Here is a 221,918-nt window from a genome sequence, read left to right on the forward strand (position 1 = left end):
TAGAGGCACTTGGATAATTGGCCAGGATAAAAATTCACCCTGAAGTACTCAGAACAGTGCCAAAGAGGGTTCTGAGCACCTGTTTGCTCTTGGCTTCCTTCAAAGCCTGCTGGGGAGGAGTGATGTTAGTCAGAACCGAGAGAGCAAACTCTGCTTTAAGAAGGGTAGTGGGGAAGAAACCAGGAGCTGCAGAGCAGCTCCTCTCTGGATTCTGGAGTAAGGGAATGGCTGGTGGCTGCCTGAGGGCAACAAGGCTGTGTCACAAATTCAACCTGTTAGATCAAGCCAGGTTGTTCTGGTGGTATGGCAGGAAGGTGTGTGGATGGGGAGGATGATTTAGGTCAGGTTTTTGACATTTCAGTACTTGATGTCCTTGTAATCAATCTAGCATGATGCAGATTGTGGTAATGTGCACGGCACAAGTTCATTTTTCCAAATTACTCATTACTCTCAGAATATTGCCAAACTGGAGGGAGGAAGTTTCCAGGCTCCAAGGAGGTCAAGAACAGTGCAGTGGTGCTTTGCCTGGACTTTAGGACCACTTTATCCATACATTATATATATATTATGTGTACATACATGATTGAATTCACACTGAAGGGAGTGAGATTGCACCAAAGTGCCTGGTTCTGTTTCTGCTCCTGCTTTGTAGCCAGAAAGCAACTTTTGGATTTCTCCATGAATCAGTTGATGCAGAGTCCTCCCTGCTTTTTTCTCAGGGCCTCCTCATCTCCTGTCTGTGTCATAGCAGGTGACTGCTGCAGCACACAGCTGGCTGCCATGGGTGGGATCACGAGGGCTTTGCCTTGCTCTGATCCCTCCCCTGGCTGCCAGTCTTCTGACAGGAGCTTGCTAGAGTAGGAGTATCTTGGTCTCAGGGAGCTGGCATTTGCTTACTAGCAGCCAATTATTCCACAGTGACCTTCTCATGGCAAGCAAAGTGCCAAATCCACAACACACACAGAGAAAGTGTTTTGAAGTGACAATTACTTCAAGTTCAAACCTCTGTTTTGCTCATGAGTGCTTTCCTGGTGGATGTCTTTCCTTGAACCTGCCTTTTTAATTTGTGTCTCTGATGGATGGTGTCACAGCATTCCTTGGCTGTATCATCTGAATCCCACTAAATCCCTTGATCCCCCCTGTCTAGTTCCAGACTTGTTTATGGAACAGGGTCTGTGTAGGTATTAGTGTCTGAATTAGAAATGGAGGAGCAAAAATGCATCACAGTGTCAGACTGGCTTTTCAGCAGTACTTGGCATAGCTCAAAGAAATCATGTCCTCATGATTGCTCTGAGGATGTTCCAGCCTGGATCACTCTGGAGGCAGAATGGGGCTGAGCTGGGTAGCCTTAAATATGAAAATTCAAACCTCAGCTGTGGTGTTTTAGCCAGTTATCCACAGAGCCTTGGCTGTGGGAGATGACAGCACAGCCATTCCTTCAGTCTCTTGGCTTCTGCTGCCTGACAAGACAACAGTGAAAGCTTCCTCTTTTCCTGCACCCTTTCCTCTCTGTGTGTGTGAAGCCAGAGGGGAAATGCAGTGTTCTCTGATACATTGATGGTTATCAGGGCTGTTTTCTTCAATCCAGACTTCTCAGCCTCCCCCTGTGTAAGGAGCAGCAGTGACTGCTCAGCCTGTGCCTGGTGGAGATGAGTTCTTGGGAACCTGTGAGCTCCTGCCTTGTCTGCTGACACGGGGCTGATGCATCCCAGGCTTCTCCATCCAGACTGTGCCACAGCCCAGTTCAGACCTGCCAACACAATTACTGGGAGACAAACTGATGTGGGCAGAGGGAAAACCTCTTGTGATCTGGTGACAGCACATCCTGAAGTTGTGCTGCTGCTGGAGTGGTGGTCTCTGAAATGTCAGAGGTGCTGGTGTTGTGGTGTCTTAAGAGAGCTGTTGATTGATTTGGTTGAACCTCCTGATGCCCCAGAAAGGTCTGAAATGCTCTCCTGAGAGCAGAGATGCCAAGTTTATTCATTTTCTCATCAGAACTCCGCACTGTTGTGGTTCTGCTTCAATTATCCTGACCCTTGATGCCAGGTGTTAGTTTGAGTTTGCACTGCTCAAGAGAAGAGCCCAGCACTTCCCCATAGGCTCTCCATTCAGGTATCATCCATAACTCTCACTCTCAGGCATTCAGGTGGCTCCAGGGCCAAGGTTAAGCTCCTTGTGGATGCCAAAAGAGTCCATGGGCACCTTCCTGCTGAGCAAACCTCAGATCAGAGATGATCTCTGCAGAATCTTTCCTCCTTGTTTAAAAGAATGTTGTGACTATTTGGACTGAGAAATTCCTGCCCTCCCTTCTCCTGTGCATGTGATGCTTTCATGCAGCTCAGCCCAGCTTGGTGCATTTTGGATTTCTGGGTCAGAAGCAGAAAAAGCCCCAGATCACCACCAAAGGCCCCACACTTCTTCTGCACAAATCTTCTTTTCTTCCCAAACTGAAAGGGCTGCCTGAGCAGGGCTGCTGGGGGTTCCCTGGCTGTGGCAGGAGCTGGGGGATATTTTGGGCAGGGGCAGTGGAGGGCTGGGAGTGGAGCTGGCTTTGCTGGAGATGTATCTGCCCTGTGGAACCTGGGCAGGACCTTGCCATGTTACACAGCAGCTTTGTGACCGAGCAAAAATAAATGAGTGACTTATCCCACTGCCAAGGACTGTCAGTGGGAGGTCAGTGTTTGATATTTCCACACCCAAAAAAGCAGCCCCAGGCTAGAATTACAGTACAAAATGCCCATTCAGACCTCTCCAGCCTTCTGTTTTCATTGATTTCCATCCCCTGCTTGTACACACAGAGCCCCTTCCTTTCCAAAAGAAAACAGTATTGCTGATAAGGGACACTTATCTCAGCAAGTCATTACAAAACAAGTGAGCTTTTGTGTTTGCATCTGATTCCTGTTGCAATGTTAACAAACTCCTGGTACTGAGGCTTTATTTCCCCTCTGAAGATGGCCCTTGTGAGGTGCATCATATGTCTCATAAATACTTCCCGCAGATGTTTGTTCCTTTAAAATAAAGAGAAAAAACAACTCGGCCTCAAACTTCTTAAGGTTTCAGCCTTTCATTTGTTCTGTAAAGGATTTCTAGACAACAATCCTTGGCTATACTGCACATGGATATTTACCCTTCCCACACTCTCTGCTGAGATCTTGCTGGCCTTTGTTCCCTTCACAGAACCAGCCAGTGCTGCAGTTTTCTCTCCCCTCACAGTGGGTTCCCATTAAAACTGAACTCTTGCCCACAGCTGCAGTAGTTCAGCTTTAATGTGTTATTTCCAGTTGGAAATGTTGGGTTGCAGCACAGGCAGGTGTGCTGGTTCTGTGACCAGGGGCTCCTCCTGATGGAACCCCTGCCCAGGAAGGATTTGGATTTCTGTGAGTGCCCAGCTCCTTCCCAGGTAGTCTCTAAGGCAGAGAGTTTTAAGGAAGAAAAGTTTTTCCAGGGCAATTTCCAAACTTTATCACAGTAATCCTGTGGTTTTCCTTTCTCAGAGGATCAAACTGCCTTCCAGGTGCCAAGAAAACCCAAACCCACCTGGGGCAGTGCACTGTGAGAAAAGTGTCAGTGAGGACCAGGAAGGTGGGAGGGTGGGATTGGCTTTGCCATGGATTTCTGGGGGCACAGAACAAGGTGTGCTGGAGCTGAAGGGCAGCTTGGTTGAAGCACTGGGATATGAGAGGGTGGGAGGGAGCTCTCCCAGCCTGCAGTTGAAAACCACCCCATATCTCCCTCCTGCAGCCAAAATCTGATGCAATTCTGATTTGGATTATTTGTGCCAAACGAACTGGAGTGGGCTGTAGCTATCCCTGACAAATAATTTAAGAAGAGCAGCTTGGAAAATGTTCTCCTTCCAATAGGAATTTTTTATTTAGGGAAAACTCCAATCCAGAATATTTCAGCTCTTCTGTGACACTTTGTGCTCTCACTGTTTTCCAACAGACCTCTGTGCCTGCTCCCCAAAGCACTTCCCTGTGTTTGTGTCATGGGAGCCCCCAGCAGGGATATTGGGGGGATATTTTGTGCTGGGATTGCTGCCTGGAGAGGAGCACAGGGATTCTGAACAACTGATTCAACTTCCTGTGAGATATTTAATGTCTTGTGTTTTGGTTAGAATTTTCTGGTGTTCCTTTGGAAGGGAAGATCACACAACTCTTAATCAGAAATCTAATTTCCAACTGAAGATGTTCAAATGGAATTTCTTTCCTATTTTGTTTTCCTTTGCTTGCTGCGTTGTCATTTTCAAAGCCCAGTTTAAAACCAGCTACTTGTTTTAACAAGAGCAAGTCCTACTGAGATACCCAAAGCATTCCCCCCTTTCAGTCCTGTGTGAAGGTTAGGTCTGTGGTTCTTTTTCTGATACCTGGCCAGTAATGAGCCCTGCTCTCTGCTCAAGGGTTCAGCTGGGCACTTTGTGTCAAAGGAGAATTTCTGAAGCCATCAGTCAAAGCCTGGCCAAAGGAAATGATGCCACTGAGTCATTTTGAGGTGTAGGAGGTTTGGTGCCCAGCTGAGGGTCCCCTCCTTGAATTCTGCTGGCTCTAAGGCTGTCCAGGGAGGTCTGGGGTTGCTGTGTGCCCTGGGTGTGTCACACTGGGCTGGCAGCCCCACAGACCCCTTCACATCCAGGCTGTGTGACGCTCTGAAACATTTCCCATCCCTCTCATCCCAGCGCCTTTCCTGAGATCTGCTCACAAGCATGAATAATATTAAACATTTAAGTAGTCTTCAGAGGGATTACTTGCATGTCATGGCATGTAGGCTGTAGCTTTTCAAGAAGAGTTACGTATCTCTTGGCCTTGAATGGGAGATGGAAATTGAAAATGCAGTGAGGAGAGAAGTGGGGCTGTCCCAGGTGCCTGTTCTGCTCTCTGCCCATCCTTACCCAGCCCTTTGCTGCCTGGGACTGATCCTGCTGCCACTCACACTGATAATGCACCTGGGCAAAGCTGACTTTAAAACCAGAAATGCTGTGAGGTGTTGGATTCCTGTTGCCCTCTGGCAGTGTTTTACTCTGCATCCCGTTGTTGCCAACCCCTTTTTCAGCCAGGAGTCCTGCACACTGTGAGTGGGAGCAGGATTTGTTTGGGGGCACAGCTTCTTGAGGGAATGGTTGGATCTTGATGGATAAAGCAGAACGATGTGGGAAGGGTGAGGGGGTGTTTGTGGTTTGGGTTTTGGTGTTGCTTTTTTTTTTTAAAGCAAAAAAAAAAAAAAAAGTCTGTACTACTTTTGAAACATCTCCTTTACTAATTTTGACTAGTTTGGCAAAAGCATCTTTAACCCCCTTGCACACCCTGTATTCCATGAGCTGTAATGACTTTTTACTGTCCTGTAATCTAATAGAAAAACGGGCCAGCCTGTGCCCAAGGCAGGGAGCACAGGAGTGCAGAGCCCTCATCTCCCCAGCTTCATGTCCTCCCCTCTTGCATCTACTTTTTTCATCTCCAATGAATAGAAGGCTTCATCTTTTTAAACTCCAGCAGGACAAGGCACATGTGGCCTGACTCTACCACAAACTCCTCAGTAACACTCTCACTGTTTGGGGGAAGTAAATATGCGAATTTCAAAAGTCTTTCTGTGTGGAGAATCTGTTTGGATTTGTGCAGGAAGTGGGGAGCAGGCATATAGGTAGCAATATTAATGAAGTTTTTTATAAAGGCTTCATTCAAGGCTTTCAAAGAAAATATAACTCTTATGGGACCCATAGTTTATCTGCCAAGTCCAAGAATCTGGTTGGAATTTAAAATATATATTTAAAGGTTTCTGAGAAGTAGAGGATTAGAAAGAACAGGCCAGGAAGGGCACTTGGGAAATTACTGCTTGAAGAGGGGATTGGTCCTTGGGGTCTGAGCTCTGCAGTGGGGTGCACGAGGCAGCAGAGGACCAATCCTTCTCTTGGCTGGGCAGCAGTGGGAAAAGGGGGTGCCTGGGACAAATCCAACACTGCCCTGAGCTCCTGTCCATGGTGAAGTGGTGAAACACACCCAAAGTCCTCCACCTGCTTATGGGCTCACATCTTCTCACAAGCCCTTGAATTCAAACCTTTCCCTTTTCCCCCTTGTGGGAGATGCTGTGCTGGCTCATTTGCTGCCTTAGAAATGCAGGTTAATGGTTTGGGTTTGATCCTTCACTTCCTTGTCCCATGGTTGCTTGTTGTGGAAGAAAAGAGCTGGTACCAGCCAGGGGAAGTGGTTGGAGGGAGCACACCTAGGGAGGCAGGGATGGCAAGGCAGCCAGAGAGTATTTGTAACAGGCTTTTTCACCCCTAAAATCCCTGTGTGTGTAAATCCTTCCTCTGGGGAAAGGAGAATCAATCTGAGAAGCCTTTTGCTTATTTTTGGGACAAAGTGGGTGTCCCAATGGTGCCCAGCCTCCTCACCCAGGATTTACTGACATGTTTTGTGACCCAGGAGGATCACAGCTCAAGGGGTTTGTTCCTTCCCAGTCCTCTGGGACAGCAATCTGCTTCCTAATCTGCATCAGACACCCATCCCTGGTGCTCTAGCAGAGCTGAGGTTCATTTTCCTCAGGTGCCAAACAGGTGTAACACTTGTGTCTCCTTTCATTGTGTGCCTGTGGCTTTCTTGGACTCTCTACAAGCCCTGTTCAAGGGTTTGGGGTTTGTCTGTGTGTTCACATTACATGGAAAGAGGTTTATTTCTTCACTCTTTGGGGACAGATCTTGTTAGCTTGGACAAGAAGAAAGCAAGTGCAGGCCTGTAGGGGAAAGAAAAACAAACCCAAAACTTCTAGGCTTGTCTGTTCACCATCAAAGCACACACACATCCTGTAGCTGACATCCCTGTGGCAGCAGGATGGTCCCTGCCCAGAAGGCTTTAACAGATGATGTGCAAATCCCCTGTTTATGATGATTCTGCTCCTACCTGGCACTGCTCCCTCTCTATTGCCCCTGTGCTTTGCACTCCCCATGCAGGCAAAGTCCTGGCTTCAAAGTCAAGTGGCAGGAGCACAAAGCTGTGTGTTGACCCTAATCTTGTTTAGAAAAACCAGCAATGCTGATTTGGAGTGAAGGCAGTGCCTGTCCCTGGGTCAAAGACCCCGAGTGTAAATCTGTCCAGTCCCATGGCCCTGTCCCAGTGAGAGGGTAACAACCAGCACAGACTTTTCCTACATGTTTGAGGTTTTTTTATGATGGTGCCTTTTTAATTTAACACCCATGGACAGATTTTTCCAATTGCTTTCCAAGATGTGCTGTAGCACAGTTGAGCTGTTTGAGTTTCACTGAGGGGCTGCACCCTGCTCCCCCTGACTGCATCCTGCCAGGGATACATCTGATTTTCAGCCCTGTGTTGATGCTATCAAGCTCTAGTTGGTCTGTGTACTGGATCTGGCACTTCAGTTGCATCAATAGCAGTTTGATGTGGTGGAAAGGATCCTGTGAATGTTGCCTGCATTGAGCTCACAGTATTTCTTTCACATATTCTCTCTATTCTACCTATTCTGCCACCTTGTCACCTCTGCTGGGTCCTGGCCAGGTGTCACAGTTTAATGCAGTGGCTTTGTTGACATGTTACTGATAATCCTCTTTTCTTCTACCAGCTCAAGCCTCACTGTTAGCAGAACAAATCTGTATTTCTACTACTGAGGGATTTGCAGGAAAAGTCTGGCTCTGACAACAAAACTCTTGTGGGGGGGTTGAGTGAGACTTCCATGTCATATTTCCATATGATCACAAAACTCTGCTTCAGGGGCAGCAGGAATAATGCCTGGAGAGCAGGATCAGGCTTACACAAAGTGTTTGACAGGCTTTAAACATAAATAACAAAAAAGAGGCTCCTGTTCTGCTGGGTGTGGTGAGGAGGTCTTAGCACAATCTGAAGTCTGTCCCAAGTTCCCATCCTTCCTGACCTCCTTTTCACTGAAGAGCATCCTTACTCTTTAGGTCACTGCAAGAGCAAATATTGGTGTTTACAGAATAAAAATAACCCAAGGATTTTTGCTTCAGCATCAAGTGAACAGAAAAGACTTCCAAAGGAACAGAACTTGGGAATGAATAATAAAATGAGTGTGAGGAGGCTGCTCTCAGGAGCAAGTCGACAGGGAGAAGCCAGGATTATTTTCTTTAAGGGCTAAAATAAACTTTGAAAACACCCACCCCGTTGAAGAAGAGGGTTTATTTGGTGGCTCTGGTGGCTGAAATGCCCAGAAAAGGGTGGATATTTTGGCCTGTGGGACAAACAGTGGCTAACAGGAGCAGCAAGCTTGTGACTCTCTCCCCATATAAACTGGAGGTGATTCATGCCGGTTTTTATTTTAACAGCAGGGCCACCAAGCCAGCTGAAATCCATGGAATAAAAGGATCAGCTCAGGACAGCAGAGCTGCAGGTGGGTGCCAAGGGCTGTGGTGGCACCAGGAGCTGAGGCTGGTCCTGCCAGTGCCAGGGAAGGAAAGAACAGGCAACTGCTGCTGCCTTGGCAGGGAGGGAACACAAACAACACCAAACCCTGCGGCCCTTTGGGCTTTCATCACTTTTGTGTGTGTGTTCTCTTAAGTTTCCACAGGCCTAAAAACTGGAAAAAAACCTGGGGGCCCTTTTCTCCTACACATCCCCAAACCCGACTGCTTTTATTATTTGGCTGGGCAGAAAAGAGGCTGTTTCAGTAGGAAATGGTTGTTTTAATACAATCTGGAGAAGGAGGTGGCTTTTAGCCAAATTAATAACATAATGCAGCTAAAATGATGCTTTCCATGTCCTGCTTCCAGTGCTAACAGAAAAGCACAGTGCAGTGGGTTTGTGGAGCTGCTGGTCACTACTCAGAGTGTAACTTTACTCCCTGCTCTGCTCCATCCCTCCTACAGCCCTCACTCCCTCTCAGGGCTCAGCATGTCAGCCTGGAGTTATTGTTTCTCCATTGGCTTTAATTCTAGGAAAGGCAAGTGGATTTCTATTTGAAGGGGTAACCTGAGGCTTTGGAGCTGCTGGAAAATAGCAACGTTCCCCCTGGAAAACTGAGTGTGACCAAGAGTCTCTCAGGCAGAGAAAATAATTCCTGATTTCTTAAAAAGAATATTTTAAAGACTGTTTTTATTTTAGTGGGCACATCTGTGCTGCCAACTGTTGCTAACAATGCCCAGGCCATGTAGCATATGGAGCAAAGAGTTTTACCAAGGGCTCTGGCTGGCAGACAAATGAGCTCTGACAGCTGTGCTGATCCAAACTCCAACCAACTTTTGAGGGATCTTTTTTTCCTACTTTTTTACAAAACCAAAGCACACAAGAATTTGGAGATTAAATTAATATTAAAGACTGGAGCTTGAAGCCAGGATCTGCCCAACTTTTCTGCCTGGGCTCTGGCTGATTTTTTGCATGCAGCTAAATAAGATTTAAACTGCACTTTACTGGATTTTTTGTTTGCCTTTTTTTTTTTTTTCAATGTACATAAAGGAAGGTGTTTATGGCTGAAGGAAATGCTGTGAGAAGAGCACAATTTTGGTTGGCTTTCTGTCTGGTCTCCACAACAGGGAGACACTGTGAAGAACACAAACAAATCTTTATTTCTGGACTAACTACTCGAAGCCAGGAGCTTACAAGAAGCAGAGAATAATTTCATGCAAAATGCAGTTCTTTTCACACTCCTCATTGCCCCATTCACCTTTTTTCCCTCTTTCCTATTCCCTCTTCCTGTCCAGGCTATTGAAACCTGCAGGCTCATCCAAAATCCAAGGAAAGACACAAAGCTTTCCTTTGACTTAATGAGCTTCAGGTACTTAAAGCCTAAACTAACACAGCTTTGCTCCCAGCCCCTCTGTGGAAACAAACTGACAAAAATTCAAATGCTGATTTGGAAGCACTTTTGACCATTTGTATAATACTGTGAAATCCTCAGGATTTTGGTTTCATCCTTACTGCTGCAGAAAGTTCTTCAGTAATAGGAGATGGTGTCTAACCTGATTTCTTTGGGAAATCTGCCTTTTGTCTGGGTTTTCACAGGCTGGGATTGCAGCTGCTGCTGTTCCTGTTGCAGGTGGAGTCATCCCCAAACTTCTATGGTTGCCTTTCACTGGAGGGGGGATAAGAAAAAGTGTTTTTTCCTCTCTGCCAGAACATTGCCTGCTGGATTTGACCTCTCTGTTCTCTCCTGCTTCAGGCTTCCCCCTTCTGCTTTTGCAAATGCTTCCACAGTCTGACCTATTCCATAGAAGAGACAGTGAATGTCCCTGCTTAACCTAGTGGTGGTGGTGGGATTAATAACCAGTTTGCTTTTAAATGCATCTGTTTTGAGTCATTTGTGCATTAAGGAAATCATCACGAGTTGAACAAGAGGTGGAGACCCACATAAAATTTCAGATTCAGATCATGGCTGAGGACAGATGGGAATTTTCCTAACAACCCCTATAAATTTTCTTCTCAGATTCATGGCACAGAAGCAACCCTAAAGAAGGAGGAAAGTCCTAATGTTGTGTTATTTTGGTACACATTAAATAATTTAGGCACCACAGGAGGCAGCAGAAGTGCCCCACTGTGATTCTGCTCCCTGGCCTCCTCCTCCCAAACCCTCCAGGAGCACTGGAAGCACCAAATGGGAGTTGGGTTTGAAAATGAGATCTATGGCTTTTAGTTTTCCCTCTTCCTAAAGTCAGATTATCTGCCAAATAATATTGATCTCACTGAGTGCAGAGACTCAAGGCTGGAAATTGCTTTGGTTTAAAATCATTTTTCTAAATGATGCTCAAAGAGACTTTTTTTGGGTTTGTTTTTTTGCTTCTGCTCTATTAGTTTAGTGCATTAATTTGCTACTGAGGAGGTGGAGCCCAGAATATCCTGTTCCTTAGGAAGGAGGGCTGGGTAACACTGAGCCACTGTTCAGAGTACAGGCTTATTTACTTTAATTAGAAAGTGCACTTGTTAAGTACTCAATTAATTACGTAGAGCAGCACCTATTGAGAGCAGATGAAAGAGCCACTGTGTGAGGAGGGAGGGGAGACAGGGAAGGATGAAAAGGGAAAGATAAAACCAGTGCTGGAAAGTAAATGCTGTTAGAGGAGCCAGAGAGAGATCACAGGTAAGCTCTGTTGGGCCCTAAATTACAGTCCCTGTTCATGAACTGGCTTTGGCTGTGGTGGCTGGTGCAGATTTTGTGGGATTATTTGGAGTCAGTCTGCAGCTTTAAAGCAGATCATTGACTAGGACTTTAAGGTGATTTACTCCGAGATCCTGCTCAACTTATCACATTCTGGAGGCTGTAGGTCAGTCAGGAGTATCTCAACCCATAAAAAGAAGTGCAGCAGTTTCTTTTAGAAAGGAAATAGTTCATTTTGCTTTTAAAAATATTTGAATGTTTGCCGCTGTTTCATTTCCCTTTCTCTCCTTTTGCTTTTTCCTTTGCATTAATATATCCAGAATTTCAAAGCAAACAAGTTAAAGTCAGGGTTTAGAAAGAAAATTTTCATGTAATGATATTCCAGAAACACACTATTAATACCAGATGTTTAAATAAAGTCATCAATACATTTCCCAAAATCAAGGACACTTAAATGATACGTCATGCATCATTCTTTCCTCTGACTTCTGAAGGGTAATTCTGCAGGACACTTACATGAAGAGAGGTTTTGGGGTTTTTAAGCAGAATTCAAATTTCTTGCACGAGTTCCCAAGAGCTGGGGTTTAAAGCAGCAGGCCAACGTCATGAGACTTTTGATGAAGTCAGGCAGGGTTGCCAATTCTAAACTGAAACCCATCTCCCCATCTAGATGATCACTTGAACTTCAGCCCAAAACCAGGGGAAGAATTTAGTGATGTTGGGCTGAGCCTCGGGACTGACCCTTTGCCTGGCAGCCCAGGGCTTGCTGTGAAGGTTTGTGGTTGGTTCAAACAACGTGGCTCATCAAAAATCCATCCAGTGGTGGCTGAAATCAGAAGGTTCTGTGTTGCCAGGTGCACACTGGTGCTGTGGATGGACAGGAGGTTTGTTATGATCCTCTGTGCATATGAGACTTTTTAAAGCTCCTCCTGGAATCCATATGCAGGAATGTTTCAGAGGCTTCTGATGAAATTTTATGCTTTAGTGATGACTACACAGCAATTTCCAGGGAATTGTAATAACATAATAAGCCAGTCTTTTCAGAGTTGGAGGGAGTTTTTCCTCAGCATTTCTGAGGTTCACTGTAATTCCCTGTCTTTTCCATGTAGGAGTGCAAATGTGGTTCCACCATGGATAAAGGCAGAGCTCGTGGTGGGCACAGGAACACTGCACACTCTTGTAAGCCTTTCCCCAAAACAATATTCCCTCTTGGAATATTCCTAGCAAATACATTTGTGTAATGGTACAAGATTAGGTAATGGCAATCTTTGGAGCCTGACTCTGCTCAGGATTCATTTCACTCCCATTGCACTCTGCTGGGAGCAGGAGCCTGGTGAGAAGCAGAAGCTTTTGGCAGCAGAGCCAGAGAAATGATTACTGTGAAAATATGATCACATGAGGGGGAGGAATGGGACTTGTGTGTGTGTAAAATATGAGGTTATAGAAATCTTTGGAGATGCACTTTCTGTGCCTGAGTGTGAGAGGGGCTGCACCACTCCTGCTGCTGTTTCTTTTCCTTTTTGGCTCTGTGAACTTTAAACAAAATCTGAGGAGTCCCTGCTGTCTCTGCTGTGCTCAGTCCAGCTGCTTTTGTGCTCTTTGCTGTCTTAAGCTGTTGATGCCTCAGCCCCTAAGATGCTGCACTCCCCTTCAGTGACTCTGCTCCATCTGTCTGTCCTGGGAGCCTTTTCTTCCCCCCAATATATAATTTAACCTTAGATAATAATTGTGACTTGAAATGCAGCTCACTCATGTACAACTCTGTAAATCATCCTGAGAGGATTTGTATGACACAGGCAACTTCTGAACCATAATGAGTGAGGTTTCTGAGGGAGCACTGGCATTTGAATACAAACCTTTCATTAATTTTAATGAGGACCAGAAATCCACGTGTACATCTCCAAAATTGCTCAGTACTCAGTTGTTAATTGGTGAAGAATCCTGTCAGCCCTTAGATGCCCCAGTCCCCTGAGCTGATGTTGTTCTTCAGGGGAGTCAGAGCAAATATCAGAACATGGTTTGCTCCTTTGTGGAAGGGGAAGCTGCAATGTGGATTTATTGATGGCTTTGATGTCCTCACCAAACAGGGGAGATGCCAATGAATGTGAATTCTGGGTGCCTCAGGTATCAGCTTTGCCTTGGGAACTGACCCTTACTTGGAACCAAAGCTCCAGGGAAATGATCCTGCTGTGGATGCTGCAGGTCCAGACTCTGGTGTGTAGGTAATAAACAACCCCCACAGGTACTGCTTGTCCACCTGCACTGTGAAAAATCCCCCTGGAGATGTGCAATTCCAGAACTGGGCAAGGAGTTCTAGATGAATTATGTACATGCTAAAGGTTTTTCACTTCAGGTCAACCAAAGGTATTTGTGAACTGTGCCCAGCTCTAAGAGCTTTTCAGCTGGAGAAGGAAAAGCTGAAACAAACCCAGGGTGTTTTCTGCAGCCCTTAAATACTGAAGCATTACCTCTTCTCATTTCATGTTTTCTTCTGGAACAAACTTTGAAAACTGGTCAGAAAGTTTTGGTTCATGAAATACCTGGGTGTTTATGGTGGCCAGGGTGGTGTCTGTTCTCAGCACTGGAGTTGGCTACAGGAACAGCCTGGCTGTGCCCCAGACCTGGTGCAAACCACTGGCAATCCTCACCATTGGCATTTCCACTTTTCTGAAGGGGAAGCAGTTTATCCTGTAGGATGGTGGCATTGACTGATAGGGTCTTGAAACTGATTTCCCAAAACTTCTCCTTGCACCTTTTGCACCAAAGAACATGGTAAGGTTCTGCCAAGTCCTAAAGCAGCCAGAGCCATGTAAACATGTAAACATTGCCATGTTACATGCAGTAACTTTGGCAATGAGAGAGAAATAACTACATTTTAATATCTGTATTCAAGAGTGTTAACCTTTGTAGGTGACTCCTAAAAAAAATACTCATTTTTCAGTAATGGCTTAAAAGAAGCATGCTTGGTTACTATTGAATAAATTATAAAAACAGCCTAAAATTCCCTGATTTGCGTGTACTGAGGGATTCAAACACCAGGAGAATGTTTTGGGGGGTTTAGAGTGTTTCTGTATTTTTGGTGCTTTCATTGAAGTCCCAAAGCCAGACCCTTTGACTTGTGTAATTGTTCACAACTAAATTCAGCTTGGAATTCAAACATTGAATCTGCATGCTGTGGGGGGGGTCCAGAGACAAAATATCTATTCATCTTCTTAAAGATGAAGGAACTGCCATGCCTTCCCAAAAAGATAATGAGCAAATTGAGAGGCTGGGAGCCATCTCACATCCAGCTTTGCTCAGCTCTCGTGTACCAGGCTGGGTTAAGGAGAAACTAAAATGAGGTTGTGTAGATCCTGCTATAGATTGTAGGGAGAGAAGCCTCACAAAGGTTATCTTGTTCTTTCTGCTTATTTTGGAATGCCAGAGGCAGTGTCTGAAGATGTGCTGCTCCGAAGGCATTTTGATCAAAAGCTGGAAAATGAGCCCATTAAAGTATTGATTGAGGCTCAGCAGTGGAGTGACTGCTGCTGGGTTCAGGAATACAGAGTGGCTCTGCCCCTTTCTACTGTGAGACAGAGCAAGGCAGGTTAGAGGGGTAGGACTGGCCCTGTGCAGCAGAAATAGCAGAGGAGAGACAAACACCCCCCAGGTTTGAGCTGCCGAGCAGCGGAGGCGGAAAAATCCATCTTTAGTCGTGCCAAAATGCCAGAGAGCCTGAATGATGCTGCTGAGAGGTGGAAAGGCACAGCCCTCGTGTAGTCCTGCCACTGAGGGAGGGTGGACAGGCTCGTGCTCACCCCATGGTGCAGCCGGGTCACAGAATGAACTGTGCAGTGATTTGGGCTGGGGGGACCTGAAAACTCCCCCAGTTCCACCCCTGCCATGGCAGGGACACCTTCCCCTGTCCCAGGCTGCTCCAACCCCATCCAGCCTGGCCTTGGTCAGGATGTCCAACCCCCTGGATGTTCAGTTTTCCCTCTGGAGGGGAGATGAGATGAGCTTGAAGGTCCATTCTGACCCAAACCCTCCAGGGTTCTGGCTCCCTTGGCTGTGCTGAATTACTCACCAAGGCACAAGGGGGCACCCATGGCTAAAGCTTTGATTATCCAGGAGGACCTGGGAGCCTTCGTGTCCCTCTGGATGTCCCTCTGGATGTCCCCTTGCCCCCAGCAGGGTCTCTGTCCTGGTGGGGAGTGGATGCAGATGGGAGAAAAGGCAGAAAAGCAGGTCTTGGCAAAGTGAGAGCATTTCCAGTTCCCTTTCATAGGGACTGGAGGAGGAATCCTGAAACACTTCTCTGTGTCTGAAGATTTAACTGAAGTCTGCTAAAGTAATGAAATGTTAAGATAGGACCATGAAGTAATCCTTTGGAGCACTGTGCCTTTTCTTCTTTTTAAATTTTTTTTCTCCAGACAATTTTTTAATCCTTTCTAGTTCATGGCAAGTTTAGGACCAACTGCTAACAAGACACAGTCCCTTATAATTAAGGACAAGTTCATATTTTTGCAGTTTAAGGATGGAATTAGATTTCTGAGATAAGTGAGGCTTTCTAGTGATTTTCTTAAGATGCTTGTGGAGGAACCTAGAAGTCCACAGAGTTTTTACATCTCACAGCCTTGCTAGCAGTGGAAATTGGATGCCTGGAAACTCCCACACCTCTCCAGCTCTACCCCTCTGCCTTCTACTTGTATTCTCAGCTGGCCCACAAGAAGCAAAAGCAGAGGTTAATAATTCTTAAAAAAAAAAAAAAAACCAACTAAACAAAAAAAACCCAAACAAGCAAACCAGTCTAATTTCTGCGGAGTGAGCAGAAATTTGGAACAGGGAGGGAGGAATGTGCAAAGGGAAGGAGCTGGGGGTGAGCTCCATGTTCTCTCCACGATGAGTGGGGCTGTGGGGAAGGCAGGAGCTCCATCTCAGCCCTACAGAAGGTGCAGTGACTGCCTGCAGCTCCATGGCATCCCTGCTGAACCTAGAACCTCTGTGATGCTGGAATGGATTCTGGCTTTGTATTTTAGTGGTCTTGTTTTCTTCTTTGTTGGTGTTCTTCTAATATCCTGCTTGCTGTGAATAAGGTTTTCCCCAGGAGAGTGGGACAAAGATAGCAGCTGATAGCTCTGTCAGGCCCTTTCCAAAAATAAAAAGGCAGATTTGTGGGAACTTTTTCCCTTCAGCACATGGCTGATGTGTGCAAAGCCTGCCATGCTGATGTGAAAACAGGGAATAATCGCTGTGCTGTGAGCTTGAGTGGCCTGAAGAGGTTATAATCAGGGTTTCTTTTGCTCAAAAATGTGCTGTGCAGGACTTGCTCAGCTTGTCTGAGTCCTTGGTTGTTCCTAAGGGTGCTCCATCCATATGGAGGGGAAGGGAGGTGGGATGTGAAAGGTGTGGCTTATGTGAGGAGCTGGGGTTAGTGTCCCCTCAGGGCTCCTTTCCCTCCTTTTATCCAGAATTTCAGTCGTGGAGTTTTGAGTTTTCTTTGCACTTGTCCAGCCTGAGGTCCCAGCTGGGTGCTTGGAATTTCTATGAAGTGTGGTGGAATTATAGAAGGAGCTTGGATGAGATGAAACTTCTCTTGTTGTATGCATGTCTTAAGGAAATTAATAATTTCTGATATAAAAGCATGTTGAAAAAAATAAATAAATCTATTGCAATTCAAAGCATGTTGGGAAAAGATGTAAGTGATGTGAAAAAGGCTAACACAATGATGCAGCAGTGAGGAAGAGGCACCTGTTAAAGCAACCACAGGTACTGCAAGTCCAGGAAGAAGGTGCCAGGTCTATTTTGAGCCTCCCATATCCATTGTGAATGTCTCTTGAATCTTTTGGATCTCTGAACTCTGGTAAATCCCTGAGATGCTCCAACCAGAAGAATTGTGCAGATCCTGCAGCTGCCAGGCTCATCCCTGGGAAGTGTCAGGCTGGAGTGCAGGCAGTGGGAGCCCCTGATGGTCTGAGTGCCCCTGGCTCTGTCCTGGGGCAGTCCCAGAGTGGAAGGTGGGAGATGCTGTTCCTTCTGCCAGTGTTTGGGAAATTCAGACACCTGCAGCACACCCAGCATGGGAGATCCAGCAGGAGCAGCACAAGCTGGAGGCACAGACTGTGGAAAATTGAGCTGGATTTGCTGTTTGGTGTGAAAATCTTTCCTTTGTCCCCTGGCTAAGAGGAGGAGGAGAGGCAGGAGCAGGGATCTTCCCAACCCAGCCAAGGCATTTTCAAGGCAGTTGTTCCTGCCATGCCCCCTCCCCTCAATACCAGTCAAACCAGGGGAGCATCCAGTTGTTTTGGGGTAATTTGTAAGGAGGGAAGAGAGCATCACCTTGGCAACAATCTTGGAAATGACACTAACCTTGGCTGGTGCTTTTAAGCCTGTTTCATGTAAGAGAAAGAGGAGAACTCTCAAATTGTAAGATTGACAAACAGTGAGCATCATTTTATTTAATGTACAATCAGAAGGAAAAAGTAAGGGATAAACAGAGAAGATGGGCGACTTCTTAGTGTATCTAGTTATTAATTTTTAATGTAGGAAACCCTTTCCTATGAATAGGATAATTTCTGGATGCAGATGAGGAGTGCTTTTGGAAACAGGGCTTTTCTCTGGAATCACAAGTAGAGTTACAAAAGTGGAAGCACTTGACCCAGTCATTTTTGAAGTCTTTGGCATTTGTGTGTCTGTCTCCGCCTGTGTTTACAAACCGAGATTAAGAGTTTAATTTCCACTATGTTACTGAAAGCTGGGGTTTAAGAGCCTTACAACTAACCAAATACCCCAAATCCCTTTGCCAAGTGCAGGTCTGAGTTCAGCATGACTTCAGAGTGGGCTGCTGCTCTCCTTTCCCCTCCTGGCTTCCATCCCAGTGCAGAATGGGGGTCTGGTTATCCACTGCCTTGCACCTGATTTTTCTTTCTCATTTTCCTTAATATTTAAAAGCAAGTTGGGCAGGATTTGATGTGTTCCACCCCCTTAGTTTATTTAAAGCCCATCTTGCTCACGTTTCAGGCAAGCTTAGCAGAAACTCACCCCTTGGAAACAGGATCGTGACATGCCAGCCTGGGGGGTTTCAGCTGAGATTTGCTTGACTTTTCCCTGGATTCAGTGCCCCAGTTCCTCTGTGCCCCCTCCCTGATGTGAGGAGAGCGAAGGCCACTTGAAAGAGAAAGCTTTGATCCTTGCCTGATTTCCAAAGGGTCCCTCCCAAACTGTTTGCATTGGCTTCTCCTTGTTTCCTACCTTCCTGTGCTCCTTGTGAGCCCACTCTGAGAATGGCCTGTGCAAACACAAAAATAATAATATAAATCAATTTTTTTTAAGTGTCTTTTAATAGTTGAGCTGGAAGGATTAATGTCAAGTTCCTGTAGAGTCAGCACTGTAACAGCTCTGGTTACTGAGCAACAAGCCTTGAGCTGGTCAGGCACCTTTTCCTGGTCTGTCCTGGGCACTGCAAAAGGCTCATCCAAATCCATCCTTCATTCACATCACAGGGCAGCCTGTGGTACTCCAGAAACCTAAAAGCCTCCAGCAGCCTAACTTTGACAAATTATTCCCAAGATCCTAATGTAACTTGAAGCCTTAAATCATTTTGAAGAAGGTGTTCAAGGCAGTGAGCACAGCAAGGTTCTCAAATTTGACTTTTTCATTTTCATACAAATTATTGCCAACACTTTTTTTCCTCTGAATGAGAAAATGTTACTGTCATTCCAAGTTTTAGGAAACCTCTATTCTTGCACATGTCTAAGAATTAGTAACAGAGAACAGATCCTGCACCACTGCTCCCTGTTTGAGAAAATGCAAGGACTAAACCAAGCTGTTGATGCTCTGCATCACCACAGGCTGTTCCCAAACCTGCACCCTGCTGGCTTTGGCACTTTGGGACAGGTGACACTGTTAGGAATCTCCTTTTTCTTTTGTGTAGCTCCTTGAGGGCTCTCCAGTCCCACCTTGCAATGCTGAGACACACCTGCAGCCTTTAGAGACCTGTGCAGGAACCTGGGACTGTTCCTCCCCACCAGATTTAACATCTGGGGATCTTTTATTAGAACCTCTCTTAGGGCCTTACAGCTACAGGAGAGCTCAGCTCTTGGCACATCTGTGTTCAGACCACAGCAGGCTGGATTTGCCTTCCCAGATCCTTCTTCCTTGCTTTTCTCCTCTGCCTGATGCCTGAAAATCCTGCTGTGCCTCCTCAGACTGTGCTGGGAAATCTGAGCTGGCAGAACTGGTTGGTTGTGGTTCCTGCAGTCCATGTTCTGGGGGGTGTTGCCAGCAGCAGCTCTCCCTGCCATATTATTTACATTTGTGCTCAGTGTGCTCTTCCCTGGCTCCAAGAACAAAAGCCTGCTGGTATGGATGGGTGACAATGCATAGCTTTGTTATTAAAATTGGGACTTTTCCTGCTAGGACTTGTGCATTGGAAATAGCATCCAGTGATTAATCTCCTGCTGGCTTTGTTCTCTTTATGACCAAGGGATTGGCTCATGGAGGACTTCCTGCTTTTTTGGAGGGCCTTTGCAAGGTTGATTAATCTGTAGTAATAGTGGCTGGAGTGACCAGAGTTTCTATAGTGACCACATGGAGATAAGAAAGTAGTTGCAAGTGGTAGTCACTGAAGATGCTGGATGCCAAAATTGCCAACTGTTTTGAGACAGACCAGCCAAGCAAAAGAGATCTGTGGCTCCACAGTCAGCTTGGACCTGAACGTCCTCTTTGTTTGGCTGAACAAAACCCAGATAAACAAAACACTGAAGGCGATTAGCTTTGTTTGCTTGCCTTTGTCGCCTCTTCTTCCAAATCATTGTAAAATTAGGAATAATGCCAGTGAATTCTGTAGCTATTCAGTAGACAAAAGCTGGTGCACAGGAGAGGAGAAACAAATAAATATAATAGTGCTGTTTTCAATAACCAGCCTCCTCCATTATAGCTTTTGCTCCATTTACTTTCTCTCTTCCAGATTAAGGAGATTTATTTGATCACTCTTGTTAATGGGAGCACCAATTTGCTGGAACCATGGGACCTGGGTGTTGGCACCACACTTCTCCTGGAAGGTCTCTGCTCCCCATTCTCCTTTCTTCAGGAGTTTTCCATCAGCCTCGTGGCCGTGTCTGGGGCTGCAGATGCCACCTGAGACTCAGGGGATGGGATGGGCACGGGGCCATGCTGCTAAGTGACAAATTTCCTGGGTGTGCAGTTCAGAAAAGGGTTAATTCCAACCTTCCCCTTGTTACAAAAGCTTTTTGTCTGCCCTGTGGGGCCGGCTGGGGAGCTGCTCCCATCAAAGCTTGCCACAGGAGCACACCCTGCATGGAGCAGAGATGGAATCCTGCTGGCAGGGCAGTGCCACGAGGTGCAGGTACAGCCCTGCTGCCAGGGAAAAGGCAAAGGCAACATCTCTTGATGGGAAAAATACAGGTGGAGGGAATTCAAGCCTGCTGAAGTTCTTCCCTGCTAGCCATGACCCTGATGCAGCTCACAGCCCCAGCCTCGCTCTCCATCTTCCCTTGGACCTTTTGATCCCTGCATCCCCATGGGGAGGAGCAGGATTTGAGTGTGAAACAGGTCCCTGCAGCCAGCAGCTTGTTCCTACAGCTCCTAAAAGCCTCCCTGTGGGTTTTGGACGAGCCCCCTTGCTCTGGTGTGGATGGGGATGTGTGCTCTGCTGTTATTGGTAGTGCTGGAAGCTCTGCCCTGGCTGAGGGGAGCTGATGGTGTGTCCAGGTGGAACAACCTTGCCATCCCCTCCAGAACAGCCTGTCCTTTGTGGGGACAGCCACAGGGCCTTCCCCTGCTCAGGCAGTGGGAATGAAAGGGCAGTTTGGGCTGGGCTGTTGGAGGTGGCTCCGAGCTTTGTGTCCCCAGCTCTGGATCAGTCTGTGACAATGACCCTGGTCCTGGCTGCTGCCTCCCCTCGGGCTCCTCCTGCCTTGCCCAGGCTGTCTCAAGGTCCTGCTGTGGGTTTGAGGGGGCTCTGTGTGAGCAGAGCAGCAGCACAGCCCATTAATCCCTGGGGCCCTGCTCAGTGTGCTCAGCTCAGCCTTGTGAGCACATCCAGGGTCCCTCAGAGGCAGTGATGCTCAGGAGGCTCCCTGGGGTCACCCCAGAGATGCTTCACCTTTTCTGAGCCTTTTAGCATCTCTGTAGGCACACAGCCTCTGCACTGCCCACCAGCACCAGGCCTTTGGGGTCTGCCAGCAGTGAGCAGGCAGGGGATGGGGACAGCATCTGCCAATGCCAGGAGTGTCACATCACACCTCTCTGAAAAGCATTCCTTCATCCAGCACCTCTGCCACAGGTCCCCAGGAGGATGGGGTGCACCCATGTGGTCTGGGAGCAGCACAAATGCATTAAAAATGCAGGACACAGGGATTGAATCCCACAGCAGAGACAGGAGCTCCTTCAGCTCCTTTCCTGGAGGAAAGGGTAACTTGTGCAGCCCTGCTTTATGGGGAATCCCATTAATGCCCCAAAGGGGACCAGGGCATCTCTCTGAGCCCACTGCAGCAATCTGCTGTCCCTGGCTGAGCTGGTTTGATGCTGGATTTCTACCTTTGCTTTGTGTGGTTTGATGTTAGTTTTCTACCTTTGCTTTGTGTGGTTATTTCTGGCCAAGGGAAGATTAGGCCTTCAGTGGGTGTTTGGAATGTCTAAAACTATAATTAAGCCTTTGTGGTTCTCTTGCAAACTCTGGAATCTATAATTTTCAGCAGAGTCCCCTCCTAGCATCGCTACAGGGAAAGGGGGTCTTTGTTGGACTAAAAAATAGGAATAATTTTAAAAATCAAAGCTATAAAATAAAATGCTAATCAGTGGTATTTACAAATATTTAAATTTAATGCTATTTTCCCTTTAAAGAAGGAGGGAAATAGAAATCTTGGCATTTCTTGCTGTCTTTCAACTACTTTGGGGGAAGTTTTACCCAGAAGCTAGTTTGTTCCTGTTGTTTAATAATTGCATGTCAGGGGAAAAAAAAGTAAAAGCCAGCTCAGGATGAAGGGGTGAAGGATACAGAGAAACTTTATTTTCTGCACAAGGTCCTTTTGCTGAATATGTGCATAGGACAGGAGTTTTCCAAACCCTCCCCAGAGCAGTGGTGTCAAGGGGAGGGAGGGAGGGATGGATTCCTGGGCTCTCCTTGCTTTGCTTCTCCCTGGGATTGGGATGGGACCAGCTACAAATGGTCTGGTTTGACTTTCTGAAGTTGGGGTGATGGATGCAGCTGCCAGAGAACACTCCCATTCAGAACTGCCCCTCTCTGTGCACCCTGGGATGTGCAGATGCTCAGACACCTCTGCAGCTGGGAACTGGGAAAGCTGCTGGGGTGGGTGAGGAGCCCAGGATCACAGCAATCCCTGGGAAGGGCTTTTAGGATGGGATGATCAGAGGCAGGTTGGGGACATCAAGGTGAGGGTTTTTCTGTGCTGCTGACCTGTTCACCAGCTGATGGCTGTGTGGGATGTTCTGTGTTGTTTGAGGAAGGCAGAGCCTGGTACCCACAGCAGTTAATGACTGGGGTTGGCCTTTAAATAGTGAGGGCTCAGGTGTAAATACTGAACCCACTCCCTGCCTGGGGCACAGCCCCTGACAAGAATATTAACAGAGCATTGTTGCTTATTTAAGGCTTTTGAAGATGTAAAATGCTAAATAATCTCGTTTATCCCATTCTGCTGGTTCGTGCAAGTTTTGCAGTGAGGTTTGGGCTGGTTTGTGTGCTGAACATGGGGCTAGATGGAAAAAGAGTCAGAACTCTTCAGAGAAGAGCATCTCAAATACTCTGAGCTGTAGAATGAGATTCAAAGTTGCCCTTTTTGAGCTAAACAAGAAATAGCTCAATCTCATCTCCTAATGAAGAAAAGTCAGAGAACAGCAATCCAACAGGAGCAGGGCAGGTGTTCAGGCTGGCTGTGAAGGGAGGTTGCAATGATAAAGCAGAAACTTTGTTTACCTGGGGTGAGTTTGCCAGTGGAAAAGTTTGCTGATGACACAGAAATGAGAAGTCCCATGTGAAGAGGGATTTGACTGTTTTCTAAGAAACTGGAGAGTAAACAGCATTTTTTCCTTGGCTTTTGGAGTGTAAAACTTGACCCTGAGCTAACTCTGGTCGGTGAAAAGGCTCTTCAGTCCCACAGATTCTAGGAGAATGGGAAATGGGAATTAAAATTTCCAGATTTGATCTGTACAAAGACTCCTCTACAGTGATGCCACTGGGTGCTGCAGATAAGAACTTACTGCCTTGGCCACATTTCTGAAATATCACAGAATTGCAGAACATAAATTCATAGAATGGTCTGGGGTTGGACCTTTCAGGATCATCTCACTGCACCCCCTTTATTTTTGTGCTCCTCAGTGACAGGTCCCACTGTGAAGCTGCTCTCATGGGCTCTCTACAGTACAATTGCATTCAAATTACAATAATTTTTTTTTTAAATCCTAAACAGATCCTAAAATCTGAAACCAATAAGCAAACAAAGTCCCTTTCCATGAAATCCTGATTCAATCACTTCATTTTATTTCCCTCTTCTTGGGAAGGGCAGGATTTATTTCACCAGTGGGTGTATAAATATTGACTTATTAACTTGATTTTTCTTTTTTTTTTTTGGAACAGAGACACAGCCAGGTCTCTTATTAGTTCTTACCCAAACATCAGTAAATACAGCCTTTCTGCAGTGGGTCCTGTTTGGAGAGCTTTACCAAATACTATTGCTGTTGAAGTAGAGAGAGAGATAGTGTGCAGATGTGGAGAAGTGTGTTTGCAGGAAGAAAAAAAAAAAGCCTATTAGCTTTGAAGCAGATTTGTATACTCTGGGTTAACACACTGAGGATGTCAGAAGAGACCTTCTCTGTGGAAATGGGCCATGTTTCTGCTTTATGTGTTAACAATTTGAGTGAAGTATGTAGAAATCAAGCATTGTTCTGCTCTAAGTGGCACAGATTGCATTTCAGTCGGTGCAGATAAAGCACCAGGAACTGTCTGCTCTGCTCCAGGAGATGCATTTGAATTGCACCTTTAATCACCAGGGCTTTTTTTTTTTTTTTCCCACACAGCCCTTTACAGCCAGATAAAACCAAGCAGTCTCTAATGAACTGTGCATCTGGAGGATGGCAGGTTGTGCTGAACATAAAACTGGTTGGGAAATAGATTTACACTTGCTCCTGCGAGAGGGGCTGCTGCCAACTGCACAGTGAAATAAAAACAGTGCCTGATGTCTGCAGGTCCTGAGCCTCTTTACACATAGGATGATCCATATCACAAGCTTCACTTTAGAGACAAGAAAATAATGGCACAAAAGCGATGGTTTAAGTTGCTTCAAGTCACTGGAGCAGTGAAAGCCACACCTGAGCCCTGCTGGGATCTAGGTTAGTGTGTGAGCCTCAGCTCTGCTGCTCCAGGCAGGGCAGAGCCCCTGGCTCAGCCCAGCACCCAGCACAAACAGCCAGGGAAGGAAGGGACCCCTCTGCAGCCCTGCACTGCTGAGCCAGTGCTCACACAAACAGCTGGGCAGCACTGCACAGGGAAATGGTGCTGCAGCAGTGTGTGAGGCTTAGATCAGGTCCAGCAATTCCTTGTTATGGCTGGGTCATATCTTGAAATTACTCTGATTACACAAACCAAATTGCAGTTGCTTTTTGGTGTTGATACCTCAGGATGTAGCAGAGTACAGGCTTTTGATTAATATACATGTGTGTGTTTGTGCAAGGGTGCCTCATCCTTGTCACTGCTAAAGGACCTTTTCTGTTGTCATTAGTGAGCCTAGTGCAGGGTGGAGCCTAAGAAATTCTCATCTCAAATCTGTCTAGTCTCACCCTTCCTTCACTTTGCCCTGCACTTATCATTTCCCCTTCACCTCTTCCTGCAGGTATGATTTCCCTGTGCACAGTGAACTGCTCCCACAGGCCTGCCCAGAACAGGACACAGGGTTATTTTCCTACAGCAGTGGGAAAAAAGGATGTATCTTGCTTAGACAGTAGAAAAGCTACCTTTTGGATTTAAATACCATTACTGTACATTTTGTTATGACCAACATTTGCTTTGATGTTTTCTAAGCTCTTTTTCCTCTCCCTTCCCCACTGAAACTACTCAGACTCTGACTCAGGCTTAGTTTCTGTCTTGCACAAAACTTTTGTCCCGGGCATTTGTAGCACACCGCCTTCTCCTGAAGGCCAAGCTCTTGTACTGATTTCCATCTCCCTTTGAACTCTGCCTTGAGGCGGCCTGGGTGTGCACAGGAGCTCCAGCTGCCACCAGCACTGTGTTCTCACCCTCAGAGCAAGGAACATCCCTGCTCCAGAGGGGCCTGGAGTGACTCCACAGCCAGTACCTGCCAGTGTTTGCTGCCTGCAGCTCCCAAGCCTTGTCCAGGCTGTTCAGAACAGGTCAGGTTCATCTCTCCTGCATCAGTTGTGTGATGTGGGTGCAGGCTCTGGCACAAGCACTGAGCCACCCCTGCAGCAGTGTCACTGGGATGTCCACCCCTGCATTTCTGTCACTGGGATATCCACCCCTGCACTGGTGTCACTGGATATCCACACCTGCACTGGTGTCACTGGGGTATCCAGAACACTGGCAGGCCACACCAGGACTGGGCAGTGCTGCCTAAAAGTCATAGGGGTTATGCATTTGTGACCTGCACAGTTCAGACTGAAATATGACACACTGGTGTGTGCTCCCTGCCATGGTAAATTGCTGTCATAGCAGCAGCAACCACAGTGGCAGTTGTCCTTTTGTCCTTAATGTGCAGGAAATTATTTATCTCAGCAGGCTTTTCTGTGCTGGTGTGATTTCTGTGCTGAGGGGGAAGGCACTCTCAGGGTGGTTCTGTTTCATGAAGAAGAGATATGCTGTCCCTTTAGAGAGCTCAGGTTACCTGCACTCATCCAGGACAGCACTCAGCCATCTCCATGAACCCGTGGCATGAACAAGCTCCTTTGGCACACTGCTGGGAAAAGTGCTTGTGCTTGCTGATGCATTGCTGCATTTAACTAGCAAACCTCCAGCCAGGGAGAACTGCTCCTCCTGTGCACCAGCCCAAAGAGTATTTAATGGTGAATTATTTTTTCTCCTCCATGGTAAAAGGGGGAAATGGATCTTGGTATTCTTCTGTTCAGATGTAGGTTCACCACACTATGCCACAGGCAGCAGAAGAGCCTGGTCTGGTGTTTAGACTGGAGGACACAGCTCCAAACTGGCCAGTGGTGCTGATTCTCTTGTGTTTTCCACCAGCACCAGTGACTGAACAGATCCTAAACCAGAGAAAGAACAGATGGACAAACAGGGAAATAAAGGGATGTTCACAAAACCAGGCAGTCTTTGCCTGATACCTTAAAGGCAGTCAGGATTTAGGAACTGTAATATCTTCCTGTCAAAGCCTGGTGATGCATTACACTGTCAGGGCTGACCTGTCAGCCCAACGCTGCTGCCACAATCACTTCACATCCATCCTGCAAAACTGTAGCTCTCCAAATACCTACATGGAAGGGAAGGACAGAGCTGTAATCAGCAGGCAGCCTTTCCTGGGGAAGGGTGGGCTTGGACTTGTGTGGCTGCATTGTGTTCCCTTCCCTGGCGATGGAAAAGGCTCCTTTTAATGATTAACAGCCATCCCCACCTCTCGGCTGGCTGGGCAGCCCGATGTGATATGGGGCACTTGGAAAGCACAGAAAGATCAGTCTCTGCCAGACGTGGCATCCCCGCAGCACCGGCCGGCAGACAAAAGCCTTTAGTGTTCCCAAAAAGAATTTAAAACATTTTACATCAAAAGGCTGCAGAAGTTCAAACGTGTCACCGGCAGCCTGTGGCACAGGACAGGAGTGGCTTTGTCAGGAAGGCTGTGGAGAGAGGGGGAAATAACAATGAGCAGCAGTTCTGTTACATACATGATTTTCAAGCTTTCTGTACATCTCCTCTGTAATTAATACCTTCCACAGTGCACTGGGAACAAGAAGCACAACCCACAGCAGCTTTTGGATCATGAGTAGCTGTCAAACAGCAAACCCCAAAACAGGAATGCTGCATGTTCTGCTCCTCTGCAGAAAGCTCCTGATCTTGCAGTGATGGCTGAAGCCAGAGGGACCAAATGAGGAGCATCCATGGGCAGACCCCAGCTGGGCCACCTCTGCCTGCCTTGAGACCTTGGCTCTGCCATGGATGGTGAGACTTCTCAGCAGGCAAATGAAGCTCTTCAGAGGTTTCTGCTCATGGCCAGGTCCCTGCAATGTAGGGAAGACTTTAATCCAGGGCTTGAACTAGTGCCAGCAGAGCTCATGGATGTGAGAAGTGCTGGTACAGCCATGTTAAATGCAGGGTCTGAATAGAAAAGTCGTGTAGAGATTAGGAAATCCTGTACAGGGAATTACATACCTGAGAGAGCACTGCAGCCAAGCATGGGAAACAAGGGATAGGAATGGTGGCTTTGGCAGGAACATCTCCGTGCCACCCCAGCAGCCAGGGACCAGTCCCAGCCCCCAGGGGCTCTGGCTGCTGAGGCTGCTGATGTTTGCAGGTGCTGAGCCAGCAGCCCAGAGCTGGGGACGGGCACAGCCAGCCCTGCTGAGCCCTGCCTGGGGTGCCTGGCTGTGTGTGGGCTGGGCTGAGCCCCACTGCTGTGCCTGCTCCCAGGTGTGCACCCAGCCCTGCCACTGCCCTGCTCTGGGTGCTGTGGGGCTGCACAGCTGTGCCCTCCTGTTGGAGCCCACAATCCAGGGAGTTCTGAGCTTTCTGTGCTTTCAGCCACTGACCCCCAGGAGAACGCTGCTTTTGACCTGAGGCCTTGGAGAAGGCTCCCAAATTTGAGTGATGGAGTTAAAATCACGGGTGTGTAGTTAGAGTAGAAGTGTGTGATTTCATGTGGTGAAGGATTTGAAATTTAGGGTTTCTAGACTATAGTAATAGGTATGGGACAAGATGGAGGTTCTTGGGCATCACCCATCTTCCTTTTCTTGTTCTTTCTTCTTCATGATTTCAGGTAGTAATTTTTGGTTGGATAGTTAGTGCTGCACTGCAGGTCACTGGTGTTTGATTACTGGGTCAAAAGTATAAATAATGTAGTGTTAATTCTCTATTGCGCTGTTTAGCTTTAACAGACCTTGTACCTAACTAGGTTCAGCTCCATTTTGCTCGCTGTTGGCTGGTAGCTAGAAGTGTTGCAGAACTCTCTGTACTTTAGATAAGATTTAATAAACAACCAAGTCTGAATGAGAAATTGCCCTCTTCATGTTTTTAATCCTGACTGTGAGTGAAGGCAGAAGAAAATGAAGACAAGCCACTAACACTAAACCACAGCACCCTCCCACCATCCCTGGGACCATCACCCCTTCGTGGCAGGGCTGCTCCCCTTGTCCCACGGCTCCAGCAGCTCTTAGGGAGTCCAGGGCCCAGGTTTAGATCCTGCTCCCCAGGCTGGGTGTGGATCCTCAGCCCAGCAGGGAGTGAAAGGCTCTTTATCCCACCTTGCCTTCGTGTGTTTGTTTGGTCCCTCCCACAAGTTTTTCCGGTGCTGTGGTTTTCCCTTCTGCCTGGTTATGCCACAGTTTTTAAACCTGAATGGAGTATTTATCTAAATATATCCAAACACATCCCTGTAATTCCTTGTGACTTCTGGAGCAGTGAGTGATCCAGGATACTTTTTGGACTTGGGCAAAGGCATAAATGATTGAACTGTAATTCAGTGTTGTCGTCCAGGCCAAGCCAAGGTGGGCTGGTAGTGCAGGTTATTCTGGGATTCCTGTGCTGTGTGGAGCTGGGCACTGGGTGTCACTCAGGGCAGCTCTGACACCTCCTGCCACGGCTCCCAGGTGCCTCCACTCTCGATTTTCTAAGAGGAGCAGAGAGACAAAATTGTATTAATGAGAGCCTTGATGTTTAACTGAGCTGCAGCTCCTGAGGAGAGGTGGGTACTGGTTCTTCTGGAAAGTGGCTAAATAAGGGTGAATATTTAAGATGCTGTATTTATTCAGGCTATAATGACGTGCTGCTTTTTTTTAGAGTGTGTTCTGTTCCCTGTTCCCCATGTTGTGTGCTGGCATTTCCCCCTCCCCTGTACTTTTATTTTTTGTCTAATTAAACTATTCAATTCCAATTCCTTTTTATCTTTTTTTCCCTTTTTTCATTTCATTGCTGTGCCATTTTACTTCAGTTTATTTAGTGTTTTAAAATGGCTTCTATTTAAATTTGGAAGGGAAGAAAAATAAATCTGCTAAATATATTTCTATTCAGATCATATGTTGTGGCTTTTCTCTTTTTGAAGAATGAGGTCTAATTTTTGAACCTGAATTCACTTGGCACAAGTCTTGGCTTCAGCAATGTTGGGTTTCCTTTTGTTTTAAACTAATTCCCTTTTTCCTACTGCTGGGATACATTTATGTCTTCGTGCTAGCAAAGCTTTTAGGCATGTGTTTGGTTTGAGAATGTTCATCAGAGCAAGTTTGAGCAGAGGATTTGAGGATGAGGCTGAGTTTTATGGTGTTCCTTGGTGAGATGCTGTGGACCTGAAGCACCATCAGTCCTTTTCCAGCTACCCATGCACATCCACTTTGGATAAGTCATTGCAAAAAGATGCAGAACATCATTTTCCCTTCCCTTTTTGTCCCTCTCTCTGAAAATCCAGGCCTTATTCCTTTCTGGGTAGGGTGGGGTTTGGGGTTTTTTGAGGGAAAGGGAGTTTACTAAATACTTGCTGCATTCAGAAGAGAGAAAAGGTAGAAATGAGCAGGACAATCTAAGGTGTATTCAACAGCAGAGGGATTAACCCATGATTATTTGCAAAGTTGGGGTTTTTTTTAATTGATTAAAGCTTTATCTTAAACACTTCAGCATGGCTAGAATATGTTTCTCAGTGAGGAATGTGTGACTGAGAAACATGGAAAGAACAGCTGGGGTCAAAAATAGCTAAGGAAAATAAAGATTTTATGGTGTTTCTGACAAGCTGTGCCACTGCCTGTTGTCCCTAAAGTCACAGTCCTCAAAGCTGGAGTGTTTGGGTCATCTGAGTTCCTGGGCTTTCAGAGGGGATTGAGACACGTTTTTCTGTGACTAGGAATTTCTTACAAGTATCTGGATGTGTAACTTAGCCTGCACCCTTCTGAGAAGGTTTTCTGCAGGACAGAGGAACTGTGGGGCTGAGTTAACCCCAGCCCCAGCGCTGCTTGTTTCAAATTGTTTTGCTGTCGCTGCTTAAAACTTCATCTGATACAGCAAGAAAGGAAACAAAATATAGATACTTCAGAGCAAAGGTATGAATAAAATTTTCTGCCTATAGAAACTGGGAGATGCAAAACCACAGCCCCAGCAAGCAGCCACAACTAAGCCAAATATATGCATTAAGGGAGAGGAGCCCTTAGCATGCATGGTAGCAGAAGATGTCGTATAGGAGATCTGATTTATGGTGGAAACCTCAACTTTTGGCCACACTCTGAGGTCAGGTTTTTGAGCAAAGCTTACATTGCTGAGTCAGGCCAGTGGGTCCTTGAATTTTCCAGTCTGAACATGGTGTGACATCACTCCCCTCTACCCTCGAGTTCAGCTGCTTGGTGGGGTCCTGTTTGTGGCTGTGTATTTTCATGGGGAGTGTGCAAGTTTAGTGCCCCTGCCCACCTTTCCCCATCTTAGGTTGATGTGATAACAGCACACCTTTGTGGAGAGAGCCCCTGGGGGGGCTCAGCTTTGACAGCACATCTGTGCTGGGTGCTCAGCACCTCGCAGGACCTGCCCTGTGCCCTGCAGCCCTGTCCCTGTGCCCTGGGGGTCCTGTAGCCCCTGCAGCCCTGTCCCCTTGCCCTGGGGATCCTGTAGCCCCTGCAGCCCTGTCCCCTTGCTCTGCAGCCCTGCCCCTTGCCCTGGGGGTCCTGTAGCCCCTGCAGCCCTGTCCCCTTGCTCTGCAGCCCTGCCCCTGTGCCCTGGGGGTCCTGTAGCCCCTGCAGCCCTGTCCCTGTGCCCTGGGGGTCCTGTAGCCCCTGCAGCCCTGTCCCCTTGCCCTGGGGATCCTGTAGCTCTGCAGCCCTGTCCCCTTGCCCTGGGGATCCTGTCGCTCTGCAGCCCTGTCCCCTTGCCCTGGGGGTCCTGTAGCTCCTGCAGCCCTGTCCCCTTGCCCTGGGGATGCTGTAGCCCCTGCAGCCCTGTCCCCTTACCCTGGGGGTCCTGCAGCCCTGTCCCTTGCCCTGGGGGTCCCCTTGCCCTGGGGATCCTGTAACCCCTGCAGCCCTGTCCCTTGCCCTGCAGTGACCACACAGCCCCTGACCCTCCCCTCCCGTCCTGCTGGGGTGCCCGCGGTGCCCCCCTGGCCGCCGGCAGCGCTGATCCTGCCCCTCGGAGGCTGGATCTCTGCTCATTAGCTGCTGTTTGCTGAAACCGGATACCTGGGGCACCCCCGCCAGCCCGGAGTCCCCGGGCTGCAGCTATTTAAAAGGACAAGGGCAGCCTTAGAACTTCCACCTCTTGCACATCCATGTCCCTCCCAGCGCCCGCTCCCAGCGCCTCTCTCCTGGATCCCTGCAGCATCCATGAGCCCCGCGTGCAGCGCCGGGACGAGCCAGCCCCGGGGAAGGATTATCTGCTGAATTTGGGGGGACCCCGGAGAGCCCCGGCTGGCCCCGGGCCCCTCACCCCGGCAGCGTCTCCAGGGCTCGCTGCGCAGGAGACACCTTGAAGGGCAAGGAGGGAGGAAAGGGCTTTGTTTGAGTCTTCTTTTTTTTTTTTCCTCCTTTTTTTTTTCCCTCCTTTTTTTTTTTCCTTTTTTTATTGTTGCTTTTATTTTTTTTGAGAAGTAGCAATTGCCGTGAGCTGCTGGGACAAATGAATGCCCAGGGCCATGGGGTTGCACGGAGATGCTCGGGCTCTCCCCTCGCTGCAGAGTAAGTGCCCGAGGCAGAGGAGCAGGGGAGGGAGCAGGGCAGGGGCACCCAGGGGTGCAGGCAGGAGGTGGCAGTCACCTGCTGAGGGAATCCTTGGAGCTGCGGGGTTTGCTGTGCACAAGAGCGACCCGCCGGTCTCCCTGGGGCTCCAGGTTGGCTGGGTGGGACTTTGGATGAGGAGGGGAAGCAGGGATGAAGGTTTATCCACGTGTGGAAGTCCCCTCTGCTGGCAGAGCTGGGCGAGCAGAATTGGGATCCAGTTTGCTTTGATGGACCCTGGGCAGGGAAGCTCTGCCCTGTTCCTGCCCTCCGGGATGCAGATTCCATCCCGTGCTGCTGGGAGGAGGAGAGGGGCTCTGGAGTGCCCTGGGGTCGCAGAGCAGCGCAAGGAGGGGAACAGGGGCATGGGGAACTTTCCTCCTCCAAACCTCAGTCCCACCCCAGCTCCCAACTCCTCCAAGCGCTGATCCCAAGGGAAGAGCCAGGTCAGGTACTTTATAAGGTGAACCAAGGGTGGTTGGGGGCCCCTTGCCCTGGACAGGTGAGTGCAGGGAGCTGCAATTTCCATCAGCAGCCTCCCCAAAGAAGGGCCTGTGCTTCCCTCCCTGGAGCCTGGACAGGGTCTTCAATTCTTTCCCTGCAGTTCTTCTGGCCAAAAGAGTTTCTTTTTCTTTTTTGTTTCTTTTTTTTTCTTTTTTTCCCTCCCAATTAATTATTTATTTTGTATAATTTCTCGTAAATGCTTCTCTATTACAGAGGAGGGCAGCAGAGAGAGGCAGTAAGGACATCCTTAAATAATTTTCATTTCTCAAAATCTGCCTTTTCCTCTTCTCTCTAAGTCCAGAGGAGAGATCCTTGGGGGGTGGGAGGCACATCTGCATTGCAAATAAAAATAATAATTACAACCACCAATCAACCAGCAACAAAAAAAGTAACAGCTAAGAAAAAACACTTGAAATCACGGACTTTGGGAATCAGAGATCACAGAAATTGCACTATTTATAAGGAGAGGAAAAAAAAAAGACAAGAAGTACAGCGACCATGGGCCAGCCTGGCTTCCTAGAGTGTACTTTGTGTTCTCTCTCCTTTTTCCAAGGTAATTGCAGTCTGCCGAGAGGGAGTTAAATGGGATTAAAAGATCTGTGTAAGCAAAAGGACCCAGAAGAGAAGGAGGAAGGAGTGAGCCGTCCGGGCCAGGGGTGTCTGTGACACAGCTGAACCCCTTAGCGAGGCAGAGAGCCGAGCTCCTGGGAAGGATGTACCCACAAACCGCCTTATCCCCCGATTTCTGATGGATTGCCGCAAAAATTGCCCGAAAGAGACAATGCACTAAACGTGATGGAGCCGGAATCAGAGCCGGTCTCCAGACTCAGAGCTACAGCGGCAGGCAGGGGGTGAGTACAAACTCCGCTACTCCCGGCGCTGGGGAAGGGAATCCCGGGCGGGCCGGGGGTGCCGGGGAGCCGCGGGATCCCGGGATTTGGGAACGCGGTGCGGGAAGACATTCCTGCCTCTGCCAGGGGATGATGTGAAAACTCCCGGTCTGGAGAGGAGAATGGGCTGGGAGAGCAGGGAGGCGACGCTGCGGAGCGGGAGAGGGGGAAACGGGGCTGCGGTGTGCGAGGGGGGATCGAGGAGCAGCCCCCGGCCCCCCCAGCCCCACGCACCGGGAGAGGGGCTCCCATCCCGGCAGCCGGGTGCTGGGCAGCCCCCGGGGATGCGGGGATGGGCGATCCCTGCCCCTCGCAGCCTCCCCCTGGCCGGGCAGGGGTCCAGCCCCGCCGGGAGCGGGGATGCTCTCCCAGCCTGTCCCTCGGGTACCTGGGGGAGCCCGGAGGGTGAGGCACGGCCAGCGGGGTTCTCCTCGTGTGCCCGGCACACACAAAACGCTGCTGGCTCTGCGTCCGCGTGTGTGTGAAAAGATCCAGGCACACACCCTGCCCGTCCCCCTCCTCCCACAGCTGCGGCCAAATTTTACTATTTTCATTGTTAAATGCGTTGTTGGAGGTGGTTTTGCTGTTGTTGTTATTATTTTCCTGGGAACCCTCAAAGGGTTAATCCCGCTGGCTGCGTTGTCGGATGTACTGATGATTTACCGACACTCCCTTGGAAAGGCTGGGATTCTTCTGCCTGGCAGTTTGAAAAAGTTGTGTACAGGATCCCTCTGCTCGGCTGGGCTGGGAGATGGGGGAGAGAGGGCGATCGGGGCGAGGGGATCTGGGGGCAGCCCCTCCACCCCCGGGGCCCTGCTGCCTCCCCTTTCCCAGAGCCGGAGCTGGGGCAATGTGCAGCTCCCTTTGGAGGCTCAGCCTGTGTGTGGAGTCACACGGAGAGCCCAGAGCCCTTCCCAGGGGCTGCAGCTGCTCTCCTGGACAAGCTTTCTGTGTGTTTATATACTCACCAGGACTGATCTCAGTGTTTTAGGGTTCTTGCGGTGTGGGGGGTTTGTTTGGTTTTATTTTTTTTTTGCACAGATGTGGCTGTAGCGTGCCTGCAGACGCTGGTGACTGCAGCATCTCCCAGTTACACCTTTCTAGAGCTGGGCATGGTGTGGGAGAACCGCCTGGCACCGTGTGAGGGTGGCTGGTGTCAGAAGGGAGCAGCCCAAAGGGCAGCAGACAGATAAAGGTTCCTTTGAAAGCACAGCAGTGTCACAGCAAGGGGACGGCTCGGGTGCTGCAGACACTTGGCACAAGGCACAGGCACTGACAGAGCCCCAGCTGCTCAGCCTGGCCCAGCGATCACACTCAGAGCAGGGAGATCCTGCTCGGGTCCCAGCATTTGTCCTACCTGAGGATACATCAGACCCATGTGAGCACAGATTTGGGAAGGAGGGACCCAGGAGCAGGCAGTGTGGCTCCCAGCCTGCCGGAGATCCCTGCCTGGCTGTGCACCAGCGTGTGCCAGGCTACCACAGCCCTGCTGTGGGCTTTGAGCCTGGCAGTGCCCTGGGGAATCTCCCTTTGGTCTGTCCTGGTGCCTCGGAAGGAGCGCCTTTTGTTCCAGGGTCTGTCCCGGCCTGTCCCCTGCCATGTGCTGCTCCAGTCCCTCCTCAGCAGAGGTCGCTTCTTGCCCTTCGCATCATCTCCCGAAGGGATTTTTGGTGCTGGGGTTTGATGTGCTTGGCAGAGCATCCCAGCACCTCCATGGTCCGTGCGGCCCCTGCTCCTGGAGGGAGGGCTCTGAGCCCGGGGCTGGCACATCCTGGGCTCCCCTGGCCGCTCTCAGGGCGGGTGAGGGCTGTGCTGCCTGAAGATAGCTCATGATGGGAATGACCTGGTGCATTCCTGGGGTTCCCTCTTGTACCAGCGCTCCTGCAGCTTCTTCTGGAGCAGGGCTGGTGGTTGGGGAGCTGGTGGATGCACAGGAGAGATGTACACCCACTGTACGTGGGTGAGACTTGGAGACCTGGCTCCCCAGGCAAGGAGCAGCACTCACAGAGTTCTGCTCGAAGACTTGAGCTGCCAAAGTTTGTAAAACCAGAAGAACACAAAATTTTACAGGCTCTTCAAGCTTAATGTGCCCCTCTTGGTCATTTCTGCTGATGGATTTTTGGTGAGCTCAGGCCCCCCAGAACACAGGGCAGGGTTTGCCTTGCACTGCACGTGGAGCACAAGTCCAGGCTGCAGCACTGGTGCTGTTGCACTGTTTGTGCCATCCCAGCCCCAGTGCCACATGCTAGCCATGGAGGAGCCTCGATGCTCCTGGAGACCTCTGATGGGTGACAGCCTGCTGTCACAGCCCTGGGTGCTGGCTCAGGGCTGCTCTGGGCTGCCTGGCCCACCTGTGTACTGCGTGAGAAAGCTGCACACAGGGCACTACAGCATCCACCTGGCACCATCCAGGGGGGTCAGTCCCTGGGAAGGTCTGCAAGGGCTGGAGGGAGGCATGGATCCCTTCGAAGAGAAAAAGAGGATTGCTTGCAAGCTAGGCAGGTGGTCTGGGCACAGATTATGGCACTGTTGGACAAATTCAGCAACAGGGTAGCAAATGATGTGTGCTGGGTGCTTGGGAGTAGAGAGGAGGAAAGTGCACATGGAGATATGTCCCATGAGGGATAGACACAATCCAGGACCATCCTCTCCTGCTATTTCCATGTGCATCTCTGAGCGTGTGTTTTATTAAAATAAAGCTCCAGCTTCATCTCCTTTCTGCAATAGGTTACGGGCTTAAAATCTGCCCTGCTTGGTATCTCTGTTTATGGAGAGTCTGATACTGACTGAAGGTTGCCCAGGTTTGTGGTGAGATGGTTGGCAGAAATCTCTGCCCAGGGACAAACACAGGGTTTGTGGGGTTTTTTTCCCCTTTCCTTTCTTAGCCAGTTTGTTGGGGGCATAAGTAGAAAAGATGGGCACTTTTACTGAAGTGCAAATGAACACAATGGGGAATTCTATATGACTCTACCAAACCCCATTCACAAAATGAAGGAATGCAAAGGCGTTTGTTGGAAGGACAAAAAAGGAGTTAGATGACAGATCACGCTTAGCACTTCTGTTTGTCGAGGGCTCCAGTTACTGGAGAACACAAAGGCCAGGGCCAGCACTGAGTGTTGTCACTTCACACAGCAGCAAAGTCAATATCCCAGCCAGGCAGGGATGGGGAGCGAAGGGGAGGCTGAGGAATGGGTTCCCAGGAAAAATCCCCTCTGTGGAGAGCTGTGGGAGCTGCCTGGGAGGGTGTTTGGGTCATATCAGTCTGGCATCTCTCAGGTGAGGAGCAGGCTGGCACCAGCAGGGCTCAGCCCTGGGACAGATCTGTGCAGTGAACACAGGCTCGAGTTCCAGCCAGGAGGACAAGGACCAGCACTTTGGGACCCTTTGGTGATCCAGCCTAAAGTCCTGAGAGGATAAGGCCTGAGGTGTGTGCAGGAGCTCACCCTGGCTGTGCTGGTGCTTCATCCCCACCTCCTGTGCACTGCAGGTCAGGATGGACCTCCTGGACAAGTCCTAAGAGGAGCTAGAGGTGCCAGATGAACAAATATCAGGATCCAACTTTCCTGCTATGGAGTAGCAGTTCCAGTAGACCACGCTGGTCTAAGCCCTATCCAACCTGCCCTTGAGCACTTGAGGAAAAGGGATTTCATTTTCCTTACTTAATATTGATGTTTTCTATATCACTCTGTTGTCTTAGTATTTTTAAGTGACCTTAAGAATGGATTTCTCTGGGCCATATCTCTGCCTGCTCAATACTTTCCCTTAAAAATGTGGCTGCTGAATGGGGATTAAAAACTAATAGTATTTCAGTTGTTTCAGAAATTTTGCCCTTATCACGCTGGGGTTTGCAGCAGTGCCTGTGTACAGAATCTTTGCCTGGAGGTGTAAGTCAATACCTCGTTTATACTGCAGGAGAGGTCCAGCAAAGGACTGAGCAGGGTCAGTATGGGGACATCTGCATAGTTGTGTGTTTCCATTGCTCGTGCCAGAAATTGAGGGGGAGTGGAGAAATACCATCATTTCCAGATGCCCCAGAAGCTCCAGTGGAGGTTTCTGGTACAAAATAAGATTTCTACCCCAGAAAGCTGGGATGGAATTGATGCACAGTACAATGTAAAGCTTCATTTTATAGGTTGTGATTTGTTCCTATTTGTCAAAACTGCTTGGGTGTCTTACAGAATATCACCCCCAGTCATGTGCAAAGGATCTTAAGCCACACGTGCATTTATCCTTTTTAAGGTACACTGCAGATTTGCTTTTCTTGAAAAGCAATTTTCAGCCTCCAGCTGGCTTTGTGGTCTTTTCAACAGGAAGAAAATACACCTGAATGGAGAAAAGTGGTGGGGAATTGTTTTTCCACCTTGCAGTAATGTTTGCAATTTCAAAGCCATTTCCCCACTGTAAATGAGGGAGAAAACAAAATAAAAAATTAAATGCTGCCATGGGCCCTTGAAATATTTCCTTCAGCTTCAACCCGTCACCTAAACAAACAAGATGTCAAAATCATTCTTATTTTAAAGCAGGGCAAACCTTTTAATTAAAAAAAAAAAAAAAGTTGAAATTTCTCCGAACCAATTCCAGAAATAGTGGGAATTAGCTGATCACAATTATTTTACAGGTTGCCTCAGCTTTGTCACATTGGCACTTCCTTGAGGGTAATTTGTGACCAAGTTTACTCTGAAGGCTGTTGTGTTCCTGTTGTCCTAAATTCAGTGCAGGGCTTTATTCCAGCACTTGTCTGGTTAGAAGGGAATAAAGGTGTTTGTGCTTCTGTCCCTCTCAGTTTTACTTTTCCTTGGACTTCTGGCACTGGTCAGTTCCCAGGGACTGATGCACAGGAGTTTGCCAAAAGTAGGGAAGCAAAATTAAGTCATAGTCAGTAATCCAGTTTGCTATAAAGGGAGTTTGTGTCTGCACTGGAAAACCTTTAAGGCTCACATGAGCTTAGATCACGTGTGCTGTGGGGCACCTCTACACCCAGAGACTGCAGCAGAGGTTTGGGGTGGAAGGGACTATAAAAGTTCATCTCATCCCACCCCTGCCCATGGCAGGGACCCCTCCCACTGTCCCAGGCTGCTCCAGCCCCAATGTCCAACCTGGCCTTGGACACTTCAGGGATCCAGGGGCAGCCACAGCTGCCCTGTGCCAGCCCTGCCCACCCTGCCAGGGAACAATTCCTTCCTAATGTTGATTCTAAATCTGCCCACCTTCAGTTTAAAGCTTTCCTCTTTGTCCTGTCCCTCCATGCCCTTGTCCAAAGTCATTCTCCATCTCTCTTGGAGCCCCTTTAGGCACTGGAAGGTGCTCTAAGCTCTCTCTTGAGCATTCCCTTCTCCAGGCGAGCAGCCCAGGATCCTCATTGTGGTATTCACAGACCCTGTGAATAAAAGAAATAAACATCCTTACTGGATGTTCCTCTTAGTGGAAATCACTGCTCATGGGAGGAAGCTGAGATAAAGGCAAGGTGGGTTTGATAGCTCTATATAAGGAGAAAAATCTTCTTTACTCTTGCTACTCAAGCTGCTTTCAGTGCCGAGCTGTAACGGAAAAAGAGCCTGCATTAAAAATCCTGGGATAATTAACAGCCCCATCACTCACACGGCTGCCATTTGGAAGCTGCTTTTGCTTTTTCCATTAAGTTGGTAAATTTTGCCAAAGTGTTTCTCTTCAGTGTTTTGGCCGCGGCCCCGCTCTCAGCTCTTTCGGTGTTGGCCACACGAGGGGTGCAGGAGCAGGGCTGGGGCCAGCTGGATCCACACTGTGCTTTACAGCCCCACAGTGTCACAGGAATGCAATTACGTGCTGCATTTTCCCCCAAGACTTGTTCTCCTCATTGTGTCAATCAACAGGGAGTTTGGTTTGTGAAGGTACCCCTCAAAAAAATAAAAAGAAAACAATAAAAAGTGGATTTCAGTGTGCTGTGAGCAGCAGTGGTTGTACAAATCTGAACCTCACCACATCACAGGTCCTTAATGCCTGGCTCTGCTGCTGGTGGTGATCCCTTCCCTCTCCTCCTGTGCTGCCATCAGGCAGCCAAGCCCAGCTGATGATACCCAGTCAGGTCCTTGCTCCTTGCACATGGAATTGTGTGCACACGTTAAACTCTGCTGGAGATGAGCACAGAAATTCAGGTTGTCGTGTGAAGTGGATTTTAGCCTCTCTCACACCAAAAAAATGCTGCCAGAGGTGACCATGAGGAATCATCCCATTCTGCTCCCTTCCTATCCCTCCCTGAAGGGACAGCAGCTCTCCTGGACCTGGCAGTGTCTGCAGCCCAACAGTTGTGTCCCAAGGGTGAAGCTGTCAGGAAAGAACCAAGGCTCCCCAGCTGGGGATCTCTGGAGCATGGTGAGGGTTTCCTGGTTAGGACATGGCTGGTTGTAGGACATGGCAAAAGAACACCAGGTTTGGGCTATTCCTGGCTGGTCTTTCATAAACTAAAACTGTCCCAGAGCTCCTGAAATGTGCAGCCCAGTGTCAGGGTGATGGAAGCAGCAAAGGTGGACATGGATTGCTTCAGCTCATTTGTTTCCCAGTTGATGTGGGACTGCTCCAGTATTTTATCTCTCCAAGCCTTAAAATACTAGTTAGTTGCTGGATTCCTGGGTGGATTTTTACATTCAAGGCCAGGTTTCCCCACTGATGTAAATCACTATGGCTTTGTTTTAGCTGTGGGAAAGGGTCTCCTGCTTGTGGTAAGGATTGGCCCAGGGTAATACCTTGTCTCAGAGGATGCTTTCTTGGGCTAAGGCTGAGGCTCAGTGGCAGGAGAAGAGTGGGTTGATAGATGACTTGTGTCAGATGTGCAGAAATGAGCAAGCTGCACTTTGGCATGGCTTTGCACAGCCAGTGCTCACACTGGCTGGGCTGGAGTGACGAACACCCTGTGGATGTCCCACACTGCTGTCTCCTGGCTGAGGCTTTCTGTACTTTACATTTCTGTCTGTTCTTCCAGCAGCCTTTGCTGATGAAGCTGTTAAATATCCTCTCTAGAAGATGAGGGAATTCAGTCTTCAAACTTTCCAGTGACAGCTTTAAGTGAGCCTAACCAAGGAGTTTCCCATGTTCTTTAGTTGGCTACAAACCAACTGGAAGAAGCTGATGGGGGAGAGGAGGGTTTAGCTACCTGTCTGGTAAAGGGTTTTTTCCCCAAGCTGCTGTTTTCAGTGGCACTTGAAGGCTTAAAGCTGTGCTAACAGAGAGGTTTGTCAAATTCCCTCTCAGGCATGAAAGGGTCTGTGAGATCACAGGGTTGAGAGTCTGTGGATCTCCCACTTTCTAAACTTTCTTGCCATGGCAGGCTCGTGAGGAGGTTCTCAGTGGCTCAGCACAGGGTGCTGAGGGGTTAGAAGCTGCCCCATCTTTCATCTGGGTGTAAAATGAGAAACAGATCCATGTAGGATTTTGCATGCTCAGGATATTGTTGAGCACACAGTAAAGCATTAGGACTCAGGATTTGTTTGCTGAGGTGACAGGCACTGAGTGGCAGCCCCTGTCCCCACAGCCCTGCACGTGAACTCCTGGCAGGGCTTTAGCATGGATGAGTTCATGAGTTTAGCTGTGAATGATTTCTCCATTCTCTTGCATTTCTGGTGGTCTGTCCTAGGTGAGTGAGTGCCAAAGAGCAGCAGTAACAAAGGCACTGATGATCCAGCAGTGATGGCCCTGCCTCTCTGGGCTGGTCCTTGTTCAAGGCTCCTAACACCATAGGGAAACCTTTCCACTAAGTTCAGTGGGCTTTAGATGGCTTTGGAGCAGAAAATTAAGGTCTCAGCCTGAATCTACTTCCTGGAGTCATGGTGATGCTGCCACTGGCTTTGCTAGACTTGGGATCAAGGAGAAGACCTTTAACAATTGGATTGGTTTTGTTACTGCTATTGAAGAAATGCTTTATTTTTGTCTTCTCTTCCAATTTTAGGGGATTCTGCTTTCTCTGGACTGTATTGTGTTGTACCTGGTTCCTGGGATTAACACAGGGAAATTCTGAAGGTAAATTACACTTTTTATTTTCCTCTCCTTTTTCAATAAAAGTAAAAGCCAAGTGCTTTGGTTTTATATTTTATAACAATCAATATCTGAGCCCAGTGCACGGTTAGATGCATTTATTGCTGATGGTTGCAGTACAGATGATATAGATGGTGCAGTTAACTGGCAAAAGAACCAGGTTTGTACAGGTGATTATGTGTCCCACAGGGTTGTCAGTCTGTCTGGTGGAAATGGTGGGAATGAAGCACTTTGTGTCTAAAATGTCACTGGCATCTACCTGCACTTGCCAAGACTTAACTGCTTTTAGAAACTGCCCCTTGAGACAGGGGCTTTATGGAATTAAATATTTCTGACTGTCAGATTTTTCCTTGACTTTGATGCACCCCAGGCATGCCCCTGCCAGCACAGGAGATGTCACATACAGGAATAATGTGAATTCTAAAGGTAAAAGCAAATTTAAGGGAGGAAAATCCCACAGGGTTGGTTGATAGTGGAATGGCTGTTTCAACCCCTGTGCTCAATCCCTGTGCTGTAAGGGAATATTCTATAGGGGAGTGACACCTTCAGCCTGTCCTTACACCCTTCTCTGCCAGGGACAGGACAGGACTAGGCTGAGGTACAATTATCAGTGACACTATGAAAGGAGATGAAAAGCTTCAAAGTAAAAAAAGTTTTTAAAAAGAAAAAACCACCAAAAAAACAAACCAAACTAATTCATCTTTCACAGTTGATAGAGGGTGCTGAGCATCTCTGCAATACATGTAAAGGAGCCTTTTCCTCTTAAAATAGCAACTCCTTTCCCACATGGATGTTTTACATGGGTATTTGCTGGAAGTGAACAGCTTCCCCTGCCGTCAGCAGACAACACTAAGTGGACTAGCAGGCTCCAGGGCTCTCCTCTCAGTCTCTGAAACATGAAGGAAAAATAGAAAGTTGGTCAACATTCAGCTGTCAACCGGCCCATGGACCACTTTTTCTGGGGGGGGAATAGATCCCTGCCATCAGCAATTTTGAAAAATGTAATATTTTCCAAATTCTGCCTCCACACAAAGGAGGTGAACATCTGGCTGAATTACTTAGTCAAGCAGTTTTCAGAGCAAGTTTTATGTCAGCTCGTAAAGAGGCAGAACAAATACTGTGTCTTGGCATCTCACTTTTTAAGTAGATTATAATATCCTGTTTAGATTCACCTCTATCCATCATTTTATTCTATGGTAATTATGGGATGGGGCCATGTCTTTTGTTACCATCAATCTAAAGCAAACTCTTTAATTTCACTCTCATTGTGTAACCCCCTCTGAGATACATTGTCTGTGATAAAAGAATCTTTAAAATCTTGCCTGGTTTCCACACAATGAGAGAGAGCATTTCCTTCTGGGTACCAGGAGATAAAACCTTCCAAGGAAGTTAAGTCTGTGAAAAACATTGGTGACCTGAGGCTGTGTTATCACCCAGGATTTTCAAACATGAGGTTCAGAAGCAGAAAGAACTTGTTCAGAGGTTGGTGTGAGGATGAAATTAAGCCAATGCTGTGGGCTTTTGAAAACACTGTGGCTGTTACTCTAAGGATTAGGAGTCTTCCTGTATGCTGGAAAATCAGGGAACACAGAGGATGATCTTTCCAGAAGAGTTACAAATCCAAAAGATTGTGAGTTCATTTGCTGTGCGCTGACTAAGGGTCTGGGCAGTAACTTTTGGAACTGCTGCACTTATTCAACCCAGTTTTAGCTGTGGGCATCACATCTTGGCTGCTGGAATCTGGGAAGCTGCAAGCTATTCCTCTCCTGCCTTTTGGCTGCTGCTTCTTATACAGCTTTTTGTGTGGGGAAAGGGGGAGGGAAAGAAAGAGATGGGAAGAACAATAAAATATCTTTTCCCCTTTTTCAGAGATGAACATATGGTTGTTCAGGAATCTCTGTGTATCTCACTTCATGCACAGAGCCTGAAAGAAGAGTTTTTCCCAGTTGCTCAAATGTTGCTACAGGAATGTTGTTACTAGCTTTGAGGCACCTGGGATCAGGCAGCTCTAAGTGAATGTTCTTTTTAAATAATGTGTTTTGATGGAAAAATCCACAGAGGAAAAAGTTTGAAGGGGAAAAAATCCTCTGCTAAACTTGGAGCTGCTTCAGGAAATCAGAATTACCTTGCATTTTACATTAGTTGATGACATCCTGTATCCCAGGAGATGTGCCCCAACAGCCCAGGACAGCTGGATGGGATGGGATGGAGAGGAGATGGGCTGGGTGCACAGGAGCCCTGAGCTCTGTGCCTGGACCTGGTGCTGGAAAGTCCACATACGTGTCCTGCATGAGGACTTCAATCAGATTTTGTGTAGGCATCCAGAGCTTGGCTCCACCTTAGCGGGTTCTGAGGCACAAGAGTGTTTGGGTTGTGCTTTTTTTCCTTAAGCACTCCTGGATGCCGTTGCTAACGAGGCACTTGGATTGGGGATTGCAAACAGCAGCAGCATCCTCTGAGCAGGGAAACATCCTTAGGTCTTTGCAGAGCAGCCACCAAATAAATAACTCCTAGAGTGTGCAGCATCTCTAGCAGAGACAACCCCTGTCTGCCTCCGAGGGAGAACCTAAAAATACATGTAGAAATTGGAAGCTGCTTGCTTAAGTGGTGAATTTATTTCCTTAGGGATAAATCCCAATGCCTTTGAAGTCTGTGTCAAGGGTCCCACTTCACTTCACTAAAGCCAGGGTTTGGCCTTTGCTGTTTCATGGGCTCTGGAGATTATCCAGAATGAAGACACTGACACCATGATTCCTCTGTTCAGTGCAGAGAGGGAAGGCTCTGCTGAGAGACAGACCTCTTGGACAAGATGGAATAAAAACAGTGAGAGACCAAGGATTTCAGAGTACAGGAGAAATACTGTCATTAACACTTGAACATGCAGTGCAGTAAATCACCTCTCTGCACAGAGTGGCAACATTTCCATCCTTACATCTGACACACCTTCTCCAGGGTAGTGTCTGCTAGAAAATGAGTCAAACATCTTTAAAACGGAAGGTGGGAATAAAGCTAAACTCAGGCAAAGTAAATACTGATTGACTCATTCTTACACACAAAAATGGCTGAGGTTTTTGCCAAAGTCAAGGAACAGAGGTTTTCTCATCATTCTTCTCCCTTCTTGGCCAGCAGCATTACAGGTCTCAGACTGCTTGAGTCTACAACCCTTCTGGCCAACACCAAGTGGTTCTTTGAGTGCCAGTTCTCCAAATATTGTGTTCTGTACAGAATATTTAATAGTTAAGGGTGAAAGAAAAGGAGCTAGTTTTGGGTGTTTGTTTGGTTGGTTTTTTGTTTTGTTTTTTTTTTAATAATTTGGAGGACTAAGTTGATTTACTTTTAATCTAGGAAAGTTGCAATCCCATGGTGTTAGCCACGTTTGGCACCACCACCTTTCTGAGTGTTAAATTCTTGCCTGTACAGCCCTGACTGGCTTCCCCAAAGAGCTCTGAAGTGGTGGGAGAGTTCTCTGATCCAGGAGTGATGGGGCAGCAAGAGGGGAGGCAGTGCAGTTGTCCTAGCTCACTGTCAGCAGTGCTAGTGTCACAGGAGTCATGATCACAGGGTCATTTGGGTTGGGTTCACCAAATCCAGCTGTTAACCCAGGAGTGCCAAGCCCACCATTAACCCATTGGATGTCCCCAAGTGCCACATCTGATGCCTTTTGAGCACTTCCACGGATGGTGACTCCACCACTTCACTGGGTAGCTTGTTCCAGTGCTTCACCAGCCTTTTGGTGAAGAAGCCTTTCCTACTCTTCATTCTAACACCCCCTTCCCCTCACCCCCAGCACAACCTGAGGGCTTTTCCTCTCATGCTATTACTTGTTACCTGGGAGAAGAACCTGACCCCACCTGACTACAGCCTCCTGTCAGGGAGTTGTAGAGAGTGAGAAGTTCTCCCCTGAGCCTCCTTTTCCTCCAGGCTGAGCTCCTTTAGCTGCTCAGCCTAGGAGCTCAGGCTGCTTTAGGACCTTTTTCAGGTCTGGGCACATTTACCTTTGCAGCTTTGCTCACGTAGACCTCGGCATCTTCTCCAGTTAAATAATTCAGCTGAGGCTGCTGCCAGCTGGCCCCAGTTTGTGTTGCTGTTGCCTGCTAATCTGAGCTGTGAGTGACTCCTGATAGAGCTCGGGGGCAGAAAGCAGGGGATTCTGCTTGTCTGTCACTGCAAATTCCCCTGGAGTTGGGGGAGAATCTGGGCATCAATCCCTCTCCTGTCCTGAGCAAGGCACCTGGCTCCTAGGTGACATTGTACAGGAGGTAAATCTTACCTCCACTGCTCAGTGGCAACCATAACCAATTTCTGAGCTCTTCACAAACCAAGCCTGGTTCCAACCTATTAAAATAATTTAATGCTGTAAGATGATCTGCTGGGAAAAAAAGTACTGCTGTTGAGAACCTTGAGCAGTTCACTGAAATCTAGGTGCAATTTTTTCATGCTGGGAGGCACCTGCGCTTCCCTAAACTCTCCAAAGATCAAAAGCTGCTGCTTGCTAGCTTGGAGAGAGACAGATACAAGGCTTTTGCTCCCTTTGGAAGTTTTGTTACTTGCCCTCTGGGGATATAAAATTTTGCAATCCCAGCTCAGTCTGTTGTTCAAATTCCTTTCCAGCTGTGTGGTCAGTACTCAGAATTCAATCCCAGGAAGAGGGCTAGTGGTGCTCAGTGGGAAATTTCCTTGTAGTGAGGTCAGCTCCCTCCAGAAGATCTGAGCTGGTCCCTGGTGGTACAGGAGAGCTCAACAGATGCATCATGGAGCTGATGCATTTTGGCAATTAATGAAATATTGGCTGGTACTCACACAATATGGGAAGAGCTGTGAGTTCTCCATGCTGGTTATGGGAATGTGTATGTGAGAGGGTGGGATTAGATATGGGAGTTGGGGTTTCCTTTGTGCATGGGTTGGTTTGGCCTCCCTCCACACCCATCCAGCCCTTGGGTCACCCAGCACCTCACATAATCTCTGTGCTTCCCTTTCAGATGTGGATGTTCTTCAAAGGCTGGGCCTGTCAGGGAAAAGGCCATCGAGTGGCTGGTCCTCCTCACGTGCAGTTCCTCAAGGAGTCATTCCTTTCAAATCAGGAGTCATCTTCACGCAGCGAGCCCGAGTGGAGGCACCGCTCAGCGCCCTGCTCCCCGCAGGCTCCAGCTCTGACCTGCTCCTGGTGCTGAGCCTCTGCTCCCACCGCATCAACAACGCTTTTCTCTTTGCTGTCAGGAGCAAAAAGAAAAAACTGCAGCTGGGCGTCCAGTTTGTGCCCGGCAAGATCATCGTGTACGTGGGCCACAAGCGCTCTGTATATTTTGATTACAATGTCCACGATGGCCAGTGGCACAATATGGCCATCAACATTCGTGGCCAGACAGTCACTTTATTTACTTCTTGTGGGAAGCGCAGAGTACATGCGGATTTGCATTTTAAAAAGGACGAGGCATTGGACCCTCACGGATCTTTCCTCTTTGGGAAGATAAGCCAGCACTCCGTGCAGTTTGAAGGAGCCATCTGCCAGTTTGATATTTATCCTTCCGCCAAGGCAGCTCATCATTACTGTAAATACCTGAAAAAACAGTGCAGGCAAGCAGATACCTACCGGCCAAACTTGCCCCCGCTCATCCCCATCCTGCCCAGGGATCCCAGTGCCTCCCCCAGCACCCCGCAGCCCACGGAGCCCTCACTGTGGGGGCTGAAAAACCTGACCACTGCTGCCCCAACCGTGGAGTTTGGCAGGGTCACTGTGCCCCTCAAGACCAGGGGTTCAGGTGCAACAACCCTCACGTTGCTGTCAACCCCTCCATCGCGGCCGAGACCGACCCCCAAAGCCACCAAGGTCACGGTGGCCCCGACTGCTGTGTCAAGTACCAAGTCACAGGTACTCACCCCGTCCCCTCGGGGCACGGGGACAGCCCTCAGGGTGTCTCAGCCCACTCCCAGCACACGCAGGGACAAATCTCCCCTTCCCACCACCAAAAGGGCCCCACCAACAAGCCCGAGCCCGGTCACGGCCAGCAGGAAGGAGCCCAAGCAAGAGACCAAAAAGAAGAGCAACCAAAAACCAACAGCTGAGCCGCCTGAAGCGCCCAGCACTGTCCAGCCAGCAAGGAGGATGATGGATAACACAACCAGCAGTGTCCACCTGGTCACCCTGAGGCAGAGCCCGCCGGCCCCCAGCCGCGGGCCCGGCCCAAAGAAGCCGTCCCCCAGCAGGAGAGCGGATCCCAGCGCCATCCCTCCGCTGGACACCAGGCCCGGCTCCAGAGCCAGGCCCCATCACAACCTCACAACCGCTGCCACCCAGGCCTATCTGCTCTTTGAGCCCTTGGGACCCACTCTGTTTCCCTTTCTGCTGGGATATCCCGGAGTGAAAGGAGAGAGGGGACCTCAGGTATGTTCAGGCTCTTTGTGGTGGTAAATCCCAGTCACAGCTCGGCTCAAGGCTGGCAGGCCACAACCCCCAAGGGTTTCTGTGAAGCTTGTCTCAGTGTGGCAGCCAAGCACTATGGCATTCTTGATCATCTTTAGCATAAATCTCAGCTTGAACCTGAGGGTTCAGTGATGGTGGATGCCATGAAACATTTGTGGTTAAAGTGGGTGCTTCATGTTAGATTTTTAAAAAGAAAGGGGAGGAGATAAAAAGGAGAAATCCCATTTTTAATTTAAATTGCTGGCTAAAATTTCAATAGCCAAGTTGGGGCTATCTTCCACAGCCTTGGTTTATCTCTGGGCATCTTCCACAGAAAAACTATATACCTTAAAAACATGCCTCAAGTTAACTATTGCTTGGCACTAGTTATTAATTTTCTTTGTATCTGACATTCACAAATCTAGAAAAGTCCCCTGTTCCAGCAAAGGCAAGGGCAGAGATAGCTTCAGGATTTATTTTTTTTAAACAAAGTCTCATCTGTTTTTATGGTATAAGTTTTGCTTGGGTGTTTTGTTCTGGTTTTTATTTCTTATAGCCTGCACTTAACACATGCAAGAAGTTTCCTTTATAAATTTAACTACTGCATTCCACATAAAAAAGAACCCCTTTCAGGTTGTATGTGTTGGCCATTGTAAAAGCATACACACATTTTGTAATGCTAAAGGCACTCAGGCCCCACTAATTATCTGCTGGCTGTTCTTTTTTTTTGAATTTGAGAATGCAAACATGATCTTTAAACTGTCCAACTTTTAGGGGGGATTTGGTGTTCCAACCCAAACTGTCAATAGGAGAGAGGGGTTGTACATGTAAAATTAGTTTCTCCCAGACACAGCCTTTGGTTGCCAAGATCCAGCCTAGAGGGAATTTTTACAGCTTACTTCTTAAAATAGTGAAAGAAGAGTTTACAACGGAAATATTGAGGCTGGTGTAAGGAATGACCAGCGTTTGTCTCTGCAGAGCTGCTCCTTGGTGCAAGTAACACCTCAAGTGGAATGGTTGGGTCTCCCCGAGTCCTCAGTGGGAGCCTGGCAGTTTGTGTTTCCTCCTGTCCCATCTCCAAGCTGGGTGGTGATTTCTCTGCCTGTTCTTTGGGTGTGGAGTCACCCAGGGTGGTGTTTTGCTCCCAGGTTCCTGCCCTGGGAGAGGTGAAGGTGAGACCTGGGCAGGGGTTGAGTGTGGGCTACCATCCCTGAATGGGTCTTGGTACTTGGAGAAGTTTTGGTAAATCCCTGAGTAGGCAGAACAAGCTCCAGCAACGTGATCTTTGGGCAGGCTTCTGTATTTTGTGGAGAGTCATTTCAGGCATATTTCCAAGAGAAGAAATATGGCGGTTATGCATTTCCCTTAAAATATCACTTAGCTTTAAGGGGTGAGCCTGGCTGGGTGCCTGCTCCAAGCCCACCAAAATCCTGACCCCTGCCACCTTCTTGCTCTTCAAGTGTCATGAGGGTGACCAAGCTCCAAGGCCCTGCAATGTAAAGAGCTTATTATTGAACTGGAGTGGAAAATCTCTCTCAGGCTTGTGAATCATAGCAAAGAAATGGATTCAGGCTGTGGAGGGCTGAGGGAAGAGATGGCAGGATTTTTCCATCCTGTCTGAGAACAACTGGAGTCCTGAACCGAGGGAAAGGAGAACTTTCTGAGGCTCTGTCTGGCCTTATTCTCTTTGACTGCTGGAAACAAAATCAGGGCTTGGGGAGGAAAGGTTATGGCTTGGCTGGAGCTGGCTGCCACACGGTGCTCAGCAGCTCCTGTGACTCACTCGGAGATCTCTGTACCACGCTGCCTTGGATGTGTCTGACGTGGGAAGGGAAAGAGGAGAAAAGATCGGAATGGGGATGACATGTTGAGAAATTCATGCAGCACGTCCATGGCCAGATGAGCATGTTTCAGTGCAAGTGCTGATAAATGTTCTGTGCTGGAGTAATTACCTGGCGCCGTCCCCGTGCTGCCGGGCAGGCGTTTCTGATGAGGTCAGTGATATCCCAGCCTGGCCAGGGCAGCCTGTGGGCTGGGAATGTCATCTGCTGTCTGGCACACCCAGGCAAGGATAAGGTGATTAATTACTTTCCCCAGTTGCTGCCTGATACGAGGTCTCTTCAGGAAAATTGTCACACTGGGCAGGGAGGTGTGGGCTGGAACTGCCTTCTGCCTCCTCAGCAATGACTGGGGCCACCTTGGCTGTGATTTCTGGGCAGACTGGCAGGCACAGAACCCTTCCACCTAGAGAGAAAGGACTACTGTTCACCCTGATCATCCCAATGGCAGCCATGGTGCGAGGCAGTGGTGACTCAGGCTCTGTGGTGTCTGCAGTTGAGGCTTTGTGAATTCTACTAAAATAACCCATGGAATAATCTTAGCTGTGCAAAAAGGCGCCATCCAACAATAGAGGAAGGGTTTGATGGTTAGAGGAGCGTGAGCAAAGGAATGAAAGGATTTATTTAGGAGTAAAATTCAGCACCCGGCATGTATTAATCTGTCTTGGATGCTGTGCAAAAGGAAACGGAGATGCTGCATCCCACATGCAACTCATGGCAGAGCATTAATTCTCTTGGAGTGTTGGGTTTGCTGAGCAGCTAGAGGAGGGAGGGCAATATGTTCTTAAAAAAGAAAAACTTCTTGGGAACCATTAATAACCACAAGCATTTGGGAACTCAGCTCTATGGGTTTTTTTGGAGGGGAGAAATAACAAAAGGAACACCCAGATATCGTGCGAAGTCAGTAACGCGGCACTGACTCAGCAGCTGGCAAAAGTCCCTCTGAATCATCCCCTCTGCCCACAGCACCTCAGCCAGCCTTGCTCCAGAGCTCCAGGCCCTGCAGCATGACCCCAGCTCATGGCTGGAAGCAGCCTAAACGCCCCCTCACAAAAAGAGTGGATGCTGAAAAGCAATATCTGTTGTGAGCATGTAAAACTCCTGAGCTAAGGCTGTGTTGTGATGGTGTTTGAGCCCTCCAGTGGATGGGGTGTCATCTCTTGTCTAGACCAGCACCAGGTTTGGTGGGAGATTTTGGGGGGCTACTGTAGCCTCTCCCCTGGCCACCAGCACCCCCTGCCAGGTGAAGCTGTGCTAAACCCCTCGCCCTGGCGTGGCTGGGGTCTAGCACAGCGTACCCCAAGCCAGACCTTTCTCCTCCTACGTAAAGCTGCAATTCCGCAGCTTTTTGCTCCCTGCAGCCAAAGCCTCTTGACAAGTCTGGCAGTTATTTTTAGAGCAAGAAAGCCACCCCTTGTGCTGAATGTGCAGGCTGGGATCACTGAGAGGCTGGAGGAACAGGGGGGTGTTTCAAGGGCACCCCCAATACCCCAGTCAGAGGATGGGGGCTCACAGCCCTCAGCTCCATCCCCAGGGCCAGGAGCCCCAGGCTGGAGGCAGTGGTGGTGCCTGGCAGGCAGCTCCTCTCCCTCCCTCTTTGCCTGTCTCCCTCTCTGCAAGGCACATGTGTTTCCCCAGTCTAGACTGCTCCAGCTGCCATCCTCTGCACGAGCAGTTTGTCTTGGAGCCCGGCTCCTTCCCCAAAGAAGCAATCCCAGCCAATTCAATCAGTGGGCAGGGAAGAGGGGTGGCTGGAAACACTGATAAAATATATGAAGTGCCTATTTCCAGTTCTGCTTGCACCAGAAAAGGCTGTTTGAGCTGCCAGTCCATGATAAATTAAGGAACACACAACGTGTTTGAATATCTATTAATGAATGAGTCATATTAATAATAAAAAAGGGAGACTGCATGCTTTGTATAATGCATGGGGAAAGTTTTATCCTTGCTCTCATATAATTGGATCAAATTTTTTTGGTGATTTAACCAGAAATATCCCTGAAGGGAAATCTTGTAGGCAAATGACCAAGCATCAGAGAGCTCAATTTGTGTAAAATAAAGTTAATTTTTAAGAGAGAGAGTTGATAGTGTGTTTGAGATAAATGTGCTACACAGGATCTAGGATTGTACAAACATGCACGAGTATTTTAATACATTTTTAAAAATAGAAAGTGAGTAGTAGAGTAGGTGATCCCTCTATTCCTTCCCAGCCTTTCAGGCTGCCTTCCAAGGTCTGGGATTGCTCCAGTGTCCCAAGAACCCCCTGCAGAGCCTGCTCCTGAAAAGTCTCCATAGAAAAGTGGCTTTCCTCAAGCTGGAACACCCCTATTTTGTTGTGTATTGTGCTGCTGCTCTGTGAGGAACCCAGTTGTGGACAGGGACCTTTGTGGGATAGGTGTTGCACAGACCCAGAGCAAACATCTGTGCCTGGTGAGGAAATCGTGTTACAGGGCTGGCTCTCCACCAGCAGCTCTGCTCCTGCCAGAATTATGAGGGCTTTTTGTTTTCAGACTGGTTGAAACCTAGACATGTCCAAATTTTAACACGATAAGCCTGCCTTGGAGAAGAAAGTAACCAAAGTGTTGGGGTTTTTTTTCCCCTTTAAAATTCTAGCTTTGTTTGAGGCAGTTTTTGAAGCCGTGCAGTGCCTGGCAATGACAGGGAGGTGAGGAGAGGTTGGCAGGCTCTTGAAGATGAGTGTTTTTTCTCCTCCTCTTCTATTCTCCTGAGCAGAGAATTTTGAATTCCAGTGCTGGCCCTGTATCTGTTCAGTCCTTCCCTGCTGGTGATTCCCAGACCTACAAGGTTAAAGGGTAGATTTGTGGCAGTGGCCATTTTTCCTGTAGGAATATTTCTTTTCTTCTTGGAAGAAAAGAGTTCAGGTCCTTTATCTGCAGGGGGAATGTCACCCACTGCTCAGAAAATGGTGCCAACGTGGGGAGAAGCTTTTGGTGTCTTTCCTGAACTCCTTTTTAAGTTGACTTTTACCACAGGCATTAGCGCCTGAGAAAGAAGAATGTTTTCTCTTTTCAGTCCTAGCAGAGTTTTGCACTTTTGAAACAGACTTTTCTGGGACACTGGAGAACTATGGCTGGGCAGAAGCACATTGGGAAGACCCTGAAGTAAATATGTCCATCTGTCAGTGTGCCCTAGAATATGAGTTTAATGGTTTGCTGGGAAATCTCAGTTCTTTGCTGCCAGGCTGAGTACTTACCCCTGGAGAAACAATTACAGGAATCCTTTGCTATCTGACCAAGCTGATTCAGGAATCATTTCCCAATTTCCAGCATCAGTTCTTGTAGTCAGTGTGCTTTAATTCAAACCTTCCACAGCAGGTTTGGCCTTGCTGAGTTTGTAGCTCAGAAGGCACCTTGCTCCCTGCAGCACTGCTGTGGGCAGAGGAAGCAGTGCAAGGGGGGTCACACTGTGGGAGAGGCAGAGGTATAAATTAGCAGCAAGAGGAAATGGCAGGATTTCCCTTATCCTCAGGGTCTGATGTATTTTCCTTTCAGACAAGTTAGCTTAATTTTCCATTTGCAATTTGAATCTCAGAGAGCTAAGATTAAAAAAAAAGTCCCTTTTGCCCCAGAAAGTTTCCCAGCAGCAGCTTAGAATAAATCTCATAATCATTTGATGGGATCGGTCATCGTTGCTAATGCTACCGTGGGAAACTGAGAAGGGTTAAACTTTCTTGTGGCTGCCATGAGCTGCTCAGGAACTGTTCAGGCTGGTTAACAGCTCAGCTGTTTGGCTTGAGAAGAGAGAGAGTATCTGCTGCTGCCTTCTCCTTGATCTCTGATCTTGCTTTGTGTGATAACAGGGTGGGTGTTCTCTGCCATCAGTTTGCAGAAGGAGCAGGCAAGGAGCCAGAGACACAGGAGCTGCAGTGCCAGGAGCAGTAGCTCACCAGAGGAGCCTGAGCTGTGCCAAACCCTGCGATGGGAGGGCAGGGGCAGAGCCCTGATATCCTCATCCTGCTGCCAGCAGCAGGAAGTCTCCCTGCCCCTTGGAGCACTCCCCTCTGCTCCTGATGAAACTCCCCAGGGATGCCCTGAAGGGACAGTGGAGAGGTCCCTGCAGGCTCTGTGTGATCTGAGATGGAGTGAGGGTGTCTCTGTCTCTGGTGAGGGCAGGGGCTGTGTGGGCATCACCCCAGGCAGGCTCTGGGCACATCACTGATGGACATCTCCTGCTCTCCCAGGGGAGCCCTGTGCCTGATGTGGGGCTCCATCCATCATTTGTGAGTAGCTGGGCCCTGATCCAGGCCCATTCTCCTCTGGCTGCCTCTCTGGATGGACATTTTCCTTGAGTGCATTTCAGCATTGCTCTCCCCAGGCAAAGCCAGCTGTGGGATGTGGGGCTCTTGTGTGAGATCATGGGCTGGGGGATACAGGGGCAGAGGGGAAATGGGTCACTAGGAAGGCACAGTCCATCCCCATCCAACCCAGCTACCAAGGAAATGAGAAATGTGAGAAGTACAAAGTGCCCTCACAGTGTGACACTTCTCACCACTGCCTCTGTCCATCCACTGCCCCAGTCCTCTTCCACCTTGACTGGCTTCAAAGTTAAAAGTGGACACAGTCTCACCTTCTGCAGTTATTGGAATGGCTGGCACCTTTTAGCCAGTCATCCCACCATCACCTTATCCCTCTTACTCCTCAAGAAAGGAAAAAATAATTCTGAAGGGATGACAAATCAAAGCACAGTGGCAGGACTCCTGAACTGTGCACTGCTCTGTGCTTTTCCAGCTAGAAGCCTTTCTCTCAACTCTGTATTCCCACTCCAGTGCTGGTATTAACTCCCACCTTACTTTTGTGCTAGTTTCAGTTTGTTCTGAGCAGCCCACATTTTTGGAGAAGGTTTTTCTCAAGTGGCCAAGTACAATTGCAGCTGCTGTTAGCAGGAAGGTGGAAAAGGTCACGGTGTGCTCAGACAGTTGCATCTCCTCTGTTGCTTCTTCTAAAGGTGTAAATGGGGATGGGTTTTGGTGGAGGAGAGATTAAGGACTTGGATTAACCTGATAAACAGGCAGGGGGATATTTTTAATAAAAGCTGGGGTTCTGGAGCACAATTATACATGAAGTTTAAAAACCCCTACAATTACGTGTCTATTTGCACAGCTGTATAATTGCATTATGCACGGGGCCCTGAGCTGGCACAATGGCAGGTTAAAACTCTGGGATATTGCTAAAATGAGGGTCAGCTGTATCAATGAGGGTTGTTAATACAAAGAGCAGTAATACTGTGCTCTCCAGCAATAAGCAGCTGGCAGAGGGGTCACATGAAGTGTCTGTGGACACTGGACATGTCCAGTGCAGGCAGGGCTGGGCAGCAGCAGTGGTCACTTGGTGGCAGAAGTTCATCCCTGTGTGTCACAGTGAGGGACATCAGCTGTTCTGTGCTGTGTAGGCTCTTTTAAAACAAACCTTTTCTTATTATCTTTACTACAGGGGTAAAAAGTTACGATTTATTTCTTGCACTGATAAATTAATAGTGCAGAGGACACTGGGCTTTGCTTATGCCTTCCTTGACATTTTTTTTCCTACTGTGCCAAGTTTCACTCTTAAAATAGATCACTTTTATACAACTTAATATGTTGTTTACATGTGGGAGGGTTGGTAATATCAGAGGAGTATTTATCCATGGGTTACCTCTATGGTTCAGGCAAGTTTTCTCTTTCCAAAATCTTTTCCTGGCCATGAGATTGAGATGAATCATGCCCTTGATGACTCCTGGGAGCTGCTCTAGGGCTCATGAGGTTTTTCTCCTGCTCATGGGCAGTACCAGCCAGAGCAGCTCTGAGCAGCAGGGCCAGCCTGGCTTTGTGCAGGGAGGAGATCCCACAGGGGTGACCCAGTGGGGAGGGAGCAAGGCCAGAATGTGGCCATGGGGTCATCCTGCTCCATGCACTGCACCTTCATCCCTGTGGAATGCTGCTCTGGGACCTGCTGTCCCACCCTCCCTGCAGTCAGAGAGCTCAGGCTGCCTTCCAAACACCCTTCAGCTGGCTGCTCTGGATGTGTCTCCTCACTGAATGCAGTGGGAACTTGTCTTTTGTAGCAAGCTACCAGAATATAAATCCTCTGGGAGACGCTTTAATTAACAGTTATTCTTGTCAGACATGTTTGGCTTGGGGGAAGAGAAGTTTTGAGGAGTTATTAGGAGTTGCAGATGGCTCTCCAGAAATCTGAATTCTCCAGCCCATTGAGAAAAAAAGAATAAATAGATGAACAAATTCAAAAGAGTTCAAAACCTCATTGGTTAAGTATTTTTTTCCCAACCTGTTTCAGATCAGTGCACAGCTGGGCTCCTGATATCTCCACTTTGTTCCTACCCTCTTCCAGGAGCCCCCACTACTCTGACGTGTGTGACTCGACCTTTCCTTTGCTACAGAACTGTATTTAGGAATTTCCAACATTGACATCAGTTTATTACATTTTATAACCTGCTGCTGTAAAATATGAAGTGCTGGGGTTCCACATAATCACAGATCATGTTGTAACTCATGTAGGAGCCTACATTACCAAGAGCTGCACGTGTCCAGCTGATGGAGATGTGAACACACAGTGTGCTTCCCTTGCCAAGGAGCTAGCACAGAGCAGGAAAACCCAGAGCTGGGAGACAATTGTGTTACCCCTATGACACAGCACAGGTCCAGGAGAGGGGAAGAGCCAGGCACAGCTGTGATCCTGGGAGTGCAGGCTGCAGCACAAAGATGGGGATGCTGTGTCTCCACTCCATGGAAATGTGTGCTCCTGCAGATGTTTCTGTGCGTGGTATTTTATCCCTGTATAGTAATAGTTGAAGTTTTGGCTGTGGTGCTGTAATTGGCCCTTCTCCCCAGGTCTTCTCCAAGTGATTGTGTTATGGTTCTCTGACAATGAAGCACTGTCAGGAGCACCATCCTATTATAGAACCACCACTAATATCTGTTTCTGTTTTTCTAGGGCCCACCAGGTCTGCCAGGCTTACCAGGACCCCCTGGCAAGAGAGGCTCTCGAGTAAGTGCTTCAAAAACTTCCATCCATTTGTGTTTGAATCTGCTTGTCCTGCTGTTCCAAGGGCTGTTGCAGTTCTTGTGGCTGAGTAATGATTTGTTCAGGCCCCTCTCTGTTGAGATCTGGTCTCCTTCTCTCTCATTGCCTGTTGGAGGTTTTCAAGAGGCCACACTGGTGATTTGCAGCCTCCCTGAGCTAAGGTTTGGCATCTGCAAAGGCTGGGATGGGTGTTTCCAAATGGCTGTCAGAAGAATGAGATCTGTCTGTCTCATTTTGTTTCCAGTATCTGCTCCTTCTTGCAAACCCACTGCTGAATATTAGCTTTGGCTGGTTTTTGTACTCCACTCTCCCCAGCTTCACCAATTGTTTAGTTCAAGGTCCTTCATTAGTGGGACCACAGTCCAGGACCAAGGATAGTCACACAGAGATGAGGTTTTTTTGTTCCCCAGACTGAGACCTGTTCTCTGCTTGCTTTTCCAGCAGAATCCCTTATCTGTTGAGGAATTCACAATGGCTCTGTCAGAATTTCTTCCTCCCCAAATGAAATTCTGATGCAGATCTTTGAACACGGAGTGCTGTGCTGAGGAAACATCTGGAGCTGAGTGCTGCAGCTCTCTGTGAGAAAAGCCTGCTGCTGGCCCAGCTCTCCCAGGGCTGGGCAGTGTGCCTGCCCTGGACACGGTGCAGTGCTGGCACTGCTCTGCTGGCAGCACAGTGCTCTGCTGGGAGCACAGTGCTGTCCCACAGGGCACAGCCATGGAGCCCCTTCCTCAGCACTGCACTGCTGGGAGCCACAGTGTCCCAGGCTGGAAGAAGGGAATATTTGGATCTGTGATCCAGGCAGCATCCTGGCCTGGCAGCAGAGGGAGATTTCCTCACACATACTTGGCTAAAACTCAAGCCCCGTGTAATGTCTTTAAAGAACAAGCAAGAGGCTGAGAGCTGGGAGGCTCGGCATTCCCCCAGGACACTTGTTCCACTCCTGTGAGATCTCACAGTGACCAGCAAAAATAAACTCATCTCCTTTCTCCAGCAGTAAAATGCAGGTCTGCAGGACCCCTGGAGCCTGGGCCTGTGACACAGCCCTGGGAGCTGATTTGGGCTGTAAGTGAGCAGGGTCAGGCAGCACCAGGCTCGTGTTTATGGATGGGACAACCTGTTCCACGTTAGAGAAGATTTTTAGTGAAGCATCAGCCCTGATATTTCTGTCACAAGTGCCCAAGAAGCTCCAACATTAGTAGATTGCCCAGAGTTTGCATTTCTTGGTACTCCCATTGAAGCTGGAAGTTGGTTCCTACCCCAGCTCATTGCTTATGAAGGGTGTTGGGTTTTTTTGGTGTTACTTCTGGCAATCCTGTGGTTTGCAAGCTAAACTCCAGGTCTGGTGTCCCCATGCCTGCAGTATGAGTGACCAAATTTCGGCTCTACATCCCAATTTCACTCAAGTTTCTTCTGAAGGAAATAGCATCATGGAAGCTGTGTCATAATTGTCTGTTATTTCCCAGCTGTTTCATGCTCCATTCTATATTTAAGATAATCCTCTGAAAGACAATAAGCAACAGAGGGTTTCTGAGCTCAGTGCCTGCCAGAGGTGCTGAGAATTGGTCCAGGAAAGAGTTCCCAGTTAGGCAGTGCTCAGCACAGCTGAGCCTGGCTTGGCTCAGACCTCTACAAAGAGGCTGTGCTAATTTTGGGAGGGGGCAGAAGGGTCACTCTATGAATGTCTGGCCTGGAGCACTGGAGACAGGACTCCTCTGTGCCTGAATTGTTTTGACTTTGGGATGTGTTTCTCCTGGTAATTTTTTCTTGTATCTCTTTGGGGTTTAGGGATTTCATTGGAAAGTGGAGCTGCCAGGAACTAAGACGGGCTCAGGGGAATTCTTGCATCTTTTTCTTTTGTTCTGCTTGAAAAACTTAAAAATAAATGTGCAGCATTGCAAGGGTCATGTTCTGTCTCTCCTAACCTGATCCTCCAAAAAAGCAGCTGCAGAATTCTTGCACCAGCCCATGGATAAGCCATGAGGTGTCCCATCAGGCTACAGCCCAAGTTTGGAGCTGAAGAGGAGAGGGGAACATTGCAGGCAACTCTGCAGTGCTGGATGCAGAGGAAAGGAAGGATCTTTTTGTCACCAATTCAATTTATGGCCTAATGCATGAGATTAATTGCCCTTGTTGTAACTTGCATAATTTCTGTGTTATTAATGTTTATGTAGTTGCCTGGCACATTTGAAAATCCAGTAGCAGCATTTGATTTGTGACTTTTTGTAGCTGTGAAGTTGCTTCATGCTGATGTGTAGTGCAGAATTCCTACCCCATATTGGTCAGGGTGAAATGAAATCTCTGATTTGCCTTTGCCTTGAAAGTGAGACTGGTGGGTGAGAGCCTGCAAGAAAATCTGGCTGCTCCCATGGATCTCCTGATTTCCAGCAGATGAGTATCACCAGACCTGCCTGTCTAGTCTGAGGGTGGCTCTTCTGTGTAGGCAATGCCACCTGCTTTGCAAAAACACATCCCAGACTCGGTAACAACATGGAACAGGTTCTGATGGGGACATATCTCAGCATTCGAGAGCAATCCAAGGCAGGGTAGCAGAGTGGATAGTGTGGTAGTCTTGTTGAAAATTACAATTTCTCCATTTTTAAAAGCCAATCCCCATTTCAGGAGCATGTATCACTCCAGCAGCAGGGACCCACTGAGACAGATTCAGGCTATTCCTGTGCTCTGCTCTCTGCAGCTATGAAAGCAAATTTTCATTTTCGTAACAAGTGAAAACTGGGTGTTTCTTCTTCTCATTATTTCCTGAGGGACTCCAAGAGAAATGAGTTTAAAATTGCAATAGGAATGGCTAATAACCCTATCTCAGGAGCTCTCCATTCTGTAGAGATACTGCTGCAGTGCCGTGTGTGCTCTTCAGGAAGGGTTTCTCTGTCTATATCCAGCTAGGATGGTTTTCAGCTTTCATGTCTGCCTTAAAGAATTTCAGATGTAAGAAGAGGTCTGTCCACACTGTTAGTCCTTGGATAAATGTGCTGTGTGCCTGACCATGTGTCTGTGTAAGACCCAGGGCAATGGCAGTGTTAGCAGATTTATATGATGTGAAATGCCAGGCAGGTCACAGGAGGATTTTCCATGGTGATAAGGGTGAGTGGTGCCACTGGGGCTGCACTGGGTGACACCCCCATGAGTGCTGAGTGCTGAGCTTTTATTTCTGACCTTTGCATTTCTTCGAACATCAGGGTCTCCCAGGGAGGAGGAGGCTGGGGCTGGGATTTGCTCTCAGGGATGTGCCAACAAGCTCTACAAGGAGCTGTCAACAAAGGGCTCCCACTGGAGCAATCATTCCTTCACCACTGTAGCTTGTTCCTGCCTCACCACAGGCTCTGGGAGCGTCACCCAGAGCTGTCTGCATGAGGGGCTTTGGGCAGCACATCTGTCCAAAAACTTTGACTCATATCCACCACCAGTTGTGACCCATTCCAGTGGTGCAGTGACCAGCAAAGCTGACAGTGTGAGCAGGTCTGCAGAGAAGTGCTGTGAGGAGTGACACTTGGTATGAAACTCTGCCCTCCAGATGAGGCTGTGGAATTCCCAGTTGCCTGTTTTGCCTCTACATGAAGGAAACAGCAAGTCTCAGGTGCATGCCAGACAGGAGTCCAGTTCATGGCATGGTTTGGGTCGAAAGGGACCTTAAAAATCATCTTGTTCCAGCCTGACACCATGGGCAGGGACACCTTCCACTAGTCCAGGCTGCTCCAAGCCCTGTCCAACCTGGCCTTGGTTGTTTGCTCAGCCCCCAGGACAGCAAGAAAAGAGCAATAGTCAAACTTTCCAAAACACTTCAATAATTCAGGAAGCCAGGTCCCACTGGAAGTCACTCCTCCAACAGGTGAGCACACACAGGTACAAGAAGGATTTCATCCCTGTCCACACAACAGGAGAGGCAGAATCAGCAATAAAAAGCCTGATGTGCTGTAATTGCTCCTGGTTTATTTAAACTCTGAGACACCCAAATGGGTGGGTGAAGGGAATGCATATCCCTGATGCTTCAGGATGCCCTTGCCATCCTCCTGTGAACCACAGCAGCTTGAAAGACTGGGAGGTCCCAGGGTAACATGTCCCTGTTACATTTGGTCTGTGGTTGGAAAAAATCTCCCTTTCCTTCAAAATGCAGGGCTTCCCTCCTGAAACAAGCAGCTCAGTCAGCTGTGGAGATTCCCCAGTATCCTCATTCCATTAGGAAGATTTTCCAATTTCTGAAAAGTGTTTAAAGAAACAGTTTGCTTGGCTTCACTTCAAATATTTAGCTCTTTTTCAGCAAGCCAGAGGTCACAGTGGGATCTGTAGGTCAGAAGCATAAAAAGTTGCTTTACACAGTGAAACCCCAAGACATAATGAGTTTCAAATGAGTGGTCATTCCTCTGACTGGAGCTCTCTAGCATTTAGCAGGAGTTGGGAGGATTTTTTCCCCTTCCTTGTGAATGCTGGAGTGTTGGGGGCAGCTGTGCACAGTTACACTTTTGTTAATTTTTGTGGGCTGTGAACCACGAGGCATAAAAGCACTTCTGTGAGCAGGGTCCCATCTCCAGGCACCCCCAGCTGAACTGGGTGGCTCAGTGTCCTTCTCAAGCAGCAGCATTCACACAGGAGACATTCCAGGGAGATGGAAACCCCTCCTTGCTTGGAGAACACATTCAGGGATTGTTCTGGTCTCCGTGCCACCGAGTGGCCTCGGGCTGCTGCTGTCCCATGGTAAAATTTTCCATGGAGCTTCTGGTACAAGGCTTGGAAGCTTTCAGATGCAAGTCTGCCTGCTGCTAGATTGGGTTGTTTCAGCAGATATGGGAAGCCAGAGCAGGTGGGGAAATGAGCCCCTAAACAAATAGTGATATATGCAGTGGGATTTTTTCATGTAGTGGTCTCAGCATTGTCCTACCCTGTGTGTAGATAAGAGGAGCAAAGCTGATGCATTGATGATAAATATATTTAGGAGAATCCAAATTTCTAGGTGGGAGTGGTGAATTGAATTAATCCAATATAGCAATTAACTGTTGCTGACAGCTCCTGAGGCAGCTGCTCTCCTGCACCTCTTGTTACCCAGCCCATCTCACTGTACCACACAGCATTTTCCTCCTCTGCCAAGAATGTGGGTGGAATCCCAGATTCAGGGCTCACCATGTTGGAACACATCAAGATCAATTATTTTTTACAACTTTTAGGACTGCTGGCAGACTACACCCTTTTCTCCCCACAGCTGCCAGAGCAGTTTCAGATGTCTAACACAAGCCCCAGAACTGGTCACAGCAGTTTCCTCCATGCCAGACTGGACTTCCCAGTATCATTTCATCACCAGGATGTGGCCACTTCCACTAGGATTAGACCACATCAGTCTTTAGGGACAGGATGAGTCTCTGACTCAAAGGAATTTGCCTGGATTACACTGGACACACTCTGTCAAACTCATTGAACTCAGTTTTATCTCAAGAGTCTCTGTTTTCATAATCACACTTTTAATCACGAGAAACTGTGACTGGATTCTCTGTCCCTTCTGGTTAAGGCTTTTTAGGATTTTGTTGCTGTGCTTTGGTTTACCCTGGAAGAACCTGCAGCAGATTTTGCTAGGGGTGTGATTATCTCTTCCCCAGGAGCTCTGGATTGGCAGTTGAGCTTCCCTGGTTCCAGGTTTCCTCCTGGAAACCATCACTTCCATCTGGGAGTCCCAGCCCAGCGAGCAGCTCCCTGCAGGCTGACACTGCTGCACGCCTGCCCTGGGCTATGGTGGAGCCCAAATGACTGCACTGCTGTGGGCTCTGGGCCAAGCTGCCTCACTCCAAAGCTGAATTACAGCTGAATTCCCTCCTCAAATCCAGCAGCAGGCTGGATTTATGAACCCTGTTCAGAGCTACCTCGATTATTGCTTATGTGTAAAAGCTTTTTAGGAACTCATCTTTTATAGAGACTTTGCTGGCCTGATTTCTGTCACTTATTATTCATTTTCCTACGTATTTGAAACTTGAAAGGCTTGGGCTGAAGCATTTTTGCCACCACAGACTTGTTGAATTACCGTAAGCAGCACATTCAGCCTCTGTTTCAGAGGTGGGCAGGTGATTCCACAGTTTGCTGGGAAGATGAATTTATTTAAGACTTCTCAGTGTCCAGGTACTCTGGTTACAGCAGCTGTGTGGGTTTTCCAGTGAGAAGTTGATACTCAAGCATCTTAATTTTAATTGAAGCTCTTTTGGTTTCACTGGAAATTCACAGACAGGCTAAACAGGAAAATTTCAGGTGAAAATTTGGAAGGAAATTAAGAATGGGGCAATAAATGCATTTGGGTTCAGGCTGAAAATTTGGAGGAAATTTAAGAATGGGACATTAATGTGGGTATAAACTGCCATTTGAAAAGTTCAATCTCAATCTTTTCATTAAAACAGCCTCTTGCAGCAGAGCAGCATGTTGTGAAATAGCACTGAGCATTCAGCAACTGTCTGTACCACAAGATCCAATTAGAAAAGGCATTATTTTCTATTAAAATGCAGTAAAAATAAAACTGAATAGAGATTAGTGCACTGATGTTCTCTCAGAAGACAGCAAGGGCACTGAACTTGGCTGGCAGTGGCATGTTTAACTGATTTTCCTTGGAAATCAGACCCTGAAGATTTTGGCCCTAAAATGCTCACTGGAAATCCTACATCTTGCTGAGAAAAGTGCCTGAGTGGTTTTTTATCCCCTTGCCTGTTCTCCCCTAATTTGAGGGTACAGAGGGACCTCCTCATGGCAGTGTAGCACTCTCACACGTTCTTGGCAGAATGCTCAGAGTTGAATTTTCAGGTTGTTTCATCTCCCAGGAACGTGTTCAAGAGGACTTAGAATTGTTATTACTTCTGCCTGAAAGGTTAGCAGATCTTCTGTGCTGTGTACAATCCAGGCATAAACTATTCTTAGCTGCTTATTCCAGATAACTCCTTAAATAGTCTTCGGAAAATATGCAGGGTGCTTTTAAAATGTGATGTAAAAGGAGATACCGGTGTGTGTGATTTGAGGTAGATACTCTGACAGTGTCATTGGCTTGTGAGAACTAAGGAAAAATACAGATTTTACTTGTGAAATATGGATTTAAAGGCTTTACATGCACTTACTGCTATTGCCACTGTTTTGCTGTCTGATTATCCATTTTCTTTCCAACCTCTAAAGGCAAAAATCTGGTTGGCTTGTAGGGAAAATGAGTTTGCCCTGAAGAGCTGAACAATTTTCCTTTAGTAATTACTTCTCTGCAATTCTGAGCAAAATAAATAAATAAATAAAAGAAGTTGTTAACACCCCCGCACATTTCCGCTCCCCTCTGCTGCTTCCATCCCCTTCTGCTGGGGCTCCTCCCAGAGCCTGGACTCCCCTGACCTGTGGAATGTTTGGTTTACCCGAATTATCTCAGTGTCATGACATGTCCTGTGGTGACAGACACACATCCCCTTCCATAGAGGCTGGTGGGATCCCACAGCTGAGCTTCCCTCCGGGGGTGCCAGTGCCACCACCCTGCCAGGGCACCCAGGGCTCTGGGGCTGTGCCTTAAGCCTGGCACAGCACAGCCAGAGGCTTGTGGCTGCTCCAGGATTCATGCAGGTCCTCACCATCTCCTTCTGACTCTGTTTTGTGTTTGTTGTGTGTTTTAGGGTCCCCCAGGCCCCCATGGGAACCCTGGCTCACCTGGCCCCCCAGGACTGAAAGTAAGTATGGACTGCTGTGAGGAGCTTCCACCTTCCCAATGCCTTCCCCTGGGGGAAGGACAGCTTCCTTTTCTCCTGCTCTGCACAAAAAGGACCTGAAGCCATTTCTACCTCCCTCCTGCTCTCACAGGGGCTCTCCAGCAGCACAGAGGGACCTTGTTCTGTGCCTCCATCCTTGCTTCTCCTGAATTTCAGACTGCCAAATTAGGATCCTGCTGGAGCTATGCCTGTGCCAGGGCACAGACTGCTATGCCAGACAAGGACAGTGGAATCCTCCCACTCCAGAGCTCCACCAGCTCTGAATTTCTTTGCTTTCTCATTTCTTTCCTCTGGACTTTGCAGCCTGTTCCTCTCCCTCTGAGTCTGGACAGTGGCAGCAGTGACTGGTGGCACCCAGCCTGTCCCTCTGCTTTCCTCCTCCTGAAACTCCTTCTTCTCTCTTTCCCTCTGCAGAGTTTCTGGGAACTCTGGGCCCCATCAGTCCTCCCAAACTGACCTCATGGCTCCCTTCTGGCTGCCCTGACTGTCCCAGCAGGGCTCACACACCTCCTGCAATGTCCTGTGCTGCTCTGCACACACATTCCCCCGGCTGGCAGCTGGAACACAGCGAGCTGGGAGCCCCCCCCTGCAGCTGGACCCTCTCCCCTGGCCTGGGATCGAGCACAGATGTGGCTCTGGAGGGGTCCTAACACAGTGTGCTGCAAAACCCTTCCAAAAGGTGTTTTAATTCCCAGCTCATTCTGTGTGTAAGGCTTTGTGTTACCTAAAGACTGAAGTTCCTGGAAAACTGGTTTGGATTGCTGTGGTATGATTGTTTACAAAGGAATAGGTTTATATTTTATAACATCTGTGTTGGACTAAAGAACAATGGAGTTTGGAGAGGCAATACTTAGATTTTCAGTACCAGGGACACTGTAGGACATCTCAGCCAAACAGAGAAAGGTGTGAGCAATAGTTCTGTCTTTTCATGATCTCATCAGTAGGCAGAAATGTTATGAGCACTATTGATGCTCTGGGAAAAAGATTCTGGAAACTTGGCATGCTGCCTCTATGTGATTAAAAATTAGGCACTGGAGACATGCTGGTGAACAGCAGCTGGTTTAAATTCCACATACAGCCTGAAAAGTGAGCCTGTAAAAATTCTACATCTTAGTGTTCTGCATTTATTCTCCATCAATGACTTCCAGATCACACTTGTTGAGTTTTATAAGTCAAATCAAACTTCTTTTATCTAACTTCCAGCCCTGCAAATCCAGCCTGGTCCAAGCTGTAGAGTCAAACTATATTTCTGTGCTACAGGATTTTTTTAAAAACACTTATAGCCTAATGACTTGTCAGAAATCATCATTTGGCTGTAAGGGGATATTCAGCTGCTCACCTAATAGAAATTAAGTCTTGCTGTAAGCATTTTTCCTCCATCTCAATGCACAGTCTGGCAGCAGGAAGTCTCAGTGGATGGAGAGCTGCAAGTCTGCAGCAGAGATCTGGTGTCATCAGGCTCTGTGATATATTTTATTTTTGTCCAGCCACCATTTGCAGGATTGGGCTGTTCATGGTGCTTTGTCAAAAGAAGTATGAGGTTTGCAATGGGATGTGAGAGCTGGAGCTCAGCCCAGGCCATGGCCAAGGTTCAGCCTGGTGAGCCATGGTTCCATCACCTCTGCCTCAGAAATGCTCTTTGGAATGTGCGGATCAGATGCCAGAGTTTGGACTCCCCTCCTTCCCTTCAATTCCCTGATGTTACAGCAGTCCCAGAATATGGACTTTGCTCCAAAAAGTGGTCTTCACCCCCTTGTGTTTTAACAAACCTGAGACCTGATTTCTTCATTATAAGATCATCAAAGAATGGTTTGGGTTGGAACCCGAGTGCTCATCTCATTCCAGCCCCCTGCCATGGGCAGGGACATCCTGCACTAGACCAGGTCACTCAGAGCTCACCCAGCCTGGCCTTGGACCCTTCAGGGATGGGAATCTTCTTAACAGACCCAGCACATGGCAGAAATTATGGACTTGTGAAAGCTCAGCCTGGGCAACAGGGCAAAGCAGCTCCAAGTGGAACTTCTCTTTCTGAGAACCTTTAAATGGCTGCTGGGCTTGGTCTGGCTTAGACAGCAGTTAATCCCACAGAAAAAAACAAGCAATCAAAGAAAGGAAATTGAAGTTTCCCAGATAGATAGAGCTTGGAAACCATGACTAACACCAAGTCATTGTCACTTAAGAAGGGACCCTGGAGCACAGTATTTATCAGCTGGATGACCAGAGCCATGCAAGGTCAGGCAGCTCTGTGCAGGGGCTGTGGGGTGGCACTGCAGGCTCTGGGGGTTTTTATGTGTCTCCTGCCTGGCTGTAGGGCTTTAGTTGTGTTTCTGCATTTCACAGTCAACCCTGTGCAGAGCCCACTTTATTCTCACCACTGGAGCTGAGCACTTGTAATTCCTTGGACTTAGGAAGCTGATCTTTTGCACAGAGCTGTTTGTAGCTGTTGAGCCAAAATCCTGCTGATCTGCTTGGGCATGGTTCCACTGACTCCAGTGGCATTACACCTGCTTGTGCCACCTGGGAATTTAGCCTGTGGTGCTTAGCTCAGCAATTCATGGTGTGAAACTGCTTAAAGGAGGATCCTTGCCACTTTTTGCATTCTGCTCGTTGTCCTTGGCAGTTGTAAAATTGCTGTTGCATCTGGTTGGACTGATGATTGCAGATAACCTCTGCAATAGCCACAGGCTGGGCTGGGGTTGTGACTGGGGGACAGGAGGGGTGGTTTTGCTAATGACTGGGTGTAGCTCTCAGGATGCCCTGATAGAGTTTGGGATTGGGAAGATGGTCAGACAAGGTGTATTTCCAAAAGCCATTACAAGAGTTGGGTTTGCATCTCTCACCTGGAGGCTTTTGGCATCAGGTATTAGGATTTGCTGCTCTGGAAAAAATCTCTTCTTAAAGCACTTGAAAAATACTGAGTTTTCAGTTTAGTGATTGCTTTTTCTCTCCAAGGTAGCTCATCAGTTTGGCTCACTTTAAAATAGTATTAATGGGACTGCAAAACTGAGATGTTTAAATTGCACAGCTCTAGACTTCTCCCAGGTAGAAAAAAAACCAAAACAAAACAAAACAAAACAAAACAAAAACAAAAAAAAAAAACCTGAAGAAAACAATTTCTTCCTTTACAGGAGGAAAAATTGTTCTCAGTAAGTTAGGATGGGAGAGAAGCTTTGTGGGAAAGGTGCTGTGGCTTGGTGATGGACGAGACTTAGGTTAATTCCCCTGTTGTCACTGCTGTGTAAGGAGACTCAAGCAATTAATCCACAATTTCAGCCCTCACATCCAGCTGGTCCCACTGCTGATGGATCCTGGGGATATGTGATCCTGCTCCTGGCTGGGCTCTCCACCTGTGTGCAGTGCTGCACACAGAACCAGTGCAAAGCAGACACTTGGCTAGAGTGACCTGCAGCTTCCCAGGGGAAAACAAAAGTTCTTTTCCATGTCTCAAAGTCATTGGAGCACATGGGAAGATTTAGGGAAAGTGGTGGGTGTCTACCTGCTGCAGTAAATTAATTTTGCAGAGTAGAAATGAACACCCAGTGATCTCAAGGGCTGCTCTAATCTGTTCCCAGCAGTGGCAGCACCCACTGACTGTTCTGAAGCCCAAGGAGTGGGAGAATTGCCCTGATAACAGCTGCATGCAAAGCAAGATTATCTGCATGACTTCATTTGCTGTTTGGAAAGCCGGCAGCCTTCATTCAGAATTTGTGCAGATACATCTGCCTTGAATCAGCAGTGCTCCCTACAGTCCAGAGCCAAGCAGTCTCACTCCTGAGTCTCACAGCTTGTGGTGGATGCTGGAGAAGGAGAAGGGGGGGATTACACTCTGTGCAAGGTGGGAAGTACATGTGGAATGTACTCACAGTGAGGCTGTGTGGAAAAGCAGCTCAGCTGGCTGAGAAATGCCAGTTCATAACCAGTGCTGCTCCTTCCTGGGTCTCCCCTCCCTCCAAGCACTTCCCTTGACAGCCATCAGTTAACCCTCCCAGCTGTCCTGTGCTGATGTGGCACACAGAGGTTGTGGCTTGTTTATGATTCATGGGGTGTTAAATAGTGCCTGATCCTGGGATACCCATCTGGGCTGTTCCAGAAGAGATGTGTGCTAAGCTTTGCCTCTGCCCTACCCAAAGAACCTGGCACACTTCAATCTCTTCTAGATTTTCCTACTTGCATCTCTCCCCCTGTTCAGTGCTCACATTTCCTTTCCACCTCTTGAGAATTTAAAGTGGGATTTCCAAAGGAATCTGCTGGAATTAGATGATCAAAAGCTGCTGAGATTCCAGCCTGTGTTTGTCAGAAGATCACAGCCTCCAACTGTAATTTCCCTCATCACGGTTGTTAAGGAGGAAAATAAGGAATACTGCCACTTAAGGTCAAGTGTCGCTTTCTGCCAGCCTGGGAGCCTCACAATTGCTCTGCCTGTTGGGGGTGTCTAATTAGTACAACTTTCTCTGCAGCCTCATCTGTTCCTCACAGTTAAAAAAGCAACAGCATCCAGTGAGTTGTTGAGAAGGATGGTTCAGCCCCAGTAATAGGCTTGGTAATTATTTTTGTGATGGTAGCTGTAGACAAGGAAGGAATTGCAGCTGTCTGGTCTAATAAGTATCAAAAGCCCTGACATTGCTTTCTTCCAGTTATCCTTTCTTTAGCCAATTGAATACTGTCAACTACTATTTAAAACTCAACTCTTTAGCAGCAGCAATCACTCACCAAATTCACCCCCAGCAAAACATCTATTCCAGGCCACTTTAATACATTTGGGATGTCAGGGAAGACTGGGATAAAACAAAGTGTTTTTCTAATTTGGAGGCTTGGTGGAAGCAAAACCACGTCTGTGGGCTGGACCCTTGGATTATGTCACTAATGTAAGTTTTTCTTTTCAGGGTCAGAAAGGAGATCCTGGGCTGTCACCTGGAAAAGCTCGCAGTGGGCAGAAGGTGAGATGTCCCCGAGGCCATGGTGGGCTTTTAGAGCTGTGCACACACACAGGGGCTCTGTACTGCAGCCACAAGCATCCCAGCTGCTCAGGTGGACTTAGACTGGGAAATAAGGCTTAGATCTTGGATTCAGGACTAAAGAGAGGAAGCTCTCAGTGATCATCGTGCACTGAGGTGTAGTCTGAGTGTTTATCCAATTTATCCACAATCTGCAGCCCAGCTGAGGTCCCTGCTGCCCCTACTTCAGCCAAGTGTTTCAAGCAGCACATCTGAGGTACAGCCACGCTCTGGGCATGCAACTGCAGCAAGAGGCAACCCCAGTGCAAGGAACGAAAACCTTGGAGGCCAAGGAAAGGATGTTCTTGCTGAGGAGCTGAGGAACGGGGGTTTGCCCTGTGCTGCAGCCCCATCAGGGTCGAGGTTTCTTGGTGGAGACTTCTAAGACATGGACCTTGCTGAGGGGTTTCCACCAAGGGCTGCTCAAACCAACACAAAGTACCCAGTTGGGAAGGAAAGCTGCTTTCTGGGTTTAGCAGTTTTTGAGGATCAGAGTTCTGCTAATTCTTTTCAATAAGTTACAACTCCCATGAGGTAACAAGTCTTCACAGAATTCTGGAAATGGACAGTAGGCTCCACATCATCTACCTCAGTTAGCTCTTTCAGTGATGCCTGCACAATCCTTGGTAGCTCGTGTCCAGGGCAGCAGCCTGGCTCTCTTCCTCTCACCATAAGCCTTGCTATAAATGCACAGCTCATAGAAAGCACCAGCCATAAGGAGCTGGGGCCCTTCATTGGACACCAGATGCCTCCATAAAGCACAGTGAGACCAGACAACTGCAGGATGGAAGGTGATGCTAGAAACCATTCAGAAAGCTAAGTCTGAAATGATGCTTTTAACTTAACACCATGAGATGTCTTTTGAAATTTGTGGTACACTGTGTTGGAGTGGCATCACCTGGAAATCATCCACCTGCAGGGTCTGGAGCTATTTGCTTTAAGACAATGCTGGTGAAAAAAAGAGAGAATTCCAGATCACCTTGAGCTTGTGTTAACAAGGCTTCATTCCTGATAGCAGCAATAGGAATAAGGAGTTTCCAGCAGGAGTTTGGAGTGATGCCTAATTTTCAAGCTAGATACTGGAAATGTGTTGAATTTCAGTAAGAAGGCACTCCAGGGTTTGCTGCTCCTGATCAGAGGAGGCCAAGTGGGCTCAGCCAGCCGGGTTGGGTGTTGGAGAGGTCTCACAGCAATGCGCTCATCCGTTCTGTGATGGTTTGGGTTTGCCAGCTGGGATGTGATGCAATCCCTTTTCACAAGTACAGGCCACTGAACAAACCCTCCCACCAGCAGCCTGCAAAGGTTCAATCCATGTCAGAGGGGCAGGTTAAATAATTACACCACCAGCACCCCCGAACGGGAGCTGTGGGCCAAGCCAGGGCAGTAGCAGAGTGCAAGAGCAAATCACAGGATTTGGCAGGAGGTACCTGTTGTTCTTATTGCATTTAAAATCTAAAATTTCCTTGCCTTGGCGATTTCAATGCCTATTGAAAGGCGAATGAAGCATGTGACTGAATGAGATCATTGAGGGGAAAAAAAGCGCATTCATTCTGCTTGCAAAAAGCTGGACTCCAGCAGCAGCTGCCATTAATTAACTGGGGTTATTATTTATATGAGCCAGTTAATAGAGATGTTGTTTAAATCTACTCTTCTTATCCAGTCAGGTTTTGAAGAGTTGTGATTGGAACCAGAAATATCAATAGCTGGGGGCTGGTGTCAGTAAAATAATTGTGGTAACTGCAGTAGGCATAGGGAAAATGTTGCTGAAAACTAATTGAACTTGCTTGCTTCCTACAGGGAGACGTGGGCTTACCTGGTTTAACTGGGCTCCCTGGACCACCTGGTAGAAAGGTAAGAGTGTTCTTTTCCAGTGAATTAAATCAGTAATTTTATTTTTAAATTTTCTTCTTTAAGTCTGCCTGAAAGATGTAATTAAAATCCCCCCAAAGAGCCTTGTGCCCATTTAGCAGGTGTATAACCTAGGGAGATAGGCTGAAGCAACTGCCTAAAGACTATGTGAGAGTATGAAATGAAATTCTGAATACAGAATTCAGTTCCTTCTTTGTATTCTGCATCCCTCTGCACCCTGACACTGGGTGTTCCTCAGCAAACTCAGTTTAGGCCTGGTGCAGCCAGTGCATTGTCTAAAGGGATTTGCAACCAACAGCAGTACTCAAAGGATGGATTCAGAACAGTACTAGCATTCCAAGGAAACCACGACTGTCTATCCTGGTAAAGCACATTTCAAAAATGTGTCTGTGTGCCTTCCCTCTTTATTTTGCTTGGAGACTGTCAGCACTGGTCAGGTTTTACTTTATTTGCTTCCATATTGATGCTTCAACACCATTAACATCACAAACAGCACATTTATGCCTAGACAAGGGTTTGTAAGGATAGAACACAAGATCCATCCCTGCTTTCCTGAGGCAGCAGGGTGTGTGTCTCTATCCAAGCATTCAAGCCTGCACAGCAACACCTCAGCCTTCCATACCTAGAGCTGAGACCTTCCATATATCAAGGACATTTCAGCTGAGCTTCCAGCTCCAGGCTGTATTGGTAGGTTGGTTCCTTTTTCTGGAAGCTAGACCTGTTGCAGGGAGCTGTTTGAGTGGGGCTCAGTGGCCATGACTTCCCGTCCCAGCAAGCCAATATTGCCACAGCTAAACTGAACAGTTAAAATTAGCATCTTGTTTCAATCACTTCATCAGTCAATGGGCCATTGAGCATACTCTGTTCCTCAGGTCAATTAGCTGCACACAAACACCTCCTTGGGTATGTTTTAAGACTCCAAGGAGAGAAAGAAGGTGTGGAGGAGGCTGAAAGGAACCCTCCCTCTCCATGATTATTTGTTGTATGCTTTATATGGAACCAAATTGCCAAGAGGAGGGGCTGAGTTTATTTTTCTATTCCAAGGCTGGTCACGCTTGGGGTGCTGTGTGGAGTAGGAGCAATTGAGTGATTAATTATGGATCTTTTGCTGTCACAAACAAGTTCTAACTAATAGGGTGCAAAGAATACCATTTTCATGGTATAACAGCTCATAAAACAAAACCTTGTGGTTGCAATCAGCAAAATGCAATGTCAGGAATACAAGCACTCATAGTGGAAAAAGCAGAGAAGGAATAGGAGATTGAACAAACAATCCCAAGTCCAGCACATGGCCTTCACATCTGATCATAACTCCCACAGGACAGGGTAAATGCAGAGGTATGCTTCTGTTTCTTCAAGTAATGAGCAAGTTGGATGTTGAAATTTTTCCTTTGGTGCAGTTTAAAAACACCTCCCAGTAGCACTAGTCTGGCAGTGGGTTTGGTGTAACCTGGCTTTTATTAGCATCTTGCATTAAGAAAAAAATTACAGCTGTTGGAGAAATGTTTGGAAAAAAAATTTTTTTTCTTTTTTTAATCTGGGTTCCCTGCTGGCATTCCCCCAGTGCTAAAGTACACTGGTGCTTGGCTGAAGGTGGGCAACATGTCTTGGCTACTGGAAAACAGCAATGCCTTGGTGATGGCCATCCCTCCTTTCACTCCATGGAGGCTCTGCAAAAAGGGCTCTCAGGGCTTTGATCAGAGAACACCATGAAGAAAACTTCAAATAGGCTAAACATTTCACCAGAAGAAACAAAATGCTTTCCCCACTAAATTAAACCACTGTCTGAGCAGTGTGAGCTGGAGCTACAAGCAGCAGCGTGTGGTTTTGGATAGTGTGCCTCACTCCTCAGGGCCTGCCTTGGGAATGCTGACAGACTTGGATTGGGTTTGTAGGATTGGACTTGTAGGACTGGACAGGCTGATCTCAGAGCACCCCCAAAGCTGTTCTAGCTCCACACATCTGTGAGTACAGTAGTTTCACGAATACAAGCCGCACGGATTATAAGCCGCACCCCCGGTGCCTCGACAATGTTGCTGTCTTTGTCAATAGATAAGCCGCACCCCGAATATTAGCCGCACTTTCGTTCGTCGCGAGAATCCGTGCGCAGCTTTCACAAATTGGCCAATTAGTAACAGGATCGCGGCATAGCGGGCTTTACTGGCTCGGGGCGGGGCCAGGAAGGCTCGGCCCGCTCATGGTTGCCGACGGGGCCGGGTGGCCCAGCTCAGCGCCACGGCTCGGCGGGGCTGGCCGGCTGGTGCTGCCGCCGCCGCCGGGCTCGCTGGCCCCCCTCTCCCGTCAGCACCGCCCCGCTGCCGCGTTCGCTCGCCCGGCTGGCAGGGCTGCCGCCGCCAGGCTCGCCGCCCGCCCCGCTGCCGCTTTCGCTCGCCCCGCTGCCGCTTTCGCTCGCCCCGCGCCGCGCCCGCCCCGCCCCGCTTTCGCGAGCGGCGCTTTCGCGAGCGGCGCTTTGGCTCGCCGAGCGGCGCTTTCACGAGTGGCGCTTTGGCTCGCCGAGCGGCGCTTTCGCGAGCGGCGCTTTCGCTCGCCGAGCGGCGCTTTCGCGAGCGGCGCTTTGGCTCGCCGAGCGGCGCTTTCGCGAGCGGCGCTTTGGCTCGCCGAGCGCCGCTTTCGCTCGCCCCGCCGGCAGGGCTGCCGCCGCCGCCACCAGGCTCGCCGGCCGCCCCCTCCCGTCTGCACCGCCGCCGCGTTTCCTCGCCCTGGCCGGCACTGCAGGCCCCCGCACCGCCGGGCTCCCCCACGCTGCTGGCCCCGATTCTGCTGGGCTTCCCCCGCTGCCAGGCAGCCCCACCCGCCGGCCTTCCTGCTTCTGCCATGCTCCCCTGCACTGCTAGCCCCAGTTCTCCCGGGCTCCCCCGCCATGCTGGCTCAGGCTCTGCCGCCCTCCCTGCCCCGCCCTGCTGGCTCAGGCTCTGCCGCCCGCCCCCCACACTGCTGGCCCCGCCTCTGCCAGGCTTTCCCACCTCTGCCGGGGCCGGCCGGGCTCCAGCTTGGCTTGGGGCTGCCGCGGGCTCTCACTTCCGTGTTGGCAGCTTTTAGAATTTTGTTAATAGATTAGCCGCCCCGGAATATTAGCCGCACTTCCGGGTTTCCACCAAAATTTTGGTCAAATTGGTGCGGCTTGTATTCGTGAAATTACTGTACATGGAACTGCTCTAGAAGCAGCAGGTGTATTTCTCATCTCTCCACACAGAGCAAATGATGCTTTTGCAGGCCAGGAAGTGTGGCAGGACTTGGATGTTCCCTCTGGTGTCTGTGAGGTGTCTGTGGGCTTTGGCTTCTGGTTTGGGGCTGCAGAGCTGCCTTGGAGATCGATCTCAGCAGAGCAGCATCATTGCTCCAGAGGAGAAAGCAGCAGCAGTGAGAGAGGCAAAGCTTCATTAGAGTCAGAGAGCAAAGACACAGCTGGGAAGGGATCAGTGCTTCAAAACATCCTGTATGCAAGTCTCATTCCCTGGCCCCTTTATTCTTCACATTTCCTACCAAAGTGCAGCATGATCCCTTTAGCTAGGAGAGAGTGGATTATAAATATCATCACAGATGGGTAAATCCTTCACTGGAGTGCAATTTCCTTTCTAAATCACAGCCCTTTGTGTGGAGTGCCCTGTAATCGTCAGGAAGCGTTCAGATAAAAGAGCAAATGCAGTTGTTTTCATACCCTCTGCCCTGTCATTTTAGTGCTATTTGAAGAGGATTTTAGCAGGTAAATACTTTCACACTGCAGCCAGCTTTAACATACACAAGCTTTTCTGGTTTTCCCTCACTATAATTCACCTGAGGCAGAAATAACTGGGGTATATTGTGAAGAAATACGTGTTTGAAACTCTCCAGAGCCCAGAAGATGTAGTGAGGAGGATATTTAATAGAACATAACAGTAGCAGAGTGTCTACATATTCAACCTAAGTGTCATTCACTTACTTCTACAAAATTGGTGCAGAACTTAGTTCAGGACATGCTTTGAGCATCTCAAGGGACCATCATGCAACACCTACTCTGGGTGGACATTGCAGGCTCAAACACCCATCCTGCAGAAACCCAGCTGGAGCAGAATGGCTCAGAGCAGCCAAGCCAGACATGTATTTCTTATCAGTGGAAAAATAAGCTTGGTGCTCCAGTTGTCTGGAAACAAGGTAGCTCCTGCTCCAGACTGGAAGAACTGGGCAGAGGTCCCAGGTGAAAACCCCAAGGAAATCTAAATTCCAGGGAATGACTGGGGGTGCTGAACCCAGGGGTGTTTCTGTTGGCAGCTCTCACCTTCAGGCCAGACACCCAAGCAGGGTGGAGCAGCATCCCTCCTTTCTGCTGAGCCTCTGCCAAGGAGCCAGGGAGAGGATGAGCAGGAGAGGCTTTCATGGGGCAGATAATCCTGTGTGGTGCTGGTCCTGCTCCAGGAGCTGCTGAGGCACTTCCAGTGAGGAGTCTGTGACTGAAATGCTCTCACAGCATCTGCACAAAGGAGCCTGGAGGCAGTTCTAACCAGAATCTTTCAGGTCAGCCTTGTCAGGAGGTGCAGCTCTGTCCAGAGCCATGGAATATCAGCAAAGCCAAGCAGGAGAGAACTGGTGAGAAGGGAATCAACATCATTCCAGGCCAGACTGTCTGAAATAACAAGGCAGGAGGAGTGCAAAGGGGAGAGGGTAGTGGCCAGGATGGCTGGGAGCATTGCACACCCTGCCAGCAAAGGCTCAGGCTGCAGGTCTGGAATAGCCCGTGGGAAGAATAAAAAAGCTGTTAAGCAGAGGTGTGGACCTGGGAGCAGAAACAGTCCTGGGTTCGAGTGGTGAGTGGAGCCAAAGGCCAAGTGCTCAGCCCTGTGGCTGGGGATGGCTTCCAGGGCAGGGACAGTCCCTGTGGGGCTCACAGACAGATGAGGGGTGCTGGAGCCCCAGCCAGGGCAGGGGGAGCAGCAGGGACTGAGTTACAACTAGTTGTAACCCACCATCGAAGGCAATTTGTTATTTCTCTAGTATTTGTGCAAGGATTGTTCCATGGGTTGTTTTTCTCTCCCATTTGTTTCAAGTTAAATTTTCTGCTCTTTTATTTTTTTTTACTCTTGCTGCTAGCCCAGCTAAAGAGTGATCTTTGTAACTGGGTTTAATCTCTATCTGCTTCTCTTGATGGAAGTTTGTTTTAAACAGCTGAAGCAAGATAGTAAAGAAGAGGGAAAAAAATCTGAGATGTCCATCACATACAAAATTCACTCTGTTTGAAGGGAGCTCTAGGTAAATCTAGGAGAAAGCAAACTCCCTTAAAAGACACACAGTGCTCAGTCTGCAGGCAAACAGGCTGCCCTTGTCCTGCTCCAGTGTCTGCATCCCCCAAAAAATGAAATACTGACAAACTGAAGCAGGATTATGAAAGACCTGTGAGAATGATTTGAAGCCTGAAACACTTGCCAGTAAGCAAGGTGGATTAAGAAACTCATTCTAATTAATTCAGCAGAAAGAGCAGGTTGAGAGCCAGCTTGCTCACCATTTTTAGTAGATTCATTATGAAGGACTCTGGATCTTGTAATAATTAGATTAGAAAAGCTGGAAACTGGACAAGTTCAAAGTAGAAAAATTGACATTTCCTGTGACAATAAATGGTTGTTTTGTGTTTCCAGTGGCATTGCAAACTCCAAAGCAAAAGAGCTCTGACACACAAGTGGCTCACGCTGCTTTAGTCCCCAGTGTGCCCAAAGCCAACATTTCATTCTGTGGCTCTGTGGTTTCCTGAGGATTAAGGGCAGCCTTGCTCAAAGTGTGGATTACAAATAGATCTGAGCATGGAGACCACTCCAAATGTGTTCATAGAGTAATTCCTTCTGGAGTCTGTAGCACCCCAGACCAGAGCAGGGCACAGCAGCAGGTTTGGGAGTGCAAGCACAAAGCAGCTTGATAAAAGTTTCATGATTGTGTAAGGCTGCCTAAAATCCTGCTTCTCCTCAGAACTTTAATCCCACTTGCAAAGAGAAATAGAAACTAAACCCAGATTATTTCACTGTATTTTTGTTTCTTGGTATTCATCTCTCCCATCCTCTTTTGACAGGGATATAAAGGCTACCCTGGACCACCAGGTCACCCTGGAGACCAGGTGAGTTTTCCCAGTTCCCAGCAGGGGAGCTCTGAGGAGGGATGGATTTGCTGGCTGTGATGCTGGTTTGGCTCTGGTGCAGCCTCCTCCTCCCAGGGCAGCTCACACCAGGACCTGAGCACATACAGACCCAGCCTCGATGGCCTGGTGGGAGGAGACTGCCTTGGAGCTTCTAAATTTAATTTCTAATTTTTACTGCTCAGCCACACTGTTTACTTGGGGGAAGAAAAGCCAGCTCACCATCCTCCCCCCTTTATTTGTCTTTTTACATTAATTTCACCTGGACTTTACTAACCACACTGTGTTGAGTATATGTGATTCCCTTCCCACAGCCCATTCCTCCCCTCCCCTTTTCTCCCCCCTCTCTATTTACTTAAGTTTGATGTTTGCAATGCAGTAAAAAAAGAAAAAAAAGGCAATGAATAGCAGGCCCTGTTAGCAATGATGTTAAAGGATATTATACATGAATCCATTTAGTTTTGAAGAATTTTGGCAGTGCTTTCCCACCAGCAAAACGGTTCCATATGCCAGATATAGATGCAGCCTTACACCTTCTCTGAGTGTCCTTGTTCCAGATTCTCTGCTGCTTTCCCCCAAATGAGGGGAGGAGAAACAGCAGCACTTGCTCAGTGCATGGATTTTGTTGACTTGGCTTGGCTTCCCTGTGTTTCCCCCTCTTGTTAATTAACTTCATTATCTACCCTTAAGATTGTTTTCCTCTCCATAAATGTATATCAGGTTAATCCATTCCACAACGATTCAGCTAAAAACACTTCCCAAGTGGGACATTCTCCTGACTTTGTGTGCCTTTTCTTTTTTTCTCTCCAAAGGGTGAACGAGGACCAGCTGGAAGTCCAGGTGCCAAAGGTTATCCTGGCAGGCAGGTGCAGTAAATCTCATCGTGCTGTGCACAGAGTAGGGATTTGGGTGTGCAGGTAGTTAAAGACATGCCCCACTAAGGACAGTGCAGTTCTCTAGAAAATGTTGATATATTTGATCTCTGAGCATTTTCCTTCTTTCCTTCTCAAGATGTTGTAGCAATAGCACAGTCTTTCAACTCTGAAATGGTGTTAGAAATTATTTTGTGCCCATGGCAGATAAAATCTGGATTTCTACAGCAAATTATGACAGATTTTTATTCAGTATAATGACAGGGCAAAAGCAGAACAGCAGAGCAGAGAAAGACACATGCAAGCTGCTAACCCTTCTTTTCTGGGCATATTTTGCATCTAATGTTGGACAAGTTGGAAACCTGGGATGGAAAAAGGTGTATTTATTATTGGAGGAGGAGATTCAGATGAATTCTCACTAGTAAAATGCACTGGCATAAACCTATGTGTACACACACAGTGTTATGCATGAACTGTAAATATATGTATATAAATCATACTTGCAGCTGCAAGAAAGATGATAAAAGACAATCAAGCCATTGTTCTCATGCTGAAAAAAATTACACAAAGACAGCTTTAGGAATTGAGGAGCATTGTGTAATGGATCAAGACTGGACACTTTGTTGTCCTACTGAAGTAAGATGCTGAGTAGTGCAAAGGAAAGAGGAGAATTTGTAAGACCCTAAAAAATGGGATCTCTTGGAGGAAAGAACACCCAGCCCTATAACATTTTGTGGTGAAGTGAGTTTATCAGGATTTTCAAAAATAGACACATTTAATGTGGGATTCTGCCACATTTATCTGTAAGACAAGAGACCAGGCAGATGTCAAAGATCCCAAATGCTCTGTCCTGAGTCTTTCAGACTTATCATGAGTTTGGATGTGAATTTTTTATGCAGGTGTGTAGGTTATTGGATTAAATGTGAGCTAGACCTGCAGAACAGCTCTGCATCTCTCTGCCTCAGACTGTCAATAATGCATGACCCATTTTAAATTGAAAATTCAACTGATACCTTGCTTAGCACACTGGAGAGTGCAGATGGCAGAGCTGGATGGGAGCTTTATGCACCTGACTAAATGCTCCATTCATACTCTGAAAGGCTCTCAGAGCTGAGCATGCCAAAGAGTCTCCAAGGTGTGAATGTGTGTTAGATGACTAATAAGAAGAGGTCCAAGAGATTTTGGACATACAAGGTTAATGAATGCTGTTCAGCAATTCAGCCCATCAGATAAGCAGGATGAAATCTGTGCCTTGACATTCAAAGAACAGATCTGCCTTCTTAAAAACGTGGTTTGGGTCAGGAAAGTGACTTTTTTATTTTTTTAAGGCAGCTTTTTTCAGGCTATCTGAATGTTGTGTGTATCCTGCATCAGAGCTGTTTACTTTACTGAGATTTTACTACTTGTTACTCCTGTCAGCTGTGCTGGCTCTGCAGCCATGGAGAGAGTGCTTGGCTGGGGTTTGGTTTGTGCATCACAGGCAGGATTGTAACTTCACCCTGATGCCTGAAATCTTTGGCAATGATGCAGGAGCTAGGAAAGAGCACAACCCAACTTTTGCATCCCAGACTGAGCCTGCAGAGCTGCCAGCTGAAGAAAATATGGACTTAGGCCTCTTTTTTTTTATTTCCTCAGAAAATCTCATCAAAATTTGGAACAAGAAAAAAAATTGATCTGGAAACTTGCTAGAAGGCAATAAACACGAAAATTTATTTTGCATTTTTGCGCTTTTCTTTTTGGCAGTATTTTGAGTGAGCAGCATCAGGCACAGAATTAGAACAGCGAATGAATTTTCAATTATTTCCATAGCTGGTGCTGCAAAGGGTTAGAGATATCACAGTACCTGCATTGCTAAGTGATTTTCTGGGCTGTAGAAATTTCTCATTGCATCAGTGTTCCCTAAGCAGGTACTGGAATACATTTGCTATGCCTGTGTTTGCTTAGGCAGGAAGATGAATGGAGAGCTGTTGGGCACAGATCATCACTGTGCCTCACATCCCAAGTGTAACACAACCTCTGGGCACCCCACTGCACCAGCCCTTGTGGTCTTTATCATCAGAAATCTCTGCTTCAGCCCCAGGGAAGCCTCACTGTGTGCAGCAGTCTCAGGTTCTGCCCAATCCCAGCTCCCCAACAATGGCAGATCTGTTATTTGTATCATTTTGAATTTTTTTTCCCCGTTGTTGAAACTCCTTGGATGCTTAAAGCAAAACCTTAAAGCAGAACCATGCAGGGATGGTGCTTGGGGGGTTGGCACCACTCATTATTTGGAGTTAAAGCTTGTCCACATTTGTCTTTGTTTTTTCCCTTCTGTTCTAGGGTTTACCTGGCCCCATAGGGGAATCTGGCCCAAAAGGCACTCGGGTAAGCAACCTTTCATTTGCCTTTTCTCTGCTTGTTTTTATAAAAGGCTTCTCAAGAAACTTTAGGCTTGATTCTGCAATTCTGAAGCCAGTTGCTTTAATGTGTTGGGTTTGGGGGATTTGAACTGTGCACCACTTGTTTATTGAAGCACTGTTAAGTTTTTTAAATGAAACACGGAATGTACCATGATCAAAGTTCCCCAATAGTGCTGATGATCGAGTCAGACCCTTCAGAGCTCACATTGCAGGAGAGGAAGGAATGGCTTACAAATTCCTATCAAAGCCTGCAAGCCCCATGTCCCAAAGGCCTCTTTAGTTTCAATCAGTGTGGTTCAGTGGTCTTTGACCATGCTGAACATGGGCTCATTTGGGTACAGGCCTGCTTTGGGAGTGATTTATATCATTATGCACAACAGCAAACCAGCATCTTGAAGCCATGTGCAAATACAAACAATATCTCCGTCCTGTCTGGTTTTGCTCACCAAAAATAATTGCTGGGGTTTTATTCTCACTGCAAAGGATTCTTTTTTTATTACTACTTAAGGCTCTTGTTAATCACATTTTGTTCTTTTCCTGCAATTATAAATTCACAATGCGATTCTAAGCCAATAAATCCCCATTTCTCTAACATGTGATACTTTCTCTATATGCAGTAAATTCTAGCAGCTGGCTTTCATCACTAGGAAAACTGCAAGGAATAAACAAATGCTGACCCTGTAGCTAGCAGTATTCCTGAGCTGGGAAGGGAGAGGGCACGTTCAGTTCCTGCAGGAGAGAGGAAAATCTGAGGGCACAGCTTGCTCACCCCACTTCAGTAAGGGCTTAAGTTTTCCCTGGGGCATGTCTTTCCCTGCTCTAACCAGGACCTCGTGTAATTATTGGGTGGTAGATGTGCAGAATGTAGGATTTGGAAGTTATTAATTTTGCACCCCTGAGTGGTGAGGACTGAAATATTTATAAATACCCAAGGATTCTCAGTTCAACCACAGTCAATCAGAGTTGGGTGCTATGGTAAAATTTTGTGGTTTAAGGGAGCCAGCTCTGGACTCTTCTTCACCCTCCACCTCTACTTTTTCCTTCTCCAGGAGAAGTTTGGGAGTTATATAGTTTCTTTTAGGATTCAGGAGGCAAAGGCAGACGGGATCATTTTAATGTAGCATTATTTCCCAGCTAGGTGTTGTCCCTAAAGGAAACACAACCCACAGGGAGAGATGGACTGGTGAAAAAGCTCGGTGGGGTTGGCAGATAGAGATTTAGCAATGATGGAGAAAGAAAGATGAGAGAAAAGCAGTGTTAGCACTTGGCTCCTGTAACAGTGAGGTGCCACAGAGGGGGCTCCCTGCTGAAATTCACTTCCTCTGGATTCAGCATGTTTGGCACCAGGCAGGGCTTTGCAGGGGCCCAGCACACAAGGTAACTTTGTCCAGGCTGCTGAGCAAAGGGATTAAACACAAGGCTGCCATTGTGACAAGGGAAGGCAAACACTGCGTTTTATGCAGCTTGTCTTGTCTCAGCAGGACCCCAAGGCCATAGAGAAACCTGGAAACACAATGTTTCTGACAAAGTCTGAGTGGGTTCTATGTGCAATGTGTTGGTACAAAGGTGGTTTCCCTATAGTGTGGGTGTGCAAGATGAGCCTCACATCAATGCCCCGAGCCTGGAATATAGGTTCAGCCTCTGCCAGCCCATGCAGGGCCTTCAGTGCTTGGGGCGATGAAGGTTTGATGTCACCAGGTGTTGGTGGTGCAGGGACAGGCTTTGGGCAGAGCCAGGACTGACTGCAGGGTAGTGGCAGCCCTGGTGCCAGGAAAAGGGGGGATTTTCCTCAGTGTGTGACCACCAGGTGACAGAAGACAAAGAGGAAGGGCTGGATACGACAGCACAGCTGGAAATGAGTGTCAAAGGCAAAGAAAGAGATGAAAGCAGGTGTAGGTCTGTGGATCACCTTTGCTAACCTCAAACCAAGCTCCATTTCCCTCAGGTCTGCTTAGAGCCAGCCCAGGTAAGGATTCTTCTGGCTGTCCTCTTCCTGCCTGGAGTCCTCCTGATCCCTGGTGTGAGGGTATGTGCCCTTGGACTACATCGTGGAAGCCAGCACCATGCAGTCCATGGGCATATACACTTGCCTCAAGGTTTATTTCATCACGGCTGCCACTGATCACCGCTGGAGCTTGCTCTGCCCTTCAGGAAACACTGACTGGATGCTAATTGGGAACCTTATTTAACTGCTGGTTTCCTCTTTTCTTTAGGGGTATATTGGTCTCCCAGGATTATTTGGGCTACCAGGGGCTGATGGAGAACGAGTGAGTATTTTGTGAAGAAAACCTTGGTTTGTTGGCTGAATGCAGTTCTTCAGAGCCTGATGTAACCTCCTCTGTCCTTAGTTCCTGAGGAAGGAGGCAAGCATGCCTAATGCTTAACTACCCCTTCCTTAGTCTCTTCCTACCCTTGAGTGAAGACCTGTGTCCCTGTGTAATGCTGATCTTCAGCTGAGGAGAACTCAGGCTTCAGGCCTTGCTGTTGACTACAGAGGAGTTTTCGATGTTCTCCTTCACTTAAAAACCTGCCTTCCCTCTCCCCTTACCACTTCATCTTAGAGAGGTGGGGCAGGATGAGGAGAATGCACATGGAGATTCCCTGCTCCACAGGAATCACCTCCCTGTCTCAGCATTTTGTGAGTCTGACTGGAGATGTTTGGGAAGAGCCTGGCTCCTGGAAGGGACAATGGTGGGCCATCTGAAAATGGCTTTATTTCCAATTGCATTGAGTAGGGCAGTGAAGCATGGACTGTGAGTGGGCAGCTGTGCTGTGTCCTCCCTTTCTCCCATCCTTTTCATCATGCCTTCCCCCAGCCCAAGTTTCCAGGGCTTTGCAGGTCATCTCTTGCTTTTCCACTCTCCATCCCACATCCTCCCACCTGCCCGATCTCATCCCACCCAAGGACCCTTTCTCCCCAGTACAAGAGCTCCTAGAAAGGTGACTGGAAGATGAGCATGGCTCCAGCCTTCCCTCCCTCAAATGCTCAGGGAAGCAGCGAGGCCCAGGCCCATGTGGGAGTGTGCCTGCCTGGGAGGGGCCTGCCCTGCTCTGGCTGATTTAATGCTTGTATAACTAAATAAGAAACACAAACACAGCTCTGCAGCGAGTGCCTCGGCGGTGGCCCTCGCTCGGTTCCAGACCAGTAGCTTAATGACTGCTCCTGCTAAGCACAGCCCAGCCTGGGGATGCTGCCTGCGCGTGGCCTCGGGAGCCGTCGTTAATGGGCGAAGGTTAATTGTCTTCTGCTCTCCCAGCCGACTGCAAGTAGCTGACATTTTGATTCCCAAACAATGCCACAGTCATTAGCCTGTTTTGCATTCTCCTTTCTCTTCTCATTTTGCTTTGTATTGTTGGCTGTTTGATTTCTCAACCAGAACTTTTTTTTTTTTTTTTTCCTCTCTCTGTGTTTTTTCCTTGCAGGGGATCCCTGGAGTTCCTGGGAAGAGGGGCAAGATGGGTAGGCCGGTAAAGTTTTTCCTCGTCTATTATGCAGACCTTGTTGAATGAAACTGGAAACAAGACATTTTGCTTTTGGCTGGGTCCCTTCTTATCATCAAACAAACTTTTCCATGTCTGGCTTCTCAAACAGGAAGAAAACTAAAGAGAGAGATACTGCTCTCTTCCTTTCTTCCATGCTCTGCTCAATTCACAGGCATTAGTGCTCTTTTCCCATGCTCTCTTGGATCTTACACTTCTCAGATTTTCTTTTACATCTTCCCTCCTGTGCTGCCTCTGGCCAATCTCTTCCCTAGATGTGCTTTTTAATTCCCAGCCATGATTGCAGTGTCCCAGGTGTCTGTACTGGCTCTGTTCCACCTCCTGCTTTCTGCTCCCACCAGTTCCATCACGTTATCCTCTTCTTGCTGTGTCACTCTCCAACCCTTGTCCCATCCTGGTTTGTGTAATGCAAGTGTGTTTCTGTATAGAAACCGTTTAATCTCCTTGGTGGTGTAACAGATTGGGGAAGATGTGTTTGAGGAGCAAGGAGACCAGGTAAATGTGAGAACTCAGCCAGGAGAAGAGTGTTTGCAAGTAGGGCTGAAGACAACTGTGAGAGCTGTGTAGAAAAATAAGAGGGGCTATGCTGACTGCAGCAAAAAGCAAGAGCAAGTGGGAAAATTACTGAAATGAGCAGAGGAAAGAGGGCAAGGACAGAAAGGAAAGACTTTACCCCATTAACCTTCTTCCAAGCAGTTCTGTATGCCTCCTTTAGGAATCTGGATAAAGCTTTTTGCTCTGGAATCAGTAGAGAGCTTAGGCATGTTGGAGCTCTGTTGTGTCTCATTGCCTTTGCACCTTGTCCTTCATGTTAGCCTGAGTTTCCTCTGACCTCTGGACATCATTGCACTCACAGGCTTCTTGCAAAATGTCCACTCACCCACACGGAAAATTCCAGTGCTTTCCCCATGCCCCCTGTCCTGGAGCACGCCCAGCCAGGAGTCCCACTCCCACCTCGCTGGTATTCCCTCTGCAAAAGCCATGCAGGCACCTCAGCAGTGCAGTCCACCCTGCCTGTCCTTTGCCTGAGATGAAGAATTGTCAAACAGACTTTTTGGAGGGGTACTGGAAATCTCTACCAGATCTTTAGCAAGCTGCTGGTTGCACCAGAACCGCTGTGATGAATAAGTGCAGAGCCCGTGGTGTAACCATGACTCACTGGCCAGGGCAAAACAAACACAGCAGCTGTCGTTAGGTGCAGGGGCTCTGCTCTCTGCTCTCCCTGCACAGAGCATGCTGCAGGCTCAGAGCCTTCCAGCTCTTGCTTGGCCAGGATTTGTAATCTTCCAGGCAAGGGTTTCGGTCTGGCGGTCAGTGCTCCAAGCAAGGGGCTCCCCTGAGATCAGCAGGGAATCTCTCAGCCGTGGAGGCATTTAGGCTGGGTTCTAGGGAAGGGATTAAATGGCTATGCGTGAGCACCTTTGTTCTGCTTGGCTCCTTCAGAGAGTTTTGGCTCCATCCCTGTTTTATGATATCAAGTTTAATAGGAAATCTTGAATGGACTGGTGCTGACGATTTGAACTTCCAAGCGTGAACAGAAAGATTAAGTGACATCCACAGTTATTCAGGAAATCTCTGGGAGAAAGGGAAAGCAGGAACCAGCTGACCTGATTCTCTTCCCAACATTTATCTCCTGGCCAGTGCTGCCTCCCAGCTGCTTTGGGGTTTTTGTGAGCCTTCTGGGATTTCTCTGGTCTCTCCCATCCCTGCACCCTTAGATATGCTGGTGTGGCTGCAGCTCCTCTGCTATCTGTGTGCTGTCATTGCAGGGGGGAGCTCTTGGAAGCCCTTCTTAGCTGCCTTCAGAATGCTCTGGAGGGCAAGAAGGGAGCTGGTATCACACATATTTCTGTACCCAGCTTTGTTTGGGATGAGAGCTGGCAGTGGATCAGTGGGGGGCTGGGGGAGGTTGCATGTGACACCGTGGGCCTCTGAGAATGATGTAAGAGGGAATGATTAAAATAGAGGAACTGGACATGAGTCAGGTCTTGAAATCCTTCCAGGGAAGTTAGGTTTTGCAGAGCTGTGAGGGACATGGTGAGTCTGTCGTGGAAACAGCTGGCTCCACCTCCCTCTCTGCTCTCCCTGCCCCACACCAGTGATGCAGGACACCAGTGCATCCCAGCATATGGAGAGGAAAGGAGAGGGCTGGGGCAGCTCTGGGGGCAGAGTGCAGTGCACGAAGGAGGCCAAAATAACAGGAGTCTGTGTGTGTCTGGATCTGCCTGTTTTAGAGGTGGGCTGGGGGCTGGAGCTGATGCAGCTGCTTGCTTAAACCTTTGGTCTTGCCAGTGCAGTGGCTGAAAAAAAATTACTTTTTATGGTGTTTTGATGGTGTTCAGTTGAGCAGCTGGGGGGAAAAAAAATATAAAAACAAGACCCCATCAGGGGTGCTGGGAGAAGGAGTGAGAGAAGCTGTTGAGAGCGTGTCTTGCCATGCAGAGGCAATGTGTCAGTCCTGGTTCATCTTTAGGAAGGGGCTGTGCTGCCACTGTAGGAAATGACTCATGGTAAGAGTAGGAGATAGAGCTAGCTCGAGGAACACCAAGCTGTTCTTATGCTGAGGGAGATGGCTAGCCACAATCAGAAGTGCCTGCACTACAGATTGTATTAAACTTCAAATAGAGTGGAATATTTTCAGATGTTCTTAATCTCTGCTAGAGAAAAAGACTTAAAGGCAAAATTTCAGAAAATATATCCCAAGAGCTTTGAGCTCTTTTTTGGTTCATCTTTGGTTTTGATGTGTGCTTATATCTCTGTTTTTCACATAGAGTGTTAGAACTGCACCAGCTGTGCTATTTATGTCTATGACTTTTTGCTTACAATCTGTTTTGTTAGTAGTATTCTGTTAAAATATATAGAAAAGGAGGAGGAGAAATTTAATTCAAAGACATACTTCATAATTTTGAGGTTCATCTGAGGTCTATTCACAAGTCAGTTAAACACAACTGAGGTTTCCTTTCATTTTTCTAAGAACCTGGTGGTGCTGCTGGTGCCATGCTCAGAGCCTCACTGTGTCATACCATGCAAACACCTCGTGAAAGAAAAGCTCTGGCCCAAAGGGTCCACAGAACAGCACAGGACCATCCCCAGGGCTGGAAGGATTTGGTAACAGCAGCACAAGCAAGCCATTAACACCACAAGCAGGAATTTCTGCTTCCTTGCCCATCTCTGTGCTCATCGTTCTGGTTTCTCTCCATGACACACAGTGTCACACAAGGCTCTTCCAGCTCTGGGCAAAGCAGGGATAACACACTGTCTTTGGAGAGCTCTCCTTTGAGCTCAGCAGCTGAAATGCCAAGGATGACAGCTCATGTGTCAGGGAAAAGGTGCCATAAAACAGCACATGGATCTGAAGTAATAGGGATCAGCATGTGAGTGAGTGCAGTGGGGTCCCTCCCCTCTGTCACGCACAGTTGAGGGCCAGCAGTGACCTGGCAGCCACTGGCACCCACCTCAGGGTTTGCTGGGAGCACCAGTGCAGTGCCAGGCTGCTGGAGCTGGTCTCCACTTCCCAGGAGCTGAGCACAGGCAGGATCCCCTCTCCAGCTCTCAGTTTGTGGCACAGTGGCACCTTCTCACCTTCTCATGGGTGCTGTCTTCTTCTGTGGTGACTTAACCTTTATCAACTCCTGCCTCCAGTGAGCACCAAGTTGCAATACATTGTTTTTTTTCTTCATCTGATAAACTGTCAGAAGGTGATGTGATACCCCTGCCCTCCTCACCAGCATGAGCAGGCATCATATGAAAAGGCATCAATTGCTTCATGGGAGACTCTGCACAGCCAAAAGCAGGGCTGCCTCTGGCTCAGGAAGGTTTCATTTTGTAGCCTCCCCTAACCTTTTGATGGAGGGCTCAGATAATCCATCCTGAATGTCAGAGCATGGGGCTCTGCCAAGGTAAACAGGCTCAGCTGTTGTCCATGCAAACAGTGGGGAGACAAGCTCTGCCATGTGTCTGGAGAGGCTGGCATAACCACACATCACTGACAAAATAAATGCTGCTTCTCTCTGTAGGGACTAGATGATAAACATCTCCTCTCTTGCTCCAGTCTTTTCTCTGCTTTGGATGCAGCTGAGACCCTTCCTTGCATTTGGAGTGAGCCAAGAGTCTCCTGCACCACATGAGCTGAGATTTGGGAACTGGTAACAGCATTTCATAGTACTCTCAGATGTGGCCAGTGGAGAAATGTGTGGGCTGAAGACCTGTGTGTACAGGCAAATCCACAAGATGAGCTGCAGGAAGGAGCACAAATGGCCTGTAGGAGCTGATGGACAGGACTTGATAGTGCCAGTATCCCAGCACAGCACCAAAATGTTTGTGCCTTTTTCAGGAATTGATTAATTTAAAAACATAATATGCTTTTAATCATTCTGTTTGCATGAAAAGTCCAGTGGAGGTCCTGAAAACTAGCCATGAATAAAGCTCCTCTTTTAATTAGAGGATTTTAGTCCATGGATCAGATGTTTCCTGTTAGCCATTTAAGTAAATTCTTTGCTTTTTTTTTGCTTTGTTAACCTGAATTTTTAAAATAGATGTTTGAGCAATCAGCAACTTTTTTAATGCTGAAGTTGGACACTGAAGCTGGACTGCTGCTCTGGTCTCTCCACCCCTCTTGGTCTGGTTCACCACTGAAATGCAGGCGTGAGCCCAGAGCAAATGTCACCATCTCCTTTTGGCCTGAGCTGTGTTCCACATGTCTGGAGTTTCCCAGCTCTCTGTGCTGAGGTGCTTGCATGGTTACTTCTCACATGTTCCTATGTCCACGATTACACCATCCAAATAACCTGGCAAGGTGGACAATACCAGTGTGCATTTCATTTTTTTAAGATTGGACATAACAAAGTACTGAAAACACAGAGGAAAGGGTTTGGAAGGTGCCAAGAGCAATGACTTCCACTGAAAGAAAATAAATAATCCAAAGATACTTTCATTTTTTTTCCAAGAAAGCTCCTAAGTGACTTGTCCTTCATCATTCAGAAATGTCATGAGGAACTGAACCAAGGTCTTCCAGGCATCTTTACTCCTTCAGGGAAAAGCTCACTCACAAATCAAAGCTCAAAAATCATTCTCACTAGAAATTATAGGGAAAAAATAATGCAATTGTCACCTATGAGTCTGAAAGCATTTTGACCCCTAAAGCTGCTTGACTTTCTTGAACAGGAGGCTGCTGGGTTTGGAAATGTTGGTCTTAGATAAGAAGGAGTTGTGGCAGGCTCAGGCTCTCTGGGATTAGGCCAACGGGTCTGTGCAGTGGTAGCTTGGTTAGAGCTCTGCAGATCAGGAAAGATCCTGTACCAGTGGAAAAGAGCAGGAGTGTGGAGGGGCTGGCATTTCACTTCAGTGATGTTGGGCTGGAGGGGCTTCAGGAAGTTTTTCTTGTGTTGCTTCTGCTGTACTCCCACAGCTGGAGGGATAGCTACATTTAAAAATGCCCTGAAATCTTTGTCCCAAGAGATGACACAGAGCTGTGCAGTCTCCTGAGACAGGGGAGAGAGAAAAGCTCCCTTTCAGTGGCAGAGGAGCAGAGCTGCAGCAGCACCCCCACTCCATCCCCAGGCAGGACACCTCCCTCTGTGCAGGGTTGAAAAGTGCCCCGACCCAGGGAAGGCAGAGGTGCCAGGGGAAGGCAGAGGTCCCTGCTACAGCTGCTGGGAGGCACAGCAGGAGCACAGGCTCTGCCAGGCTCCCTTTAGGGTGACTCCTGCTGGGGCTGAGCCACCCCTGCCCACCTGTGGAGGGGCTCAGTCTGCTCTCCACACCAGGAATTCTCTCAGAGGTGTGAGCTGCCAACATAAGCTACACTTGTTTGTTTTATTCTCCTTCTTTTTTTTCCAGTGAAGGCTTTCTCTCACCCTCAGCCCTGCTTCTCCACCACCTTTTTTTTTTTCTTTTTCCTTACTTAAATTGTTTGACTTGCAAGTTCCATCCCTGGGGAGGCTCCTGGGCAGTGATTCACCTGGCTGGAGCCAACTGGCAAATAGAGTCTTTTGCAGACAAGACAGGAGGGCTGGTTGGTTTGAGCAGCTTCACCTTCAGCCAACAGGAAAATAAAATCCTATTTTTGGAGAACGATTCTGTTGGCATGAAGGCCTGCCAGGATTCTTCAGAGCAGCAGCTGCCAGACTGCCTCCCTTACTCCTTCAGGGAAAGCGCTTTAAACTGAATCAGATGTTGTGTACATACAACACACCCACCCACACGTGAGCACCTGAAAGGGCTTTGGGGCAGCAAAGGACACTCTGTGTGTCACCAGCCCCTGCTTCCTGGGGACAGCTGTCTCCAGGTACAAGGGATGAGGAGCAGTGGTGTCTGCCCCGAGCAGGAGCAGCGCTTTGGCTGACAGCAGCCAGCAGAAAGGGCAGGCTGCTCTGTTTGCTTTCAGCAGAGGAAAGGGGAGGTGGAGGGGGATGTAATCCCCTGGTGCAGGAGGAGCTGGTTCCAGTGTCTGTCTAGGTCTGGTTGTTCTCAGCAGGAGTCTCCTGGTGTATGAAAGGATGCCCTTTGCAGGCAGTGGGGATGAAAAGGAATTCAGGCGCTGTTGGAAGATAGCAAAGATAGGGACTTTGTTACTGCTTCAGCTGCAGACTTTTCAGTGTAACCTGGAATAAATCAGTTTGTGTCTCTCTGTGTCTCAGTTCACCGAGTGCAACGAGGACAAATTGTGCAGCTCCTGTAAAGCTCAGCTTGAGCTGGGGACAGGGGAGCTCAGAGCACCCAGGTCCTGTCAGTGCAAAGCATCTGCCTGTGTGCTCTCTCTCCAAGCAGCATCTTGCTTCTTTCATTGAACTTCTCCTCCAGACAATGTGAAATCCATTCAGCTGGACATTTTCCCCCACCTCCTCTCTGAATTTCCCAGCTGTGAGGTAGAGCCAAAAGTTTTGTCATACCTGACTGGAGGCTGTGGAGGAGCACCCCGCCGGCTCTTGGCCAGCACAACTTGTTAGTCGAGCATTTTCTTCCTAGTTCTGCTGCCATTTGCCATTCCCTTCCCTGTCCTGGTCCTTCTCTGGACATCCCATCCCTCCCACAGAGCAGGCAGGATGCATGGGTCTGTATTTTTCACTGGGGTGTTTTCCTTTGCTGTCCCAATTCTTAAGCATAATTTCCAGGGACTAGTTTTCCTGAAAAAAACACCCTTTAAAAATGTTGGATTTTCTGCACTAAAACCCCTTCTGCACTCACAGGAGACTCTGGACCTGCTGGATTCTTTAATCTCTTTCTAAAGTCTGCTGTAATGGGCTGCCAGTTGTGACCTGCCTGTGTGCCAGCACCATAAAATGAGCTTCCTGCCCCGTGTGTTCTCAGTCTGGGCTCCTCAGGCTCTTGGAGCAGTGCATGGGAGAGCAGAGGTGTCACTGCTTAGGGGAATGAAACCAGTGGTCTGCTTGTAACTTCTGGGCTACTTGTTTTAGTTGAATAGTGCTAGTTCTGTTCCTGGGGAACATCTCTGTCTCCTTTAGGCTCAAGCAGGAGAGGCACCAAAAAATAGCTTTTACAGACGTGTGAGATCCAATAAATTAGGACACTGTGGTCACTGGAACTGTTATTGTGGTTTAAACTGCTACTGCTTACCCCATGGAAACAAAGTGCTTTCTTTTTCATTAGGGGCTTAAAAGATTGATTGTTTCCTGCTGTGTAAGAGCTGTGCTGGGACAGCTTTCACAACCTGGTTTGGGTCTTTGCAGGCTGTATGGATGGTGAAATACCCTCTCCATGCACAGCCACCAGCCTTAGCCTTATTTAATGTGCAAAACCTGTGCTTGTGTGCTTAGCTCCACTTCTGGGCTAGGATGCCTGGGGTTAGTTGAATTGAAGCTGCTTTTTCCATTTGTCTCCTCCTCTGGGTTTGTTTTACAGCTTGGGCCAAAAAGTACCAGGGGACCACCCACCACCCCAGCTGGGTGAGCTGGGGCTGGGGGTTGTTTGTGCCAGCAATGCAGATGGTGTTAAGGACAAAAAAGGTGCTGGCAAGGATGGGGCTTTGGTGCTGAGTGTTTTCTGGGCCTGTTCTGCTTTTCTTCTCAGCTTCCTCCCACTCTGACCCTTTTCCATCCCATCTTGAGGACTGGCAGAACCCTGACCTCCATGGGCAGTCACAGTGCTGTGACAAGGTTTTATTGCTGAATCTCTTCCTTGCTGGGTGGTGTTGGCCAAGTGACCTCAAGTGCTCAGCTCCACCTTCCAAGCACAGCAATAATCTGGTTTTCTAGATATTTCTAGAAATCTAGATCTAGTGCTAGAAAATCTGTGTAAAAGTTAGACTTCTATTAACTCTATCACCAAGTGCCTCAAATTTCCTGTCTTTAAGCAGCAAGGTTAATGCTGGAAACTGAGGCATTAAAAAAAAGAGTGAAACACATGTGTGAAACATATGCATTTAAATAGTTCCTTATCTGGGCTTTTTTATTCTGGCACAGGAGCACATTGTTTATGTCACATTGCAACAGTTTTAAACCAAATTCAGACAGTGGTGTTTTAGTCTGGAGCAAGCATTCCCCTAGCTGATATTACTCTGCTGTAGCAATATTGTTTTCATTGTGCCATTCAAAGTAGTAAAATCTCCCCGTGTTGGTGAGAGCTGAGCTCCACAGCAGACAGCTCAGCAGCCACAGGGTTCAGTGGCATCCCTGGGTCACTCCATGCCCAGCTCTGCTCTCTGAGGAAGGAAGGATGCAGCTGGGGGAATGCAGAAGGCTGTGACTGAAATCTGCAGCAGTATAAGTACAGTATCAGTCTATGTACACTCATATTTTCCTTGGCAAACCACATGACTGTAAACAGCAAAATATTCTGCCAATCTTTTTCTTTTTTTTTTTTTTTTTTTTTTTTTTTGGTCTTGCCTGAGCAATGAGTTTTCCCTGCACATCTCTCTTCTGGATCTGATTGATTCAGCATGTAGCAGAGTTATTTTTCCCCTCTTTTTCATTAAAGAAAATTGTAGCCCCCCTGCCTTCTTGTTATATTTGACATCTTTGTCTCTAGATGGCAGAAGGCTGTTTCCAGTGGTTGCTTACCACAGCTTCTTGGCATGTGCACAGGCCTCAGGGATGTAGTGCCCAGCTGGAGAAAGGCAGACAACTTTCCTATTCGCAGTGATTCCCACAAAATAGAAATGTTGGATCCAAGCAAGAAATAGCTCATGTTGGTTCAGTCCTTTGTGCTGGAGGATATTGGTACAGAAGAGCTGAAATGCTGACTCTGAGGTCAGTGGAATAATTTTTGTTGACCTAAACAGGTCTCCCATCTCTCACCTTGGATTTTGCCAAGTAACTTTTTACCTTTTCTGTTCACCAGGAGTTGTAAGGCCTCAAAGGCCAAGGGAGGTTTTCTATGACAGTTTCCCAGTGTAGTTTTCCTGTTTTCTCTGCTGTGATCATTTCAGTTTTCATTGTTGCTGATGGGTTTCCAAATAAGCATTGTCACAATTGGCTGTTGCATCCCACTTCCCTCAGATTTGCCTTTCCCAGTGTTTGTAGTATGCAGGGAAACAGGCAGGAGAAGAGAGCATCCCCTCCCTGTCTGCTTCATCCCTGTCTCTTAAGCTCTCAGATATTCCAGAACGTGCCCATGTTGTCCTTTGTAATTCTGGTGAGCCAGAGAAGGGGATGAAGCACTTTTACTTTGACTCCAAATTCAAATTCTTCCTGCAGGAGATGGAGCATGGCAGGAGAGGGAAGAGAAAGCTGCTTTTGGATTTGGTTGTAGCAGGGGACTGGGGGGGCTTAGAGGAGCACAGGATCTGTCCAAGAGTGAGAGAGAACGTGTCACACCACCACGTTCTGGCTGTGGCTCAGTACCTCCACTCCCTTCTCTATAATTGTCTGAAGTCTTCCAGACTTGTGTGGGATATAATGAGATGAAGTCGCCTTTTGTGGTGACTTTTTCATGTAGTAAACATGGCCTTTCACAGCTCTGGGGTGGGGACTGTAATGAGTTTGGAAGCGTTTGCTCCTCTGGCAAGCTGAAAGGGAGTGAATTCACCAGGCATCTCTGATCAGCTCCATTAAGCATCTGCATGGGCTCCAAGAGGCTTTGTGCTGTCCAGCTATCCTGAGAGCTGAGAGGGAGTGCTGCTCAAATGGTCCTGTCTGTAGATAGCACTAAATAATTCAGATTGACAATCCATTTTTTAATACAGCCACTGCAGTGAGGTTTGTGGATCAGGGGTTTTGGCCTTGTGGAGCTGTGCTGGGGTGGCAGGAGTGGTTTGGATGAGGACAGGCAGGCTGGTTGTCCCACATGTCCCCGTGTTCTGCTGCTTTCCACAGTGCTGCATGGGGTGCAGGAGTGGTTTGTAACTGACTGTGTACACCAGGGAGCCTCAATAACTAACATTCCTGTTTGCCTCCTCTTCTCAGGGTTTTCCTGGTAATTTTGGAGAGCGGGGACCTCCAGGCATCGATGGCAACCCTGTAAGTTCATAACATTTTCCTTCCTTTTTTTCTTTTGCAGTAGACAGCACACTGCACTGCATCATGCTAGTTAGAGCTGAGTGAGGCTTTTAAGCTTGGTGGCAAATGCTGGCTGGTTTTGTCCCTCCTGAAAAACAAATGTATAGCCCTGCCCTGCTGAAAATTCCTGTGTTTGGTTCCTGTAACTGTTGGGTCATTTGCCATCAGTTTTCTGTCTCCATCTCTTGCCTTGCTTGCACCTCAGTCTTGACAAGTGCTGTCTTATCTGGAAGGTGTGATCAGGAGAAAATTAAGAGAAAAAGAGGAAACTGTTGCTCTGGCAGAGTAGGCAGTGTTAGACCATATTGCCCATACCACAGGGCACAGATTCCCTGCTCTGGGAAGTGCCTGTGGGACAGACTCCACAGCCCAAGGTGCTGTCTGCCCCATCCCTCAGCCAGCCCTGGGACTCTATGGGGAGTAAATCTCCATTCTCCTGAGTTCCTGGCCTCCCTTCAGTCTTCATCTGACCCCTGCTGGCTTTCTGAGAGTGGGATGTGTCTCTTGGGAATTGGGTCAGGATGGTCACAGAGGTCATTTAAGCAGCTGGGTGCTGATAAGGTTTAATTTGCTCTGCTCTTGTAGCACTAAGCTGTGGGGATGTGCTGTGCTTGCCACTGCTCACAGAACATCCTCGTGGTTTGCAACAGTTCTCAGATCTATTAATTATCCTAAATTATTTTCTGAATCACTTTGTTGGTTCTCCCTGAATTAGCATGTGAGCAGCACTGATTCATCCTTGAAATTCCTGCTGCCTTGGTTATTCACACATAATCACCATGCTGCTCTGGGGTTTGACGGGATGATTTGTGTGAAGTAACCCACTCCACATGTGCCTGCAAGTTCCCATTCGTCATATATGCAGCATAAAAGTTATTTTCACAACCGACTCCAATCACCAAGCCAAGCTCAGCTACAGCTCCAGCCTCTGTGGGAATTCAGCACAAGAATCATAAATGCAGTGAACCAAAAGAATGATGTTCCCAAGGAATGTTTCTGCAGGACTCTTCCCATCCTTCAGTCAACTTAGGCCATGGGTCAGAGTGGAAGCAGTAGTCCCAAAGTAGAAAACTTTCTGATTGTGCTGCTATTTCCAGCCAGCCCACCAGGAAGAGCAGGAGTTCTGGAGAACAGGAAGACTTTTTTTTTCCCCTAAATAACTTATTTTGTTTTCTTTTGAATATGCAAGCTGTCTAAGCCCCATTCAGAAGATGTTCTCAATGCCAGTCAGCTGAATGGCAGTTCCCAGAGCCTGGGAGAGCAGCAAATGTCCCGTTAATTCACCCAGAAGGATCGCTCCTCTTTCATCTTATCAACGGCTCTTAAATATTAATGTGCCTTGGCGATTGCAGAATGAAAACAGACTGTTTGGGCTGACTTAAAGGGAGGTTCACAGGGTCACGAGTGGAGTCACAGACGCAGAAAAATGCCAGAAAGTCTGTTTGTGGAGCACAAATATGCTAGGTTGGGTAGGTGGGGTGTGCAGCTGAGCCCCGGCTGCCACATCCTCTGTTTGATCCCTGGTTTGGTGGGGAAGGCTGAACCCGACTGCCTCTGATCTCCTTTCCATCCCCTCTGGGCACAGCACAGCCTCTTCCAACCCCAGGGGCTCTCTGCCCTCCTAGCAGCTCGCAGAGAACTGTTCCATCACATTCCAGATCCCACAGCCACTCCAGTCAGGCTTTTAATCACAGGAATTAGACGTGGGAAAGGGCTGTTGATTCATCTCCTTCTCTCTTATCCCAGTGCCCGGTTCATGCTCTGAAAAAAGGAGACTGGAGCCTGATTTCCCTCACAAGCCAGGGTCTGACAGCCAGGAAAGGCCACTTGTAAATCCTCCATTTCCTAGAGCAGGGAATGGCTCAAATTAACAACTAGTTCTGTCCCCATCTCTCAGGGGAGTCCACCCCCTCCTCTTCCAAGAGGAAATCCTCTTCTGTTAGCTGTGAGGTCATGCATTTCCACTTACACCCGTTCTCTTGAGGAATATCAATGTGACACAAGTCAGAAATGTGGGAAGTGCCTCTTGATCTGGTGGGACCAAGAGCTGACCGTGCACACAGCTCAGCCACCCTGGGAGCCTGCAGAGCTTCCTGGGAAACCCAGGCCACCGTGCAGCTCCTGTCTCAGCATTCCTGGGATACTCCCTCTCCTTCCTGAGCCAATAATGCCAGGCCTGGCTAAAAGCTGGAAGCCGACCTTCTAACAGTAGCTCTGAGGACACAGAAATCCCACCCATGAGGAACAATTGCTCCACAGATGTCCCAAGTATGCAGGAAAGGAACTGGCCATAAAAAAAAAGCAATTTTAGGCTGGTTGAGATTATGAAACGCTTTTTTGTGTGTGTGTGCTTGCCCAATAGTCCTTTACTCCACTTCCCATAAAATAAACACACGTAACCCTTTACCCAAGGAGCCCTGAGCACATTCAGTCACGTTGCGTCCCCTTCTCTTTCCTTCTTCCACTAGGCAAATCTTTCCATAAAAGGGGAGCTATATTGCACTGGAGGGGGCTCCACCAGATGTGCACCATAAACTGAGCAGGGCTGTCAAAGAAAGTAGCCAGAGTGATGCAGAGCAGGGGCAGGGCAGTCTGAGTTAAGGGGAAGTTCAGCATTTCCAATGCACTTGTTTTGAGAGGCTCAGTGGAGATGGAGGTGTGTAAGAGCAGGTCCCTGCCCTGACTGCTCACTGTTAGTGTGGCCACCAAGGGGACAGGCTGAGCACCCCATGGCTACTGAACTGCTCAGGGACCTGGATGGGTGAGCTGTGGGGGTCTGGCAGAGCTTCTCTGCTGTGCTTCACTTGAAGATGCCCCCAGTGCTTCTGCATGTCTATGGAGAGCTCTCACAGAGAAAGGTTGTGGTGAAGCTGAGAAGCCAAACCAGCTCCACGAGCCCTGTGAGCAGTCTGACCCTTGGAATGATGAGCTCCAAGGTGCCAAATTCACTCCAGGACCCATCTGTCAGCATCAGAACCTGCCATACCCTCTCCCCAAACTACCCAGGCTCATTTTCATCCAGATCTTCCTTTTCCTCAGAGTTTTATTCTTATTTAACCACTCCCAAAAACTCACCTTTCCCAGCACTAAAGCAGGAGATTTCCTTCCCACTTTAGCCCTGCTCTCCCCATGTCCCCTCCCTGCTCTGGTCCCTCTCCCTGCCAGTGGCTGGAGCTCACCTGGGGCAGGCTCCCACCTCTCCCCTGCACAGTGAAATGTTCCTTTCATGCAGCCTGCTCCTGGGAATAACTGCCCAACAACAAGCAGCCTGTGTCTTCCCAGGATGTGCTCACAAGTGCACTCCCAAAGATGGAAGCTGTGGATTGCTTTGGTGGGGAAAGGGGCTGGGGTGGAAAGGGGGGATGGAAGGAGGAGGGACAGACTCTTCCCTCAAGCCCCTGGAACACTAAGCTGCCTTTCACTCTCTGCTTGCCTATGAAGTGTCCGTAACCATGTGGGTTTATCTTTCCTTTTAGGGAGAATTGGGAGCCCCAGGTCCTCCTGGAGTCCTTGGACTCATTGTAAGTACAAAAACAAATGGAGATCTGGCTTGTTGGGATTTAACCCTTTCAACCTGCCTAACTACACACAGATTTTCTTCTTCCTGTGAGCAGGATGACTGTGTATGGGGGAGGTGTGACATCTGGGGAGACAGGGGGTTTCCTGGTGGATTGGGAGGTGGAAGCAAAAGGAAACAGATTAAAAGTTGTTAGAGTCTTTTTTAACTTGCCCTTTTGATAGCGTTTGCCAGGGCATTTCTTCAAAGGTGCAGCATTCATTCCACACCAGGATCTCTTAAAAAGCAAGTCCCTGTAAGCAGTGACCTCAGGGACACAGTTCTTGCTCATTGGAGAGTCTGAGGGCAGGAACAGTCTGTCCTCTGGGTAGACAGGAATTTCACATGCACTCTCACCATTCCATCACTAATCCAGGTAATTTTGTACTCAGCCACATTCCACCCTTCATTACATTTTTCCCCCTGCAGGAGATAAATGGCTGCAAAGATGGGTGGCAGCTCCTCCTCTGGCAGCTGTTCTGGGGGTTAGTGAATGTCCAGCTGTACACAGTGTGGTTTATTTTTAGATCTCAAGACTTATTTCAGGTTATTCTCTTCCATGCACAAAAATTGGTAGGCTCTGTTACTACTACAGCATTCTTTTGTAATGATTCCTCTCAGCTGTGATAATCCATGGAAACTTGACTTGCAAGGAATGGTTGTAAAACCTTCCATTTTTGCCTTTCCATAGCTTAAATTATTGGAATGTGTGTCAGCTTAGATCTTAGATCTAGGCCTTCATGTCACTAGACATTGCACAAACCCAGAAATCTTACATTTCTTGAAGGAACAGCAGGGAATATGGTGGAACACCCATCCTGGAGATGGAGGATTGGGGCAGCGGTGGATTGAGAGGAAGGTTTTCCATGGAACCAGGAATTGGGTCTGCTTCCCCCCATTAGTGGAGATGAAAGTAGCTACTTTAGCCATAGCAGCAGAAAGGTTGTGCTCCTGTCAAAAAGCTGGAAGATGAAGATTGTCATTTAAAACAGAACCATTGAAGGCATTCTCCAGATTGGATTCTATTCCTCCTTGCTTTTGGAAAGATTTATCTTTTCCTTGTTGCTGTTATCTCACAGATATTTTGTTTGTTACAAAGTGTAAGGTCAGAGATGGTAAATGTGATCATGATCCTTCTAGAGATGATGGAGCCAGCAGCTGCCTGTCCTCCCCTCCACACTGGCACAGCCAAATTTCAAACTGATATTCAGGTCAAACTGAGTCAGACCTTGTGTCCCAGGGTAGCATGCTTCTCCTGAATTCTGATGCTGAAGCATCTCTAGTGGGACAGACTGAGAGTGACCTCCTCCATCCTCCTGGGGAGAAGGGAGCACATCCATCCTGCCTTACCCTGCCCTGTCCTCCCTGTGGAGAACAGCTCCAGCTCCTTCCCCAGGGTGTGCACACAGGTCCCACACTGCAGGGCATGGAGAAGGTGACACATGGCCCCCATTCTGTCCCTTCCTGGCCACCTGTGGCCACCCTGGGGACCAGCCAGGCTCTGCCTCACACACCCTGCAGAGTTTGGTTCACAGTGTAAGAGAGGCTGAAGAGCAGAATTAGGTGTAAATAAAGCCTCTTGCTCTCCCAATTAACCATGTGGGCAGAGCTGTGAGTAAATGCATTTCTACAAGCAGCCTTTATGCTGGGAGCTATGAAAAGGGCTCTGTTGGGGTGGCTGCAGCCCAGCTCTCTGTGCGTGACTGCGGGCTCGGGGCTGTGCCTGGAGAATCGCTCCTTCAGGGAGCCTGCCCTGTTTATTTACACACTGAGGCCAGGCTGCTGCACCCTGTCACTGCCGCTCTTCATGGCAGAGAGCAGCCAGAGCCCATTCCAGCACCAGCACTGAAGGGTTTCTGTTGTACATCACACATGGGTGCCCACAGCAGCCAGAGCTCTGCTGTCCTGCACTGGACTAAGTCCCAGCACACAATGCCACGCTGACTTCTCACTGCAGCAGGAGGACACACCTCTGTCCCCACCTCCTGTCTGTCCTCTCTTTCATTTGAGTGCTGCCTTTATTTAGGGGCTGTCTGCACAAAGAGCTTTGACTTATGCCAGGATGCTGCTTCTATTGGTATCAGTAGTGCATTTCTTCAGGGATCCTGAGACTGGGTATCAGAGGAATTTCACAGCCCGTGCAGGGATCTGTTGGGTTTGCACCTAATGACTGTGGTAATTCTCTTTCTCTCACTAGGGTGACATGGGCCCTGTTGGACCGATTGGCTATCCAGGACCAAAAGGATTAAAGGTGAGGGAGTGTCTGAGCTCTCTGAGCTCTCATCCCTCCATAGCTGGGCTGAAGGTGATTCTGTTCCTCCTTTGGGCAGTGATGACTGTCCTGAGAGAGAGGATGGGCAGCAGTGCTGTGTGTGCAGGCACAGGAGTGTTGAACACAGCATCCCACTGGTGCTCTGCAGTGGTTGTGAGTCAGTGGAGAATTCCAGAAGTGTTTTCCCTGTGTGCCTGCAGCACATGTGGAGCAGTTTGACCTTGAGACTGTGCCAGGCCAGTGCTGTGGGTCTGAGCCACCAGCCCCATCAGCAAACAGCAATGTCACAGACCTCAGCAATTCTCCACAATGGCTCAACCTCACTCTGAACTTTCTTTTGTTTCAGGGGCTGATGGGAAACCCTGGAGAGCATGGACTGAAAGGTGATAAGGTGATCTGAATACTCCCTTATTGCACTGTGTTTTAATTTTGCATGTGAAACCCCCTCTCTAGTTTCTCTTTCTTGTTCAGCATCGTAGTGCTGGTTCCACCCTGGTCATCTCTACCCCATCCTCTCACTCTCCCTCGTTCATGACACTCTAGTTTTGACTCTTCTTTCTTTGATATCTGCCCAATCCCCTTTTCCATGCAGTAAAGATAAGTTATGCTCAGATCCTCTCTGGAGCTCCCATCTCCCACTGATGATGACAGTAACTGTACAATTATCTCGTGTTCCACTGTTTTTATGTTGTTTATGTGATGGGATGGGGAGGAGATGATCCAACACTGACAGTGAGTTTGCATTAATGCATTTGGGGGAAAGATGTGGTGTGAAAAAGCAGCCCTGTATCAAACAAACCAGGTGGATCCCCTGGAAAAACTGTTGTGTGTTGGATACCTCTGCTCCTGTTCAAGGAGCCTCACCTCACTTCAGCTTCCTACTGGGAGGAAATTGCCTTGTCCCAAACTGATATAAATCACTTTAGAAAAAGCAAAATGGAGAGGGGCCTTGATTGCAGTGATTTAGTGGTGCTGGCACAAAACCACACAGCTTCAGCTAAATCAGCATGAAGCTGTGTGTGTAAATGTCTCACTGTCACGAGAACCCTCCTCCTACAGATACTCGGCTGTAGGATTTATTTAGTCTGAAAGAGTGGGAGGTGCAGTTATTTATTGCTGGCTCTGATTGCTCAGGAGGGCAGTGGAAAATGACCATTAAGTGTATTCTCCTCCTCCTGTCGGATGTTTTATTCTCTTCTTAGATGTTTGCTTTTAGAGAATGATTTAGCAGCCCAAAACTGCACAGGGGGGAAGCTGTGTCAAACCCGTTGATTCAACTCTTTTTGTATTATAGCAGCTCTTTGCCAGGACTCCTGTGTCTGCAATTTCCATTTCTCCCTTGTGCTGCTTTTCCACTTCTGTTGAGAGCAATGACAAGGCAAGAGAAGGGCTTTTCCTTTAGGACAGACTTAAGATGTTGTAACTGGTTTCCGAAGTAAACCCCAGATCCTGGAGTCCACAGACTCCTCTGTCCAGTCCTTGGGAGAAATGATTAATATCTTAAAAATCAGCAAGATCTAAATCATTGTTTAGCAAAATTAACCTTCCTGAACAGTTCAGTCTCCATCACTTTATAGAAACTGCTCTGTCTATGCCCAGTATGTCCCCAGCCACTGCTGTCACAGTGACCAAATGGTTTGTGGCTCTCTCTGGAGTTATCCTTACAATATTCCCAAATGTGGAATTATCCATCCTCCCAACAATCCCACGCTCCTGAGGTACAGGAAACCTTTTCCTTCCCCCCTTCAGCTGTCTCCCCTTGCATGCTCCAGTCTGCAAGTCATCCTTCCTTCCTGGGGATGATTTGATGAAGATTTAATTGGATGTCTGCAAGCTCCTATTAATCCCATCTGTCTTGGTCACATCCAAAACATGTGGCCTTGTACAGGTTAGTCTTTTTGTAGCTGAGGAAAACTCCTTTCGGTCAGCAGCAGTCAGATGGATGCTGTAAAACCTGACAATAATGACAGGGTGGCTGGATGGTGTGTGTTGGCAGTGGGAATGTCACTGGAGCTGCACCTCAATCCACCTGGGAGAATGTCCTCACATCACATGGCCAGCTGTGAGCCAGAACAAGGGACAGCATCTCACTCCTCCAGCAAAAACCACATCATTTTATCTAGCAGCTAGTCAGGCAGGTCCAGGTCATCCTTCTGTTTCCATTCCTGTGTTTTCATGGAGGCAAGGAGAGGGGGAAGAGAGGGTTGTATCTGCTCCTACAGGGGGAAGTGGAATTACTGTGTGACTCTGAAATGAAAAGAAGACCACATGGGGTGATGAGTGCAGGGGAAAGGTGGAGGAAGCAGAGGAAATCCCAGCTACTTGTTCTCACAAAGGAGTTTTATGAATCAGGACATCTGTAACTTGTGGAGGACACGGCTCAGGCAAATACCTCTGGAGTTGTGCAGTGTTAGCTCCCTTTGCATTGCTAAGCAGGAAGTCTTGGGAACAGAGACTTCCAGTCGAGGCAAATCGAGGGGATTTTGCACAACAACCTCCTCTGCATCCCACAGACAGCAAACACATCCCCCAGCTGTGCATTTGGTCCCTTCCCCTGTAGCCCCTCTCTGTTTGTGTTGGGTTACAAAGGGCCTCGGGGTGTCGGAAGCTGCATTTCTTTTTATAGGTGAAACATGAAGCACAGGCAGCATCCCATGGGCAGAGGCTGTTTGTAATTTCAGACCCTACATTCCTTTTCCTGCCCCATGAACCAAGTCCTTGCAGGCCCATTTCGTCATCTCAGCATCGCAGTTTTTAATAACAAACATGCCTGACCTCTTTCCTCTGTAATTTTTCCCTCTCATTGAGGACACAGATCCCAAGTCCCAGTTCCAGGGCAGGTAAAAGGTGATGCCCCAGTGCTCAGTTGTGGTTTAAGAGATTAACAGCCATAGATGGACTGTTCATGCCGTGACATTTTGCTGTCCTGTCACATCTGTGAACATCTGGTGGGAGATCCAGCTCAGGTTAAGAGATGTGTTTTGTTTCCCCACTTTCTTCCCACCCTCTCTAATGCCCATTTCTCAGAGTTGTTTGAAAATGGGTTTCATTTTCATGCCCCACTTTTCCTAAAGGTTGGAAACAAAGGTTTATTCCTGCATTTTGCTACGTTCAGGAAACTTTTATTTTAGTAGTTATTACTTAGTGTCCAAGTATTTCTTCTGAAACAGTATTTCAATGGCCACTTCTACTGTCTGGATAGAAAATTGTTTAACAAAAAATATAATCTTTCTTTTTTGACCCTCAGAATTGGTGATGAAGGCAAACTCCAGAGCCAATCTGTCACTTCCAGAAAAGCTGTTTTTATGCTGCCTTCAGTCAGGAGCCAGATTTAAGCAGATTTCAGTGTTTTAAGCCTTGGACTGCATAAAATAAGTAGAAAATTGAGAGAAGATGAGAGAAATCTGTGAAGGAGCTGGGTCACACAGTAGTTTTTTTGCCATTTCTGTTGATACTTGGGGTTCTTCCGAACTGAAGCTCTGTAAAGAGCTGATTGTTTCCATTTCGCATTGCCAAAAAAAAAAAAAAAAAAAAAAAAAGGAAAATAGTTTAGATGAAACAAAATGTTGGTTATTTGACTCAAATTAAAATATTTTAGGTTAAAAACCAAATGAATAAAATCAATTTAAAAATTTTAAGAGCAACATTTTAATTTTGCTATGTACAAGATTTGTTTTGAAGATGGTTCAGTGAAATGTTCCGGGAACATTTGCCAAAACATTTAAGCAAATTTAGCATGAATCCATGAAATGTTTCCATCATTGAATCTGCATAGTTCTTAATTATTTTTCTTCTGAGAAATTGTCTTTGAAAAGTCTTACCAACCGAAGCCTGAACCATCCACAATTTCATTATCCCCTGCGTGTTACTGAAGTAGTTACAATTATTTCGGCTCTCTGATAGCTAGTGGGTGGTTTTTCTGGAGTGAAGTGGACTTTCTCTGACATCTCTCTGTGGACTTTGGCTCTGTTGCAGGACTCCATATGTCTTCCATGTGGACTGTGTTTAAACATATAGCTCTGGAGTGGCTCATTCCCTTGCTGGGAAGCCAAGTTCATGGGACACAGTTCCTCCAGCAGTTATTTTTGTTGGGTCTTGTCATTGTACCAAGTTATTGTAGTCATTCCTCCCTTGACTTCCCAAGTAGAATTTTCCTTTCTCTGCCCCATCATTGACTCATCCTTTATTTAAGTAAATTACTAAATACATGAATTTGGAAGGGGCATCAGGAGGAAATTTGGTCCAGAGCTGCTCACAGCACGGCCAAGAGCCAATGCAAGGTAGCCCACTGCTCCTTGGAAAAGCTTCAGGGATGCTTGGCTTCCACCCAGGAAGTCAGAATCTGTTGTGTTGGTCCAAGGAGGGGTCAGACAGCCAGCTTGGTGAGGAAATACTGCCAGTGATGGGCTCCCCATCCCCGTGAGCACCAGCTGACCCCTCCCAGGAATCCCACTCAGATATTGGCAGTGAGGTAGCACTAAAGCATTACCAGAAGTTGCTCTTGTTTTGTTATGAAAGAGGATTGATGTTTGATGTCAGGACTAGGATATGCTCACAGAAACCCTGAGGATTGTTTTCATTTCTATAGAGCCTTGTGAGAGAAAAGGTTCATTCATTGAAGACTGAACTCTTCTGTTCAGCTGAATTTAACACTTCACCACCACTACGGTCACTGTTAGCCAGAGGAATGTGCTCTCTCTTTTTGTAGATTCTCTAGATACACAATGCTTGGGAATTCCTGGCTTTTGCTCTCCTGCAGTTTCCTTTCTCACCTCAGAATCACGTTGGGAAATACCCACTTTGTTCAGGGTTGTTGCTATTCAGTGTGGTCTGCAGCTTGCCAACAGTTGAGCTCTGAGTGGAGCTGGTGCTGAGACTTTTGCTGTACAAAGCACCTGGGCATTTTGGCTGTTGCTGTTGCCTGTTTTAACTCTCTGATGATGTGTACCCAGGGTGATCAGGGAAGAGCAGGTGTTCCAGGAGATATTGGCTTCCAAGGAGACAAGGTAATTATTTTTCTTTCTCTGTCATTTTTTTCCCCTTACATAGCAGTGGCCACCAGTTTTCTCAGCTCATCCACTAGGAGCTGGAATTAGCTGCATCTTGCTGTCAGGTTCCCCTGCTTGGATGGTTCCCATTTGGGCTATGCTGTGCCTCTCTAAAATCCATGTCAGAATATGGATTTTGTAGTTACTCATCATAAAAGCAGTTCTGTAGGGGCTGTGTCTTCTAGCAGAGGTTGGAAGTGATGGGATTGATGGGGATGTGTGTGAATGTGTGTGGTCCAGCGGCTGCAGACTCAGGAGATTTTGTCTGCTCAGTGCAGCAACTTAAACCCTGACCCAGGGAAGCACTTAATGCTCTGTATAACTTCTGATCAAATGACTCCTCCCCTGTGACTTGATGTGATACTGGCTGTGGCTGACAAATGCTGCATGTAGCTCTGTGCTGGAGCCAGTGTGGCTCTGAGCCACAGCCAACTGCAGCAGCTCATGTTCTTTGGGGCTAAATTCAGGGCTGTCTTCAGAAACATCTCACTGACATGAGTGCAGCTGTCCCAGCTCCGTGCAGGGCTGAGTCCAGCCTTTAGGAGATGTTCCTCATTCTGCAGCAAAGCTGGAGCCTGGGGAATTGGAAATTTTTTGATGCCTCATTGTGTTCTGAAAAAATGTGTCTCTCTCAGGGCAGCCAGGGCTTGCCTGGGGTCCCTGGGGCACGAGGGAAGGCAGGACCCCTGGTAAGTAACCAAGCACCCTCTGCTTCCCAATCTCCCTTCCTAAAGGTTCTGTGCCCAGCTGGAAAGACAGCTTGGCAGGGGTGTGCTGTTCTGAACAGGAAACCTGGCAGCCAGGAGCCAGCTCACTTTTCCCCATGTTTTTCCGATTTCTGCAGGGCAAAGTCGGTGACAAAGGACCAGTTGGGTTTCCAGGACCACCTGGCCCTGAGGTATGTCCCACCCACCACCTCCTTCTCACATCCTTGCAGCCCAGGGCTTCACTTCTCTGCTGGGATATGAGGGCACATGAGTGGTGATGGGGTAGGAAGGATCAAGATGGATTCATGACCCATTCTACATCTCATGGTTTCTTGATTTCTCCCTCCCCTTTTTTGTCATAGATAAAATGAAGGAGATTTTTCCTCTTTTCCCGCTCATAAAAACATTTAAAGTAGAAAATCCTCTTACTTCCCTCACCAAAAAAACAGTCACAGTGATACCTTAGATGCAGGATGAGCTTCCCCCAGCACACCATCATTTTTCTCCTTCCTAAGCAACCAGACAAAGTCTGTAAGGTGTTAGAGAGCCCTTCCAGCACAACTGATGGTCTGTTCTCCCCTCACCAGTGTTCTGCTATTTCCCAGGGTCTGGAAGGGCTCTCATCTGAGTGCTGCCACTTAGCAATCGTTCCTCTTTGTTGCTATTGGAAATAAGCACGGATTCCTTTGTTTCCTCCTCCTGGGTGGGTGGTGGGTGGGAAGGAGCCCAGGCTGACAGCAGCTAATGAGGGTGTCAGCACCTTTCCTAATTCCTGCCTGCTTCCCTTTGTCACCCTTTGAGGCTGCAGCTCCTTTCTCCCAGCACAGAGGTTATGTGCTGACTCAAAGATTAATTAAAACCCAAATTGCCACTTTTAGCTGTGTGATGACAGGGAGGCCCTTGCTGCAATAAATCTTGTAAGAAGATGCACCTAAAGGGAGTTGCTGGGGAAGGCTGCTCTTCCATCAAACTGATGTTGTGTCCCATTCCCTCCTGAAGCCAATGGTGGGCCCCAGCATGGAACACATTTTGTCCCTTAGCCTTTAACTAAACCTCTCACAGAGGCTGACACTGCCTGCAGAATTCCAGCTAAGCACCTGACTGCTCCTCATTTTCTCCAGGGCTTCCCAGGTGACATTGGCCCACCAGGAGAAAATGGTCCTGAAGGTCTGAAGGTGAGTAGAGCAGAGACTGCAGCTCTGTGTGGGGCTGGAAGCAGCCAGGGAAAACAAAGTAGTGGGAAGGGGGGAAGAGAGAAACCCCAGGAGATTCCTAAAGATTGTCCTGGCCAGCATCTCAGCTTGGTCTGTTTGGCTTGAGGTCCCTCCAAGTGCAGAGTTTTCTTTTCTTCAGATTTTTTTTCTGTAAGAAAATTGACATTGGATAATGTCCCATGGCTGTGAAAGAGACTTTCTCATTTTAATTGCCCTTCTGAGCTTATATTTCTATTTTCTGAGCATCTTTTCCTTTGGCTCTTTCTCAGGGAAAGCCAGGAGCACGAGGTTTACCTGGACCAAGAGGACTGCCTGGACAAGAGGTGAGTGTCCTGAGATCAAAAGAGGTTTGATTTAAAGAACAATGCCAAATTCTGTAAATTAATGCATGGTGAAATGGTGTCTGTGGTTTAAAAAGTTCTGCTCTGTCTGAATCTGGAAGGAGATGCTTATACTGAGGGATCAGAGATCTGCAGAAGAGAAGCTTCCTCTAAGCTCTGTGATGTCCAAGTCCTGTGATCTCTGCTTCCAGTCACTGCTGGCATCTGCTGACCCTAAATTCTGCCTTGGCTTTGCTTTTAGAGCCTGTTCCCCCACCCCCAGATGGGTGTTAGAGCCCTTTTCCCTGCACATCCCCTTGCACAGACATGCCCTGGCCTGGCTTTTCCTTTCTGCTCCTTTTAAGTGTTTTCCTTTTCAACCATGAGACCTGCAGACTGCGCTCTCTCACACAGAGAAACATCCCTCTGTAAAAAGAGAGGGAAATGGGAATTGCTGCTCTGCAGAAATTCATTTGCCCAGCACCTCAGAGCTTTCAGCTTTCACTTCACCTCACAACCTGGAGCATCATTCCGCTTGCAGTCGTTAAGAAGGGAAAAATTGTCACTGTTCTGATTGTCCTGGAGCTGCAAATACATTAGGGAGCAGCAGAGAATGTCTGGGTTCCCTGTTTATCCTGTTGTAACTCCGGTGACATTGGTGTAATTTCCTCTCACTCAGGCCAGTGTAAGCTATTTGTCCAGAGTCACGAGACATTGTGTAAATAATACTGAGCACATGCATGGGCAGGAGCTCGTTTTAATAGCACTAATAATTCTTAAGTTTTTCTGGGAACTCTTCTGCTTGTTCTCTAAATGGGATTAATGCAAATTAGCTCATTTATTTGCAGTGAAATAAGGAAAAAAAAAATATTCCAGCCAAAATACAAAGGGAATCGAAGCCCTGCATTCCAGGTTCAGGCAGGCGTGACCAAGCTGCCTTCAATTTGCTCTAGTTAGTGAGTGTAAAAGTAATTCCAAAGACATGGACATGGAGTTTGGTGCAAGCTGTGCTGAAGGACTTTGAGTGTGCAGCAGAGCACAGCGCAGCACTGTGCTCCTACCACTGTGGTCACCCAGGGCGCTGGGTCAGGGCTCTGAATTGCATCCCACTGGAAATGTGGCTATTGTGGGTGGCTTGTGTGAACCCTTGGAGCTGGGTTCCTGACCCCCAGTCCCACCCTCAGCCTGTCTGTGCCCCTTCATTACCACGGCTGACCACCGAAACGAGAGCAGCCAGGCTGTGGCTGCCAAGGGCGCTTTTAATTTCTCTCTTGGCAGTTGGTTTTAGACACTTGAGATAATTTTTGTGAAGCTTAATTGAAGGTCTCTTAGAAACTGCAGATCTGATCCTATCACATTAGAAATTGGTGTGGAGCCAAGGGAAAGGAGCGAGTCCAATTGCTGTGTGAGATTTTGTGATAGCTCCATCCTGCAGCATGGGTAGTCCCAGCTGAAAGCAAAAGGGAAACATTCATACAGTTGCCAAATGGTTCTGTGGGAAATATTGGAACATGCTTTTTTGGGGGGAAGGGAGAGGAGAGGGGGGAAGAAAGAAAAAGGGAACTCTGTAGCATTCACATCCCTGCCAAAATCAAATGAAGCAGAGTTATGCAGCATGTCCAGGGTACCCTAGTGGCCAAATCCAGCCCGTCATAGACCAAATCAACTGGTGTTGCCTTGGTCAAATTTTGGATGGCTTTTACTGGCAGTCCTTGACTTGAGATACTTTTTTCCTGAGAAACCTCAGAAACTGCTCTAAGACAGAAAAAGGCTCAGCTGTTAAAATGTGACAGCTGAGCACACAGCCTGTGTTTAACTGCTGCTCATACTGCAGGCATTTCATTCTTGCTGCATGGTGAGTCCAAATTTTGTCACTACTTTGCCTTTTATTTTAATTTCTTTTCACCTCAGGGAGATGAAGGACCCTTAGGACCACCAGGAGTGCCTGGTCCAGAGGTAGGTTTCAGTCATTTATTCACTCTGTTATTGCCAGCTCTGATGACCTTGCAATGGAATTGTAGTTAAATTCTCATACAGCTCCAACGCTCCTGGTTTGGGAAGTTAATCTGCCCTGCTATGAATTATTGTCTTGTCCAGGGCTTGATTGATTGCTTGAGCCAGGATGGCTGAAAGTCCAGGAAGTGTCTTGCACAGGGTGTTGAGTTTATGACTTGCCTAAAGCCTCAAACCTTGAAAAACTCTCTAATGTTTAAACAGTTCATCCTCAAGATAAATGATATTGATTGGAAACCATCTCCATAACCAGCCCTTGTGTTTCTTCCTTGATTTATAGTAGTTTTCAAGGAGTAGAAGAAGAAGAAAGAAAATAGACTGGACAGTCAAAAGAGTCCTTTTGACCTTTGTGATGTATCACAGAAACACAGTTAGAAGAAGCAAAAAGAATATTGTCATGTCTGTGAGCTTGCCAGCTCAGGATTTTGTAATGGGTCTGTATCTAATTGTCACCACAGGATAGTAAAATATCCCAAAAAATGGTAATAGGTGGATCAGAAAATGAATGTTTCAACTTTATCTTTTATTTCACAACCAAGTGAACTGCACCTGTGACCAAAGCAGCTGCAAGCTTTGATGTTTATGGTTTTCCATGTATTTCAGGGTCGATCTGGTCGAAAGGGATTTCCAGGAACACCTGGTCCCAATGGTCCAAAGGTAAGAAAAGAATCTGCTCCTGATCAGGGAAGCAATGGGTAGAAGGGAAGAAAGAAAGAGGGAATTGTCTTTTTTCACTTTTACCACTGTCCCAAGTATTCATTCCAGAGAGAACAAGAGAACTGAGGGCTCCTCGTTTTCTCAGAATTTTGGGGTCTCAGCTTCTGCTTCTTTCTTCCAAAAGAATGATGTTGCATTTTTTAAGCCATTATAAACAAATTAGTTCCTCTTTTGATATTAACCAACTTCTTCTCCATCATCATCCCATTTTCCATTGCTTCTCCATGGTTTTGTTCTAAAACAATGCACATCATTCCTATCTTTGCTGCCTAATTATCAGCAGGAGCCATCCCAGGGCAATGCACTCCACAAACCCACACTCGAAAGAGAAAACCCAACAAAAACAACCTCTTCAAACAGTAAATAGCAAAAATGTGGTCTGGCAGCACATCTGGAGTATCTGCCTACTGAGAAAATACAGCTGCTGTCCTGGAGATACTGCTGGTGAGCCTGGCCTCTGGATGGCCCATCCAGGGGCACTCCGCATGCTACCACTGCTGCCCTTGAAGCTGGGCTTGAAATCCTTCTCCTTCTGCTTTCTCCTTCAGCCCTCATCATCTTCATGCTCTGAACTCCATCTTCCTGCACTGGGCTTTATCTCACTCAGGTTCTTGCTGTGTTTTTCATGTGGATGATCCATGTGACAGTAACATGTGCCTGTCTGAGGTTTTATGGCAATAAAATCAGAGTAGAGCATGGCCTGGGCATATTTGGGTTGTCTTTTCTTCTTATGCTTTGTAAAACTTTGAGATAAAGTAACCAGGACTAGGCTGGGTCTATGCCACAGAGCAATAGATATCTTATGTTTCAATGTGCTTCTCTGAAGGTTATTTTACTACAGCAGGAGCAGATTTTGGGGCATTTCACTCCAGAACAGCAAGTGTTTGCTCCATGTTTGTCTCAATAATGTTTCTTATTTTGGATTATTCTCCAAGTCACAGTTGGTTTTGTAAGACGTTTCTCACAGATTTTGCCCAATTCACACTTTGCAGCCCAAATAATGGGTGTACAAAGAGCCAGGTTGTGCCCAGGGTCTGGCTGGCAGTAACCCCTGTGCCTTTGTCTCCTTGTCCTGCAGGGTGAGCCAGGAAACCGTGGCCGACCAGGCAAAGTTGGTGAGCAGGTAAATTCCTTATTTTCCTTGTCTCCTTCATTATCTCCTCTGTATAACATGTTCTGGGTACCCAGAGTGCAGGCTGAGAGCAGTGGCCAGGGACTTCTGGCCCCCCAAAGCTGCCCACAGCCCTGGTGCTCCAGGCCTTGCCAATGCAGGTTTTAAGGATAGGATTCTCTGCTTTGGGTGCTATGTTGCTTTCACTTCCCCTAGATTTTCTGGGGAGTAGAGGAGAAACCAGACCCTGGGGAAGAGAGACACTGAGCTGCATTTAGTTGTAATTCCATAGAGAACATTCTGCTGGCATAACCCAGCACATGCATTATCCCTGTAGGCTTTGGGGGAACCACAGGCATCAAGGAAAAAGCAACAATTGTTCCCACATCTCTGTGATTGAAACCAACAAACTTGTCCACCAACAGCCCTGAAAGTGAAGCCACAGAGCCTCCAACATATTCTGTGTGTTCCTGCATGACCACACCGAGCTGGCTGTGGCTGCTGGCCCTGGCACTGTGGGTGCTGCTGCTCACCACTGCTGTCCTTCCAACACTTGCCCTGCTGAATGGTCAGCACACTTGGTTGATTTGGTTTGGTTTGGTTTGGTTTTGGTTTGGTTTGGTTTGGTTTGGTTTAGCTTGTCAGCCTCTCTGGCTCTTTTTTCCCCTGTATGCAACAGCCAGGGCTCACTTCTTCCAAGGATGTCTGTCCAAGCAAGTCTAAAAAAGTCAAGGTGGATTCTTTTCAGTACCAGCAGTCTGATACCAGCCTCAGTATATGTCAAAGATGGTTACTTCTATTTGGAAATTAGAGCCATTTCTGTGTTATGGTTGTTCATTTGCTCCATGAAGAGCAACTACTGAAGGAGCAAAGTTGTTCCCCACATCTGAGTTCTAATTTCAGCTTTATCAGATTCTGCACAATCTCAGGCAACACTTGCCAGTGCTTTGTGCCTCAGTTTCCCCTTCTTTGGAAGTGTTAGACAGCCCTGAGCAGAGCTTAGCTCAGTGCCTCCTGTTCTGAAGTGGCACCTGTGGATGCTGTTAAAAATGAACATTTAGAAGTGCTTTGAGATCCTTAAGCAGACCTTGTCCTTGAAGGGCAAAGCATCATTAGGATTATTATTCTTTAACTTCCCTCAGGACTGACCTTGAATGAGAACTGTAGGCACTGTTCATTGAAAGGAAAACACAGCTGGCCTCTGCTGACACTGAAACCAGCACAGTGGTAGGAAAGCTGCCTGTGTTATTCTTAGTCAATTAGTCTCTGTCTAGAAATATCACTCAGAAAATTTCCATTTCTGAACCAGTCAAGTCATTAGAACAAAAATGTCTCACCAGACTAATGAGAAATGAGCTCCTCTCCCATCACACCTCCCCTGAACGATGCTGGAGTGCTGGGGTTTCCTTCCTCCCTCCACTTAAACTTCAGCAGTCAGTGTTGGGCTGGGTTGGCTTTTTGCAGAGCCCTGGGAGGATGGGCCTGGGCCCTTGGCACTGAGGACACCATCACCTTCAACCCTCATCACCATCAACCTCTCCCTGTTTTCTCTTGTGGAGACCTTGATGTTTTCTGTTCCACAGTAAGGGTGGTCACACTTCTCAGTCCTGCTGCTCTGCCTGACAAATGGGTTCTCTCAGAGCAGAAAATCTCAGAATAACAGCACAAGAAGACATCACCCATCCATCTCATTGGTGATTTATTCCCTTTCTTAGGGACATCTGTTTAGGAAAGCATGGGAGTTTCTGTCAGGTTTCCAGTGATACTTGAGCTCTCATTGAAAAATGAGGTTTTAAGCCACAGGGCAGTCCCTGATGCGTTGTTTTTCCATTGCAAGGACACAGACTCGGGAAGATCATTCATGAGATGCTTGTTGTCTCCATGTGCTGGAAGGATTCCAGCTGCCGGGCGCCCCAGTACCCTGGAAATGTGTGGGTTAACCCTTCCTTGCCTGTAGATGGAGTCAGAAGGATATGAAGAGGAACATGGGGCCTCTGGCCAGGGAAACCACCAGCCTTGCTGTCCCAGAGCTGGGAATGCCCAGCAGGAAAATGTCACCAAAATGTGCATGGTGAAGGTCAGAGTGCCCTGTGGGAGAAGCAGCACCCTACAGCAGACAGGAAGGTGCTGCCATCCCAGGGATCCCTGCTTGGCACCAGAAAATCCCAGTGAAGGGTTGTGCCAGCTAAAAGAGGCTTCAATTGACTTGTGGGGATTGGGGAGGTGCTGTTGTAACAGGAGCAGCTGTTTGAGTCCCTTCCCTGTACGAGAAGTGACAGCCCTGCTCACTCACGGTCTGTGTCAGGGTCTGTGCTGGGAAGGGCAGCCAAGGCCCCTTGGAGGCCTCTCGTCCTTTAAGGCCAAAGGATGTTGTCCCAGTATCAGTATTCTAAGATAATTTATCAAAGGACACCAGCACCCTCTCCTTCCAAGGCAGAGGGGCTGTAATGTCAGGTTTGCAGGTGGGGAGGTCCTGACTGTTGTGGTCAAGGCCAAGAGGGTCACCAGGAAGGGAGCAGGGAATTGCACTGGTGCTCCCCACATGTCAGCACTGCTCCTTCCCAGCCCATTTACCTTCTCCTCCAGGGCGTGTCTGACCTGCACACATCTCGGTCAGGGATTTTCAGGCACTGTGGTGCTCACAGCCTCTGTGATGTGACACTGTTGTGACAGCACATCTCCACCTTCCCTCCCCTCCCTGCCCAGGGTGGTGGCAGCCCAAGGCAGAGCTGAGCTCGGCGCACAGGGGGTTAAACCACATGGCTGTTCTTTGCGGGTCAGAGCGTCCTCCTTTAAACTGCGATATTTACTGTTTTACTTTCCCTTTCTTTCATCTGAATGGGAGGATTGTACATTTACTCCCTCCCGTCCTTTGTGCCCGGTTTGTTTTGTTTTGAGTTCTGGCGAACCAGTAGAACAGAAAGGCCGTGATCGGTTCCCGCTGGGAGCGACTGGCGGTCCCGTCCCTGGGAGACCCTGCTCACGCTGGGCTTGTTCCTCCCAAATGGGCTATGATTTATGCAAGGCTTCATTGCTGACTTGCTCTCTGTTGATGGAGCCAAGAGGGGGGGCTTAATTATGACAGGGCTGGACAATAAATGGGGAAAGCAAGACAGGAGTTAGGAATTACAACCCACCAGTCCCCCCCTCCTTTCCTTCCCCCCTCCAAGCCCCCAGCAACTTTTTAACAATGTCCATCCCTTTTCCGCCATGCCCTTGGCTGGGGAATACAGCAGACTGAATCATGAGCGACATGCTGAACTCCCATCTAATATAAATGTTTTACATTCTTTCCTGTATAGTGTGGGCCTTTATCCGGGCAGCCAGCGCTGCTGGGACTTCACGTGCATCATTACACACACGGCCCAGAGCAGTGTTTGATGCAGGCCCTCTTTTCAACCCTGGGAACCTGAGAAAAATATGTTGTGCCACAGCTATTTTAGTGCAATGACCACAGTTCATGTCTGCTTTGATTAAATATTTGCCACTGGCAGCTCTTCTGGTTCTTAAAACCTAAATCTTTCTGTCTTAAAACCTAAATCTCCTTGCCTTTAGTGTCTATCCCATTTTGGCCAGTGAAGAACATCATTACCCAATCTCCCCCTGGTTTTTCTTTCACTCCTGATAATTTACTGAGATTTATTTGGTGTGGACACATCTATCTCGATTTTGTCTGCTTGCGGACACAGCAATGTTGGTTAATTGAGCCCAGAGCAGACAGTGCTGGCTGCAAACACTGCAGAGCTACTGTGCTGGAAGCTACAAGGTCCCTGCTCTGATCTCACATTCACACCATGGGACTCTCCTCTCACATGGGGAGCAGTGACATCTTCCCCTGTGCAATACCTCAGTGCACCAGCACAGGCAGAATTCTCCCTGGGTTTGGGCTGAAATGTTGGCTGTGCCCCCTTTCCATCCCAGAGCTGATCTGTGCAGCAGGGCCAGTGTTGGCCATGCCAGCGGGTTCCTGCACAAGCTGCCATAACAAGCAGCACATCATGGGGTGTCTCAGGATGGCTTTGGGGGCTCTTGGTGTGCTCAGATCCCTGCAAAGCACCAGCAGGCCAGCTTGGGAAGCGCCACCAGCACACCTGGCTTCAGGACCTGGATTCCTGAGAGGCTTTTTAGGGTGGAAGCTGATGCTGCCATGCACAGTGGATCTGAAGAATGGCCTTCAAGCCTGAGCTTGGATATACAGCACCCCTTGGAAAGGAGTTTGAAACAGTTTTGTTCTGAATGGGTCCGACGCTTGCTGTAGAGCAGGGATCCCTCTTCTGCAGGGACTGGCCTGAGGAACCAGAAATTTCTTAAAAGCGTATTCCCAGGAGAGAGACAAAGAGATCAGAGGTTTTCCAAGAAATTGGAAGTGAACAAGAGGTGTATTCTTTCTTGCTTAATTGTCTATTTTTCCCTATAGTTGCATTTTGTTGCTTTTCATTCTCTGCCATAACAGAGGCCTTGGGCTATTGGAAAAATTCAGAAACTGGATGCAGTTGAGTACCTGCACTTGTGTGTAATTGAGAGGACAATTGATCCAGCAACCTTCAGCAATGCCACCCAGTGGTAACTTTGCACAGGCAGATGTTGCAGAGTTTTCTGCTCTCCTGTTGATTCCTGCACTGGGCAATCTGTGCCAAGCCCAGCTCTGCTCTCATGGGTGTCTGCTCCGTGCAACCTGGCCATGGTGACACTCTTGTGCTCCAGGACTGCCTCAGCTTCAGACACAAAGGCCATTTCAGAGCAAAGACCACTTCAGAAAGGCTGGGTCACCCCTACAGGGTAGTGGAGCTTTTCTGTTTGTAGCGGTTATCCCATGGCTAGTTGGTATTTCCATCACAGCACAGAGATCAAGTGCCTGCAGTGGCAGAGGGGACAGTCCCTTGCCTCTCCAGAACCAGAAACCTCTGGAGCTGGTGGGGAGGTTGCTGTATCTTCATTCTCAGGAATCTTCTCTTGAGATTGCGTCTGTTTCCATCTTCCTAATTAAAAGCAGTTCTGTTTATCTCTTCGTTATCCCGAACGTTGTTAAACCCTGAGCTTAGACTGGAGCTTTGTTCCAAGATGGTTTCTGAGTAGTGTGTGAGATCCACTGCCCTGCTGGCCCCTCTGGCTGCAGGAACCTTTATTTCCTACTGGCATCCCACCAGCACGACACTATCCAGGGCAAAATTAGTCTGCACAAAGGGCTGAGGCAGCTTGGATTAACCCAAGGAAGTCTACCACTGAAGTCAGCCACTAAAATGATGGCAAGTTTCTGTCTCTGTGCAACCCAGGAGCTCCTGGGGAAGCTGTTTTGGGAAAAGCTCACAGAACAAAGCCACACTATGGACTCGGCCTTCCTTCCTTCACTCATCCACTGTGCTGTGTGTTGTGGTTCTTGCAGATCCTCGTGCTGCTGTTGCAGCTGGTGCCTAAAGCAGAACCAGCTGTGGAGTTAGACATTCCCATGGCCGGGAGCAACTCCATCCGCTCTGGTAGCCAGTAGGAATTACTGAGCATTATACGAGGGATGCTGTGCTATTGCAACCAGCAAGGTGGACCAAAGGAACTGTTTACTTTCTCAGCAAATAAAAACTGAAAATTAGTTGTGCTCTTCTCTTTCCTCAGGGTCTAATGGGTTTCATTGGTCCGGTGGGGGAGCCTGGAATAGCAGGAGAAAAGGTAGGATTGCTTGCTATGAAATGGTGGTTGTAATTTTGCAGGGTAGGGAGGCTGGGGTGGGAGAAGGGTTGTGGAGATTTGTCATGTGAGTGCAACACCCAGCTGGGAATGAAACACGTCCAGGGTGTCTGAGCTAGACTAGGATCAGGCCAAAATCATCCACTTCTCATTCAGGAATTAACATGTGCTCCCCTCCAGGGAGATGCTGTCAAATATTCTTTGAAAAATTAACTTTCCTCATTCGTTATGTGCCAGGGGTTTGTATTTAACAGTCAGCTCTGGTTTTTATGGGAATGAGGGATCTATCAGCCCTGTGTTGCTGGTCATGGGAGGAGTCCATGGGATTGAGGTTACAGGTTTCTGCAGAGGTGTGCTCTGGGTTGCCAGAGGGGTCACACAGGACCAGGGCAGAACCTGCATCAAGCAGGAGGTCTCAGAAATTTCTCAGGTGTACAAGAGTGTAGCCATCCATCTGAGCAAAGGCTGGTCCAAATATTTCCTTTTTTATCTGGTGAGGACCATCCCATCTGGCTGCCCCTGTTTGCTTTGGGCACGCTCAGGGCTGGTGCCCTCTTGTGTACAGTACAGCCACAAACCTCTTCCAAGGGAATAAAAAGGGCTTTATTTCACATAAAAACGTAAAAGGACATTAATTTGTTTTCTATTAGAGTGTAAACTTTTATTCAGAGGCAGTTCCCAAAGACAAATCATCTCTGTCACTCATTGTACCTCACTCGCACGCTGCTGGTTTTCGTTGGTGGTTTAATTATTCACAGTGCAGCCATAAAGATAGTGAAGAGCATAAAACGATGCATTCCACACATCAGTGCTCTCTTTCTCACTTTTATTGCTTCAAGCCCTGTCCTCTGGGTAATGATGTAAAGACTCTGTGACAGTTATACTGTGTTTGCTGCAGATCCATTTTATTGTCCCTTTGGAAAGGCCTTTCCATCCTGTGGGCCCCGGTGGGGCAGTAGCAGAATCAGTCTCAGTCCAAGCTGCCAAGGCCCACAAGAACTGAAAAGAATGACATGATGTGGGCTGTATTTTAGAGAACAAAACAGAGGGATAAAGAGTCTGTGATGTGTCCAGGGTGGTTACACAGAAAATTGGTGCCTAAATGAGCTGTCTCATTGGCAGCTGCAGCCCTGAATTGAATGAAGAATAAGGCATTTACCATGCAGGAAACATGGGAAGATCTTTTTCTCCATTCCATTAAGTTCACATCTGTCCCTGTGCCTTCCATGCCAAAGCCTTGACCACATGAGGTATCCTCAACTTGCAGATCAGCTCTGTAATGTGATGATGTTACATCAGTGTCAAGGCAAACCCAGGCTGTCCTTTGAAAATCTGCCCTTGGAGATCCTCAGCACAGCTGGGATTTCCATCAGGCTTCTCTACCAGGACAAACTTAGGGATGACAGAAATAGCTATCATCAAATCAAAACCTCAACCAGGCCTCCAGTTGGCATAGTATCCTACAGCTTACTACGCTCTTGTGAGCTAAATGAAGTGGGAAATATGCTTTCATTAGACATAGCTGAGTCAGCAATCTCCATCCTGAGAGCTGCAAAATTTAAGACTGAAGCCAGTAGAATCCCAAAATTATCAAAGAGAACAATACAGTTAATACACACTTAATAAAATCCATTCATTCAGGGAGAAAAAAAAAATCTGTGCATTGGTTTACAAGGGCCAACTGGTGACAACACAAACTCTGGGGTTTGTTTTTAATAAGCTCCTTAGAGCCCAGAAAATATTTCCCCTTACGCTTTTTGCTGTTGGAAGGTAGGTCAGATTTTGGGCGTAAACTAATTGGCAGCATTTGCTAAATCCTCCTTCCTCATCCCCCTGAGCATCCAAACCTAACACACCTAATTCCCAGTGCATCCCTGGGGCTGGAGGGAGACTACACACAATTGTGTGGGAATTGCCAGCTGCTGGTGTCCCACTGCTAAAGCCTGGGTGACCTTCATGTCACCCTCACATCAGCAGGTTGTGGTGGTGCTCCTGGGGGCTTCACCCTCTTGTCTCCTTCCTTTGGGTCAAGGATGTGTTCATGGAAAGGGAGATGGGCTGCATGTGGGGATAAGGAAGAGTTTTGTAATGAATAAGTGATGTTTTGGTACATTTTGGGACATTAAGTTTTTTATAGAAGGGATCCTTTCTTTCGGGTGGGCTGGGGAGTCACCCAGCTCTGAGCCCCTCATAAATCAGACCTCCAGGTCCTTGTTGCTGGCACTGTGGACTCAGTATGAGCCACAGGACAGGGAGTTCCCCCAAAGCACCCACAGCCTCCTCTGAAAGCACCAGGCAGCATCTCTGGTTTTTTCCAGCTTGATTCCCTGCTCTCAGCAGGGCCTTGTGACAACAGACTTCAAATGCATGGCTCTGAAAATGCCAGCACATGTAGGGATTGTGACACTGCAGAACAGGCATGTCGTGCCTTGGGTGGGAAGGGCTGGAGATTTCCTTGGGTTCAGTGCTAGCCCTGTTTGGAACTGAAGGTGATGTGCCTGTTTCCTTCATACCTTGGTGTTTTGATGGCAAGAGTGAAGTCCCCTCCCTTGGGATGTGGAGGATTAGTTAATTCCTGCAATCCTTCCACTCCTCTGAGATGGCTGGAAGGAGAGTAGCACTGGAAGCATTTCTGGTAGAAAGCTGATGGCATAGACATGAATTTGTGGATTTTTTTAGTTGTTTCATTGCTCTAGATCACACTTCCCTGTGCACCTGTCTCTCTCCTAGGGTGACCGTGGCCCAGTGGGACCCCCAGGCCCTCCAGGAGTCAAGGGGTCGATGGTAAGGAGTAAGTCTGCATCCTCTCACTCTTGCTGCTACCTCTCTGTCACTGTCCTAGCCAAACAGCACCTTCTCCTGTCTTCTAGTTCCATGACAACAGCTGCAGTTTCTTCCTGTGTCTGAAGGGATGGGAATGAGTTTTTGTCTGAGGGGATATTGAGGTGTAGCCTCTCCCCAGCAGTTGTGTCCAGCAGGTTCCCCTTCAGTGCAGCACTGGGTTCTGTGGCTCCATCAGCTGAGGACCTGCTGTGTCAAGGACTGCCTGTTCCCAAGCATCCTGGCTCTGGAACAGACCAACAGGGATCTGTCCAAGCTGCCCAGAGCAACTGGAAGTGCAGGGTGCTTGGGCAGCACAGTCACAGTGCCTTGCTGTGCTCTGCCTTTCAGGGATCTACATTTAGGAATTTAACAGTGGGGACCTCAGCTGGATCTTGTCTTGCTGTGACATTTATTTCCTGTCTACCATAGCACAAGACCCAAAGACATATTTTCATGTTAATTCAGCCCATTCTCTTCTGGGCTGTTCAAAAAATCTTGCTGCTGATATCACTGGCCAGGTTGGAGCTGGGCTAGTGACAGCCTGGCCATTTCCTTCTGCCCCTAAACAATTTTACCCTGACAAATATCAGATCTGCCTGCCCTTGCAAGCAGCTAACAGTGTAATTTTTCCTGTCTTCCCACTTGGAGGAAGATTGTGGACAGTCACAGCAGGCATGTTCTTCTTCCTTCCCTTTCAGGGGCACCCTGGGATGCCAGGAGCAGTGGGTTTTCCTGGGATCCCTGGACCAACAGTAAGTAAAGGCTATCATCACCTTGTAATACCACATCCTGGGCATTCATGGGCTAAGCCAAACAACTGTATTCCAGTTTATTTGAGTTTGATATGAACGAGAGAGGTGGGAAAAGGGACATGAATGGGAGCAACATGGAAAGAGACAAAATAAAGCACAATGCTTAATTCAAAATTTTGCTGCTCATTTCCCTAAGGAGGGATGTAAAAGTCACAACCCAGCCTCAGTGTTTTAGCAGGACACAAGCTCTCTAGTTCAGGGTGTTCTGGGCTGGGAATGGCTGGCAGTGTGGTGCTCACACCATGTGATACAGTGATGTGTCACAGTGATTTATCACGGTCACTTATCACACTGACCGCATCATGCAGCGTGACTGTCCTGCGTGGTCAAAGCTGTGGCATTGAGGAGCAGCAGAGCAGCTACCCCAGACAGACCCTCCATGTGGACAGGCTCATCTGGCACACTGCAGCTGTGGCTGGAGCATGCAATGGCCATGGAGGCAGATTTCAGCCTGGCTCCAGTTTCCCACAGATGTTCTTTAGATGCAGTTCGGGCTCTCCCAGCAGCACGAGTGTTGCTGGAGCCAACAAAAAGGGAGCCCTGGGTGGGTGCAGGGAATGGATTTTGCTCAGTGTGTGAACTCCCACAGTGCTGGTAACTGGGAGGAAGATCACAGCAGTGCAATGCCCAGGAAGGGGCGAAGGTGTGCCCTCCAAATCAGGGTCAGCTCTGCCACTGCCAGGAGCTCGAGGATGCTCTGGGGGCTCTGGCTGCAGGCAGCTGCTGCCTGGACACAGACTGTGCAGTAGCAAGTGAGTGGAGGTGAGGAAAAGAGAAAACCTGAGATCAATCATCCCCTCAGGGTGACCCATCTCTGCCTGGAGAGCAGCAGTGTAGCACCAGGTCCTTACAATAAAAGCAGCACAATGCCACCCACAGCCCCCAGCACTGAGCTGCTCTGTGGCCCCTCATGGCAGCACCTGCTGTTGGCAGAAGCCTAGGAGACAACTGGATATCTGTGATGTCCCATTTTTAGCACCTTCCCATCATGGTAGCTGCTGCATGACCTGGGGACAGCTGGGCTCCCTCCTGCTCCCTGCTCTGAGCACCCGTGGCTGAGGCAGTGTCTGCTCTGTGGCAGAGAGCTCCAGCCCTGAGCACCACTAAATGTGCCTTCAAGTGAAGCCAAATTTTGTCTGCCTTCACTGGGGTACAGCAACAGCATGAGCTGAGGCATCAGATCCAGGTGGAGATACCAAAACCTCTTAGCAAAGCTCTGGGAGCTGAGACCCTCCCCAGGTCCCTCTGCTTCCTTCAGTTCCCTCTTCTCCTGCAGGCAAATATCAAGTTCGTCCAAGCAAAATGTTTGCTCCACAACTGCATTTTAAAAAGTCATAATTCAATAAGCCAAACTTCCCCACAGAGCCAGTAAATCAAATAATCTCCTAATATCAAATCCCCACTCATTAACTCCAGCTGTTTTTCCACCAAACATTCCTTATTTGCCTTTCAAGCCAGACCTGAGGCATGCAGTTGTTATTTGTCCTAAACTGTTAAAATCTTTGAATGAGCCTTAGCAGTGATGGCTGATTAATTCAACAAAGAATGACTGAAAATGAGAAGCAAAGTCAATAGTAGGAAACTTTGCCCTTGGTTTCAGCTTCCTGGGCCTGTGAATTCCTTTTTCCTCTTCTTACTCACCATTATGGTGCATCTTCTCTGTTAATATACAGTTTTGAAAATAATGTGTATATATAGGAATATTAAAGATCTCTTATTTTCTAAACAGTTCATTGAAATTCCAGCAGGGTATCTAGCTGGAATCCCTCAACATTTGCCATTACAATGAATGTTTCTCTCCTTGTATTTTCAAAAGTATTTGGGATAGGCTGAGACTTCCAGAGGAGATTCCAAATACCAACTAAGGATTTCATTCCAGTACATGGTTATCATAAAAATCTCTATAAAACAGGCATCTGACACATCCACTGCCTGTGCCAGCCACCACTGTCCTCACAACCAAAACTGAGACCACAAATACAGCTACAGTAAACTGACTTTTCCATACAGAGTGAGAACAGCTCAGCAGTTGTATCCTGAACTTACATGCCATGCACAAAAGCAAAATCTTCATAAATGGCAGTTATAGGAGCAGTAGGAAGATCACAGTCCAGTTCTGTTCTGATCTGTGGTGGAGTTGGCAGGGCTGACAGTTGGTAAAAGTTATTAATATCTAAACAGCCAAATTTGATGTGGAATGTTTGAGAGAGCGAGGAGTGGATGTGTCATTTTGAGGTTTTCTTTTCTGACAGCAGCAAGGTACTAATTTTAAATACCAGGTTTAAAAGCTGTGATACAGAACTAAGTCCTGTAAATAGATATATCCTTTTTTTTTTTTACACTGATATTTTCTTTTTTACTCTGAAACTGGATTTCTGCATTTTCTGTATGTACATTAATGAATCATATGTGTACAAATCCAAATTAAAAGAAAACCTGAAATCTGTCTGTAATTGTAAGGAGAACAGGATCATCCAAAACACCAACAGTCCACATTAAATTAGTATCTAACTGCCAGTATCAATATTTATGCAGCATTAACAGGGCAACAGTTACTTAAAGTCAGTATTTGGCTGAAAAGATCAAATTTGGATACCCAAGATGAGGTGTCTGATTTTGTATTTGGACATCTAAAAAGCAGATCCTGGTTATTATTAATTTTGAACAGATGCTGAACAACAGCTGCTTTCAATAGATTCAGAGAGGATTCTGGATGTTCAGCCTCACATCACACCACTGACACAGATAACAGGCTGCAGGTCATTAAGCATACAAACCTCAGCCAGGATCTTTGGCCTAAATGTTCACAACCCAAAGACAATCCACAACTTTAAAAATAAAATAAAAATTTTAAAAAGGCCATTTATAGACAAGTAAGAATGGTGATGTTTTTAGCAAGTGTTTAATGAACCAATCTGCTGGTCAAGGGTGTGCATCTGACACCCCTGCAGATCACATAGGAATGCAGGGTCTTACCAAAGCTGCTGCCTTCCTCATTTTGTTTCCTTTTTCCCCTTCCAGGGTCCAGCAGGAGCCCGTGGTGCACCAGGGGTCCGAGGGATGAAAGGCCGCAGGGTAAGGCACTCCATGAGCTTCCATCCCTCTCCTGCTCCAGACACTGCAAAATAATCTGCTGGTTTAATCTGGGGCTGAGCAGAATTTGGGTAGCAGCTCCACAGACACATTTCTGCTGCACATAAAGGCTTGAAACAAATCTTAGCAGGGAAGTGAATGCAGAGGATGTGTAAGGGCAGAGGAGTGTCCAGAGTAGAGGTCATTCCAGTCTTTTCCAGCTAGCTGGCATGTCAAAACACAGTTTATGGATGCTTCTGGTGAGGATGATGAAGATTTAGTTGTCTGAAGGTATAGATGGGCTGTGGGAAAGGATGCAAGTATCAAACCAGAAAAGGTGCCTGCATTGCTATGGGAGAAAAAGTAGGTGAGATGTGAAGTGTTGTGGTATAGCCAGAGGCAGATGAAGGAGGAAATGTTATGTCATGACACAGGATTAGGAGACAAGGCTGACAGAAATAGAGCTGGGCTGTTCTATCCATGTGTTCCCCTCCAGTCTCACAGGATTGACACCTCCCAGCAGGGCTCCACAGGTGTGAGGAAGGTGGGCTTACCATTGTCAGCAAATCAAATTATGAGCACATCCTGTGCCTTTCTGAGGGCTTTTCCAGCCCTGATTTTATGTGTATGTACCCCAGCAGTACCACCTGTAAGCACAGGAGACTCCTCACCCTGCCTAGTGCTGGGTGAGGCTCTGCCTGGCACCACTGACAGTGCTGGGGGTTCACATTTCCCTCAACAAAGAGCTCACACACACACAGAGTCAGCCCCTGTGTGGCTCTCCCTGCTCTGTTTGGGTGACAGCCGACAGGGCAGTGACCTCCAGACCTGCCAAAGCTGCTTGTTTGGCTGCCTGTGACATCCAGCCCCCGTCCCACTGAGCTCTTCAGCCTTTCTTCTCCAAAGGGATATTTATTGCTGGAGCATTCCTGCTTTGGATTGCTTTTCCTTGTCCAGCTGCTTTACAAAGTATTAATAGTGAGCACACACGAGTTCTGCTGAAGGCCCCAACAACAACATATTTTGCATTTCTCCCTCCAAGGATCTGTTTCATTTTCAAGGACATACACTGAGGTAAACTCTACATTTTACCTACTCCCACTCTCTGCTTCTCCTGCAACTTCTGCTTGAGGGATTCAGAACAGCCAAGGATTTTGTTTCCCTATGCCACAGTCAATGCTTTCTTCAAATAGCTGGGACCAGCAAAAGAAAATGGAATAACCAACTAGAAAGCTTTGTAACCACAGATTTATGTACCCTGGAACTGCTCTAAACTTTCAAATCACAGAAGGATGCCAGTAACATCCAAGCTTGGCAGATATTTATCAGGGCTCGTCCTTTAACTTGTGACTGGGAAAAAGCTCCCACTCCCCTGTGCTCCTTGGTGGACAGGCTCATGGAATTCATTCCCCAGCTCCACTTGCAGAGGGGCCCCTGTGGACTGTGGTTCCTCTGTGCTGCACAGCAGGGATTAACTGGGCTGGCTGGGACATCCATGATCATGTTGGATGAGAAACTGGAGGTGTTCCTTCATGGTAGGCTCTGAATGGATGGTGGAGAATATCTCAAGGTAAAACTGCAGCACAGGGTTGAACAGGAAACACTTGCTGGATGGATCCAGGCTGGGAATGTCCAACAGGAGCAGGCTCCTGGTGAGGTGGGGCCTCTGAGGGCATCAGGGGCTTTTGCCAGTGCCTTTAATGTTTGCAGTGACAGAGAAGGAGCTGCCTCCTCCAGCTGCCAGCCAGGGATCCATCCCCATCCCTGCCACTGAACTCCTCCTTTCAGCAGGCATGCACAGGCAGCCCAATTGTCTGGCTCTTGGGTTGTCTGATTCCCTCACACAAACCTTCTGCAGCTCTTACATCCATACTGGCCTCGAGTCAGCCCACAAGCAAAGCTGGATTCAGCTCCCAAGAAAGGAGGTTGCCTGGGACATCAGGGACCTGCCCTTGGCTGTAGCTGGATCCAGACAGAGGGTTCAAACCCTCCAGAGAAACCCTGTGGAGCATCAGCTGCCACCAGCACTGTCCATCCTCAGAATGACATAACATAGAGACCTTCAGCTTCACTGGGTTTGCATTTCCTCTCCAGATGTTCAGCCCAGCAGACCCTGTGCCAGTCACTCCCTCTGGACGTGCCTCCACAGAGGAAGCCAGACTTCAAAGTGCATCCCAGCCCTGCAAACCAGGAATGCAGCAGTGGCTGCACCCTGACAGGCTGCAATGCCTGCAAAAAGTCACTTCAGGATGTGCAGAGCACTGATGTAGAAAGGAGGTGGTGCCTGGGGAAAAGGGAGCATTAAGGAGTTGGTCTTGCCCTAAGGACAGCAGTATTGGAGAGGGGTAAAACTCTGCCTAAAGCTCTACCAGCAAGGAGTGAACCTCTGCATCTGCTGCTGGTGCTCCTGCTCTCAGCTGCCATTGCTGGGCTGTGCTGTGTGCAGATCTGGTGTAGTCTGAGCACTGCAGTGATACAATCCATACAGAATTTGTGAGACACAGAGATGCACTTTCTGAGATCCCCAGCAAAAGGACAAACCTGGGCTTTGCTGGGAAATTCTACAGATTTCAGTGGATATGATGTAGGGAAGTCAGTATTGTAAGAACCAGCAGGTTTCCTGCCTGGAGGATTTCTACTTTGAATATCTCTCATTCACATTTTCCTTCTCTTCATACCCTCAGAAGATATTCCAGGCACATAGCATCCTATGTTTGCTTACTTGCTCCTTTGATTCCGGCTCTTGCTTTACTCAGGATGGGGAAATGATCCCCCAATTGTAATTTCAGACATTACCCTCTGTCTATCCTAGCTTACAGAAGGGGTAATTCAATTCAGAGTGGAAACATGAATGCAGCCCCTGCCAGATGTTTGTGGATTCCATGAGCTCTGTTTGTGAATGCTTCATTAAAGTTATTCTGCTTTTGAAGCAAACGTACATAGCAAATATGGTTTTGATTGTAAAGAACAATGGAGACTTTTTGGGGTCTGCATTTATGTTGTGATAGCTTTTATATTGTCAAGATATGTATATTTTAACAAGAAAAGCTTTTTTAAATTTGTAGCCTTCTTTTTAGTCCTGACAGGGCTATTGTTCCTTCACAAGTCTTTGTTTGTTCCACCAAACTGATACTGAACAATCTTCCTCAAATGTTATTTCCTTTCTCCTCTTCCCTAAGGAGAAGAAACTTGGAAATGTGAGCCCAGTCTCATTTCCCTTCATCTGCACTCAGTGTAGCACTTGGATGTGTGCTTAACATCCAGCTAGTGACAGCTAAGTACATACTTAAACTTAATTATTTAACCAAATCAAGGTTTAAATTTGGAGGCAGTTGGTCTATCAAGTCCCTTGCCCTATGTCACTTAAATCCTAAAGCACATTCCTGCAAATCAGCTCCTCAGAATTGGAAAATGTGTGGTCTCCTAAGGATGATGTCATCAAAAGGACTGGGAATCTCTATGAAAGGCTGAATATCAACCAGAGCCATGATTTTGTAACTCACATTCTAAAGCTGCACCTGAAATCCTGCTGAAAGTGCCTCACCTTGCCCTGTTCTCCTGGCCAAGGTGCCTGTCAGTATTTCTAGTTTTATCCTCTCACTGCTGGGTTCTGGCTCAGGTGATACAGAGGAGCTTTTCAAATCTCAAAGCACATTTCTCTTTTTCACTGTGCCATTCATTCACCCAGCTCCTGCATCAGCTGCTGCCCAGGTGAAGCCTGCAAACCCAAGATAAGGGGGGCACACCTGCACTCCAGGGCCTTTGCTGCTCCATGCCAGAGGGAAGGAATTGCTGCCTCTGCCACATGGACACGATGATTTCCAGCATCACCAACTGCTGGAATTTGTAAATGCCAGGGATTTGTAAAGTGGTGTTATCTAAGCAAACCTGAAAATATTTGCCTTTCAAGCTCAGCTGAGTTGTTGTTCATGGAGAAGTGGAGGGTATTGTTTTGCTTCCAGGGATCTTTCTAGTTGACTGAGAAAGCCTTAGAAGTGTTTGGGGAAAAGCTCATTCCAGATCCACGGCCAGGGATGTCTCCCTTTGGCTTCACTCAAGGCATCTGCTTGCTTTTGTGTTTGGCCAGACTGTGATAGTGAAGTATCAATATCTGGATAACTGGGTAAGGAAGGAGCTTTGGGTTTCTGGAACAGAGCTACTGGCTGCTCCTTCATGCTGCTGTTCAGAGGCTGCCACTGTGTGTCTGAGCCCTGAGTAGGTGTTTAACAGGAGGAAATGCAGCTCTGCTCTACAGAATCACCTTGGTGAGTACATAGCTCTGCAGGAACATTGTCTACTTCAGCAGCAGGATATATCCCCATTTCCTCACCTGGACTGGCAAAGCCTGAGCTGAGCTGCCCTGCCTTTGGGAGTATTCACACCCAGCCACTGTCACAGTCCCTTGTTTACTCTGGGGTTTCTGACAGCACTGCTTGGTGTTGCTCAGCACAGGGAAATGCTGTCCTGGCCTCCACTGACCAAAGGGCACTGAGGGTCCAGGGGGAGCCCAGGGGCTGTGCTCAGCCCTGTTGGCCAGGCCAAGCTGCCAGGTCTGCAGGGGGAAGGCACCTTGAGGAGCACTGAGGCTCCTGGCTTTGGGATGCTCCCTGAGAGCTGCCAGGACCTCACTCACTCATCTCTAACCAGTGTTGTCAGTGAAAGAGACTTTTTAAAATTTAACTAATTGGCTAAATGTAGTTTTTCCTGTCAGGGTGGATTAAGGAAAGCCTTTCTCCCAGGTTCCAGCCCAGAGAAGATGAAGCTTGCCACATGTATTTGAGAATAGAGGGTCACTTTCTCCTTCTCAGGTCAGATGCCAATGAGATGTGCTGTGATGGGATTAGGCAGTGACTGCTGTGAAGGGAGATTGCCCTGGCAGATCCTGCCATGCTGGTGACAGGGCTCTGCTGGAAGAGATGAGGATACTGAAAACACTTCCCCAGCCACAGCCATCCCTGAGGGCACCCAACAGCTCCACCTGGCTCAGGGCAGCCCCTGCACTGGCAAAGGGGCTGGACAGGGCAGGACAGGCTACAGGAGATGGGTCTGGAGGGGCCAGACTCATTCCAGTTTCCTTCCCATCTCTAACCCAGATCATCACTGTAATCTCCATGTCCCACTTGCTTCTGATCCCTGTTCCCTCTGCCAGGTCTGAGCTAAGGAATCCTTGCCCTCTGCACATCCTTCCCCTGCTCCACTAGCAGGTCACCACATCATCTCACATAGCGAAGATGTAATTGCACAAAATACCCAAGTGGCTGCTCAAAGAAAAGGGGAACAGTTTGTTTTCCAGGGAGGATGAGCATTTGGTTGTTGAGGGTGCTTTCCCAGGGTGCCAACATCACACCCATGCTGACACCTCCCTTCCCAGTGCAGGTCTGGGTCTTTGCTGGGTGTCCCAGTCACCCCAGGCAGCCTCCAAGATGCCTCCAGGCCCTGCTCTTCCATCACCCCAAGTAACAGGGCTGTCTGACTCGAGCTGTCAGTAGCCCTGCTTTTTTAAAGGACCTTCTGGTCTTTGTCATTGTGCTTTGAGGTTTATAGGGACATGGATTAATAAAACTTTTGGTCTTTACTGCTCTCTGATCTAGGGGCCAGCATGAGCCACAGCACTTGGGGTGTTGGGCTGGTGAGAGGTGCTGTGACATTTGTGCAGCACAGCCCCAGCTGTGAAACACCCCTTTGGTTGTGGGGATCCCATCTGGGGCACAGCCCCTGTCTGTCTGTCTGTCTGTCCTGGAGGCCAGGCTGAGCATTCTTCAGAGCTGTGCCATACTGGCAGTGCAATACAGGCTCTTGGTTATTCAGTCTCTGCTCCTCTCAGCAGCACAGGGCTTTGCCAAACTCAGTAGGAGTTTTTGCATTATTCTATATTGACAATGTTTGTCTGCTGTAATAATTTGGCTGGAGTTCCTATACATTTCTGCTGTACACTGCCTTTCTTTGTGAGTCTCTCTCTTTGCCTGTCATCCTGGAGTTGCTTTTCTAACACACTGGCTCCCTAGCCCTGTTATTACTTTTGGCACTGGGTTTGCATCCCGATTAAGCACATTGGCTCCTGTTTTCCCTTTCTGCATTGGCCAGCTCTCAGAATTCCTCTTACCACTACATTCTAGCACCACTCTGTGTTTTTATTTATTATTTATATTGCAGTAGTGCCTAAGAGTCCTAACTGAGCTCATGAACTGATTACAAACATGATGTCTGTTAATGGAGTCTCTTCATATGCCGTTTTTTAACTCTTTTATTTTCTTTGACTGTGGCTCTTTATTTTCTATCAGTGTGACACACTGGTCTCTGGGGGTCAGATGGTGCTGAGGGTTGTGTTTTCAGCTTTCCTGAACAAGCTTGATGATCTTTAAAGTCTCTTTCAACCCAAACCATTTTTTTCTGTGATTCTCTGATCATATCTTCACCCTCTTCCCAGGGCTCTCCTCACTTGGAACCCTTTAAAACAACAAGGATGCCCCTTCCTCAGTGATGCCTGAGCTGTACCATGAACTGCTTAACTTTTGCTACTCATACCTGCTCATTTGCAGCAGGGTTTGTGTCCCACACACCCAGGAGCAGGAGCCAGGTGTGGCACCACACCCTCCCCACCTCCAGATGTACCTGCCTGGTCCTTAACAGCAGCCAGATCTTTAAATATCACCTAGCTGTAGCTGAGGGCTTGGAGGCCACCTGCCAGCAAATACATCTTTCTCTTTAGGAAGAATTTGGGGCCCAAGATGTTGTGAAGGTACAGTGCAGGGGTTTGTGCACCTCTGTACCACCACTGTGACCCTGCAACAGTGTGGTGTGGCAAGGGTTAAGGGCTAAGGTGTTGGAAAAGAAAGGTTTCTAGGAAGGAAAAGGTTTAGTGTCAATAAGGCTGGAAGTGCAAGTTTGTGCATTGCAAAACTGTTGTCATGTAACTATTGTCTGAAAATAAGGCTGTTCCTGGCCTGCTTTTCTCCCCTGGCTTGGGTTAGTGGTTGGTAGTTGGTTTAACAGGAATAAAAAGTGCTGTGTGCTGGTAACAGTGAGAAATGGAGCAACAAAACACAGAAAGAATGTTTTTAGTCCTGGGCTCTGAGCTGCTGTGCCCAGCCCAAGCAGGTATAAGTTGGCTGAGCCAGGATTGATCTCATGGACTGTCCTGGTGGCCAAGGCTAAAGTGACAGCTGGATTTTCCAGTGAGCCATATCCTCTGTGTTCTTATTTGTGCCTCTCTTTTGCCTCCTTCCAGGGTGCCAGAGGCCCTGATGGACCCGTAGGCGAGCCAGGGTCGCGCGGTGTCAAGGTGAGTGCCAAGGCTGCTCTCAGCTGTGCTGTGAAATGCTCTGGGCAGGATCTGGGTCACATCCTCCTCCAGGAACAGGGATGTCCAATTGCTCCATGAGGATCAACCAGCAGGGATGAGTCTGTCTTGCAAGCAGAGTAAAATCTGTCCAGCATGGGGATCAGGGGCCTTGCCCACACTCCCAGCTGGCTGGGGAGTTCCTTGGGGCACAATCCCTGGTGTTTGGCCTCTCTAAAGCTGCAGGAAGGGAAATCTGATGCACAAAAATGCAAGAGCAGATGGGCTGGGGTGGAAGAGCATCACCAACAGTTTGTGCTCCTGCTGATGTGCCTTTGTCTTTTTGTTTTGCAGGGCCGGGCAGGGCAGCCGGGCAGGGCGGGCCCAGATGGGCTGCAGGTATGTCCTGTGTGAGAGCCCTGGGGACACCCACCCTGGGACACCCACCCTGGGGACACCCACCCTGGGGACATCCACCCTGGGACACCCACCCTGGGGACACCCACCCTGGGGACATCCACACTGGGACACCCACCCTGGGACACCCACACTGGGGATATCCACACTGGGACACCCACCCTGGGACATCCACCCTGGGGACACCCACCCTGGGGACATCCACCCTGGGGACATCCACCCTGGGGACATCCACCCTGGGGACATCCATACTGGGGACATCCACCCTGGGACATCCACCTTGGGGACACCCACCCTGGGGACATCCACACTGGGACACCCACCCTGGGACACCCACACTGGGACATCCACCCTGGGGACACCCACACTGGGGACACCCACCCTGGGACACCCACCCTGGGACACCCACCCTGGGGACACCCACACTGGGGACACCCACCCTGGGACACCCACCTGGCCTCAGAGCCCTGCAGGCCGCAGCACCTCAGGTGTGTCAGCTCCTCCCCAGCTGATAATTGCTGTAACTAATTGCTGTAACTAATTGCTGTAACTGTGTGTTCCCAGGGCAAGATGGGGGACACTGGGGAGACTGGAGCACGCGGCTTCCCAGTAAGTGTCCATCCCTTCTACTCTTTCTTTCATAACCTCAACTCCTTAAGTTTTGAGTCCTGGTCCAGGAGGGAGAATCTGGACCCTATCTCACACTTACAGGGCCACCTCTTCCCTCCTGTCACTGGAGCATTTTTGAGGTACACATTTCTTCCAAGAGGCTGGAGCTGACCCTGGTGTTTTTAATTTTTCTAGGGTATCCAAGGACCTTCTGGACCTCCAGGAGCAAAAGGGGCTCCAGGCGACCCGGCAAGTGTCTCATCACTCTCTCTCCATCTGTCTTTCCTTGCACACAGACACTTCATTTCTTTCTCTGTCTGTCTCTTCCCCACCATTTATCCCATTCCCAGCTTCTCTGTCCTTGCCAATTGCAGCATGGTCAGAGATGTGAAAGATTTGGCTAGAGTCCTAGGAGCCATAAGGAAAGACAAGGTCAGACCCCTGGAAAGCAAAAGGGAGCCATGGATCTGTGAGGGAGAGTGTAGGATACAGCCTGGGGTGGATTTTGGAAGGGAAAGTAGAAAAGAAGGGCAAGGTTGGGTCTGGGACAGGGTCAGATGTAACAGGAGGAGCTGCAGTGTAAGGTGGAGTGGGAGGGGGAGAGGAGGGAGGCTCATGGTGTCAGAACTGAGCCCACAGCTTTGGGAGAGTCACAGGGGAAAGTCAGACCTCGAGGAGGATCAGCAGTGCTGGACTCTAAAGGGACAGAGTAAACCAGACACTTTCAGATTGCCCACTGCAGTTGTTTTAGGTGGGAGCCAGGAAGATGAAGGGTGTTCTGAGCTCTTTGCCTGTTAAGGTGCCTCAGCACACCCACTGCTGGCCTCTCCATCCCACTAGCCAGATCTTGCACAGTGAGAGCTCCTCTGCCATGTGGGAGGGAACTGGTGTTTCATCTTACAGACCATGGAAGTGATGGCTCTTCAGAAATGAAAACAGTTGTATGAAAAAAAGCATTGTGTCTCTATTTTGCAGGGTCCCCAAGGACCACAGGGGCCACCCGGACCTTTGGGAGAAATGGGGCAAAAGGTAGGTGTGAACTTTGTTCCTGTTTGATTTCCCCTTCCATCAGGAGTGGCAGGACTGAGGGAGGAATAACCATGCAGGGGAGCATCTCCACACCTTGCAGTGTGGAACAATCAGAAAGGACTTCTCTGAAGTCTGAAAGCTTCCAAAACAAACAGTGAAATCAGAACTTTGAGCACCCTTTTCATCAGAGGCCACAGACACCCAGCTGCTGGAAGTACAGACCCATCTTCTCAAGAGAAAAGGTGACCATGGCAGGGACCAACATTTTGCACCAGAGTGCAGGGTCAGGGAACAAATCCAAGCACAATTCAGACTGATACTGGTCTTCCCTTCTCCCTGGTGCTAAACAAACACAGGTTTGCCAGCCCAGGTGGCCATGGCAGCCCCAGCAGAGGCTGCTGCAGCCAGTGCAGGAAGCCCAGAGCTGCCTCTGCTGCTGACAGTGCTGCTGGGCTCTGGTTGCCATGAAGCAGTGACACAAACACACCAAAACCCAGCAGTAGCTGCCAAAGTGTGCCCCAGTGGAGTGCAGGGGATGCCTCCATGGTTTCCCCCAACTCCTCTGCATTTTTGGCTTTATTTTACTCCTCTTAAAATAATACAGTCTTGGCTCTTTCTGTCACATGTGCCAGTGCTCCTTGCCCAGCTCCTTTCTGTAGGTCCTGAGCTGTAACACAGACATGAAGGTGGCTTTGAATGCAGTCTATGCAAAGTGTGTGAGTCATTAAAGTTTCCATTCTCATGGCTGCTGGACTGGATGGAGAGAGCTCTCAGCATGGTAAACCACACTGGGGAGCTGGAAAGCTGCTACTGAGCCACTCTGGATGCTGCCAACCAAGAAAGTACAGACCTTCATTCAAATCTGTAACTCCTCCAGGAGCCTCTCTCTGCACTGGCACCTCTAGAGAAACCAAAGCAGGATTTTTGCTTTCGTTGGAGCTTGAATTTTCTCATTGCGTGACATGACCGTTTGTTCACAAACCCAACACACACCCTGCTCCCTCCTCTGCTTGAATCCAGTTCAGCAAGCCAGGATTTATTCCCTGGGTAGCTCCCTTGACTATGTGCTCTTTTTTCCTTTATTCCCAACTGTAAAAAGAAGGGAGATTGTTGTCTGGAATGCAAATATCATAAGTAAATAAACCACTCAAATCCTTTAAAGAGAAGCTTTACTGTCCCATCTTTGGGCTTGTTTTACACACTCTCATTCCATGCTTCCCAGAGGTAGGAGCAAATGTACAAAGATTAAAGCTCCCAATAGATCTTGGTACTAAAGATAGTGAGAGACTGTGACCCCTCTTTCAGGGGCTGCACATAGAGCTGAACTGAGTGAGAACAGTTTGCAAGGTCATTCTCACATCTTCCATCTTTCTATCTTCATTCCTATCTTTTTCCAGGTCAAGCACTCATTTTTGGCTCTTTGAGGGATGCCAAACCCCTCTACTAGAGTCTGTGCTCACACAAGAGTGAGAAACTTTCAGCCAGTCCAGCCTGGGCTGTGGAGTTCTGGTCTGAGCCCAGGCATTGGCCTTTGGGTATTTGCTGGCCCAGTATGGCCAGAGACAGCTGGCTGGTGGATGTCAAGGCTAACCTGGCCAAAATTCATGCTGAGCTGCCCTCAGCTCCCTTTAGCAGCACCATCATGCCCCTGCCTCTCTGGGAATGGGAGCAAAGGCTCAGCTGGAAGCTATGGGGCAGCTTGACCCTCATCAGAAGGAGCCTGTTGGTGCAGAGGATGTGCTCACACCAGTGGGAATGGAGAAATGGGGCTGCAGGGAGCAAGAGCAGTGCCAAACATTTCTGTTACCCACTGTACCAGCCCAGCCTGCTGGACCCTTGCAAAGAGCTCCCAAATCTAATTCTGGACTTTTCCCTTCTATCCCAGCTGGTTCCAGTGCTGCTCCCTGGTGGGGTTTCTGACCTTAGGAAGCAGAGGGATTGGAAGGAGGCAGAGAAAGGTGCTTGGCAGAGGAGGCTGGGGAGAGGGAGGTGTGAGAGTTGAGCAGAGCCCTCCCAAAATCCAGGCACGAGGGGCCTCTTTGATGCTGTGGACCCTGAGCCAGCTCCAGGGAGGTAATTGCATTGCAACCAGGGCTTGGCTGTCCCAGGAGAGCTCTGCTAAAGGAGTTATGTCTTTGATCTTGCTTTCTGCTTCATTACAATGGGTTTTTTCACTATCTTGTTGTGGTTTTTTTCCCAGGGACCGCCAGGCTCAATGGGACAACCTGGTCTTGCAGGTGAACCTGGCATGAAGGTAAAAAAATCCCTGAGTGCAATTTCTCTGTCAGACTGGGGAGATAAATGACAACTTGTGTTCCTGAAGGACTGACATTGCAGGTTTACCCTCCAGCAGCCAAAGCAGACAGTGCATTCGATATAAGATAAAGTTTAAAAAACCTAAAACTGGGTTAATTTTAGCCATTTTTGCAAATTCCTGAGCCCCATGCTGAGGGAGAGGCTGTCAGTGCTGAGGAGAAGCCTCATCCCAGGGATCTTGTGCCTCAAGAGCTGTCAAGGGCCTTGGAAATGAAGCTCAACTCTTTGCAGATCCAAAATCTCAATGGAGAGAGGAGTCCTTGAGACTCAGAGATCCAGGCAGCTTCTACCTTGAAACCAGAAGAGTCTTAGGAAGGTCTCAGATTTAAAAATACCCTCAGACAAGGTCCTGCCACAGTTTCCAAGCCTCAGCTCTCTGGGGACTGAGCTGCTCTGATGGTTAAGGGGGAAGGGTGCCCTGCTCCAGATCATGAATGCACCTTCTTGTCCACATAAAAGCCATCTCTTTGTTTGACAAAAATCCCAGTGCTGAGCAGCTCAGAGGGGGCTTTATTCAATCCTAACCCCCTTGGTTTGAAGATTTGCTCCTGTGAGCAGAGCTTTTGAACAAACTCTATGTGGGGATTAAATGCAATTTCCTCTGTGCTGCTCTTCACTCCCACCCCCCACGCCATCCTTTGCCATGTTTTCCTTGGCAAATCTTCTGACACTTCACTGGAGCTACCGTGTCTTTGGCATCCTGAGTCTGCATGAGTGTTTCAGCTCCAGTGCTCCTGGCTGGCCCTCCTTGGAGCAGGACATGATGATTTGCACAGACACCCTACCTGCTGGCCTTGCTGGGAAGTTGTGCAGTGAGAGTCCCATCCTGCATTTCTCCAAACTGGAAGGAGCTGGACTAAGCCTGGTCTGTGCAGAGCAGTTTGCTGTGGGATGAGGTTTATGGATCTCTCAAACCTTTTTCCCTTGGATGCTCTGCATTTCCTGAGCTCTCTTCCATGCAAAGCAGATTGTTGGGTGGGCACCCATGGGAGAGAGCTGCCCTGTGGCCATCCTACCCCAGTGCCACATTGGCAAGATCCATTTGCTTGCCAGCTCCACTGCCTTCTGTTCATTTAACTGCTCTCAAAGGTTCAGGTTCTTCTGGAACTGGAGCTAAAAGGGTGTTGGGTTTTTTTTTCTCCCTCACTCTGGTTGTGTCTACCAACACACCACATTGCACCCAGCCTGCTGCTTGTCTGAGAGTGCCTTCAGGAACTGCAGCTGCAGGCAGCTCAGAGCCCTCTGTGACCCCTGTCCTGCTGAGCATCCCTGCAGCAGAGCCTGTGAGATGTGTCCTTCTTTGCTGCCCCTGTGCTGGGCCTTTGAACCCCCCTGAAAACTCAGCTGAAGGCATTTGTGCAGGAGAAGGAAAGAAATAATCAGAATTAGGAGTGCAGTGGGAAGTACCTGATGCTCCCTCACTTGAGTGAACAGCTCATCTCTCTGTATGTGCTTCCTTCCTCTAGGGTGATCCTGGCCAGCTAGGAATCCCTGGAGAGCAAGGTCTCGTTGGCCAAAGAGTGAGTATGGCCACCTTCTGGTGGAGCTTCTGTGCCTCATCAACTCCCCAGAGGTTCTGTCCCTGCTCTCCCCCAGCCTGGACATGCTGACCCTGTTCTCTGCATCCCACGACCCTCCCAGCCTGTTCCTCCTGCTGCTGGTCCAGCCCCAGCTCCCCAGTCTCTCTGAGCCTCTCAGATGGGACAGGGAGTGTGAAAGGGGCAGTGTGGGAACAGCTGTGGGAACAGACCCCTCCTGTTTGCCAGAGGCTGTGTCCGTGCAGCGCCGGGACGCTGGAGCAGGAGCAGCTCCAGGAACACTGGGCACACTGTGCAGGCGTGGGAGGGGATGAATGCTGGATTGAGGCTGGCAGGGGCTGTGTCCCTTCCCAGGACTGAGGTCAGTTGTTGGAGCAGGATGAGGAAGCCCCGGGTTAAATGAATTCAGACTGAGCTCCTTTTCCTGCAGACAGCATGGAGGAGAAACTGGCTCAGAATAGAGCAAGAGGCTGAGCTGCTGCTCTTGCTCCAAGACGAGCTTGTTCAGCTTAGGGTATGAGATAGGACACATGTTAGAGGGCAGGGCTGGGCTCCCATCAGTGAGCCAGCTGCAGAAAGCTCAGGGAAAAGCACATTTAGGCACAGCCTCATGGTGATTGCTTCTGTCCACAGGGAGAACCCGGGCTGGAAGGGGACAGCGGGCAGCTCGGGCCAGATGGGATCAAGGTAATCCTCACCCCCATGGAGTTCCAGTCTCACACATCTCTGTGTCCCTGTGATTCCCAGAGCTGGGAAGAGGCCAAGGGGATTTTGGGTCCTCTGTGGAATAAGCCTCTGCCCTGCAATCTCTAAGGATTTTTTTCTGCAAGCACACATAACAAACCACTCCTGTTTCACTCCTCTACCCACGTTTTTTGGCATCTGCTCAGATCTCCAAAAAGGTCAAGTTCTTCAAAATCTGGTTTCCAACAATTTGTCTGTTTTATTTGAGCCTTTACAGATCAAATTTCCAGCTAATCAGGAATTCCTGGGCCTGGCAAGGGAAATCAAGAATTGTCCATCACTCTCTCCTGCACCACTGACCAGAACAATGTTAGAGAGTAAAGAAACCAGATCCCCTTCCCTTGGCAGAGCCCCAGGATCTCACTCAGGGTTCACTCTGTATCTCACTGCTGTGAGTTTGCTACCTTGCCTTTGGCACAGGGCTCTGGTTCCTGTCCCTGCACAGCCAGCCTTTCCAAACAGGCCAACAATTTTGTTCCATGGAAAGAAAGAGCAGCCCATCCCACAACAATGCAGTTTATTGCTTCTTTCTAGTTAAACTATTTGCCATGTGTCTTTACTTCTGCTTATCTCTGAATGTTGGACCAAAAATCTCTTCCTTTAGGACAATCAAGGCTTCTGTATTCTCTTGCACTGCTGGCATGGCCAGGAGCTGTTGAACCAAACCAGCTCTTTCCACCCCAGATGTGTCTCTGGACACTTCACCAGATGTGTCTGTGCTCTTTAACCAGATGAGATCTTGTTGAGCTCTCCCAACACAGGTGCAAGAGGAAAATGGCTCAGTTCAAGGCTGCTTGGCTGCAAGGTTGCTCTCAGTATAAAACTGGCCTTTCTCATTGTCTCCTTATAATTTTGAGTGGTAGTACTGAATAATACAAAATATTTACAATATATATCTTGATAAAAGAAAAGCAGCTATAAATGTACTTCTTACACTTGTATGGTGGTATTTCTGGCCTGTGTTTCAGTTGGTTGATCTTGCCAAATACTAAAATTTTATTATCTGCCAGATTTTTTCACAAATTTCATCATCTGTTTTCACATGGAAAGCTTTAAGTGGGTATTTGGAATAAATTCTTCACTGCAAAGGGTGGCCAGGCATTAGAGCAGGAAGTGGTGGAGTCACTCTCCCTAGAAGTGGCACCTGGGGACACGGGTTAGTGGTGGGCTTGTCAGTGCTGGGTTGAAGTTTGGATTCATTCGTCTCAAACTTCCTTTCCAACCCAAATGATTCTTTAATTCTATGATTCTGTAATTGTCAGAGCAGTGATTTGACAGGATACCCAGTGCTCAGGCCATAGATGCTTTACAGGGCACAGTGACACAGTTTCACAGAGTGTTTATTGGAGCCCTGGGCTGATTTCTGTTTGGCAGCAGGAGCTGAGCAGCCACTCCAGACAAACCCATCCTATTAAAAGCCTTTCAGCATCTCAAGCTCAGGGCTTCTGGATGAGGCAAGGGGGACTTTCAAATCTTGTCTGCCTGCCTCATTCACGTGGGAGGTTCAGGCCTTAATGCAGGAGAAGCAAAGAGGTTCAGGTTACTCTGTGTAATGGGGGAGTTCTTTCTCCTTCAGCCAAGAGATTGTAAAGAAAAGAAACCTGGGTTTGCTCCTTTTTTTAAATGTCAAGTGTATTATGACTCATCCTCATTCATCCTTTTTCTTGCAGGCTCTCTTCCTCTCAGACTCCTGAAATATTAATTATGTGGTGGGGTTTTCCCTTGCAAGAGCTTTGTACAGTGACCCATGTGTTTGTGTGGGTATGAAAACCTCCCACCCTCCTCTCTTCCACAGGGAGACAAAGGAGAGCAAGGCCCAGAAGGAGAGAAAGGAGAGAAAGGCAGTGAAGGACTGAAGGGAAAGGAAGGAGCTCCTGGATATCCCGGCATCCCAGGTGTCCGAGTGAGTCTGTGAACCAGCCCTTGGTGGCCCCTGGGCTCCCTGTGGTGATGACTTTGTGAACCAGGACACTGCTCAGGGCAGGGGGTCACCTGAGATGGAACTTGTCATAAACATTATGCTAAAGTGGGTTATTTCCATGAAAAACGTTTTCATGAAAAGCTCTGTCCAGGAGGTGGTTTGGTCTTTCAGCTGGGATTCACCCTGGAGGATGTGAGTCTGGTCTGCCACAGGCTTTGAGAAATGGAGCCTCCCTCCCACACATCTGTAAGGTGGGGTTAGGGGGGAGGCCCAGAGGACTGAGAGGGGCTGGTTGCTCCCTGGTTGCCACAGCTGGCTTGGAGCTTGGAATTGGCCACCTTGTGCCTTCTCTGATGGTTCCTTGCTTGCTCCTGGTCTTCCTTTCTAAGATTTCCCCATTAAATATAGAAAACAACTAGGAGAAATCAGCAGGCTGACTCCTGGATCCTCAGTGAATATCCTGGGTATGTCTGGTTCACTTGGAGGTCTGATCTTGGTACTGTGGAAAGACAAAGTTTGATTCTGGCTCTGAGATGAGAGGAAGCAGGGCAGTGTCAGGTGGAAGAAGGCTCTGCCCAGTGCCCCAGGGCTGCTCTGCAAATCAGGCCTTTCTGCTTGAAATGTGGAGTTTATCAGGTTGATGACATGGTTTATTATTTATTATTATTGTGATTGTTGTCTTGGATCAGAGTTATCAAGGCTCATTCACTGGGATGCCCTGCTCCCCTGTGGCATTTGTTTTACCCCTCCTGCAGCTCCACACTTCTGTGGAAAAACAACAGGAAAACCAAATTTAAAGGCAGCTCTGGAGTCCCAGCCTGGGCTGGGTGGGAAGCAGCAGGGCTGCAGGTACCACTGAGCCTGGGTGGATGCTCCACGGTGAAACATCGATTTTCCTTTTGGTGGTGTTGTGGCTGGCTAAAAGGAGGGCAGGGAGAAGGGTGTGAGAGGATGGAAGCAGCAAAAGAGATGGATTTGTGTTATTTTTGGGCTGAGGTTGGGATTTGAGCACTGACTCGACTAGAAAGTGGAAACACTGGCTTAATACTGTAGTGCAGCACCATAAACGTGCAGAAAAAGCCTCTAGTCCTGCCCCAAATAAGGCCACCCTTGGCCACAGGCCCCTGTACCCAACAGGGAGCCCTTTCAGGATTGGGATCATACCACAGGCAAGGGTGGTCCCCAACACCCCAGCTCCTTCCCAGCTGCAGGCTGGCACAGCTGGGCAGTCGCCCTCCTTCTGGCTGCTTCACATGTTTATATTGTGTATGTTTTAAGAACCAATAAAAATACTAAAATCATGCAAAAGCCATATTAAGTTAGAAAGTATAAAATACAGATTCTCTCAGACTTTGTCACTGCTGTTTGCCAGCATGTCCCTGGGAACATGATGCTGTTTTCTGGTTTATTTTTTTTTTAAAAAGGAGTCAGTAGAGCCAAGATTCCTGCCCATAATCACTCCCTTTTGGTTGTTTTTTCTTACTGCAGAGTGCTATATTTCCATCTACTATTTTATTATACTTCTTTGTATTTCCTAATGCCTAAACTCAGGCAGACTTTCAGACCTGCGTAGGCTCCAGATAGTGCTGCCTCCCCTGCCAGACACTGTTACCTAATCCACAGGCTGGTGTTCCTGTGCTCACTGAGGTCATTTAAATATGGAAGTCCTCTGACAGAAGCACAAATAATTTTCCTCTTCCCATTACTAAGAATTTCACCCTACATTCCCATGGAGAGTATAAATATCAGTGGGATCTTCCTTAGATTTCTGTCAAGATAAGGATTACAGCTCGGAAGTGCAAACTGCTACAAGTTACTGCAAGCCCCTCCTTTCCAGCTGAGGGTCAGAAGCTGGAATATCCAGCCAAGCCATCCTCTGGAGGATATGCTGCAAAAGCCACCACAGACATAGCCCACCACAAACTGCATGATGCACAGAAGTCTTTAAGGCTACTGGACTAAGACAACAAAAAACCTTGTCCTGGGGAAGGTGAAGGTTGTTCAACCAAGGGCAGATGTCAAGGTGACAAACTCCTGTCCAGGATTTGTATGGAAATTGATTGGGGAAGGTGTTGATGGCACTGGAATTGCAGGGAGAGGGAGCATGTTGGGTTTGGGTGCTGCAGATACTGAGGGGTTCCACACCACCCTGCTGTGAATGACTTTACTACTTCTGATGTGACAGAGTTATGCTGTCCAATAATCACTTTAGATGGTTTTAAGAACTTCATTTTTAGCTATTGCATCTCCATTTGGCCTCTCCTGGCATGACACCCCTAAATCCTTACATCTGTGCTTCACCACATTCCTGCCTGGATCCACTGATGTTTTCCTGGGCTTTTCCTCAGCCCCAGTATTTGTTGGGATATCCTGCTCAGCTGCAAAGGGGACAGGGAAGATTTTGATGCTTCTGTGCCCTTAGCAGGAAAGGTGCACACACAAGGATCTGTGCAGTTACCTGTGCCAACAAACTGAGCTCCATTTGGGGGTGTGAAGCTCATCTTCTGCTTCTGGAAGTTAGTTTGAGGAAGCTGATGCCCATCTGTGATTGTGGACACAGACAAGGTTCTCCTAAACCTTGGCTTGTCCCTGTGTTACTCCAGAGGGGGACTCACAGGGACATGCCCTCCATGGACAGCAACAACCTCTGGAGAAAACCCCTTTTCATCACAAAGTTCTGCAGCCACACCACGTCCTGAAGGTTTGTCCTTAATGCCAAGGAAATGTTTAGTCTTAATCTTTATTTTGCTTATGTCTACAGGAATGTGACACTTCCCTATCAAGTGTCCTTGTGACAGATGTAGGAAATGAGGTGCCAGATTGCTCTGAAATGATCTCACTTCACTGCTGGTACATTTTCAGCCTGTTTTGTATATCCTGGCGTGGAGCAGAGGCTGGTGCTGGCAGAGCAGGTACAGGAGCTGGAGAATTTGGCACAACAGCTCACACCTAACGTGGCAGCAGGCCAGCATGAAGGATGGTAGGAGATAAAAGGATCTGCCGTCCTGGAGCTCCCTGGAGATGGCAGACAGAGAGATGTACCCCAGAGCAACTCTGAAAGCTGGAGGAGGCACAGAGGGTCTGTGCTGCCCTTTTGGGTCCTGCAGAAGAGAGCACTCACCTGGTGATCAGTGGGATCAGCAGAGCACATGTGGCTTTCAGAGCAAGACTTCATTTTCCAGAGAGTCATCCCGATGCTGAGAGCACATGACTGCCTCAGCACAACCAAACTTCCCTCTGTGCTCAGGAAACGTTTTTCAGAGATCTTCAGCTTTCACTTGGCTCAGCCATTTCCAGCATTAACATATCTGAAAACCGATTTCCACTGTGGTTTTGAATCTCAAACAAAAAGCAGCAGGGAGGCCCCAGTCAAGTCTCCAGGGGTAGTTTGTACGTGTTTCAACGCCAGTGGATTTCAGCAAACAAACCTGGCAGCTGAGATGGTCCATGAGCTTCACAGCTGTGGCTGGCAGGGCTCAAGGCAGCTGGAGCTGAGATAAATGAGTATCCTCTATCTTTTGGTCACTTTGTCCAAGTTCACACTGCTCCGTTCAGCCCCAGTTCCTGCCCAGTGGAGGAATGGGCCAGTTGTCCCCCTGGCCATAAGAAAGAAATGAGAGCACCAGTGCAAGATCCAGTTGGAATTCCCAGAGATGTGTACCTTTCCTGAGCTTATTATTCCACATATTATCTTCTGTCTTCTAACACAAATGCATTGCCTTCACTTGACTTTGACTCTCTTCTGAACGTGGCCATTTGCCCTCTGGTTTGAACAACAAAAGGCTGAAAATCCCTTCCCCTTGCAGAGCACCAGGAACTGTTTGGGCATTCAGACAGACTGGCTGGAAATGCAGACTTTTTGTATGGGCAAGGCAGAACGAGGATATTCCCCACACACTGGAAAGTGCAACAGCCTGGTGAACTCTGGCAAGGCGTCCACCAGCAGTGCAAGTCATGGTGTGGTTTGCCAAAATAAAAAGATGATTCATCTGCTCATCTGTAAGGCTGTCAGGGAATAGAGCCACAGAGCCTGAAATGCCCAGAGAACATCCCTGGAGAGTAACCTGCATTCACAAAGGATCTGAGTGCCCATCAGAGCTGCTCGTTGCATCAGAGGATGGTAAAAGTCAGAGGCTGGAGTCACTGGTGTGCCACCAACAACCTGGCCACAGGCAAGTGGGAGAGAGAGTAACCTTCCCCCAAAAAGTGCTTCCTTCTGCTGCTGTGATAGAAAATGTGGCATTTCAGCCCTTCCCTGAGAGGATGATCCAGAGTGGCTGAGGAAGGCCCAGGCTGAGGAGGGAGGTGATGGGTTTCCAGCTGCGCTCTGTGGCTCTGCACTGTGGTTTTTGTAATGTGCTGGTTGCCATACAGGGCAGACATCTGATAGCAAGAGGTTTACAGTTCCAGGAAAGCAATTGGAGAGCCTGGAAGTACTGAAATACAACATGCTCTGAAACAAGAAATTCCCTGATTGTTCAGCAAAACTGGGAGTCGAGTTCTTTCCACTTTAATTTTAACCTGAAATCCTATCTGCAGTGTCATTCGAGCCATGTCAGGACTCAGAAAGCTTTGAGCCAGACACTCCAATGGTCTAAATTGCCATAAACAATTACATCAGAGAAGATCTTGCTGCATTTGCCGGCCCTGCTGTGGCATGCAGATGTGCACCATCAGCCCAGAAGAGCTTGAAGGGGGCTGTAAATCCTTTTGCTCTGCTGCAACAAGATCCAAGTCCTTTCATTTGCTCTTCAGGAGGGGAGAGTGACAGAGCTGGGCTGGGCTGCAGAGCTGAGAAGGTTTTTTGAGGGAACTCACAAGATCAAGCCATGAAGTACAGAGCATGGAGTGAACTCGTGGCTCTTGGCTCCGGTGCTGTGGTCGCTCCCAGAGCAGGAACAACCCCACACACAGCTCTGGATGGTGTCCTGAGGATCCTTCCCATCACAGTTTTGTCCCTCCCTCATCTACAGGCTACAATCCTGAAGTGGAAGGAGGGCTTGCTGGCCAGGATGGACTTTCTGCTCCGAGCAGTGCCATGCTGAGATGGGGCTGCTGTCTGGGCTCTGCAGTGCCAGGGCAGAGCAGGAGCTTCTTCTCATCCGACACATTGCTCTTGTACAAAGTTGTCCAAACATCACTTACAGCAGAATTTGTCCCAGAGTGGTTTTTGCTCTTTGTTCTTTTCTGTTTCCTGCCACTGGAAACATGATTCAAAGGTTTTCTGCAACAAAGCGCCTGGCTCTGCTGTCGCTGAATCCAGCCATTCTCTGCATATACATGAGCTCAGCCACAGCTGGCAGCACCACATCCATGGCATTCAGCTCCCTGAAAATCTGAGGCTGCCGAAGGACAATCCTGGAGTCACCACTGGTTTTAATCTCTGCTCTCCATGCAGAAGTTTATGGGGTTTTTTGATAATGTACTGAGCTGTTGTTTCCTGGAAAAACTGGGTTTTGTGTCCTGGACCATGGGCTGTCTGTGGAGTAATTAGTTGAAAGAAATTTCTTAAACTCCCCCAGCTAGAGGGTGTGGGGTCACCCTCTGAGTGAGCAGAGGAAGGAATGAGAACACCAGGCTCAGTGTGCAGGGGAGGGCAGTGTGTCAGTGGTACCAGCGAGATCCTCACATCCTGTATCGTAGGGAATGGGTAGTGTTACTCCAAATCCTGCCCTTGAATTTTGTGTTAGGAGTAGATGCACAAGGTAGCAAAGTGGTTTTCTCAGGGTCATGCAGGAGGTCAGTGGGTGGCAGAGGTGGCCCAGGAGATCACAACAGGCCATACCCCTGTCCTTTTCAGTAGCTGCTACATCAGCAGGGCCAGTTCCCATACTGGAGCCCAGTTTCCAGAGCTGAAGGTGTTTGCACTTGGCCGTGGTGTGTCACAGCCTTGGAGTACCATTACACCCAGGAAAGCCATGAGCAAGTATTTGTCCTGCATCAAAAATCAAAAGTTGCTCAGAAATGCAGGCAAATATGCTGAAAACCTCTGCTTTGAAGAGTATGAGACCAAGAGTGAGGGCCGTGCCTCTGTGCAGCTGCAGGCCTGGGTCTCTCTGCTTCCCCTTCCAGAACCAGGGTGCTCATCCCTGGGCACCTCTGCCCACAGCTGCAATCAGCTTCTCCTCTTGCTGTGACAATCAGTGCTGCTGGCCCCAGGCTCAGCCTTTCCTGGGCATCCCACTTCATGAAGAGGCACATGCTGGATTTTGTTGTTGGGGTGACACTGTGTGGGACTTTCCCCACTTTTTTTGCTATTCTGCTCTCTGTCACTCAGTCCACCAAATCCATTGAAACCTTTGGAGTGGCCCAGGGTTGCCTGTGAGCCCTGTGCATCCTACAGGGAATCACAGAGCTTTCCCAGCCCCAGGGAACTGCTGCCTGCAGCAACTGAGGCTGCTCTCCAGCAGCTGAGGGGCTGCTTGGCCCTCGTAGGCTCTGCTGCTGGGGAAGGCAGGCTGATCCCAGCTGGTCTTCGTTTAGAGTTAATAGGAGTCAAAATGAGCCAGAATTTGAAATAAATCCCATTGACTTGGCACGGTTTCTTTCCTGACTCAGACGAAGGAGACGCACTTTTCAGGCAGTTGCTCCAAGATTCCCCTCCTTATTGCAAGAGAGGATTTCATTCCCCTCCTCTTCCACAGCCCCAGGGCATCTGTGTCCTTCAAAAGGAAGATATTAACCCTTAGTGTTTGGGGGAGTGTCAGTCAGAGCTGTGCTGCCCAGGTGCTCTCTCTGTTCTTTTCTTTCCCATTGTCAGATTCCAACACTAATTTTTGGAGCGTTTTGGTTTCATTGTGTCTGAAAGTTTCTCAGCTCAGTGGGGATGAGGCCCTGCACTTCTCCTACACTTCCCACTCATCCATCAAGCGTTTTAGTGGCACCTTTGTCTCCCGTGCTTTCTTGGAGATGAGGAAGTAGAGGCAAAGAGAGTGGGGGAAAATGGATTTTTCCCAGAAACAACAAATTAGTGGCAGTTCAGAGCTACCAAACTGAACCAGAGCGGCTCAGAGCACACAGCACAGCTCTGTACATGACTCTTTGCTGCCTTACACTGTGGCTGCTTAGGAAAATCAAGTTAAATGGACTTCCTCCTCCACAAAACCAAAAACAGCAAGTTTCAGAGCAACAGCTGCATGCAGATAAGAGTTTGCTCTTAAGCAGAGAGTTCAGAATACACAATTTTGGGTTGGATTCCCATTGTAAGCTGAGGAACTGAGCTGAAAGGAAAGTCACAGCAATTCTGGCTGTAGTCTTGCCATCCAAGACCTTTTTATAGGATTTCCCCAATTTGCTCTTTCTTTGAGCGCAGCCAGCCAGCTCTACCTGCACTCCCTCTCGGGTTTCCACAAGCAGGCCCAGAGCCCATTACTTCCCAGTGCTCCCAGTGAAACCCTCTGAACCTCACAGCACAATCAGGTCTTTCTTCTCGAGAACAGTTGAGTCTTTCTTCTTTCCCCATACTCATTCAGGAGCTGCTGCCCTGTCTCCTCCCCTTCCAGACTACTGCTAGGCAGAGTGATTATGAAATGTGTTTCTTATAAATCCAAAACATTTATGTCTTCAAATGCCCGGCCTAAATAATCCCACTAATTTCCTGAGTGCTTGTGAACTGTCCTCCATGGGGGGAGGCTTCTCTCGATCAAAGTTTATTAAGTGGAGGTTCTCATATGGAGACATTGCTGAGCAGTAGGAAATTATATGGGGCTTTTTCATTTCCCTTTAAATGAGCTCACTGGCTGGACAATATGGGCATGGTCATCCTATGGTTCATGCTTCCTACCTTTATTGTTGCTTTAGGTTTCCTGCCCTTTTTACATCCAGTGCCTCAAACTATCACTTTTTTTTTCCTCTGCCACCATGTCACTTTTTTTTCCTTTGCTCAGTAGCTGCATTCTGGTGGTTCTGTCTCTTCCTGCCTCATTTTTTTTGGGAGGGAGGAGTGACCTCAGACCTTCACTCAATGACATACACCAAAAAAAAAATAGTTTGAAAATATGCTCCTGCTCCACAGCAGTCCTGAGCAATCCTGAAGCAGCCTGAGGCAAGCTTTGGGAAGCTCTCCCACCAGTTCTGTGCCCTCGAGACCTTCCTTCCTGTGCTGTGCTGCAAGCAAGGCAGGAACATATTTGCCCTCTGGAATGCCAAGAGCCAGAGCAGGATGGTGAGTCACATCTCTGTTCCCACTTCCCCGACCCATTGCCTGCAGCAAGAGCATCACTGGCTGTGGGGAAGTTTGGGTCAGGATTTTAACTCTGTTTGTTGTTTGGCTCTGTTCAGGACATATCTCTCTGCAGTTCATTCAACTTCCTTGTTTTGTTTTTCTGGATGTTGTTGTCAGAACATAGATTTCAACTGTTGATGTCTGGTGAATTTAAAGCTGAGCTGCTCATCTATTTGCTCCTGTTAGATGTTGCTGTTGTGCTGGGCAATAGATCTGACTTTTCTGTCAAGGCCATCAGCAGCTGGAAGTCTCTTTTTCTTTTTCTTTAAAAATTAACCAATTTGCATTGGAAAATAAACCATTCTTCTTTCCCTCAGGGGAATATCTAAGGCTATACTAAAAAAATCCTTGTAAATCTGTGTCCTTACTGAAAATGACAATGAAATTTTAAACATGCTAGACCTAAGACTATAATTTTTATTTTTTTTTTTGCTTTCCTTGGATATTTTGGCATAGCTGAAGGCATGTGACTTAATAAAACCACTGTTTTCCACTGTCCCTGGTCACAAATACCATCATCATCTGGAGGTACTGATATGCTTCTCTAGTGAAGAATGCAGCATATAAAGAGAAATCACCGTTTAAAAATAGTCCCACTGACAGAGGAAGCTTGGAAAGAAGATATATTTTCTCAGCAAACCATTAACCCAAGGCATACAACAAAATGTGTACAAACCCCACGAACAAAAGCGTGGAGTGTTCAGTGCCTTGGCACAGTGACCCAACTGATGTGAGTCCAGCAAAGGAAACTTGGATTTAATTATTTTGATATACAGGCTTTTGTACATCTTCTGCCCTCACTCCTGTCTCTGCTAAAGAGGGAAGAAATCTTAGGAACCTTAGGAACTTTACACTGCAGTAAAAGAGGTACCAAAAGGTGCTACATTCCCAATGTACTTTGAGAGAGCCTGGATGAAGATATGACCTCATTAAATTTTATTTTTATCTTTTTTTTTTTCCTTCCTGTTCTGGCCCTGATTTTTTTCATCCCTGGACAGATGAGTCAGAAGAATGGAGAGAGAAGGGATGGGACTATTTCTGAAGGCTACCAAAGTTGTTGCTGGGCTTTTTCTTCTCTGTGCAATGTGTGGAGTGTGGCAGTGCAGTGATTTCTGGGAACTGTGCAAACCCCTGCATATGTGCCCTGGGAACATCTGGGATTGCAACAGCAACCACATCTGGATCATCACAAGTAGAGATATCGCATATCTGGGAACCCCAGACAAGTGTTGAACTGCCTCTAAATTCATCTGGGCAGAATTCCTGCGCAGTTGGAGAAAGCATATCCAGGAAAATCAGACACATGGTAGGCTTCCCACTCACCAGCAGAGCTTGCTGGCCAAAGTCCTAGAAAGCGTGCTGGGAGAGCACAGAAATATCCCTGACTGATAGAGCTCATTCCTCTCGAGGAGGTGACTCAGTGAGTCACAATCTGAGCCACGTCTCTGCCCGTGGTGTCGCCAGCGTGCTCTGACCCATTTTTTTATACCAGCCAAGCTTTTAACCAGTGGATGAGAGTCAAGAACAGCAAGGGAGGCTTGGAACAATGTCTCTATGGCTTGCTGTGAGTGACAGCTCATCTCACTGTCACTGACAGGAGCTGGTGATGCTGCCAATGTTTTTTTTTTCTCTTCAGCAATGGAGAAAGAGCTGCACCCCAGCTGGAGGACCCAGGAGAGCTTTCTGGAGCAGATGAACATCCCTGCTCCATGAGGCCGATGCGTCATAAGGGGAAAATGGAGCAAGGAGTTTATTGGAACCCGTATCTGTGCTCACATCCACCACCCAGGGAAAAGACAAGCTGAAGGAACCCTGAGAAAGTTTGAGAAGCTGTTTGTACGTGGCACAGTCTCACTGTGGATTGAGCTCATTTTTGGGAGCAGGACTTGGACTGTCAAAGTTTGGTTTGGTTTTTGTTGTTCACCCTCTCCCAGATGACTCTAGCCCCTCTATTTGTGCTCCATGATGGCGAGTGCAAGCAGGACCTTGAATGCTGGCAGATTTTAGGAGCAGTGTGCAAATTTTGTTTCTCAGATGGGAAAATATAAAGCCTAAACTTGTCTTCTCGAAAAGCAAAGACATTTTCCAATGCAGGGTAGAATCAAGTTTCAGTCATGAAGCTTTCATGGGAGATGTATCCTGGTGGAGGGGACCAGGCTGTACTTCAGACTCTTCTGAAGTATCTGTGAGACCCTCGTGACCTCCCCATGAACAGGGTCCACCTGCCCTGCACAATGACAAAGTGTGTCTCATCAATGTACTGGTATCTGCATTTTTACAGACAATATAACACATTCTCAGCCTGGGGATAGAACCTTTGCATGGAAATCTTTGTTTCATGACCTGCCACAACACTGCAGTTCCAGGAGCATATCTAAGTATGCAAAACAACTCTGCTGGAGAAGAACAAGGGCTTGGCCATCACTGGGTTAGGAACAGATCTAGCTTAAAATGGGCTTTCTCCCATCTGCAGGAAGCATCTACTGCTTGTGCTTCCAAAAGTCCAGGGAGACTGATGGAAAAACACTATGCAACTGATTAAAAACCCCAGTTGTCTCTTTATTCAGTCACATCTTGTTTTGACAGTAAAGTTTTGTGAGTGATTCCACTATTCCCTCTCCAAATTTTAAAACCATAATGTGCCAGGGCACTGCTGCAGAGTTATTGTGCTTCAGGTGCTGAGTACCAGGTCCCACAATGAGCTGCTGTAGAGCTGGGAGGGTTTGGCCATTTCTGATGCTTTCACTAGTGAGAACTCCTCTGTACTCCTGTCAAAAGTGTAAATCATGTGGGTGATGCTGGAGGCTTGGCACCCATCATCTACTGCGGCTGCTCAGCATCTGTGGGAAAGTAGTTCCAAAAGTGATCTCTTGGAAAGTGGCTGCAAAAAAATAGCACACAAAAAAAGCCCTGAGCAGTATGGAAGAGACACAGAACAAGGCTCATGTGCTCCTCAGCAGGGACCTGTCCTTTGTGAAGCCTAATGGTGTTGGCAAAGTGAGCTCCTGAAATGTTTGACTTAGGTAAAATGGAGCTGTTCCCTCTGGGGAAGTGAACTGGCACAATCCTTTAGGGTTGGAATAAATCTAAATTCCTCCTCTGTGTTCAGAGCAGGCACATCTGAGGCCCATGTTTCAGATCAGAGTGAAAAGCCCCAGATATGCCTCACTTTATAAGTTGCTGTTATTCAGCTGAGACTGCAGCACCAACCATGGTGAAAATTGTACCTTCATAGCTGGGAGGCAGGGGAGCAGAGGGAGAGGTGTGGTGCTGGTGTGGAGATGCTGTTGAAAAGTTTGTCACAATTGCCAAGAAAGCATGAGTTATTTTGCTCAGTTATACTTTCTGCTTCTTTCTGTCAAATTCAAAATATTCTGTCTCCCTTGCAGCCAGCAGGGTCAAACACTGGAAAAAATGAGTTCCCTGAGGTCCCTAAGGAGAGGCTGCTGTATTTAGCTGCTCATCACAGCACATTTCTGTGGTGTGGGTGTGAGGAGGGGCAGCAGGTTCTGCACCCACACTGGGTTCTGACAGCAGTTCAGCATTCCTGTCTCTGCTTGCCATGGCTCCCACCTCAAGTTTTGCATCCCACTGCATTTCTAGAATCCTCATCAGTAGATTGGGGGTTCTGTGTGTGTGCCAGTAATAATACAAATAGAGGGAGGGGGTTTTCACTGTGAGCAGGAAGTTGTGCATGGTAGGTGGATAGAGAATGAAACCATTGCCTGTTTTCACAAGGTAAAAAGAAGGAGAGGTGGTGTGGAATCAATGATTCTATTTGGTAGGGTCCTGAAACTATATAAAAAGTGTTGATACCTAATTTAGTGCCAAAGCTGATGAAGGATACAGCTGTTGGGAGAGCAGTGGTGCAGAGATGGCAGCTCAGGTGTGAACCAGAGGAAACCTTTTGTGGGAATCAGGGTAAATGTGTTTGGGTAGGTGCACTTCTGGAGATCCTTCTTATGTACCCTTGGAGACAGAGGCACACATCTGATGGCAGTTTTCCATGACCCACCTGTCTTCAAGATGTGATTTTAAAGTCATCATCATCAAAATTATCACAGTATCACCTTTCAGCTGTGTTGCCCAATAGCCACCTGAGCACAAAGGTCTTTCCACCTTTAAGCAATGAGTTTTCCTCCATGTGTGGGAGCAGCTAAAGACCAAACTCAGCCGTGCCCCAGCTGTAGCACCTGTGGCTTTGGTCTGACCTGCACAACCTCCTGGGCTCCTTGTTCCCCATGGCTGGGTGAGGATGCTCTCAGGTTTGTGTGTGCTGGGGAAATGGCTTGGGAGTGGCTGGTTGAGATGTGACTTCTTTGCTTTCCCATTCCAACATCCTCTTTTTTTCCCCTCTTCTAGGGACCAGAAGGGAAACCAGGAAAACAGGGGGAAAAAGGCAAGCCTGGCCAGAAGGTAGGAGCATCTCTCTGATAACATCACAGCCTGTGTGTCTCTCTTTCCTTACCTATCTCTGATGTTTTCCTGCAGAAGTTTTGTCCCACACTGATGTCAGTGCCTTTGCTCTGCAGGGCAGCAAAGGCTACCAGGGGCAGCTCGGCGAGATGGGATCCCCAGGGAGGCAGGGGCCGAAGGGGAACCAGGGCCCCAAAGGATCCCGAGGTACCCTGGGACCGATGGTGAGAAGAGCTCTGCAAATGCTTGAACTCAACACAGAGAAACCTGGCTGGCAGTGGTGGGCACGGGCCTGAATGGAGCAGAGAGCCCAGCACAGGCTCCAGGGCACTGAGGGAAATGCTGTCAGATGGGGTTAATTGGTCAAAACATCTCAATCTGTGTTCTGAGCAGCACAGGAGAGAGTCCATGGGGTGGTTGGGGTGGTGCCCCGTGAGCCCAGCTCACGTTGCATCGAGGCAGTTCTTCACAACTCCCCAGATAGGCTGAAATTGCTGAAATATTGGGGATTTTTCCTCAGCTGAGTGAGCTGATAAGCTATTTTTTGCAAAGATCTTCCCCTCTGAGACTGCACACTCATGGCAAGAGCTGCTTCCAAGTCGAGCTGTGTTGTTATAAGGAACTCTGCCTTGGATTCCTGCCCTGTTTCTACACCCACTCTTGATCTACTTATCTAAAACACTTGGAGCAAGAAGAAATACAGCATGGGAAAGGGTTTGAGCTGGGTACTGAAGGTGAGGCTTCCAGAGAGAACAGCCATAGTATGGCAGAGAGGGCAGAAATTTAATTTGCTTTAGGCACAAGAGACAAATGCAGTGATATGTAAAAGTACCTCTTATGCATTGCAAGCTGGTTAGGAAACTTCTTGCACTCTATTTGATAGAACTTAGTGCAACATCAGGAGTTATTTATGAACTAGGAATAGTGGTGATATTTCAGAACAGCAGCAAAAAGTGATGGAGTGGTGGTTCTGCTGATAGTGTTTTCCTGCACTAAAATTTACGGCCTCACCATATATCCTCCCTTAATAGTCTTTGGCAAAACCTCCATGGATTATTTCACAAGGAGGCAAAGCAATATCTGAGCAACAGTCTGTTGGAGTGGACATGTCTCTGTTTTGTGGAAAGGGCTTTATTCCATGCTAAATGGGATTATATGGAAATTTTGTGGCTCACTTTAATCTGATGATCTGATTTAAACCCCTTTGTTCACTCTGCTAAATATGTGATTCTGATCTGTGGCAGTCTGGTGGACTTCCTAGCACACGCTAATTTGGATATAGAGATGTGCAGGGGGGCAGAGGAAGAGCACACAAATGCAGCCATTTCTGATAGCAAAGCTGAGTGAGGTGGGGAATCCATTGCTGCAGGCTGGCAAAGGCACAGAATGGCTCCTGGCACCCCTCTCCATGTGTAAGAGGTTAAAGCCAAGCAAAAGCCACCAGGTTTGCAGCAGAGCTCACTGGTGGCCAGGGGAAGGACTGGCCACAGTCCCATGTGGAGCCAAGCTTTGCTGTCACAGCCCAGTGCATCCTCCTCTGGTGCTGACACCACGGGCTGCTCTCAGTCCCTCTGTCTGTGTCTCTCCAGGGAGCTCCAGGAAGGATGGGGGCTCAAGGGGACCCAGGCCTAAAGGGTTACCAGGTAAGGGTTTTATTTTCATCTCCCAGCTTATCTGTTCTTAAAACTGCCACTCCAGGATGCAAATTGTTCTTAAACCATTATCTAGTTCTGATCCCGAGTTCAGTTCTTTGTCAAGACTCCATTTTCACCACCTGCATTTGGTTCATCCCTGCCCATGTGTCCCTCCAAAGCTGGCATGCACCACCCAGGGCTGTGAGATGTGGCAGGGAACCAGGCAGGACTTTCAGTCCCCCAGCCCTTTCCTGGCTCCTCACATGCTGTCTGCTCTCCACAGGGACATGCAGGACCACCAGGGCCCATCGGACCACCAGGGCCAAAGGGGGAAAAGGTGAGTTCAGGAGTCTCATGTCCCCTTGAAGAGATGATTGTGCCACTGCTCATGATTGTCTCCCATGCATCTGCACTCTCCTCACCCTGTGGCAGAAGCAAAGGTGCCTCCTTGACCTCACAGCCCCTTTCATAACCCCTCAAAGCTACAGCCTTGCCCTCCAGGCAGTACCAGGACACTGGTGCCACCAGCACGCGCTGCCCAGGCACCACGTGCCCTTGTGCCAGAGGCTGAGCCAGCACCAGCCCTGGGGATGTGTTTTTCCTGCATCCACAGAAATTCGGCTCAATCCCCAAACCAAAAGGAATCAGATTTGTAGCTTTCTGTGACCAGGTCAGAATAACTCCCTGCACAAACGAGCTGATCTTCAGCTGCTGGTGTTTCTGCTCTGCTCCATGTTCCTCGTGCCCCACCTTTCCAGCTGCCCTGACTCAGAGCCCTCTTTCCACGGTGGCTTTTCCCTGGTGCTTTCCCCTTTTGCTGAGTCAGCACAGCCATAACCAGTTCAGGCTGGAGCAGTGACTCACCCTTTAAGGGTTTCCTGTTGGCTCCCAGAGCTGATGGTGTCCTTCACATGCCTTCCTCAGCCATGCTCCCTCCTCCTGACATGTCTGTGCAGAAGGCTCTGGGGACAGCTCATTGTGGCCTCCCAGGACTTAAAGGGAGTATCTAAAAGAGGGGAGCATCTTCCTACAATGGACAGATAATGATAGGATAAGGAATGCTTTTAAAACAAAAGTGTAAAGATTTTGGGTAGATGTCAGGAAGTTCTCTACTGCCCCATCCCTGGAAGTGTCCAAGGTCAGGTTGGACAGGGCTTGGAGCAGCTTGGTCTGATGGAAGTTGTCCCTGCCCATGGCAAGAAGTGGAATGGGATGGATTTTAAAGTCCCCTTCACCCCAAACCATTCTGTGATTGTCCCTTGGTGTGGGAAGAGAAGGTGATGGGGACTGGTCAGTCCTGATGTCCCCATGAAGAGGAGAGATGCATGAACTCTTTCTGCTCATTTTCTACTCCCCATCACCAAGAGAGCATTCAGCTTTGCCTCTGCACACAGGTAGTGCAGACAGAGCTTCATCACTTATAAAATGAGTTTATAAGGACTTGCTGGGGCTTGGAATGGATCCCTTCAGCTCAGGCTCCTGGTGTCAGGATACCCTGTTCACACCATGCTCTGCTGGAGATTCCCTGTGCACACAGGAATCACTGGGGCAGAGCAAGCTGTTGTGTTCCACTAAGATATTCGCACACCTCAGAAATTTTGCTTTAGGGGTGAAAAATGGTCATTGTGCTTTTTCTCTCATTTCCTGCTGCTGAAACACATCCATGGAGGAGCAGCTGGTCCTGCTGCTCCCTTTCTCCATTTGCTGCCTTGCTGAACTTCCTGGCAAGAGTTAGACAAGCACACCAGCCCAGGATGATGTGAGAGCTCATGACCAGACACATTGTCAGCTCATAACCTGCCCCAGAGGTTTCTTACAATTCCACTGTTGAATCTTGAGCATCCTGGCAAAAAGTTGTGGGTCATGACAAGCAAAAGCAAGGTCAGCCATTGACCCTGCAGCCTGTGCAGATGTGTGTGTCTATTGCTTAAATTGCAGCTGTAGTTTTATTTGAAAATATTTAAAGTTTCCATCTTGAAAGCTCTCATAATTTCAGTAGCAAATGATCCCCAAATTATTCATCTGAAGAGCTCAGTGGAGCATTTGCCCTTCATCAACAAGATGTTGCTCTGCAAAAGGACACAAGAAAAGCACTCCCTGAGTGGATCTGGTGTCAAAAGAGCACAGCAGCATTCTGATAAATTAATTCTACGTGCAAGTATCCAAGCTGAGGCCTGATGAAACCACCAAAGTGTCCAGTGCACCCTGCTAAGAGCAGTCAGCTCTGCTAATGACAGCTGGATCTCTTCATTCATGTTCTCCTGCAAGGCCAGTGGCTCTGCTGGCACCTTGCTGGGGAGCTGAGGAGGAGATGCTGAACCAGGAGAGCACAAAATCATGTACTGAGCCTCCAGCACCACTTCCTGCAGCATCCAGGTGCTCCACAACATCTTCCATCCAAGTTTTCCTATCCACCCTCCCTCATCTCCTAAGAGCTGCCTGGATCCCAGCCTGAGGACAGACAAATTCCTTCCCTCCAGACATCTGTAACCTCTCACAAGCGTGTGAACACAGAAATGGGAGCCTGAAAGTGAGAAATAAAGAGAAAATGGAAATGGGACCACGAGTACTCTGTGAGCTTTAAGTAATGTGGTGAATGGAGCTGTGCTGAAGGAGGAGGATGTAATGTGGGGAAGGTCCCCCCTTTTTCAGAGAAGAAAGCAGTTTGGTGAGAGGCACTGCTGTGGAATCCTGTGCCATCCCAGCCAGCTACTCTGCCACATTTCATACATTTGCAGCTCCTCAAAGAGGCCTTGCTCAGAGCAGACGCCTGCTCTTGGCAGCTGCTTAAAGCAGTCCAGATGGGATCCTTTTAAAAATTACAAACTGGTGTATCTCACTTTGGGACAGGAGCCAACAACAACAAGCCTTCCCTTCTTCTCCATGCATTTTCCATTTGTATCCTAACATGTTTACTTTGCTGCCCTTTACTCTAACTTTTTTTCACTGCAACTTTCTGAAGAATTAGCACAGACCTTTCATCTCTCTCTCAAGCAGCTGAGGCACCAGGAAGCTCTGGAGGAGCTCGGTTTTGCAGTCCTAGAGCTGACCAGGCTGCAGGACTTTCTCAGGCAGGAGACAGAGAACAACGTGGGGATTAGCCTCAAGGGGAAACAAAGGCACGATGGGGAGAAAGTCTGTGAGTCTTGATGCTCTTCAAGGGTCCCCAGAATTACAGCTTTCTCTGAGTTCATCACACTCAGCTCCCGAATGGCAAAGGTGTGCACATCCTGCTGGGGAAGAAGCAATCAGTGCCAAGACTTGTGTAGAGTAACAGACACACTGGGATGACTTTTTCTTATTTCCCTGGGAGTTGAGAAATGGTGGTTTTGTTTCCCTTCTAGTCATCATTCCTTAGATAGTGGCTAGAAAGCAAACCAGTTGCCAGGTATTTTGCTGCTGGCTTCCAGCAGCAAGTTCAGTAGCTGGAAATGGTCAGCAGAGAGAGGGTTTGCTTCCCCTCCTCTTCTCTGCCACCCAAGTTTCTCTCAGAGGCAGGCAGGCTCACCAAGAAATTTCCCAAATGTCCTTACTATCAGCAGTTGCAACTCCAACAGGAGAGTAGCCCAGAGAGAACGTCAAAGAGAATTGTAAATACAGCAGAAAGAGCTGGTGCAACCACTGAGAATTACAGAGTCTTTGAAAATCTTGGCTCTGCAATCTTTGGAGATTTGGATGTTCTTGGAGCACCCAAGCACCTCCAAAGATGCTTCAAAGGAGCTCTGAGACACGTTCATCCTATGGAGCCCAAGTGCCAGAGACTGCCATGGAGTAGTCAAAAACGGGAGGAGCTGGAATGCAGCAATCTTCCATGGGGAGCAGAGAAACTGCCATCTCTGAGCTCAACTCCAGAGAAAACAGGACATCATGACCCTGAGTGACTTTCACAACAGAATTTAAAAGGATAGTGTCTCTGTTAAGTCTTAAGGGATCTCTCTGTGGATGTTTTGGAGGGACCTCAGTCGTAAATAAGCTGGGTGATGTTATCTGCCAGCCAAACCACGAGCTCTGAGCTCGTGCTGGGGAGCATCCCAGCAAGCAGAGCAGTGTGTAAGGGGCTGTCTCACCTGGCTGATGGCAAAACAAGCCCACAATGGTGGCACACAACCCAGGAGCCCATGCAGACCACCCGTGCTCCCACAGCCCAGACAGCCCTCAACGAGGGCGGGGAAATGCTTGATTAAAGAGTTTGGTGGAACTGTCAGCAATAAAATTCAGAGGCAGAGAGTTATTTCCCATATTGTCATAATTACATCCTGCTTGCTGAGTTTCAGGAATTGTTGAAAATAACCCTTTGCACCTGGTTACTTAAGGGGGAGAGTTAGACCAGGCAAAAACAACCACCAGGAATCAGGAAAGCAATGTGAAGAGTCAGTGAAACAAACAACAAAAAAAATTGTTTAGTCTTTCTTTGGATGAAGAGGAAATAAATTCAACAGAGGTTTTGACTTCAGATGATGTGGAAGGATGGGATTGGGTCTGTGCAGAAGCATCTGGTCTAAAATCTGCTGTTTATATTAATACTAACATTTTATTCACAGGGACAACAAGGTGATGACGGGAAGGTAGAAGGCCCACAGGGACCACCTGGAGACAGAGTAAGATGTTAAATCCCTTCTCTAATCAATCCTGGAGCAATTTTTGTGGGTGGCTCAGTTGGATTGCTGCCTGACTTGTAGAGCATACACAAGCCATTGAGATATTGCAGATGAAAGCTTGTTTACATCTCAGGTCTCTGTGTGCTCTTGTAGGGCCCTGTTGGTGACAGAGGTGACCGAGGGGAGCCTGGAGACACTGGTTATCCTGTGAGTCTTATTCTAAATGCATGATTCAAAAATGTTTGCCTTGGGGAAGTGCTCCCAGCCCACATCAGCCCCCAGCAGTCCCAGTTCATAACCTGCTGCTGTCCCTGCTCAGCTGCTGCACTCAGCTGTGATTCAGACAAGGAACAATTCTGTTGTCTTTACCTAAAGCAGTAAAATCATTGCTGAAGGCAAGAAAGTCAGCATCTCACCCTGCCCTGCACCTGCCTGAGTGAGGCTGAAAGAATGAGTGAGGCTGAAAGAATGAGCAGGACCATATGAGCACAGGTCTCTGTGAGTATCAAGGAGACATCCTAGACAAGGTGTGTGTGCAAGAGTCCATGGCAGTGCTGGACAAATCTCAAGACTGATGTGCCTGTGGCTGTAGATTCTTCCATGGGAAGATCTGTGAACTTTAAGATTTGGAGACTTCCAAAATCTTTGCAGATTTCTCTCAAAAGCAGAGCCAGGGCTATGAATGATCCTGCTGTGCTCCCTATACCCTCTTTGCAGGACATTTTCAGCTGACTGCGGCTGAGCTGCAAAGGCTCCATGAATTAAGTTTTACCTCCATCCAAAAGCACCTGCTCAGAGTGACCCATTACAGTAATTTACAGAAGATTTTGAATTCATCAGAGTAGCAGTGCTGCTGCCTTATTTTCTAGGACAGATGTCTCCAACTGCTCACTTCCATTAGTGCTGTATTTTGGGATGCATTAAAACACCTTTGCTGCTTAGCTGGTGATGAGCAGGTCCTCTTTCCAAAGCATAACCACAGGAGCATGAGCACTGCCCACAATTTCTTCATTTTCTACTTCACCATTTCTGTATCAGCAGAATGCAGACATGTGTCTTCTTCTGCCCCTTAAATCACATTACATTCCTTTTTCTTTCTCTTTGCCACAAAAGAACAAAGACATGTTCCCTCTCTGTTTTTTATTTAAGGGGCAGGAAGGGCTTGATGGAGAAAGAGGAAAACCTGGGCAGCAAGGCTTACCGGTAAGAGATGCTGCTTCATTTAAAGTACCCAATGCCCCAGGCATGGGAAATCAGGGAGGTGGGAAGGGCTGCAGTAGGAGTGTGTGAAATGAGAGCATTTCCATCAGCCAGGCTATGGAATGGGCATTTTGAGCCACATTTGAGACTAATAAATGGATGACAAAACAAGGAGCACTCGCAGTGCCTGCTCCCAAACCATCCTTTCTGAATGAGGGACTGGAAATCTTTGGAGATGGGTGGTGGGAGGTGACAGTGACACTGGAAGGGTCTGCTTGGAAATGATCCATTTGATGTGCTGCTGGTCCAGTGTGAGGTGAGAACATATTCTACTTGCAAGTTGTTTCCTCTCAAACTAGTGAAAAACTTTGTGAAAGACTAAATTAAATCCAAACTCAAGGGAAAGTACTTTTTATTCCCTTGTTATATACAGTAGCATCTGATCTTTATGTGGGACTACTGCAATGTGCAGCAGTACATTAAATGTAGTTCGTATTGGGAAATAAAGTTGAATCAATTCCCACTCTTTGTAAGGATGCTGGGAGGAACAACAGATTCTATTTTGGGATTAAAATGGCAGTGCTCTGTTATATGGCCCAGAAATGAGTAGTGCTGCTGCATTCCCCGGTGGATATAGTTTATCTGGGGGTTAGTAGCCCCTCAGATGATTCAGATGGAAGCAGGAACTTTTGATTGTCTTTAGTAAAGGTCCATTGGAAACGTGGCTCAAAAACAAGCTGAAAAAGAAGATCTCTGCAGGGAGAGCTTCCTTACCATTTATTTGATGTTAGTCCAGAAACTGCCACTGACACAAACACAAACCAAAAAACCCAACCTGGCTGGCCAGGAGAAAAGGCTGAGATGGATGTGGTGGGGAAGACACCAGCAAGAGAGCAGTGAGATGTGAAATGCCCTCTCTGCTTTACTCCACAGGCAGTTTCCTAACACCTGACCCCAGGTGAAACCAGGGCAAGGGCTGCAGTGTGCTAAAGGGAGGTGGTGCCAGCAGTCAGTGTGAGCTGCTCGTTCTGCACTCAGGCTCCTTCCTGCCCACCTCCAGCACTGCTCTCCAGGCACCATCTGGAATTTGGTGAATGATTTCCACAAATACAGGCACCACCAAGTGAGGGGCAGAGTTGCTTCTTCTCCAATTGACACCCTGTTAAATGCTCTCTGGAGACAGTTCCTTGCTCCCTTTTCCCCAGGGGCCTCTCTGAGTTTAGGCAGTTTCCCTGAATTGTTTCCATACAGTCAGCATTATTAGGGCACAAAAAAATGCTGTTCTTTGTACTTCATGCAAGATACTGCCAGAAGAGAATTTTAAGCAGATTTTTCTTGTTTATGTTTTGTAGGGGGATCCTGGATCACCAGGCAAGCCAGGAGCAAAGGGATCCAAAGGTGATGTGGTAGGTTTCAGCAGGGTGGATTTACAGTGTCCCAAGTTTAAAGAAAATCTCTAATTAAGAGGACTCTCCTGGTTTTGCCCAGCATGTGGAATTTTTACCTATGGTCTGTGCCTTGAAAGGCTGTGGAGATCCTTGTGGGAGGGCTGTAAACATCTGGGTGTCCAAGCCCAGTGGTCTGTTGGTTTGTGGAGCTGGAGAAGATCAGGACAGTTCCAGCTCCAGCACGATGGGTAACTCGTGGGCAGGTCTTTAGTCCCTGCTTGTTGTGTCTCTCCCATGCCCTGTTTGTGCTGTCTCCAGCCAGAGCTGCCTCATCCATCCCAAGGAGGGCTGAGCCAGGCAAGTCTCTCCCTTTCATTTGAACCAGAAACTTTTCTGGCTTGAAATCTTCTGGTTTTGGAGTCCATTGATCCATGGAGTTGTTTCTTGGAACAATCCCTCTAACTTCCTGTCCTTATTGAGCAAGAAAACTCAGCACAGCACACATGGGTCCTTCAGGGTTCACTGGGGCACTTCACACCTACTCCTACCTCACATCTGGCTGCAATGATAGCTTGCTAATTATTCTCACAGACCAGGGACTTTATTTGCTAAAACATAAGTATGTGACCTCAATACTCAGCAAATTCCTGCCTCGCTCTTGGCAGATGTCAGGGTTTTTAATCTGACCCTGCTGGGGGTAATGCCAGAAGATAGTTTTAGGTATTCTTGGCAAGAAGAGTGCAAGGTGATAAGATAAATTAATTCTGCCCATACATGGACAATCTGGAACTGCCTTTGAGTCTAATGAATAGCAGGGAAAGCACCCCCAGGAATATTTATTTTATGTAGCTGACCAGCCTGGTCCTCTGCAGATGGAGAAACAATGCACAGAAAATGAGTTCTTCAATGTAAAAGTGCTTTAGTACATGACCTCACTAAGAGAGCCCTAGTGAAGGTGGTGAGGCTGAGTTTTCCGTTCATTCTGCACAAATTAATCCTTTTTACAGCTAATAAACCTCAGGAGTATTTCTTTTCTGCCTTTATTCACAAAGCAGCATTGCAAGTTTCAGACAGTAGACACCCTTTTTCATTTCCATTAGCCTTCCAAAACAGAGTTGCTTCTCAAAGAGAAGCCACCCCTGAACACCCTCAGAGGACTCACAGGGTCCTGGGTTTGCTGTCAATGAACTGATGGAGGACTCAGGGTTTTAGCATCTTGTTCTAATGTTTGCCAGTGTACCAAGTCCTCCCTCGAGTTCATCCTGCTTTATTTGTCCTCATCTGCTCTGTATTAGGAAAAATGCAGGTCCTTGCCTTCTAGCTATTCATTCCTGCCCTAGAACTCTCAAGACATACGAAGAATCACTTGTAATAAAACCAAATAGCAGTTCATTCCCCAGCACTGCAGCAACTGACTTTATAAATCTCCCCTTTATAAAACTCTTTCCAGTCATTACCCAAAAGAACACCCTGAAGTCACGGTCCCAAGTGGAGCTGTGCTAGAACTGCTGCAATTTTAGATGTCTTTCTTTTTTTTACTTGCAGGGTCAAAAAGGAAAGCAAGGAGCACAGGGCAGTGCAGGGAGCAGAGGCACACCGGTAGGTGGAAATTCAGCTTTCTGCCCCAGGAAATGCTGTCTGGGAGCTCCTTCTCTAACACCTTTGTGATTTTAGGGCATCCTTGGGCTACCAGGTCCTCGAGGAGTGGTGGGAAGGCAGGGTCAGGAGGGTGCCCCTGGAGTGGATGGAGTGCCTGGGAAGGACGGCGTGCCTGGGATTCTGGTAAGCATCAACTGCAACCTTGTGGCATCAACAGCAAACACAACATTGGAGCTGGAAAACTGAAAGGTAGCACAGGACAGATTATGTGATCCAGCTATGGATATTCCAATTTTCATGTACCCAGAGTGGATCTTCTCCACATATCACTAGCACACAGAGGCAGCAGCTGCCTGTGCAGGACCAGGTCTGTAATAAAGTTGGGTTTGTAGCCTGGCGCTCACATGCACAGAACTCTGTCCACATCTGCAAACACACCCCTGCAAACCTATCCCCCTGTTGCTGAGGGCAGAATCCCAGCACTCCCCCGTCCCCCCAGCAGCTGTGCAGAAGGGGAAAGGGTTTTGTTTCATAACCTCTTGTGTGTTTCTTTTCCAGGGAGAGCAGGGTGACGATGGGGAAGAAGGTGTGACAGGGATGTCAGGCAAGAGAGGAAACCCCGGCGTGCCAGGACTCCCAGGGGCCCAGGGACCACCAGGATTCAAGGTGAGTTTCTGACTCTTTAAGATGCTGCTGTGAGTGATCCAGTCTGTGAGGCTGATGCCTCTGAGCTTCAACTCTCCAAGGTCTAATACAGTCTCAGTTCCTGCTGCCATCTTTCACTTAGCCAGAGGCTCTGCAGATCTTTCTTCACATCCATCCATCCATCCATCCATCCATCCATCCATCCATCCATCCATCCATCCATCCACCCATCTTGTACATTTTTCTGATTTTCTCAGCAGCTGAATGTCCCAGAGACCTTTCCTCCTTTACCAAAGGAGCTCAGGAGCCTGCAAACACACACACTCATGCTACAAACACTTGAGTCTTATCTTTACAAACCTAGCTAGAAAAAACCTGGAGAAGTTGCAGAGGAGCTGCTACAGCCCACCTGTAGGATGTCCAGAATGGACACTCCATGAGAGATTGAGGTGTTCCAGCTGCTCTGCAAGACCCGAACTGCTGGAGGGAAATTTGTGCTGCTGAGTTTTTAGCACATTTACTGGGTTAGAATGAGTGAGCCAGTATGGGCTTGGACATCACCCTGACTGGAAGCAGGGACAAGCTGCTTTCGTGACCTTGGGGTTTCTTCCCAGTCCTTGCCCTGATCCAGGCTCACCACAGGATCTAAACTGGACCCACAGCAATTCAGTCATTTGTAGAAAGACTCTGTAAATAGGAAGACTCCAGCTGGGTTTGGAGAGGCTCTGGGATCTGATTTAAATTAGGGCTCCATAGCACATGGTCCTTGATCTGTCACTTGCTGCCCTCCAGCTGCCTTGGGCAGTACAACAGGAGGTGGCTGACGCTGTCCTGGTCACACACACCCTGCCTCCAGGGGAATTTGCTGCCCCTTTTCCAGCTGTTCCACCATCCTAGGCTCTCCCTGCCTTTGCTCCTCTCTGCCAGCCTGCCCAGACTGAGTAACTGGGGCTTGTGCTGCTCCTGGGGCTTGTGCTGCTCCTGGGGCTTGGCAAGGGGAAGAGGGGAGCAAAGTGTGGTGCTGGGGGGCTGAAGGTCCTCTCTGGATTGAAGCTGTAGAGCTAACACAGGGGGAAATGCTGGCTTTGCAGCCTCTGCATTGAAGTCCTGCTCTTGGCATGTCTTCAGCATTTTCCATGAATTAATCATCAATTGCCAGCCTGCTGGGGGAAGAGATTGTGGGAAACTGCAGGGCAGGATGAAGAACGTAGGAAGTGCAAAGAGAACACATTTGATCCCCTTTCTCTCCCTACCCCATGCAGGTGGGACAGCTCTGCTGAGGCTCCTGCCCTGTGGGCAGCCCAGGGGGGACACAGCCATGCCCACCTGGGTGTCACCCTGTGCACCCTGCACAACCTGGGGCATCCCCTGATGGATCCACATTCCTCATCCCAACGAGCCATCTTCTCCAGCTTCCATCTATGGCTATTTCAGCTGACTGCTGTTATATTTAGCTCCTGTCCTTTGGAATTACTTGAATTCTGTTATTTTTAGGGTGAAAGAGGATTGCCTGGACAGACTGGCCAAACAGGGAAGCGAGGATCACCGGGAGGAACAGGCATTCCAGGGAGCCCTGGTGACCCAGGAGCCAAAGGACAGCCGGTTAGTGGGGATGGAGCAGATGAGAGCTGACCCCAGGCTCCTCCTGCAGGAGAGGGTGCGGATCCACAGCCTCGGACAGCAGGGTGATCCCTGGGAGGGGCTTTTCAGGGGAGCTCATTCCCAGCCTGAGAGGAATTGGGACTGAGATGAAACAAGGCACAGAATGAGCCCAAACCACCTCAACTAAAATACATTGGCTATTTTATATAAAACCTCATGCTAGCAGTGTTCATTTTGTCATTGATCATAGATCATTCTCACAAGTTATTTTGTCTCTGTGACACAAGTGACACTTTCCTTTGCCCCATATTGTCACTGCCTGATTTGCTGCAGGACTAGTGAGTGTGTCCCTTTGGCTGAGATGACTCCATGACATTTAAACCCTTCTGATTTCCCATGTGCTCTTGGCTGAAATTCCTCTAGAAAGAAGGCTTGGTTGAATCTTTTAATGCAGGAAAGACCTTAGTGCCCTGTTAGTAGCAATTTTCCTTTCCAGGACCCAAAAATCAATTTGTATTCTTGGAAAGTTTCTTACACTCCACCAAGTCCAACCAAGCCCTTCCTTGCCAAGCAGTTTCTCACTGTCATGGCCTTTTCCAAGGGAAAGATTCCTAACAGTGAGGGTGATGCTGGAACAACCGTCAATAAAGGGGGTGGAAGCCCCATCCCTTGTGTCATTCACAGCTGGGTGAACAAGCCACTGTACCACACCCCAAAAAGCACAGTCAGAACGGGTGAGACAGTCCTGCCAAAAGGCCAAACAATCTGTCTCTGATGTTCCTAACACTGGAGAAGAATCATCTGGTAAAGGTTTCTGACCCCTTTTTTTTTTTAAACATTGAATCATCTTGAATTTTGACATCTGAGAAGTCCAAAAATGCCAAAGGATGACCATCTCAAACATGGGGAAAGGAGGATGTTTACATAAGGACATGCTACCCGGGGTGGGTTTTTTATTCTCAGAGTACATGCTATGTGCTGATTCAAGCTTGATGGTTTTTCAACTATTTTATTATTATTTTTCTTACAAAATTGAGGAAAAATCCCTGCAGAGTTGAATAGGAAAAGAATTAGGAGATATGTGTGGTTTTCCTGGGCTTGAGTGGGAGGTTATGCTGTAGGAACATGCACTTTTTTAACAGCTTGAATGAGCACAGTTTAAAATTACAGTTTGAATTAGTACCTCGGTCCAGTTTGTATTAGAAATAAAAGAGGAGTTTGTTTTAAAGAACTTTGAGGCTGTTATTTTGCAGCGTGAAATTCCAAGATCAGTCTCAGAGTAGCTGCATCCTGCTCCTGCTGGGGATAGTGCAGGTTTGCCTCCCATTTTGGGGGCAGAAAGGTGGCATTGGTGAGCTCCAAGGGATGGAGTTTGTGTAGGGATGATCAAGGGATGATGTTTGTGTAGTTCTTCCTCCAGGTTTTTTTCATTCTTCCTTCTCATCAGTCCTGCTTAGACTGAGGGATACTCACAGATTTCTCTTTCTCTGGAGCTGCTGAACTCTTGGTGCATCTCTGAGTGACATCTCCAGCCACCAGTGTGAATTTACTGTTGTCCTTTGTTCTTGTGTTTGTCTTGGCTGTCTCGTGCAGGGCGATTTCGGCGAGTCAGGATTTCCAGGCATTGCAGGACTCTTTGGGCCAAAGGTGAGAGGCTGCTGGTCACCACTTGGGGTTTTAGTCTCACTTTACTGGGAACAGGTAATGCCACGCTTCTTGCATTGCTAGCAGCTCTGCAGAAACTATGGAAATTGAATTTTGATCCCAAGTTTCTTTAGTTTATGAATCTTCATTTGTTAAATTAGTTATTAAATTGTTAAATTAGCTTTGTGGGAGGAAAAAAGCTGTCTTGGAGATTCTGTGGCTGTTTTCCCCCTTCTGACATTTGTATTTCCAGCATCAACCATCAGCCTGCACCTGAGACACTGATGTGCATCCCTAACTCTGAGAGCCTTGACTGGAAATTCAGACTTATTTTATCAGCATATAATTTCCCTGGTGAACAGGAAACTGTTTATTTTCTGTCAAAAGTAAAAACCTTGCAAAACAGGAGTGGGAAATGAATTTACAACAAATTGGATCTTCCCAGTCCCATAGAGAAGAGGCAGCATCTCTGTCCTTAAAGCAGAGCTCTAAGCAAGGGCATGGACACAGGGTTTGGTTATTTAGAGAACCTCACATCTCATTTTTGCTCTCAGGGCCCCCCAGGAGACATTGGGTTCAAAGGCATTCAGGGACCCCGTGGGCCACCAGGTCTCATGGTGAGTGCTTTTCCAGTTTGTGTGTTTGGGAGGATTTTATTCCTTCTCCCCTGCTTCTGTGAGGAGCACAGTGCTCAAGGCCATGGCACCTCCTCATCCCCACAGCTGTAGGTGACCACATCTAAATGGGGCTTGGAGACAGCCAGGCTGCACAGAGCCCAGGCTACACTGCAATCCTGCTATTTATGGAATTCCTGAGGTTTAACAAGGCTCATGACAGCCATACTGTGAGGACTTGTCTCTTTGGACTTGCAGTTTGAAATGTGTTTTTTATTCCAGCTACAGCAAACACCACCACCAAGCTGCTGAAAAGCAGCAAAGTTTCAGTGTCTTCACTGAGTCTGCCCTAGTGAAAATCACTGTCAGGTCCCACCTGGTGGTTCACACATCTTTTCTTTTCTAGGGAAAAGAAGGAATTATTGGTCCACTTGGCATTCAGGGTCCCACAGGAAGCCCTGTAAGTATCCACACTTCTTTCCTGCCTGTAATTTTTAGAAGAGTTTAAGTGTGTGAGATCCAAGATGTTTGAGGCCAGCACAAGTAACCCCCAAATCCTGCTGTAATCAGGAAAACAAAATGGGTTTTAATATCAGCAGCTTTAGAAAAGTGCAGGCTTAGTCTCTGGCTGCACAGACAGTTGCTGGGAGATTATTAGCTGAGAAGTGAGGGGCAGCAATATATAAGTGCAAGGTTTTCAATAGACTGGAAGACAAGAATGTTATTGCAGATTTTTGAAAACCAGATTTTCCGAAGAACTTGGCCTGGGGGTGGAAACACGGGGTTTTTTTTGTTTTTTTAATGTAATAAACTGGGAACCACTTGGTTTTGGGATATGTTGAAAATCCCTGCCCTAAAATGTCAAAGGCCCTGAACACAGATGAAAAATCAGATCAGTGCTTTGTGAAAACACAAGCATGGCACCACTCAGAGCTTGGTCCAGAGGCTGCTACTGGCAGAGATAAAAACCAGTAAGATGAGCTCAGATATTGCCAAAACAGCCAGTAATGGCATTTTTTTGCTTTGGGATGGGGAGGCCAATGTGACAACCTGAGCTGCTGAGTTAGAGATGCACTTGAGTCCTTGCAGAGCTCCTGGGGGGCAGCAGCCAGCAGGGCAGCTCGAGAATGGTCAGTGCCAGCCACCTCAGTGACAGCCACCTCAGTGACAGCCACCTCAGTGACAGCCACCTCCTGTGCTTTGCAGGGGCCCAAGGGAGACAAAGGCAGCCGTGGGGAGATGGTAAGTGCTGGTCCCACCCCAGGTGCCCCAGATCCTGACTTGGAGCAATCCAGAGTTCCCAATCAGCTCTGGGCTCTGCTGTGACCTCGGGGTGCTCAGGCTCCCGTGAGGGCAGGACTGGGTGCAGGTGGGTGCACACATCCACACCACTCTGCTGGTAAAATTCCCATTTCCTTGGCCCAGCAATGCTGTCCACAGCTGTGGTGTCTCCAGGACAGCACCAGCCCTGGCACAGGCACCTTGGGAACAGCACATGGGTGTGCAGGGAGATTTTGGGTCAGTAATGAGCATTTTCTGACAGCTTCTGTGCTTTCTTTTCCTCCCTGCAGGGTCTTCAAGGTCCAAGGGTGAGTATCTGACTTTTCCTGACTGATATCTTATATTTAAATAACACTTTTAGCAAGTGGGTACAAGGTGGGTAATTGCACACATGGACCTGGGGATGTGGCATTAGTGACAGCTGAGGAGCTGAAAGGGCTGGGAACAAGGGATGCAGCAGGAATAGACCAGGTGTAGGCAGATGTACCCAGAGCAGGGACAAAATGGGGCAACCCCCTGTTTAGAAAGTCTTTTGAAAGTTTTGAGGGACAGGCTGCTGTGAAAAATCCAGCTGAGAACAGATTCCTGCTGGTAAAAACCATGAGAAATGGAAATAAGAACTGGAGATATTTCACTAACTGATGCCACTCTGTCTTTAGGGTCCTCCAGGCCCACGAGGACACCCTGGCCCTCCGGTATGTATCTGTGGGAAGAGTTCATGATTGAAACAAGCTGAAATGATTGCCATGATACTCTCCAGAGGGACTGCTCCCTCACTGGAAATTATGGCTTAGCCCCATTCCTCATATGCAAAACCATGTGTGTGAATGGACCAGTGTTTCTGTGCTTTAGTCCAAACCATCCCCAGGAGTTTTATAGAGACAGCATTGTTGCCTCTCTCACTTCTCTGCACAGAGGGGATTTCAAAAGGCCATGGCTGAGTGTCTGTGCAGCAGTGACTGACCAGCTTTCTGACTGATTCCCCTTTTTTCCTCTGATTTCCAGGGACCTCCAGGAGTTGCAGCCTCATTTGTAAGTCCCTATTCTCTGTGTGTTTGTTAATGATGACAGCAAGTCCTGCAGAGCCAAGTGCTGCTGGACACACTCAGGTCCAGCTCTGTTAACAGAGCAATGCTTGAGCTGCAGCCTTAGATTGAGAATTGTTTTCTTGCATGTTCAACTTCTAATAGTCTCAGTTTCCATCTTTTTCACACCACACCAGCAGCAAGATGGCTTTGGGACAGCTTTCCAGACACTGATCGACTCCAACGCCGCGCTCAAGAGAGAGGTACGAAGGAATTTTTAAACTCCCTGGTCTTTGCTTGAGCTGGAGACTGGGACTGGTCTCATCAGTGCTTTCTGTGTGCAGAAAGTTTATACAAAGCCCTGATTTGTCACTGTTCTGGTGGGATATCTGGAACTGATGCAGGCAAAGGTCCAGTTAAAGGATGTAGTTCTGCTGTGTCACTGATGTGTGAAGGTTCAGACCTCCTCACTTTGCCATTGTGACTTTGCCAGCATTTCAGCAATGTCTGTTTGAGACAACACAAGGCCTGTGGTTCGGTGGCCCCAAGCCAGCACAGCCTGTCTTTGACCACTGATTTTTTTCTCAAAATGATTCAGAAACCCTTGTGGTTACAGCACCCAGTGCCCCCAAGGCACTCCTGACTTGCCTTCTCTCTCCAGGGTTACCAACATCCAGACCTTCTCATGCTGGACCACGGAGGGGAGATCTTCAAGACTCTACACTACCTCAGCAACCTCATTCAGAGCATCAAGAGACCCCTGGGAACCAAGGAGAACCCTGCACGGATCTGCCGGGACCTGATGAACTGTGAACAGAAGATGACCGATGGTAGGAAGCCCCAAATGTGCCAGGGCTGCATCCTCCATGGGCTGTTTCACATGGCCCCTTCCCTGGGACACAAGGAAACCAAAACTCTCCTTTTGTCATTCACAGAAAAGGTTAGGTGTCCTTGTTAATGCCCAAATCCTCCATTTCCTCAGGTACCTACTGGATTGACCCAAACCTTGGCTGTTCCTCTGACACCATCCAGGTCATCTGTAACTTCACCAACGGTGGCCAGACGTGTCTCAGCCCTGTCACTGTCTCCAAGGTAGGCACAGCTCAGCCCCAGAGAGAGCAGCATTTCCCACACTGCGATTGCCAAATATTTACACAGCCTGTGTTGTCCCAGGACAGGGGACAGTGACCACAAGGACACAGCACAGAGGCTGGGCAGCATTGGTGCAACACTCAGAACTGCTCTCAGGAGTTAAAAAATACACCTAAGGCTGTTATTGGCTCTTGCCAAGACAAAGCCATGTGTTCCAGTGATGTTGAATGAACCCATAGCCTTAACATGACCAGTAATTTCACAAACATGCTGCTCCCAATCCTTTATTGACTTCACTTATGTTTGGGTCACTCTCATATTTTGTTTTCCGTCACCTGGAGAAGTGAGATCAGCTTAAATACACAAGTTTCCAGTGAAGTTATTGCTGTGGGATTGTTGTAGAGGAAGTATCTGTACTAAAAATACAAACAGCAATATCTGGGCTTGTTTGCAGATGAACTGGAATCTGCTTTGCAAGTTATATTGAATTTTGAGTTTACATTATTTTCTTCCTGCTTAAGGACCTTCCAGTTTGTTCTGCAAAGCAAAGGACCTGCTGTGTCCCCATGAAAACTTTCCAAAATGCCTTGGCCTCTGGCCCTCATATTGCCCTCAGCTCCAGCTCTGGGCAGGGGTGCAGAATGCAGCAGAGCACAGGGCCCCCTTTGCTGCCCCACCTTGACTAACCCTGCTCCCCTCTGACCCCTGTGTCACCTCACAGCTGGATTTTGCCATCGGGAGGGTCCAGATGAACTTCCTGCGCCTGCTGAGCTCGGAGGTGGTGCAGCACATCACCATCCACTGCCTCAACACCTCTGTGTGGAGGGAGGGCTCCTCGGAGCAGCCCTCGGAGAGAGCCGTGCGCTTCAGGGCCTGGAACGGGCAGGTGTTCGAGGCCAGGGGGCAGCTCCGGCCAGAAGTGGCAGCTGATGATTGCAAGGTATGTTGCTGTGGAGAAGGGAAGAAGTGGAGAGAAATGCAGAGCCCACTCTGAGGCTCAATAACACCTATGCTGCTTATCCTACATCAGGTTTACCAGTTCTCCACTAATTTTCCAGTCCAGGATGCTCTGGCAGCTCCCGTGAAGCAGCTAGCTTTCTGAGAAATAGAAATAGAAATCAGAAGAGGAAATTCTGAAGTTACTTGTCTTGGATAGCAGCAGTTAAATGACAGAAAGGGGAATGACTCCCCCTGGGTGGTGACCCCAGCTCTTGGCTGGTGCCACACAGGGTCAGGAGACACAGGGCTGCATTCAGGCTCACAGCACTGGGAGTTTGTCTTGGTGGTACCACTCAAGCTCAGTTTTCATCAGGCTGATGAAGGGGTCCCCAAAATGCTCTCTAACCCCACCCCAGCCCTGCTTAGCCCAAGGGACTCTCCCTTGTCTCCCAGAGGGGTTTCCAGGCTTTCCTCATGGAACACGTTCCTTTCCAGCAGGATTGCCCCCCTGGTTCATCACTTTTCTCTGTCCCCCCTCCCCACACAGATCAAGGATGGACACTGGCACCGGACCCTGTTTTCCTTTCGGACACAGGACCCCCAGCAGCTGCCCATTGTCAGCATCCACAACCTGCCCCCCTCCGAGCCAGGACAGCACTATCACCTCGAGGTCGGCCCTGTCTGCTTCCTCTGAACCAAGCCATGGGCTCTGAGGCTCCAATCCCACAGCTGGCCTGGCCTTACAGGGGCTCTCCCCTCTCTGCAGCAAGGACAGCTGTGCTGTAGCTTTTGGGTCAGCTCCTGCTCCAGCCTGCGGCTCAAGGTCTCCAAGAACCCAGGATCTACTGAACTCAGCCAGTTGTTGAAAGGAGGAAGAAGAAGGACGTGGGGGAAGCAGGCATCAGTGAGGACCTGAGCAGTGGAAAGGGATCAGGGGACTGGATGTTGTGGTTCCACACACAAAGCTTTTTCCATGACCAAAGAAAACATTGAGAGAAACCTCAAGCGACGTGCAGCGTGTGGGTTTTTTTCTTCTTTCCTCCCCCCCATCCACCCACCCACCCATTTTTGTCTGGTTCCTGAGTTACCAAATGTTCTTTCCATTGAAAAAAAAAAATTTAAAAAATAGAGCTTCCCTCTCAGAGCTTGTCACCTTCTGGACAGCCACGTGCTGCGTCAGGTCTCCCAGGCGGAGCTGCAAGTTGAATCTGGCTGCTCTGTGTACAGGAAGCATTTTGATGTGCAATATTAGAAGAAACAAAATATATATATTATATTATTTAAAGCAAAAAGAAAAAGGAAAAAAAAAAAAGAAAGAAAAAAAAGTCAAGTTCCTCCTTCTATGAGTTTAATCAACACCCCCTCCCAACATGTGGTGTTGGAGTAGGGGAGAGTCATGAAGAAAAGAAGGGGGAATGGAAAGAGGAGAGGGAAGAGATTGGTGCTAAAATAGAGAGAGGGAATGGGCTCATCTGATTTGTTTCTACCTCTCACTGTGAAATCTCTGGTGCTCTTAAAAAAGTGTGTTATTTTATATATATGACTTTATTTAAGGTTGTGAAGGTGCTACGATGTCTTGCCACAGACCCCAAAAAAAAAAAAAAAGCCCCATAGAATCATCTCTCTGGGAAGAGAGAGGATGTTCTACAGTTAAATCAGAGAAAAGTCACCTTAAAAAGGGATCCCTCAGTGGCCATGGGTGTCAATAACACAACTCACACCACAGCCAGCATCCCTTATGGGATAATTTACAAGCAAATTTGCTTTTTTTTTGTTTTTTCATTCATCAGCACTTCACTGCTTTGGGAGGGGAGTGAGGGACACAGCTCATCTGGAAGTGTTGAGCCTCAGAGAGCTCCTTTGGAGTTGGTTGAGTTGGGCTGTACTGAGTTGCCCACACAACTCCCTGGACTAAGCTCAAGTTTAAACCCAGCTATGCAACTCTTCCCTTGGCCCCTCTGTCAAGACTGACATGATGGTACCTTGTTTCAGAACCCAGCCGAGCTTGGAAGGGTTTTGTTCTGTTAAGTTTTGTAGAAATTTAGTCTCTATATGTAAATTTGGAGGATTTTTTTTTTTTTAAAGAGGATAATTATGGTAATCTTTAATTCTATATAAGGAATAATATTGATGTAATCAGAGTTGTACTGTATCAGAAACTCTTCAGTGCCTGTTTGGAGTTTTCATGTCTCATATGGACTATGGATTTTATTTTTTTGAGGGGAAAAAAAATTATCTGTGAGTCTCTCTTTGTGTATTTTTTTTGTCACTACTGCCTGCTGGTTGGCTCCCAACCACCTTCAGAAAAGGTTAACAGGATCTGTCCCTAATACCTCGCCCTCTGCGCAGCCCCTGCCAGAAATACCTCATCCCCAGGCCAAAATCAGCACCACCCATCACTCACTGCCTCCCTGCACACCCCCATACTCCAGATCTCCCATTTCTCATCCCACGCCATTGGTTTTGTGTTTTCTCAAGGCTGCAGTTATCATTTGTTCTCCTTAAAGCTTTTTTTTTCCTTTTTTTTTTTTTTAACTTTAAATAAATATTTAAAACTGAGGCAATGGAACAGGACTGGAATGGTTGGTTTTTTTGGTTCTTCATAAGAAACTAGGTGGGCAAGAGGTGCAGAAATACCCAGGGGTTCCCCCAAATGATCTGAGAGCCAAACCCACACCCCAAACCTTCCTGTGATGCCAAATGCACAACGAGATAGGAGCCAAGGGGATCCCAAACTGCTGTGCCTCATCCCTGTCCCCATCCTACCCCAGAGCTGGGGAGCAAGAGGGGAAAAAAAATAAAAATAAAAAAGAAAATCGTAGGGAAAAATGGGGTGGGGGGGGAAAGGAGGAGGAGGAAACTAAGGGAGAGAAAAGGGGAAAGACGAGGGCAACAGCAGGGGGCAAAAAAAAAAAAAAAAAAAGAGTGGCAAAGGGAAAAGAATCCTGTTTTTATTGGGACAAAAAGCACAGGAGCTGCCTTGGCCAGTGCTGGTTGCCACAGGGGCTGAGCTGTGTTTGCCCAGCCCTGCTGGGTGCTGGCACCAGCTCTGCTCTGGCACCAAAGCCTGGCTGATTGTCCCCCCTGTGAGCCACAGCTCCTGGGGCAGGGTGAAAGCAAACACGTTTCATTAATTAATCACCACACTTAATTACCATGCCAACCTTAGAGGGGCTGCATGGTGCTGTTGAGTAGGGAGATGCTGCATTTAAAGAAATTGTAATTTATAGTTTTTAAAAAGGTTGAGCCCACTTCCCTGATGAGTTCCTTGCCTCATAGCCCATGGAATCCCCTATGGAATCCCCTGTGGAATCCCCCATGGCATCTGCCCCAGGAGCACACCTGAACCCCAGTGCAAGCCCCGTGTCCCCGAGGGAAGCAAGGTGAGTGTGGACCAAAGCTCTCAGAGCTGCCAACCAGCCATGTCCATAAGGGTGTCTGTGCCCTGTGGAGGAAAGTCATGTCCCACTGCCCTCAGCGTCCCCAAGGTCTCCAAACACACCTGGAGCTGCTGAACACTTCGCCAGGCACCCAGAAAATTAACTGCAGTTTCTGAGAACAAAAGCCTGCACTGGGGAAGCATTAGGTTGGGGGGATGGGGGGGTGTTCCCCTTTTTATGCTGGAGAAATCCAAGATTTTGCAAGTTGAATTTCCCGCACCTGCTATTGCTTCATGCCTGAGCAAACAGCCCATGAAGGGGCACGTTGGTGCTGGGGATGTCCAGCCTTGCTGGCAGCCCTATATAAGGGACAGAGCTGAGCAACAGCCTGGCAGAGCAGGAGCATCCTCTGGACAGCCAGGAGATGTTGGCCACCCTCACCCTCCTGCTGGGGCTGCCCCTCGCCCCGGGCACCCAGAGCTGCTCCCCGCTCATCCCGGTCACCTTCGACAGCAGCACCGTCCCTCGGGTAAGCCCTGCCCTGCTCCTCTCCTCTCCCATCAGCATCCCTAGCCCTCATGGATACGGGAGGAGGTTATGGAAGGAGCACTGGCAGCTCAGTGTTTATCTCACTGCCTATCCATGCTTGTTTTCCTTGCACAGTAGCCCAGGGAAGGGGGGAAGCCTCACAGCTCTGCACCCTTAATCTCATGGGCAGGCACTTCTGGGGGTTCCTGCTTCCATCTCCCTGCAAACCAGGCTGGGCAGCACCATCCCAATGCCTCACCACTCTGTTTTAAGTCCTTCAAGTGGTGGTGGCTCAGGTCATGAGTCTCCATCCACAAAGCCTCCACTGCATAAACAGTGTTTGGTCCCTCGGGAGGTTTTAATGGGAGGAAAGCAGTGAGAGCTTGGCACAGAGCAGGAGAAACACTGCAGAAAGAACTGGCCATCGTGGGAGCTGGAGCAGGGCCCTAACAGAAAGGGAACAAAACCCAGAAACCCTCACCCAGCCCAGCTCCTGCCCAGGGCTGTCACCCACAAGGGGCTGTGGGGCAGCAGGACACAGGACACAGCATTTGCTTTCCCTCAGGGGTGCCTGTGGGTGAACCTGGCACAGCCCCTCCAACCTTCCCCCCTCTGCTCCCCTCTGCAGCTCCTGGGACAATGGTTCTTCATTGCTGCTGCCTCCAGGTATCCCCCTCACCTGGCAGAGCTGAGAGCAGTGACCTTTGAGGCTTTTTCCTTCTCTCCCGGCAGCCACGAGGACGAGCTCAACGTCAATGAAATCATAAGGATGTAAGGACAGGGATCCATGCCCTGATCTGGCTCCCCTCTCCCCAGGGGCATTTCTACCCTCTGGGCTGAGACACCCCACAAATTTGGGGCTGGAGAGCAGCTATGCCACATTTATTTAATTCTGCAGTCCTGCTCATGTTCCAAATCCCTCAGAGGTTTGGTTGGGGTGAGTTTGGGGGTGTTTGCTCCTTCTGACCTCTCTGCCCCACAGGAATGAGACATGTGTGGTGAGGAACTCCAGCAAGGTCCAGGTTTTTCAGCAGAACTCCACCCTGGTGCACGGTAAAGATTGGGATGGGGATGGACTCAGCCACCCCTTGAACCCTCCTGTTTCTGCCCCCCAGTTCTTGGTACCCTGAGTCTTTTACACCTAAAATCCTGTCTGGAGGTGGGGGGAAGCAATTTCTTCCACCACACACCACATCTATGGCAGGGCTGTGGGACCAGAGCAGTCCCCACTGGGGTGAGTTTCAGCACTGGGGAAATCTCACTCTGTCCACACCTTCCAGTTGATAATAATGACGTGGCTTCTGTGGCCAGACTGATCCAAAGTGACAAAGACCTGCTGATCCTGAACCACATCAACACTGACTTCCCAAATCTGAGTCTGTCAGGTGAGCAAATGCTTCCCCAGGGACAAATCAAGGGGCATGGGCATCTCCTCATAAGCAGGGCAAAAATCCCCTTTTCCCCAGTACAGAGAGGGGAAAGATGGGGACAGGCAGTGAGTTCCCCATCTGCACTATGGGGGTCACCCAGGAACAAAGCAACCCTAAAACTTCACTTTTTTCCCCCTCTTCTCCATTCCTCTGACAGCACGGACACCCAATGTGAGCAAGGAGCACATGGAGGAGTTCAAAGCCCAGTTGCAGTGCCTGGGCTTCACAGAGGATGAAGTGTTCTACACTTCCACAGAGGTACAACTCCCTCTCTGGGGTGGATGAGCCCCAGGCCAGGTTCTGTTTCCAGTTGGGATGAGGGTCTGGAGGGATGTAACTTTAGTTCCCCAGCACAGCTTTCATGCTGTGCATCCCCCTCCCCTCCTCGAGCATCCTAGCCCAGCCATTCCTGGTGGTTCTGGGGTGAGGGAGCTCCCAGAGCCGATCTCCTCTCTCCCACAGCACGCCTGTCCCCTGCCCAGGGGTGAAGACAATGCAGATCCACAGCTGGAGTAACCCCATGGACCAGGTCAGCTGCTCCATCCTCATCCTCCTCCAGCCCCAGCCAGGCTCAGCACAGCCTCAGAACCTCTCATCCTATCCATGTTTTGGGTTTTCCTGCTGGATTAAACACCCAGTTCCACTGGGTTCTGATCTGGACCGAAAATAAACTCTTACATTTCAACCTCTGGCTGCTCCTGCTCCATCTTCTCTGGGACACCCTCCTGCCTGCCCAGCCCATGGTGCTGCATCTCCAAACCCACCCAGAGATGTGAAATGCTCCAGACAAACCCCAGCCAGGGCCAAGCATGGCAGCGGGCACAGAGCTGCTCATCCCATCAGCTCTGTGGTGGCAGGGGACCCTCCCAGCCTCAGGACACGGGGACATGAGCACCCACCCACCAGGGTGACACACAAACCTGCCAACCCCTCGAGCCTTCCCCACCACAACACTCTTAGCACCTGAACACTCCCACCCTCAATTTTCAAGCCAAATCCCACAAGGCTCCATCTACACCACAGGCTTGTGCAGGGTGGGGTGACAAGAGGTGACACTGCACCTTCCCCAGGTGTCTCTGAGGAGGGGAAAGAAGAGAGGATGGAAATAACATCACCCAAAGCCAGACCAGTGTTCAAGCAGGCTCTGCTGCCAGAGAGGAAAAGGCACACAAAATACCAGAGAAACAAAACCTGTCTGACAGCACAGGGACAGCAGCAGGACAGGGGGGCAGGGAGCTGCCACAGGGGATGTGCCCAGCAGGACAGGGGGGCAGGGAGCTGCCACAGGGGATGTGTCCAGCAGGGCAGGGGGGGTCAGGGAGCTGTGCCCACCAGCACAGGGGTGACCTCTGAGGCCCATAAGCACCACGTTAAAACCAGTTTTGGCAAGGACAGCAAAAGCACCTTCTCTTCAAAGCCCCCTTGGGCTCTGCCTGAGGTTGGGGTGGCTCTGCAGCCACACCAGCGCTGGGAGGGCTGCACAGCATCTCATTAGCAGAGCAAGAGGCGACCACGGCAGCTGCTCACAGGGAAAAAATGGGCAAATTTAGGGTAGATTTAAGTCTTAAAAGCAGTAATTGCATCACCAACAGCCCTCTCCTCCCAACACTCGCCCTCAGCAGCCACATCCGAGGCCGGGGACAGTGCCAAGCACGTGGCTCTTCCCCGGGCATCGCCCCCAAAAGGCTCCGATTGCGACACGGGCGCAGATCCGGCAGCCCTGGGGACATCCTGCCGCTCCCAGCAGAGCCAGCCGGGTGTGTGTGTGTGTGTTTGTGTGTGCAGGACCGAGCCCCTCGCAGTGCTCGGACAGCCATGGGCTCTCCCGGGCTGTTCCTGCTCCTGCTGCTCGGGCTCTCCGCGCTGCTGCCCGCGGATGCCGCGCCCTGCGGAGCGCAGCGCCCCGACAGCTCCACGGCCTCCAAGGTAGGACATGGCCAGCCCCGGGGCTGCCCCAGCCTGCAGGGTGCTCTGCCAAGCCTCGCTGTCCCTTGGGAAAAGGGAAAACCCCGCTTTGACCCCGCTGCTCCCGCAGCACAGCTGCACAGGTGCTGTCAGCGAAACACCTGCAGCGAACGGGAAACTGCCGGTCAGAACACCTCGAATTGCTCGGGTTTGGCAGGTCCCAACACTGACCTTGAAACAAGGTGGGTGGGCTGGGTGTTTTTTGGTGCATCCCTTCTCCGCTATTTTTTTCTTCCCCCCAGTTCATTTGCAAATGTTTCACCTTGTGCTGTAAATACAAAAGGGAGCAGCACTCTCTCTAGCAGCACAACGCATTTTGCGGGCAGGGTGGAAATCCCAGTGTCTCTCCCGCAAGCCCAGCAGCTGTCACCAGGCTGTCCCTCCCTCCCACAGCTGCTGGGGACGTGGCTGTACGTGGCAGGGGCTGCCCAGTTCCCCCAGCACCGCCTGGAGATGCTGCTCATCGACCGCGCCTTCCTGCGCCTGGAGCCCGGGGCCAGCGAGAACGAGCTGCTCATCAGCCACTACGTGGCCGTGTAAGATGCAGTCCCTGTGCCCCCATCCCATCCCCTGCTATAGCCCTGAAATCTTTTAGTACCACATACGAGCATGGCACCAGGTTGGTTTCTCCAAGAGGAGTCTCTCCTACCTGCTCTCTGCACCCTCTCCCCACCCCTCTTATTTACTTATTTCAACAGACAGGTTTTAGACAAGTTTTGCAGGGCACAGAGGTCTCACAGACACCAAACCCTGCAGGCAAGGAGATGATCTCTCCAGGGGAGACCTCTCCAGAAGTCCCTGTGCCATCCCTGCTGACTCTGCCAGGCACCAAAAGCTGTTTCCCCCAGAGGGTCAGAATTTCAGGGGATGAATTTTTCCGTGCCAATGCAGGGAGCACTTCGAGGTTTCAGTTATTTCGGGGTGGAAAATGTCTGACCACCAAGGAGTGGGGGGAGCAGTGCAAGGCTGAGACCAGGAGCTGCCACTGGAGGTCAGGCAAATCCGCGAGAGAAACGCCTCGATTCTAACAGCGGGAGAAATGAACCTGAGGAGGTTAAGGAGGAGGTGGCAGTGCCCGGTGTGGGGTCAGGAGCAGGGCTGGGGCTTTGCTGGTCCTTCCCAGACCGCGGCATCACCTCCTTGCCCTCTCTCTCCAGGGGGGATCAATGTTTCACCCATAACCTCACCTACCTGGAGGTCACCGTCGGTAACGCCTCGCTGGTGAAGCACGGTGAGCAGCACGGGCTGGCTTCTCACCCAGCCCATGGTTTCATGGATTGAGACACACAAAGGGCATGTCCCTGTTCTACATTATCTCATGCATTTTATTTCTGAGTGTCTTTGCCTGTTTGGAACCTCTGTGGGCTCCGAACATCTCCCCACACCCAGGGGCACCCCAGGGATCACAGCCCCACCAAACCCACAGAGTGATGCTGTGCCAGGAGCAGACCTGCTCCCATCCCTGCAGGAGGGCACCATCCTGTTGGTGAAGTTGTTTCACAATAGCGTGGGGGAAGGAGGGAGCACTCAGGGCAGGTTTCAGTGAATTAATGAAGCCTCTCGCTCTCAGTTGCTTCCTCCTTGCTGAGGAAGTGGGGAGGGAATTGCAGCCCCTGGGATACAGTTTGCACTGACCCTTCATATCCTGAATCCCACACACGACATCATTCAGCACGTTCCAACAGCAGGACAGGATCTGGGGGATTTTGGCTCTTTCACAGCCCAGTTTCATTTTTAAGAAATACAATTTATTTAAACCAAGAGCCAAAAAAAATCACCCAATTTCCTGCTACTGAGGGTTGAATCCCAGTGATTACTGGCATTGTCTGTGCCTGGGCTGGAGTTTATTGCTGCTGCAGCACTGAAAGTCTGAATTCCTGTATCTGTTCTCTCCAAGCCAAGACCCAGCAAACTGAGGGGATGCTGATGAACGTGAGCTCTGAAAACCTTTTACTGGTCCAGTACCAAATGCAGAGGGAAAGGACGTATTTGGGGCAGTATCTCTACGGTATGAAACTCCATCCTAAAGTAATTTTAAGCTATCACAGCACACCCAAACACACAAATTTATCAACTAAAACCATGCAGCAACTTGATTTCACCAACAGTCAGTGACTTTCCTGAGACCAACACTCCAGGGCTCACGGGATTTGTACACCCCATTAAACCCCACATCTCTTGGCAGAGCAGAAAAGCAAATTAAAGACCAAACCCACTTACACCCATAAATATTCAAAGAACAGGAAGCAAATACAATTCAGCATCGATATCACTGTAAAATCTCAAAATTCTCAAGCCAACATGGTGTTTCAGTACTAATCTCCCAGGGCAGAGCACGTGGCTTTGCAGTGCTAAAGCTGATCAGATTTAACCACAAACCCATAAAGGAGCAATTTTGACCCTGGTAAGGTTCCCAATCATCTTGCCAGGCTACAAAGCAGCTGCTTAAGAGATTTTGAAGACATATATAGAAAACTGCCTCCATACTCTGCCTTGATCCCTTCTGACACCCCAGGAATATCAAACCATGCTGCAACCCCTTTAGGCGTGCAGGACCAGAGTTGTTTGGGAGTTAAACAAGGGATGCCCGAGGTTGGTTTTGTTCAGGTGTGTTCATTATGGGGTGACAGATCACATCCACTGGTGGGGAAGGGGACAACAAGGACAGGGACGTGGCACAAAGGGCTGTGCTGAGCCCACCAGTCCCTGTCTAACACCTAGTAAATCCTTCTCCAGCCCGGAACCGGAGCATCAGCAGCGCCGAGCGCGAGGAGTTTGAGCAGCACGCCGAGTGCCTGGGGCTGAGGCCAGAGCAGATCGTCTATGCACCCTGGAAAACGGTACAGGACACTCTGGGAGGGGCCAGGGCCACCAAAACCACCACAGCCCCCTCCCAGCAGGGCTGAAAGACCCCAGGCTGCACCTCCAGCTGCCAAACTGGGGTCTTGGAGATGCATTTGCAATGTGTTGGAAATTATTTAGGGGGTTTAATAACCACAAGGTTGCTTTAGTAGAGGTTTAAAGTAGCACCCGTGAAGTAAATGCCTGCACATGAACATCTTCATGGGGAACCCTGGTAACAGCCTGCCCATGCCTGGGGGAAACAGGCAAGGGATTTTCGCCCTGAAAGTACTGATTTTGCCCTGAAAAAAACCTGATTTTGCCCCCCAGCAAGGACCAGCTGCCCCCAGGAGCTGTAGAAAGGGCAGGAGGCCCCCGGGATTTTTTCCTTCAAAACATTAACCAGGTCCAGTCCTCACCTCTGCCACACAATTGAAGACATTTTATCCTGTGAATGACCCAGATCCTGAGTCAGCTTGGCAGGGGCTCCTGTTTGCAAAATGAAGGTGAAAAACATCTTACCTTTGCTGCTCTGTCCTGGTTATCTGCTCTTCCACAGCACCAGGCTCTGAGTTTTCAGAGGTGCCCAAAACCCCACTCCAAGCCACCAGGCTGGATCCAACATTGTCCCCAGCAGTTATCCAGCCTCTCCACAGGTTCAGGGAATGGAGGACAGGGAGAGAAACCCTGGGGCTGGGTCAGGTCTCCTCTCCCATTTAGCAAACAAGCAGCACCATGCAGGCAGAGCCCAGCCCCTCTACATTAACTGCACACAGCTGTGGACTGGGGGGTTGCAATCTCTAGATCACATTTAAATTTGGGCAAAATTAGGGGAATTAGGACTGTCTGTGCTTACAAGTGCTGGTGCAACTGGGGTTGGCAGTTACTGGCCAAAGTAAGCACCTGAGGAGAAATAAACCTAATTAAACAAATGCAGAAAACATTTTGGGGGCCTTTGTCACCAGGCTGAAGGAGGTGGAGGTGAACAGAGCACCAGAGCAGTCTCACAAAGCCCTGTGTCAGCTGCAGGCATTAACAGAACTTCACCTATGCTGAGTGCCTGAGCAGCACAAGCTTTTTACTTATTTCCCCCAAAGTCTGAATTCCCCCTTTCCATCAGAGCACACACAGTTCAACTTTGCCCCAGAAAGTTGGTTTCCTCTTTCCAGCACAGGCCTGGAAAAAGGCACCAGCAGGAGCTGAGCACCTGGGCATGCAAGGGCTGTGCCTGGGCCAGCACAGGGAAGCCCTCTTAGACATAATCACTGAAAAGGGGGGGAAAAAAACCCTTTTTTCTTGAGTAAATTCTCTCTTGCTGGCCCTTGGCAGATTCACTTACCCTGTTTTTGTTGTTTTGACAGGAGGTGTGTCAAGTGGAAGAAGCTGGAGGCAGCAGCAGCCCACACCCAGAGCCCGTGGCTGCAGTCACAGCATCACCTGCTCCAGACACTCCCTGGCCTGGGAGTGCAGGGAACTGACCACACAGGGCAAAAAATTCCTCAAATCAGAATTTAGTGCCAAAATGTTTGAGAGCAGAGGGTTCTGAAGAGGTCAAGAGTGGGGTTTGCAAAAAAAAATTAAAAAAAAAAATAAAAAAATAAATGAACACCCAATTCACCTTGTGTGTCATCCAGCTAGAATCGCTGTGAGAGTGAGCCTGGAGCAATGCAGCAGTGAGAGAGACCAGCCAGGAGAGGGCAATCATTAACTGCTTTAAACAAGCAAACCAGGCATTTGAGGAGTAACTGGGATATAGAGGAGGCTGGAAAGTTAGCTGTAACTGTAGAGCCTGAGCAAAAGGGGCTTAGCTAAAGGGAGCCATCCAATTCTCGTGACTGCCAGGCAGCCCAGGTGGGACAGATGGTCCTGCCCAAAGCCTCTGCACCAGGCAAGGGCTCCCTGATAATGCCCATCCACAGCCTGGCTTGCACAGCATGTCTGACACTGACACATTGTCCTCCTGCCAGAGGGAAGGGGTGCTAACCCAACCCAGCCTGGATTTTTAGTTTCCCAGAGGAAACATCATGTTTTCTCATTTCTCAGCAAGCTCAACACCCTGGAGATGAGAATGACACTGCTCTCCATGCCTCCAGTACACCCCTGCACTTGTCAGGGGCCTCACCCACCCCTAATCCCAGCCCCAAGGGGAGCACAGCACCATCACTGCCATTGTAAAAGTGGATGAGTGTAACAAGAGACTGCTGCATGTCTGCAGAGTAATTCGGTCTCAGCTCTAACTTAGTAATTAAGCACTGAAAATATCTCTCTTCCTTAAAAAGGAAGAAAATGAGAAAAGCCAGCGAGCCCCGTGACTCACTCTGGAGCTCCAGGGTGCTCTGTTTCTGTCCAGCTGCCTTTAACAGGCAATATTTCAGTGTTAAGACTTTGCAGTGACTGCTCTAGCAAAAATTAATTTTACAAAAATCACAGAATCATTAAGGTTGGAAAATATCCCCAAGGTCAAGTCCAACCTGTGACTGATCCCCACCTTGACAACCAGACCAGAGCACTGAGTGCCACATCCAGTCATTCCTTGGACACTTTCCAGGGATGGTGATTCCACCACCTCCCTGAGCAGCCCCTTCCAAGGCTTGACAAGTCTTTCAGTGAAGAAATTGCTCCTGATGTTCAACCTGAAGCTCTCCTGGCACAGCTTGAGGCCATTCCCTCTCCTCCTGTCCCTTGTTCCCTGGGAGCAGAGCCTGACTGCACACTCCTGTTTCAGGGAATTGTGGAGTGAGGAGGTCCTCTCTAGGATTGCTTTTCTGCAGGATAAAAAATAAGTTCAGCCCATTCCCTCCAGGTCTCAAGGCACAGGTACACAGCCAGCCCTTGCTTCACCCCCTCTTTATCAGCCTGTGATGTGAAACATAACTCCCCAGCCTCCCCAGAGGGCAGAGGGGATGCTGGCAGCAGCCTCCAGCGCTGCAGTTCAAGGGCCCATCTCAGCTGACACCACTGGAGAGCTGTGGCTCAGATTACAAAAACCCAGACTTTATGAGTAGATTTATAGCTGAATAAAAGCCTTGAATTACAGTAGGAGACACAACGAACACACAGCCAGCCAGTCTGGCCCCTACAGCAAGTTTTGTTAACCAAATCAGAGGCCACTTGCACTACCAGCTGTGGCTCCTGAATGACCTTCAAGAGCTCCTGGCTGGGTTGTTATTCATGAAAATACTTGTACAAAGCCTTTATTTTGAAAGCCATACAAGCCAGGTTCTTTCAAGGGGATAACTGGACTGCAGAGCTTTCAGTTTTCCTGGGAAATTCACTTCTCTGAACAGTGTCATGGATACTGCAGAGATGAGCAAAGTCCAGCAACACCCAGACAGGTAAACAGTGTCTGAACATCCCTGACTCATCACCACTATCGTCAGCCTTGATCTTGCTGGCTCTGCTTTTAAGAATTCTGTTCTCCCAGGTCCTCACTGTGAGAATCCTTCCCAATGTCAGTGTCCTTGAGCATTAGCCCAGGAAGAGTCTGGCCCCAAAGAGCATAAGTAAACCTTAGAGAAAGACATGGAGAGAGGCATCTCTTTATCAGACCTTTATTAGCAGACTGTTCCCTACATGAAGAATCCAAGTTAGATTTGCATTATAACAATTTGTGGTTACAGCTACAAAGATGGTTGTCATTTTGCATTGATTTTTGCATTCTGATATTCATATTCTCATTAGGCCACACTGGTAGGAAGGAGCCACTGCAGAATTTATGACAGGTCTCAGGAAGAGGGGGGTGGGAAAAAATAAATCATATCACTAATCCATTGTTGGTTAGATTTCCACGTGGCTACTACTGACAGCACAGAAAGTGAAGGCAGAGTCTCACCTGGGAGACTCTCCATGAACCACCAAAATCTGTCAGAAAAAAAAAAAGCAGCTGTTTGAGTGCTAGCAAATCCTTTTCCAATTTTTCACACACATCTCCACAGTGTCCTCCTGCATGTGATGAGCACTAGCTCATCAGCAGGGTCTGCTGATTGAGCCTCGAAGCACAACTGCAGCAGCTCGTGTCCAAGTGCAAGTTTCCTTCCATCTCTCTGGAAATGTGTATTGTCTTTAGTCCCTGAGATTTCTCTCTTTCCCCCTTACCTAAACACTCCCCCAAGCGCTCTTAATTAACTGTTGTGACATCCAACATCCACAGACCTTCCACTTCCCACCTTCAGCCACCCACCCAAAGCCTTTCAGCCGTGCACAGAGGCGATTCCAAGCTAAGGCAAGCCTGACAGTGCACCCTCTCCCCAAGGTCCTGCTTCCTCATCTGCTCCTTTCTCTCCTATGGCTTCTTGCTACAGAATTTCTCTGGGCTGAGGTCCTCCAGCAACAAACCCAGACGTGGGAAAGGCAGTTCAAGCCCCAGAGGGCAGGTACACCAGTGACTTTAGCATCCCTCCCCACGACTCAGCTGTGTGATGAAAAAGAACTAATAGAGAGCTTTTTAAAACAGGAGAAATACAAGCACAGTAACAATATTTAAACAAACCTATAAAAATAGTCTGACATAACTCTGTTCAAATAAATACAAAATAAATATGCTTTAAGCAGTAAAACAGTGGAATGCAATGCTGGTCCATTTTACCCAAAATGAAAAATTGGGTGAGGATCTCCCAGGTCTCAGAAGCTGGATCCTATTAACTAAAGCAGCCCATAATGCTATCAGAGAAATTTTAAAGCCATTTCTTTCCCTTAGCTTTATGAAAAGCACCCTTTGAAAGACAAGCAAGCACATCTTCAGGACTGAAAGCTCACCTCTCCCAGTGACAGCCCCTCTCCCTAACACCCCTTCCCACAGCAGACATTCCTGACTTGGGGCCTCCATCACACCAATGGAAACCTGAACATGGATCTACCAAGAGGTCTAAAGAGATAAGATAGCAGCATAGGCACGGGGTTTGGAAAAGGTGCACGAGCTCTCCTTGGCACCAGCAGGATGGAATTCAGAGGTCCATGCAACGCTGCACAGGGGCTCTCATGTCGTGCTGGGAGCACAGCTGCACTGGAGCTGTGAGTTATTGTGTCTTTGTTCACTAAAGCCATGCATCACAGTGCCAGGCAGCCCAGGGCTCTCCTGCCTTCCCCTTTCCAAGCCCCTGCAGAGAATAAGACAAGCCAATCCCAGCATGCAAAGGATACAGGCATGCAGGCTCTAGTCTGCTGCTTCTGTTAGTAAGTGCATCTTGTTAGTGAGTTTATGAGACACACTTTAAACCTATAAAAAATAAATAATCCTAATTCTTCATCAGGCTGGCTTAAGCAACCTTCAGCCTGGCTGGATAAACCACTGCCCACCAGCCCTCCAAACCAGTATAGATCAAAGTTACATTTCATGTCAATTCTTGGAAGCAGAACATGAATGTCTCCCACCCAAAGGAATATTTGTAAACATAACAAGCCTGGTGTGGCAGCAGCTCCTACACAAGGTTTGTACAAATTTAAACAATGGGTAGGAAGTTAAACAACTGAATGGAAAAAGCAGCTCTCTGAATGGAAAAAGAAGCTCTTTCAGCAAGTCAGAAGGTGCTCATCTGTAGGCAAACAGCTCTGTATAGGCAACATGCTGAGAGCAGACCTGTAACCCAAATCTTTGCTACTCTGTCATACTGCTGGGAACTGACCTCAGCAACTCCCACTGCAAGATTTCCCAGGAGTTCAGCTCCTGGTCTCCCAAAAGGCCCAAAAAAAAGGACCCTGTGATGGTTTAAGTGGAGCTCTGAGTAGCAAGATGGCAAAGGACACCAGATCCTCCCCTTCCCCCTTCCTTACTGACTCACAATCTGAGATTTCACAGCTTTGCTTAGTCAGCTTAGTGTCGACACATTCACAGAATGAGAGATGGCTTATATGTCTTGGGATCACATCCCAAGATTTCAGAGTTCTGAGTCCTCAGCATCTCCTGGTCACCGTGAATCCACACCCAGAGTCATCTTCAAGTTCTCATACACCACGTAGCTGATGCTCACAGCTGGGATCACCTTCATAAAGTTGGGCGCCAGACCCCGGTAAAGCCCAAATGCTCCCTCTGTCTTCAGAATGTGTTTGAACAGTCCCCTCATGGTCACTTCAGGAGCACCCTCCACTGAAGCTGCAACAGGGAAAGCCACAATAAATAATGCAGCCTATATGGTGAAAACACTTTTGTTTCCAAGAGCAGCTCTGATCCATGTGCTTTCAGATGTTCCCAGAGCAAAAGGTGCTTCGTGGGGGACAGCATGAACTCCTCAGCTACCCATTCCGTGCTCCACACTGCAAGTATTTTCTCAAACTGCTCTGCAGATGCCCTCTGCCCAGAACTGCTGATCTGAGCAGAACAGAACCTCTGTCCTGGAGGTCCTTGGCCACAGAGGTGAGAAGGGCAGCACGAAGTCCACCGTCCCCTTGCAGCATCACAAACAGCCCACGGCTCAGCGTGGGCCAGCCGAGGCTGTTGTTGCAATGTTTACACTAGAGAACCTTTAGCCTTGCTCAAAAACAAAGGCAGGAGCTCCCACTGTTCCAAAAGTTCTCACCTTGGGCCTGCATGCGCGTCCTCACGAGGGCCAGTGGGTAACTGGCAAGTTGTCCACAGGTGCTGGAGATGGTGCCACAGGCCAGCAGAACAAAGACCCCAGGGTCAGCACTATTAACAGCATAGCGTTGTAACCAGGTGTTTTTTAGTGTCTGGAAGGAACGAGCCCAACATTAGCAGGGAAGAGGCAAGCAATGGAGTATCACATTTCATGAAAGATCTGGAGTAGAGGCCAGAAAGTTCCAGGCAAGTTCAGCCAGAAGCTTCTCAAATCTTTTTGAGCTGCTAATGCTGTACTGCCTGGGGAAAATCCCTCCTTTAATGTTCTGCTGCAATTTTCTCATGAGGAAAAGAAACAAGGACCATGCATGATGCTGACTATGGTTTATGAACTAGAATCATCATACTGGATTACCTTTTAAGTCATTTTTGGGTAAAAAAATACATTTGTGCCCCATAAGGCTGTTCAAGAAAGCTTTGATAAATTACTTAAACTCCTGTCATGACTGACAAGTCTGACAGTGATAAGGCCACACAAGCAGCACAGCCCTACGATAGGGTAACAATAACATAAAACATAATATAATAGCTGTAAGGCTTAACCTAACAATAGGTTAAAGGCTTCATACCTCATAGACTGCCAGGTCAATACCAGCATATGGAATGATTCCCAACATGTTGGGGATGTAGCCTTTGTAGAAGGCAGCCATTCCTTCCTTTGCAAGGATGTTTTTGGCACAATCCAACATGCCTGAATATTGTCCTGTCTTCCTTAGAGCCATCCGTGTTTTCAGAACCTAGAAGACAAGAATAAATAGCATTAAGGCCTACAGAAGAATCAGGAGGAGAACAATATACAGACACAGTCATTCTCAGGAGCACAGCAAGTGTCCTGCAAGCAGTAGTGCTTGGTATCACCTCTGAGAGTTCATTAAATATCACAGTGCTGGTGCTGTACCCACATCTTCCCATCCCTGCCCCTACCCACAAACCCTCCTGGGCTGGACTCAGCCTCCTGCCTCACCTCCATGGGGTAGATGCTGCTCTGTGCAATGGCTCCAGCCAGAGAACCAGCCAGGAGCCGCTCGTGGATCCTCAGCATTTCCTGGTCAGTACCAATGAACCGCTTGATCTGCGGAAGCCAAAACAGACAGACATTGAGCCTCCATTACTTCCCTTTTCTTTTCAGCTTGTCCTGCTGCAGTCACAGCTGTCTGTGCCCTCACCTGCTCATAGGCCATGAACTTGATGGCTGACTCGGGTGCAATCTTCAGCACGTTGATGCCATTGCCTCTCCACAGTGACCTTGGGCCACCCTCCCGGATCATCTGCGTGAAGCCGCCGATGATGCACATGTTGTTACTGCGCGAGGCGTGAACCTGGGGGACAGGGACAAGCCTGGATTAGTTCCAGTCCCCATTACGACAGTGCAACGTTTTTCTGTAATCCAGGGACAAAAGGGCGCTTTTTTATTTACCCAGAGATTTGCCAAGGCTTTAATCCCTTCCAGATAACTTCTACAATAGGAAAGCAAGCTTCTTTTCTTTTTTGCCAAGTCTAGCGTTAACTAATCAATCTAATCAATAGCTCCCTCTGGAATGGGAGGAAAGGTTAAATAGGCAACTGTCTTGGTTTTTTCCCATACCTAGCATAGGATCAACTACCCATCAACTTCTCAGCTGGTTCCAGAGCAGGTGCAGTGACAAAGCAGGCTAAAATCCAAATTTTCCAACTCCTTTTTAATGCTGATAATAGTCAATACAAGCTCTGCCAATTGACCATCACTTTCACTTCAACTCTCATGGCCTCAGGATCTCTCAAAGGAACACAGGATTTTAATCTGTTTCACCAAAACCCAAGTTTTCCATAAAACTGTCTTACTACTAACAATTTTGACATGTCTGCCTCCAAAAAGATTCTCTGTACTTTTTCTAGTCAAGGAATTATAACTTTTTAATATGACTCTGATCACTCAAATAATTCAAAATGCTTTTAAAAATAGCAATAAAAGAATGACAAGATGAACATTGGCCAGAGTGCTGCACTGTGTTGACAAAACATTATCACCTCCCAGGTAACCATAAATATTAAAGGCATCTGCTCAGGTGTTTAAACAAACTGGAACTTGTCAATCATACCTGCATGAGCACTTTCAAACGGTCCAAGGGAGCTGTGCAGGTTCTGGACACGGCACCTGCACCTCCACCTGCAACCAGATGTCTCCACCACATCCCTGTCTGCCTCTCTTCCACTGTGAACTCATCAGGGACAGTCAAATTCTCTCCCACATCAAAGATCTGCAAAAGGAGAAGGTGTTGAGAAATGTTGCATCAGCCAGTGATCTTGCTGAAGTTTTACTACTCTTTATTAACGCCAAGTGCTGAAGTTCAGGATGTGCTTATCCAAGCCAGCAGCTTATCTACAGTAGCCCCTAACTGCTGGGCCTGGCCACAGGAGCTGCCACTGCTAGAATGTGTCACAGGGAAAACTCATTTCTGATTTCAAGATTCCTCTCCAAGAACCTGGCAACTGCTGAACATTTGTCTACATCTAAATACCATGGGTTGTATTTAGTAACAAACTGACCAACTGCAGGCAGTTGCATGACAAAAAAGATGAACCTCTCCAGAACCTTCCAAGCTTGCAGCCAGTTAAATCTCATTACATACTATTCATGTACAGATAACTCCAGAAAGGATGGCTGCCTGTGGAATCAGATTCTAGTTTTAACAGGTCCTGAACCAGCTGAGGCTGGCCACTGGCAGGAACTCCTGGAGGCGCACAGCGAGAGAACACCATCTCCCTGCAGTGCTGCAGCCGTCATCACCTGTGCCACCAGCTGTGACAGTGATATCCAGCAAGATTAGAGCAGAGGACAGGAAGCAATTGAGCTTCCAGGGCTCCAGGGAAGCTGTGAACCATGAAGAGAACGAGGAGGACTGCTGATAGCAGCTCCTGGGGGCAGGACTTGGACCAAGAAGCTGGGCAAAGACTAAGACCTGTTATACAGGAGCTATTTCTTACCGTGGAGTGCTTCCAGTACAGAATGATTTCAGGAATGTTCTCCACGGGGTGCAGCAGGTGATAGTCTCTCCACTCATTCCAATCAATTGTCATCGTCCCATTTTTATCCATGCTAAAAAGATTGATCATCAGGTGAGTACAGACTCCCACTGGGTGACAAATTCCTCCTCCCCTTCCCTTTGATTATCCACTCCTACGCCAAGAAGAGCCTTGCAAAGCATCTACTAAAAGACTTCTAAAGAGACAAGACAAAGCTAGGAAATCATCTGTTCACCAAACAATGCTGAGGTAGAAGTGGGCTCTCTCTCTCTTCCCCTCTCTCTCCCTTCTAACTAGCCCACAACAGTATTTGCAACCCCTCCTAACAAATTCAGGGACATAACTGACACTGAACGGAAAATAATACTTACTAGGTGACAGGACCCCAGAAGTGTCCCGTCCTTATTCTGACACACAGGCAAACAGACAGAGGGAAGGTAGCAGAGGAAAAAAAAGAGGAAAAAAACAGCACAAATAAGTGGTTGTTAACATGTTAGTGCCACATGCATAAAGCACTTAGCATTTCCAAAGAGCAACTGCACAGTCCCTCTCCAAGGCAGCAAGTTTAGGGCAGCAGGACAATCAGACAGAGATGCAAATCAGCTCAGGTGCAAGCACTTCCTCTCAACAGGTCAGGGAGAGACTCTGACAGTAAGTCTCAAATAAAGCATTATGATTTTATAATTGTATGTCAACTCACAGGGAAAAATCAAAATGGAAAGTAATAGGAAAAAAGGGAAGAACCAAAGTCTCTGGAAAGTGCATACAGGGGAAAAAGAGACAGGCTCCATGTCCCTATATTTCTTTCTAGTTCCCTCAACATAAAACAGAAAAGCCAGTGGAATCTTCACCTCTTCAGTATTTTCTCAGCCTGCTGTTCAGAGATCTTGACTCCCAGGTCCCGGAGAGACTGGACAATCTCCTGGGCATCGATGCGGCCTGCAAGGAGAAACCAGTGAGCTCAAGGACTCCTCTTACAGGATAACATATGCACCAGTTCACCCATGAGCAGGATATAGCTGCTTACCATCGTTCTTTTTATCCAAACTCTTGAAAACCAGTCTCAGCTTCTTTTCATGGTCTTGGAGATAGTGAACAAATTCCTCAAAATCCAGCTGTCCATCCAGGTCTTTGTCTCCAGCCTTCACAATTTTCTGTTCGGAAAACAACCAAGAACTGTCAGTTCCTTTGTTCACTCAGACAGATGTATCCTCCACTCCTACCATGTTTAAATAACATTTCCCACACAAGTTTGACTTTTTCTTAGCTGACAGAATTGTATTTCTTCTAAGACAGCTTCTTCTGAGTCACCTGATTCCAACCGTTTCCCAAAGTCCATTACACAGATGGAATGCCTCATGGTTTTATCAGGGATATTCTGCTAGTGTCATGTGTCTAATATCAGGACTGTACCTTGATTAACACCTTGCAAAGTCCTTGTGAAGGTTCAGGAACTAAGTATGAGTCAATAGACAAAAAGTGAAGCAGAAAGCTTGAGGTTACAAAAAAAAAAAAAAAAAAAAAAAAAAAAACACTGAACAGAAGAAGGAATTTCGTGCCTACTACAATCCTTAGAGAAGTAAGTTCCCTCTGGCAGTAACTAACTCCAACTAGCAAAATCCTGTCCAGCTCTAGTGAACACAGCCAAAGATAAAAACCTTTGTGAACTGGTTTAGGCACCCTGAAGCTATGTGCTTTAATTACACAAGTTTCCATGAGATGCATATAGAGTAAGAATAGGTTCTTAGTAGGACAAAGTTAAAATCAAGATCAAACTGTGCCAGCCATCTAGGACAAGGTAAATGACTAATTAACTCACTGAGGCAGTAGCCCATGGACTGTCCTCTCTAAGAGCACATGGCTGCACTTTGACAGGTGAGGTGATCTCCACACTGCAAGAATGTGGCTCAGGGAGTTCCTATCCCCCTCCTGGTTCAGCCACTTGCCTTTGACAGCTTTTAAGTCTTTTCCAACATGAATCAGTGAGCAATACTCAATGAGGTATGAATCAGTCTGGTGCATCACCCAAAGTTTTGTTTTAGTTATGGTAACATTTAGGTTAACAGCAGATGGGTTGTTAAAAAAGCTCTGAGCTGAAACATGGGTTAACCCCTTGTTCACCAGTACCTTGTCTAATATTTAAGCTTCAAAGTATTAGGCAAGCCTAAACTCACTGTGATATGTCCTCAGTCTATGACTACTAATCCCTTTCATAAGCCAGAAGTCTTTGTTTCAATGTCATTTTAAATTACTTCAGTACTAAATAATTTGCTATTGAAACGCTCTCTGTCACCCACCAAGTGCTGTCTCTTTAGCCCTAATGCTATGAGGATTATTCCTAATCACTTTATGAACCTTAAATAAGAAAGTGCTGTCCCAGCTGCCCTGACCTCCAAGGTATGCCCAGTATTCCCAACCTGCCATTTATCATATGACCGTTGTGAAGTTCAGATGTGACCTCACATTCAACTTGTAGGCTAAATATAGACCAACACCCCTCTCCTGTCAGCACACTGAGCTTCAACAGCTGAATCAGGGCTTCCCTCTCACTGGCAACCCCCAACCAGTTGACAGGCATTAATAATTTGGAGGCACTGTAAGAGAGAAGTGACTGTGCAACTGCTCCCTCTCTCTCAGCACACCCCAACAACCGCACAAATGCACCCTGAACGATCAAAGACCGCAGGCAATAAAAGCTTTGCCCTGTTCACCTTCCTCCCCCACAATCAGCACAAAAACACTCCCTGCCTGACAGTAACCCACAGCACACGTGTGAGGGGTGAGAAAGCCAAGCTCCCAGTATCTTCTCTGGAAGTGTGAACAAATATCTGCCAGCACCTCTTCACTTTCAACAGCAAACGTGAAACGTGGCCATTAACAGCTACTTTGGCTGCAGAAGTTCCTGTGGTCACCTGCAGTCACAGCCCCTGCAGCACACTGGGGGAACCCACACACCTTCCAGCCTGCTGTCCTTGTCTCTGCAGAGGCATAAAAAGCCTCCCCGCTTGGCTGATCAATAATCAGCTCTCTGGGCTCTTGACAGCCTGATCATGAAAAAAAAAAGTAGCAGCAAGATGAAAGCAAGAGCTGTGACACATCAGGATGGAGAACTCCATGGATTTAGTACATATCCCTTCTGCAGCAAAGCAAAAAGTTCTTGCATAATCTTCCCCAGCTCAGCCCACCCACCCCAGCTGAGTCACACAGAGCTCTCCTCATCACAGCACACACCTGCTCATCTTCACCAGCTTCAGCTGACTCTACATTACAGCCTGCTGTCAGAAAGAGGCATGTGGAAGGATGGAGAAAGGAGGAAGAGGATATGAAATGCTGTGTCTGGACAGACCCATAGAAGCAGAAGACTCCAGACTCATTTTTTCTATTTAACTCACATCAAGTGGTTTAGACAGTCTTACAGGCACCAAGAATTCACACAATTCAAAATAAAAGAATCAAAAATAAAAGAGTTCACTCCACGCGGGTTCAGCAATCCCTGCCAGAGGGCACGAGAAGTGTTTCTATGCTCCATTCAGTTACTACAACAGAGCCATCAGGAACTTCTCCCCCTCTCAGAGGAGCCACTAAATGTATCAGACACGATCCCTCACTCCCTCCGTGCCATTCCCCTCTCACGGCCATACCTGCTTCCACTGGCGGTAGGTGGAGAATTCCTGGGAAGGAATGAACAGGCTGAGTCGGAAGATGGATTTGAGTTCGGCCGGCAGCCCCTTCGACTCAAAGTACTCAAACTCCGTCTGCCTCTCCCCAAACACCGGCACGTACAGACAGAGGCAGAGCATCTTTCTGAGCCCCAGACTCAGCTGCCCCGCTCACTCCGACCAGCAAGGAAGGGGAGTAAAACTGAGCGATTCCCCGGAGCTAATTTCAGCAGCTAGTGGAGAGGAAATGCCAGCACGTCTCATGACACATGCCTATGAGCGAGCCCGGCTCCGGCGGGATTGGCTGCACAAGCCCTGCCCTTCTGCTTAAAAGGGAAGCCGGGGCTGCTCGGTCCCACCCAGCCGATACAGGGACACGTGAGCTGCCCCATTGCCCAACACCTGGCTCCCAGCGAACCCAGGTACCTTGCATCACACCCGCTGCACTTAACTCTTACTGCTCTCTCTTCACCCCAAACGCTTTGGCCAATGGCCAGGAACTCGCTTGCTGTGCCTTACATCCATCCCATCACTCCTTTTCTGATCCTGTTCTCACCTCTCTGGGGATTTACACAGGTAGCACAGTGGGGACAGCCTTGATCACAACCTCTCCCATCACGCAACACAGGAAGACTATCACTGTCTTCCCAAAAATTATTTCTTTAAAGTGCAGTAAGAACAGAACGCCACTTACTGCTTTAATGCACGCCTAGGATAGCCAGCTTAAGCAAAAGTTTTCCGCTTTTACAAGGTTATTTTGTTAGGCCAGAGTTGACTGGCTTTGTTTGCAAGTTCTCCTGAAACCACTTGTGTCAGCTAAGAGCAGACAACCCCTGCACACAAAGATCTCTCCCCTCTGTAGCACTCCAGAGTTACACAGCAGCAATAAAGCCTGTGGAGGTTTGTCATTGAGCCAAATACAGAGAAAATCACCCAAAATCAAGGGCAAGCTTCAAAACAGCCCCAGCTGCTTCTAAGCCTCCTAGCTAAGCATCCACACAGCAGTTACACCAGCTTAATATTTTTCATCCTCTTCTGATTCCAATTAAACATTGCAGTCAGATATGTGCTACAAGATGTGTCCTGGGCAGAACAACATTTTCCAGTTTCTATCCTGGACAGTTTAACTGCTTTGTAAGCGACTTCCTGAGCTCTCATTAGGAGTGAGCCAGGCTGGAGGGAGTGTGGCACAAGCACCATTTAATGCAGCTATAATTACAGCTTTCTGACAATTTGGTGGAGTTTGAGGTACAGGGTAACACCTAGCTCTCCAGAGAGATTACCAATGTGCAGCAGGCAACAATGCAGCTCAGGACAGAATCACTGATGGCTAAGATGAATTTTAAATAAAATTATAGTCTTGGTATTAATCAGAGAGAAGCTACCACACAGGGAAGATGCAAAAAGCCATAGCCAATAACCCAAACACTGTAATCTTGTCTGCACTAGAAGTAACAAAATATTTTTGCTGAACTGGTTCAAGCCAACCAGGATAAGAGCCTTCCCCACTGCTGCGGACACAGCAACATTTTCTAGTGTTTGCTGTATTTGAACAGCCTGCTGGCAGAGCAAAGTCCAACCAGCACTCCCCTCCTCAGGCCCTTATGCACAGGGTGCCTCTACATCTTTGCCGTGGTATTTTGCTCTCTAAAGTAAAGCTAAGGTCTGTAATGAGCTGCTCATGGAGCTGCACGTCAATCACACAAACTGGGAATATTTAATCTTTGGCTTCATTTCAAGGTTTTTTTGCTTTTTATTTTTTTTAAAGTCTAATGGAGCACAACTCACAGCAACTCGGTACCCTTGGGAGTCGTGACCTACAGTGGTGTCCTGTGCCCTTCCTGGGCCACCTCGCTCACCATGGCACTGTGGCCAGGTTACCTAACCAGGCTTAACCTACTCCCTGCTGACGTCTCTCTGCATGAAAACAGGATCTTCTCAGGGACTCCAGATCCTCTTAAAGATCAGCTGCAGCAGCTCACTGCATGCATGCATGCCCACAGCACACCCCAGCCTTCCCACCGAGCCCAGTCTCACTGCAAGCATCGCCCCAGTGACACCTACACCCCACTGTCCAACACCAAACACCCCCACCGAGGGGAGCAGGGTGGGTACCCCCTGCAACAGGTAGTAAGTGAATAAATCCAACTCAGATTTGCTTCACAAAGCCTCAAGATCCTCCGTAGTCCTTCCCACGAGTTGCCAAGCATCACTATTATAGCTGCTTGGCAGCTCAGTTGCTATGCCAACATGATGCAGATTTTCCTAAGAAACTCTGTTTGGAGTTGGCAGCTAGAGACAAAAGGCAAAATCGGCACATTTTAGGGAAAAAAGCCCTACTACCTACGTCAGAGGAAAGGAGAAAGCTAATGAGGTTAAAGCTGATTTTAAGCAGGGTATTAATTACAGGACAGTGGGCTAAGAAGGAGAGACAGATTACAAATGAAGTTTATACCAGCAATTCAGGTTATAATGACAAAGGGAACTTAAGCAAGTATTAAGAAGTTTTTGTATTTCAGCTTAAAATCCTGGTAAAGCTGGAAATACTCAAGAGCCAGGCAGCTCTCCAAAGCTGCAGGGATCAGTGGTGTTGGGACACTGGTGTGGGGTCACTGCCCACATCTCAGCACACACAAAGCCAGTCCCACTGCCACAGCCCCTGCAGCAGCAGCACACTCAGCCCAGCGCTTTGGTGCCAGCTACAGACAGTACATCCCTCATTAGCACTGTCTATTCCTGACCAAACCAAGGACAGGGCACAGAGCTCAAATGAAATCACTCCTCCTTGATACTTCCATCCACCAGTTCCACCACTGGAACTACACATTTCTGGGCTATGTGGAGCCAGCCTGGCTAATACCCTCTGCAGTTTCCTTGATGACAAGAAAAGTGAGCCATAAAGGAAGGCAAACCCAGTTCTTTCTCCCTTCAGCAAATTCACTTTCATTTTATTTATAGGATTTGGTTCTTTTAAATGCTGCATGAGTTACCAGTTTCCATACCCTGCCATCCCTGCTAACCTTTCCAAGTCATTTGTACTCTTCCAGGCATCTACTTCATCACTGGTTTACTACATCACCTCCAGAATGTACCTCCCTGTAAGGGATGGAAAGATGCAACCATACAAGGAGCAGGAAAGTATGCTGCTTAATTTTGAATTTACTTTGCTAAAAAAAAAAATAGCTCTAAAAATACCAAGTAGCAGCAAGCGTCACAGTCACGTAACATCCTCCTTCAGAGGCAAAACAGCTTTCTGGGCTCCAACCCTATTGCTAGAAGGTTTCACTGTGTTCTGCTGACTTGTCTTTTTTAATTTCTGGAAACTAGCTTATAATTAATTGGACAGTACAGAAAGTCCTCACAGAGCACAGAGAGAGTACAGTGTATGAAGGAGGGGAGTTAATGATTTAAGAGACCCCAGCAGAGTAAAAAGCTGCAACAGGCAAGGCTTTGCCAGGGGAAGGATAAGAGACCAGGCACAGCAGAGAGCACTGTGTGGTACTTGACATAAAGGTAACCAGGAAAGGTGACCTGTTCCTCCAACAACACATGGATCCAAAGTTACAAGTCCAGATGGTGACATCAAGGGCAGATCATGCTTGTCTCCTGTGTACACAGATCCAGGGCCAACATAACACATTTGCAACCAGTATTTTTCTCCCCATATTTGCAAAAACAACCTCATGTTGAAACAGCTTTAAACAAGCAAACATCTGAGGAGGAACACAGCAATAACAAGTGAAAATAGAAGAACCAAGGGCAGGAAGCCCCTCCAGTCAAGTTTATCCATGCACATCAATTCCTTACAGAAACCCCAGTACCAGGTGTGGTATTTTGTCTGGTTTTAGAAGAGAAGTAGTAACAGGAGATTTTATAAAATGAAGTGGCCTACCAGTCAAGAGCCTGCTCCCAAGGTTACAGCCAGCCAGTGGCAGAGAACAAAAGCCCCCACATCTTCTATCAACACCAAATAACACTATTCACTCACAGTGGTTTATTATCTATCCCTAAGGCTGTGCCAGACTTTTCCCAACACTTCTCCTTCAGACAGGTAACTGGTACACTGATATTTGATCAGGCACAAAGAAGTCATTGCATCTTAACAAGTTACTGTCCATCAGCTGAGCCATGGGCTGGATGAAGCATAAGCCAGCCTGAACTGCAAGGTGAAACATATCTGCATAATCCTCAACAGAAGAGCTTTACCCTGCATTTTACTTTACAATCAGGGCAAGCTAAAATTACACAGTCACAACCTCCTGGCAGAGTGGCAGTTACTTCCTAACATGCAATAACTCCATTTTACCACATCCTTATCCTCTAGGTATTTCTCCATTAGCCAATCCTACAGTTCCTATGGAGAATTTCCCAGGGTCACACAGGAAAGAGGAGATTGGTATCAGCTTTCAGAGAAAGCTTCATTTCCAGGTGTGAACAGATGGACTCTCCCTGACTGAGAGACCATTGTTCTCTAGAAGACACTAGAGATTTTCAGCCCTATAATTCCAAGGTTTTCATCACCACTTCCTTCAGTTCTGAGCCTCTGTCCTTCTTCAACCTCTGTGCACCAAAGTCCTCCTCAAAATGCGCATGCTCCTTTTTCAGAAGGGGATGCACAGTGCTAACTGCTAAGGATAGAAATGAAGGCAAAAGTCCCTGCAGATTTTACAGTCTGATTCAAGCAGGGAGTGGCTTCTGCTCCACAGAATGTGAACTGCCACCCTGCTTGTTTCCATTCAAAACAGCAGCAGAACAGACATTATACCCCTCTACAATTTAAACCTGTTCATCCCTCATTTCAAAGAGAAAGCTCACAGCAACAACCATGCCAAATTTCCTGTCAAATAAGCTGGATCCTGAAAGTCACAAACCCCTATCCTTGCTGCAGCCTTCAGTATCATCCCCACCTCCAACCCTTCACAAGCCTTATGCCCAACTCCTTCCCCCCTAATCCTGGGTCACACCCCTGGTTTTAAACCACATGTAGTCAGAGCTGACTGCACCATCGTCAGGGGAGACAGAACAGCACTCCCTCCATTAAATAAGCCAGAACTGCAGTTGGCCAGCACTGGGCTGGGAGCTCCGGCACTAAACTAAGCAGCTTTTGTTCGCCTCCCCCCAGACAAAGCCTCACCATTTATTCTCTGCCAACTGAGCGCCCCCACCACCTCCCCACTCTCCCACCCCCTGGGAACTTCCCATCCTCACGCAGATTTTAGTCTCTCCCTTATGCCACCCGCTCCCCAGGGACACACTCTACTCTCTTCCGGGCTCTGCCATTCAAATAATACAGTCGGTTACTCATTTGCTCAAAACATGCAAGTTTTACCAAAGGCTCGCCAAATCACCAGAGACTGCCTCCAGAACAATTTAGGATGCATTTGATTCTTTGCTGGTCTCTGGTGCAGGGGTGGGACTCGCCACTAACCTGCATTATCATTCCCAGTCCTCTCTGTAATGCTTTTTACAAGTTGACCAGGAACCCTGGAGGCCCCCATATTCCCTCTTGCCCCTAAACAGCATTTTTCTCCCACACTTTGAACATCATGTTTGGAAGGTTAGATCATCTCCTCTCTTCAGTCACTCCCCTGCCCCCCACCCCCTTCCTTTCTAGCAAGCACACGCGTTAGACCCTGCTCCCTTTTCCTGTTCCTCTCCCCCCTCCCCAAATTCACACACACAGCTACTCACACACTCCACCTGCAAAACCCCTTCTCCCAGCAGACCACACACTCCACTGCCATGTGCACCAACCCCTCCTCAGGCCCCTGGATATCCCATTACCTTTGGAAAATGCTCTGCGGGTCCAACCACCAGTAGGATAGTTGGTCTCCTTTCAGTGGGATCAGTCCCTCTGTCCTGTGTCTTCCCCAACACCTTTGGCCCTTTCTCCCCGGGGCCTGGAAGTGGGGTGGTGTTTCTGGCCTCATCCTCTTTTTCATCTGCAGGACCTTGGCATATGGCCCTGGGAAGGAAGCTAGACAGAAAATGCCACAGGGTCTGCAGCATTGCTGCTCCAGCGAGCATCCCAGGCAGGGGAACCCTGAGCGCTCAGGAGCTGCCCGCTGCCAAGGATGATGTGACTGCACTACCAAGCACCCCCAAGACGGGAATCGGCACGGCAGCCAGCGGGAGGTTCAACCCAGCGACTCCACCGGCTCCGATTCTTTACAGACCGCTCCTGCGGACGCTTCCTGCCTTTTGAAATTGCTGCTACTGCAGTCGTGCCTGGCCTGACAAGCAGCTCATTGTACCAGAGCCTCAGAAATCTGATGGCAACAGACAAAGCACAAGCCCCCTGGCACGGAGAAGCCGAGACGCTGCGCTTTGGAGACTGCTAGGACAGAGAAGCCGAGACGCCGCGCTTAGGGAGGAAAAGCTAAAGATGAACCTCTCCGAGAGGAGCTTCTCAGAGCGCTGCCACCCGAGCTGCGCCTCCCGGCCGATGGCAGCGGCAGCCCGGGCGAGCAGCGATGCTGAGCAGCGATGCTGAGCACCCGGGCTGCGTCCCCACTGCAGCAGTGCCCAGCCAATCCTCGCTCCCAGCACTGCGCTGCTCCGGAGCTCGGCAGCGCGCGCAGCCGGCCGGGAGCGCGCCCCGGGCGCGGGGTCCGCCCGCAGAGGAGCGAACGCGCTCCCGGCCCCGGGGAGCCTGGCAGGGCCCCGAGCGGGGGAGGCGCTGCCCGGAGCGATGGGCAGCGTCCGGAGGATGCGCGGCTCCGGCTGCAGCTCTTTGTTAGGGCAGCAGATGGTTGTGCAGAGAGAAGCCGGCTTTGCCCAGCCATGGCCGCATTAACCTCTAAGTGCACTCTCTCTCCCCAGTCTATTATAGTCTCAGCCGTGCCTACAATAGCTCTTTGGTGCTGCATTGTGCTGCTGCCGCCTTGGGCTCCCGGCACAGCGATTACGGCCATTCATCACTGTGAGAGCTGTGCCTAAACCAGCGCTGGTTGGCCGAGCTCTGCTGGAGGAGCCTTGAACCACCTAGCAAAGGTAGGATATTAATAGATACCAGCACAGGGAGGACACATGATATTGCTTGGATTTCTACAAGAAATGGACGCTTTCCTCTGCTGCCACAGCAGCAGTTCTTCATTGATTGGTGAGGCTTTGATACCATTGATTGGTATCGGCCTCCCACCAGAAGCCACCCTGGAGGAACCCAGCAGCATTTTCCATTTTACAGTTCATCAGCTCACTTCACATACTCCACAGAGGGCACTGCATGCCTCACTTCCAAACTACTGTGACTCTTCCCTAAGTTCGGGAGTTTTAATAGGCAAAAAAAAAAAAAAAAAAAAAAGAAACAAAACCAGTACAAACCCACAGCTTCCATCACCTGGGGCTCCCTACCCAACACAGCACAGCAAGCAAAGTTTTCAGCTTTCAACTTCCGAGAGTGACAGACTGCAGGACACTTCTGGTGTACAGATATTAGATGTGAAAATACAATCCAAAATCTGAAAGGTATGCAGGCCTTAAGCAGCCAAGTTGCACATAAATTTTGAGATGAGCATCACTTTTGGGAATTTGCTATCATTGAATTCCTATAAAGAACCTAAGTAATGGAAAAAGTGAGACAAGTACATAGAAGAGACCACACTAAAAAAATTCTTCTGCAAATACACCAGAATTACTTAAGAAGAAAAAAATGCTTTTTAATCACAAGTCTACGTAGAGTATGCAACAAAGTTTTTTATCTTAAAATTTGACACATACCAAACAATGACCACACACAAAAAATTTACAAAATTATGAGGCAGTAACACTGGAGTGAGGGTGTGGGAAAGCCCTGTCCCTCTCTGAGGAATAGCAGAGTCTGGTTCTGGTTGGGATGCAGTCAGCAGCTCAGGCATAGGCAGAACACACTGAGGAATTCTTGTCATGCCTCCGTTACCCTGAGCTGCTGCCAGTCATCACAGCTACAAGCCCAAAAGTTAAACTACTTTCTAACACATAGTGAATCAGATCCTTTAAGATGACATTTGGAAGTTTTTAATGCTCTCAAGCCAGAGGAACAAAGCAGATTTTCTGAACTGGGCACAGTTCTTCAAAATCAGCTTCTATTAGCCTAAGGCTGTGGTTTCACAAGCAGCTGTGAACTAATCTGAAGCTTACTGCCACTACAAGTCATCTCACACATCCACTTAAGCCCTGCACTTACCTTGCTCCTCTAACAACCTCATTAACCCAGCCAAAAAAACTGCAGAGCTTTCTGCAGTTGAGGCTACTCATGGATGGGGTCCAAAAAAGTGTGGAAAGGACATCTGAGCTGGCTGCAGCAACAGGCAGGCTGCCCTGCCACTCACACAGCTACAAGTCATGATACAGAAGGCAAAGCACCCAAAGGAGAATTTGAGATTTGTCCTTTGGTCACTTAATACTCTCAAGGGGTCCCATTTAACAGCTGATGTTACCTGACACTGTTATAATTGTTCCCCTGCATTAGTATTAACATTTGTGGTGTGTGCACATCAGTGACCCCCATCTTCCTTTGTTCATGCAGAGATTTCATAAGAAAATAATCATTTGTGCAAGAAATTACATGCCTGGGGTGTAATTAAAGCAGAAACTCAGCAGTGCTTCTTTGGCCTCTGTCCTCACTAAAGGAAACCTCAGGGGAAATTCTGCCACCACACTGATTCACACAACTCCTTGGGAACAGACAATTTTCTAATCATATTTAGGGGGGGAAAAAAAAGGCATTTATTTTACCAAGTGGGAGATTTTATTAGGTCAGAATAATAAACCTAGTAACAGCAAGATGATTATAGCTAGAAGGAAGACAACTGCACTCCTACAGGGAATCTGTAGGGAAGTACTCCTCTACCAACACCACCATGAAGCCAATCATTCAGATATTTAAAAAATGTAATAAATACTGTGAGTCCAGTACTGCCCACCTGTGAAAGGTGACACAAAGGAACATGAGGAGCAAGAATTCATTTTTTCTAGAAATCATGAACAAACACCTAGGCCACAGTGAAACAGCTTTCCCAACCTCAGCTTCATTAGGAGACAGCTATTCCTCCAATTCCAGCCATTTACATGATCCAGACCTGGGATTGAAGGCAGAAAAAGCAGGAGGGCTGATCTGAATGCTGGCCCTCAGCCAGCACACCAGTCACTGGGGACAGAAGGCGCCTGTGGCAGCTGGCCTCAGAGCCCTGCACCAAAATGGGTAGTCATTAGATAGCCTGAGCAGAACTGACAAAGAGCTGTAATATATCCAAATGGAGACAAAAGAGAGAAAAAAAGCAAGAGACTGACATGTTTTGCTTAATTAAAGTATTTTCCTCAGTACTGCAAGCTGGCAGAGGGAGGCTCTGCATAAGCCATAAAACTAAGGTATCTTGTACCCTTTTCAGCCACATCATCATACCTGCTAAGACTAAAACTCCAGTTTTCAGACAGACACTTGCCTTTTCCTGGCTGGTTTACCTGGCAGAAATTCACTTTTGCTTTAAGATGGTTTCTAGAAGACTTTTGAGTAAGTGCACAGCGTTTTCCTGCAAACACGTGAGCCTCATCATCAACTTGCTAATATATAAAAAATGTGAGAGGGAGGGTGAAAAGAAAGGGGAGCAGAGGGAAGGGAGTTGTGCTGGCAGCAATGACCCTTCTCCTCCTCCAGCACAGGAAGAGCTGCAGGCAGTCTCTGGTTCCTTAGGTGACCCTGCAGGAATGAGCAGTGACTCATCTCCTTTGGGAGCCTCCTGGAAGCACCCCAAGGAGCCCTGCTGCCTACAAGTGTGTGCCACCCAGAAATATCACCCAGCCCCAGCTGGGATGGGCCACCATGACTCTACCAATTACCTCTTATCATTTCAAATTTAATTTCTGAAAGAGGAAAACGTTAGTTATGTCACTACTTTGCACTTTTTAGAAAGTTAAGTTTTTTTGACGTTAACCCTGCACAGTGTTTCTCACACCATGACATAAAATCTCAGTCTTGGCCACTGCTGCTTAAATAATTAAAATGTCCAGTGACATTTAAGTACATTCATATATTAAGGTGACAGGGAACACTACAAAGCAACCCAGGTCTCCTTGTTACAGAAACCCTGGCACAAGGAATTAGCTACTCAAGCTGATATATTCAGGCATCCACAGCCAGTGCCAAATACAAAAATACAGAGAGAGCTGGCCAGGGAGCAGGAACACAGAGATATTGCCCAGAACAGAGAGTTTCACCAAGGTCATATCATATTATATGAAGAGCTGGGATTAACCAAGAGACAGGGCATCCTTAATACTCAGAAATTAGAAAAGCAACTTCTTGCTGCACTAGACAGTTAAGCAGGAAAACAGTGAGAAAGGATGGCCCTGCAGCAGCCCAGGCCCAGGCCTCCCCCACACAGTTCTCCTCAGGCCAAACCATGTAGGTTCACATACCAAGCAGCTTTGCCTTTCCAAGGAACTCATGATCTAAAAATTTCAACAATTTCTCTTAGAGAGGAATTCTCCACTTCAAACCACTTTAGCTGTCAGAAGCTTCCTGCAGCTTGGGAGTCAGAAAAACTCAGTTATCCCTGCTGCCCTCCCAAACAGAGATGAGTTATCACAGCTATGCTTCTCCACCCAAGACAAAGACTGGGCCATCATTAAACTGTGCTCATGTCCCACATTCACAGGGACAAATATAGCGATAGGACATGAACAAGAACAAAGACTCATTTCCCATTTGCTACAAGTAGGGCTGTAGGAAAAGGCTCCCTCCCCCTTCTCCCCCTCCTGACACTGTATCATGTTATATTGTGTAAAACCAAAGCCCAGGGCTGCAGCACCACCGTTTTGCAGGGCTCTCAGACAAAAGAACAAGTCCTCATTATGGCTTTGATGTCTTTTATTAATGCTCACCGACCATTTAAGGGTTCTGCTCAGTATTCAGCTAAATTAAAAATAAAAAGAAACAGTAAGCATGCTGAACTCTGGAGTTTTTTACCTGCCATTATCTCAGTGATCTGACAACTCCCTGAAAGGAGTCTTTAGTCACCCAGAAGCTGACCTCTTCTTTGAAGCAACCACCCCCTGGACAAGAGGAAATGGCCTCAAGCCACACCAGGGGAGGTCCAGGCTGGACATCAGGAAGCATTTTTTCACTGAAAAGATTTTAAGGCACTGGCACAGGCTGTCCAGGCAGGTCACCATCCCTGGAGGTGTTCTCAAAACAACTTAGTGCTATGGTTTAGTTAATACAATGTTGTGTTAAAGGTTGGACTTTATCTGGAGGTCTTTTCCAACATTAAGTATACTAGTAATACATGCAGATGAGGACAAGGAGGTGTCCACTCCTTACCAAGGCACTGAGCTCTGGTCACTAAAAAATGCCCCCTCAGAACACACTGAAAAAACAAAATGCTGCTGCATATTCTACACAGGCACAATCAGCTGCTTTGGATGAGTTTTGTTGTTTCAGTCCACTCAGGCTGAGTGGTTCCTACAGGCCATTCACTTCCCTACAAAATTCAGAACAGACCCCATCCTGCAGGAAGTAATACTGTGAGGCCACATCAGTGATATTCAGGATGCCTTTCTATTTACACAATGCTGACATTTAAAATTTATATGCTCTAAGTTGTACCTACATCTCTCAAAGGTCAGCCAGCAGCCCTTGGTCATTAGCACTGTGCAAACAGGACAAAGGTCTCTGCTAAATAAACCAGAGAACGACCAGGTTTCTCCAATTTTCTGCAAGATAGGACAAAAACAATCCTGAAAGAACAAACATCCCTCAAGAGTTATGTATCTGGTCCTATATGTACGTAAAGCAACACTTGTCTGATCTGCAGTTGTTTGTTTATGCACAAGGAAAACACGCAGGAACAAGTTTCTGCTGTGCACATTTACATCTAAAACCTGGCTCCCAACACCGAGTGGATGCACACTGCCCATTTCATCATAAATCACACTAAGGCAGGGCTGACCAGAGACCAAGGCTGGGGTAAAGATTTTCACTGAGACTCCCTGGTCCCCAGCACCCCTCTCCTCCTGGTGTCCCTGCAAGACCTCAGGTCCTGGCAGGGTGCCAGCCTGTCTCCCTGACATTCCCTGTCCCAAAGCTCTCGCTGTAGGGGCTGCTGGCCAAGGCTATTAATAACCAACACTGCGCCCAGAAGTTTCCTTGTGCCAAACCCAAGGTCTGGCTTCTCAAAGTCTTTTCTGCAGCTGTCAAGAACTCATGTGATTGATTACAGAGTTCATTTGCGTCTTCAGCCTATACTAGACAAGGCAACAAACCCCAAATTCATACCAACTAACCACTCACCGCAGATTTGAAAGTTTTATCTACAATTAAATCACTGACTTACAGTTCTGCTCTTGCTCAAGTGCCTGAGAACAGAGCCTCCATCAAACCACACATCTCATAATCTACAAAGAGCAAGAACAGGCCTCTGCTCCCTACAGACCAACAAAATATGATCTATTTTGCTTATTATTTTAATAAACGTTATTCATGAATGTGTGACTTTAATTAACATGTTACTGAAAATGGTTTCACCTTGTATGAAACTGGTTTGAGGTAGTCACAAAGGGTAATTTTTTGGGATTAGTAAGGAGATGGGTGGATGAGAAGGTGTTGGCAGCAGAAGGAAGGCTATCAACTGGAATATCAAACTGTAACAGTATTTGTCTGATTCAATCTTGTGTTGCTCAACCCCTCATGATGAATTACAAAAGCCCAGCTAAAAGCTCCACAAGTGCCTCAGCAGGATTCAGGACACATACCATGAAAATGTGATAATGCATTAATGTATATAGGTTTAGAGATGTATTGTGAGATCTAAATGAGAGCTGGAGAGATATTCCAGTCCAAATTACAGAACAGAATTAGAATTTTGCTCTTTTTAATCATAAACTGACTTCTGCAACACAATAAAAACTCGGGTCCTCCAATTCCAGATGGCTGTGAACGGAAAACAGGTGAAAGCATCACACTGGAAAATGTTCCTGCTCCTTTTGCCCCTTACAGTTGCTAAGAATTGCAGTACATTGTGCATAGTATAAAACTGAGTACTCACAAGTGCTGAAGAATAAGAGTTCCAGAAACAGAGCCTGAGAGGAAGAATTAAATGACGTCATGACAGAAGATAAAGTATTGATCAGAAACAAGATTAAATTTTTCTATGACTGCAACTGCTACAGTAGAAGGAGTTTCTCAATCCATCCATGGAATCACTTGTGAAAGAGCTGACTGATCTATTATCCCAGAACGGCATGGACACAGCTGGAAGAGTCCAGGGACACATTTAAAATGCACAGTTAGTCAGAAGAAAGGCCTGAGGCAAACAGAACACTGCAGAGTCCAGCTGCAGCAGCACAGCTTTGCTTCTTCAGTACATGGGAAAAGTAAAAAACAGACCTTGAAGGGAAGTTTGGACAGCCAGGACCTGAAGATCAAAGAGGAGATATGGGGTTAAGGAAAAAGTGATGAAAGCAGATTTCAGCAGCCTGGGAGCTGATATAGTTTTCCATAGGGAAGCTGATACCCAGGGAGCAATAACAGCTGCATACATGAACTTAGTATCACAAGACCAAGGAGGACATCACTGTTAGAGCAGAGGCAGAGAGGACATTTGGGACTGAAAAGAGACATGGGTTATGTTTTCTGTTTCTTAAAGTGAGCCAGTCCAGCAGAAGATGCTCAGCACCACTACAGGAGAGGCAGCTGCAGACAAAGTTCACCACTTCAGTCTGTCTCTAGGCAGCTGGGATTAATTCCACCAGTTCAGACTGTCTGGAACTTCAGCAGCAGAGATGAAGTTTTGGAATGGCAGTCCAGCCCTGCAGTTAATCAGGATCAGTAGGAAAATAGTTATATTAGCAAACACACAAATATCACCATGACACATTCTTTCAGCAATAGGACATCTCCAGATACAAAGTAGGAAGCAGTTCTGTTTCAGCATATCTCTATTAAGTGCATATTTCAAGCTCCACAGGTCTATATAAAGTCAGAAAGCAACAGTAACAGGACACTGACCATCCCAGAGAGAGATGAAATTTAGCAGTAAAAGACTATCCCTTCATACAGCAGAACAAGAAAGGCTTTTAAAAAATTCTTCACATGGTTATCATTTTACAGCCCAAACAGAGTGAAGTATGTGGATTGCTTCATGCTGACCAGTGCAAACAAGCATTTCATTACAAGGCTCACTGGTCTGGCACACTGTATTTGTCAATTGGTTTAAAGATAACAGCATGGGTTAAAACAAAAAAAAACAAACAAAAAAAAGAAAGCATCGTTTACATAAGAAAATTCCACCTCAAAGGACATCTGAGTACAAGCCTTTCTCTCCCCCACCACAGAAGGCCACCTCTAAAAGAGAAGGCAGCAATTTTCCAAGAATGCCACAAAGGGTTTTATCTCAGCAAGAACTCTCAAGCATTGAAAGAGCCAAAATATTGCTCATTTTCTTTTCAAGTTCAGCCCAAAAGTTATTGTTACCACAAGGACTTTCAGCCTACTGACGCAGGGAGATTAGCAGCTCGCAGCTGAGATTGGCGATAACCTCACTTTACGAGCCCAATGTTTTCTCCATCTGCTCCCAAATGTTGGAAGGCAACTCCCATATCAAATGCACTGCTGCATGGAAGGAAAAATAAAATGCACCAAGTAATTTACTAATCACAAGCAATCCATGTGATTTATGCCTAAATTGGGCCAAACACCATGCTCAATAAATCAGAAAGGTTTTCTATCTTGACACTTAAACACTTTCCTTGAGCGTGACCTCACATTAGTTAAGCATTGAGGTGCCATAATTAGCTAAGCTGGAGCAGAAAAAAGACTGACTTATTAATAGAACTGCTTTGGAAACAGGAAGTTTATTTGATTTCCCTAAAAATTGCATGACACTGAAGTTCACTAGCCAGCTGAGGGCTGTTCCCACATTTTTAACTGGAAGTTAAGAATTTCAAACTCTGCATCCTCACACTCAGTGGTTTTTACCCTGCTGAAGGGGATGCTCTACCATACCAACAATGCTTTGCAAACTCTAGAACAGTTTGAGTTGGAAATGACCTTCAAGAGCACCCAATTCCAACCTCCTGCCACAGGCAGGGAAACCTTCCACTAAATCAAGTTTCTTAGTGCCCCTTCCAGCCTGGCCTTGGACACTTCCAGGGATGGAGCAGCCACAGCTTCTCTGGGCACCCTGTGAAACAGCTGCTTCACCCCTCTCACAATATGGATGTGGAAGAGGAGTCAGAGGAAGGAAAGGGCTGAGGAACAATACTGACAGACAAGGCTTCAGCAGAAAGACAGGATTGTTAAGCAGCCTCCAGCCAGCGCTTCCCTCCGGCAGCGAGTTCCAGTCCCCGCAGAACGGTTCCTCTGTGCCGCTCCCGCAGCGCGCCAAGCAAAGAAACTCTCTGCTGGGAAGTAAAAACGCAGTTTATTTTAAAGTGCTTCCTCCTGAGCCTAGAGAGCATTAGGCTGGATTGAATTACATGCAAAGAAAAGAGAATGCAAACGGAGGCAGGCATGCAGGTGTAAGCACAGAATATTCTGGGTCATGAGGGACTTTTGCCAGAGGTGAAGGATTGGGCCCCACAGGTGGCAGCAGGGCAGTGTCCCAGGGCATGCACTGGTGATTTGTGGTACAATCAGATTTATATACCTGAATGCACCCAGTAGAAAACCCCCGTGGCACTCACAGTATTTTTAGAAACAGCACAACTAAACTACTCACAAGATCACACTGCCAAGGAATTCTCATATTTTGCAGCAGCTAGGAAGATGCCAACCAAAAAGAAGCATTAGAAGTTAAGATGCTGGAGATTCAAAGCTAGAAAGGAACTAGAAACTCTGGAAAGGACTGTGCATATAAAGCACTCAAACTGGGGCACCACTCCCAGAACAGGGAGAGAATACGAGCTGTCACTTGACTTAAGTATCTTTTCAGAAGTTATTCTTAAACTCTTCTTCCTTCCTGTAGGACTCAGGCACTCTGTAGTGCCACATCCCTGGCTGCACCCATGTGTTTATCTCCTATCTTCACATGATACTCAGCTTTTTATGGCCCCCGAACATAAAACACAAGCGACTAGGCAGGGAAAAACTGTGCAGCACTGAGGACAAGCCCATTCATCATAGACATGTAAATGACACTAATCACAGCTGAATAGAGCAGCATCATGTTGAACCTTGGAGCCCTCAGTGTACAGCATCACACAGAGCGGTGAGTACAAAAGGCTCCCTGAAAGAGAAAGCCAGAGCTGCATGTTTTGTACGCTCCACGTGCAAACTGTACTGTACAGTAGCCCCCCTATGTTCTAAGATATTTCCAAACTAATAAAATAAACGAGTCTGGCGTAAGCCATCCTGAGCAAACATAAGTAGCAACACGCTGCCAGACTCATATGAGGAACATGATGACGGAATAAATCCTGCACAATTACCCTGAGTGCAGGAATCGCTTCCAAAGGACCTTCCATTAGTGTAAGTCAGCATGCAAGCCCTGAGTCCTGAAGAAACACGATTTCCTTTATGGTTTTTCCTGCCCAAAATTAAGGTTTTAATCTTACTAATTACGGACAGCTACTAGCGGACATGCCTACAGGTATAGCAAGCAAGCTGACTCCTCCGGGTCTAGCGTGGAAGCCACAAGGGCGGCTTGGAGGCAAGGACCTTTGGGGAGGTCTCGATCACACGGCCCCGCTCTCGCTCGGGGAGCAGGACACTGAAGGGACAGGAGCTGCCATGGTGCTACCATGCCACCGCTGTCCCGGCGAGACACAGCTGGAAGGCCTTCAGGGTCCACGTCCTGCTCCCGAGAGGAGCAAGGAGAGGTCTCCAGAGCGGGTACGAGGGGAGCGGCCAAACCCTCCCTCAGCCCCAGAACGCGGCACCGCTCACCCCGCCGGGCCAATCCCTCCGCCCGCCGCCGCTCACCCGCAGATCCAGCTCGGTGCGGTGCAGCCCGAGGCGGCCCAGCCCCACGGCCAGATCGTGGATGCAGAGCGCGCCGTCGCGATTCACGTCGAGTTTCTGGAACAGGGTGCGGAGACGCCGGTCCTGCTCGGAGGCCTCGCACAGCGACCGCCCACAGGACCCCGCACTCCCCCCGCTGCTGCTGCTGCCGCCGCCGCTGCTGCTGCTGCTGCTCTCCACGGCAGATCCCTGCGGGGATCCGCATGGGCAGAGAACGCCGCTCACCACCGGGGAGGCGAGAGAGCGCCGCGCCCCCGGCATGACCGCGCCGGCACCGACCACCCCTCACGCCCGCGGCACCGGCAAATGGCGCCGCTTCCGCCTTCGCGCCACGAGCCGTCGCTGCCACGTGATGCCTCGCGCCAACCAATCACAGCGGGCGGCCGCCCTGGGCCACGCCCCGCGGCGCCACGCGGGGAGGCGGGCCGTGACGTCTGAGGGGACGCCCTCGCCTCCGCCAATCGGAAGGCAGCGCCGCGGGGCTTCTGAAAGTTGTTCGGGGAGCGGTGCAGGCGCGCGGGCCAAACCGCAATTGGCTGCAGCCCCTGGGAAGGCGGTGATAAAGCGAACAGCTCCAATCAGAACGACAGCCGGGAGCCAGTTTGAGCTTGACGGACGGCGTGCGCATCCGGTAGGTTGGAAACCAGCGCGCGCTCCGGATTGATGGACAGGAGAAGCACCCAATGGGATTGGAGCGAGGAAATCCACGGGGGAGCCCAACCCCTCACCGGCCCCACGCAGGCCCAGTGCCCTGAGACCAGCGGCGGGGCGGGGCCGCCTCTTGGCTGCCTAACGGATAGGGCTGCTGACCAATAACAATGCGGCAGTGCAGGCGGGAGGCAGGAAACCCGTGTGACGGGCAGGCGGGCGGGCCAATCAGGCGCGGCAGGAAGAGGGGCCGATTCTGGAAGCCATTACGCCAGTGCCGCAGGGCGGGGGCCGTTGCGCGGGTCTGCCGGGCGGGCGCCGTACGCAATTTGCGTATCGTTGGTGGTGCCAAAGGGGGAGCGGGGGGGACCGACCCCTCCGGGCCCTGAGGGGCCTCGGGGCCCCCCTGTTGGCCCCGGCCCCGGGGGTGGGGGGGCCCTGCCGCCCCTCGGCCCTGCCCAGCGTCCCCCAGGCCCCTCAGGTGTGACCCCCGTGCCCCGTCCCCGGTGCCCCCCATGGCCATGGCGTCGCCGCCGGCGCCCCCAGCCAAGAAGCGGAAGATGAACTTCTCGGAGCGGGAGGTGGAGATCATCGTGGAGGAGCTGGAGCGGGGAAAGCACCTCCTCGTCAACCATTTCAACGCGGGCGTGCCGCTGGCCGCCAAGGCCGCCGCCTGGCACGACATCCTGCGCCGCGTCAACGCCGTCGCCACCTGCCACCGCGAGCTGCCCGAGGTCAAGAAGAAGTGGTCCGACCTCAAGACCGAGGTGCGGCGCAAAGTGGCCCAAGTGCGGGCTGCCATGGAAGGGGGAGGCGAGAACCAGAACGGCGGCGGCAACGGGCCCGAGGGCGAGGACCCGGCGGGCGCCGCGGCCGCTCCGGTGATCCTCACCCCCATGCAGCAGCGCATCTGCAACCTGCTGGGAGAGGCCACCATCATCAGCCTGCCGAGCGGCGACTGCGGCGCGGGTGACGGGAGCGAGATCCCCATCACCGCGTCGGCCACCACGGTCACCCTGACCCAGAGTGAGTGCTGCGCCCGCCGGAACGCTCTGGGCTGGACTGCAGGGCCACACAAGGCCCTGACACCCTCCTGCGAGGAGACCCCGAGCCTTGTGTGGGGAGAGAAGCACAGAATGGTTTTGGTTGGAAAGGACCTTAAAGAGCACCCAGTTCCAACCTCCTGCCATGGCAGAGACACCTTCTAGAGCAGGTTTCTGCATCCAGCCTGGCCTTGAACATTTCCAGGGATAGGGTGCCCACAAGATCTTTGGGCACAGAGAAGCCCCAACAAAAAGAAATCCCTACATCTCTGTAATGAAATGCTCCTCCCAGTCTGCCCTTGTGCTGTAGGGGAGTGGCCCCAAGACACGCAGGTACTGAAGGTCAGCTTTGACAGCTTGACTCGGCCTTAAGAGCGAGGGAACCAAGGATCCTTAGCACCTTGGAAGATTCTTCAGTCCCTCTCTGGGGACAAAAGCAGGGGGGAAAACATCTTCAGGGCTGATTTTCCAGTGTGCAGTGTCTCAAAGAGCAGCTCTTCTACCGACAGGGGCCATTCTGGGTCTTGTCTTTGCTGTTATGTCAGCTAATGCTGCTTGGAAAGATTGTTTTAAACTGGAAGTTGAGAAATTATATTGTCTAGACATAAGGCATTCCCTGTTCCTTTGGGCTGTACAGCCCAGAAGGAAGCTCGACTGAGGGTGGAGTATACTTAAATAGGTCATTTTGTGCATTGCTGGCCATTGTATGTTATCTCAGTGAACAGGCCGTATTCCTGTGATACTCACTGAATAGTCCTGTAGATAAAAATCCCATATCAGAGCTACTTCTGACTCCCTTTCTGTCCTTTGTTCTCAGTTCCTGCAGAGACAACCTACCACAGTCTGGAGGACGGGGTTGTGGAGTACTGCACCACGGAAGCCCCCACCACCGTCACTGCCGAGGCGCCCCTGGAGATGATGGCCCATCAGCACGAGGTGTCTGCCAAGCCCCAGGAGCTGAAAAGCCGCATTGCCCTGAACTCAGCCAAGCTCCTGCAGGAGCAGCGAGTAACCAACCTGCACGTGAAGGAGATTGCCCAGCACCTGGAGCAGCAGAATGATTTGCTGCAGATGATTCGGCGCTCGCAGGAGGTGCAGGCGTGTGCCCAGGAGCGGCAGGCACAGGCCATGGAGGGGACACAGGCAGCTCTCAGTGCCCTCATCCAGGTCCTCCGCCCCATGATTAAGGACTTCCGTCGATTTTTGCAGAGCAATACACCCAGCCCGTCGGTCACCACTGACCCTGGCCAGACAGGGCAGCAAGATGGTATGATCCAGTGAAAGAAACAGTGATGGGAGGGGAGCTTTAGACTGATGCTAGGAAAAATTTCTTCCCTGACAGGGTTGTCAAGCCCTGACATAGGCTGCCCAGGGTAGTGGTAGAGTCACCATTCCTGGAGGGATTTAAAAGATGTGTAGATGTGGCACTTGGGGACATGGGTTAGTGGTGGATGTGGCAGTGCTGGGGAAATGGTTGAACTCAATCATCTTAAAAGTCTTTTCCAGCCTAATCATTTTTGTGATTCTATGGGACATCTGCCATGCTAAAAACCTGCCCATGCTGTTAGAGGATACTTGGGAGCAAGGGGTGCTGTCCCTTTCAGTGTGAATAGTTCCCTTGAAGTTTGGCTGAGTCTAAACAGCTTTCTCTGCTAATCTTGTGCTTATCTGCCTTTTCAGACTCTCCTACAGAGCCATAGCAGGATGTGTAATAAACCAACAACTTAACATGAATTGCTTTAGTTCCTCAAACAATAGATTTATTTTTTTAAAAGTTATTTTTAATTTCTGTTTCGAAAAAAATCTGTCCAAAGTATGACACCTCTCTTTTTGTCTCTCTCTCGAGATCTATAGCCTTTAACTGACTTCTAACGTGGAGAGTTCTGTCGGGATACCAGTGCTGCAGCTGTACAAGGTACAGTGATCATGAACCCACAGTGCACACAGTAAATGCATTTCTGGCTCATGCTGAAGGCATTTACTGGAAACGTGGTACCGGATGTGGTAGAACCTTCCCTCTGCACTGAGAGCTATGGATCGTGCTCCTGCAGCGTCACATCCAGCCCATGCAGACCAGCACCCAGCCTCTGTGCAGTTTAAGTCCCACCTACCTCCCCTGTGGATCCCAGTGGGATTGAAACAGTGCGTTCACCTCATGTTTTATCTGCGTGAAGTCATGGAATTTATCTATCAACCTGGCAGACGTGATGAAAGTTTCATGTCTTGGGTACCAGAAACTCTCCTGGGATCCATCTTGGCACAATGCCTTTATTTGTCACTGCATAAACACCCAAGGGCCTGGATGAGTTTCCCTCGGGTGGATGGAACAGTGGAACTCCATCTCTGCCTCATCTGCATAGTTTGTCACCTCTAGAATACCTTGATCCATCAAAGCAGACCTGGACGAAGGTCCTGGACTAAGCTGCAGCCACACAGGAATTCCCAGTGCTTAGGAGTTTGTCAGCCACTGATTTGAATGAATTTTGGGGCATTACTTGGTTCTGCTGCTGGTGGTGTTTGTTTTGTACTGTCTGGGAGCTGGAAGTGAGTCCAGCCATTCCGTGGTTTGCTGGCTGGCCTCATCCTGAGGAACAGAGCTGAGGTTCTCCTCACTATCCTATACCGTTATACAGGGTGAAATAACATAGCAGCCACTTCTGAGGCATTCAGGCTATGAGGCTTAGTCCTTAATGAGAAAGCTTAATTGCACAGGATGGTCAACATGATTCTCACAGACTTGCAGTAACTTCATAAACTTTAAGATTAAAGGTCCACTTGTACATGCATGGAAGAAAACTTAGGGAAAGAATAAAAAGGAAGTGTAAGTCTTCTCCTTTTTACCTTGCAAAGTGGCTTACTTTTAACAGGCTTGTTGCTTGCCAGGTTATTACTTTTGAAATGGAACTTGCTGTTAAGTCTCCTTTAGGGCTGACAAGGGAGTGAATTTGCACAATCAAATGAAGCCTTTACACAGCCTTTAATGGGGAGATGCTGATGGGGGACCCCTGGTTAGAGCAGTAGGTGAAGAGGTCACTGCTGTCAGTCCTTGGCCTTTGCTCATCTCCTCTTGTCTACAAATCTGATAGGGGAGAAAAGGACAACACAGTGAGAAGGGTTTGGTCCCTGGAAGACTCCCAACCCCTTGGGACTGACACCTCCAAGCTGAGTCAGGGTGGATCCTGTCTTGTCTGGCATCTCACCACATGAGTAGCACTTACCTGACTCTTCCTCTTAGACTTTGTGAAATCAAATCAATTGCTGAATTGAAATTTATTTTTAAAGTGAGAACTATGTCATATGTGTTGGTTTACCTCATTTGTGTAATGATCTCTCCTTTACAAATATGAATTTTAATAAAAAATACATTTTGGTAAACAGGCTGTTGCAGTTCACTGGTGTGTGCCAAGGCAGAAGTGAAAATAGTTCATGACAACAACTTTGCAACACAAAATCCTCACTGTGAAGGGACCAAGGAGAGCTGTGAACAACCACAAGTCACAGAAGCTTTTCCTCTTGTTTGTAAAGCTCATGGCCTTGTATTTACATAATTACAGTCTTTTTCAAATAATAGCTTTTACAGGCTTACCTTGGAGCATGAGTTATTTCACAGTGTCTGAGGGATTACTGAAGTACAGTAATCTCTCAGCTGCTCAGAAGATGCCACAATAGCCTAAAATAATGGTAGAAATACCAGCCTTTGGTTTTAAATTGCAGTGTGCATTTTTTTCAGTGACTAAGCACTTCAGCTGTGTTGCTTTTCTAGAGAAGTAAACATGTTGCCATTGGAACCACCCATTTTTCTTGTCTTTTCAGGAAAATGCAGAGCTTAGTCAAGCCAGCAGCATTCAAGTGTGTGTGTGTGCAGATTTTTGTCTCATTAAAAAGATGAGGCAACACTTTAAATATAGGGTGAACTGTACTGTGAGGGGTTTGGTTGTTGCTCATGAAGAGGTCATCAAACTTGGGGAGGGACAGAGAAAAGTGTTCCTTAATGTAAAAACCAGGACAAATACATGAACAGGACTCTGACAGGGCAAACAAGTACACAGGACATTCAACTGAACAAGCAACTGATAGCCAAACAGAGCAAAAGCTAAGGAGTAATATTTATAGATGTTTGTCCTCCTCTACTGTTATTTTTGTACCTAGAGATTTGCATACAATATCCAGACTGGGAAGGAGCCGTGCAGAGATGTTCTGCGACAGGGTGCCTCGGACATGGGGCTGAGCAGCATCTTCCTGCCTGCTGGGCAAAGGGAAGTTTGGTGTGGGACTCTCAGTGGTGAGAAGAAAATGTTCGTGGCCATGGAGGCAGCACCAAGCCACCAGGAGCACCGCTGCTCCCTCTGGAGCAAAGCTCTGCCTGCGATGTGCGCGGCTGCAGCCCGGCTTTCCAGGAGATGGCACTGCGCGCCGGGATGCCGAGCTGTGGCACTGCACCGTCCCAGGAACCGGCCCTGTCCTCCAGACCTTGTGGGATCCTCTCTGCACCCTTCACTGCTGAATCTTTACAGGGCTGAGAGCCTGGAGAGGACGAAATTCAAAGGGCAGAGTGCAGCAATGAGCTATCCCTGGAAAAGTGATGCCTGGGGACTCAGACATGGGCAGGGGATACTGAGATGTCTGTCTTTGGGATGAGTCCACTGCAGAACTGAATGGGCAAGCACAAGATTAAAAAAACCACATCAAGTCCCTCATTATAAGCAAAGGGACAGGTTTTAAGGTTTTTTCGAAGGCCACACATGTCAGTATCCCACAAGTACAGTGCACTGCCATCACTGCATTGCAGTTCTGGGAGCAGATCCCCACCAAGGGACAGAATGATATCACCTGCACACTCACCCAAATAACCTCTACTTCCTCCGGTATGTTTTTAATGTTTGTCAAGCCTGTTTTGGCAAAGCATCCTTCTGGGGATCTTTTGTGGGTTTTTTCCTGTTGTTATTGTGAGAGGTTGTTGCCAGCAAGTACTGTCAGCAGAAGGGTGGGCAGGTCAGTGTAAAAATTGAAGCATTTAAGATTCTTTGTCTTGCTTGAAAGCACTTGATAAGAAGCTTCACGAGACTGAGGAGCACAGCTTCCAGCCCACGTTTTGAGTGCCAGAATGAAGTCGGTATCACCGCAAATGGGGCTCATAAGCCCTTCGGGTCCCAGACCATGCAGGTGATTAACCCGCGGCAGAAATCCCAGCTCTAGCAGGGGCAGTTTCTTTCACCTCTGCCACCTGGGATCCCAAATTCGAGGTTGCTGTGTCAAAGGGGAACCACAGACTTACAGTTGCTTCTGATGGATTTGGGGTAGCAGCGGCATTTGTGGGGTTGCAGTCAATGGGATGGACCACAGCCACAACCAGCAAGTCTCTTGTCCAGCACGACACTGAAGGGATGGAAGCTGGAATACAGACACAAGATAAGGCTTAATAAACACAACAAGCCTTGAGGCAAAGCAGGTTCCAAGTCTGCAGATTTTGGAAGGGGCAAATGAGATCCAGTTCTACCCACAGACCTCCCAGAACGAAGCAGAGTCCTGCTGCACATTCCCAGGACACACTGAAGCAGAATGGAAACCAGTAAACAAAAAAAGGCAGGCAGCTGGATTTTCAGGTCTAGCCACATATTTGAGGAAAGGAATCCACCGACTCCAGATTCCTTGGCTCCCTTTGTCAAATAACAGCATTGCCAGTGCTGGCAGGCCAGAAACCCACCGTGCAGGTGTGTCCTTTGCACATCCAACAGGAAACCCAGCCTGGCACAGAAAGTGAAACAGTTCCTGGCCTTTATGATGATGAGTTCAGTTAAATAGGGAACAAGTGAAAAACACAAGCAGGTCAAAGTGCAGCTCACAGCCTGTTATTAAACTGAGAGGATGCAAGCTTGGAATAACTCCACACCGTGGGATAATCCTATGCTATGGGGACAGGTACCCATTCCCCTCACAGGGTTTCCAGCTGCCTGCATGCTACAGCTGTGGTGTCTGCACCCCCTGCCCCATTTTGGGAGCTCCCCAACCTGGACCTGCCCTCAGTTCAGGGGGAGGCACCCAATCACTTGAGCTCCCACCCACAGCTCCTTGGAGCAAGGCATTGCATCCCACCCACGGCTCCAAGAATGCATTTACAGCATGAAGTGTCGTGTGATCATCTCTTCCTTCTGGATGATGAGGCTGAAAGCTCATTAAGGCCATTACAGCAGAGGCGACAGGTGTAACAGAGGAGAGCCATTACTGTGTTTATGCTGTTACAGCAACGTGTGTAATTTAGTTTAAAACTTTAATCATTTGGCTGCCAGGACAAATGAATTAGCGTGATGATGCTTTCCAGAGGAAGATGCTGATGATGGAGTTTGCAGGGCTTGTGCATCTGGGATTCTCCTGGGATTACAGATAGGATTTGAAGGCTCACCAAATGCATTACAGGATCTACCTCACTTCACCTCACTGAGTTTTATCCCTGCTGTATTTATCTCACCTTGTTTCTCCACTGCTGCTTTATCTCTGTCCTCAAAACAGAGAGGAGGCAAGACAAGGCATCTCTGTTGGTGCTCACTCGCAGAGCACAGCGCTCCCAGCCCTGGCCAGCCAGGCACACCTCTCCAGGAGAGCAGAGGTGAGGCCCAGACTTAACTGCACTGCACAGACTGATAAAAATATTCCAGACTGATAAGACAATGCCCTGAGCCAGCAAAAGTTGAGGAAGTGGTGGCGGCACCGGGGAGCGGCCTCAGGAAGGGCTTAGGTCAGGAAGAGCACAGGGCAGGGATGTGGCCAAGGGTCATGGAGGAAAGGTGAGGTGGGCATTGCCACAGAGAAGAAATCCATAGGATGTGGGTCTGGGATGAGCAGAATCCATGTGTATCAAAGCACCTTGGTCACAAACACATGCAGATTGCACCTGGAGTGGAAAATAATACAAAGCCAGAGGGATGTGGATGGATGGATGGATGGATGGATGGATGGATGGATGGATGGATGGATGGATGGATGAAGATACCCTACACCCACATTCCCTCTGTGGGAAGCTCAGACTAATCCATCCCCTCTATAAACAGGAGCACGGTCCCTTTAAAACATGTGAATTTCTCCAGAAACAATTATGCAGCATAAACACAGCAAAACCAACAGGGTGAATTTTGAACTAATAAAGATTTAATCTCTCAGTCATGAGACTGCGTTTGTTAGGAAAACACACATATCCCTGAGAATGCAGCTACGGTTGCTATACTACACACTGCTCAGCAGCTTGCTGGGCATTTTTCCAAATCCATTTATTTTTAACATCAGTCACATTATTCAATTAATTATAAAAACACTGAGGTTTTCAAGAGATGCTTCTGATAAAACTGCAAAGTAAATATGCGTGAGAACAGCAAGGATTAAAGTCTCTGTAAACTTTAGCATTTGAAGCTGTTGCTATAAACAAGAGCAGTTCTCCAGAAGGTTATTTACCAGAGTGAATCATAGCAGATAACACAGTCTCCTCCCACACCACACACAGAGATCGTTTTTCCTTTACCTAGGGATGGGAGCAGAGCATCCACATGTCTGTCAGCCCTGTGCTGGGGCATGGGAGGTGTGAAAACTGGGCTGGATTCTTCAGATGCCTCTGGTATTTCAGCATCATGGCTTGGTAAAGATCAAATATTTAGCAGGCTCATCTCTTTCCCAATGAGCTGCAAACACAAATCAAAAAATACCAGCCTATCTCCAGCAATGCCTCAAAGCCTTGGAAACATCATACAAGAATTGATTGAAGGATTCAAGCCTCACCTGTAACAGCACCCTGTGAACCCTGCTGTTTCCTGGTAACTCCTGGTGTGTCCTGTGATGGCTTCACTGTACCAACACAAAATGTTTTCCCAGTCCAAAGTCTGTGTAAGCTTAACCTGGTAAGCAAAAATTGTAACAATGTATTTGGCTTGATCCATTTTTTCTCTTTTATCCAAGGACATTTCTGTGTACTTTTCCTAGCAGACCTTTTTTTTTTTCCTTTTTTTTTTTTTTTTTTTTTCCAAGGCTCACATTGTGGTGGAGTTATTTGATAGCTCTGATATTGTCTGCATAGATGGCAGATTACAGGCAAGGAGTCTGGGCATCAAAGCCTGGCAGAGAGCAAGGACTCCAAGGCTTTCATCCAAGCTTTGCATATCAGCCTTGGGAACAGTTCCTCCCATATGAGCCTCAACTTCTCAGTCACAGAGGCTCTTGGGCAAACACCTCAATTTAAAATCTAGGCAAATCACGTTGATGATTGCAGGCTCCTTCAGGATAAGGAGAGACATTATGTTCTGCTTGCCCTTAAACAAC

At 48.2% G+C, this 221,918-nt stretch overlaps 5 protein-coding genes across 13 annotated transcripts; 4 read left to right on the plus strand and 1 right to left on the minus strand.

The window, feature by feature from the left end:
- The first annotated feature begins 31,830 nt into the window (after positions 1–31,830).
- On the plus strand, positions 31,831–173,224 carry COL27A1 (collagen type XXVII alpha 1 chain). Of its 2 annotated transcripts, XM_033077501.2 has the most exons (62): positions 31,831–31,881; positions 32,978–33,275; positions 41,233–41,303; positions 46,298–47,700; positions 56,504–56,557; positions 64,219–64,272; positions 69,195–69,248; positions 71,103–71,156; positions 77,227–77,271; positions 78,102–78,155; positions 80,481–80,525; positions 82,774–82,827; positions 83,984–84,028; positions 94,423–94,476; positions 97,992–98,036; positions 100,269–100,322; positions 100,690–100,734; positions 105,296–105,349; positions 106,027–106,080; positions 106,236–106,289; positions 107,220–107,273; positions 107,582–107,635; positions 109,544–109,588; positions 110,249–110,302; positions 111,441–111,485; positions 117,081–117,134; positions 119,883–119,936; positions 120,674–120,727; positions 123,809–123,862; positions 131,088–131,141; positions 131,493–131,537; positions 132,120–132,164; positions 132,360–132,413; positions 133,140–133,193; positions 135,394–135,447; positions 136,976–137,029; positions 137,681–137,734; positions 139,587–139,694; positions 152,299–152,352; positions 152,469–152,576; positions 153,942–153,995; positions 154,270–154,323; positions 158,528–158,584; positions 158,738–158,791; positions 159,734–159,787; positions 161,137–161,190; positions 162,718–162,771; positions 162,847–162,954; positions 163,330–163,437; positions 164,911–165,018; positions 166,612–166,665; positions 167,217–167,279; positions 167,683–167,736; positions 168,483–168,518; positions 168,848–168,865; positions 169,217–169,252; positions 169,563–169,589; positions 169,780–169,845; positions 170,244–170,412; positions 170,565–170,674; positions 171,396–171,614; positions 172,161–173,224. In XM_033077501.2, exons 2-62 carry the CDS (start codon positions 33,220–33,222, stop codon positions 172,305–172,307), a joined length of 5,205 nt encoding a protein of 1,734 aa, XP_032933392.1. In that variant the 5' UTR covers positions 31,831–31,881; positions 32,978–33,219; the 3' UTR covers positions 172,308–173,224. The 2 variants fall into 2 exon arrangements, with proteins under 2 accessions (XP_032933392.1, XP_032933393.1); XM_033077502.1 differs by lacking the exons at positions 31,831–31,881; positions 167,217–167,279; positions 167,683–167,736; ... (7 more) ...; positions 171,396–171,614; positions 172,161–173,224 and having other exon boundaries at positions 32,721–33,275; positions 164,911–165,073; positions 166,612–166,666.
- A 2,193-nt stretch (positions 173,225–175,417) lies between these two features.
- LOC117005705 (alpha-1-acid glycoprotein-like) lies at positions 175,418–177,539 on the plus strand. The gene is made up of 6 exons (XM_033077706.1): positions 175,418–175,522; positions 176,150–176,292; positions 176,504–176,574; positions 176,802–176,906; positions 177,109–177,209; positions 177,414–177,539. Exons 1-6 carry the CDS (start codon positions 175,418–175,420, stop codon positions 177,465–177,467), a joined length of 579 nt encoding a protein of 192 aa, XP_032933597.1. The 3' UTR covers positions 177,468–177,539.
- A 1,091-nt stretch (positions 177,540–178,630) lies between these two features.
- LOC117005704 (alpha-1-acid glycoprotein-like) lies at positions 178,631–183,352 on the plus strand. The gene is made up of 6 exons (XM_033077705.2): positions 178,631–178,877; positions 179,310–179,452; positions 180,074–180,147; positions 180,814–180,924; positions 181,653–181,756; positions 183,119–183,352. Exons 1-6 carry the CDS (start codon positions 178,767–178,769, stop codon positions 183,233–183,235), a joined length of 660 nt encoding a protein of 219 aa, XP_032933596.1. The 5' UTR covers positions 178,631–178,766; the 3' UTR covers positions 183,236–183,352.
- A 1,940-nt stretch (positions 183,353–185,292) lies between these two features.
- SLC25A25 (solute carrier family 25 member 25) lies at positions 185,293–212,237 on the minus strand. Of its 6 annotated transcripts, none has more exons than XM_033077400.2 (11): positions 211,888–212,237; positions 192,359–192,485; positions 192,183–192,270; positions 191,703–191,738; positions 191,293–191,404; positions 190,407–190,565; positions 189,495–189,647; positions 189,293–189,400; positions 188,898–189,065; positions 188,270–188,420; positions 185,293–187,845 (listed from the first exon to the last, which is right to left on the minus strand). In XM_033077400.2, exons 1-11 carry the CDS (start codon positions 212,185–212,187, stop codon positions 187,661–187,663), a joined length of 1,587 nt encoding a protein of 528 aa, XP_032933291.1. In that variant the 5' UTR covers positions 212,188–212,237; the 3' UTR covers positions 185,293–187,660. The 6 variants fall into 6 exon arrangements, with proteins under 6 accessions (XP_032933291.1, XP_032933293.1, XP_032933295.1 ...); XM_033077402.2 differs by lacking the exon at positions 211,888–212,237 and adding an exon at positions 200,775–201,542; XM_033077404.2 differs by lacking the exon at positions 211,888–212,237 and adding an exon at positions 194,973–195,300.
- Positions 212,238–212,986: 749 nt separating this feature from the next.
- NAIF1 (nuclear apoptosis inducing factor 1) lies at positions 212,987–216,992 on the plus strand. 3 transcript variants are annotated; one of them, XM_033077851.2, is made up of 3 exons: positions 212,988–213,600; positions 214,435–214,884; positions 215,472–216,992. In XM_033077851.2, the coding sequence occupies exons 1-3, from the start codon at positions 213,090–213,092 to the stop codon at positions 215,480–215,482; spliced, it is 972 nt and encodes a 323-aa protein (XP_032933742.1). In that variant the 5' UTR covers positions 212,988–213,089; the 3' UTR covers positions 215,483–216,992. The 3 variants fall into 3 exon arrangements, with proteins under 3 accessions (XP_032933741.1, XP_032933742.1, XP_032933743.1); XM_033077852.2 differs by having other exon boundaries at positions 212,990–213,600; positions 215,464–216,992; XM_033077850.2 differs by lacking the exon at positions 215,472–216,992 and having other exon boundaries at positions 212,987–213,600; positions 214,435–215,457.
- The last annotated feature ends 4,926 nt before the right edge of the window (positions 216,993–221,918 follow it).

This window comes from Catharus ustulatus, chromosome 21 (assembly GCF_009819885.2).
Source record: "Catharus ustulatus isolate bCatUst1 chromosome 21, bCatUst1.pri.v2, whole genome shotgun sequence".
NCBI lineage: Eukaryota > Metazoa > Chordata > Aves > Passeriformes > Turdidae > Catharus > Catharus ustulatus.

Excerpts from the sequence above, each read along its gene's own strand:
- LOC117005704 (XM_033077705.2), top strand. The coding sequence starts at position 178,767 with ATGGGCTCTCCCGGGCTGTTCCTGCTCCTGCTGCTCGGGCTCTCCGCG. Across the intron at positions 178,878-179,309 it reads ACAGCTCCACGGCCTCCAAG|CTGCTGGGGACGTGGCTGTA; the intron begins GTAGGACATGGC and ends TCCCTCCCACAG. Across the intron at positions 179,453-180,073 it reads ATCAGCCACTACGTGGCCGT|GGGGGATCAATGTTTCACCC; the intron begins GTAAGATGCAGT and ends CTCTCTCTCCAG.
- SLC25A25 (XM_033077400.2), bottom strand. The coding sequence starts at position 212,187 with ATGCCGGGGGCGCGGCGCTCTCTCGCCTCCCCGGTGGTGAGCGGCGTT. Across the intron at positions 192,486-211,887 it reads GCACCGAGCTGGATCTGCGG|AAAATTGTGAAGGCTGGAGA; the intron begins GTGAGCGGCGGC and ends TTTTCCGAACAG. Across the intron at positions 190,566-191,292 it reads TGTACTGGAAGCACTCCACG|ATCTTTGATGTGGGAGAGAA; the intron begins GTAAGAAATAGC and ends CTCCTTTTGCAG.
- COL27A1 (XM_033077501.2), top strand. The coding sequence starts at position 33,220 with ATGGAGCCGGAATCAGAGCCGGTCTCCAGACTCAGAGCTACAGCGGCA. Across the intron at positions 64,273-69,194 it reads CTGGCCCCCCAGGACTGAAA|GGTCAGAAAGGAGATCCTGG; the intron begins GTAAGTATGGAC and ends TTTTCTTTTCAG. Across the intron at positions 169,846-170,243 it reads ACGCCGCGCTCAAGAGAGAG|GGTTACCAACATCCAGACCT; the intron begins GTACGAAGGAAT and ends TTCTCTCTCCAG.
- LOC117005705 (XM_033077706.1), top strand. The coding sequence starts at position 175,418 with ATGTTGGCCACCCTCACCCTCCTGCTGGGGCTGCCCCTCGCCCCGGGC. Across the intron at positions 175,523-176,149 it reads ACAGCAGCACCGTCCCTCGG|CTCCTGGGACAATGGTTCTT; the intron begins GTAAGCCCTGCC and ends TCCCCTCTGCAG. Across the intron at positions 176,907-177,108 it reads CCCAAATCTGAGTCTGTCAG|CACGGACACCCAATGTGAGC; the intron begins GTGAGCAAATGC and ends TTCCTCTGACAG.
- NAIF1 (XM_033077850.2), top strand. The coding sequence starts at position 213,090 with ATGGCCATGGCGTCGCCGCCGGCGCCCCCAGCCAAGAAGCGGAAGATG. Across the intron at positions 213,601-214,434 it reads CACGGTCACCCTGACCCAGA|TTCCTGCAGAGACAACCTAC; the intron begins GTGAGTGCTGCG and ends CTTTGTTCTCAG.